Source organism: Rutidosis leptorrhynchoides, chromosome 3 (genome assembly GCF_046630445.1).
Source record: "Rutidosis leptorrhynchoides isolate AG116_Rl617_1_P2 chromosome 3, CSIRO_AGI_Rlap_v1, whole genome shotgun sequence".
NCBI lineage: Eukaryota > Viridiplantae > Streptophyta > Magnoliopsida > Asterales > Asteraceae > Rutidosis > Rutidosis leptorrhynchoides.
Genome location: NC_092335.1, coordinates 397,288,767 through 397,577,124, shown reverse-complemented (window position 1 = coordinate 397,577,124; position 288,358 = coordinate 397,288,767). Strand labels below are relative to the sequence as shown.

The 288,358-nt window shown below is 33.4% G+C and overlaps 1 non-coding gene across 1 annotated transcript; it reads right to left on the bottom strand.

Annotated features, from left to right (window-relative positions):
- Positions 1-16,513: 16,513 nt before the first annotated feature.
- LOC139903632 (small nucleolar RNA R71) lies at positions 16,514-16,620 on the bottom strand. Its single transcript, XR_011778442.1, has one exon. It is a non-coding gene; the product is annotated as a small nucleolar RNA R71 (small nucleolar RNA).
- Positions 16,621-288,358: the final 271,738 nt, after the last annotated feature.

Here is a 288,358-nt window from a genome sequence, read left to right as displayed (position 1 = left end):
AACAACCCAAAATGCTTGAATTCATTTAAAATGGAATAGAGGAGAATAAAAAGGCAAAGAAATAAAAATAAAAGCCAAGTGTGGGAAAAATTTTACCAAGTTATTTAGAACATATATCACATATTTTTGTACAAATAATTGAAAATACTTTTGTTTTGCACGATATTAATCAGTTTTACCCAGTTTATTGTAATATAAATGGAATTTAAAAGGAAGTAAAGTCTTCCGAGAAAAAGACACGCGCTTCTTGATTTAGGTCAGGAAGTTGTCGTCCAGACCAGTTGTAGAGTCTACGAAAAACCTTGAAAAGTTTTCTCAAAAATTAGCTGGAAATCCACGAACCTCAGCATCAAACAGGGTCGCCAAGTGGTCAGACTTATCCTAACCATGAGAGGATCTGTCTCGTACAATGGGGGAGCACCGTGCAAATTAGCTTATAAGACTAATGAATCAGATCTCCAGAAAGGATAATCTCCTTAAAGATCAAAAATCAGCTTTTAAGACTGATATTACTCAATTCTTGAGATTGACCTTAAATATTGAGAATTCAAACTCATGGAATTCAATGATATCTAAACTCGAGCTTGAACGAGAAAATATTTTGATCAAATTACAAACCGATTTGTTTTCTAAAAACCCTATTTTCAATGCATTCATTACCATTGAACGTAAAATCCTAGGAATTCACCTGGAATTCATTAGGTCACCTGAACCAAATCGGGTGTCAACCGTAAGAACGGTGGTTGCATAGCATGGTCGAAGACAGGACCTTGTGCCAGACCGAAAAAACTATAGGGTGATCTTTACTATTGCTCCTACAAAGGATAGTAATTGCATCCGACACGATATAGACCATAATCAAAAGCATGTCACGGGACATTGCCTTAACAGTTGCTTGTTCAACGCTTTCCTTTACAACCGGATGGTAGTTTACCGAAAGGAAATATACAGAGCAAGTAAACTGGACGTGTTGCTTTCCTAATACAAGGTTAGCAAGTGGGTAACACAAAACCATAAGTTTTGAGCTAAAATTTTCAAATCTGAAACCCACAAAACCCACAAAAACATTTTACAAACACCGGTGAAGGGTTATTCCGGAAAACTAATCTAGAGTAAAAGCTAGATTGAAATTTCAAAAGATCAAATATTTTCATAAAGATCCAATTTCCCTAAAGGATCTAAATTTTTATAGTCATGTGGGTTTGTAAACCACATCGTTACTACCATTGTTCATACCGCCGTATTAAAATCACTGATGTATAAAGTGTGAAGAATAAAGAAGTGATTCTAGTAAAGCTATATTCAAGTTCTATATTGCTTGAAGACAAGCAACGCTCAAGTGTGGGAATATTTGATAATGCTAAAAACGAACATATATTTCATAGCATTATCCTTCAAGAAAGACAACCTTTTGGTTGCAATTGTTCTATTTACAAGTGATATTCGTTTAAATAATAAAAGGTGAAGACAAAAGACAGATTCGACGATTTGAAGACGCAAACGACCAAAAAGCTAAAAAGTACAAAGTACAATCAAAGTGGTTCAAATTATTGATGAAAAACGTCTAGAAATTACAAGAGTATGAGCCGCGAAACGCAAAATACAAGATATTAAATTGTACGCAAGGACGTTCGAAAATCCGGAACCGGGACATGAACCAACTGTCAACGCGCGACGCAACAAAGCTAAAATTACAAATCAACTATGCACACTAATATAATATAATATATAAATAATTCCACACGAATATAATATAATATATAAATAATTCTATAGATTATATATATATTATATTTATATATTAAAATAAAAACCTTCGGAAAACAAGAAAATAAAAGATTGTGAGCTGTCCCAGGGGCCATGCGATCGCATGGCTTGGAAGCACAATTTCCATGCGATCGCATGGCAGCTAAATGCTGGTCAGGTCCTATAAATAGCCAACGAATTCGACGAGTAATACACACCAAAATTTTCTTTCTTCCTCTGTAAAGAATATATATATATATATTTATAATTTTAATTTTAATTTTAATTTTAATTTAAGTTTAATAATAATTGGGTTATTGTAAGGAATGTTTTAAAGGTTTTGTAAGTCGAAACTCTATCCGTGTAACGCTACGCTATTAATACTCATTGTAAGTTATGTTCAACCTTTTTAAATTAATGTCTCGTAGGTAAGTTATTATTATGCTTATTTAAGCCGAAGTAATCGTGATGTTGGATTAAATATTAAGACGGGGTAATTGGGCTTTGTACCATAATTGGGGTTTGGACAAAAGACCGACACTTGTAGAAATTGGACTATGGACTATTAATGGACTTTATATTTGTTTAACTGAATGATAGTTCGTTAATTTAATATAGAGATTTACAATTTGACGTATCTATAAATAACCATATACACTCGATCGGACACGATGGGCGGGATATTTATAAATACTAATAATCGTTCATTTAACCGGACACGGGAATGGATTAATAGTCAATGGACTCATTAAAACAGCGGTAGATTACATACAAGGACACTTGGTGTAATTGTTAATAAAGTATTAGAACCTTGGATTGCACACAGTCGATAACCTGGTGTAATCATTAACAATGTATTAAAACTTATTACAGTTTAAGTCCCCAATTAGTTGGAATATTTGACTTCGGATATAAGGATAATTTGACGAGGACACTCGCACTTTATATTTATGACTGATGGACTGTTATGGACAAAAACCGTATAGATATATTGAATAATCCAGGACAAAGGACAATTAACCCATGGTAATAAATTAAAATCAACACGTCAAACATCATGATTACGGAAGTTTAAATAAGCATAATTCCTTTATTTTATATCTTATCGCACTTTTAATTATCGTACTTTTTAATTATCGCAATTTTATTTATCGTCATTTTATTTTTCGCACTTTTATTTATCCCACTTTTAATTATCGTCATTTACTTTACGCTTTAATTTAAGTTGTATTTATATTTAATATTTTACATTAGGTTTTAATTGTGACTAAAGTTTTAAAATCGACAAACCGGTCATTAAACGGTAAAACCCCCCTTTTATAATAATAATAATACTACTTATATATATATATATATATATATATATATATATATATATATATATATATATATATATATATATACACACACAAATATAGTTTAAAATAAAAAATATAGCGTTAAACTTGGCTAGCTCCCTGCGAAACGAACCAGACTTACTAAAAACTACACTACTTTACGATTAGGTACACTGCCTATAGTGTTGTAGCAAGGTTTATGTATATCCACTCTATAAATAAATAAATAACTTGTGTAAAATTGTATCGTATTTAATAGTATTTCGTAGTAAAAATATAACTATTTCGTATACACCTCGCATAACATCAGATAACCTCTCTAAGCTTGGAAGGAATTCATAAACATCTCGAAGAAATAATGAGACTAGATATAGAAGACCACAATTTAATAATTTGTTTCAAAAAGAAGGCTGATAAACCCGCCGAATTCAAAGATATAGAGATTGATCCCGTCATTGTGGAAGTAAAACACCAGAATAGTGACGAAGCCCGTTCATTAGACGAATCTATGGAAGAAAGTTATGCTGATGATGACGAGGAAGAAGAACCAAATGAAGTCATTTTGGGTGATTCTTATTCTCTACCGACAGAATCAGATCAAGAGGAGCCAGACTCTTCTTCTTCAAATATCTCAAGAATACCGGTCATATCAAATCACACCGATATGATAACCTTAATAAATAATAATGATGAGTTTGAAGATATTCTCGAAGCCATCCGTAAATCAACAATTTTTTTCACACCTAGTTTAAAGGAACGGATCAAGGCTATTGAAGATGAATACAACCTTTATCTACTAAGAGAAGATGATAACGTTGAACTCTTAGAAGAGCGCATTCAAGACTTTATCACTGCCCTTCATGATCATATCTATCATGAAGAAAGGCTACGAGATCACAATTTAGTGGTTCGCACTATTCACAAGACAAGATTTTGTCGAGATCAGAAGATCATTTACTCTAAGGTTTACAATGCCTTAATCGGATCTACAATTCCGTTCTCATCAAAACAACAAGCACTATTGACTCTCATCCGAAAGCATATGGATCTTTCCACCAGACACCCGACTTATTATTCTGATTCACAAATGATCGATGATATTCACGGTCTCTTCGTTCTCTTGGAAAAAGATAATTTCCAGAGCATACCAGACAGACTAGCGATCTACATAACTATTGATCACCATGCTGATTTGATTATCAAAGAATTACAAAACGTAGTAGTAGAAGAAGAAGGACGTAACAATCCATTCTCACATCTAGAGCCAGACCGATTCAACATTGCTACCTTTGTTACAAAGCAACTGGAACGTATCTTCCATGAGTCCAGAGATCCTAACTTAACATTTAAAGCCGGATGCCGGGAGATATATTCCAAAATAGTGGAATTGATGCTTGGGTCAGGATTGCTTTTCACTTCTTTCTAGCTTCGCCTCTTAACAAATCTGTGCCGATCTACAAATTCCTTCTGTGGAGACCACAATTCAGAAGATTTTGATATTTTGAAGATACAATTTTGACACTATTCGAGGATCTCCGCAGTGAACACCCAATTCGAGAAACGATCACCACAAGCACGGCCTCGATGATTGACATTCATGGATCAATCAGCAGAGCCGTGGATTATATTCTCATCGGACTCCAAGATTTTTCACGAGCTGAAATGGCCCATTATCTCGCCTTCAGAAAATCTTCAAGAGAAATACTGGATCTTCTACTACTTTTGGTCCGACATTTTCTCAGAATCTATCCATCGAGACTCGTGTTCCCAAAATAAAACTATGATTATAACAGCCATAGGGGGTTGTCTTCTTCTCAACAATAGATATCATCATGGTCGAGCCAACGACCTTAAACAAAAGAGTTTCTCCGGAGACAACCCATGCAATAAAGTAGAGTAGAAGACAATAAAGGATGGCAAATGAGCCAATCATAATAAAAGTATCACGGAAAAACCCAATGTTATAAACTTGTTAAGTATCACGGCAAAGGTCTTGAAAAGAGTTTACCGGAAGAAAGTTTTTCGAGATAAAATCTCCAAAAAAATTGTGTTATTCAAGATTCTGAGGAAAGGAGCAGAACTTATAAACAAAAAATAGAGAAACGTCGAAGAAAAACTCGACCAAAAGAATGCCTGTAAAGAATCACTCTAAATGAGAAAAAAAAGAACTCTGAAGTGCTTCTCTAAAAAATATCAGCACTCCTATCTATCTTCCATTACCAAATTTATAATAAAAGTCTTTAAAAAGATGGTTTCACCCTTCACACCCTAAAACAACTTCACCACCACTCCAAAATTCCTTTTTCACCCTTCCATTTTGGACAAATGACCAAGAAGCTATGGTTATTACTGCCTTCACATTAGTTACAATGATTTGAGTCTTTATCAAGCCTATGACGATGGGTGCAACATGACTGGCTATGAGTGAATTCATTTCTTAGACCTATAGGGAACCCTAAACACTTGTATGGTTCAAGTGACCCGTGAAAGCTAGCCTAAGTCATGTAACCTTCTCGCATGCTTGCAGAGATACTTTCAACCCTAATATAGAGGACTCAACTTATCTTTTGCTCTTATAATAAAAAAGCAAACCGCTTAGGTCAATATAATGGAAATTTCAAAAAAAATTCTTTAAGTTAAAAACGAGAAGTTTGCTAAAGAACAAGCAAAGTCTAAGTGTGGGATATTTGATATCGGCTAAAAAGTCACGTTTTTACCTCGATATTAAGTACCAAAAATAATTAATTTCCAAACTTTATCGCCAAAATAATTGCTTTGTTGGGTAATTTTGTAGATTAAGTAATTACAAAGGCAATGCAAAAAGAATCAAATAAAACGGAGCTAATATGATGATTCTAGAGCGAAAACGATGAAGTACAAGTTGCGACCCCGAAACCAAGTTACGATCCCGGGAACAAGCAAGACAATCAAAGAAAAACATCGAACCAGCACCAAAAAAAGGCCTTCCGAGCCGTCTTGCCAGGCCGTCTTGCCACTATGGTGCTGGCTTTCCAGATCAGCCAGGCACCGGGCACCCACACCGGGCACCAACACCGGCTTTCCAGGAAACGACCACCCACGCCGGACTCACACGCCGGCTTGCCAGGATGGCTTGCCTGCCATTTCCAGCCAAAATATTTCTATTTCATGTCCATTTGTCATCCCATTTTCCACACGCTTCAATTCACTTATATCTCTCTCTTAATACAATAATTAGGGTCATACTTTCAAGGTCTTCGACTCCAAGCGGGAAATTTAGTACCCGGAGAAGAACTTCGAAGATTATATTAGGAGCGGTATGGAGTTTGAAGTTGTCACTTTTGTATTTTCAGAACTTGTTTAATCTACTGCTACTTCTATCCTTTATCTTTATATAATTCCTTCTGTTATTATGGTTTATGATATTGTTACCATAATTAGCGAGTAGTTATCTTTAAGGTATGCTATGATGTAGTTAGTTGTGATGCCAAAATAATATTATGGACTATCTATGTTGTCAAGATGCTTTCCGATTTTGCTTTAAACTTTATCGCTTTTCCAACTAATAGGACGTAGTTATTGGGAAGTCGTGAACCCTGATTCAGAGTACACTATCTGTGTCACCCCTTGGTAAGAGAACTCTGTCAGATACAACGCAAGATTGACTGAGGCACACCGGTGATATGACCGAAATGGACGGGTTTATTTGTGCTGTGTGGTTAGGCCGCAAGGTGTCAGAATCAGCTATCGGGAGAGGAGGTATAGTTTTAAATTTAAATTTAGCGGGGCCTTAATCGTACTACTCCTTATTTTGGTGAGTAAGGGAAGTATGACCTAGGGTCGTATTTTTAAGATATCAGTAGAATCGAACCTATTATTAAAGTTTAAGATAATCCTAAAGTAAAGGAGTAGTGGTTTGTTATTTAATTTTGGGTTTTCTAGTTTATAAAGTAAAATAAAGTAAACGCGATAAAATTCGTAATTCATATAAGGTTAAAACAAGTGCATGCTATAGTTTCGTCAGTTACTTTGTCGAGATTATGGAATGCGGGCTCATGAATAGGTAGTGACCTTGTATTCATTACACTAGTCCTAAACGCCCCTGTCATGAGACATGTCACTGGGTAATGCGTTAGACTTGAAAATTCTGAATAGATAGCAACATCCCTTACCCCGATGCCCGTGCAGTCTGACTACAGGCATACATGTTCAAACGGCTCAACCAATTGAGCGACTCAGTTGGGGACGTATTAAAATTTCACAAAGGTCTAAACTTTCTTAAGCATAATAGAATACAGGGTATGCCGTATCCGAGAGACGTGATGTGTTTTGATGCTTTCGTTAATGATTTGGTTTAAAAAGGTAGTTAGGCCCTTAAAAAGAGTTCAACCATAGAGAACAACATGGCCAAGTCAGGTTTCACTTCCATGAACACGTTCGGTTATCCTAACGGTCCAATCCTTTATGTGTTTAAAAACAGTTCCTTAATTAACTAAAAATCCCTCAAGCGGGGTGCAATGCTTGAGACCGCATTATGGTGAAGTGTACTAATCAGCATTGACTAGGTTCTATGGCCTTACTTAGCAGAGGTACAGCCTATAATAACCATTGTGCTTCAGCGTGCACGTACAAAGTTTATATGCTTGGTAACTACACTAGCATGGTCTAGGACCGACAATGTACTATGGGTCTAGTTAGATGTTTCACTACGAAATTGTCCTCAGTCAAAATCTAAGGCTCGGTGGACTTACTAAAACCGGTGTGCCTCGGTCAAACTTACGTTGTATCTAATATAATTCTCTTACCAAGGGGTGACACAGATAGTGTACTCTGAATTGGGGTTCGCGACTTCCCAATAGCAGAGCCGATAACTACGTTCTATTAGTTGGAAAAGTGATTGAGTTTAAAACATAATCGGAAAGCATCTCGACAACATACACAAACCATAATATTATTTTAGCAGTATAACTGACTACATCATAGCATAAACTTAAGATAACTACTCGCTAATCATGGAAACAATATCACAAAGCATAATAATGAAGGACATCATATAAAGACAAAGGATAGAAGTACTAGTAGATTAAACGAGTTCCGAATACAAAAGTGACAAATTCAAACTCCAGACCGCTCATAATACAATCTTCAGCATTCTTCTCCGGGTACTAGGTTTCCCGCACGGAGTCGAAGACCTTGAAAGTATGACTAATATTGTAGAAAGAGAGAGAGAGAGAGAGAGAGAGAGAGAGAGAGAGAGAGAAGTGAATTGAAATGTCTGTAAAAATGGATGACAAAAGCCCTTTAAATAGACTTGAAAATTGCCTGCATACGGCTGGCAGGCCATAGGGTAGGCCGTATGGCCATGCCGTTTTGGTTGGAAAGCCGTTTTGCATAGCCGGTTGCCCAGGCCGTATGGCAGGCCGTTTTTCACACTAGCAGGCCGTATGGAAAGCCGTATGGCCTGCCCTGGTTTGCTATTTTCACTAGATCGTAACTTGATTTCCTTTATCATAACTTAGTTTCTCGTCTTTTATGGTTTTCGCTCTAGAATCTTCATTTTAGCTCCGATTCCCTTGATTCTTTTTGCATCGTCTTCGTAATCACTTAATCTTAAATTTATTCCGACAAAGCAGGTATTTTGGCGATAAAGCTTTGATCTTTATTGTTTTTAGGTCTCAATACCGGGGTGAAAACGTGACTTTTTAGCCGATATCACCGGTTGTAGTAAGTCCACCTAATTTTGGATTCCGATTGAGGACTCTTTCGTAGTGAAACATCTAACTAGGCCCATAGTACATTGTCGGTCCTAGACCATGCTATTGTAGTCACCAAGCATATAAACATCGTACGTGCACACTGAAGTACAAAGGTTATTGTAAGCTGTATCTCTGCTAAGTAATGCCATGGAACTCGGTCAGTGCTGATTAGTACACTTCACCATAACGTGGTCTTAAGCATTGCACCCCACTTGAGGGATTCATATTTAATTAAGGAACTGTTTGTTTAAACTCATAAAGGATTGGACTGTTAGGATAACCGAACTTATTCATGGAAGTCACACCGACTTGGCCATGGTGTTCTTTTTGGTTAAACTCTTTTAAGGGCCTAACTATCCTTTAAAACCAATCATTAACGAAAGCATCAACACACATCACATCTCTCATATATATGATACCCTGTATTTTATTATGCTTAAGAAAGTTTAGACCTTTTGGAACGTTGATATGTCACCTAACCAAGTCGCTCAATTGGATGAGCTGTCTGAACGTGTATGCTTGTAGTCAGGCTGCACGGGCGTTGAGGGTATGGGACATTGCTGTCTATTCAAAATCTTGAAGCCTAACGCATTACCCAGTGACATGTCTTCTGACTAGGGCGGTAGGACCAGTGTAATAAATACAAAGTCACTATCTATTCATGAGCCATCATTTCATAATCTCGACATATTAACTAACAAAATCATGACATGCACTTGTTTTAACCTTATCTGAAATACAAATTTTATCGCATTTACTTTATTTTATTTTATAAACTAGAAAACCCAAAAATTAGGTAATTTACAACTACTCCTCTACTTTAGAAATATCCTAAGCTAATAGGTTCGATTCTGCTGACTTCTTAAAAATATGACCCTAGATCATACTTTCCTTACTCACCATAGGAAGGAGTAGTAATATTTTGGACCCGCTAAATATAAATTTAAAACTATTATCCCCTTCTGATAGCTAATTCCGACATTTTGCATCTTAATGACTCCGCATAAATAAGATCTTCAGTTTTGGTCATACCATAAGGGTAGGTACGTTTTTCAAATCCTCAAGCAATATAGTGAACAAAGTAACCGAATATAGTTTTGAAATAAGCGTACCATTATAATGAGGTAAAGAATCTCTAACCTTGTCATATAACGTCTTAAAAATGGACGGGATTCAAGTGGGAGCCCAATACCAAGATGAACAAAACATGCAACACTTTATTTTTTTCAAAGGTGAGTGTGTCAGAATATCCAAATATATCCTTGTGGTTCTCCTAGTGTTTTAGGATCGTGGCACTCATCTCATGCCCTAACAACTACTCTGGTGACTCTAGAGCAGGGTGGACACTTGAAGGAGAGTTGTGGAATTTAAGTCCCACGTGACTTATAATGAGAAGGCGAGTTACCAAAAAATTTGGCCCTAGGGAACACATGACCTCTTGAAAAACATTTTATCATTTGAAAAAGATATGCAAGCTAGTTTTTACACCAAGGAGTTTTCCGAAATTTAGCTTTGAAGTTGATGTGCATTCAAATCCGTTATTGTATTGAACAACTGCACAGACAACATGCTACCACCATAGCGAACCTCCTTGGTAGTAGCGTTTACGATGAGGTAGCACTCATCAATTTTTGAAAGTTAAAGACTTTCTCTTCCCACAGTACTTTTACACCTAAAATAGGTGTTAGTATGAAATGTTATAGTTTAGGAAGATGCTATACCAAGTAGAATGAAACTTGAAAGACTTTACTTTCAAGTTTTAAACGAAACAACCTAGGAAGACTTTACTTCCTTACAACTTTCCAGGGTAATTAAGTGGTCGAACGCGACATTGTCCTAGTTATGAAAAATGAAGATTGCCCAAGTGTTTTAATCTGGCACGACGTTCGATTTCTGACCAAGCTATGCAATCACCTCTCTCTTACGATTTACACCCGACTTGGTGCAGGTGACTTATTATTGAGTTCCTAGAACTCGTAGGATTTCATGTCCAAAATAATGAACATGTGAAACGAATTTTTTGCTTTTTATAGAAATCACGAAATAGCCCATAAAAATTTTTAATTTCCCAAAATGGCCTAAATCGTGATGTTTCACTCTTTTTAAAAGTTCAAAATACGAAGCCATATGTAAACCATGACTCAAGTTTCAAATTCCTGTTTTACCAACCCGATAAAATTTACATCCCCACCCCACACTTGATCTCTAGTAATGTCCCCATTACTTGAAATCAAAAATAGATTAAATTCGAAAGGTAAGGTGAAAAAGAAATTAAAACTTGTCGGGTTTTAACTACATATTGCGGAATGCCAGTGACAGATGGCGCTGAACTGACTGCCAGCATAAGAACATTGTTCATTCCCGATCATCATCAAATATCAACATCACATGTATTTTGCTGTACTTAATGCAATTCTTGGAAAAACATTACCACGAACAACCCTAACCAAAAATAAAAAGAAAAAAATAAAACTACTTAAAACTACATAAAACGGAACTTAATGCAATTCTTGTCTCTCGATTAGTAATCAGTAGATAATAGAAATATGAAATTATCTGAGTACATAACCAAATGAAATAAAAATAGTCTGAAAATAAATGATACAAGTGATCATCGGGCACATAGGCCTTCATCCGAAAAAGTTACCATATGGCCACCGGCCCCATGAAACTCCTGCTCAAACCTCTTTCTAGCTTCCTCCATAGCAACCTGCTCATTATAAATGGGTAATGGTACACGCGGATGAATCGGGTCCCGATAGTACATGGGAGTCTGACTAGCTGTGCCATAATAATTATCGGGATTAGAATAGAAAAGGCGAGAATTGTGACTCTGCCAATCATTACCGTAGGCGATCCACTCTTGATTGTGTTGGGACCCTTGAGCGATCTCTTCTTCTCTCAACCTACTCTGCTCCATGTTCTGTTGGTTTGCCAACATCTTATCGCTATGATCAGTCTACTCTGATATTGCATGTTTATTTCTTTCCTCAACATTTTAATTATACGTTTTCTATTTTAATTATGATAAATATGAATTTAAACAATTTTATTACTTAGTTACTTTATGTATTTGTTGTGATCAAACTCGTGAAAACGGTAGGCTGATAAATTATACATATATATATATATATATATATATATATATATATATATATACACTTTCTTATAGATATATATTTATATATATACTCAACTATATACTAATGTTCCTATATATATTTCTAGATATATATACATATAGTTATATATATGCTTATATATATACTTATATAAATATAATCATATATATATTATACGTTTTGACTACTTTTATATACAAATGATTTTAAACCAAACTATCATTAAACGCTCTTCCACCAATAAACATAGTTTAACCTAGGTGAAATTAGTGGAAAACCTTATATATGTCAAGAGTATCAGTTCAAGGAAACATGACTTATATACAAAGGACTAGGTTTATTGGCTAGTTTTAAGTAAGAGCTTGGTTTTACTCTAAAAATAAAATTCAACGCGCTAAAATACAAACTCAGTTTCTAACTCTAAAAAAGCTAAAGAATCAATGGTTATATAATATGTCAGTAAAAACAATTTTGTTCCTAATCAATTGGTTGATTGAGGATTTGAGGTGTTAAGAAAGTCCGGACAATATAGGGCTATACCATCTTATTCGACTAGCCTAATTGAAGGCCTAGTATTCTCTATAGCGAGTTCACGATGCCAGGAATTGGTATAGTACATTCAGAATCACCCTGGCCTTTGAAACAACCCAAATCTGGTTCACCAAAAATGACAACACTTTTTTTTAGTAAACGTAGTTGTTAGACGTTCATTACACTTTAACACTGTTGGTCCAAACCAAATAACCCCATTGGATCCCAACAAATTCAAACTCGCATTAACACATTAACACAACCATCGTCATACGAGTCACACTCCCGCGAGTTTAGCGACTCGGAGACTCCTCTATTCGCCAATTCCAAAGCGAATCATAACTAGAATCATGGCATGATTCGCTAAACACACCCTACGGAACCATAACACTTAATACTATCACGAGACTTGTTATATCCGATCACAGGATCGAGTCTCCATCCCACACGCACGTCGTTCATCCTAGTTACGATAGGTAACTACAATAAATGACAATCTTAATAATGCACCCACTACTTAGGGTGACTAAGCACACACCAAACTTGCAACTCCACCTACTCACCATAGCTAACCAAACCCACTGTAACACTTCCCGACTCACAACGAACCCGATGTAACCGCAAGCACATTAAAGGAGACCACCAAAACCTCAGAGCCATTACCTATCTCCTAAATCACCCCGAATCTATCCCAACCATGCTACGTTTCCTCCGTTCGGTACTCGACATGTCATTCTTGGTGTCAAGATACACGTTTTTAATAATGGTGATCATACATTATTACAATTGCGTACCTTACCCTTTCCACATGGCCACTTAAAGTACTTTACAGTGAATAGCACAACATTCACGCAGTCGATCATACACAATACCACTAGTACATCCGCACAATTAAAATCCCATCGTTAGACCGGACTATCCAAACTCCCGAGTATCTGAGCCGCACTACTGGACCTATCACTAATACATTGTACACACAATATATAGTATAATAATATATACATATACGTACACCACAGCAACAAGTCAACGTACTACCTAGGTGACTGATAACTTCTAAATTATACATGATTTAAATAGTATTTTAAGGAGCTATCTTGGTATTTTAAAGAGATTTTAATACTTAAACACACCAAAATGGGTAAAAATAGGAAAAAGGTATTTTTAATATTTTGTTTGAGTTATGTATTAAACAAGATCAAAAACAGATAAAACGTTGCAGAAAAATGTATGAAGCCACCGAAATGGAAGCATGGAAGCTGCCGGCTTGGTAAAGAATTCCTGAATATTCTAGAATAGTCTAAAAAAACACAGAAAAATGAATGATTTGAAGAAACGTCAATGAACCCGCCGGCTTGACACTTAAGCCGCTGGCTTAGTTGAGTTTCGTATACTTAAAGCCCAAGAAATAGCTAAAAAGGCAGCAAAATCAGAAAGTTATCGGATCACTGAAGCCGCTCACTAGTCATCTATGCTACCGGCTTTGCCAAAGATAGATACACATTTTCAGACTTGCGGTTTGCCAAAGAGAGATACATGTTTTCGGACTTGCGGATTAAGTTAAAGTTGGGGAAGGAGTAACCGATAAAGGGAAGCTGCCTGCTTCACCTTGAAGCTGCTAGCTTGGGGTACCAAACCTGTACACTATATATATAGGCCATTTGTAACAGTTTTCAATGTACAATCTCGTTTACTATTTAGGGTTTTTACCTAAAAAAAACCCTTAGTTTTTAGGATTTTTATTCAAGTTCTATCATTGTAATCAAGTTATATTCAGGTTTATTCTTCAATTTTCTTTTACGGTACATGCCTATCTTATTTTACTTGTGTTCTTCCGTTTTATTTACTGTTCGTCTACCATTATGAACTAAACGTTCATAGTCGTTACGTGGACGAAAACTAAACTTTGTCTGGAAATTAGATGAAGTCGCCGGCTTCAGCAGTCCAAGCCATCGGCTTGACTGAGACAAAGCAGCCGGCTTCGTGCTTAATTCTGTGCAGTTTCTGATTTTTCCAAATCTGTATAAATTGAGTTTTTGTGATAATTAGTTAACTGTTTTGAATCTGCTATGTTTTAATATATTTGTTTGCCATGCTTAATGATTAAATAACAAGATTTTAGGGTTAACTAACACTTAATCCAACGATGTATTATTCTATTCACTCTACTTGTTTAGTTCTAATCAATCAAACTTAGTAATTGGACTGCATGCAATAAAGTTAAACAACATTGGTAGTGATAAATCTGTTGAACTTGAATCACACTTATATAATAAAATTTAATATTGTTAGGCTTAGTCAAAGATCCTTTAATGATTTGTTTGGTTAATGATTGTATGAAAACTGGGTAAAGATTAGCTTTCAACTAGTAACTTGAGTTGATCTACTTAAGTTTAATAGTATATTTATTTATTAATCTATTTACATGTTAGTTAATCCTCATCGTAAGATTAACTTAATATGTGTCATGTGATTGAATTGAACACTGAGAATTAAGATGTTAGCCTTGAATATCACATAACTAGCATATGCTTTAAGTCCTATCTATTGAATGATATGCAACACTTAGCTTAACCTACTTAGGGATAATAGTTGGTCTATGATTATTATCTTGCTTTGTGTTAATATAAATCATGAAACTTGCCTAATATGATTCCCTTAGAAGTTATTCGTTCATGTAACTGCTTTTATTCATAATTGTTTATCTTAAATCTTTATTTATTTCTTAATATTTTATTATTCAATTCAATAAGAACGTACCTTCAATTATCTCTTGCCTATGTAATAATATTCAAAATCTGATTAACAGTCGAAAACATGAAAAAAATCTATTTCTAGTTCTTTAATAAGATCTAGACTACATTATAAACCAACATAAAACTGTATCTACGCTCTCTTAGGACAATAACCTAAAATACTACATCTGGTCGGGTCTTGTTGCTTGTTAGGGTGTTAAAAGTGTATTAAATAAAGGTTATATAAATTTAAAAGTTTGAAAAGGCAAATTACGCACTGTACACTTTTGCACATCAACGTTTTTGCACCGCTGCCGGGGAGCTCGGTAAATATGAAAATAGGATGTATTTTGGTTATTCATATTTTTGAAAACAAGTGATGACGGTCCTCCTTTATGATATGGTTGCTGGGATTCCGTTTTAAAAACTCCTGCTTGAACCTAGACATTGACGATCACTTAAGTATTGAAAGATTCAATAGGCCATTTATATTTGATTATTTGTTGTTATGTGATAAAAGTTGGTACATAATATTTATCATTATGTTATTAATATTTATTACTATATCTATCATTTTAAATTCTATTCAAATATTGAAATATATTCTCATAAATATAAAATCAATAACAAATAAAGGGATTATATTTAAATTAAGATTAAATTGTCTCCATACCGTAAAGTCTCAAGAGGTTTCTTCTAAAATATTTCTTTTTATGATTTTAGATCAAATGAATACTCGATCCAAGAATCCCGTCTTAGAGGATATGTTACCTGATCCCGATATATTATTTAAACATTCTAAAGAATCGAACATTGTTAGGAAATTAAACTTCGATGAAGGAAATACCTCTTAAACTAAAGATAGTCCAAAATCTAGTCCATCTTCTAGCCCCAATTCTAATTATTTGGGATCTCTTTTTAATTCAGACATTGAAATGGCTAATGAAAATTCTATGGAAGCGTTAATGGAAGCGGGTCGTCAAGGGTTAGGTCATGTTATCACTCAACTGTCGATGACGGAAAATTTTGATATTAAGGGTCCTATTTTTCACTTGCTTAAGGATAACCAATTTAGAGGTACTGAAAATAGGATGCTAATGCGCACATTCGAAACTTCAAGGATATTTGCAATCTGTTTAACATCTCTAATGTTGAAGATAATATCATCAATTTTTGTTTGTTTCCATGGTCGTTAAAAGATGAAGCTGAAGAGTGGTTAAATTCGTTACCCGAAGGAGATATCACTAGTTGGGATACTATGGTTGAAATTTTTTTTAACTCGTTTCTTTCCCGCCTCTAAAACTGTCACCCTTCAAAATGAATTTGCTAACTTTCATCAAAAATCTAATGAGACACTTTATTCTGCGTGGGTTAGATTTGGTCAATTGCTTAGGGGATGTCCACAACATGGGTTAAATACATTTCAAAAAGTAACTACATTTTATAAAGGTTGTGACATAGCTACTAGGAGAGAGATTGACACTTCAGCTGGAGGTAATATCATGAGTAAGACTGTCGAAAAAGCCGAATCTTTGATTAACAAGTTAGCTGCCCATTCTCATGAATGGCATCAAGACTTAGATATTCCCGTTCTATCAAATTTGGGAGTTATGATTCCGAGGATGTGATTAAAGCCATGAATGCTCAGTTGGGTAATTTGGGTAGACAAATAGAAAAGCTTACTAAAGAGATGCATGTAATTAAGTTTGGATTTGAAAAATGTCATGGTCCTCATGCGACTAAAGATTGTATTGTTACCCTTACTATGGAGCAAGTGGAGAATGTCTCTTATGTAAACCAATACCAAGGAGGAAATCTCAATTATCGTAACAATTATCAAGCACCCTTTCCTAAAAATAAAAACGCACCTGGTTTTTATCCTGTTAGAGCGACCGTCATTCTAAATCAATCTAACAATCAAACCGAAAAGAAATCCAATTTTGAAGAAAGTATTCTCATTTTCATCAAGAATCAAAATGAAGCTAATGATACCAGAAAATCTCAACTTTCCCAAGTCCAAAATAATCATCAAGCGTCTATTCAAAACTTAGAACACAATGTTACTAAGTTGTTTCAACTTTTTGAAGGAAAAGTTCCAGATGAATCTAAAAAATCAAAGGAAGTTCATTTTGAAAAGGTTAATGTGGTGAGAGAGGTGAATATGGTGGACATTTATGAACCTGGATTGAAATATTTATGGGAGTTTGATATGGTGGAAGAAGAGTTTTCTCAAGAAATTAAGTTAACTTCTAATGAGGAGGACAAGTCCAAAGATGCTAAGGTTCAAGGTCTTGATCGTGATGAGGTCATTTTTATGCATGAGTTGTTTGATGAAGAAGAAGTAGGAGAAAAGGTTCGTGAAAAGAGGATGATGTTTCTAGTGAAAAATCCAAGTATCTTACCGATGAAGAAAAATAGGAGTTGCTACATCAAATCATGGAAAAGTTGAAGGAAAAGGAAAAAGAGGATAACTATTTCTGACCTCTTTATTCTTTTGAGATTGATGAAAGTCCAAATGATAATCCCGAGTTTCTCGTCGTTCGTTCCGATCCAGGGGAATTTCATATTCCTTGCTTAATTTGTGGTCCCATTCCTATCGTGGAATTAGCCGACACTAGTTCTAGCATTAATGTTATGCCATTCTCCGTTTACAATCGCCTAGGATTACCGTCTTTAGAACCTATCCAAGGAATTGTTTGTTTTGCTGATAACCATTTGCAAAAACCTTTGGAGATCGTTAAAATGTTAAAATCCAAGTTGGTTATGCTTTTTATAAATTCATTTTGTGGTCATGGAGATGGAAGAAGATCCTATCACTCCCTTACTTATGGGATCTCCATTTCTGGCTACCGCTCGAGCAACTATTAACTATGAAAATAATACTCTAGTGATTCGTTAAGGTACGCTTGTTGAGTTCATTCCATTAGTGCCTAGAGCTAGAGTTTCGAGATCAAATGTGAAGATTAGCGAAGAAGTGAGGAGGCAAATCCATGATCTAAATGTTAAATTTGAAATGTATTTTTGTAGGGGGTCTTGATACCACATTGAGTTTCTTAGAGCAAATAAAAATGTTAAACGAGATAGAAAGAAATAAGTATGTGGAAGATAAGCCTACGGAGTAATCCCGATGGAAGAATGAGTAACGCAACCGACTCTATAATCAAAACTACCTATCCATATATGTTTTATTAGGATTTTGTTTTGTTTTCTATATGTTTCTTTTAAGTTTAAATTTTAATTATGAATGTAAGAGCAATATAGCTCATATATGTTAAAATGTTAAAGTGATTAATAAAAGATTATGTTTGTGTTATATATTGTGTTATTTAACAATCTTCTATTAATTTGTCTCATTCGAATACAAAGATATCAATTCTGCAATTATTCTACGATTCTACAATCAAGTAACATCACTGTTTTCTTTATTTACAATTATGTCTTTCATTTATTACTATTTTGAATTAATAAATGCAAATGAGGACATTGCATAATCTAAGTGTGGGAAGGGAAGTGATTACTCACTTAAATGCTAAGATATGTAAAAACAATTGTGAATAAATGTTTTAAAATTTGTGAAAATTTTTAAAATTCAAGAGATAAAATTCCCAATAGAGGTTAATTAACATATGTTAATGGTAAACTTGTGAAGATTAAATTAATCACCTTAAGATGTTAGGGTTCCTGGTTTAAATCATTACATAAGAGATGTATAAAAGACTTGTAATTTTTTAATTTGAATTTATAGTCAATGTAAGATCATTTTAAATGATTAAAATGATGTAAAGTAGTATAAGAGAATTTTTAATTTTACTTTATTTTGTTTAGACTAAGTAATGAAGTACCTTATTTTTACTTAAAAATAAATTAAGTTTAAATTATTAACCTAAGTATATTTAGCTTTTATAGATAGTGTTTGTGGCTTTTTACTTAGTTCCGACCCAAAGTGGTTCCTAGGTTCCATTGGACACCGCTATTTACTTATTAATATGAAAAGTGCATAAATTCATAAAATAAAATAAAAAATCATCATCCATTAATGCTTATGCATTTCCACCCATGACAAATCAATAAGTTATTATTAAACTGATAATACTTTTAAGAGTTCATACATGAAACTCAAGAAAAGAAAAGCTCGTGTACATTAATATATATCTTTATTATACAAAAATTTGTGAAACGATTATAAACTTATAGCCACTACTATATGACATAATAAACATGGACCACTGAAGGTATAAGAGCTTATTCTTATTGCACTTAAACTCCAAATTCATGGAGTTGATTGTCATAAAAACTTCATCCATCTACTATTCCACCATTTAATCGTAACTTAACATTTATGCACTTTAATATTAATATAGACAAGGTCGTGGGTTTGGCTATTTAAGAAGTTAAAGGGGATAAATACACAAGCATATGTATGAATCTAAATATAATTAGATTCTTAATTTAAATTATGTGAATATATTAATTAATTTATTTTTTAGTAAAAATAAGAAGGAAAATTAAGGATTATAAACCTCATAAAGTTTTATTAACATTTTTCTTTAAATATTTTATTGGGCACTAACACCAGAATTTAGATTCCTCTTTAAAAACATAACATGTCTTGAAAAGAAAAACTTTCTCTAAAGAAGAGTTGATAGTAATTTCACTCCCGTCATAGGATAGAAGTTCTTTTTGAACTTGACTTTCCCTTTGGAATTAAAGTTATATGCATAAACATCTAACCTATTGGCCATCTCTTGAATTATTTAAGATTTTTCATATAATTTACTTGTAGACAAGTAAAAGCTTAAGTGTGTAAAATTTGATAACTCCTAAATTATACAGGTAATAAATAACATTTTAAGGAGTTAACTGGGTATTTTAATGACATTTAAATACATAAACACACCAAAATGAGTAAAAATGGGAAAAATGTATTTTTAATGTTTTATTTGAGTTATGTATTAAACAGGATCAAAAACAGATAAAAAGTTGCAGAAAAATGTATGAAGCCGCCGGAATGGAAGCATGGAAGTCGCCGGCTTGGTAAAGAATTCCAGAATATTCTAGAATAGTCCAGAAAAACACAGAAAAACGAATGATTTGAAGAATAGTCAATGAAGCCGCCAGCTTGACACTTAAGTCGCCAGCTTAGTTCAATTTTATGTACTTAAAGCCCAAGAAATAGCTAAAAGGGCAACAAAATCAGAAAGATTCCGGATCACTGAAGCCGCCGGATAGTTATCTAAGACGCCGTCTTGGCGAAAGACAAATACGCTTTTTCGGACTTGCGGATTAAGTTAAACTTGGAGGAGGAGTAACCGACCAAGGGAAGCCACCGGCTTCACCTTGAAGCTGCCGTCTTGGGGCACCGAACCTGTACACTATAAATATAGGCCATTTGTAACAGTTTTCAATGTACAATTTCGTTTACTATTTAGGGTTTTCACCTAAAAACAAAAATTCTTAGTTTTTAGGGTTTTTATTCAAGTTCTATCATTGTAATCAAGTTATAATTCAAGTTTATTCTTCAATTTACTTTTAAGGTACATGTCTATCTTATTTTACTTTTGTTCTTCCATTTTATTTACTATTCGTCTACCATTATGATCCAAACGTTTATAGTGTGTTGGTTAGTGATCCAATAATAATATTCAAATGTTAACCACTTTATTTTGATGATGACACCAAGTCTTGTGTGCATAAAACAACGTATAAAACAACACAAATTCACAAGCCTACACCATATCTAGCAAAAGACCAGTACATAAATAATTAACTTGGTAAAACTGCTATGCGGTTGCACCACAGTCGACCGTGAGCCTGACCATGGATGCCCTGTACCAACGACTGCACCATTTTTCAAAACTGTTGATCTACGGTCAACCTCACGGCAGACCGTGCATCGACCGCAGTTTTCACTGTAACCAAATTCAACCACTTTGAGTTATACCACTTTGAGGCATCTATAATTTACAAAACCTTTCTAAAGATACTTATAATAGTTGCCTTATTTGATTTCAAAAGAGTTTTGAACCAAAAGACATTAATTTTTACTAATCACACCTAATGACATCTTAATGATATTGCACAAGTAAGATTAAACACAAAAATATTTTACTTTTATCTTATTACAAAAATGTCATTCAATACATACTAATGATGGTCATTAAAAGTTCCAACAAAAGAGGTGCTCTCCCATGACTCTTATGTATCATTTTTATGTATGTGTTATTAATTATGAACTAGTAAATTGTTGTAATAATTTTCAAGTAAGTTTCAACTAGATTCAAACTAGTTTATTTGAGATGTAACAATGTTCCAAAGAGTAAGATACTTCCATCAAAGAAAAGACAAGTTGGTGAAGACATGGGTATGAGGTTTGGAATGTAGTGATGTATCTTTGTGATTAGTGCAACTAGTCAAAGTGTTCTCAAACTAGTTCAATAGAGTTGTAACAAGGTTGGGCAAGATACTTCCATCAAAGATGAAGACAAGGGTTTAAAGATATGGGTAATGAAGTTTGGATGCTAGTGGTTTGTCAAGGGACAAAAATCTATATTTACCTTATTAGGATTATTGTTCACTTCTTTTCAGCTTCGTCTTTTAACAAATCTGTTCAAAGCTCAGAATCTTACTGTGGAGATCACCATTCCGAAGACTTTAAAATTCTAAAGATACAGTTTCTAACATTGTTTGAAGACCTCTGAAATGAGCATCCCATCAGGGAAACAATCACCACCAGCACTGCTTCTATGATTGACATTCATGGGTCACCAGCAGAGCCGGGGATCACATTCTCATCGGACTTCAAGACTTATCAAGAGCCAAAATTGCGCACTACTTATCTTTTAGAAGATCTTCAAGAGAAGTACCGGATCTTCTACCATTATTGGTCCGACACTTTCTCAGGATTTACCCGCCAAGACTCACATTCCCTTGAGAAGACCAAGATTACAACCATCATCGAGGAATGTTTGCTTTTTAAAACGTCACTACGGTCGAGCCAACAACCTTAAACAAAAGCGCTTCTCGGGAGGCAACCCGTGCAATAAAGTAGAGTAGAAGAATAAAGGATGACAAATGAGCCGATCAATAAAAGACGCAAGGATTGAAAGCCAGTCGCATCTGCTAGGGTATTTATTTCTTTTCGTTACTAGCTCAAGATTCAAACTATGCCACATCCTAGCTTATCACCAAGTGTGGGATTCCTACCCAATTAAAACAATAGACAAATACTCCTAAATCTTCAACTAAAACTCCTAAGTGTGGGATACATTAGGAACATTGAGGACAATGTTCGTCTAAGTGTGGGATGTTGGTATAATCTTTTTATGCTGTATTAAAATAACCCATTACGAAGATTCCAAGTCCTTAAGCCAAATTTCAAAATTTTTACAAAAGAAAGGCTTTTCGAAAAAGTATTTTTGAAAACCTAAAACATTTGTCAATGAAAGTAAGGCTTAAGTAGGGTGGAAATCTTGTTAGGATGAACCAAATCTCTAATAGAGCATTGCATGACTAAGGCATTATCGATCTAAATTGATTATGGTGAGGCACCCCAAATAAGACCAGCATTCATCTTTAATGCTTCACTTTTTTCCTTGAGAGTGCCGATGTTTGTACTCAGAATCAGAACTTGCTTTAGATCTACATTTCCGAGCAGTAAAACGAGATTCGGTTATAATCAGAAGAGCTAGCCATTTGTCAAAAATAAGCCTTTCGCACCTCCACTACTTCTACTCCACAACCACACCCACATCACATTTACTATTACTCGAAAAATCCAGAAAACGAGATTCCTTCTGAAAACCCGATGTTATAAACCTCTCAAGTATCATGGCAAAGGTCTTGAAAAAGTTTACCGGCAAAAAGTTTCTTGAGATGAAATATCCAAAAAAAAAATTATATTTCAAAGTTCTGAAAAAAGGAGCAGAACTTAATAAGAGAAATGCCGAAGAAAACTTGACCGAAAATATTTATCAAATGAAGAAAAGTTCAAAAGTGAGTCTCAAACACTTCAGCACTCCTATCTATCCAAATAAAAGTCTGTATAAAGACTACATTTCCCTTTTATCTCAACCCTCAAAAACAACTTCACTACCACTCCAAAATTCCTTTTCCATCATTGACAAATGACCTAGAAGCAAAGATTACTACCGTTCTCGCATTAGCAGCAAGGATTTGAGTCATTATCAAGCCTATGATGATGGGTGCAGCATGACTGGCTATGAGTGAATTCATTTCTTAGATCTATAGGGAACCCTAAACACTTGTGTGATTTGAGTGACCCGTGAAAGTTAGCCTATGTCATGTAACCTCCTCGCATGCTTGCAGAGATAGTTTCAATCATAACATAGATGACTCACTTTATATTTTTACTCTTATAATAAAAGAAAACCGCTTAGGCTATTAGAAAAGAAACTCCGAAAAGATTCTTAAGGAAATGAGAGTTTGCTTGAAGAAAAGCAAAGTCTAAGTGTAAGATATTTGATATCGGCTAAAAAGTCACGTTTTCACCCCGGTATTAAGGCCCAAAAACAAGAAAGATTCAAACTTTGTAGGCAAAATACCCACTTCGTTGGTTAGAATTGAAGAACAAGTAATTACGAAGATGGTGCCAAAAGAATCAAGAGAATCGGAGCTAAAACGAAGATTCTAGAGCGAAAACGGTGAAAGACAAGAAATCAAGTTACGATCCAGGGAATCAGCAAGCCAAACGGCTTGCCAAACGGGCTGCCAAATGACCTGCCAGTATGTAAAATGGCCTACCAAATGCCCATATCAAACGGCCTCATTAAACGGCTTGCCTTAGTAAACGGGCCCTGCAAACGGCTTGCCAAACGGCCTGCCAGTCGTTTGCAGGCAAATTTTGTGCTTATTTAAAGGGTCTTTGTCATTCATTCCAACACACATTTCAATTTACTTCTTTCTCTCTCTTATACAATATTAGTCATACTCTCAAGGCCTTCGACTCCGTGCGGGAAACCTAGTACCAGGAGAAGAACGCCGAAGATTGTATTAGGAGCGGTCTGGAGTCTTGAAGTTGTCACTTTTGTATTCGGAGCTTGTTTAATCTACTGGTACTTCTATCCCTTATCTTTATATAATCATTATGTTCTGTGATATTGTTTCCATGATTAGCGAGTAGTTATCTTTAGTGTATGCTATGATGTAAGTAGTTATAATGCCGAAATAATGTTATGGTTTGTGTATGCTGTTGAAATGTTTTCCGATTATGCTTTAAACTCAATAGTTTTTCCAACTAATAGAACGTAGTTATTGGCTCTGTTATTGGGAGGTCGCGAACCCCGATTCAGAGTACACTATCTGTATCACCCCTTGGTAAGAGAAGTCTATCGGATACAACGTAAGATCGACTGAGGCACACCGGTTGTAGTAAGTCTATCAAGCTTTGGATTTCGACTGAGGACTCTTTCGTAGTGAAACATCTGACTAGACCCTTAGTACATTGTCGGTCCCAGACCATGCTAGTGTAATCACCAAGCATATAAACTTCGTACGTGCATGCTGAAGCATAGCGGTTGTTGTAAGTTGTACCTCTGCTAAGTAAGGCGGTCTCAAGCATTGCACCTCGCTTGAGAGATTCTTAGTTAATTAAGGAACTGTTTGTTTAGACACATAAAGGATTGGACCGTTAGGATAACCGAACGTGTTCATGGAAGTCAGCTTGACTTGGCCATGGTATTCTTTATGGTTAAACTCTTTTTAAGGGCCTAACTATCTTTTAAAACCAATCATTAACGAAAGCATTGAAACACATCACGTCTCTTGGATATGGTAAACCTTGAATTCTATTATGCTTAAGAAAGTTTAGACCATTGTGGAATGTTAAAACGTCACCCAACCGAGTCACTCAATTGGATGAGTTGTCTGAACGTATATGCCTGTAGTCAGACTGCACGGGCGTCGGGGGTAAGGGACGTTGCTGTCTATTCAGAATCTTCAAGCCTAACGCAGTACCCAGAGACATGTCTTATGATAGGGTCTTTTAGGACCAGTATAATGAATACAGGGCCTCTGCCTATTCATGAGCTAGCATTCCATAATCTCGGCAGAATAACTGATGAAATCATAGTATGTACTCACTTTAACCTTATCTGAATTACGAATTTTATCGCATTTACTTTATCTGTCTTATAAATTAGAAAATCCCAAAATTAAGTAACCACTACTCCTTCATTACTATCTTAGGCTTAACTATAGGTTCGATTCTACTGATATCTCAAACATACGACTCTAAGTCATACTTCCCTTACTCATACTAAGGAGTACTATGATTTAGGCCCCGCTAAATATAAATTTAAAACAATACTACCCCCTTGGTGGTTGTGACGACCCGAAAATTTTTGACCAAATTTAAACTTAACCTTTATATGTTTCCGACACGATAAGCAGAATTTGTAATGTTGAATCTCAAAAAGTTTGGAACTACATTCATGTAATCAATTATCCTTTGACCGTGTTTGACGATTCACGAACAATTATGTGTATATAGATATGTATATATAATATATAATATTAACTTAAAACATTAACAAAGTATTAGATATATGATACTTTACATGAACGTATTTGTTTCGATATATTTATTGACAGAATTAAGAGATAATATCAAATGATTGAATTATCAGATACATTATGATATGATTACGGGCCTATGTATTGAGGTCCACTGTGATTTAAGAAATCTATTCTTTTTGACCACTCATTACTTAACTAGTATGATAAAATAACGATATTTATATTTTATTTTATCAAATATATATAACGATTTAAATTAATATTATATATATTTATACGCGTATTATATGTACATAGTTTTATACTTTTACTATACTTTAACTTTACCTTTACTTTACTTTTACTTTACTTTAACTTTAATAATTCATACTTTAATAATTCACTTTAATAATTCATACTTTAATAATTCACTTTAATAATTCATACTTTAATAATTCACTTTAATAATTCACTTTAATAATTCATACTTTAATAATTCATACTTTAATAATTCACTTTAATAATTCATACTTTAATAATTCACTTTAATAATTCATACTTTAATAATTCACTTTAATAATTCAAAAATCTATTATAAATAGAATTCAATAGGTTTTATTATTTCATAGAAACTTGAAAATATATTTCTCTAAACTCTCTCAATCGAATTACACATATATATTTTCTTTGTATTATTTCAAGATATTATTAGTATACATAAAATACTACGACGGAGTTATATTCAGACGATTTTAAAATAAGTTTTCAAATGGGATAGAGCTAAGGAAATTATGGGTTATAGCTATGGAGGTTATGGGTATTGATCGAGGGTATTGCTCGTGAGGCCAACCTTGCACTTGTTAAATGACGTTATATGTATTTTTACTACGAAATACAGTATGGTGAGTTTCATTACTCCCTTTTTATATATATTTTTGGGCTGAGAATACATGCGCTGTTTTATAAATGTTTTACGAAATAGGCACAAGTACTAAAACTAATTCTACGTGGGTTTAAACCAGAAATATACCCTTAGCTTGGTAACATTAAACTACTTGTCTATGTACGGTAGGCGCGAATCCTAAAGATAGATCAATTGGGCCTAACAAACCCCATCCTGACTATGGAATGCTTTAGTACTTTGAGGTTATTTTAAACACACCTGATCTGGTGTACTTCAGAGGGTAAAACATGAACGTTAAGGCTTGTTATCGGGTGCCTACAACTTATAGAATACTTTTATACACTTGCGAGTGTACGGATATTTATAGAAACTGAAATCTTGTGGTCTATTACTATTACGAAAATGATTGATTATGATAAACTAATGAACTCACCAACCTTTTGGTTGACACTTTAAAGCATGTTTATTCTCAGGTATTAAAGAAATCTTCCGCTGTGCATTAGCTCATTTTAAGGATATTACTTGGAGTCATTCATGACATACTTTGAAAGACGTTGCATTCGAGTCGTTGAGTTCATCAAGATTAATATTAAGTCAATTATAGTTGGATGTAATATGAAATGGTATGCATGCCGTCAATTTTTGATGTAAAGAAAGTTTGTCTTTTAAAAACGAATACAATGTTTGTAAAACGTATCATATAGAGGTCAAATACCTCGCGATGTAATCAACTATTGTGAATCGTTTATAATATATATGAACGGATCCTTTCAGTTGGTATCAGAGCGGTGGTCTTAGCGAACTAGGTCTTGCATTAGTGTGTCTTACTGATAGTTGTTAAGATGCATCAGTGAGTCTGGACTTCAACCGTGTCTGCATGTCAAAAGTTTTGCTTATCATTTTAGTCTGAAATTATCTACTTACCACCCTTAGGAAATTACCTGCTTATCATTCTTAAGTCTAGACGCGTTTTCCTACATTTATTGCATAATAGTGTATAGACGAATTCTTATCTTAGCATATCTGTTACTGTGAACTTTGACTGACATCTTTCAAAGATTCCTCCGTAATTTATGGGATTTTGGTATTATATATACATATGTAAATTATGTATTGAAGAATACCAAATCTAAATTCTACAATCTATTTCATACAAAAAAATTCTTTCCCTGATCATACAAGATGGATCCCTCAACCAGTTTGAGTTCCTCGGATTCCGACAGCTATGCCGATATGGATTTTCACATGAGCTCCGAAAGCAGCGTGACCGGAATGGATCAACCAATTAGCCATCATCTATTCTGGATGAATTGGGGATGGGTTCATAATCTACTTAATCATTGGAGACAAGAAGAAGGTGATCCTTTTCATCCACCACATTGCCCTCTTGGCAATGAACCTGAAGCACTTACTGGCGAACCTGTCCGAAACACCATTTTCTCTCTCATTTCCAGAGTATCTCGTCATGATTATATACTACACCAAATTCTAGATCTTATTTATCCGCTAGTCCGAACCGACAATCACCCCAGTGTAATAGAAGAAGTGAACGAGCTTCGCACTCGGGTAGTGGCTTTGGAGAATATGGTGCAAAGGTTACAAACACCAGCAGCAGCACCAGTACCACCATCAACAACATCAACAGTACCATTACCACCACCAACAACAACCGCATCGCAAACCTCAACTTCACAATCTGTCCCACGAGCATCGACGTCATACGCCATGTAGATACCAAGGAATACCACAACGATTAAGTATTGATTCATAACTTCATTGGGGAAACATTCTACGGCGATTATGTAATTTCTAAAGTTTAGAAATTATCTATCCTAGCCTTAACCATAAATCAAATGAGTTTAATTTAATATTAACTCATTAAATCTATATTACATCTGAAGAAATATACACATATATATTTCCATAAAGACTGTAATAAAATTCTTTTGTACAAAATATTAATTGTGAATTTTTTTTAACGGGTAGGTAATACCCGAGAGATATATAAATTCACAATTAATATGTTACATTCTTCGAATCTGATTCAGCAAGTCATCCATTATACTCCCTACTTTCACAACAATATACATTCTTTTATAGAAATCAAAACAACCATACTCATTCAAAATCTAATTACATATTCTGATTTTAAAATCTCGGAATTCGATTCAAGATATAATCGAAATCATCACTCTTAGATTCCTACATCTTTCAAAACTATACTTTGACTTCAAAACTGTCCTAGAACCTCATTTCTATTCATGGAACTCACAAAAATATTTGTATCATTCAAAATCTTAGAGCATCATATGTATATTAACAATTACAATACGTGTTCAAACACTTCGAAATTCCTAAAGACATGCGAGATGATTATCCAACCACACATTACCCACTGTCATGCACCTGAAAAGCTCTCGAAACCAAAGTTATAGTTTAACATGTATCCATGTCAGATCCTTGGATATTTATTACCAAATATAATTTTTCAATCTCTTTCCAAAATAGACAGTTTTGTCACAGCTCCAGCAAATCACCTTCATTTGTTTATACGAATAAACCCTTCATCTTGGTTACCGGGGAACCTTTCATATCTCGTCACATTAGCAGTAAACTTATCAACAACTTCATTAACCTTCGACTTAAGCCTCTCCGAAAATCCACTATACATATTCATTAAAACCCCATCATGTACTCACCTACATCCTGTAACAATAATTGTCACACCAACTACTGGGAATTAGCAATCAGTATTTTGAATTTCGCGACAATTTTACGTTAAAAGTTATATGTATACATATAACGTCTATCTCCTAGACTTACATACTTCGAATGTGAATTTTTTGAAAAACATCCCAAACTATGAACTAGTTCTTCGAAATTGGAAAAATGCTGATGAAGCAGCAAAAACTGTAAACGACTTTAACAGTCAAAAGTTTGATGATAAAGAATAATATGGTGGTAAAGCTGAGAAAAAGAGAAGGTTTGAAACTGGAAAATGGATTGAGCAGACCATGAAGGAGGCTGTGGACAAATCACAAAGACTAAACCTGCCTTCAAAGGATCCAAATGTTTCAGTGTCTACTGAAATCGTTAGCAAACACCTTACTTCTTATTCTAAACCTTCACAGAAAAATCTTCTTCATCATCCATCTATGTTAAGAATTCTAAGATATTATCGTATCTTTTATTATAAATATCTTCGATATTCCTGAAGATATTTTCACAACTATTCTTATCCGAAATCTTTTATCTCTTCGCAATATCTGCGTTACAACATAAAAAGAAACTGTGTTAGTTTCTAAATTCTGAAGGAAAAAAAAATTCGAATTTAAAATAGGAATGTTTTTAAAGCAGTGTTGGGAACTGAAACATGAGTTAGTATAATATAATGACACTTGATCAACGTGATTATATTACAGTAAGTCATGATGAGTTTCTAATGGAACGTGATGATTCATAGAACATACCGTCATCATGTACTATTTACACGACTCTTACATTCTACCCAATTTCCAAACATATTAAGAACGTATCATCTTGATAGCTCTATATTTTTAGATATTCTGGTAAGTTGCCAAATTAAGATCGTGCCATTACGATTTTCTTCTTGGAACATTAACTATGTTCATCCAAAAAATTCATATCTACGAATTCTGGACCATTATCCGCTTGACTTAAGGCTGGGAAGAGAAAATGAAAGCATGAAGCTCCGAAATATAATGGAGAATATAAAGCCCGATAACAACCTCGAAATTACAAACCGTGTATATCAATGCGTATAGCAATATAAAGACACGGGAGAATGAAAAACACAATAACCCCAAGGTAATGGTAGAAGAAAATAACTTCCTCCAGTGGTAGATGAAAAAGAAGAATGACAGATATGAAAGTTAAGAGTATATCAAGAATCAATACTGGATGAAGTATATTAACGAATGCTTTAAAGTATGAATTGGGGAGAAAGACTAGAAGGTGTGAGCTGTGGAAAGAAAGAAACGAAGGGGGTGGATTTATAGTAAAATATCAGACAGAGAAATCGAGACAGATTATCGCATTTAATCAAAGAAGGTCATGATTTTCTTAATCGCCGAAGAACCAAATCTTATTGCAAAGATTTTCTTTAAATCCAATGAATTCTGGAAATCAATCATAACTACGTCATCGGTTAAAATAAATATACGTTTACTCATTTCACTCTCTTGCGATAGCTTCACTTATACTCTTCGCGAAATCAAATTGTTTTATCTATATTACTCAATGATGATAAAACTCTATTTATCAACTCATATTCGTCATGAAAACATTTTTATAGTTAGCCATGACGACCTCGATCAAATTTCGGGACGAAATTTCTTTAACGGGTAGGTACTGTGACGACCCGAAAATTTCTGACCAAATTTAAACTTAACCTTTATATGTTTCCGACACGATAAGCAGAATTTGTAATGTTGAATCTCAAAAAGTTTGGAACTACATTCATGTAATCAATTATCCTTTGACCGTGTTCGACGATTCACGAACAATTATGTGTATATAGATATGTATATATAATATATAATATTAACTTAAAACATTATCAAAGTATTAGATATATGATACTTTACATGAACGTATTTGTTTCGATATATTTATTGACAGAATTAAGAGATAATATCAAAAGTTTGAATTATCAGATACATTATGATATGATTACGGGCCTATGTTATGAGGTCCACTGTGATTTAAGAAATCTATTCTTTTTGACCACTCATTACTTAACTAGTATGATAAAATAACGATATTTATATTTTATTTTATCAAATATATATAACGATTTAAATTAATATTATATATATTTATACGCGTATTATACGTACATAGTTTTATACTTTTACTATACTTTAACTTTACCTTTACTTTACTTTTACTTTACTTTAACTTTAATAATTCATACTTTAATAATTCACTTTAATAATTCATACTTTAATAATTCACTTTAATAATTCATACTTTAATAATTCACTTTAATAATTCACTTTAATAATTCATACTTTAATAATTCACTTTAATAATTCATACTTTAATAATTCACTTTAATAATTCACTTTAATAATTCATACTTTAATAATTCACTTTAATAATTCAAAAATATATTATAAATAGAATTCAATAGGTTTTATTATTTTATAGAAACTTGAAAATATATTTCTCTAAACTCTCTCAATCGAATTACACATATATATTTTCTTTGTATTATTTCAAGATATTATTAGTATACATAAAATACTACGACGGAGTTATATTCAGACGATTTTAAAATAAGTTTTCAAACGGGATAGAGTTAAGGAAATTATGGGTTATAGCTATGGAGGTTATGGGTATTGATCGAGGGTATTGCTCGTGAGGCCAACCTTGCACTTGTTAAATGACGTTATATGTATTTTTACTACGAAATACAGTATGGTGAGTTTCATTACTCCCTTTTTATATATATTTTTGGGCTGAGAATACATGCGCTGTTTTATAAATGTTTTACGAAATAGGCACAAGTACTAAAACTAATTCTACGTGGGTTTAAACCAGAAATATACCCTTAGCTTGGTAACATTAAACTACTTGTCTATGTACGGTAGGCGCGAATCCTAAAGATAGATCTATTGGGCCTAACAAACCCCATCCTGACTATGGGATGCTTTAGTACTTCGAGGTTATTTTAAACACACCTGATCTGGTGTACTTCAGAGGGTAAAACATGAACGTTAAGGCTTGTTACCGGGTGCCTACAACTTATAGAATACTTTTATACACTTGCGAGTGTACGAATATTTATAGAAACTGAAATCTTGTGGTCTATTACTATTACGGAAATGATTGATTATGATAAACTAATGAACTCACCAATCTTTTGGTTGACACTTTAAAGCATGTTTATTCTCAGGTATTAAAGAAATCTTCCGCTGTGCATTAGCTCAATTTAAGGATATTACTTGGAGTCATTCATGACATACTTTGAAAGACGTTGCATTCGAGTCGTTGAGTTCATCAAGATTAATATTAAGTCAATTATAGTTGGATGTAATATGAAATGGTATGCATGCCGTCAATTTTTGATGTAAAGAAAGTTTGTCTTTTAAAAACGAATGCAATGTTTGTAAAACGTATCATATAGAGGTCAAATACCTCGCGATGTAATCAACTATTGTGAAACGTTTATAATATATATGAACGGATCCTTTCAGTGGTTGATTCTGGCGTGCTGCGGCCCAACGACACCGCACAAATAAAACTGTCCGTTTCGGCCGTATCAGTAGTGTTGACTAACGAATTAGAAATCATCCATGTGTGTTGAATACAACCAAACTCTTAAGACAAATCTGAGATTGCCTCAAATGACAATCAAAACACTTCTCCAAGAATATTTGGTTTACCACTTTGAGAGTGTTAAGTCACTTTCAAGTGAATGGAACCAAAATTACTTCCATTTATTGCATGTTAGACGTGTATAGGATGCTAGGTATCTTTTGCAGGTTATCAAGGAAGTAATAAGTCCAAAGAAGCAAGTTTTGAACTAAGTCAAACGGCTATACAACGGATAGAATTTTTGGACTGGAGCACGCACGATCGATAGACGGTCGACCGTGACATTGACCGCTGGACTAACGGCTATATTTTGAATTTCCCTATAAATAGCAAGTCTTGGAGTTCATTTGAACTTGACCCTCTTGCACACTTCAAAGCCCTTATTCTAGTGATCACAAAGATCTTAAACTACAATCATATTGTGATCAAGCAAGAGATGATTCCATAATCTTAGAGATATAGAATTCAATTTGTAAACTTACTAAACACTTTCATATCTTGTAAGTTTACTTAGTATTTTAATGTCCTTAGAATTGTCTTAGGATCATTAACATTACTAGTGTAGGTTTTGTACTTATAACGAGAAGCATACACTAGCTTAGCTATCATCTTCCTTAACGGGAACTAGGAAGTTGATTAATCTCATTGGAGATTAATGCTTGTCCAAGGTGAAGACGAGTTAATGCTAGTGTATGCTTCTCGTTATAAGTACAAAACCTACACGTCCAAGGTGAAGACGAGTTAATGCTTGTAACGGATTCTTCATCGAATTTGAAGAACGAAGCTTTTGTGAAGAGAAATCCCGATTAGTGAATCGGGAAGTGGATTAAGGTGGATTAGTTAACATCCATCTGAACCACTATAAATCTTTGTGTTATGTTCTTTACTTTACAACTTACATACTCTTGAACATAAACACAACACACATCAAAGTTTGAGTTAAAGTGATTAGTCAAAACGATCAAAATACTTGATTAATCGAGAAAGTTTTATAAAACATTTCAAGTAACTATTCAACCCCCCCTCTAGTTACTTACAATTGGTATCAGAGCGGTTGCTCGAATCATTTCTCTAAAAACATTTTTGATTGTGTCGAAAATCATTTCGTGCAAAAACTCGAGTCAAAGATTCTTGGGTCAACTCAAACTATGGGGTACTTAGAAGAATATTGGGGTGTGGAAATTGAGATTTGAGACATTTCTCAAATCCAAAGATTACTACTTGTGGAGAATTATCAAAGTTGGAGACTTTGTTCCACAAGGGAGCTTAAACACAATGAGCTCAACATTCCAACACAATGAAGTATTGAAGAAAGTTGATGCTATTTCATTACTTCATGGAGTTCTTCCAAGTGAAGAAAGATTCAAATTACTTTCATGTGAAAGTGCAAAGGAATGTTGGGATACATTGTGTTCACAAGATAAAAGAAGATCTTCAAGGGTTAAGAACACTAGAAGAATGGGAGAAGATCTTAATGATGATTGGGAAGAAGCTCAAGAAGAAGGGTTAGATGGAAATGAAGACATTTGTCTTATGGGTTCTTGGGATCAAGGTGACCATAGTGAAGATGAAGTGGAATCTAGCTATCAAGGAGAAGAACTCACATTCATGGAATGTAATAAGGTACATGTATTCTATCCATCTAAATATGAAGATTTGCTAGATGATTACAAAGCCATAAAATATGTATATGATAGAAGTTCTGACAAAATAAAGCTTTTTGAAAAAGAGTTACAAAGGGTTAATAAACTTAACCAAACTTTGATTGAAGAAAACAATTTTCTAAAAGGAATTCTTGAATACTTTTCAAAAGGAACAATGAAGATGAATTCAAGTCACAACTCTAACAATTACAACTTATGTAATCAAAGTCCATTGTATTTAATTAGAAACATTGAAAACTTGAGAAGAATGGACCAAACTAGCAAATCAATGGAGGAAATTAGTCAAGGGTTGGGTAATTTAAGAATTAACCAAAATCAATGATCAAAATGAAAATAAGAATAACCTTGTTCAAAATTGACAAAGTTAATAAGAGGTTATCTTACAAACGAAAGATTGATTTTCAAATACTCTAAAGGAAGTCCTTGACATGATCAAAACTTGTAAATAGGATTGTATGCTTACTTGAATAGATATTGCATGCTAAATACAAGTTGAAACTTTTTATGTGTATAACTATATGTATGTATATATATAAATACAATATTACGTGTCATTGGTGATGAAATGTCAGATGGACATGATCACTTAATGTTAGGAAAGGATACTTGTCCTCTAGTATTCTATAGAACGAGAGAATCGTCAAAACATGCCATGAAAGAAGACAAGTGCAAAACAAAATCCCCTGAAACCATGCGGTTGAAGGATGGCCGACCGTGGGATCGACCACAGATGCTGAATTGAAGACATAAAAAACCCAAGGCTAGGGCACGGCAGACTGTGGAGTCAACCGTAGGAACAATTCAAAAATTTCAATTGCACGGCTGATGTTGCGGTCGACCGTCGTTCGACCGAGCGCTGTATGATGTTTTAATTTAACCCAAAATTGAACCTTCATTCCTCACTTTTACCCAAATCAAAGCACACACATACTCTCCACGGCTGAGAAGGATGAACTGCAAGTGAGAAACTCTGAATCTCTCAAACTCAATTCCTTCAGTCAGTATAATTATCCTTCGATTTCCTTTCATTCAATTATTGTTGTATGATGATTTCTTCACCCACAAATGAAGAAAACCCTAGATAGAATAGTTCTAAACCTAGGATTGATGCTAGCAGTCAAATTAGTTTTTAAGAACACTTAGAAACGATTTTGATAGCAATTAACAATGCATTGATTCGAAAGTTATGAACTCTGGGGGTCATTATACATCTAGATTAAGTTTTCACCAAAATTATTGTTCATATGTTAAAACTTGCATTATTGCTAGTTAAATGAGATAATGTTGAATATCTAAACATGTTTATGTTAATGATAGTCTTGTTAATCTATAATATATGAATCTTGAGAAAACCTTAATCTAATTGCAAACTCATTATCACTAATGAAGATGTGAAAATGTGAAGAATGTTAACATCAAGACATACAAGTAATGATGATAACTTAGTTTGAAAAAATGTGATTAGTCATTGTTCTTGTAGAAAATGGCAAGCAAAGCAAAGGGTGTGTACAACCTTCCCGCAAGACAAAAGAGGTCCACTTACAATCGAGAAGCTCAAGACAAATTGCGGAAGGAAGAAGAGTCAACATTGATGACTTTCCAGATATGGCTCTTGCATTCTCAAATCTTGACTGGGATATCTTTCTAAAGCTACAAGGTCCTATCTTTCCCGAACTTATCTGAGACATCTATGCAAGTTTCACATACGTGGAGGAAAAGTAACATTCAGAACCAATACTACCAGACATACCTTAACACTCGAACAGTTCGGTGAACTTTTAGGAGTTCCTTCATTAGGACAAAGGTTCTTCAACATTGGACACAATCTCACACATCTTCCAACCTTCACCGATCAAGAATCGGCAATTCAAGTGCTATGTCACGATAATGCTTCAAGAGACGAAATATTCAACCATGGCGTGCTTGGTAAACATCTTCGTAAACAATACAATATCTGGAATAAAGTAATTGATTTTAACATCTACTTCAAAATGGGAAATCATGCAAATGTTCATGCAACTCAAATCGCTCTTATGTGGTGCTTGATAAATCACGAACCCGTAGACATAGCATATCTTATGGCCACAAGAATGACGAAAGTTCCGGAAATATCAACAAGAGGTCTTCCTTATGGAATACATCTTAGCATGATGTTTACCAATCTAAAAGTCACTCATGATATTCAACGACCACCAACTCACCAACCCCTCAGCAAATATTCAGTAGCAAAAATATAATACGAGTCCAATGAAGACACGAGTGATTTGGATGTGATCGAAGAAGTCTACAAGGAAATAACAAGTTCACGAGTCAATTTGGAAGAAATTTTTGATAGTGACGAAGAAGAAGTCCTAGACAGGTCAATTGATCCCTTCTACGCTCTCGATGCAGACAGAAAGATTGAACGAATTTATTCGAATCAAAAGAAAATTTTGAAATATCAGTTTAAGATTCGTGGACTACTGAAGAAAGCTATGAAAGCTTTTTCATGTCAAAGAGATACAGACGCAGGAACATGATGTGAAACAAGTGAAAGACGCAGCTCTTATCTAAAATTTATGCTTATTGAACAATTTGATGTTTTGATGCGGCTCATACACGATCGACCGTTGCATCGATCGTGTGACTACCAGCTTACATTGTTTGTCTTTTTCTAAGAAATTAATGCACTTTGGTTTTCCAACCTTGAATTAATTTGCTGAAACACAAATTGAAACACAAACTATAATCTATCACTCTTAAATGTGAATCCATTTCTCAAAGGATTCAATTACTCTAAAAAGGAAGGAAAGATACAATGAAGGGCTATCTTGATTTCTTTATAAGAATAAGATCTTGATGCTAGTTCATCACAACCATCTCAAATGAGTACTTCAAACAAGTCTCCAAATAATCCTTTTGTGATTGACTTATCCTCCTCCATCTCAAACTCAATTGAGAATCATCTCTTACATTCTCCCAAAAATGAAAATGAGATAATAAACCACAACCAATTTATGGTCGGCTCTCGACCAATAGTGGAAGGATGTGAAGTTTCAACCGAGCAATTTCTCGAGACCCTTCTCGAGAATTTTGCAAAACTCAAGTGGGGAGCCTTTTTTACAATAAATGGCCCCGTTCATCCAACCCTAGTTCGAGAATTCTATTTAAACTATGAATTCTCAAGTCTAACGGACGAAGTTAAATTTCATTTATTCCACAAAGAATTCTCCTTGACACTTGAAAAATTTGGAGAAATTATGGAAGTTCCAGTTGAAGGAGAAAAAATTTTCTCCCGAAGAACTAATCTCAAACATAGGGATCAACTTACGGAATGGGATATTATCCGTACCTTTTGCCAAGAGACAGTAGATTACATTGCAATCCAAAGCAATGGTCTTAAAGTAATTGATCTTGCCCCCAAATTTGACTTATGGTATAAGATCATTAGCAAAAATATCTACTGCAAGGCAGAAGATCTCTCAAACAAGATCCATGCAAGTGAAGCTTCACTTCTATGGTGCCTTCACCATCGACTCCCAGTCAACATAGCTTAATTAATGGCAATGAGGATGAGTGGGCTTACTCTCGATGAGTCTCTTCCTCTTCCGTTTGGAGCACATCTCACTAAACGCTTCAAGGAAATCGGTGTTCAAGATCACCGTCCACATGAACTAACTACATTACCCATAAACATTGGGTCGGTTAGACCATTCAATTAAGAGACCCATAAACATTGGGTCGGTTAGACCATTCAATGAAGAGAATGAAGGTGAAAACACCCTAGCTTCAAGTGCAACCGAATCAGATGAAAGTGTGCAAGACGATCAATTCATTGCACTCTTATCACCAACTCAAAGGGCTATTCTACACCGACAAAATCGGTGAACCCACAAGCTACTCAAGAAATTCTTGAACAAGTTTGTATGTGTAAAATGCTCTAGCCAACCAAGCACCTCCCATCTTCTTTAGATCAAGTCTTGAAAAACTTGTTTTAAACTTCATGCACATCCAAAAATTGTGCATGCATCTATCTTATTGCACTCGCTTTTTCTTAATCGTGAAATAAAATGTGTGCTTTGTGTGTTAAATCTTTCAATTTTCACTATGTACAATTTAAGGGGGAGCAATTATCTAAGGGTGAGCTTAGTTGTAGGGGGAGCTAACCTTTTTACTTCGACAAAAGGGGGAGAAAGATGGATAAGTGATGTTAACACTTGCGTATTTATAGCAAAATATCCCTCATCACTTATATGTTTGTCATCATCAAAAAGGGGGAGAACGTTGGTTGAATGTCGGGTTAAGAACTAAACAACAACATTACGCTTAACTGATAACGATATTTTGATGATGACACATAGACTTAAGTGATGTTAGATATCTTAACATAAAACACGCAAGTTCACTACTCCATGCTTGATCTTGCAAATGACCAAAACAAACTGATAATAAAATTGGATTAGAAAACACGCGGTCGAAGCACGGCTGACAGCAGGATCGACCGTAGGACCTTCAACAAGATTGCAATGCTGTTTTATACAAACCAGTTGCACGGTCAACCTCACGATCAACCGTGGTGGGAACCGCAAATCTAGCTGTTAAGGATTTCATCCCAATAAAGATCTCCCACTTCCGGGCATCCATAATTCATGAAACATAGATCAACATACTTAGAATTGGTGCCGTTTTCATATGCAAAAGAGGTTTGGTCATAAAAGTGCTAAAATCGGTTAATCACACCAAATGACACATTAATGACATTTTAACCGTAATTAGCAATAACACATAAGTGTTATACATTAACTTGTGATCCTGAAATCTATATTAACAGACTTAGGAAGATCAACAAGTTGTAACACATGTAGGGTTATGTCACTAGAACACTAATTACACTATATGACTAGTTAAGTGACATTTTGACAAAATCAATCAATGAAGACTTGTTCACCTAAATCACATTTAGACATACTTAAGATGGTCACCAAGTCCCAATATAGAATTTCTCAGCCCTTGTACATGTGTTGGACATTAATGTATGCCTATACATTAATCAAAGCAATGTGACACACTAGAATCAAGTTTATGAAAGCCTTGTTCTAGTTGGTGTGCACACTTGCATTTATTTGATCTTTGAACTTAGATAAACTCTTGCCATGATCAAATGTGAGTATTACTTGTCTACATGCTAATTCCCTAATTGCCTAATACTCATCAATATAATAAATGTGACTTGTGCTAACATGATAAACATATTTAACATGCTTTGTGTTCTTGTTATATGTTTACTTATTCCAACATGATAAAGGTCACTAGTAAAACTTGTTCTTAAATAATAAACAAACTTAACATGCTTTGTGTTCTTGTTATATGTTTATTTGTTCCAACATGTTTAATGTGCTTTGTGAAACTTGTTTAATGTGATAAACATACTTAACATGCTTTGTGTTCTTGTTATATGTTTTGATATGTTAAACATGATTTAAAGTTCAAATAGTCCAAGTAGTTCACACTCCTCAACTGTCATTTGGTCATAAGTGTATTTGGTTACTTGAAATGTAAAACCCACTAACACACATAATTGAGCTATAAAATGCAAAATGGCTAAAGTCAAGCAACATGGTTTAATACTTACTTGAGCTATAAAATGCAAAATGGCTAAAGTCAAGCAACATGGTTTAATACTTACTTGTATGATGTCTTAATGTGCCTAACATGATTAATATGCTTAACTAGATAAAACATCACATTTACATTCAATTAATTGATACTTAAATTTGAATTGAAGGATTAAACATTGATTAAGTGGTCAAACGAATGAGAGAAGTTAATGTAGTGTTGACTAGCCAATTAGAAATCATCCATGTGTGTTGAATACAAACAAACTCTTATGACAAATCTGAGATTGCCTTAAATGATAATCAAGACACTTCTCCAAGAATGTTTGGTTTACCACTTTGAGAGTGTCAAGTCACTTTCAAGTGAATGGAACCAAAATTACTTCCATTTATTGCATGCTAGACTTATATAGGATGCTAGGTATCTTTTGCAGGTTATCAAGGAAGTAATAAGTCCAAATAAGCAAGTTTTGAACTGAGTTAAACGGCTATACAACGGATAGAATTTTTGGACTGGAGCACGCACGGTCGATAGATGGTCGACCGTGACATTGACCATAGGACTAACGGCTATATTTTGAATTTCCCTATAAATAGCAAGTCTTGGAGTTCATTTGAACTTGGCCCTCTTGCACACTTCAAAGCCCTTATTCTAGTGATCACAAAGCTCTTAAACTACAATCATATTGTGATCAAGCAAGAGATGATTCTATAATCTTAGAGATATAGAATTCAATTTGTAAACTTACTAAACACTTTCATATCTTGTAAGTTTACTTAGTGTTGTAATGTCCTTAGAATTGTCTTAGGATCATTAACATTACTAGTGTAGGTTTTGTACTTGTAACGAGAAGCATACACTAGCTTAGCTATCATCTTCTTTAACAGAAACTAGGAAGTTAATTAATCTCATTGGAGATTAATGCTTGTCCAAGGTGAAGACGAGTTGATCTAAGTTAGGATTAATCTTTCGAAGGGATTGAAAGATTAGATTTGTTGTCAAGGTATAAGTACAAGGCTTGTAACGGATTCTTCACCAGATTTGAAGAACGAAGCTTTAGTGAAGAGAAATCCCGATTAGTGAATCGCGGAGTGGATTAAGGTGGATTAGTTAACATCCACCCGAACCTCTATAAATCTTTGTGTTATGTTCTTTTCTTTACAACTTACATACTCTTGAACATAAACACAACACACATCAAAGTTTGAGTAAAAGTGATAGTCAAAACGATCAAAATACTTGATTAATCGAAAAAGTTTTATTAAACATATCAAGTAACTATTTAACCCCCCCCCCTCTAGTTGCTTACACAGGTTGTAGCCTAGACTCACTTATGTGTTCTAGAGACTCATACGGACACTCTAATGCAAATCCTAGTTCCCTACAACCATCAGCTCTGATACCAAATGTAACACATAGTCAAAACACACTAATACAATATTAACTTCTGGTCCCACAATTAACGGTCACACCCTCTGATATGGCCAAAACGCACGGTTATATTTTAGTGTGCAGTGTCATCGGGCGGCACGCCATCAGACGAGGTCTCCTAGTAGGGATGTTCCCTTTTTTAAATTTATAAGGTCGGGGCCTAAATCTACTACTCCTTAGGGTGAGTAAGGGAAGTATGACCTAGGGTCGTTTTGTAAGGAAGTGTATGTAGTGACCCGAACTTTTCCATGTTTATATATATTAATTGAGATTGATATTTACATGATTAAATGTTTCCAACATGTTAAGAAATCAAACTTGTTAAGACTTGATTAATTGAAATATGTTTCATATAGACAATTGACCACCCAAGTTGACCGGCGATTCACGAACGTTAAAACTTGTAAAAACGACATGACGATATATATATGGATATACATATGGTTAACATGAGATTATGATAAGTAAGTATCTCCATAAGTATATTAATAATGAGTTATATAAATATAAACAAGACTACTAACTTAAGGATTTCGAAACGAGACAGATATGTAACGATTATCGTTGTAACGACATTTAAATGTATATATATCATATTAAGATATATTAATATATCATAATATCATGATAATATAATAATTTAACATCTCATTATATATAATAAACAATGGGTTAACAACATTAATTGAGATCGTTAACTTAAAGGTTTCAAAACAACACTTACATGTAACGACTAACGATGACTTAACGACTCAGTTAAAATGTATATACATGTAGTGTATTTAGATGTATTAAAATACTTTTGGAAGACTTCAAGACATATATCAAAACACTCATACTTAATGAAAATGGTTACAGTTACTTTTCCATTCTTTTCTTTCATCAAGATTTCTAGTCGTATTCTTACCCGTATTATACACAGCTTCAAAACGTACTTACTATGAGTATATACCAATAGGAACTAGCATGGGATTCCACTCTTGATTATGTCATGTATTACTAATCAATTTTAACTTCTACCATGAGCTAGTCAACTAACTAGAACTCCTTTTAACCCCACTCACCACTCACCAATTACCACGCATCATTCACTCCATTTCACTTCCAATTCTCTTTCTAATTCTCTCTCAACACACACACACACTATTATGAATGTATTTTTCCAGTAGTTAATCATCATCTTCATCAAAAATCACTTCAAGAATCAAGCTATAATCATCATAGGAAGAACACTTCAAGAACACTTCAAAAATCCCTTCAAGTTTACTAATTTACTTCCAAGCTTTCTAATCCATTCCAAGTAATCATCTAAGATCAAGAAACCTTTGTTATATACAGTAGGTTATCTTTCTTATTCAAGGTAATATTCATATTCAAACTTTGATTCAATTTCTATAACTATAAACTATCTTAATTCGAGTAAAAATCTTACTTGAACTTGTTTTTGTGTCATGATCCTACTTCAAGAACTTTCAAGCCATCCAAGATCCTTTGAAGCTAGATCATTTCTTGTCACTTCCAGTAGGTTTACCTACTAAACTTGAGATAGTAATGATGTTCATAACATCATTCGATTCATATATATAAAACTATCTTATTTGAAGGTTTAAACTCGTAATCACTAGAACATAGTTTAGTTAATTCTAAACTTGTTCGCAAACAAAAGTTAATCCTTCTAACTTGACTTGTAAAATTAACTACACACATGTTCTATATCTAATGATATGCTAACTTAATGATTTAAAACCTAGAAACACGAAAAACACCGTAAAACCGGATTTACGCCGTCGTAGTAACACCGCGGGATGTTTTGGGTTAGTTAATTAAAAACTATGATAAACTTTGATTTAAAAGTTGTTATTCTGAGAAAATGATTTTTATTATGAACATGAAACTATATCCAAAAATTATGGTTAAACTCAAAGTGGAAGTATGTTTTCTAAAATGGTCATCTAGACGTCGTTCTTTCGACTGAAATGACTACCTTTACAAAAACAACTTGTAACTTATTTTTCCGACTATAAACCTATACTTTTTTATTTAGATTCATAAAATAGAGTTCAATATGAAACCATAGCAATTTGATTCACTCAAAACGGATTTAAAACGAAGAAGTTATGGGTAAAACAAGATTGGATAATTTTTCTCATTTTAGCTACGTGAAAATTGGTAACAAATCTATTCCAACCATAACTTAATCAAATTGTATTGTATATTATGTAATCTTGAGATACCATAGACACGTATACAACGTTTTGACCTATCATGTCGACACATCTATATATATTTCGGAACAACCATAGACACTCTATATGTGAATGTTGGAGTTAGCTATACAGGGTTGAGGTTGATTCCAAAATATATATAGTTTGAGTTGTGATCAATACTGAGATACGTATACACTGGGTCGTGGATTGATTCAAGATAATATTTATCGATTTATTTCTGTACATCTAACTGTGGACAACTAGTTGTAGGTTACTAACGAGGACAGCTGACTTAATAAACTTAAAACATCAAAATATATTAAAAGTGTTGTAAATATATTTTAAACATACTTTGATATATATGTATATATTGTTATAGGTTCGTGAATCAACCAGTGGCCAAGTCTTACTTCCCGACGAAGTAAAAATCTGTGAAAGTGAGTTATAGTCCCACTTTTAAAATCTAATATTTTTGGGATGAGAATACATGCAGGTTTTATAAATGATTTATAAAATAGACACAAGTACGTGAAACTACATTCTATGGTTGAATTATCGAAATCGAATATGCCCCTTTTTATTAAGTCTGGTAATCTAAGAATTAGGGAACAGACACCCTAATTGACGCGAATCCTAAAGATAGATCTATTGGGCCTAACAAACCCCATCCAAAGTACCGGATGCTTTAGTACTTCGAAATTTATATCATATCCGAAGGGTGTCCCGGAATGATGGGGATATTCTTATATATATGCATCTTGTTAATGTCGGTTACCCGGTATTCACCATATGAATGATTTTTATCTCTATGTATGGGATGTGTATTGAAATATGAAATCTTGTGGTCTATTGTTACGATTTGATATATATAGGTTAAACCTATAACTCACCAACATTTTTGTTGACGTTTAAAACATGTTTATTCTCAGGTGAATATTAAGAGCTTCCGCTGTTGCATACTAAAATAAGGACAAGATTTGGAGTCCATGTTTGTATGATATTGTGTAAAAACTGCATTCAAGAAACTGATTTCGATGTAACATATTTGTATTGTAAACCATTATGTAATGGTCGTGTGTAAACATGATATTTTAGATTATCATTATTTGATAATCTACGTAAAGCTTTTTAAACCTTTATTTATGAAATAAAGGTTATGGTTTGTTTTAAAAATGAATGCAGTCTTTGAAAAACGTCTCATATAGAGGTCAAAACCTCGCAACGAAATCAATTAATATGGAACGTTTTTAATCAATAAGAACGGGACATTTCAGTTGGTACCAGAGCTTTGGTCTTAGAGAACCAGAAAATTTGCATTAGTGTGTCTTATCGAGTTTGTTAGGATGCATTAGTGAGTCTGGACTTCGACCGTGTTTTCTTTAAAAAATGATTGCTTAACATTTTTGTTGGAAACTATATATTTTTAACATATGAATATTATGTGATATATTAATCGCTTAACGTGTTTGATATTATGTGATAGATGTCTACCTCTAGAACAAGTCTCATTGACTCACCTAATAGTAATGAAGAGTCAAATGTAAATTGGAATGATTCGTGGACTGATTCACAAGTTCCCGAAGAGGAACCGGAAGAAGAGTCGGAACCGGAAGAAGAATCGGAACCGGAAGAAGAATCGGAACCGGAAGAAGAAATAGAACCGGTGGGGAAAATAATAAAACGGTTAAGTAAAAGAGAATCCTCAACCAACCGACCAAGGTTAATTATGGTCAATGGTGTTTCCGCCAAGGAAGCAAAATATTGGGAGGATTACCAATTCTCCGATGAATCGGATTCCGATGATGTTATAGAAATTACCCCAACTGAATTTAAAAAGGTAAAAGAAAATAATAAAGGAAAGGGCATAAAAATAGAGAAATCTAATTCCAACCCCGATGAACTTTATATGTATCGTCAACCCCCGAAGTCCTTAAGTTGTAACAATGACCCGGGAACCTCTAAACCACCAGGTTTTTCTAAACCAATGTGGAAAACGACGGCTCGTATTAGGTGAAAGGACCCGTTCATATACATTATAAACGATTCACAATAGTTGATTACATTGCGAGGTATTTGACCTCTATATGATACATTTTACAAACATTGCATTCGTTTTTAAAAGACAATCTTTCTTTACATCAAAAATTGACAGGCATGCATACCATTTCATAATATCCACTATCCAACTGTAAATTGATTTAATAATAATCTTTGATGAACTCAATGACTCGAATGCAACGTTCTTCGAAATATGCTATGATAGACTCCAAGTAATATCTTTAAAATGAGCAAATGCACAGCGGAAGATTTCTTTAACACCTGAGAATAAACATGCTTTAAAGTGTCAACCAAAAGGTTGGTGAGTTCATTAGTTTATCATAATCATTTATTTCCATCATTTTAATAGACCACAAGAATTTCATTTCCAGTTCTCATAAATATACGTCCCATGCATAGAGACAAAAATAATCATTCATATGGTGAATACCTAGTAACCGACATTAACTAGATACATATAAGAATATCCCCTATCATTCCGGGATCCTCCTTCGGACATGATATAAATTTTGAAGTACTAAAGCATCCGGTACTTTGGATGGGGTTTGTTAGGCCCAATATATCTATCTTTAGGATTCGCGTCAATTAGGGTGTCTGTTCCCTAATTCTTAGATTACCAGACTTTAATAAAAAGGGGCATATTCGATTTCGATAATTCAACCATAGAATGTAGTTTCAATTACTTGTGTCTATTTTGTCAAACATTTATAAAAGCGCATGTATTCTCAGTCCCAAAAATATAAAGGGTAAAAAGGCAAATGAAACTCACCATACTGTATTTCGTAGTAAAAATACATATAACGTCATTGAACAAGTGCACGGTTGGCCTCGGATTCACGAACCTAAATTAATTATATATATTTATGTGTTGGTCAATATTTGTCTAACAAATTAGGTCAAGTCATAGTGTACCACAATCCTAATGCTCGAGACTAATATGCAAAAGTCAACAAAAGTAAATTTGACTCAAAATAATTTCCAAAAATCTATACATGATTAATATATAGTTTAAATATCGTTGTTTTATATTTTTAAATATTTTTAAAATATTTATTAGAGTAAATAATATAATTTATTTATTAATAAATAAAATTTAATATTAAATATATACAATAAAATATACTTTTATATATATTAAGAAATAAATTTTATAGGGTTCATTTAATATCATAAAGATAATATGATAGGTATTATTAAAGTAAGTTATTACACATAGTAAAATATGTTTGTATCACATATTTATTTTATAAAATAATATCTATAATGATAGTAAGTAAAAGTTGTATTATTTTGTAATAATAATTATTATTATAAAAATATCAATATTTATAATTACTAAGATGACGTTATGATAAAACGATAATTCTAATTATGATAACCTTAATATTTACGATAATTTTTAATATTATCTTTAAAATAATAATTCTATTTAAAATAATAATAATAATGATATTTTATAGTAACAATGACATTTCTATTAAAATGATAATTTTTGTTAAAATGATAGTTTTAATACTAACGATACTTTTAATAATAATAGTAATGATAAAAATAATAAGAACGATAATTTTATCTAAATTAATATCTTATAATATTTTAATTTCATCATGATACTATTACCCATTATTTCCTAATTTTTTCGTTTAATAGCTTTTAATCGTCTTTTATATCGTGTTCATAATAATGATAATAATAGTAATCAAAATAATTAGGTGTTACAAATATTTGTTTTAATTACACTAATATTAATAATGATAGTTACTATAACATTATTAACGATAATACTAATAATTATCTTAATGATAATATAGTAATAATAATAATAACAATAACCATTTTTAAATAATGATATATATATTAATAATGATAATAATAATAATAATAATAATACCAATAATAATAATAATAATAATAATAATAATAATAATTGGATAATAATAATAATACTAATTATAACTTTAACAATAATAACGATAGTAATAATAAAAAAAATAACAATTTTTAATGATAAATCCCTTTTATTGATAAAGATAATAATAATGATAATAATAAGATAAAACAAGAACGACGATAAAAACGACGATAATAATAATCATTTTTAATAAAAATATCGAAAATTCAATTAATTATAACTTCTAATCCGTTCATCGAAACCATTCGATATCTAAAAGAAAAGTTCTTAATTTTTTGTTAGCTTTCCAAGGACATGAATATCTTATACCTTATCTCAACCGCAAGTGTAACTAATTCAACATTATATCAAAAGTACAAGCATGCATAATCCTAAATACTCGAGCACTAGTCAGGGATACACTATTAGTATGTAAAAGTTAAATTATGAGTACTCACGTATCAATATTGAGATTCAATATTGCAGGAAAGGTACGTAGACGCAACGAAAATGATAAACACTATATTGACCTCACGAGCATACCCATGAACCATACTCAATCACCTCCATAGCTATAACCCATAATTTCCTTAATCCTATCCCACTCGAAAAACAATTTCGAAATCACTCGGACAGCACTCCGTCGTAATATTTTATGTATACTAATAATATCTTGAAATAATACGGAGTAAATATATATATGTAAATCGATTGAGAGAGTTTAGAGAAAAATATTTTCAAGTTTCTATGAAATAATGAAACCTATTGAATTCTATTTATAATAGATTTTTGAATTATTAAAGTGAATTATTAAAGTATGAATTATTAAAGTGAATTATTAAAGTATGAATTATTAAAGTGAATTATTAAAGTATGAATTATTAAAGTGAATTATTAAAGTTAAAGTAAAGTAAAAATAAAGTAAAGGTAAAGTTTAAGTATAGTAAAAGTATAAAACTATGTATGTATAATACGCGTATAAATATATAATATTAATTTAAATCGTTATATATATTTAATAAAATAAAATATAAATATCGTTATCTTTATCATACTAGTTAAGTAATGAGTTGTCAAAAGTGGTTCTAGATATTTATAAAAGTTATATACGTTTTAATAATAAAGTTCTTTTTAAACTGAAAACGTTTTTGTACGTTTGAAACTAAATAGATCAATCGAGTCTTTATGAGATTCAATCTTCCACTATCCTTTGTCTAGTTCTCAATGATTGACAATTTGTTCTTATTTATAATCACTTTACCATTTTCCGAATATTGTTAAAATGGAAAGATTTCTCAAATCAACGTGGGCCTTTCAACAGAGACTTGTAATCATAATTCAATATATCTGATAATTCAATCATTTGATCTTATCTTCTAATTCCATTGATAAACATTTTGAAACAGATACAATCATATAAAGTATTTAATCTAATATTTTGTTTACGTTTCAAGTTATAATATATATACACATATACATATATAATCATATTCGTTTAATGGTTCGTGAATCGTTGGAACTTGGTCGAGGTTGAATGAATGTATGAACATAGTTTAAAATTCTTGAAATTTAACTTAACAAATATTGCTTATCGTGTCGGAAACATATAAAGATTAAAGTTTAAATTTGGTTGGAAATTTCCGGGTTGTCACAGTACCTACCCGTTAAAGAAATTTCGTCTCGAAATTTGAGTGGAAAGGTCGTGAATGATAATAAGTATGTTTTCATGATGCATACGGGCTGAAAATTAGAGTTTTATCATCAGCGAATAATTTGGATAAACAATCCATTTATATGAAGAGTACGAATGAAGCTAACATAGAAGAGTGAAATGAGTAAGTGTAGATTCATCTTATCATTTGATATAGATATGATTGATTCCCAGATTTCAAGGGATTTAAAAAAAATCTTCTTAATAAGATTTGACTCTCCGGTAATCAAGGGAATTAGGATCCGCTTTAAATGCGATCGTCCATTTTAATTGTTCTGTCGGAGATTTTCTTATAAATTCACCTCCTTCGTTTTCTTAAAACTCACACCTTCTGTTGATGCATTTTATGCAAGTCCCTAGACATCTACCCACGTCCATTGCAGGTACAACAGTTTATAGGCCACCATGATTGCTCGTTATTATCCTATCCGTGTTTGTATGTGGTTACAGGAACTGCAGGAACGATATTTAGATGTTTGACTATGTTAGACTTAGTCAGACGTACGAGTGAAGCCTCACTAGTACGGCTGACAGGCTCATATGCATGGTTGATGCTGAGCTAAGTCACAATTACAACCTAAATGAGAAGACACGAGTGAGTGATCACCCGTACGGCTGATGAAGCCAACTCGTACGTGTGATGAATGAATCGTATGGGTGAGTCAACATCAGGAGTATATAAAGTCTTATGTTCTTCATTTTAGGTTAAGCCTCTCATTTGTTACACACACTCAGATCTAGTGAGCTCCTCCGATTTTCTCTCAGTTCAAATCACCCAGGTGGTGAATAATAGCTCTAGGTGTTGATCTAATCACACTTGATGTAGTTGTGGTTTGACTAAATTAATCAAAAAAAACTTAACCTATTTACTAGAGGGTTTGATTCACTTATTCCGCCATTGTGTGAGTTAAATCTGTTAATTTCTAAGTTCCTAGTCATGTTTCATCACCTTCTATTCTTTCCCCCTCAAATCATATTTTAAAGTATTCATCAATATGCTCCATCCAGTTCTGATTCTCGATATACTTCTAACTTTTATATCGGTCATTCTTCTTTTTCATCTACCGCCGGAAGAATCTATTTACTTCTACTATACTCTTGGGTTTATAGTGTTTCTAGTTCTCTCGTGTCTTTATATTACTATATGCATCGATATATATGGTTTATAATTTCTGGTTTATCGTTGGGCTTTATATGTTCCCTTATATTTCAAAGTCTCTGCTTCTATCTTCTATAATCATTATCATTCACAGTTAATGCTCTCTTTTATTTGCTGCAATTTATACCCCAATTTCTATTTCGGAGTTTTGTCCTTTTGTTTCTTCTTCTTGCGATTACGCACCGCTTGTAATGGTCCAGAATTTACAGATATGAATTTCGGAATGAACATTGTTAATGTTCTAGGAAGGAAATTATGATGGCACGATCTTGACTTGTCAAATTACTAGAATACCTTGGAAAAGGCCGAATCATCAAGAAATATTTTCTTGATATTTTAGAGGTTAAATAGAATACAAGAGTCGTATAACATGGCACATGATGATATTATGATCTGTGAATCATCACGTTCCATTTAGAAACTCAGCATGACTTACTGTAATATAATCACGTTGATCAAGTGTCATTATATTATACTAATTCATGCTTCAGTTCCCAACACTACTTCAAAATATTCCTATTTTAAACTTGAATGTTTCAGAATTTAGAAACTAAAATAGTTTCTTTTATGATGTAATACAGATAGTGCGAAGAGGTAAATGATTTCAAATAAGAAAAATTTAGAAAATATCTTCAGAAATATGGAGGATATTTATAATGAAAAATATGATGATATTTTAGAATTTCTAATATCAGAGGATGATGAAGAATATTGTCCGCAGGGGTTTAGAGTCAGGAGCAAGGTATTCGTTAATGACTTTAGCAGGTACTGAATCATTTGGATCCTTTGAAGTCAGGTTCAGTCTTTGTAATTTGTCCAAAGCCTCCTTCCTACTTTGCTCAATCCGTTTTCCAGTTCCAAAACTTCTCTTTTTCTGCGCTTTGCCAGCACACTTCATCATTATCATCCAGCTTTTACCGTTTAAAGTCGTTTTTAGTTTTTGCTGCTTCATCAGCATTTTTTCCATTTTCGGAGAACCAATTCTTAGTTCGGAGTGTTTTTCAGAAACTTCACATTCAAATTAAGTCCAGAAGATAGACGTTATATATACACATATAACTGTTGGCGTAGACATGCTGCGAGATTTCAAAATACTGATTGCTAATTCCCAATGATTCGTATGGCAATTCTCATTACAAGATGCGAATGAGTAAATGATGGGGTTTCAATAAATAATTATAATGACTTTTTGGAGAGGCTAAAGTCAAAGGGTAATGAAGTTGTTGGTACATCTGCTAATAATGTGGTGGAATGTAAAAGGTTCCCTGGTAACGATGGTGTATATCTCAAGGTTATAATAAGGTTAGTCTGACTGAAAAGTTGAAGTTGACTTGCTGGAGCTGTGACAAAACTGGCTACTTTGAATAGGAGTCGCAAAGTTATTTTTGCTAATAAATGCCAAAGAATCTGACACGGATACGTTGTTTAAACGTTTACTTTGGTTTCAAGAGTTTTTCGGGTACATAACTGTGGGTAACATGTGGTTGGATCATCATCTCGATTGCTCATCATTCGAAGTGTCTTCAGAAATTTTCGAAGGGTTTGAACACAGATTGTAATCGTTAACATACAATTGATGTTCTAACATAGTTTTGAAGTCAAAATATAGCTTGTGAAAGATGTAAGGATCTAAGAGTGATGATTTTGGTCATATCTCGAGTTGAATTTTGAGATTTCAAAATTAGAATATGTAATTAAATTTTGAATGAGTATGGTTGTTTTGATTTCTATAAAAGAATGTATATTGTTGTGAAAGTAGGGAGTATAATGGATGATTTGCTGAATCAGATTTGAAGAATGTAATATATTATTTGTGAATTTATATATCTCTCGGGTATTACCTACCCGTTAAAAAAAATTTCACAATTAATATTTTGTACAAAAGAATTTTATTAAAGTCTTTAAGAAAATATATATATGTATATTTTCTTCAGATGTAACATAGATTTAATGAGTTAATGTTAAATTAAACTCATTTGATTTACGGTTAAAACTAGAATTTAATAATCCCTAAAGGCTTTAAAAAGTACATAACTTTTACGCAGTATTTCTTTAATGACATTGAAATTATGAATCAATACTTCGTTATTTATTGATGTATGATGTTCGGTTCGTGGAATTCTTGTGAATTTCGCAAAGTACGAATAATGTTATCTGAAAAGTTTCGGGTACATCGATGATGAAAGTGTAAAATCAAATATATACTTGATTTATTATGAATTGGAATTTGTTGAATTGCGACAGAGATTGTAGTTAACGCTGGTTAAGTTGCGACCGAAGGACGTACATTATTGCATATTTGTAATATGAATTAACCGAGTAGTTAAGATTCACACACAATAGTTTAGCACGGAAAGATTTATTTCAAATATATATATATATATATATATATATATATATATATATATATATATATATATATATATATATATATATATATATATATAATATACATATAATTTCTTCAGAGGGAATGAGTTAATTCTTCATAACTCGTTGATACAATATACACGTTATTGATTCGTAATGATGTCCACAGTGATTCTTGAACTGACGGAGTTTGTGATGTTATCGGTGTTGTTGATTAGAATGTTGACTGTACTGACGATGTTGGTAACTCTGACGGTACTGCTGATGCTGTTGGTAAAGCAAGTTTAGCTTGTTAATCACACACCATTTTTGTCAGGGTTTCTACTCTTCCTTCTATCATTTTTGGTTCGCTTAACTGATTTATGGTTAGGGCTAGATTAGATAATCTCTAAGACTTTAGAGATTACATAATCGCCGCGGAATGTTTCTCCAATGAAGTTATGAATTAATACTTCGTCAGTTATTGTTGTTGGTACTCCTTGGTATCTATGGTGCGTTTGACGTTGATGCTCGTGGGACAGATTGTGAAGTTGAGGTTTACGACGCGGTTGTGGTTGGAGGTGGTAATGGTACTGTTGGCGTTGATGATGGTGGTACTGGTTATGCTGCTGATCCTGTTGCTGGTGTTTGTAATCTCTGCACCATATTCTCCAAAGCCACTACCCGAGCGCGAAGCTCGTTGACTTCTTCTATTACACCGGGGTGATTGTCGGTTCGGACGAGCGGATAAATAAAATCTAAAATTTGATGTAATATATAATCGTGACGAGATACTCTGGAAATGAGCGAGAACATGGTGTTTCGGACAGGTTCGCCGGTAAGTGCTTCAGGTTCTTCGTCAAGAGGGCAATGTGGTGGATGGAAGGGATCACCTTCTTCTTGTCTCCAATGATTGAGGAGGCTACGAACCCATCCCCAATTCATCCAGAATAGGTGATGACTGATTGGTTGATCTATTCCGGTCACACTGCTTTCGGAGCTTGAATGGGATTCCATTTCGGAATCTGAGTGACTTGAACTGATGACGAATTCCATTTCGTACGATTGAATAAAGGATTTTTTTCGATATGAAATAATTTTGGCTAACGGATGGTATTCTAATTACATAGAATATATATATATAGATCAAAAGATTCCGTAGATTACGGAGGACTTTGCGGGATATGTCAGGCAAAGGTTAAAGTAACAGATACGATAAGATATGATTTAGCAGATATGCTAAGATATGAATTTTTGTCTATACACTATTCATGCAATCAATGCAGCAAGACGTGTCTTAGACTAAAAATGATAAGCAGGTAATTTCCTGAGGATGATAAGTAGTTAATTTTCGACACAAAATGATAAGCAAAACTTTTGACATGCAGACACGGTCGAAGTCCAGACTCAGTAATGCATCCTATCGACTTATCAGTTAGACACACTAATGCAGACCTGGTTCGCTAAGACCACCGCTCTGATACCAACTGAAAGGACCCGTTCATATACATTATAAACGATTCACAATAGTTGATTACATTGCGAGGTATTTGACCTCTATATGATACATTTTACAAACATTGCATTCGTTTTTAAAAGACAATCTTTCTTTACATAAAAAATTGACAGGCATGCATACCATTTCATAATATCCACTATCCAACTATAAATTGATTTAATAATAATCTTTGATGAACTCAATGACTCGAATGCAACGTTCTTCAAAATATGCTATGATAGACTCCAAGTAATATCTTTAAAATGTGCAAATGCACAGCGGAAGATTTCTTTAACACCTGAGAATAAACATGCTTTAAAGTGTCAACCAAAAGGTTGGTGAGTTCATTAGTTTATCATAATCATTTATTTTCATCATTTTAATAGACCACAAGAATTTCATTTCCAGTTCTCATAAATATACGTCCCATGCATAGAGACAAAAATAATCATTCATATGGTGAATACCTGGTAACCGACATTAACTAGATACATATAAGAATATCCCCTATCATTCCGGGATCCTCCTTCGGACATGATATAAATTTCGAAGTACTAAAGCATCCGGTACTTTGGATGGGGTTTGTTAGGCCCAATAGATCTATCTTTAGGATTCGCGTCAATTAGGGTGTCTGTTCCCTAATTCTTAGATTACCAGACTTTAATAAAAAGGGGCATATTCGATTTCGATAATTCAACCATAGAATGTAGTTTCAATTACTTGTGTATATTTTGTCAAACATTTATAAAAGCGCATGTATTCTCAGTCCCAAAAATATAAAGGGTAAAAAGGCAAATGAAACTCACCATACTGTATTTCGTAGTAAAAATACATATAACGTCATTGAACAAGTGCAAGGTTGGTCTCGGATTCACGAACCTAAATTAATTATATATATTTATGTGTTGGTCAATATTTGTCTAACAAATTAGGTCAAGTCATAGTGTACCACAATCCTAATGCTCGAGACTAATATGCAAAAGTCAACAAAAGTAAATTTGACTCAAAATAATTTCCAAAAATCTATACATGATTAATATATAGTTTAAATATCGTTGTTTTATATTTTTAAATATTTTTAAAATATTTATTAGAGTAAATAATATAATTTATTTATTAATAAATAAAATTTTATATTAAATTTATATAATAAAATATACTTTTATATATATTAAGAAATAAAATTTATAGGGTTCATTTAATATCATAAAGATAATATGATAGGTATTATTAAAGTAAGTTATTACACGTAGTAAAATATGTTTGTATCACATATTTATTTTATAAAATAATATCTATAATGATAGTAAGTAAAAGTTGTATTATTTTGTAATAATAATTATTATTATAAAAATATCAATATTTATAATTACTAAGATGACGTTATGATAAAACGATAATTCTAATTATGATAACCTTAATATTTACGATAATTTTTAATATTATCTTTAAAATAATAATTCTATTTAAAATAATAATAATAATGATATTTTATAGTAACAATGACATTTCTATTAAAATGATAATTTTTGTTAAAATGATAGTTTTAATACTAACGATACTTTTAATAATAATAGTAATGATAAAAATAATAAGAACGATAATTTTATCTAAATCAATATCTTATAATATTTTAATTTCATCATGATACTATTACCCATTATTTCCTAATTTTTTCGTTTAATAGCTTTTAATCGTCTTTTATATCGTGTTCATAATAATGATAATAATAGTAATCAAAATAATTAGGTGTTATAAATATTTGTTTTAATTACACTAATATTAATAATGATAGTTACTATAACATTATTAACGATAATACTAATAATTATCTTAATGATAATATAGTAATAATAATAATAACAATAACCATTTTTAAATAATGATATATATATTAATAATGATAATAATAATAATAATAATACCAATAATAATAATAATAATAATAATAATAATAATAATAATAATAATAATAATAATAATTGGATAATAATAATAATACTAATTATAACTTTAACAATAATAACGATAGTAATAATAAAAAAAATAACAATTTTTAATGATAAATCCCTTTTATTGATAAAGATAATAATAATGATAATAATAAGATAAAACTAGAACGACGATAAAAACGACGATAATAATAATCATTTTTAATAAAAATATCGAAAATTCAATTGATTATAACTTCTAATCCGTTCATCGAAACCATTCGATATCTAAAAGAAAAGTTCTTAATTTTTCGCTAGCTTTCCAAGGACATGCATATCTTATACCTTATCTCAACCGCAAGTGTAACTAATTCAACATTATATCAAAAGTACAAGCATGCATAATCCTAAATACTCGAGCACTAGTCAGGGATACACTATTAGTATGTAAAAGTTAAATTATGAGTACTCACGTATCAATATTGAGATTCAATATTGCAGGAAAGGTACGTAGACGCAACGAAAATGATAACCACTATATTGACCTCACGAGCATACCCATGAACCATACTCAATCACCTCCATAGCTATAACCCATAATTTCCTTAATCCTATCCCACTCGAAAAACAATTTCGAAATCACTCGGACAGCACTCCGTCGTAATATTTTATGTATACTAATAATATCTTGAAATAATACGGAGTAAATATATATATGTAAATCGATTGAGAGAGTTTAGAGAAAAATATTTTCAAGTTTCTATGAAATAATGAAACCTATTGAATTCTATTTATAATAGATTTTTGAATTATTAAAGTGTATTATTAAAGTATGAATTATTAAAGTGAATTATTAAAGTATGAATTATTAAAGTGAATTATTAAAGTATGAATTATTAAAGTGAATTATTAAAGTTAAAGTAAAGTAAAAATAAAGTAAAGGTAAAGTTTAAGTATAGTAAAAGTATAAAACTATGTATGTATAATACGCGTATAAATATATAATATTAATTTAAATCGTTATATATATTTAATAAAATAAAATATAAATATCGTTATCTTTATCATACTAGTTAAGTAATGAGTTGTCAAAAGTGGTTCTAGATATTTATAAAAGTTATATACGTTTTAATAATAAAGTTCTTTTTAAACTGAAAACGTTTTTGTACGTTTGAAACTAAATAGATCAATCGAGTCTTTATGAGATTCAATCTTCCACTATCCTTTGTCTAGTTCTCAATGATTGACAATTTGTTCTTATTTATAATCACTTTACCATTTTCCGAATATTGTTAAAATGGAAAGATTTCTCAAATCAACGTGGGCCTTTCAACAGAGACTTGTAATCATAATTCAATATATCTGATAATTCAATCATTTGATCTTATCTTCTAAGTCCATTGATAAACATTTTGAAACAGATACAATCATATAAAGTATTTAATCTAATATTTTGTTTACGTTTCAAGTTATAATATATATACACATATACATATATAATCATATTCGTTTAATGGTTCGTGAATCGTTGGAACTTGGTCGAGGTTGAATGAATGTATGAACATAGTTTAAAATTCTTGAAATTTAACTTAACAAATATTGCTTATCGTGTCGGAAACATATAAAGATTAAAGTTTAAATTTGGTTGGAAATTTCTGGGTTGTCACATTAGGGGAACATCATATATCCCTAGAAACTTGGCAAAACGAACCAAAACTGAAGAAGAAGAAACAAGCGAGTCGGAATAAGATAGTTGTATTCGTGTGGTGTAATATATGTAATAAAGTGTGCTTATGCTTTATGATATATGTAAAAATTGCTTGTATTAATAAGTATTTTTTTTTTATGAATCTAACTCTTTTCTATTTTACAGTATAAAAACACAAAATGGATAGACAACCCAATATTTTAAGAGACCTACCCGGAGACATGATTGATGAAATCTTGTCTAGAGTCGGTCAGAATTCTTCCGCACAACTATTTAAGGCGAGATCAGTTTGTAAGACATTCGAAGAACGTTCCAAGAATGCCTTGGTTTATAAAAGGCTTTCGTTCGAAAGATGGGGGATATCACATTGGGAAATCCATAAGTTACGATGTTATTACTTTGACGCATATATTGCGGGGAACCCAAATGCTATTTTACGCAATGGGTTAAGAAATTATTTTGACTCAATATATCCGAATATTGGACTTCGTGATTTAGAAAAAGCGGCTAACATGCAACATAAAGAAGCATGTTATGCTTACGGATTAGTAATGTTCGCTTCTCACCAAAGTGAGAACAAGAACATCGGGCTACAACTATTAAACAAAACGTTCCCATAAGTGACGGAGTCGGTAATTGGGGTAAGAAATGAGGTTTTTAGATTGTCACGGGACTGTTGGACATTACGTAACCCTCGTCCCTTTGACGACGTTACAACACGCTGTCCTATCAACGGCCATAACGGTTATGTTCCACAAGACCAAGGATGGGAAGTAATCCTAGTAAAACCAGAATGCATGACTTGTTTCTGGACGTATGAATTACGTGTCTTTATTGCCTTTACTGAACGACTTGTGTACTAGCTAGAATTATCTTCACAACCATCTTGTATCAAATTTATTGTGTGCTATATTTCATGCTTTATGTAAAATAAGCGGTATTGTAAGTTTGTAAAATATTGTATAAAAGTTTGAACGCGAAATATTATTACAATCAGTTTTTCATATAGAATTGTAGTAGTTGAATTGTATATTAGCTACTAAGTATGAACTTAACGGGTAGGTACTACCCGAATTTAAACTTATAAAACGCTAATATGAAGAAAAAGCTTTTATAAATGAGTTCATATTATGCTACGAAATACTATTAACTACTCTTAATATTCTGTATGATTAACTTGTTCCATTTGACTATTTTGAAGGAAATGGTACCGACTACTCGACACACCGTGAATATGAATGAAGAGGAATTCCGTACTTTTCTAGCTTCAAACATAGCCGCAGTACAGGCTGCGCTACATACCAACAATAACCTTGGATCTAGCAGTACAGAAAATCATGTAGGATGCACCTAGAAAGAATTCACTGCCTGCAAACCTTTGGAATTTGATGGAACCGAAGGACCGATCGGATTGAAACGGTGGACCGAGAAGGTCGAATCGGTGTTTGCCATAAGTAAGTGTACTGAAGAGGACAAAGTGAAGTACGCTACGCATACCTTCACAGGTTCTGCGTTAACATGGTGGAATACCTATCTAGAGCAAGTGGGATAAGACGATGCGTACGCACTACCGTGGTCAGCATTCAAGCACTTGATGAACGAGAAGTACCGTCCCAGAACCGAGGTCAATAAGCTCAAGACAGAACTTAGAGGGTTACGAACCCAAGGATTTGATATTACCACGTACGAAAGACGATTCACAGAATTGTGCCTATTGTGTCCGGGAGCATTCGAAGATGAGGAAGAGAAGATCGACGCGTTTGTGAAAGGATTACCGGAAAGAATCCAAGAAGATATAAGTTCACACGAGCCCGCCTCCATACAACAGGCATGTAGAATGGCTCACAAACTATTGAACCAGATTGAAGAAAGAATTAAAGAACAGACTGCTGAAGAGGCCAATGTGAAGCAAGTCAAAAGAAAGTGGGAGGAAAACGGTGATAAGAATCACCAATACAACAACAACAGCAATTACAACAATAATCGCAACAATTATCCCAACAATCGCAACATCAATCGCAACTACAACAAACGGCCCAACAACAACAACAACAACAACAACAACAACAACAACAACAACAACAACAACAACAACAGCAACTACAACAATCATCCTAACAACAATAATAACCGCAACAACAATAACAATCAGAAGCAGCTATGCCAAAGGTGTGAAAAGTATCACTCGGGGTTCTGCACCAAATTTTGCAACAAGTGTAAAAGAAATGGTCATAGCGCGGCGAAGTGTGAGGTCTACGGACCAGGGGTTAATAGAACGAAAGGAACAAATGGTGTCGGAACGAGTAATGGCGGAGCAAGTAGTGTCGGAGCAAGTTATGCCAATGTGGTTTGTTATAAATGTGGAAAACCGGGCCACATTATTAGAAATTGCCCAAACCAGGAGAACACGAATGGACAAGGCCGCGGAAGAGTTTTCAATATTAATGCGGCAGAGGCACAGGAAGACCCGGAGCTTGTTACGGGTACGTTTCTTATTGACAATAAATCTGCTTACGTTTTATTTGATTCGGGTGCGGATAGAAGCTATATGAGTAGAGATTTTTGTGCTAAATTAAGTTGTCCATTGACGCCTTTGGATAGTAAATTTTTACTCGAATTAGCAAATGGTAAATTAATTTTAGCAGATAATATATGTCGGAATCGAGAAATTAAACTGGTTAGCGAAACATTTAAGATTGATTTGATACCAGTAGAGTTAGGGAGTTTGGATGTGATAATCGGTATGGACTGGTTGAAAGAAGTGAAAGCAGAGATCGTTTGTTACAAAAATGCAATTCGCATTATACGAGAAAAAGGAAAACCCTTAATGGTGTACGGAGAAAAGGGCAACACGAAGCTACATATTATTAGTAATTTGAAGGCACAAAAACTAATAAGAAAAGGTTGCTATGCTGTTCTAGCACACGTCGAGAGAGTACAAATTAAAGAAAAGAGCATCAATGATGTTCCCATTGCAAAAGAATTTCCCGATGTATTTCTGAAAGAATTACCGGGATTACCCCCACAGCGATCCGTTGAATTTCAAATAGATCTTGTACCAGGAGCTGCACCAATAGCTCGTGCTCCTTACAGACTCGCACCCAGCGAGATGAAAGAACTGCAAAGCCAATTACAAGAACTTTTAGAGCGTGGTTTCATTTGACCAAGCACATCACCGTGGGGGGCTCCTGTTTTGTTTGTCAAGAAGAAAGATGGTACATTCAGGTTGTGTATCGACTACCGAGAGTTGAACAAACTTACCATCAAGAACCGCTACCCACTACCGAGAATCGATGACTTATTTGATCAACTACAAGGCTCGTCTGTTTATTCAAAGATTGACTTACGTTCCGGGTATCATCAAATGCGGGTGAAAGAAGATGATATTCCAAAGACTGCTTTCAGAACACGTTACGGTCATTACGAGTTTATGGTCATGCCGTTTGGTTTAACTAATGCACCAGCTGTGTTCATGGACCTTATGAACCGAGTGTGTGGACCATACCTTGACAAGTTTGTCATTGTTTTCATTGATGACATACTTATTTACTCAAAGAATGACCAAGAACACGGTGAACATTTGAGAAAGGTGTTAGAAGTATTGAGGAAGGAAGAATTGTACGCTAAATTTTCAAAGTGTGCATTTTGGTTGGAAGAAGTTCAATTCCTCGGTCACATAGTGAACAAAAAAGGTATTAAGGTGGATCCGGCAAAGATAGAAACTGTTGAAAAGTGGGAAACCCCAAAAACTCCGAAACACATACGCCAGTTTTTAGGACTAGCTGGTTACTACAGAAGGTTCATCCAAGACTTTTCCAGAATAGCAAAACCCTTGACTGCATTAACGCATAAAGGGAAGAAATTTGAATGGAAGGATGAACAAGAGAAAGCGTTTCAGTTATTGAAGAAAAAGCTAACTACGGCACCTATATTGTCATTGCCTGAAGGGAATGATGATTTTGTGATTTATTGTGACGCATCAAAGCAAGGTCTCGGTTGTGTATTAATGCAACGAAAGAAGGTGATTGCTTATGCGTCTAGACAATTGAAGATTCACGAGCAAAATTATATGACGCATGATTTGGAATTAGGCGCGGTTGTTTTTGCATTAAAGACTTGGAGGCACTACTTATATGGGGTCAAAAGTATTATATATACCGACCACAAAAGTCTTCAGCACATATTTAATCAGAAACAACTGAATATGAGGCAGCGTAGGTGGATTGAATTGTTGAATGATTACGACTTTGAGATTCGTTACCACCCGGGGAAGGCAAATGTGGTAGCCGACGCCTTGAGCAGAAAGGACAGAGAACCCATTCGAGTAAAATCTATGAATATAATGATTCACAATAACCTTACTACTCAAATAAAGGAGGTGCAACAAGGAGTTTTAAAAGAGAGAAATTTAAAGGATGAAATACCCAAAGGATCGGAGAAGCATCTTAATATTCGGGAAGAAGGAACCCGGTATAGGGCTGAAAGGATTTGGGTACCAAAATTTGGAGATATGAGAGAAATGGTACTTAGAGAAGCTCATAAAACCAGATACTCAATACATCCTGGAACGGGGAAGATGTACAAGGATCTCAAGAAACATTTTTGGTGGCCGAGTATGAAAGCCGATGTTGCTAAATACATAGGAGAATGTTTGACGTGTTCTAAGGTCAAAGCTGAGCATCAGAAACCATCAGGTCTACTTCAACAACCCGAAATCCCGGAATGGAAATGGGAAAACATTACCATGGATTTCATCACTAAATTGCCAAGGACTGCAAGTGGTTTTGATACTATTTGGGTAATAGTTGATCGTTTCACCAAATCAGCACACTTCCTGCCAATAAGAGAAGATGACAAGATGGAGAAGTTAGCACGACTGTATTTGAAAGAAGTCGTCTCCAGACATGGAATACCTATCTCTATTATCTCTGATAGGGATGGCAGATTTATTTCAAGATTCTGGCAGACATTACAGCAAGCATTAGGAACTCGTCTAGACATGAGTACTGCCTATCATCCACAAACTGATGGGCAGAGCGAAAGGACGATACAAACGCTTGAAGACATGCTACAAGCATGTGTTATTGATTTCGGAAACAGTTGGGATCGACATCTACCATTAGCAGAATTTTCCTACAACAACAGCTACCATTCAAGCATTGAGATGGCGCCGTTTGAAGCACTTTATGGTAGAAAGTGCAGGTCTCCGATTTGTTGGAGTGAAGTGGGGGATAGACAGATTACGGGTCCGGAGATAATACAAGAAACTACCGAGAAAATCATCCAAATTCAACAAAGATTGAAAACCGCCCAGAGTCGACAAAAGAGCTACGCGGACAGTAAAAGAAAAGATATAGAGTTTGAAATTTGAGAAATGGTCATGCTTAAGGTTTCACCTTGGAAAGACGTTGTTCGATTTGGTAAACGGGGGAAACTAAATCCAAGGTACATTGGACCATTCAAGATTATAGATCGTGTCGGACCAGTAGCTTACCAACTGGAGCTACCTCAACAACTCGTCGCTGTACATAACACTTTCCACGTCTCAAATTTGAAGAAATGTTTTGCTAAAGAAGTTCTCACTATTTCATTGGACGAAATCCAAATCAATGAAAAACTTCAATTCATTGAAGAACCCGTCGAAATAATGGATCGTGAGGTTAAGAGACTTAAACAAAACAAGATACCGATTGTTAAGGTTCGATGGAATGCTCGTAGAGGACTCGAGTTCACTTGGGAGCGTGAAGATCAAATGAAGAAGAAATACCCGCATTTATTTCCAGAAGATACGTCAACACCTCCAACTACTTAAAATTTCGGGACGAAATTTATTTAACGGGTAGGTACTGTAGTGACCCGAACTTTTCCATGTTTATATATATTAATTGAGATTGATATTTACATGATTAAATGTTTCCAACATGTTAAGCAATCAAACTTGTTAAGACTTGATTAATTGAAATATGTTTCATATAGACAATTGACCACCCAAGTTGACCGGCGATTCACGAACTTTAAAACTTGTAAAAACGACATGACGATATATATATGGATATACATATGGTTAACATGAGATTATGATAAGTAAGTATCTCCATAAGTATATTAACAATGAGTTATATACATATAAACAAGACTACTAACTTAAGGATTTCGAAACGAGACATATATGTAACGATTATCGTTGTAACGACATTTAAATGTATATATATCATATTAAGATATATAAATATATCATAATATCATGATAATATAATAATTTAACATCTCATTAGATATAATAAACAATGGGTTAACAACATTAATTGAGATCGTTAACTTAAAGGTTTTAAAACAACACTTACATGTAACGACTAACGATGACTTAACGACTCAGTTAAAATGTATATACATGTAGTGTATTTAGATGTATTAAAATACTTTTGGAAGACTTCAAGACATATATCAAAACACTCATACTTAATGAAAATGGTTACAGTTACTTTTCCATTCTTTTCTTTCATCAAGATTTCTAGTCGTATTCTTACCCGTATTATACACACCTTCAAAACGTACTTACTATGAGTATATACCAATAGGAACTAGCATGGGATTCCACTCTTGATTATGTCATGTATGACTAATCAATTTTAACTTCTACCATGAGCTAGTCAACTAACTAGAACTCCTTTTAACCCCACTCACCACTCACCAATTACCACTCATCATTCACTCCATTTCACTTCCAATTCTCTTTCTAATTCTCTCTCAACACACACACACTATTATGAACGTATTTTTCCAGTAGTTAATCATCATCTTCATCAAAAATCACTTCAAGAATCAAGCTATAATCATCATAGGAAGAACACTTCAAGAACACTTCAAAAATCCCTTCAAGTTTACTAATTTACTTCCAAGCTTTCTAATCCATTCCAAGTAATCATCTAAGATCAAGAAACCTTTGTTATATACAGTAGGTTATCTTTCTTATTCAAGGTAATATTCATATTCAAACTTTGATTCAATTTCTATAACTATAAACTATCTTAATTCGAGTAAAAATCTTACTTGAACTTGTTTTTGTGTCATGATCCTACTTCAAGAACTTTCAAGCCATCCAAGATCCTTTGAAGCTATATCATTTCTTGTCACTTCCAGTAGGTTTACCTACTAAACTTGAGATAGTAATGATGTTCATAACATCATTCGATTCATATATATAAAACTATCTTATTCGAAGGTTTAAACTCGTAAGCACTAGAACATAGTTTAGTTAATTCTAAACTTGTTCGCAAACAAAAGTTAATCCTTCTAACTTGACTTGTAAAATTAACTACACACATGTTCTATATCTAATGATATGCTAACTTAATGATTTAAAACCTGGAAACACGAAAAACACCGTAAAACCGGATTTACGCCGTCGTAGTAACACAGCGGGATGTTTTGGGTTAGTTAATTAAAAACTATGATAAACTTTGATTTAAAAGTTGTTATTCTGAGAAAATGATTTTTATTATGAACATGAAACTATATCCAAAAATTATGGTTAAACTCAAAGTGGAAGTATGTTTTCTAAAATGGTCATCTAGACGTCGTTCTTTCGACTGAAATGACTACCTTTACAAAAACAACTTGTAACTTATTTTTCCGACTATAAACCTATACTTTTCTGTTTAGATTCATAAAATAGAGTTCAATATGAAACCATAGCAATTTTATTCACTCAAAACGGATTTAAAACGAAGAAGTTATGGGTAAAACAAGATTGGATAATTTTTCTCATTTTAGCTACGTGAAAATTGGTAACAAATCTATTCCAACCATAACTTAATCAACTTGTATTGTATATTATGTAATCTTGAGATACCATAGACACGTATACAATGTTTCGACCTATCATGTCGACACATCTATATATATTTCGGAACAACCATAGACACTCTATATGTGAATGTTGGAGTTAGCTATACAGAGTTGAGGTTGATTCCAAAATATATATAGTTTGAGTTGTGATCAATACTGAGATACGTATACACTGGGTCGTGGATTGATTCAAGATAATATTTATCGATTTATTTCTGTACATCTAACTGTGGACAACTAGTTGTAGGTTACTAACGAGGACAGCTGACTTAATAAACTTAAAACATCAAAATATATTAAAAGTGTTGTAAATATATTTTAAACATACTTTGATATATATGTATATATTGTTATAGGTTCGTGAATCAACCAGTGGCCAAGTCTTACTTCCCGATGAAGTAAAAATCTGTGAAAGTGAGTTATAGTCCCACTTTTAAAATCTAATATTTTTGGGATGAGAATACTTGCAGGTTTTATAAATGATTTATAAAATAGACACAAGTACGTGAAACTACATTCTATGGTTGAATTATCGAAATCGAATATACCCCTTTTTATTAAGTCTGGTAATCTAAGAATTAGGGAACAGACACCCTAATTGACGCGAATCCTAAAGATAGATCTATTGGGCCTAACAAACCCCATCCAAAGTACCGGATGCTTTAGTACTTCGAAATTTATATCATATCCGAAGGGTGTCCCGGAATAATGGAGATATTCTTATATATATGCATCTTGTTAATATCGGTTACCAGGTGTTCACTATATGAATGATTTTTATCTCTATGTATGGGATGTGTATTGAAATATGAAATCTTGTGGTCTATTGTTACGATTTGATATATATAGGTTAAACCTATAACTCACCAACATTTTTGTTGACGTTTAAAGCATGTTTATTCTCAGGTGAATATTAAGAGCTTCCGCTATTGCATACTAAAATAAGGACAAGATTTGGAGTCCATGTTTGTATGATATTGTGTAAAAACTGCATTCAAGAAACTGATTTCGATGTAATATATTTGTATTGTAAACCATTATGTAATGGTCGTGTGTAAACAGGATATTTTAGATTATCATTATTTGATAATCTACGTAAAGCTTTTTAAACCTTTATTTATGAAATAAAGGTTATGGTTTGTTTTAAAAATGAATGCAGTCTTTGAAAAACGTCTCATATAGAGGTCAAAACCTCGCAACGAAATCAATTAATATGGAACGTTTTTAATCAATAAGAACGGGACATTTCAGTGTACATAATCGAACCTAAAACATAACAAAAATAACTAACCAGGAGTAGTTGTGTTTCTATTTTGGGTTTTATAATTTTCTAAAGGATAAAATAAATACAGATAGGTAAAATTTGTATTTCAGATAAGGTTAAAGATGCACATGCTATGATTTCGTTAGTTATATTGCTGAGTTGTGTAATGATGGATCATGGATATTTGATAACCCTTTACCCGTTATATTGGTCCTACCGCCCCTGTCAGAGGACTGACATAACTGGGTATAATATATGCGGTAGACTTGAAGATTCTGAATGAGCAGCAACGCCTCTTCCCTCGACGCCAGAGTAACATGGCTACTTGTTAACACTAGACAGCTCTTTTATTATGAGCGACCCGATAAAGCGGCGTATTAATCTATCCACTTGTCCCAAACTTTCTTAAACATAAGCTAAAGTAGCGGGTATCCCTTATCCGAGAGACATGATATGTTTTCGATGCTTTCGTTAACTATTGGTTTATAAAGAACAGTTAATTTTTATTTAAAAGAAATCAACCATAAAGGAACGTCATGGCCAGACAATAGTCTCCATGTCAACGTTCAGTTATCCTAACAGTTCCAATCCTTTATGGGTTTAAACAAACAGTTCCTATTACTAAAGAATCCCTCAGACAGAGTGTAATGTCTGAGAACGCGTTATGATGCAATGTACTCTTCAATAGTGACGTCGTTTCCATGGCCATACATAGCAGAGGTATAGAGTACTACAACCGTTGTGCCTCCTCGATATACGTACTATGTTTACATGCGTAGTAACTACTCTAGCATAGCCTAAGGCCGGCCTTGTACTCCTAGTATCAATTAGGGTTTCCGTTATGAAAGAACCTATGTCGGAATCCGTAGGGTAGGTTTCCTTACTAAAACCATTGTGCCTCTGACATACGCCCTATGTATCCTGCAGAAGTGTCTTACCAAGGGGTGACACATATAGTTTACTCTGAATCGGGGTTCGCAACTTCCCAATCACAGAGCCGATAACCACGTTCTTTTAGTCAGAAAAGCGATTGGGTTTAATCATATTCGGAAAGCATCTCAACAACATCTCATTACACAATTTGTATATTTAGATAGCGTAACAACTACACCACATCATTCACAAAATACAACTGCTCGCTATCAAATCAAAGTAATAATAAAAGACATTATAACAAGATAAAGTCACGATAAAAGTACCAGTATATTAATCGAGTTCTGAAAGTACAAAAGTGACAACTCCGACTCTAGATAGCTTCTTAGTACAATCTTCGACGTTCGCCTCCGGGTACTTAATTTCCCGCTCGGAGGTGAGAAGGCCTCGAAAGACTATTCTCGAACTAGACTAGAAAACTAACTAAATTTGAGAGTAAATTGAAGAGTGGAGAGTGTGTTGGAAATGGATACAAATGAGCCTATTTATACTAAAATCTGGTCTGGCAGGCCGTCTAAAATCATTGCATGCCGTTTAATTAGCCCGTCCAATTGACTGTTGGGTCGTTTGATTTGGTGGTGGCCCGTTCAATTAGCCTGTTTATATGGCAGGCCATTTATTTATTGGCAGGCTGTCTACATAGTGTGGCAGGCCGTTTATTTTAGGGTTTTTCCAGGTTTTTGCCGTTTTCGCTCTAGATTCTTCGTTTTAAGTCCGTTTTCACTGATCCTTTTTGCATTGCCTTCGTAATTACCAAATGTACCAATCTAAGAAAATAGATAAGTATTTTGGCAATAAAGTTGATTACTTTGTTAAATATGGGCCTGATATCGGGGGTAAAAAACATAACTTTTAGCCCGATATCAAAATATCCCACACTTAGGCTTTGCTTGTCCTCAAGCAAATTTCTTGTTTTTAACTTCAAGAAATCTTCCAAAGTTTCCTTTTTAATTAACTAAGCGGTTTACTTTTTATTATAAGAGTGTATCATAAAATAATCGCTTTGTTAGGGTTTGAAGCTATCTCTGCAAGCATGAGGGAAGGTTACATGACTTTTGGCTATCTCTCATGGGTCACTCATTCACTCAAATGTATGGGGTATAGATCTAGAACTTTGCTCGCTCATAGCCAGTAGTATTTGTACCTTTCATCATAGGCTTGATAGAGACTCAAATCCTTCGCGTGCTAGGTGTGATGGCGGCAATACCCATATCTTCTGGATCATTTGTCAAAAAGGGTTAATGAAGGTGTTTCCGTCGAACAGAGAGAGGAAGGACTTTCTCTACTCTTGGGAGTGTTTCATTCAGGGTAGAGAAAATATTTCTCTTTATTCTAGGATAGAGGAATGATTGTCTACGTCTGTAATGACCCGCACTTTTTCGATCATTCTATACTTGTAAGATTAATATTTACATAAATTAAACCTTACCAACATGATAAGCAATCTAAATTGTTGAGATTTATGTTTTTGAAAAGAGTTTTACACAACGTTTGACCGTCCAATTTGACCGATGATATCACGAACTATATAACATACGATAATTATACGTTTATGTATATATATGTATTTATATATATTTAACATGATCTAAGGATGTTTAACATCTCATTGGGTACTAATAACAATGAGTTATAAGTATATTTTGAAACTACTAACTTAAGTTTTCAAAACGATAACTATACGTAACGTTCTTCGACATAAATACTTATAACCTATAATACTTATACATGCATCGTATAGATATGTATTTTATCACTTTTAAAGGGCTTACATACATAAAACAATATAAGTATATTTACAAAAGATAGCTATATTTGAATCCTCGTTCCGTTTTCTCAAAGATTTCTACACGTATATCTAGGGTATATGTACCCGTATCATACGCAGCTTCTAGATGTATTTACTATTGGTATATACCAATAAAAATCTGCTCCTTAGCAGCCTTAAATGATTAAGAAACATGTGGAACCAACCATTTGTCAAGTAGCATGAATTATTTAGCAAGAAAACAAAGTTAGGTATCTTTTTTTTCCTTTATAACCTAAAAACGTTTTTATGCATGCACACCATTTCTTCACCCCATTTTCTCATACTTACACTTCCATTTCTCTCTCAAAATACTCTTAACTTCATACTTGATCATCTCCAAGCATTTTCTCCATCATTTAGCTTCAAAAACAACACTTAAATCTCATAAGAAAACCTTACAAAAACACTTCAAGAAATCCTTCCAAGAACACAAACTTACTTCCAATCTTTCATCCAATTCCATCACCCTTTTGGTTCTAGGTTCTTACTCCTATTTTACAGAAACCTTGTCCAAGGAACTTGAGGTAGTATCTATGTTCATAACCTTATTCGATTCATATATATATATAGCTATCATATTTTGTGGTATACAATTTTAACAACAAGAACATAGTTTGAATGTTTTCAAACTTGTTTGCAAACTAAATAGATCCTTCTAACTTAACTTTTAAAATACTTCAAGACCTGTAATATAACTTAAATATATGCTAATTTAACAAGGTATAACTTGGTTTTTCAAAGAACACCTTAAAAACTGTTTTTACGACGTCGGAGTGTAACCGGGGGCTGTTTTGGGTTGGATAATTAAAAACTATTTTGAACTTTGAATTGGAGGCTTATTTTCTGGAAAATTGATATTTACTATGAATATGTTAACACATAAAAATTTCATGATTTAACTCAAAGTATAAGTATTTTTAGAAAAATAATCATTTAAGGTTGTTTACATGATGGAAAATGATCAACTCCATAAGTTTCACTAAAGTTTGACCTATGACCTGTGATTTCGAATACAAACTAAGGTATTTACATTTCATAGTCTTAAAGAGGGACTCGATCCAAGGAAGTGGCAAGTTGAATCAACGAAAACGGAGTTGTAACGAAGAAACTATGACCAAAACGAGATCGGATATCTAAGACTAGTTTAGCTACGAAAATAATTGGAGAAAATTAAATAAATCACATCTTTTTAAAATAACATGATATTTTATATATATGTACTCATAATTTAATTTTATATGGTTCAGGATCACCCGTAAACAATACGAGAAGATTAATCATAAGATCCCATGATTGTACGCAACACGTCATTTGACAACACCGATACTTTATGTACGCAACACGTCATTTGACAACACCGGTACCGTGGGTCAAGATTAATCTCGACCAATACATATACGTTGGGGGTTTTATTTATTTCGTTGGGGGTTTATTAAACATCTAAATATGAACCATTAAAATTGAATTACTAACAACGAACTGCTAACTACGGACTAAGGAATTATAAAAAGTATTAAAAGTATAACAAGTATATATATGTGACGTTGTTTAAAAAGAAAAGGTATTGATATATTATATATGGATAGGTTCGTGATATCAACCGGGAGACCAAGTCAAAATATATATATCTTCAAGACGAAAGTGAGTATATAGTCCCACTTTTAAACTCTAAGTATTTCGGGATGAGAATACATGTATTTTATGTTTTACGTTATGGACACAAGTAACTGAAAAATATATTCTACGTTGAGTTGTACCACTGGCATACTTCCCTGTAGCTTGGTAACTAATATTTACAGCGGTATTGTAAACGCGAATCCTGTTGATAGATCTATCGGGCCTGACAACCCCAACCGGACTGGACGACCAGTATTCAACGGTTGCACAGTACTTCGTTTCTGGTACAGTGTAGTAAGATTTCATATTAAAGGGAATATGCGACGTGATTAATTGTTAAGTATGGTTACCAAGTGCTCAACCACTTAGAATATTTTTATTAAACTGTTTATATACGAAATCTTGTGGTCTATATATATATTGCTGCCGGCACTAAACCTATATCTCACCAACTTTATGTTGACGTTTTAAACATGTTTATTCTCAGGTGATAATTAGAAGTTTCCGCTGCATTATGTTGAATTTGAGCAGGATCTTGCGTACGCATATTTGTGTCAAAAATAAGACTGCATATCCAAGAACTTGTGTTGTAAAATATGCTAGAAATCGTGTTGTTATCATCATTTGTAAAGTTTGTAAGTCGAAGATTATCGCTAAACGATAATCATCTTTATTTCGTCCAAAGCTTGTATCAAAAATAAGAATCATGGTTTGTAATGTATAATATATGCAGTTTTTCTTTTAAAAATGTCGCATATAGAGGTCAATACCTCGCAATGAAATCATACGTTATCTAACACGTTCTTACGGTTAAGGACGGGTTATGACATGTGGTATCAGAGCGGTGGTCTTAGCGAACCAGGTTTGCATTAGTGTGTCTAACCGATAAGTCGTTAGGATACATTAGTAAGTCTGGACTTTGAAAGGGTCTGATTTAAAAACCATTGCTTATCATTGTTGGTTAAAATTTATATGTAAATATTATGTAGTACTAATGGGTTAGTTGTTGTGTGATAGATGCCGGGCTCAAAACTTGTCATCACATTCAGCGACTCCGAACCAGAATCTTCAGATGGTGTTCCAGTCATTAACCTATCCGATGACGAAAATAATATCTTTGGGGAAGACTCACAAATTCCGGATGAACCGACTATAGAGAACCCGGAAAGTGAACCCGAGGAGGAAAGTGAACCCGAGGAGGAAAGTGAACCCGAGGAAGAAATACAGGAAATTACAAAAGACGAGTTCGAACTAGGAAAGAAACGAAAGGCTAATGAATTAGAAAATTCAAATCCCGAGTTTAGTAAGGATGATGTGGCACCAACTCCACTAGACACTACCACCCCTATTCCCACTATTCCTATTCATTCTATCCCGGCATCCAGTTCTTCAGCCCCACAGCCAAAATATAGGCAGACAGCCAGGATAAGCGTTAAGCGATTCTTTGAACCTAAACGTCCTAGAAAATAGACCAAACGATGCGCTGCCGTATTAAACCATGGGATCATATAATGTTTTGTATAATATTATTAGTGTGGTTTGCTTAATGTTCGATGTAAGATAAGCATATGTAAAATAGTGAAGTGTGAAATGCAATAATTTTCCATGGTTAAGTATTATTTAGATGGTAGTAATTGATTCTGTACTAAGCTATTAAGTATGGACATTAACGGGTAGGTACTACCCTAGATATAATTATAAAACGCTAATAAGAAGAAAAGGCTTTTATAATAATACCTGGTTCATATTATTAATAAGCTATAATGTACTGTAAATATACACTACATCTATAATATTCCATGTGAATAATTATTTTCTTTTCATTCTTATAGAAGAATATGGCGCGATTGAACCGAATGACGGAACAAGAAATCCAGGAACTCATCAATCAGCGAGTGAACGACAGAATGTTATGGGTCGAGGCTGCAAGAGGTGCTGCAGTTAACCCAAATCCTCGTGTGGGGTGCACTTACAAAACTTTTCAAGCTTGCAAGCCCTCATCATTCAGTGGAACAGAAGGACCGATCGGTTTAACCCGGTGGATAGAAAAGATGGAAACTGTGTTCAAAATCAGTGGTTGTGTTGAAAAGGACATGACCAAATACGCATCGTGCACTTTACAAGATAGTGCACTCACGTGGTGGAAAAATTATGTGAAGGCTGTAGGAGGAGATGTAGCTTATGATACTCCGTGGGAAGAATTCAAAACAATGTTAATCAATGAATATTGTCCAAGGAACGAGGTTAGGAAGTTGGAAGATGAGTTACGAAGTCTGAAGGTTATTGGTACTGAAATCACCAACTACAATCAGCGATTCATGGAATTAGTTTTGCTATGTCCTGAATTGGTTCCAACCGAAGAACGGAAGATTGAAATGTACAAAGATGGTTTGCCCAAAAAGGTCAAGGCAAACGTTACAACATCGAAACCTAAGACAATTCATGAAGCTATAACCATGGCAAACGAGCTAATGGATCAGGTCATCATGGATAAGAAAGCATCCAATACTGATGTGAAGGTATCAGGTAACAAAAGAAAGTGGAATGGAAATTATGATCGAGGTAACCAACAACAATCTTTTAAGAAACAAGAAAACACGCAAGGTACGGGTAGTGGTTTAAGCTTTGGTTATAAAGGACAAAATCCTTTATGCAACCGATGCCACAAACATCACTCTGGTTACTGTAATGTGGTATGCAACAAATGTAATCGAAAGGGTCATCTTGCTGAAGATTGTAGGGCTCTCGTTACAAATACAAATGGTACCAAGACTCCTGCCACCAATGCAAATAGAACTGCTTTGGCTACCATTACTTGTTATGGGTGTGGAAAACAAAGTCACTATAAGAGCCAGTGTCCGAATCTAGAGAAGAATATCGGACCTGCACGTGGAAGAGCATTTGTTATTAATGCTAGAGAGGCATGTGAAGACCCAGAGCTTGTTACGGGTACGTTTACCATTAATAACTTATCTGCATCTATTATATTTGATACTGGTGCTGATAGAAGTTACGTGTGTAGAGACTTTCACGCTAAATTGAATTGTTCATCATTACCTCTCGATGCTAAGTACATGATTGAGTTAGCTAATGGTAAACTAATTAAAGCCGATAAAATTTGCCGTGATTGTAAAATAAATTTAGCCGGAGAAACGTTTAAAATTGACTTGATACCCGTAGAATTAGGAAGTTTTGATGTAATAGTCGGCATGGACTGGATGTCCAAAATAGGAGCTGAAGTTGTGTGCGCCAAGAAGGCAATTCGCATTCCTCGTAAGGATAAAACGCCAGTAATGATTTATGGAGAGAAGGGTAACTCAAAGCTAAAACTCATTAGTTATTTGAAAGCTCAAAAGTGCTTGAAGAAAGGGTGCTATGCTATCTTAGCACATGTTAATAAAGTCGAAACAAAGGAAAAAGTGAAGAGCATCAATGACGTGCCTGTGGCAAGAGATTTTCCTGAAGTCTTTCCGGAAAAGTTGCCGGGATTACCTCCATTTAGATCTGTAGAATTTCAAATAGATTTAGTACCAGGAGCCGCACCAGTGGCTCGTGCTCCATATAGACTTGCACCGTCCGAGTTAAAAGAACTTCAGAGTCAGTTAAAAGAATTACTGGATCATGGATTCATACGACCAAGTACTTCACCATGGGGAGCTCCGATTCTATTTGTTAAAAAGAAAGATGGATCTTTTAGGATGTGTATAGATTATCGTGAATTAAATAAGTTAACTATCAAAAATCGGTATCCACTACCGAGAATTGACGACTTATTTGATCAACTCCAGGGATCATGTGTTTATTCGAAAATCGACCTAAGATCGGGCTATCATCAATTACGTGTCAAAGAAGAGGACATTCCGAAAACTGCTTTTCGGACACGTTATGGTCATTACGAATTTTTGGTCATGCCGTTTGGGTTGACAAATGCGCCAGCTGTATTCATGAACCTCATGAATCGAGTTTGTAGTCCATATTTAGATAAGTTTGTTATCGTTTTCATTGATGATATTCTTATCTATTCCAAGAGTGAGCAAGAGCATGAGCAGCATTTAAGGTTGATATTAGAGTTGTTGAGAAAAGAACAGCTATATGCTAAATTTTCTAAATGTGCTTTCTGGTTGAAAGAAGTGCAATTTCTTGGCCACGTTGTTAGTAGCAAAGGAATTCAGGTTGATCCAGCAAAAATTGAAGCCATTGAAAAATGGGAGACTCCTAAGACACCAACGCAGATACGCCAATTTTTGGGTTTAGCCGGTTATTATAGAAGGTTTATTCAAGATTTTTCCCGAATAGCTAAGCCGTTGACAGCATTAACGCAAAAAGGGAAGAAATACGAATGGACCTCGGAGCAGGAGAACGCATTTAAATTACTGAAGAAGAAGTTAACTACGGCGCCTATTTTATCGTTACCTGAAGGGAACGATGATTTTGAAATATATTGTGACGCTTCGCGACAAGGTTTTGGTTGCGTTCTTATGCAACGAAAGAAAGTTATTGCATACGCATCCCGACAATTGAAGATTCACGAGCGGAATTATACGACGCATGATCTAGAACTGGGAGCAGTCGTGTTTGCATTGAAGATATGGAGACACTACTTGTATGGGGTTAAATGCACTGTGTTTACTGATCATAAAAGCCTTCAACATATTTTCGATCAAAAACAGCTGAACATGAGGCAACGTAGGTGGGTTGAGTTAATAAATGACTATGATTGTGAAATTCGTTATCATCCCGGGAAAGCGAACGTGGTGGCCGACGCTCTAAGCAGAAAGGAACGAGAACCAATTCGAGTACGAGCGATGAACATAAAAATTCGCATGAATCTCAACTCACAAATCAAAGAAGTTCAACGAGAAGCACTTACTAAAGAAAATATAGGAAATGAAATAATGAAGAAGTATGAGAAGCAACTCGTTATGCGGGAAGATGGAATTCGATATTTTGCAAATCGTATTTGGGTACCGAAGTTGGGTGGATTAAGGAAGTTAATATTAAATGAGGCACATAAGACAAGATACTCGATACATCCTGGAGTTGGAAAGATGTACCAAGATCTTAAGACGCATTTGGTGGCCTAATTTGAAGACAGACGTTGCAACATATGTTGGGGAATGTTTAACTTGTTCTAAAGTCAAAGCAGAACACCAGAAGCCGTCAGGGTTACTTCAACAACCAGAAATTCCAGAATGGAAATGGGACGGTATTACCATGGATTTCATCACGAAGTTACCAAAGACTGCCTGGGGATACGACACCATTTGGGTGATTGTTGATCGTCTCACCAAGTCTGCACACTTCTTGCCTATAAAGGAAACGGATAGAATGGAGAAACTATTACGATTGTATATAAAGGAAGTTGTTTCAAGGCATGGAATACCTATTTCCATTATATCCGATCGTGATAGTAGATTTACATCAAAGTTCTGGCAATCACTACAGGAGGCCCTAGGAACTCGTTTGGATATGAGCACCGCATATCATCCATAAACCGACGGGCAGAGTGAAAGAACAATTCAGACTCTTGAAGACATGCTCAGGGCATGTGTGATCGATTTTGGAAACGGATGGGATAAATATTTACCATTAGCAGAATTCTCGTATAATAATAGTTATCATGTGAGCATTAAAGCTGCGCCATTCGAAGCATTGTACGGAAGGAAGTGTAGATCTCCTATCTGTTGGAATGAAGTAGGAGATCGACAATTAACTGGTCCCGAGATCATACATGAAACTACTGAAAAGATAGTACAAATCAAGGAGAGATTGAAAACAGCCCGTAGTCGCCAAAAGAGCTACGCCGATGTTCGAAGGAAACCATTAGAGTTTCAGATCGGTGACATGGTTATGTTAAAGGTGTCACCTTGGAAAGGTGTAATACGTTTCGGTAAAAGAGGTAAACTGAACCCAAGATATGTAGGCCCGTTCAAGATCATCGAACGCATTGGACCGGTAGCTTATCGACTCGAGTTACCGCAACAACTCGCCGGAGTACATAATACCTTTCACGTCTCAAACCTTAAGAAGTGTCTTGCAAAGAAAGACCTCACCATTCCTCTTGAAGAAATCCATGTCGACGAGAAACTACAATTCATCGAAGAACCAATCGAAATCATGGATCGTGAAGTTAAACGGCTCAAGCAGAGCAACATACCGATCGTTAAGGTTCGTTGGAATGCTCGAAGGGGTCCCGAGTTTACTTGGGAACGAGAGGATCAAATGAAACAAAAGTATCCACACTTGTTTCCCGATGACGCAAAATAGGTACAATTTTAAAATTTCGGGACGAAATTTATTTAACGGGTAGGTACTGTAATGACCCGCACTTTTTCGATCATTCTATACTTGTAAGATTAATATTTACATAAATTAAACCTTACCAACATGATAAGCAATCTAAATTGTTGAGATTTATGTTTTTGAAAAGAGTTTTACACGACGTTTGACCGTCCAATTTGACCGATGATATCACGAACTATATAACATACGATAATTATATGTTTATGTATATATATGTATTTATATATATTTAACATGATCTAAGGATGTTTAACATCTCATTGGGTACTAATAACAATGAGTTATAAGTATATTTTGAAACTACTAACTTAAGTTTTCAAAACGATAACTATACGTAACGTTCTTCGACATAAATACTTATAACCTATAATACTTATACATGCATCGTATAGATATGTATTTTATCACTTTTAAAGGGCTTACATACATAAAACAATATAAGTATATTTACAAAAGATAGCTATATTTGAATCCTCGTTCCGTTTTCTCAAAGATTTCTACACGTATATCTAGGGTATATGTACCCGTATCATACGCAGCTTCTAGATGTATTTACTATTGGTATATACCAATAAAAATCTGCTCCTTAGTAGCCTTAAATGATTAAGAAACATGTGGAACCAACCATTTGTCAAGTAGCATGAATTATTTAGCAAGAAAACAAAGTTAGGTATCTTTTTTTTCCTTTATAACCTAAAAACGTTTTTATGCATGCACACCATTTCTTCACCCCATTTTCTCATACTTACACTTCAATTTCTCTCTCAAAATACTCTTAACTTCATACTTGATCATCTCCAAGCATTTTCTCCATCATTTAGCTTCAAAAACAACACTTAAATCTCATAAGAAAACCTTACAAAAACACTTCAAGAAATCCTTCCAAGAACACAAACTTACTTCCAATCTTTCATCCAATTCCATCACCGTTTTGGTTCTAGGTTCTTACTCCTATTTTACAGAAACCTTGTCCAAGGAACTTGAGGTAGTATCTATGTTCATAACCTTATTCGATTCATATATATATAGCTATCATATTTTGTGGTGTACAATTTTAACAACAAGAACATAGTTTGAATGTTTTCAAACTTGTTTGCAAACTAAATAGATCCTTCTAACTTAACTTTTAAAATACTTCAAGACCTGTAATATAACTTAAATATATGCTAATTTAACAAGGTATAACTTGGTTTTTCAAAGAACACCTTAAAAACTGTTTTTACGACGTCGGAGTGTAACCGGGGGCTGTTTTGGGTTGGATAATTAAAAACTATTTTGAACTTTGAATTGGAGGCTTATTTTCTGGAAAATTGATATTTACTATGAATATGTTAACACATAAAAATTTCATGATTTAACTCAAAGTATAAGTATTTTTAGAAAAATAATCATTTAAGGTTGTTTACATGATGGAAAATGATCAACTCCATAAGTTTCACTAAAGTTTGACCTATGACCTGTGATTTCGAATACAAACTAAGGTATTTACAGTTCATAGTCTTAAAGAGGGACTCGATCCAAGGAAGTGGCAAGTTGAATCAACGAAAACGGAGTTGTAACGAAGAAACTATGACCAAAACGAGATCGGATATCTAAGACTAGTTTAGCTACGAAAATAATTGGAGAAAATTAAATAAATCACATCTTTTTAAAATAACATGATATTTTATATATATGTACTCATAATTTAATTTTATATGGTTCAGGATCACCCGTAAACAATACGAGAAGATTAATCATAAGATCCCATGATTGTACGCAACACGTCATTTGACAACACCGGTACTTTATGTACGCAACACGTCATTTGACAACACCGGTACCGTGGGTCAAGATTAATCTCGACCAATACATATACGTTGGGGGTTTTATTTATTTCGTTGGGGGTTTATTAAACATCTAAATATGAACCATTAAAATTGAATTACTAACAACGAACTGCTAACTACGGACTAAGGAATTATAAAAAGTATTAAAAGTATAACAAGTATATATATGTGATGTTGTTTAAAAAGAAAAGGTATTGATATATTATATATGGATAGGTTCGTGATATCAACCGGGAGACCAAGTCAAAATATATATATCTTCAAGACGAAAGTGAGTATATAGTCCCACTTTTAAACTCTAAGTATTTCGGGATGAGAATACATGTATTTTATGTTTTACGTTATGGACACAAGTAACTGAAAAATATATTCTACGTTGAGTTGTACCACTGGCATACTTCCCTGTAGCTTGGTAACTAATATTTACAGCGGTATTGTAAACGCGAATCCTGTTGATAGATCTATCGGGCCTGACAACCCCAACCGGACTGGACGACCAGTATTCAACGGTTGCACAGTACTTCATTTCGTGACTACACTTGGTACAGTGTAGTAAGATTTCATATTAAAGGGAATATGCGACGTGATTAATTGTTAAGTATGGTTACCAAGTGCTCAACCACTTAGAATATTTTTATTAAACTGTTTATATACGAAATCTTGTGGTCTATATATATATATTGCTGCCGGCACTAAACCTATATCTCACCAACTTTATGTTGACGTTTTAAACATGTTTATTCTCAGGTGATAATTAGAAGTTTCCGCTGCATTATGTTGAATTTGAGCAGGATCTTGCGTACGCATATTTGTGTCAAAAATAAGACTGCATATCCAAGAACTTGTGTTGTAAAATATGCTAGAAATCGTGTTGTTATCATCATTTGTAAAGTTTGTAAGTCGAAGATTATCGCTAAACGATAATCATCTTTATTTCGTCCAAAGCTTGTATCAAAAATAAGAATCATGGTTTGTAATGTATAATATATGCAGTTTTTCTTTTAAAAATGTCGCATATAGAGGTCAATACCTCGCAATGAAATCATACGTTATCTAACACGTTCTTACGGTTAAGGACGGGTTATGACAACGTCTCACCTCCCCCATACCCCACACTTGTGGGATTGGGTTTTGTTGTTGTTGTTGTTGTTGTTGTTGGTGGTGGTGGTTAATGAAGGTGTTTGGAGCGGAGTTTTGACTTTTGGTGGTGGAAAGGGTAAAAAGGTTAGAATAGTCTTTTTAAAGACTTTATTGATATGTTTGAAAAAGGGATAGATAGGAGTCCGACTAATTTTGGGAAACACTTGAGTTCTTTTGAACTTCTTTCTAGGAATTTCTCCTTTAAATTGGGTTTTTGAAACTCTAGCGGTTTTGAGTTTCATAAATTCTGCTCCTTTCCTTAGAATTTTGAATCGAGATGGATCATAACCATTTTTTATTTTTATGTTTTTTGAATACCATCTCGAGGAGCTTCCACTGGTAGTTTTTCAAGATTTTTGCCATAATCTTTTAGTGACTATTTTTGGAATTTCGTACGAGGTGATTTTCATTTTCTGGGTAGAGTAGATGGTGAAGGTGGATGATGGGTGATAAAGGGAAATGAATGAAGGGGTGTGAGTGGTTTCTTGACAAATGGCTAGCTCTTCTGGTATATACCTATATCATACTTCGTTGCTCGGAAATGTAGATCAGGAGTAAGTTCTGATTCCCAGCACAAACATCGGCACACTCAATGGAAAATAGTGAAGCATTAAGGATGAATGCTTTTCATGGTCTTATTTGGGTGCCTCACCATAATCAATTTAGGTCGAATACACCAAGTCATGCAATGCTATTTTAGAGAATCGGTTCTCCCTAACAAGATTCTTATTCTTAGATAACTCTTACTTTTATTTACAAACATTTTAGTTTTTCAAAAGTGCTTTTTCGTAAAGGCTTTCTTTTTGGTTAAAATTTTTGAAATTTGGGTTAAAACATAGAATCTTGATAACAAACTTAATACGATAAACATTACATCGCTATCCCACACTTAGACAAACATTGTCCCTAATGTTCCTACTGTGGAATCCCACACTCAGGGTTTTTAATAAAGATTTTTGGGAAACATTTGTCTTTGTGGTTATTTAGGATGGAATCCCACACTTAGTGATAAGCAAGGATGTGATTTATTAGTCTAGAAAGTAGACCTAATGCGGTAAAAACAAGAAAAGAGTACCCTTTTTCGGCTGCTGAGAAAGCGGATTAAGAAGCTGGCTGACTTTGAAGAGGCAGAAGGCTTCGGCAATCTCTCAACTATTGGTCTCTGATAGGCTCTTTGTCATCATCATTTCTGTATTGCCTTCTACTTTACTTTATTCATGGGTTGCATCCCAAGAAGCGCTTTTGTTTAACATCATTGGCTCGACCAATACTATGTTTACCACGATAAAGTAGAAAAATCCCTCCTGATGATGTCTTCGTTAAGCTGAGGGTGAACATATCTCAGCGGGTAGATCCTGAGAAAATGGCAGACCAAAAAGTGGAGAAGGTCCGGAATATCTCGTGTCGATCTTCTGAAGGAGAGGTAGTGGGCGGTCCTAGCTCTAGATAAGTCCTGAAGTCCGACGAGGATATATTCCACAGCCCAAATAACGATCCTATATACGTCAGTCATAGATGCGGTACGAGTGGTGATAGTCTCTCGTCTTGGATGCCCATGTCTGAGGTCTTCAAGTAATGCCAGGAACTGTATCTTCATGACCTCAAAATCTTCAGAATGGGGATCTCCGCAAAAACTGTTGACAGTTTGGCACAGATTAGTTATCAGTTGGAGCTGGAAGGAGGTGAATAACAATCCTGAGTCTAGAAATAAAGCGGCTGCTTTTTGGTAGATCTCACGGCATCCAGCTTTGAATGTGAAGCTCGGATTCGTTGACTCATTGAAGATACGTCATAGTTCGGATGTCACAAATGTGGCAAGGTTAACTCTGTCGGGATCCAAATGGGAGAAAGGATTATTGCGATGCTCTTCTTCCATAACTGCGACTTCTAACTCTTTGATTATCATTTTGGCATGATGATCGATAGTAACATAGATCACGAGTCATTCTGGTGCGCTCTCGAAATCGTCTTGAGCTAAGAGAATGAAGAAGCTTCTAATGTCTTCAACAATTTGTGAATCGGAGCGGGAAGTTGGGCGTCCAGTCGAAAGCTCCATGTTTCAATGGATAAGGGATAATAGTTATCTCTGAGTAGTGGAATAAGGAAGTGCTGATCCTGCCAAAGCATTGTACACTTTGGTGTAGATGATCTTCTATTCTCGGCAAAACCTTGTCTCTTGCATAGTACGAACTACTGAATTATGCTCCCTTTCCCGTTCCTCTCAGCGAATATGATCGTGGAGTGCAACGATAAGATTCTGAAGTCTCTCTTCCAATAATGTTGTATCATCATTATTCCTCTGCTCATATCAGGTATACTCATCTTTGAAAGCTTCAATCCGTTCAGTCAACCGAGTCGTCAATTCGATCATCGAGTGTCGGATGGCTTTGAGAATGTCTTCAAAGAATTCTTTGTTATCATTGATGAATGAAATCATATCGGCATAGGTTGATATGATTGGAATTTCGGAATACTCCAAAGAAGAGTCTGGCTCCTCTTGAGCTGAAACTGTCGGGAGAGAGCGAATGTCGAACAGAATATCTAGGCATGGCTGATTATCCTCATCATCTGAAACTGAGTCGTATGATGGGAACTCAACTGAAGTGGCAAGTTAATGAGGTGTGTCTGTATTTTGGTGTCTTGCTTCTCAGCTGATAGGATCGATTTTTATATTTTTGACATCGGTTGGCTCTTCATTTGTTTTACAGAAATGAATCACCAATACTTTGCTAAGATCTTCCGTCTCAAGCTACATAATCTCTTCATGGTGCTCTTGAATAGCTACTGAGCTGAGCGGGGCTATATCAGTTTCTTCCTTCGTTTCTTCCATCTCTTCCTCAACTTCTTCAACTTCCATTTCCTCCTCAGATTCTTCCTCTTCCTCTATTTCTTCTTCAGAATCCTCTTCTTCCATTTCGGGATCTTCATCAGACTACGGCTCAGGTGGCATAATGCTCATCTCTGTGTCAGTGGCTGATGGTGGAGATTCGTCATCGAAAGTGATCCGGCTGCTGGAAATAGTAAACATCTCTTCCTGTTCAAATAAATAGGTAGGTTGGTCAATTTTGAACGTAATGCACTCCCCATGTGATCGTAAGCCCAAGGTTTGATTGTAAACATCGATGACGATCCTAGCTGTATTCATGAATGGTCTTCCTAAAACGATAGGGGTATTTAGGTCTTCCTTAATGTCCATCACTAGGAAATCCGTAGGATACAAGAATCGGTCAACTTTTACCAAGACGTTCTCAACTATACCTTTGGGATAACGAATTATATGATCAGCAAGTTGGATAGTCATTTTGGTTGGTGACATGTCTCCTAGCTCTAATCTCTTAAAAAGAGAGTAAGGCATAAGATTAATGCTTGCTCCTAAATCAGCCAAAGCGTGAATTAGTTCCAGATTGGTAGATAGAACACGGTAATGTGAATCTCCCTGTATCTCCTAGTTTTGTGGGTAGAGAGTCTCTGAGCAAAGTCGTGCATTCTTCACTCAGTGGAATTTTGATGGAATCCGGCATCCGTTCCTTCGTAGAGAGAAGTCTTCGAATGTATCTATTCTGGTTAGGAACTATGGACATAGAGTCCAAGAATTTTCCATCAAGCTTGAAGGTGCCAAGCTTTTCAGGCTTCTCCTTTAGTGTTCCAGGATATGGTACACGAACTGGGTTCGTCTTGGGCAGCTACTGAATGTTGACATTCTTATTCTTTAGCCTTGCTGACCGCCTTCGAGGTAGAGGTACTTTCTTCAGTAGGATAGAATCCATTTGTTTAGCTTCCTCTATGTGGGGGTTTTGGATGGTATTACTAGGCAATTTTCCTTGTGGCCGAGTTTCAAGTTGTTGTGATAACTGTCCGAGCTGCAAATCTAGACTTTTCAGTAGCGCGAATTGATTTTTCATGAGTGCTTCCGTCTGATCTTGAATAGATGTATTTCTCTGATTCAGCTGGTGTTGTCTTTGAATGAACTGGTTCAACTGATCTTCACTACTCAAGTTAGTTGCTTTCGTAATCTGGTTGGCAGGAAGGTTTTCTTTGGGTGCTGGTCCAGTGAGAGGTAATGGTTGATCGTATGTTAACTGCTGTTGAGGGTAAGGTGGTTGTCAAAAACGAGGTTGGAATGGTTGGGTGTTTCTTTAAAAATGGTTATTCCTGGTTTGGTTATATCCAGAATTATGCAGACGGGCAGGGTATTTGACGTAATAGACTGATCCGTCAGGGTTATTGTACTCAACGTGGTAATCTTCAATAGGTTGTGGGTTGGTACAGTTTGTACAGGCCTGAGCCTGATTAACCTGTTGCGGTTGCGTCTTCAATTCTCCGAGTTGTTTGGCTAGAGATCCTATCTTATCCGTGAGGGATTTAATGGCCTTTGTTTGATTGTTAAGTGCGGAGAGAGGTGCAGATGATGAAAGGCTTTCACCACTGTTCCAGTCATGATGATACATTGTCATATTTTTGAGCAATTCCCATGCTTCGTCTGCTGTTTGATTCATCATATTCCCTTGAGCTACTGCATCGATTGTCGTCCTATGATTTACCATGAGACCATTGTAGAAAGTACACATTTGGACTGACTTCTCCAATTGGTGGTTTGGCCATTTCTTCAGTAAGGTTTTGAATCGCTCCCATGCGGTGTACAGAGATTCATCATAATTTTGACAAAAATTAATGATGTCATTTTTAAGCTTGGTTTGCTTGGATGGCGGGAAATATTTTATTAGAAATTTAGTAGCCATCTCTGTCCATGTGGTAATGAAATCGTTCATTAGTCTTTCAAACCACGTATGCGCATGATGAGTGAAAGAATAGGAGAACACGTATAGTCAGACTATATCTTGACCCACTCCTTGCTGTTTACAGGAGTTCGAAAGAGAGATGAATTTGTCAAGGTGAGAGTTAGGATCATCGTTCGGTATCCATGAAATTGACAGCTATTTTGGATAAGCTGCACAATGTGATATTTTAACTTGAACGAGTGACCATGGATCTCTAGATATCTGATTGGTCCTCCTCAACCTTCAATCGAGGGTTTGGTATTTTCTACAAGGGTGACTCGTAGCGCCATTTGATTAAGCTCACTAAGTCTTCTTTCCTTACGTGTAGTAGATATAATAGATTCCAGATCAGGTGTATATAGCAACGTTCCTAGTCTGGATCGAGTGTGGGTCATACACTAGGTATGCCGTAAATTTCAGATAGGGAATCCAAAAAAAGAAGGGTTCTAAAAAGGTCCAATTTATCTAAGCTAAGCTAGCCCTAAATTAATTCTAACGCAAGTCCTAAAGTTAATCTAAGGCAATCTAATCTAAGCTACAGTTAGTCCTAAAGTTAATCTAAGGCAATCTAATCTAAACTAAGGTTAATTATTTTTGGTGGGTTTAATTTTTGGTTCTTGCTGCAGATTCCCCTGTTACTTCGAAAACAGAGCTCCGCACAAATTATTCAACAAACCCAGTGGCCAGGCCGACTATGGAGAGGCAGGAACATTTTGGTTCCAATACAATTGGAGACTGTTCGGAAAATTCAACAACTAAGTCTGTGTATAATTGTCTTTCTTAGACAGCACTAAATGCTTGCGAATAGGTTTGATAGAAGCAGTATTGCCTGATACCAGTGATCCCCGGCAGTGGCGCCAAAAACTAGGTTCCCTACTGATATGGTTAAAATAGACGGTTATATTTTAATGTGCGGTGTTGTCGGGCCGCACGCCGTCAGTCTAGGTCTCGCAGCAGGGATGTACCCGTGTTTTAAAGTTATAAGATTGGGGCCTAAATCTACTACTCCTTAGGGTGAGTAAGGGAAGTATGACCTAGGGTCGTTATTTAAGGAAGTCTACAGAATCGAACCTAAAACCTAACAAAAATAACTAACAAGGAGTAGTTGTGTTTCTATTTTGGGTTTTCTAATTTTTTAAAGGATAAAATAAATACATATAGGTAAAATTTGTATTTCATATAAGGTTAAAGATGCACATGCTATGATTTCGTTAGTTACATTGCTGAGTTGTGTAATGATGGCCCATGGATAGTTTATAACCCTTTACCCGTTATATTGGTCCTACCGCCCCTGTCAGAGTACTGACATGTCACTGGGCATAATGTATGAAGTAGGCTTGAAGATTCTGAATGAGCAGCAACGCCTCTTCCCTCGACGCCAGAGTAACACAGCTACTTGTTAACACTAGAAGGCTCTTTTATTATGAGCGACATGATAAGGAAGCGTATTAATGTATCCACTTAGCCCAAACTTTCTTAAACATAAGCTAAAGTAGCGGGTATCCCTTATCCGAGAGACATGATATGTTTCCGATGCTTTCGTTAACGATTGGTTTATAAAGATCAGTTAGGTTCTTATTTAAAAGAAATCAACCATAAAGGAACGTCATTGCTAGAGAATAGTCTCCATGTCAACGTTATGTTATCCTAACGGTTCTAATCCTTTATGGGTTTAAACAAACAGTTCCTATTACTAAAGAATGCCTCAGAAGGAGTGTAATGTCTGAGACTGCGTTATGGTGCAATGTTGATAATGCTAAAAATGAACATATATTTCATAGCATTATCCCTCAAGAAAGACAAGCTTTTAGTTGCAATTGTTCTATTTACAAGTGATATTCGTTTAAATAATAAAAGGTGAAGACAAAAGATAGATTCGACGAATTGAAGACGCAAACGACCAAAAAGCTCAAAAGTACAAAATACAATCAAAGAGGTTCCAATTATTGATAAGAAACGTCTCAGAATTACGAGAGTACAAGATCCAAAACGCAAAGTACAAGATATTAAATTGTACACAAGGACGTTCGAAAATCCGGAACCAGGACCAGAGTCAACTCTCAACGCTCGACGCAACGGACTAAAAATTACAAGTCAACTATGCACATGAATATAATATAATATATAATTAATTCTTAAAATTAATATATATAATATAATATATTATATTATATTTAAAATCCGTCGACAAGAAAGGATCCAAAATGGAGTGAGCTGTAAAATCAAACTCCGTGACTCGCGGAGTTTGAAGGGGAAAAATGCCGCGAGTCGCGGAGCCCCAAATTGTGAAACTGCCTATAAAGCTCGCGCATTCTGATCGTAAAAAAATATCCATATATCCATCCTCTCTATCTATATACGTAAATATATATATATAATTTATATTTTAATTTTAATTTTAATTTTAATTTCTAATAATAAGGGTATGTTAGCGAATGTTGTAAGGGTGTAAGTCGAAATTCTGTCCGTGTAACGCTACGCTATTTTTAATCATTGTAAGTTATGTTCAACCTTTTTAATTTAATGTCTCGTAGCTAAGTTATTATTATGCTTATTTAATACCGAAGTAATCATGATGTTGGGCTAAAAATATTAAAATTGGGTAATTGGGCTTTGTACCATAATTGGGGTTTGGATAAAAGAACGACACTTGTGGAAATTAGACTATGGGCTATTAATGGGTTTTATATTAACTAAACAATACCTTGTTAATTTAATATATAAACTTATAATTTGACGTATTTATATATAACCACATACGCTTGACTGGGTACGGTGGGCGGGATATCTATAAATACCAATAATTATTCATTTTACCGGATACGGAACTGGATTAATAGTTAATAGACTTGTTGAAACAGGGGTGAATTACATTCAAGGGTAATTGGTGTAATTGTTAACAAAGTAGTAAAACCTTGGTTTACACGCAGTCGATAACCTGGTGTATTCATTAAACAAAGTATTAAAACCTTGTTACAATTCGAATCCCCAATTAGTTGGAATATTTGACTTCGGGAATAAGAATAATTTGACGAAGGCTTTCGCTCTTTATATTTATGACTGATGGACTATTATGGACAAATCCGTATGGACATATTAAATAATCCAGGACAAAGAACAATTAACCCATGGGAATAAACTAAAATCAACACGTCAAACATCATGATTACGGAAGTTTAAATAAGCATAATTCCTTTATTTTCATATTTAATTGCACTTCTAATTATTGCACTTTTATTTATTGTTATTGTATTTAATTACACTTTTATTTATTGTTATTGTATTTAATTGCACTTTTAATTATCGTACTTTTTAATTATCGCAATTTTATTTTATCGCACTTTTATTTATCGCAATTTCATTATCGTTATTTACTTTACGCTTTAAATTAAGTTATATTTATTTAATATTTGACTAAAGTTTTAAAAATCGACAAACCGGTCATTAAAAGGTAAAAACCCCCCTTTATAATAATAATATTACTTATATATATTTGTATTTTTATAAATTAAAACTAATATAACGTTAAGCTTTGTTTAAAAGATTCCATGTGGAACGAACCGGACTTACTAAAAACTACACTACTGTACGATTAGGTACACTGCCTATAAGTGTTGTAGCAAGGTATAAGTATATCCATTCTATAAATAAATAAATATCTTGTGTAAAATTGTATCGTATTTAATAGTTTTTCCTAGTAAAATATAAGCTATTTCATATACACCTCGCATAACATCAAGTATTCTTGGCGCCGCTGCCGGGGAATCCAATTTCTTGCTTAAATACCGGAAGCGCAACGCTATATAAAAAAAAATTAGTTTACTTTTATAAAAAATACGTTTTTGTAAAAATACGTTTTAAATATTCGAAAATATAAAAAGAAAAACAAAAAAAATTTTATATATTTTTAAGAGTTTGTTAAATATTTAAGTTTTATAAAGTTTCTTTATTTTTATTTTATAAAAATATAAGTTTTATTTAAATATTTTGTTTTTATTTAAAACATAAAAAAAACCGGAAAAAAAATATATATAAATCTATTTTTAAGATTTTTATAAAATTATAAAGTATTTTATTTCTATTTTAGTTTTTTAAATATTAGTTTTATTAAATTTATATAAATATATTAATTAAAAACAGAAATATATAAAATAAAATAATAACGGTCGAACGAAAGCAGCCTGTCATCTGAAATTTCAAACCCCGCGACTCGCGGAGTTTGTTGCCAGGTGTACCGCGACTCGCGGAGCCACCCTGACACGCCTGCAGAAACCCTAAATTTGCATTTATTACGGAGTTTTAATTATTATTATTAATTAATTAGTATTTAGGGTTAATTAATTTATTATTTAGTTTAAGTTTTAATTAATTTGTAATAATTAATTTTAATTAGTTTTATTTAAATTGTAAAATTAATAGTTTTAATAAATAAATAATATAAAAATAATATTTTTATAAAAATTGTACTTTTTACAACTTTTAGTATATTTTTATATTTTGTCCATTTTTATTTGTTTTAGCGTAATATTTGTATTTTTCGCTCATATTTAGTTTTAATTCATAGTTTTTGCCATAGTTATTTTTATTTCTAGATTTTTAGGCCTTGCCGTAAAATCCCTTAAGTGCTTTTTCTTTAGACTAAGATTTAGGTGCTTTAGAATTTTGCGACGCCTTTTTAAGTTTTAGTACCTTTTTAAGTTATTGCCATTTGGGATATAGTTTTTCTTGTAAGCTTTAATATTTTTAGACGCAACTTTTATTTTTTTAAATTTTTAGTTCCTTTTTAAGTTTTGACGCGCTATTTTCTTATTTTTATTTTTCGACGCCTTTTACCTATGTATCAATTATCACTCCAATTAGTAATCTCAATTTGCAATTTTAATTTTAAGTTAGTGATAGTAATAAGGTTGGGTTAGTCGAGTGTTTTTAAGTTCTATAAGTCATTTTTTTTTCTTTCTTATTTTTCGACGCCTTTTATTTTTCAACCCTTTTCTTTTTCGACCTTTTTCGACGCGCTCTTTTTCTTTCTTATTTCTCGCCATTCTAGTTTTTAGGACATAGATTTTTATTCTACTTCTTATCTAAATTTCTTAAAATTACGAAAATTTATTTTAAGTGGTTAAATTGATAGACATCAAAATTTTCTGGTTCGTAGTAATAGTTGGATTTGTACGTGGACCGGGTTATTGGAGCCAAACAGTACTCAATTATATTGAGACCAAACGAATCCTGCCCCTCTGCTGCATCTTTTGGCTATTCGAAACGTGGGCAAAATCAGAAAAGTCTATTAATTGGATAACTTATATAATTTTTCTTTCCTTTTAAAAACTAATAGGATATTCAGTGAATGCACCGAGCAAGACGTTCACCACCTTTTGTACGTTCACCACCTGTAACTCGATCAAGACATCTAGCTAATATTACCGCCGTTGATTTTTCTTTAGAATCATCATCCAGTCAACCAAGTACTCCAATTCAAATTTCTGATAATCCATTTTTTGAACCCGACCTTTCAATTGAGAATCCGGATAATATTCAGGGACGATTCATTGATCCTGAACCATTAATTTTTCCTCCGAAACCACCAATCATTCAAACAGAGATTGTTGAGGAACGAACCATTAAATCAGAATCCTCTAGTGATTCAGATTCAATAAATTCAATTATGGAGAATCTGGAACCTTTAAGTATGGAAGACCGAATGCGAGCTAAACGCACTGGCCAAGGTCACGCAATTACTCATCCAGACATTAATGCGCCAGATTATGAAATCAAAGGACAAATTCTACATATGGTGACTGATCAATGCCAATTTAGTGGTGTGCCGAAAGAAGATCCAAATGAACATCTTTGTACCTTTAATAGAATCTGCACACTATTTAAAATCCGAGAAGTTGAGGATGAACAGATATATCTCATGTTATTTCCCTGAACTTTAAAGGAAGAAGCCAAAGATTGGTTGGAATCGTTACCTGAAGGGGCGATTGATACATGGGATGTTTTAGTTGAAAAATTTCTTAAACAATTCTTTCCGGCATCTAAAGCCGTAAGACTTCAAGGAGAAATTGTTACGTTCACACAGAAACCAAATGAAACTCTATATGAGGCATGGACCAGATTTGGAAAGTTATTGAGAGGATGTCCGCAACATGGTTTAGACACCTGTCAAATAGTACAAATATTCTACCAAGGATGCGACATCACTACAAGGAGAGACATCGATATAGCAGCTGGTGGTTCTATTATGAAGAAAACAGAAACTGATGCTTACAAAATTATTGATAACACTGCTTCCCACTCACATGAGTGGCACCAAGAAAAAGATATCGTTAGATCATCTAAAGCAGCTAGAGCCAATTCTAGCCATGACTTAGATTCCATTTCAGCAAAGATAGATGCTGTCGAGAGACGAATGGAAAAGATGACTAAGGATATACACTCAATACGAATTAGTTGTGAGCAGTGTGGAGGACCACATTTGACAAAAGATTGTCTCAGTATTGAACTAACAATGGAACAAAGAGAGAATATTTCATATATAAACCAAAGGCCTGGAAATAATTATCAGAATAATTATCAACCGCCAAGACCAATTTACAATCAAAACCAGAATTATAACCGAAATATTCCATACAACAACCAACAAGGTCCTAGCAATCAACAAGTATCCAATAATACTTACAACCATCAAAGACCTAATTTTCAAAACAAACCACCACAAACCGATGATAAAAAGCCAAATTTAGAAGATATGATGACGAAGCTAGTTGAAAATCAAACGCAGTTTTTCACATCTCAGAAACAAACTAATGAACAAAATGCTCAAGCATTTAGAAATCAACAAGCTTCTATTCAAAATTTGGAACAAAAAGTGAGTAACCTAGCAAGGTTAATAGGTGAAAGAAAACCGGGAAGTCTACCTAGTGATACAAATGCTAACCCCGGAATAAAACAGCTAAAGCCATTACCACAAGAAGTGGTATTACACTTAAACCACCTGAAATACCTGTAATTTCTGATGAAGCTATTCCTACTCCACAAGAACCACAACCTGAGCAAGATAAGGAAACAGAACCGGTAGTTGAAAAGGTTAATGAAGATAACACAGTTAAGGCTAAACCTTATGTTAAACTATACCAACCACCACTTCCTTACCCGAGTAAATTGAAAAAAGAGAGACTTGAAGCCGAGCAATCCAAATTCTTAGATATGTTTAAACAGATAAATGTAAATCTTCCTTTCATTGATGTGATTTCAGGAATGCCTAGATATGCTAAATTTCTGAAAGATCTGATCACAAATAGAAAGAAAATGGAAGAACTCTCGGCTGTTACTATGAATGCTAATTGTTCAGCAGTGCTGTTGAATAAGATACCAGAAAAATTATCTGATCCAGGAAGTTTCATAATTCCATGTTTTCTGGGTAGTCTTAGTTCAATAGAAGCATTGGCAGACATAGGTGCTAGTATAAATTTAATGCCATATTCACTATACACTAAACTAGACCTTGGAGAATAAAAACCAACACGAATAAGCATACAACTAGCCGATAGATCAATAAAATATCCTAGAGGGATAATGGAAAACATGCTAGTTAAAGTTGGTACTTTAGTATTTCCAGTAGATTTTGTTGTTCTGGACATGGAAGAAGATTCTCAAGTTCCTCTCATATTAGGAAGACCATTCTTAAACACGGCTAAAGCAATGATAGACGTGTTTGGTAAGAAACTGACCCTAAGTATAGAGGACGAGAGTGTTACCTTTTCAGTTGATAGAGCTATGCAACAACCACAATCTGCAGATGATACATGCTATTATATTCAAACTATAGATTCACATGCAGAATTGTTAGAAGAATTTCCAGAATTACAAGGAACAGGAGAATGTTCTTCAGGAGAAGGAATTGAACTAATTGATGAAACTGAAATGTTAGCTACACTAATGGCTAATGGATATGAACCACCAACAGAATAAATTCAAATGCTAAAAGAAGAAGACAGATATCGATACAAATCATCGATAGAAGAACCTCGTACATTAGAGTTAAAGCCACTTCCAAACCATTTGGAATACACTTATTTACATGGTGAATCTGAATTACCTGTAATAATATCGTCTTCTCTTACTGAAAATGAGAAATCACAACTCATTTCTGTGTTGAAAGCTCATAAACCAGCTATTGCATGGAAAATTCATGATATTAAAGGAATAAGTCCTTCGTATTGCACACATAAAATCGTTATGGAAGAAGGTCATAAAACGTATGTGCAACGCCAACGAAGACTAAATCCTAATATGCAAGATGTTGTTAAAAAAGAAATTATTAAACTGCTAGATGCAGGTTTAATTTATCCAATCTCTGATAGTCCATGGGTAAGCCCAGTTCAATGCGTACCTAAAAAGGGTGGCATGACTGTCATCACAAATGAGAAAAATGAGCTTATTCCTACTAGGACTGTAACATGATGGCGTGTGTGTATTGATTATATAAAATTAAATGACGCCTCCAGAAAAGATCACTTTCCCTTACCTTTCATTGATCAAATGTTAGAAAGATTAGCAGGAAATAGTTACTATTGTTTTCTTGATGGTTTTTCCGGATATTTTCAAATTCCAATAGCACCCGAGGATCAAGAGAAAACCACGTTCACGTGCCCTTATGGTACTTTTGCTTACAAACGCATGCCATTTGGACTTTGCAACGCCCCTGCAACCTTTCAAAGGTGCATGATGGCAATTTTTCACGACATGATAGAAGAATGCATGGAAGTTTTCATGGATGACTTTTCAGTCTTCGGTGATACATTTGAATCATGTCTAGTTAATCTGGAACGAATGCTTATTAGATGCGAACAATCAAATCTAGTACTTAATTGAGAGAAATGCCATTTCATGGTTAAAGAAGGCATCGTTCTTGGACATAAAATTTCAAATGAAGGAATTGAAGTGGATAGAGCTAAAGTAGATGTAATTGCTAAACTTCCACATTCCACCAATGTTAGAGGAGTTAGGAGTTTTCTAGGGCATGCCGGTTTTTACCGACATTTCATAAAATATTTTTCTAAAATTGCCACTCCTATGAATAAACTCCTAGAAAAGGATGCTCCATTCGTCTTTTCAGATGAATGTATCAAATCTTTTAATATTCTTAAAGAGAAACTCACTAATGCGCCGATCATGATAACATCAAATTGGAATCTACCGTTTGAACTAATGTGCGATGCAAGTGATTTTGCAATGGGAGCCGTTTTAGGACAAAGGATTGATAAACGATTTCAACCTATATATTATGCTAGTAAGACATTACAAGGAGCACAAACGAACTATACAGCTACTGAAAAATAACTCCTTGCTATTGTCTTTGCTTTTGACAAATTTCGTTCATATCTCGTTCTAGCAAAAATGGTGGTCTATACCGACCATTCTGCTCTTAGATACTTATTTTCGAAACAAGATGCTAAACCAAGATTAATCCATTGGATCTTACTCTCACAAGAATTTGACATTGAAATCCGAGATAAAAGAGGAGCAGAAAATCTCGCCGCTGATCATCTTTCTCGTCTTGAAAATCCTGAATTAGAAGTTCTAAATGAATCGGCCATACAAGATAACTTTCCTGATGAATATCTATTGAAGATAGATTATAATGAAATTCCAAGGTTTGCAGACTATGCAAACTACTTAGTATGTGGATTCCTTGAAAAAGGATTGTCGTACCAAAAACGAAAGAAATTCTTTAGTGATATAAAACACTATTTCTGGGAAGATCCACATTTGTTTAAAAGTTGTCCCGATGGAATAATACGCCGATGTGTATTCGGAGATGAAGCTAGTAAAATCTTAAACCATTGTCACACAGGACCAACAGGAGGGCATTATGGGCCACAACTAACAGCAAGAAAAGTTTATGATGCTGGATTCTATTGGCCTACAATTTACAAAGACGCACACCTTCTTTGCAAATCCTGTGATTCTTGTCAAAGGGCCGAAAAAATAAGTCAACGTGATAAAATGCCACAAAATGTCATTCAAGTATGTCAAGTATTTGACATTTGGGGTATTGACTTTATGGGTCCATTTCCAAAATCTCATAATAATCTCTACATTCTCGTAGCCATTGATTATGTATCTAAATGGGCGAAAGTACAAGCTCTCCCAACTAACGATGCACGAGTTGTAGTCAATTTTTTAAAATGTCTTTTTGCAAGGTTTGGAACACCGAAAGCTTTAATAAGTGATCGGGGTATTCATTTCTGTAATAATCAACTTGAGAAAGTTCTCAAAAGATATGGAGTAACTCATAAAATCTCCACTATATATCATCCGCAAACAAGTGGACAAGTTGAAAATACCAACCGAGCTTTAAAACGTATTCTAGAAAAAACCGTAGGATCAAATCCGAAGGAATGGTCCATTAAATTGGAGGATGCACTCTGGGCTTTTAGAACAGCCTACAAAACTCCAATTGGAACCACACCTTTTAAACTCGTTTACGGAAAAGCATGTCATCTTCCAGTAGAAATTGAACACAAAGCATTTTGGGCTTTGAAGACTTGTAATCTTGATTTACATGAAGCCGGACGTCTACGGTTAAGTCAATTAAACGAATTAGAAGAATTAAGACATGAAGCATATGAAAATTCCTTAATCTATAAGGAAAGAACGAAGAAATGGCATGATAAAAGAAATTAGAAGTTCAAAAGAATTTAAAGAAGGAGACAGAGTTCTTCTTTTCAATTCACGATTCAAGCTATTTCCTGGAAAATTGAAATCAAGATGGTCTGGACCATTCATAGTCAAAAGAGTTTTCCCATACGGAACAGTAGAATTAATAAATTCAAATGGGATTGAATTTAAAGGTAATGGTCACAGAGTTAAACATTACATACATGGTCCGATGGAAGTTGACAATGAAGTTAATCATAATTTCACCACCCAAGAAAACCTTCAAAATGAAAACATAAATATGTTATCAACAACATATGAAAAATCAAAATTGGAATATAGGGAGGAGTCAAATTTGAGTGATGAAGAAGAATTTTTATACAAACCTCCCATTCCAAAAAATGAAGAAAAATGTGAACAAGAAGTTCAAATAGAAGTGAAAGAACCAAGAAAAGAACACCCGAAAAAGGTTTACAAACCAACTCGACTTACTAAAGCAGGAGACCCGGGTGAATTTATCATTTCTTGCTTGCTTAATGATGGTGCTGTATATAATGGACTCGCAGATTTAGGAGCAAGTGCAAATATTATGCCTCTTTCCTTATACAAAAGATTAGGCATGGGTAAATTAAAACCAACCAAAATTGGTGTTCAATCATTTGACCAAACCATTAAACACCCGGTTGGAATAGCAAATAATTTACTTGTTAACGAGGGAAGTTTGACCTTTGTTGCAAACTTCATAGTGATTAATATGGAGGAAAACCTTGATATTCCTCTAATTCTAGGTCGCCAATTTTTAGCAACCACCGAGGCATTCATTGATGTAAGAGACGGTAGAATGACACTTAGGGATGGTGATACATCGATCACCTTTGTGAACCGAAAGTTTAGATCTTCACCAACCAAAACTGTTAGACCAATAAAAATGCATAAGTGTAGGGAAGATGAAGAAACACTTAACGATGATCCAATCACAAAGAATGCCGTTGATGATACAAAATTAGATGAACCCATTTTTAACAGTTCAACGAAGAAACTTTATAAACGGATTCACGATGCTAAGATTAAAGGAAACTTTAAGTTATGTAACCAATTAGTATCCAATTTATCGCCAAAAAAAAGGCGATGTTAGTTGAATTTGTGAAAGTTACGGAGGAAATCAACAAATGGATTGAAGTAAAAGTCAAAGATATACAAGTTGTTGATGATTCAATTAAAAATAATGTTAATCACAATTTTAACTAAGTGTAGGGAGGTTTATGTATTTCTGTTAGAGTTAGATTTTCTGTTTTCGTGTAGTTCTCGAAAATGGAACCCGAATGGTCTTTCCCTAGCAGACCCTAAAGAACTAGTCTTCTCCCCCCCATTCTGAATTTTTATTTTTTTTAGGTTTTTACGAAATGAAGACTTCCTGTGAACTAAACCATGGTCTAATGCTACACGCTTTGATCACTAAACGTAATAATGACACACTTCTGAGTGAAATAGTATCATTAATCAGAGGTAAATTGGATGGAGTGAGAAAAGAATCCAGATGCGAAGATAATAAGTTACAATTTGGTAAAGGAAAATCAAAATCCGCAGCGAAAAGAAGAGCACGACACCTTGAAAAATGTCACAAATGAGGAAAATGGTCACACGAAGGTAAATGTTCAAATAATCAAACCTATTCAAAAATCGAATTTGTTACTTTATGCAGAGATGGACCGTTCATATGTTTAGAAGAAAAAACATTAAATGCTCGAGGTTACGCCTATGTAGCCATGGAAAATCAATTAGTCCGACTATCTTATGAGTGGGCTAGAGCATATCACTAAGAAATCTATTTCACAGGTAAGTCTTTACAGTTTTATTTTTATTTTTATTTTTATTTTTAACCTTTTGATAATAAACGCTAATTTGTTCGCTATAAAGTATTAAATTGGTATTCGATAAAATTAGGTCTTGCGACCGAAATTGTTGATATCATACAAAAATTTATTACATCACTGCGAAATTTAACGTTTATTCTTAAGGTATAAATATCTTTAATCAATCAACCCAAAATATTTCAAAAATTCGTCATGAGTTAAATTAGGTCATGGAACCAAAATTACTTTACCGAAAAGAGGGGCGTATATTTTTGATAATATTTGATTGATTAAAGTGGGATAAAAGCCAAAAAGATTTTTAATTTTATTTTTACCATGTTTTTAAAATTAATATATAAATCTTAAAATAATATTGTAAACTTTTTAAATTAATATATTTAAAATTTTAAATATTTGAAAAAATTTATATTTTTAATATAATTTTGTATGTATAAAAACAAAAATATAATATAAGTTTGGTGTGAATTTTTAATTTTTAAAATATGAATTTTTAATTTTATGCATTTTAAATTTAAGTTTGGTGTGAATTTAAAAACAAAAATTTACTTTATTTCGCTAAGTTAAAAATATGATTTTTAAAATTCGTCGTGAGTTGAAGACTAGGTCTTTGAACCGAAATTGCTTTACCCGAGGGAGGGACGAGAACTTTTATTATCATTATTTTTAATCTTATTGAATTAAAGTATGCCAAAAACTTTAAAAAAACCCAAAAATCTTTGCTTTTAAAACCGCGCTTTAAATTGACAAATTTTAAAATTTTGTCGAGGGACGGACTAGGACATCGTTCCGAAACGACCTCGTCCTAAATAACAAGGGAAATAAAATTTTAAAATTAATTAATTAATTGTTTTATAGGTTAAGGTTTTTATTATAAAAAAAAAAGGGTCACCGCGACTCGCGGAGTTTGAAAGCCAAATCCACCGCGACTCGCGGAGGATGAAAAATCCAGAAAAAAAAATAAAATGCAGATCAGACAGTCCCCAACACACAAACACCCACAAAACTGCGAAAAAACCCGAAAAAACACACACAAATTCGTAATTTTTTTACCATTTTTCATCAAATCTTTTACAAAATCATGTTGAGAAGGATGCTATCAAGGAATTACTCAAGTAAAACGGTAAATTTCTACACCTAAACACCATTTAATCCGAAAATTAGTGTTCTTAAGCAATTTTATACCCAATTCAATTTTGATGCTTTTTAGTGTAATTATACTTAAATTGCTTATGTATTGTGCTTGTATAACCTAGATTGATGCTATTTAACATGATTAGAAGCCTTAAACTTCAAATTTTGAGTAATCTAGGGTTTGTGTTCTTGAGCAATTTGGGGCTTTTTGATATAAACAGGTTATGGCCGATTTTTGTCATGAATTATTGCTAAATTAAGTAGTGTAACATGTTTAGGTAGTTAAATAATCAAAACTTTGAGCCTAAACATGAGTTTTGAAAATTAAAGTGGACTTTTTCAAGTCTAAAATTCATGAACTTGATTTTTGAGAGATAATGCCATTTGAAACTTGTTTAATTGCTAATAATGATTATTTTGACATGTTATTTGAGTTGAATGCTTATGAACTTGGCGAACATTTTCGTATATGATTATTTGAAAAAGTGTAGATTTGATAAAAATATGAAAATGAGCATAAGTTTGATATAAATTGAACATGTCATTGTAATTATTTTGATTGATGATTTTGCTGACACTAATGCATATTTGGATGCACAAAAATTGTGTTTGATGTGTTTTGCAGACTGAAAGGGGTGAATCTTCATCCCAAGCTTGCATTGCTCCTCCTGAGATTGCGGAACAACAGGATGTTGATAACTATTACAAACAAGATATACCTCATCCAGTTATGACATTTTCAGATATGCACGTGGAAAATTTGCACCCGAACTTGAGATTAGACAGACGTTGGATAGATTATCCAAAATACCAAAGGGGCTTGCACACTCTTCATTCTAAAGCTGTTGAAGTACCTAGGGTAATAGAATGGGAACCGTTAGAAGCCGTAGAATTGGCCGAGCTAATTAGGGAATTACTTACACAGAGGTATGGTAATTCTACTTTTAACGATTGGGTACGATTATTCAACATGCGTAGACCTGTATATAAAGTATGGTGTGAAGAATTATTGTGTAGTATAGAAATAAATGATCGGGTAGTTAGTTTAACCGATCAAAGTTTTATTAGATTTTTGTTAGGAGGTTCGACGCGCCACATGTCTCTACTAGACATGGCTCAGGCCTTACGTATATATACGTCTGAGGAGCTAGCATCTGCCGATTGTTGAGGGTTGATATTGAATGGTAGGAAGATTGATGAAAATTTTGATACGCATGGTGTATGGACTCAAATGACTAGCCATCACCGATTTAAAGGGGGAAATTACTCTTATCTTGATATTGATAGAGCTGAATTAAGAGTAATTCACAGGTTTCTAGCGAACTTGATTACACAGCGATGTAAAAATAAGGAAAAGGTAAATGCACAGGATTTTTTTTACCACATGTGTATTCGAGACCCGCAAAGCGCTGTAAGTATACCTTATTGTGTGGGTTATTATTTATCAGCTATGGTTAGGGGCATGAGACCGCACAGTATAATAGGAGGTGGTATATTTATTACATTAATTGCTGAGTATCTCAATGTGGATATAAGTCAGGGGGATTATTAATCGAAGAACCAGAACCCCACGATACAATTGGTTTAAATGTATATCATGGTGCTAAGGTTTTGAAGAGGCGAAATAACGCCGCAGTAAGATATAATGGAAGACATCCACAGGTTGAGAGAAATCAACAGCCAGGTAATGTGGGAGGGGGAAATGAAATGACAGAAATGCAAAGGTTTATAGCTTCACAAGAGTATGAAAATGCTAGACATCGAGCATTTGAAGATTGGCAAGTTCATCAAAACCAAATCATAGCTCATTGCCAACATATAGGTAGAAACTATATTCCTACTCCAACGCCCGTATTTCCTCTCTGGTCTATAGAGATGCAACCACCGTATCCTACTTATAACCCAGCTGAAGCATTTTATAACACATACGGTTACGCATGGAACCCCTACTGGTATCAATAACAACCCTAGTTTATTTAGTTTTATTTATTTTATTTTTGTAATGTTACTACATTTAGCACTTATGTTGATATTGTAATAGTTTTTATAATTTTCAAACTTTTATTAGATTTTAATAATTTTTGAATGTGGGGTAATATACCAAACTTCAAAAATATGTATATATGTTTGCAGTTTATCTTATGTACACAACAGGGTAAAACAACGCATTTTCAAAGACTGGCATTAAGTTCAGCAAAAGCTACTAATTTTGACGACAAGATAAAAAATATATGTGAAATAACAACAAGACGGAATGAACAAATGATGTGCACCATTTATCATTCAACACAAACAACAATATGTTTGGATACTTTGGTAAAATTTAATCATTTTTCTGCGCTAATCACCCTCAATAATTTAAATTGTTACTGATTTCTTGCAAATGAGGGCATTGCAAGATCTTAAGTGTGGGAAGGGGTTAAATTCTTTCGGATTTTAAAATTTTTACTTTATACACTTGGTTACCATTAGAAATACTAGTAAAGCAGTAGTTGTATTAGAATCTTGTGCTCTCTGATAATAAAGAACAGCCCTAGTCTTATATTGAAAGGATCCGAAACTAATCATCCGGACGTTGTCCATATTGATTACAAACGAATTACAATAGTTGATAACATTGCGAGGTACTTGCCCTCTATATGATACATCTTACAAACGTTGCATTTATTCTTAAAAGGCAATCTATAGTTACATCCAGAATTGACATAATCGCCTGACATTTCATAATATTCAAATGACATAAACCGCCATTTACTTAATAATAGTCTCTATGAACTTCAATGACTCGAATGCAACGCCTTATGATATAAGTCCTTAATAGCCTCAAGTAGTATCCTTAGTACGAGCTAATGCACAGCGGAAGACTTAATTCATACCTGAGAATAACATGCTTTAAAATGTCAACATAAAGTTGGTGAGATATAGGTTTAATGCCGGCAGCGATATATATATATATATATATATATATATATATATATATATATATATATATATATATATATATATATAGACCACAAGATTTCATATATAAACATTTTCATAAAAATATTCTAAGTGGTTGAGCACTTGGTAACCATACTTAACATTCAATCACGTCGCATATTCCCTTTAATATGAAATCTTACTACACCGTACCAAGTGTAGTCACAAAACGAAGTACTGTGCAACCGTTGAATACTGGTCGTCCAGTCCGGTTGGGGTTGTCAGGCCCGATAGATCTATCAACAGGATTCGCGTTTACAATACCGCTGTAAATATTAGTTACCAAGCTACAGGGAAGTATGCCAGTGGTACAACTCAACGTAGAATATATTTTTCAGTTACTTGTGTCCATAACGTAAATTATTTATAAAAACAGCGCATGTATTCTCAGCCCAAAAATATTTAGAGTTTAAAAGGGACTATATACTCACTTTCGTCTTGAAGATATATATATTTTGACTTGGTCTCCGGTTGATATCACGAACCTATCCATATATAATATATCAATACCTTTTCTTTTTAAACAAACGTCACATATATATACTTGTTATACTTTTAATACTTTTAATAATTCCTTAGTCCGTAGTTAGCAGTTCGATGTTAGTAATTCAATTTTAATGGTTCACTTTTAGATGTTTAATAAACCCCCAACGAAATAATAAAACCCCCATCGTATATGTATTGGTTGAGATTAATCATGACCCACGGTACCGGTGTTGTCAAATGACGTGTTGCGTACATAAAGTACCGGTGTTGTCAAATGACGTGTTGCGTACAATCATGGGATCTTATGATTAATCTTCTCGTGTTGTTTACGGGTAATCCTGAACCATATAAAATTGAATTATAAGTACATATATATAAAATATCATGTTATCTTAAAAAGATGTGATTTATTTAATTTTTCCCAATTATTTTCGTGGCTAAACTAGTCTTGGATATCCGATTTTGTTTCGGTCATAGTTTCTTCGTTACAACTCCGTTTTCGTTGATTCAACTTGCCATCTCCTTGGATCGAGTCCCTCTTTAAGACTATGAACTATAAATACCTTAGTTTGTATTCAAAATCACACGGCATAGGTGAAACTTTAGTGAAACTTATGAAGTTAAACATTTTTGTTACAAAAAATATCATTTAATGACCATTTTTCTAAAAATACTTATACTTTGAATTAAATCATGAAATTTTTATGTGTTAACATATTTATAGTAAAAATCATTTTTCCAGAGAATAAACTTCCAATTCAAAGTTTAAGATGGTTTTTAATTATCCAACCCAAAACAGCCCCCGGTTGCACTCCGACGTCGTAAAAACAGTTTTTAAGGTGTTCTTTAAAAAACCAAGTTATACCTTGTTAAATTAGCATATACTTAAGTTATATTACAGGTCTTGAAGTATTTTAAAAGTTAAGTTAGAAGGATCTATTTAGTTTGCAAACAAGTTTGAAAACTTTCAAACTATGTTCTTGTTGTTAAAATTGTATACCACAAAATATGATAGCTATATATATATGAATCGAATAAAGTTATGAACATAGTTACTACCTCAAGTTCCTTGGACAAGGTTGCTGTAAAAGAGGAGTAAAAAGCTAGAACCAAAAGGGTAATGGAATTGGATGAAAGATTGGAAGTAAGTTTGTGTTCTTGGAAGGATTTCTTGAAGTGTTTTTGTAAGGTTTTCTTATGAGGTTTAAGTGTTGTTTTTGAAGCTAAATGATGGGGAAAATGCTTAGAGATGATCAAGTATGAAGTTAAGAGTATTTTGAGAGAGAAATGGAAGTGTAAGTATGAGAAAATGGGGTGAAGAAATGGTGTGCATGCATAAAAACGTTTTTAGGTTATAAAGGAAAAAAAGATACCTAACTTTGTTTTCTTGCTAAATAATTCATGCTACTTGACAAATGGTTGGTTCCACATGTTTCTTAATCATTTAAGGCTGCTAAGGAGCAGATTTTTATTGGTATATACCAATAGTAAATACATCTATAAGCTGCGTATGATACGGGTACATATACCCTAGGTATACGTATAGAAATCTTTGAGAAAACGGAACGAGGATTCAAATATAGCTATCTTTTGTAAATATACTTATATTGTTTTATGTATTTAAGTCTTTAAAAGTGATTAAATACATTACTTATACGATATATGTATAAACATTATAGGTCATAAGTATTTAAGTCAAATAACGTTACGTATGGTTATCGTTTTGAAAACTTAAGTTAGTAGTTTCAAAATATACTTATAACTTATTGTTATTAATACAAAATGAGATATTAAAACATTCTTAGATCATGTTAAATATGTATATATACATATATATACACAAACGTATAATTATCATATATTGTATAGTTCGTGATATCATCGGTCAAACTAGACGGTCAAACGTTGTGTAAAACTCTTTTCGAAAACATAAGTCTCAACAATTTGGATTACTTATCATGTTGGTAAGGTTTAATTTATGTAAATATTAATCTTATAAGTATAGAACGATCGAAAAAGTGCGGGTCAACTTTAGGGTTTTTGCTTATCGTGTCGGAACCATATAGAGATTAGAGTTTAAATTTGGTCGGAAATTTCCGGGTCGTTACAGTACCCACCCGTTAAAGAAATTTCGTCCTCGAAATTTGGTAGAGGTTGTCATAAATAACAATAGGAATGTTTTCATGACGAATATGAGGTAATAATGAAATTTTATCATTATTGAAAGATTTAGATAAAACGATTCGGTTATGTGAGACGCACGAGCGAAGCTATCACAAAAGAGTGAAATGAGTAAATATAGAATTGTTGTAACCGATGACGTGATTAGGATTGATTTCCGGAATTTATGGAAAATCTTACGTAATAAGATTTGGTTCTTTGGCGATCAAGATCTTCTTTGATTTAGTGCGACGATCTGTTTCGATTTCTTTGTCGAATATTTTGCTATAAATCCATTTCCTTCTCTTCCTTATTTCCACAACTCACATCTTCTATCCTTTCTCCTTCAACTCATACCTTAAAGTATTCTTTTAAATGCTCCATCCCGTTCTAATTCTTGTTATACTTCTAACTTTCATATCTTTCATTCTTCTCTTTCATTTATCGCCAAAAGAATCTATTTACTTCAATCCTTTCCTCGGAATTATAATATTTTTAATTCTCCCGTGTCTTTACGTTGCAATACGTATTGATATACACGGTTTGTAAATCCTGGGTGATTTTCGGCCTTTGTATTCTTCATTATTTTTCAAAGCTTCATACTTTCGTTTTCTCTTCCTGACTTCGAGTCAAGCGAGTAATGGTACGGAATTTGTAGATATGAGATTCGAAATGAGTATAGCTAATGCTCTAAGAAAGAAATGGTAATAGGACAAATTTTGATTTGTCAAATTACCAGAATACCCCGGAAAAGATAGAACTGTCAGGATGACATGTTCCTATTATGTTTGAGAATTGGATAGAATGTAAGAGCCGTGTAACATGGCACATGATGATGGTACTGTGAATCATCACATTTCATTAGAAACTTAACATGACTTACTGTAATATAATGAAGTTGATCAAGTTTCATTATATTATACTAATTCATGCATCAGTTCCCAACACTGCTTCAGAACATTCCTATTTTAAACTTGAAGGTTTTAGAACTTAGAAACTAACACAGTTTCTTTTATGTTGTAATGCAGATATTACGGAGAGATAAATATTCTCAGATAAGAATAGTTGTGAAAATATTTCCAGAAATATGGAGAATATGTATAACGGAAGATATGAAGATATCTTATAATATCTAGGATAAGATGATGATGAAGAATATCATCGGGAAAGGTTTAGGATAAGGGGTAGGGTTTTTACTAATGGTTTCAGCAGGCACTGAATCGTTTGAATCCTTTGAAAGCAGATTCAGTTCTTGTGATTTATCTACATCCTCCTTCATACTTTGCTCAATCCGTTTTCCAGTTCCAACTCTCCTCTTTTTCTAAGCTTTACCAACACAATGTACTTCATCATTAAACTTTTGACTGTTAAAGTCGTTTACAGTTTTTGCTGCTTCTTCAGCATTTCAAGAACTACTTCATAGTCCAGGATTTTTTTTCAGAACTTCACATTCGAAATATGTAATTCTTAGGGATAGTCGTTCTCGGTATAACTGGGAGAATTTCTACGAGATTTTCAAAATACTGATTGCGGATCTCGCCAAAGAGATAACAAGTTGCTGGTACGTCTGCTGATGATGTTGTGAAAAAGGTTCTCCGGTAACAACGGCGAAAGGACAAAGTATAAATATCGAGATTATAATAGGAGTAGTCTCACTGAGAAGTCGAAGTGGAGCTGTGACAAAATTAGCTTCTTGAAAAGGAATCGTATGATTGTTTTTGATAATGAATGATAAGGAATTCGACGCGGATACGTTTTAACTATAACTTCGGTTTCGAAAATTTTTCAGGTGCATCACTGTATGCATAAATCTTTCTTCCGTAAACGAGGTGCGGCTGGTTCAACTTCTCGATCGAGGTGTTTTCAAGAATCATGAAAAGATTTGAATGAGGATTATAATTGTCGAAGTACAAATGAAGTTTAGGATGAAATCAAGTGGCAAACTTGAAGAATTATTTAGTTTCATATGTTATAATCAATATTTTAATTTAATTCATTTTAATTGTCCAAAGTTAGCAGTCCAATAGTCCGATGGTTCAATGATTCATATATAATTTAATATATAATATTCGAATTAAATAATACGTATCGTGACCCGTATACCGGTCTCGGTGTCGATCACAACTCAAAGTATATATATATTTTGAAATCAACTCCGACCCTGTATAGCCAACTCCCGCCTTCACATATAGAGTGTCTACGGTTGTTCCGAAATATATATATAGATGGGTCGATATGATAAGTCGAAACCTTGCATACGTGTCCCGTTATTTAAAGTGCGTAAAAGTAAATAACAGAAATTAAATGATGATAAATAAAATTGCGAGAATGTAAATTGCGATAAATTAAATGTTAATCAGTTAACTGGGAACAGTTAGCCGGAACAGTTAGCGTGAAATCCTATCACAATTTCAATTAATTAATTCGTTTGTTTCTAACACTTTTTATTTTTGTCCAATGTTTTCTTCATTATGCCACTTGTTGGATTCTGATAGATCAAAATCCAAATATGAAATTTGAATAGAAATGGTTATTTTGTGGTGAACGGATACGTATATCGGTAGTTGTAAGTAGGATAGTAAATGACCGTTGAATCAGATTTAGAGAATGTACAACGTAACTTATTAATGTGAATTCTAAATATTCCTCGGGTACTACCCACCCGTTAAAATATTTTCATCATTAACAGTTTGTACGAAAGAATTTTTAATTACAATCTTTATAAAAATATACTTGCATATATATTTTCTTCAGATGTAATCATAGATTCAATGAGTCAATGAAGTATTAAACTCATTTGATTTATCGTTAATACTAGATTACATAACTTCTAAAGCATTAGAGATTACATAATCGCCAGGTCGAACGAAGATAAATGAGGTAAAACGATACGTAAAGCGAAGATAATCGATGTAGAACGATATATAGAACGAAGATCATACTCGAAGTTCCGATGAGGTTTTTGAGGTATGTGATGTTGATATCCGAGATACAGTTTGTGATGTTGAGATTTTGGGGGTGACAAAAGTACTGTCGGCGTTGTTGATAGTGATACAGATTATGCTGCTGGTGCTGCTGCTGGTGTTTGTAACCTTCGCACCGTATTTTCTAAAGCCACTACCCGAGCGCGAAGCTCGTTGACTTCTTCTATTATACCGGGATGATTGACAGTTGGAACGAGCGAATGAACAAGATTCGAAATATGGGATAGTATGTAATCATGACGAGATACTCTAGAAATGAGCGAGAAAATGGTGTTTCGAATAGGTTCGCCGGTAAGTGCTTCAGGTTCATCGTTAAGAGGACAATTTGGTGGATGGAATGGATCACCTTCTTCTTGTCTCCAGAGATTTAGTATATTACGAACCCATCTCCAATTCATCCAAAATAGATGATGGGAAATTGGTTGATCCATTCCGGTGACGCTGTTCTCGGAGCTCGAATGGAAATCCATATCGGCGTAGCTATCGAAGTCGGAGGAATTCGAACTGGATGAAGAATCCATCTTGTATAGTCGGAGAAATGAATTTTTGGTTTGGAATAGATTATAGGAGTTGGGTTTGGTACTCTTCAATACATAATTTACATATGTATATATAATATCAAAATCCCATGAATTACGGAGAATCTTTGAAATACGTCAGGCAATGTCTATAGTAACAGATACGCTAAAATATGAATTTTGTCTATACACTATCGATGCACTAAATGCAGTAAGACGTGTCTAGACTTAAGAATGATAAGCAGGCAGTTCCCTAAGGATGATAAGCAGATGATTTCCGACTAGGATTGATAAGCAAAACTTTTGACAGGCAGACACGGTCAAAGTCCAGACTCACTTAATGTATCCTAACAACTACTAGTTAGACACACTAATGCAAAGCCTGGTTCGCTAAGACCAACGCTCTGATACCAACTGAAAGGATCCGAAACTAATCATCCGGACGTTGTCCATATTGATTACAAACGAATTACAATAGTTGATAACATTGCGAGGTACTTGCCCTCTATATGATACATCTTACAAACGTTGCATTTATTCTTAAAAGGCAATCTATAGTTACATCCAGAATTGACATAATCGCCTGACATTTCATAATATACAAATGACATAAACCGCCATTTACTTAATAATAGTCTCTATGAACTTCAATGACTCGAATGCAACGCCTTATGATATAAGTCCTTAATAGCCTCAAGTAGTATCCTTAGTACGAGCTAATGCACAGCGGAAGACTTAATTCATACCTGAGAATAACATGCTTTAAAATGTCAACATAAAGTTGGTGAGATATAGGTTTAATGCCGGCAGCGATATATATATATATATATATATATATATATATATATATATATATATATATATATATATATATATATATATATAGACCACAAGATTTCATATATAAACATTTTCATAAAAATATTCTAAGTGGTTGAGCACTTGGTAACCATACTTAACATTCAATCACGTCGCATATTCCCTTTAATATGAAATCTTACTACACCGTACCAAGTGTAGTCACAAAACGAAGTACTGTGCAACCGTTGAATACTGGTCGTCCAGTCCGGTTGGGGTTGTCAGGCCCGATAGATCTATCAACAGGATTCGCGTTTACAATACCGCTGTAAATATTAGTTACCAAGCTACAGGGAAGTATGCCAGTGGTACAACTCAACGTAGAATATATTTTTCAGTTACTTGTGTCCATAACGTAAATCATTTATAAAAACAGCGCATGTATTCTCAGCCCAAAAATATTTAGAGTTTAAAAGGGACTATATACTCACTTTCGTCTTGAAGATATATATATTTTGACTTGGTCTCCGGTTGATATCACGAACCTATCCATATATAATATATCAATACCTTTTCTTTTTAAACAAACGTCACATATATATACTTGTTATACTTTTAATACTTTTAATAATTCCTTAGTCCGTAGTTAGCAGTTCGATGTTAGTAATTCAATTTTAATGGTTCACTTTTAGATGTTTAATAAACCCCCAACGAAATAATAAAACCCCCATCGTATATGTATTGGTTGAGATTAATCTTGACCCACGGTACCGGTGTTGTCAAATGACGTGTTGCGTACATAAAGTACCGGTGTTGTCAAATGACGTGTTGCATACAATCATGGGATCTTATGATTAATCTTCTCGTGTTGTTTACGGGTAATCCTGAACCATATAAAATTGAATTATAAGTACATATATATAAAATATCATGTTATCTTAAAAAGATGTGATTTATTTAATTTTTCCCAATTATTTTCGTGGCTAAACTAGTCTTGGATATCCGATTTTGTTTCAGTCATAGTTTCTTCGTTACAACTCCGTTTTCGTTGATTCAACTTGCCATCTCCTTGGATCGAGTCCCTCTTTAAGACTATGAACTGTAAATACCTTAGTTTGTATTCAAAATCACACGGCATAGGTGAAACTTTAGTGAAACTTATGAAGTTAAACATTTTTGTTACAAAAAATATCATTTAATGACCATTTTTCTAAAAATACTTATACTTTGAATTAAATCATGAAATTTTTATGTGTTAACATATTTATAGTAAAAATCATTTTTCCAGAGAATAAACTTCCAATTCAAAGTTTAAGATGGTTTTTAATTATCCAACCCAAAACAGCCCCCGGTTGCACTCCGACGTCGTAAAAACAGTTTTTAAGGTGTTCTTTAAAAAACCAAGTTATACCTTGTTAAATTAGCATATACTTAAGTTATATTACAGGTCTTGAAGTATTTTAAAAGTTAAGTTAGAAGGATCTATTTAGTTTGCAAACAAGTTTGAAAACTTTCAAACTATGTTCTTGTTGTTAAAATTGTATACCACAAAATATGATAGCTATATATATATGAATCGAATAAAGTTATGAACATAGTTACTACCTCAAGTTCCTTGGACAAGGTTGCTGTAAAAGAGGAGTAAAAAGCTAGAACCAAAAGGGTAATGGAATTGGATGAAAGATTGGAAGTAAGTTTGTGTTCTTGGAAGGATTTCTTGAAGTGTTTTTGTAAGGTTTTCTTATGAGGTTTAAGTGTTGTTTTTGAAGCTAAATGATGGGGAAAATGCTTAGAGATGATCAAGTATGAAGTTAAGAGTATTTTGAGAGAGAAATGGAAGTGTAAGTATGAGAAAATGGGGTGAAGAAATGGTGTGCATGCATAAAAACGTTTTTAGGTTATAAAGGAAAAAAAGATACCTAACTTTGTTTTCTTGCTAAATAATTCATGCTACTTGACAAATGGTTGGTTCCACATGTTTCTTAATCATTTAAGGCTGCTAAGGAGCAGATTTTTATTGGTATATACCAATAGTAAATACATCTAGAAGCTGCGTATGATACGGGTACATATACCCTAGGTATACGTATAGAAATCTTTGAGAAAACGGAACGAGGATTCAAATATAGCTATCTTTTGTAAATATACTTATATTGTTTTATGTATTTAAGTCTTTAAAAGTGATTAAATACATTACTTATACGATATATGTATAAACATTATAGGTCATAAGTATTTAAGTCAAATAACGTTACGTATGGTTATCGTTTTGAAAACTTAAGTTAGTAGTTTCAAAATATACTTATAACTTATTGTTATTAATACAAAATGAGATATTAAAACATTCTTAGATCATGTTAAATATGTATATATACATATATATACACAAACGTATAATTATCATATATTGTATAGTTCGTGATATCATCGGTCAAACTAGACGGTCAAACGTTGTGTAAAACTCTTTTCAAAAACATAAGTCTCAACAATTTGGATTACTTATCATGTTGGTAAGGTTTAATTTATGTAAATATTAATCTTATAAGTATAGAACGATCGAAAAAGTGCGGGTCAACTTTAGGGTTTTTGCTTATCGTGTCGGAACCATATAGAGATTAGAGTTTAAATTTGGTCGGAAATTTCCGGGTCGTTACATATATACTGACTACCCAATTCTAGTAAAATTTTTTAAAATTTTCAATTAAATGAACTCAAAATCATGTTTATACATATTTATGAATGATAAAACTAGGTGTTAACACCGAAATTATTGTTACCTCGGAAAGGACATAAATTGAGAAACAAACTAAAATGTTAGAATTCATTTAAAATGGAATAAAGGACAATAAAAAGGAAAATAAAAGCCAAGTGTGGGAAAATTTACCAAGTTATTTTAAACATATGTCACATATTTCTATAACAAATAATTTAAGATACTTTTGCTTTGGACTAATCTAAATAGTTTTACCCGGTTTATTATAATATATTTGAAAGAAAGATGGATCTACACGATGAATCAATTCCATCATTTAAAGGAAGTAAAGTCTTCCGAAAAAGAAACGTGCTTCTTGATTTAGGTCATGAAGTTGTCATCCAGACCACCTGTAGGTTGACAAAAAATCTAGAAAAGTCATCTCTAAAATCAGCAGGAAATCCACGGACCTCAGCATCAAACAGGGTCGCCAAGTGGTCAGATTTATCCTAACCATGAGAAGGATTTATCTCGTAGAATGGGGGGGCACCGTGCAAATTAGCTGGATAAGACTAATGAATCAGATTCACAGAAAGGATAATCTCCTTAAAGATCAAAAAATCAGCTTTTAAGACTGATATTACTCAATCCTAGAGATTGACCTTAAAGATTGAGAATTACAAACTCATGAAATTCAATGATATCTAAACTCGAGCTTGAACGAGAAAATATTTTGATCAAAATTAAAACCGATTTATTTTCTGAAAACCCATTTTCAATGCGTTCATTACCATTGAACGTAAAATCCTAGGAATTCACCTGGAATTCATTAGGTCACCTGAACCAAATCGGGTATCAACCGTAAGAACGGTGGTTGCATAGCATGGTCAAAGACAGGACCTTGTGCCAGACCGAAAAATTATAAGGGTGAGCTTTACTATTGCTCCTTCAAAGGATAGTAATTGCGTCCGACACATTATAGACCATAATTAAAAGCATGTCAGGGGACATTGCCTTAACAGTTGCTTGTTCAACACTTTCCTTTACAACCGGACGGTAGTTTACCGAAAGGTAATATACGGAGCAAGTATACTGGACGTGTTGCTTTCCCAATACAAGGTTAGCAAGTGGGTGACACAAAACCGCAATTTTTGAGCTAAAATTTTCAAATCTGAAACCCACTAAACCCACAAAAACAATTTGAAAACACCGGTGAAGGGTTATTCCGGATAACTTATCTAGGGTAAAAACTAGATTTAATTTTCAAAAGATCAAATGTTTTCATAAAGATCCAATTTCCTTAATGGATCTAAATTTTTAAAGTCATGTGAGACTGTAAACCATATCGTTACTACCATTGTTTCTACCGCCGTATATAAATCACTGATGTACAAAGTGTGAAGAATAAAGAAGTGATTCTAGTATTTCAAGACTATATTGCTTGAGGACAAGCAACGCTCAAGTGTGGGAATATTTGATAATGCTAAAAACGAACATATATTTCATAGCATTATCCCTCAAGAAAGACAAGCTTTTAGTTGCAATTGTTCTATTTACAAGTGATATTCGTTTAAATAATAAAAGGTGAAGACAAAAGATAGATTCGACGAATTGAAGACGCAAACGACCAAAAAGCTCAAAAGTACAAAATACAATCAAAGAGGTTCCAATTATTGATAAGAAACGTCTCAGAATTACAAGAGTACAAGATCCAAAACGCAAAGTACAAGATATTAAATTGTACGCAAGGACGTTCAAAAATCCGGAACCAGGACTAGAGTCAACTCTCAATGCTCGACGCAACGGACTAAAAATTACAAGTCAACTATGCACATGAATATAATATAATATATAATTAATTCTTAAAATTAATATATATATTATATTATATTTAAAATCCGTCGGTAAGAAATGATCCAAAATGGAGTGAGCTGTAAAATCAAACTCCGCGACTCGCGGAGTTTGAAGGGGAAAAATGCCGCGAGTCGCGGAGCCCCAAATTGTGAAACTGCCTATAAAGCTCGCGCATTCTGATCGTAAAAAAATATACATATATCCATCCTCTCTATCTATATACGTAAATATATATATATATATATATATATATATATATATATATATATATATATATATATATATATATATATATATATATATATATAATTTATATTTTAATTTTAATTTTAATTTTAATTTCTAATAATAAGGGTATGTTAGCGAATGTTGTAAGGGTGTAAGTCGAAATTCTGTCCGTGTAACGCTACGCTATTTTTAATCATTGTAAGTTATGTTCAACCTTTTTAATTTAATGTCTCGTAGCTAAGTTATTATTATGCTTATTTAATACCGAAGTAATCATGATGTTGGGCTAAAAATATTAAAATTGGGTAATTGGGCTTTGTACCATAATTGGGGTTTGGATAAAAGAACGACACTTGTGAAAATTAGACTATGGGCTATTAATGGGTTTTATATTAACTAAACAATACCTTGTTAATTTCATATATAAACTTATAATTTGACGTATTTATATATAACCACATACGCTTGACTGGGTACGGTGGGCGGGATATCTATAAATACCAATAATTATTCATTTTACTGGATACGGAACTGGATTAATAGTTAATAGACTTGTTGAAACAGGGGTGAATTACATTCAAGGGTAATTGGTGTAATTGTTAACAAAGTAGTAAAACCTTGGTTTACACGCAGTCGATAACCTGGTGTATTCATTAAACAAAGTATTAAAACCTTGTTACAATTCGAATCCCCAATTAGTTGGAATATTTGACTTCGGGAATAAGAATAATTTGACGAAGGCTTTCACTCTTTATATTTATGACTGATGGACTATTATGGACAAATCCGTATAGACATATTAAATAATCCAGGACAAAGAACAATTAACTCATGGGAATAAACTAAAATCAACACGTCAAACATCATGATTACGGAAGTTTAAATAAGTATAATTCCTTTATTTTCATATTTAATTGCACTTCTAATTATTGCACTTTTATTTATTGTTATTGTATTTAATTGCACTTTTATTTATTGTTATTGTATTTAATTGCACTTTTAATTATCGTACTTTTTAATTATCGCAATTTTATTTTATCGCACTTTTATTTATCGCAATTTCATTATCGTTATTTACTTTACGCTTTAAATTAAGTTATATTTATTTAATATTTTACATTAGGTTTTAACTGCGACTAAAGTTTTAAAAATCGACAAACCGGTCATTAAACGGTAAAAACCCCCCTTTATAATAATAATATTACTTATATATATATTTGTATTTTTATAAATTAAAACTAATATAGCGTTAAGCTTTGTTTAAAAGATTCCCTGTGGAACGAACCGGACTTACTAAAAACTACACTACTGTACGATTAGGTACACTGCCTATAAGTGTTGTAGCAAGGTTTAAGTATATCCATTCTATAAATAAATAAATATCTTGTGTAAAATTGTATCGTATTTAATAGTTTTTCCTAGTAAAATATAAGCTATTTCATATACACCTCGCATAACATCAATTGTACTCTTCAACAGTGAGTTCGTTTCCATGGCCATACATAGCAGAGGTATAGAGTACTACAACCGTTATGCCTCCTTGATATACGTACTATGTTTACATGCATAGTAACTACTCTAGCATAGCCTGAGGCCGACCTTGTACTCCTAGTATCAATTAGGGTTTCCATTACGAAAGAACCATTGTCGGAATTTGTAATGACCCGAAAAATTTTGACTAATTTTAAACCAAACTCTCGATACGATTTAGTATTTTTGACACGATAAGAAAATTCTGTTAGATTGAGTCTCAAAAATTTTGAACTGTTTCATATATTCAATTGGCCTTCGACCATTCCCGACGATTCACGAACCACTATATTTAAATATATATATATATATATATATATATATATATATATATATATATATATATATATATATATATATATATATATATGAAAAGTATATTGAATATATATGATTTAGAATTTATTTAATAAACGCTCGTAGCACTCGTTTGTCATCTTGATAGTTATTAATCAAGTTAAAAAATGAACTTATATGATTTTAAAATAAACGGTGATTCGAAAATGAGTTCTATAAATTTTAGGCTTACTAAAAAATGTATTTAGGATCTAGTTATTAAATTTTAACACTTTTTATATTTTACCCAGAATCGAGCGGGACAGTTGATGTAATTTTTATTTAATAAATTAATGATCAAATTTTATACCATAATGACCGAAATAAATAAAGATAATTACTGTGAAAGTTTGGGATTTTTATGAAGACTTTTATCCGCCACTGAGTAACAACGAAGTACGAATTTCAGTCCGTGAATGAAATAGTAGATGATGGCTAACCTAATCACACGTTTTATATTTAAATTACAATTATATTATATTATCACTGTGACTAATTGATTAATTCGTTAGATCACTATGTTAGATTGATTGAAAGATTTTTATTATTATATTATATTATTATTACTTTTATCGATTACTGTATTTGTATGATTATATATGTGCATATGCTTGATCAATGTCAATCATCACCATCTTATTCTTTTTCTCCTTTTCTCTGCAAAACATCTTCACCACCATCATCGTCTACAAAATGCTACATTCGAACGCCACTGCCAACCAAGAACACACAACTCTTTGGTTATTGTTTTTATCGATCCACATAGAAACCCATCACTATTTCTGTATCTTTTAGCCAAGCAACATTAAACCCACTTGTTTCTACTATTAATCGATGACCACTTCTGTCTTCTATCTGCTATTGTTCGAATCAAACAAAGCCAAACACCATGTAAGATTTCTGCTATAAATGTTACTTACATTTTTCCGGTCAAACACAAGAACCAAACACCACCCAAGCTTTAACCCATCGATCACCCAAAAAAACACCTTCAACCATCATATGATTCTCAATTTACCGTCACTTTCCTTCTCTAAGTTATTCGACCACCTTTCTCTATATATGTTTTGATGAACCATTGGATATTTCTGTTTCTACAACCCACAAACCACCTTGTAACCAAGAACCACCACCCTAACTACCATCGATTACCTTACACCGATCACTCTCACCTCCAAACCACCATGATCATCGAGCACCATGGCACCTTCATCATAAACCCATAACCTGCAACTACTTTCGAGGACCGCAGCCCCAATTTTTCTGCTACCAGTCTATTCCTGTTACGGTTCCATGACCATCTAGAACCACCCTTAAATTGATGCAAAAATGAATCTAAAAATCATGGTTGTGCTACTGTTACGACCAATACTATCTTGTTTCTGTTCAAGCTCAAACCATCACAACCTCGCATCATGAAATCACCATCTCCAAATAACTTCATAAACCCAAGATCAAACCGCTGCAAATCTCTGTTTTAATCGAATAAAACAAACCAAATACCATCCACACCCATTTGCTTAGTTTTTGAGAATATAACATGTTGCTACTTCCATCAGTTTGCAACCTAAAAACAGAGACCCATTTGTTAATATATCGTTTCTGTTTTTCTATTTTTGAAACCGAACCCAAACACACCCTGCAACTCCTTCTATTTTATATTTCTTTTTATTCGAAACCCACCTTTCTTGCCGTCTTTTTATTTCATCATTCCTACTACTGCTACAGCCCCTTTTGATAATTAACGATGGTTGAGATAATTATGACTACAGGAAGAATAAGATGATGATTGTGATTAACGATTGTTGTTTCATGTTGAACTAACAATCGAAAACCATTCGAGTCAAATTTAAACAAACCCAGGAAACCCCTTAGTTGTCTACTGCTATGATACACATTTAATATCATCGGGTTTGTCGACTGAGTTTAAAATAAGAAGAAGAATAAGAACCGAAACCCTTTTGATTTTTTTTATTTCTGTCGACTTTGCTTCGTGACTTCCAGGATCTCTGATTGGGCCAAAATTAAATTGGTTGTTGGGCTGTTATCTTCTACTTGGGCCTGTAAAAACAATTTGTTGTTGGGCCGTGATCTTTCCTGCTGTTGGGTCGAAGAAGGTTGGACTAAACGGGTTTAAATAAAATTTGTCTTCCAGTCTTATCAGAAAACAGAAGTGGAAGGATGGTTTGATGTGGTGTTGGGGTATTGGGAGGTCGCCGGTTCAAACCCGGACTTGGGCATTTTTTTTCTTAAGAGCTATTTCATTGAGGTAGAAATTTTATTTCTATTTATTATTATTATTATTATTATTATTATTATTATTATTATTATTATTATTATTATTATTATTATTATTATTATTATTATTATTATTATTATTATTATTATTATCATTCTAATTTTTAGTAATGTTATTACTACTATTATTATTATTATTATTATTATTATTAATATCTAATAATATCATTATCATTAAAAAGTATTATTATTATTAAAAGTAACATTATTATTAAAATTATCATTATAATTAAAATTATCATTTTAAATTAAAAGTATCAACGAAAGTAACATATTATTTGTGACGACCTGGGAATTTCTGACCAAATTTAAACTTTATTCTTATATGATTTCGACACGATAAGCAAAGTCTGTAATGTTGAGTCTCAAAAAGTTTGAACTGTTTCATATATTCAATTGACCTTCGACTGCTCTCGACGATTCACGAACAATTAATTGTAAATAGATATGTGTGTATGTTTATATAAATAATAATTGGAAATATAATTTAAAATATTATATGTTGATGTTAATAAAAGTAATTATGTGAAATAAAAATATGATACTATGATAATTATTATTTAAAACATATCTATATATATAAATAAAGTATATTAATTATATATTTTATGATTTCGAACCTAATTAGTAATCGTCAGTAACACTCGGTTGGCATCTCGTTAGTGTTCATATTGATCTAATACATTTTTCTGAAGGATTAAAATAAAAGTTGGACTGTAAATCGATTACGAAGATTATAGGCTTGATAGAAATATTTTTATCTTTTGAGTTTAAATGTTAGTACTCCGTACATATTATATGGAGCAGAAAATAAATAATTAATGAACCTTTTTGATCAGGTTTCAATCAGTTAATGACCAGAATAAATAATTGGACTTGATTTAAAAATTTGAGATTTTTAGGAACACTTTTATATTTTAACTGTTTAGCAATGAACCACGTTATAACACAGTCCGTGAAAACTGTCGGTAGAAGAATACAAATGAGATGGCTGCTGAACTGTTATTCCTACACATTTCTATAATTTATGATTTAAGAATTATTATTATTATTATTATATTATTGTTATTAATTTATATTATATCATCCACTGACTCTCCTCTTTATATATGTACGAGACATATTCACAATGATATCATTTTGTAAGACCACCATCACAAACATGATGCTTCCATTCAATCTCACTAAACCCAGAACTATTTGACTCAGTTTATGTTTCTATAATACTCAACAAAAACCCAATTCAATGTTAACATCTTCAACCTGTATCTTATATTCATATCCCTTCGATTGCTTTGCTATTCGAATAAAAAGTCACACATACGTTTTCTAACTCTCGGTTGACCGTAGTAAACCATCACCTTTGGCTCACCCCCGCCACCCAAAACCACAACGAATTGTTATATATTTTTATGTGTTATGAAGATCAACACCATTGAAAATCAATCATCACCTTTATGTATCTTTTGTTACTTGTTTTCCTGTCCTAAACCCAACATCACCAACCTCACCATCAACTACTCCTATAATTGTTAGCCGATCAAAAACAAACCAAAACACTCACTTGATCTCTTATTACTGTTATCGACAAACTAGAATACACATATAGGATACTTTTGTTTTTCGAATAACCTTAAAACCCTTACTAGTCTGTTACTTCTATTATCAAGCCGAGCTTCACATCCATCACCCATTTACATGTTTTTTTTATACTATTAATTTCGATCACCATAACTACTAGATACTGCTAATCGCTTCAGTTTACTCATGTTTGTATTCGGATGTATGGATACCGGGTCGGGTTCGAACTAACATGAAAGTATTCCTGCTGCTACTGTTCATCTAAGTTGTTTAAGGAGTTCTACAGTTGAGGGTTAAGAAACCATGAAGACAACCGATATTTTTTTTCTTGCAGTCGTGTAACCAAACCACCTTCACCTTTTTCTTCACCCGTTCACCACCATCAACACCACTCCATCGTCACCATTAATTGCTGTAATGTTTCTGGGTTACTGCTACAGCAGTCCCTTTTGTTCTACTTTGTTTTTCAACTGAAAAATCATCACTGTAAACCACCACATTCTCACTCTCCTACTACTGCAATTTCGTTTGTTCTGTTTCATAAAGGGGAGTGAAAAAGATGACGATGCCATGGAGGAAGATAAAGGTGCTGTACAGCGAAGGAAGGATGATGATTCACGTGACCTGATTAAACACTTATAAATTAAATCGGGTTCATTAAAATTCTGATAACGGGCTTATTTATTTAAGATGTCGGGCCGTAATTTTTGTTACTTGTTGGGCCAAATTAAACTTGGATCGGGCATTTAAATGGGTTTGTGCATTGGGCTTCATGTACCAACAGATTAAAAGGATTAAGTATGGGGTTTAATTCAAAAATATAAAGGCAGATCATTGGTTGCTATGGGTGTTTGTTAATCAAGGGATCGCGGGTTCGAGCCCCAGTGGTGGCATTTTTTTTTAGAAAAAGAAGAAGAAAGGGAAACAGGAAGAAAATGGGTTATATAAATATAAGTATCATATTAATTAGGAAAAGCGAGATCAGAGGAGTGGTTAAGGATGTTATCGGGTTAGCGGGACGTCACGGGTTCAAACCTGGACTTGGACATTTTTTTAGGATTAATTCCTTGAGGTAGTTTACTTATTATTATTATTATTATTATTATTATTATTATTATTATTATTATTATTATTATTATTATTATTATTATTATTATTATTATTATTATTAATATTATTAATGTTATTAAAATGTTAATGTTAGGTTTAAAAATAAAATTTAGGATTAAATTTATGATTTAAAATAGGTTAATGATATAATTATGATTATTAAGAAAAAGTGTGATTAAGTTTATGACAAATACCTATTATTATTTTTGAAAATTATTAATATTATTATTATTATTAAAACTATTATTATTATTATTATTATTATTATTATTATTATTATTATTATTATTATTATTATTATTATTATTATTAAGTGTCATTAATATTATTATTAGAATTATCATTATTTTTATCATTATTATTTTATTATCCCTATTATTATTATTTTAACATTTATATTCTTTTTACATTAATATTATTATTATCATTTTTATTATTATTACTAGCATCATTATTATTTTTATAAAAATCATATCATTATTATTATCAATATTACTACTAATATTATTATTATTACTACAATAAAAATTAATCATAAAGAAATATATTTAACTAAACTATATTAACATTTTTATTTATTTAAAGTATATAAAATAAATACATTTAATTAAGTTATTAATGAAACACATAATTTATTAAAATAACAAGTATATCACTAATAATATATAAATTCGTTCGATTACAATTATATGTGTTAATATATATATAAATGATAAAGGTTCGTGAATCCGAGGCCAACCCTGCATTGTTCAAATGTCGTTATATGTATTTTTACTACAAAATACAGTATCGTGAGTTTCATTACTCCTTTTTTAAATGCTTTTGCAATATATATTTTTGGGACTGAGAATACATGCGCTTTTATAAATGTTTGACGAAATAGACACAAGTAATTGAACTACATTCTATGGTTGAATGATCGAAGCCGAATATGCCCCTTTTTGCTTGATAGCCTAAGAATTAGTAAACCGATCTACTAATTGACGTGAATCCTAAAGATATATCTGTTGGGCCTAACAAACCTCATTCAAAGTACCGGATGCTTTAGTACTTCGATGTTTTTTTTATCATGTCTGATGGATGTCCCGAAATGATAGGGGATATTCTTATATGCATCTTGTTAATGTCAGTTACCAGGTGTTCCATCCATATGAATGATTTTTGTCTCTATGCATGGGACGTATATTTATGAGAAATGGAAATGAAAATCTTGTGGTCTATTAAAATGATAAAAATGAATGATTATGATAAACTAATGACCTCACCAACCTTTTGGTTGACACTTGAAAGCATGTTTATTCTCATGTATGAAAGAAATCTTCCGATGTGCATGTGCTCATATTAGAGATATTACCTGGAGTCATTCATGACATATTTCAAAAGACGTTGCATTCGAGTCGTCGAGTTCATCAAGATTATTACTTTGTCAATTATAGTTGGATAAGTTATGAAATGGTATGCATGCCGTCAACTTTCGATGTAATGAAAGTTTGTCTTTTAAAAACGAATGCAATGTTTGTAAAATGTATCATATAGAGGTCAAGTACCTCGCGATGTAACCAAATGTAATGTATTCGTCCAGATGGATTAGGACGGGTCACGACATTATTAAAAGTATTATTATTATTATTATTAATTTTATCATTTTATCATTATTATCATTTAACATGATTTTATTATTATTATTATCAATATCATTATTACTAGAATTATCATGATTATAAGTATCATCATTTTTAATATATTATTATTATCACTATTATCATTTGACAATAATATTATTATTTATTATTATTATTATTATTATTATTATTTTTAATGCTAGTATCAATATTATTATCATAATAACTATTATTATTATTATTATTGTAAAATAAAACAACTTTTTATTTATTATTATTATCAATATTATTTTATCAAATAACTATTAGTTATATAAAACCATATTTACTACATATAACATAACTATATTAATACTTTTATAATAAATATTAATAAATGTAATTAATTAGGTTATTAATGAAACACATAATTAAAATAACAATTAAATCACTAATAATATATAAATTTGTTCTATTTCAATTATATGTGTTAATATATATAAATGGTATAGGTTCGTGAATTCGAGGCCAACCCTGCATTGTTCAGTTCAGTCGTATGCATATCTTTACTACAAAATATCGTATCGTGAGTTCATTTGATTCCCTTTTACTCTTTATATTTTTGGGACTGAGAATACATGTGCTGTTTTTACAACTGCTTTATTAAATGCCTTTGAAATCTATATTTTTGGACTGAGAATACATGAGATGCTTTTATAAATGTTTGACGAGATAGACACAAGCAAAACATTCCTCGAATGAATTATTATACAGACAGAAGTTCTATTGATTATTATTGAATTGGTTGGACGTTATAATTGCCACTAATTGATGTGAATATTTCCCCCTGATTATTATAGCTTGGTAACCTAAGAATTAGGAAACAGGTATGGCCCCTAATTCACGCGAATCCTAAAGGTCGCTATTGGGTTTAACACCCCCACCCAGAATGTTCACTAGACGGAAGAGCTAGTGAGCGTGGTGTTTAGTACTTCGAGGTTAATATATTCATTACAGACTGAAAGTTCTGTTTATTTTAGGGATATTTATGATGCGCATTAAATGTTAAGGTCGGTTACCAAGCAAAGAAAGCAAAGTGAATGTTATATATCGAGAGAATGATTTTATACACAGGTTATGTGTATGTTATTTTGTACACGTGATATGTGTACAGTTATTAAAATTTATGAAAAATGATTTCGTACACGAGATAGGTGTATTGTATTTAAACCTTGTGGTCTATCAAAATCACTGAATTTTTATTGTTTACGATAAACCTATGAACTCACCAACCTTTTGGTTGACACTTTTAAAACATGTTTATTCTCATGTCTGAAAGAAATCTTCCGCTGTGCATTTGCTCATTTTAAAGATATTGCTTGGAGTCGTTCATGGCATATTTAGGTCAGAACCTCGCAATGGAAACAGCTGTTGAAGACTTCATCCAGATGGATTAGGACGGGTCACTACAGGTGGTATCAGAGCGATGGTCTTAGCGAACCAGGTCTTGCATTAGTGAGTCTGGACTTTGACCTAGTAGTTGTTAGGATACATTAATGAGTTTAGACTTAGACCTTGTCTGCATGTCAAAAGTTGTGCTTATCATTCCTTGTCAAAAAATATCTACTCATCATTTTCAGTCTTGACACGTCTTATTGCAATTATTGTATAGATGGTGTACAGACGAATTCATATTCCAACACATTAGACCTTGTCTGACACGTTTCCTTAATTCCCTCCGTAATCTATGGGATCTTCTGTACTATATATAGGTATTCTATGTAATTAGAATATCATCCGATATCCGAAAATCATTTCATATCGAAAAATCCTTTATCTGACCTTACAAGATGGACTATCAACTAGTTAAAATTCCTCGGATTCTGACAGCTATTCCGATATGGATTTCCACTCGAGCTCCGAAAGCAGTGTAACCGGAATGGATCAACCAATTAGCCATGATCTATTCTGGATGAATTGGGGATGGGTTCGTAGTCTACTTAATTATTAGAGACAAGAAGAAGGTGATCCTTTTCATCCACCAAATTGCCCTCTTGGCGAAAAACCTGAAGCATATACCAGCGAACCAATCCGAAACACCATTTTCACTCTCATTTCTTGAATAGCTCGCAACGATTACATACTATCTCAAATTCTAAACCTTATTCATCCGCTTGTTTCAACCGCCAATCATCCCGGAGTAATAGAAGAAGTCAACGAGCTTCGCGCTCGAATAATAGCTTTGGAGAATATGGTGCACAACTTACAAGCACCAGCAACATCACCGGCATCAACAGTACCACCAATATCAGCACCGACAGCACCAGTACCAGCAACAACACAAGCCTCAACATCACACGCCTTAACATCACAAAATATACCTCGAGCATAATCTTAGTTCTACATCTCGTTCTACATCGATAATCTTCGTTCTACGTATCGTTCTACATCATTTATCTTCGTTCTGCAAGGCGATTATGTGATCTCTAATGTTTTAGAGCTTATGTATTCTAGTTCTAACGGTAAACCAGATGAGATTAATATTATATTAACTCATTAAATCCCTGATTACATCGGAAGAAAATATATATGTACATATATATTCATAAAAATGGTAATTTAAAAGTTCTCTTGTACAAACTATTAATGATGAGAATATTTTAACGGGTAGGTAATACCCTAGAAATATTTAGATCTCACATTAACATGTTACACTGTACATTCTTCAAATAAGATTCAACAGTTATTTACTATCCTACTTACAACCACAGATATACGTATCCGTTCACCAAAGAATAATCATTTTCATTCCAATTCAATTTCATATACGAATTTCTGCCGATCAAAATCCAAGTCAAGATTTGACAAGTGGCATAATGAAGAAAATAATGGATAAAATAAAATTGATTAGTAAGCAATTAATTAACTACGTAAAATTTCTTCATCATCTGATCTTAAATATTTTAAATTCTAAGATTATATATTGGACTATTGGACTATTGGACTACTAACATTCGACTACTAACCTTGGACTACTAACCTTGGACAATTAAAAAGTATTAAAAGATTAGGAAATATTAATTACAATATTTTGATTTAAAATATCGTTAATAAGTTATATCTTCTACAGTTAAACATTTCTTCAAGTTTGCCACTTGATTTCATTTTAAATATCATTTGTATCTTGATGATTACCATCTGCGTTCAAATCCTTCAGAATTCTTGACACACCTCGGATTGATAACCAATGATTCAGATATGAGAATACAAATGAAGCAGTATAAACGGTTGAAAAGTCTTAGTAGACAGAAGTGTAATAAAAGAATAGTACGTTGGAAAAGCTCGGAAAAAGATCAAAATCTTCTTTCCTCATTATAAATATCTTCAATATTCCTTAATATTATTATATTTTCCTTCATTATAAATATCCTCAACATCCTGAAGGAATCCTTATATCATTCATATTCGTAAATTATCTTTGCCTTCATTCAATCCTTAGTACATCATATCGAAAACTGTTTTGATTTCTAAATCTCAGTGAAACCCTGAAGTTTTAAATCCTTTGATATTTTAGAGTAATATTTGAATGAAAGCATGAGTTAATGTAATATAACGACACTTGATCAACGTGATTATATTACAGTAAGTCATGCGAAAGTTCTAATGGAACGTGATGATGGTAATGCTTGATCAACCTTATCATCACCACGAACCGTGTTACTTGACTTGTGTTCGTCCTAACCCATGTTACTTGATTCGAATTCATTATGAACCCGAACTCAACCCGAGAAGGGCATTCATAAATCTATCTGCGTATCAACCTCGGAGAAATCTTAAATCCTATCATTTTCTTCTTCGATGAAATATTCTTAGACGACTAAAATCTTTCTACTAAGAATCTGATTTCAAAGCTGGTACAGAAACATTCCTGATTTCAATTCCAACTGTCACCACTCAAATTTCGGGATGAAATTTCTTTAACGGGTAGGTACTATAATGATCCGGAAAATTTCGACTAATTTTAAACCAAACTCTCGATACGATTTAGTATTTTTGACACGATAAGAAAAGTCTGTTACATTGAGTCTCAAAAATTTTGAACTATTTCATATATTCAATTGGCCTTCGACCATTCCCGACGATTCACGAACCACTATATGTAAATAAATACATACCTATATATATATATATATATATATATATATATATATATATATATATTAATTTGAAATAGAAACTTATATGATTTAATTCATTTGTGTAAATAAAATAATATATGATATTACTATAAATCTATATATATATATATATATATATATATATATATATATATATATATATATATATATATGAAAAGTATATTGAATATATATGATTTAGAATTTATTTAATAAACGTTCGTAGCACTCGTTTGTCATCTTGATAGTTATTAATCAAGTTAAAAATGAACTTATATGATTTTAAAATAAACGGTGATTTGAAAATGAGTTCTATAAATTTTAGGCTTACTAAAAATGTATTTAGGATCTAGTTATTAAATTTTAACACTTTTTATATTTTTCCCAGAATCGAGCGGGATAGTTGATGTAATTTTTATTAAATAAATTAATGATCAAATTTTATACCATAATGACCGAAATAAATAAAGATAATTACTGTGAAAGTTTGGGATTTTTCTGAAGACTTTTATCCGCCACTGAGTAACAACGGAGTACGAATTTAGTCTGTGAATGAAATAGTAGACGACGGATAACCTAATCACACGTTTTATATTTAAATTATTATTATATTATATTATCACTGTGACTAATTGATAAATTCGTTAGATCACTATGTTAGATTGATTGAAAGATTTTTATTATTATATTATATTATTATTACTTTTATCGATTACTGTATTTGTATGATTATATATGTGCATATGCTTGATCAATGTCAATCATTACCATCTTATTCTTTTTCTCCTTTTCTCTGCAAAACATCTTCACCACCATCATCGTCTACAAAATGCTACATTCGAACGCCACTGTCAACCAAGAACACACAACTCTTTGGTTATTATTTTTATCGATCCACATAGAAACCCATCACTATTTCTGTATCTTTTTGCCAAACACCATTAAACCCACTTGTTTCTACTATTAACCGATGACCACTTCTGTCTTCTATCTGCTATTGTTCGAATCAAACAAAGCCAAACACCTTGTAAGATTTCTGCTACAAATGTTACTTACATTTTTCCTGTCAAACACAAGAACAAAACACCACCCAAGCTTCACCCCATCGATCACCCAACAAAACACCTTCAACCATCATATGATTCTCGATTTACCGTCACTTGCCTTCTGTAAGTTATTCGACCACCTTTCTCTATATATGTTTTGATGAACCATCGGCTATTTCTGTTTCTACAACCCACGAACCACCTTGTAACCAAGAACCACCACCCTAACTACCATCGATTATCTTACACTGATCACCCTCACCTCCAAACCACCATGATCATCGAGCACCATGGCACCTTCATCATAAACCCATAACCTGCAACTACTTTCGAGGACTGCAGCCCTCATTTTTTTGCTACCAGTCTATTCCTGTTACGGTTCCATGACCATCACGAACCACCCTCTAATTATTGCAAAACTGAAGCCAAAATTCATGGTTGTGCTACTGTTACGAACAATACAATCTTGTTTCTGTTCAAGCTCAAACCATCACAAACTCACATCATGAAATCACCATCTCCAAATAACTTCATAAACCCAAGATCAAACCGCTGCAAATCTCTGTGTTAATTGAATAAAACAAACCAAATACCATCCACACCCATATGGTTAGTTTTCGAGAATATAACATGCTGCTACTTCCATTAGTTTGCAACCTAAAAACCGAGACCCATTTGTTAATATATCATTTCTGTTTTTCTGTTTTTGAAATTGAACCGAAACACACCCTGCAACTCCTTCTATTTTCTATTTCTTTTTATTCGAAACCCACATTTCTTGCCGTCTTTTTATTTCGTCATTCCTACTACTGCTACAGCCCCTTTTGATGATTAACGATGATTGAGATAATTATGACTACAGGAAGAATAAGTAGATGATTGTGATTAACGGTTGTTGTTTCCCGTTGAATTAACAATCAAAAACCATTCGAGTCAAATTTAAACAAACCCAGGAACCCCCTTAGTTGTCTACTGCTATGATACACATTCAATACCATCGGGTTTGTCGGCTGAGTTTAAAAGAAGAAGAAGAATAAGAACCGAAACCCTTTTGATTTTTTTTATTTCTGTCGACTTTGCTTCGTGACTTTCAAGATCTCTGATTGGGCCAAAATTAAATTGGTTGTTGGGCTGTTATCTTCTACTTGGGCCAGTAAAAACAATTTGTTGTTGGGCCGTGATCTTTCCTGCTGTTGGGTCGAAGAAGGTTGGGCCAAACAGGTTTAAATAAAAATTTGTCTTCCAGTCTTATCAAAAAACAGAAGTGGAAGGATGGTTTGATGTGGTGTTGGGGTATTGGGAGGTCGCGGGTTCAAACCCGGACTTGGGCATTTTTTTTTCTTAAGTGCTATTTCATTGAGGTAGTAATTTTATTTCTATTTATTATTATTATTATTATTATTATTATTATTATTATTATTATTATTATTATTATTATTATTATTATTATTATTATTATTATTATTATTATTATTATTATAATATTATTATTATTATTATTATTATTATTTAATGTTATTATTATTACTGTCATTCTAATTATTACTAATGTTACTACTACTACTACTACTACTACTACTACTACTACTACTACTACTACTACTACTACTACTACTACTACTACTACTACTACTACTACTACTACTATTATTATTATTATTATTATTATTATTAATATCAATATTATTATTATCATTATCATTCAAAAAAAATATTATTATTATTAAAAGTAACATTATTATTAAAATTATCATTATAATTAAAATTATCATTTTAAATTAAAAGTATCAATAAAAGTAACATATTAATAAAAGTATTATTATTATTATTATTATTATTATTATTATTATTATTATTATTATTATTATTATTATTATTATTATTTTTATCATTTTATTATTATTATCATTTAACATGATTTTATTATTATTATTATTATTATTATTATTATTATTATCATTTTACTAGAATTATCATGATTATAAGTATCATCATTTTTAATATATTATTATTATCACTACTATCATTTAACAATAATATTATTATTTTTATATTCTTATTATTATTATTATTATTATTATTATTATTATTATTATTATTATTATTATTATTATTATTATTATTATTATTATTATTATTATTATTATTATTATTATTATTATTATTATTATTATTATTTTTAATGCTAGTATCAATATTATTATCATAATAACTATTATTATTATTATTGTAAAATAAAACAATTTTTATTTATTATTATTATCAATATTATTTTATCAAATAACTATTAGTTATATAAAACCATATTTACTACGTATAACATAACTATATTAATACTTTTATAATAAATATTAATAAATGTAATTAATTGGTAAAATTATTTGAAAATGCATCGAACTTTCACCAAAATTCTATTGTATGCATCCAACTTTCAAATCTCCTATTGTATGTATTCAACTATTTCATTTGTTCTATTGTATGCATTATGTAACTTGTACACCAGGTATCCGGTTAATGTGTAAAAAAAAGTTCGTGGTTGGTCCTTCAGCTTAACGTCCGTTAAATTGTGAGGTAATTTAATCATTTTTCCATCTTCTTCTTTTTCTTTTTCTGTAACTTAACCTTCATAGGCTACACGCCTACACCTACCTGTATTAATTTGAAATTAGTAAATCAAATGGGTATTCTGTATAATTATCAAAAGCAATATCAAATCCAAACAAAACCAAATCCTTCAAAACACATACCCACATACCTAAACAGGAGTCTAAATTATTACTCCGTAAATAGCAAACAAAAACAAATACCTACATATCTAATGTTCGTTTGCTAGGAGTCTAAATAGGATCACTGTGAGATCTAACTGTCGGAGTTAGGAAGATAGCCACCTATGGGGCCGGATCTGAAAACGATCAATTTCAATACGTTTCACCGTTGTAATTCGTCGGATTTATTGAAAATCTCTGTTTCTTAGGAGTTAGGAAGATAGCCACCTACGGGGCCGGATCTGAAAAATGATCAATTTCAATACGTTTCATCGTCGTAATTCGTCGGATTTATTGAAAATCTCTGTTCTGGTAAGAAATGTCAACGCCTTTGATTGTTTTTCGGCCACTTTATTTGAAGATCTCTGTTCCAGTAAGAAACGTCAACGCCTTTGACCTGTTTCAATCACCGTCGTAATTCTTCGATTTTCAGTTTGAATGATTGGTCCCGATTTATTCATATTGATTGATGATTGATATCACGATTTAGGTTTCATTTTCTCCCTACAAATTTGAAAATTATATTGTTGCTATATTGCTACGTCTTTCTGTTTTTGAATTAGTGTTCTACAAAATAAGTATAGAAGTTGTTAAAATTTGCAGGGTATCAAATTAGTTGATAAACATGAGACTAATGGTGCAAAAAATAAACATAAATGATTAGAATGTAATACATGACAAACATAAGGGACTAATAATGTAATTTCGTCTAGCAGGTGACCTGAAGTTGACCTGTTATTATAGGTTAAATGCATACAATAGAACAAATTAAATAGTTGAATACATACAATAGAAGATTTGAAAGTTGTATGCATACAATAGGAATTTGGTGAAAGTTCAATGCATTTTGAAATAATTTTCCCTAATTAATTAGGTTACAAATGAAACACATAATTAAAATAACAATTAAATCACTAATAATATATAAATTTGTTCTATTTCAATTATATGTGTTAATATATATAAATGATATAGGTTCGTGAATCCGAGGCCAACCCTGCATTGTTCAGTTCAGTCGTATGCATATTTTTACTACAAAATATCGTATCGTGAGTTCATTTGATTCCCTTTTACTCTTTATATTTTTGGGACTGAGAATACATGCGCTGTTTTTACAACTGCTTTATTAAATGCCTTTGAAATCTATATTTTTAGACTGAGAATACATGAGATGCTTTTATAAATGTTTGACGAGATAGACACAAGCAAAACATTCCTCGAATGAATTATTATACAGACAGAAGTTCTGTTGATTATTATTGAATTAGTTGGACGTTATAATTGCCATTAATTGATGTGAATATTTTCTCCTGATTATTATAGCTTGGTAACCTAAGAATTAGGAACGGGTATGGCCCCTAATTTACGCGAATCCTAAAGGTAGCTACCGGGTTTAACACCCCCACCCATAATGTTCACTAGACGGAAGAGCTAGTGGGCGTGGTGTTTAGTACTTCGAGGTTTATATATTCATTACAGACTGAAAGTTCTATTTATTTTGGGGATATTTATGATGCGCATTTAATGTTAAGGTCGGTTACCAAGAAAAGAAAGCAAAGTGAATGTTATATATCTAGAGAATGATTTTATACACAAGTTATGTGTATGTTATTTTGTACACGAGATATGTGTACAGTTATTAATATTTATGAAAAATGATTTTGTACACGAGATAGGTGTACTGTATTTAAACCTTTTGGTCTATCAAAATTACTGAATTTTTATTGTTTACGATAAACCTATGAACTCACCAACCTTTTGGTTGACACTTTTAAAACATGTTTATTCTCAGGTCTGAAAGAAATCTTTCGCTGTGCATTTGCTCATTTTAAAGATATTACTTGGAGTCGTTCATGGCATATTTAGGTCAGAACCTCGCAATGGGACCAGCTGTTGAAGACTTCGTCTAGATGGATTAGGACGGGTCACTACAGAATCCATAGGGTAGATTGCCTTACTACAACAGTTGTGCCTCTGACAAATGCCCTATGTATCCGGTAGAAGTGTCTTACTAAGGGGTGACACAGATAGTGTACTCTGAATCAGGGTTCGTAACTTCCCAATCATAGAGCCGATAACCACGTTCTTTTAGTCGAAAAAGCAATTGAGTTTAATCATAATCGGAAAGCATCTTAACAATCTCATTACATAATTTGTATATTCAGATAGTGTAACAACTACATCACATCATGCACAAAATATAACTACTCGCTAATTATGGCAATAATTTCATCTATCAAAGTAATAATAAACGACATTATAACAAGATAAAGTCAAGATAAAAGTACCAGTATATTAATCGAGTTCCGAAAGTACAAAAGTGACAACTCCGAATCTAGACAGCTTCTTAGGACAATCTTTGGCGTTCACCTCCGGGTACTTAATTTCCCTCTCGGAGGTGAGAAGGCCTCGAAAGACTATTCTCGAACTAGACTAGAAAACTAACTGATTTTGAGAATAAATTGAAGAGTGGAGAATGGAGAGTGTGTTGGAAAAATGGATACAAATGAGCCTATTTATACTAAAATCAGGTCTGGCAGGCCGTCCAAGCAGGCCGACCAAAATCATGGCAGGTCGTTTAATTAGCCCGTCCAATTGACTGTTAGGCCATTTGATTTGGTGGTGGCCCATTTAATTAGCCCGTTTATATGGCAGGCCGTTTATTTGTTGGCAAGCCATCCACATAGTGTGGCAGGCCATTTATTTAGGCTTCTGGCAGGCCATTTATTTTAGGGTTTTTCCAGGTTTTTGCCATTTTCGCTCTAGATTCTTCGTTTTAAGTCCGTTTTCGCTGATTCTTTTTGCATTGCCTTTGTAATTACCAAATGTACCAATCTAAGCAAATAGATGCGTATTTTTGCAATAAAGTAGATTAATTTGTTAAATATGTGCCTGATATTGGGGGTAAAAACATGACTTTTTAGCCGATATCACCCTCTTTATGAGACGTTTCCCAAAAAGTAATCGCATTTATTTCAAAAGCATTGTCATTTAGTAAAATAATTCAAAAACATTTAATGTAATGACAATAGTAAATAATTCATAAACATTATTTAATAAGAAAGAGTTTTAAATGCGATCAAAATGTTCTTGACAAAAAGACCCATGTTGGACTCCAATCCAGTGTATGCACCACGTAAGCACATAGTCATCAAAGCAATGCGAAAGCTAAGTACCTTTAAGAACCTGAGATAAAACATGAAAACGATCAACAAAGAGTGAATCTACAGGTTTAAGTAAATCAGTTTATCTTTATTAGACCACGAGATTTAGTTTAAAGCAGTAAAAATTATACAACACTTATGAGCACTTGAATATAAAGTTTTAACCCGCTGATAGCTTATTAGCACTACACGTCTTCCTTTACCCCATATTGCAAACAGTGATCAAGCATTCCGTAACAAAGTTATAAGCACCCGAGTCTGTAGAGTGAGGTTTGTCAAACCTACGGTACCGGGCTTATAGTTCGAACCTTACAAAGTAATTAATATATTCAAGCTAGAGGCTTTTGAATCAAAATCAATGCGTATATTCAGTTTTGTACTCGTGTCTAATGCGTAAAACAGTTTAAATTAGCATGTCATCTAATCCCAAAAAAGTAAAAATGTATGGGACTGTAGACTCACCTTGAGTGCACTTGACAATGCACAAGCAAAAGTAGTCGAATTACAACGAAAGATTAATTCAACCTAAATATACCATTTTATAGTTACATAAGTTTTTTTTTTTTTGAAAAGACAGACTCACAGAACAGTTGTCCTATTGCTCAGACCGACGTAATCGTATAGTAAAAGTCAACACATAAGTCAACTAGTCAAGCAAGTCAAAAAAAGTCATACTTGGTCAAGTTGGTTAACCTAAGTCAACTACATCAGTAGGTCATGTTAATGATGTCACAAAGTCAGACCAAGGTCAACTCATAAGTAACGTTTACTAGTTTAGCTATCGTACGTTTTTTACAATGGTCATGCAATCGGACACGCATAGTTCACAAATGACACATCAAACAATTATGAGCAACTCCAAATCATAAGTTCATGTCATTATCTTTCTAAAAAGACCAACCACACTATCATATGATTCCTAGAACTCACGTAGCATGCAAAACATTCAAGTTAGGTTTCTGTTTGCGCATCAGTTTCATTTTAGCTCTCATTTAATTTAGAAAATAGCAATTAACAAACGACCAATTGGAGATATTTCTAAACACCTCAAATTATCAGTGGTAAAAATTTCAAAGAAAACCATGTAGCCAATTTGTACAGTTTTAACCAACTTGTCAGACTTTCTGATTTAGACAGAATCCAGACCTTTGGTTTCGGCACGCTTGCAACACATAGCAAATAAGACTTTCAGAGCTAGACATGTAAATAAGATATTCTAAGAAATACACATAAAACAACATACCAGAAGCACAAGGTCTAATTCAACTTCTACTTCATGCTAGAGAATTATTTGTGCAAAATAGACATATTCAATCCCATTCAGGTAGCCATTTCGGGTTCGAATATACAAGCATCTAGAAACAATTAGCATGTGAAGTCTACATGAAATGTCAAGTATTAATCATGTACTTTATAGAATACAAAATCTTGGTTATCAAAAAGCATGTTAAATGGTCGTTTAGTCCATGAACCAATTACTAGTCAACACGTTGTAACACAAACATTCAAGTAATCATAAAATGACTTTCACAAATCCAATTACTATGACATCTGAAATATCCTGTTCTTATTGATTAAAAACGTTCCATATTAATTGATTTCGTTGCGAGGTTTTGACCTCTATATGAGACATTTTTCAAAGACTGCATTCATTTTAAAACAAACCATAACCTTTATTTCATCAATAAAGGTTTAAAAAGCTTTACGTAGATTATCAAATAATGATAATCTAAAATATCCTGTTTACACACGACCATTACATAATGGTTTACAATACAAATATGTTACAACAAAATAAGTTTCTTGAATGCAGTTTTTACATAATATCATACAAGCATGGACTCCAAATCTCATCCTTATTTAAGTATGCGACAGCGGAAGCTCTTAATAATCACCTGAGAATAAACATGCTTAAAACGTCAACAAAAATGTTGGTGAGTTATAGGTTTAACCTATATATATCAAATCATAATAATAGACCACAAGATTTCATATTTCAATACACATCCCATACATAGAGATAAAAATCATTCATATGGTGAACACCTGGTAACCGACATTAACAAGATGCATATATAAGAATATCCCCATCATTCCGGGACACCCTTCGCATATGATATAAATTTTGAAGTACTAAAGCATCCGGTACTTTGGATGGGGTTTGTTAGGCCCAATAGATATATCTTTAGGATTCACGTCAATTAGGGTGTCTGTTCCCTAATTCTTAGATTACCAGACTTAATAAAAAGGGGCATATTCGATTTCGATAATTCAACCATAGAATGTAGTTTCACGTACTTGTGTCTATTTTGTAAATCATTTATAAAACCTGCATGTATTCTCATCCCAAAAATATTAGATTTTAAAAGTGGGACTATAACTCACTTTCACAGATTTTTACTTCGTCAGGAAGTAAAACTTGGCCACTGGTTGATTCACGAACCTATAACAATATATACATATATATCAAAGTATGTTCAAAATATATTTACAACACTTTTAATATATTTTGATGTTTTAAGTTTATTAAGTCAGCTGTCCTCGTTAGTAACCTACAACTAGTTGTCCACAGTTAGATGTACAGAAATAAATCGATAAATATTATCTTGAATCAATCCACGACCCAGTGTATACGTATCTCAGTATTGATCACAACTCAAACTATATATATTTTGGAATCAACCTCAACCCTGTATAGCTAACTCCAACATTCACATATAGAGTGTCTATGGTTGTTCCGAAATATATATAGATGTGTCGACATGATAGGTCGAAACATTGTATACGTGTCTATGGTATCTCAAGATTACATAATATACAATACAAGTTGATTAAGTTATGAATGGAATAGATTTGTTACCAATTTTCACGTAGCTAAAATGAGAAATATTATCCAATCTTGTTTTACCCATAACTTCTTCATTTTAAATCCGTTTTGAGTGAATCAAATTGCTATGGTTTCATATTAAACTCTATTTTATGAATCTAAACAGAAAAAGTATAGGTTTATAGTCGGAAAAATAAGTTACAAGTCGTTTTTGTAAAGGTAGTCATTTCAGTCGAAAGAACGACGTCTAGATGACCATTTTAGAAAACATACTTTCACTTTGAGTTTAACCATAATTTTTGGATATAGTTTCATGTTTATAATAAAAATCATTTTCTTAGAATAACAACTTTTAAATCAAAGTTTATCATAGTTTTTAATTAACTAACCCAAAACAGCCCGCGGTGTTACTACGACGGCGTAAATCCGTTTTTACGGTGTTTTTCGTGTTTCCAGGTTTTAAATCATTAAGTTAGCATATCATATAGATATAGAACATGTGTTTAGTTAATTTTAAAAGTCAAGTTAGAAGGATTAACTTTTGTTTGCGAACAAGTTTAGAATTAACTAAACTATGTTCTAGTGATTACGAGTTTAAACCTTCGAATAAGATAGTTTTATATATATGAATCGAATGATGTTATGAACATCATTACTACCTCAAGTTTAGTAGGTAAACCTACTGGAAGTAACAAGAAATGATCTAGCTTCAAAGGATCTTGGATGGCTTGAAAGTTCTTGAAGTAGGATCATGACACAAAAACAAGTTCAAGTAAGATTTTTACTCGAATTAAGATAGTTTATAGTTATAGAAATTGAATCAAAGTTTGAATATGAATATTACCTTGAATAAAAAAGATAACCTACTGTATATAACAAAGTTTTCTTGATCTTAGATGATTACTTGGAATGGATTAGAAAGCTTGGAAGTAAATTAGTAAACTTGAAGGGATTTTTGAAATGTTATTGAAGTGTTCTTCCTATGATGATTATAGCTTGATGCTTGAAGTGATTTTTGATGAAGATGATGATTAACTACTGGAAAAATACGTTCATAATAGTGTGTGTGTGTTGAGAGAGAATTAGAAAGAGAATTGGAAGTGAAATGGAGTGAAGGATGAGTGGTAATTGGTGAGTGGTGAGTGGGGTTAAAAGGAGTTCTAGTTAGTTGACTAGCTCATGGTAGAAGTTAAAATTGATTAGTCATACATGACATAATCAAGAGTGGAATCACATGCTAGTTCCTATTGGTATATACCCATAGTAAGTACGTTTTGAAGCTGTGTATAATACGGGTAAGAATACGACTAGAATTCTCGATGCAAGAAAAGAATGGGAAAGTAACTGTAACCATTTTCGTTAAGTATGAGTGTTTTGATATATGTCTTGAAGTCTTCCAAAAGTATTTTAATACATCTAAATACACTACATGTATATACATTTTAACTGAGTCGTTAAGTCATCGTTAGTCGTTACATGTAAGTGTTGTTTTGAAACCTTTAAGTTAACGATCTCAATTAATGTTGTTAACCCATTGTTTATTATATCTAATGAGATGCTAAATTATTATATTATCATGATATTATGATATATTAATATATCTTAATATGATATATATACATTTAAATGTCGTTACAACGATAATCGTTACATATATGTCTCGTTTCGAAATCCTTAAGTTAGTAGTCTTGTTTATATGTATATAACTCATTGTTAATATACTTATGGAGATACTTACTTATCATAATCTCATGTTAACCATATGTATATCCATATATATATCGTCATGTCGTTTTTACAAGTTTTAACGTTCGTGAATCGCCGGTCAACTTGGGTGGTCAATTGTCTATATGAAACATATTTCAATTAATCAAGTCTTAACAACTTTGATTTCTTAACATGTTGGAAACATTTAATCATGTAAATATCAATCTCAATTAATATATATAAACATGGAAAAGTTCGGGTCACTACAGTACCTACCCGTTAAATAAATTTCGTCCCGAAATTTTAAGCTGTTGAAGGTGTTGACGAATCTTCTGGAAATAGATGCGGGTATTTCTTCTTCATCTGATCTTCACGCTCCCAGGTGAACTCGGATCCTCTACGAGCATTCCATCGAACCTTAACAATTGGTATCTTGTTTTGCTTAAGTCTTTTAACCTCACGATCCATTATTTCGACGGGTTCTTCGATGAATTGGAGTTTTTCGTTGATTTGGATTTCATCTAACGGAAGAGTGAGATCTTCTTTAGCAAAACATTTCTTCAAATTTGAGACGTGGAAAGTGTTATGTACATCCGCGAGTTGTTGAGGTAACTCAAGTCGGTAAGCTACTGGTCCGACACGATCAATAATCTTGAATGGTCCAATATACCTTGGATTTAATTTCCCTCGTTTACCAAATCGAACAACGCCTTTCCAAGGTGCAACTTTAAGCATGACCATCTCTCCAATTTCAAATTCTATATCTTTTCTTTTAATGTCAGCGTAGCTCTTTTGTCGACTTTGGGCGGTTTTCAATCTTTGTTGAATTTGGATAATTTTCTCGGTAGTTTCTTGTATTATCTCCGGACCCGTAATCTGTCTATCCCCCACTTCACTCCAACAAATCGGAGACCTACACTTTCTACCATAAAGTGCTTCAAACGGCGCCATCTCAATGTTTGAATGGTAGCTGTTGTTGTAGGAAAATTCTGCTAACGGTAGATGTCGATCCCAACTATTTCCGAAATCAATAACACATACTCGTAGCATGTCTTCAAGCGTTTGTATCGTCCTTTCGCTCTGCCCATCAGTTTGTGGATGATAGGCAGTACTCATGTCTAGACGAGTTCCTAATGCTTGCTGTAATGTCTGCCAGAATCTTGAAATAAATCTGCCATCCCTATCAGAGATAATAGAGATTGGTATTCCATGTCTGGAGACGACTTCCTTCAAATACAGTCGTGCTAACTTCTCCATCTTGTCATCTTCTCTTATTGGCAGGAAGTGTGCTGATTTGGTGAGACGATCAACTATTACCCAAATAGTATCAAAACCACTTGCAGTCCTTGGCAATTTAGTGATGAAATCCATGGTAATGTTTTCCCATTTCCATTCCGGGATTTCGGGTTGTTGAAGTAGACCTGATGGTTTCTGATGCTCAGCTTTGACCTTAGAACACGTCAAACATTCTCCTACGTATTTAGCAACACCGGCTTTCATACCCGGCCACCAAAAATGTTTCTTGAGATCCTTGTACATCTTCCCCGTTCCAGGATGTATTGAGTATCTGGTTTTATGAGCTTCTCTAAGTACCATTTCTCTCATATCTCCAAATTTTGGTACCCAAATCCTTTCAGCCCTATACCGGGTTCTGTCTTCCTGAATATTAAGATGCTTCTCCGATCCTTTAGGTATTTCATCCTTTAAATTTCCCTCTTTTAAAACTTCTTGTTGCGCCTCATTTATTTGAGTAGTAAGGTTATTATGAATCATTATATTCATAGATTTTACTCGAATAGGTTCTCTGTCCTTCCTGCTCAAGGCATCGGCTACCACATTTGCCTTCCCCGGATGGTAACGAATCTCAAAGTCGTAATCATTCAACAATTCAATCCACCTACGCTGCCTCATATTCAGTTGTTTCTGATTAAATATGTGTTGAAGACTTTTGTAGTCGGTATATATAATACTTTTGACCCCATATAAGTAGTGCCTCCAAGTCTTTAATGCAAAAACAACCGCGCCTAATTCCAAATCATGCGTCGTATAATTTTGTTCGTGAATCTTCAATTGTCTAGACGCATAAGCAATCACCTTCGTTCGTTGCATTAATACACAACTGAGACCTTGCTTTGATGCGTCACAATAAATCACAAAATCATCATTCCCTTCAGGCAATGACAATATAGGTGCCGTAGTTAGCTTTTTCTTCAATAACTGAAACGCTTTCTCTTGTTCATCATTCCATTCAAATTTCTTCCCTTTATGCGTTAATGCAGTCAAGGGTTTTGCTATTCTGGAAAAGTCTTGGATGAACCTTCTGTAGTAACCAGCTAATCCTAAAAACTAGCGTATGTGTTTCGGAGTTTTCGGGGTTTCCCACTTTTCAACAGTTTCTATCTTTGCCGGATCCACCTTAATACCTTCTTTGTTCACTATGTGACCGATGAATTGAACTTCTTCCAACCAAAATGCACACTTTGAAAACTTAGCGTACAATTCTTCCTTCCTCAATACTTCTAACACCTTTCTCAAATGTTCACCGTGTTCTTGGTCATTCTTTGAGTAAATAAGTATGTCATCAATGAAAACAATGACAAACTTGTCAAGGTATGGTCCACACACTCGGTTCATAAGGTTCATGAACACAGCTGGTGCATTAGTTAAACCAAACGGCATGACCATAAACTCGTAATGACCGTAACGTGTTCTGAAAGCAGTCTTTGGAATATATCTTCTTTCACCCGCATTTGATGATACCCGGAACGTAAGTCAATCTTTGAATAAACAGACGAGCCTTGTAGTTGATCAAATAAGTCGTCGATTCTCGGTAGTGGGTAGCGGTTCTTGATGGTAAGTCTGTTTAACTCTCGGTAGTCAATACACAACCTGAATGTACCATCTTTCTTCTTGACAAACAAAACAGGAGCTCCCCACGGTGATGTGCTTGGTCGAATGAAAGCACGCTCTAAAAGTTCTTGTAATTGGCTTTGCAGTTCTTTCATCTCGCTGGGTGCGAGTCTGTAAGGAGCACGAGCTATTGGTGCAGCTCCTGGTACAAGATCTATTTGAAATTCAACGGATCGATGTGGGGGTAATCCCGGTAATTCTTTCAGAAATACATCGGGAAATTCTTTTGCAATGGGAACATCATTGATGCTCTTTTCTTCAGTTTGTACTTTCTCGACGTGTGCTAGAACAGCATAGCAACCTTTTCTTATTAGTTTTTGTGCCTTCAAATTACTAATAAGATGTAGCTTCGTGTTGCCCTTTTCTCCGTACACCATTAAGGGTTTTCCTTTTTCTCGTATAATGCGAATTGCATTTTTGTAACAAACGATCTCTGCTTTCACTTCTTTCAACCAGTCCATACCGATTATCACATCAAAACTCCCTAACTCTACTGGTATCAAATCAATCTTAAATGTTTCGCTAACCAGTTTAATTTCTCGATTCCGATATATATTATCTGCTGAAATTAATTTACCATTTGCTAATTCGAGTAAAAATTTACTATCCAAAGGCGTCAATGGACAATTTAATTTAGCACAAAAATTTCTACTCATATAGCTTCTATCCGCACCCGAATCAAATAAAACGTAAGCAGATTTATTGTCAATAAGAAACGTACCCGTAACAAGCTCCGGGTCTTCATGTGCCTCTGCCGCATTAATATTGAAAACTCTTCCCCGGCCTTGTCCATTCGTGTTCTCCTGGTTCGGGCAATTTCTAATAATGTGGCCCGGTTTTCCACATTTATAACAAACTACATTGGCATAACTTGCTCCGACACTACTTGCTCTGCCATTACTCGTTCCGACACCATTTGTTCCTTTCGTTCTATTAACCCCTGGTCCGTAGACCTCACACTTCGCCGCGCTATGACCATTTCTTTTACACTTGTTGCAAAATTTGGTGCAGAACCCCGAGTGATACTTTTCACACCTTTGGCATAGCTGCTTCTGATTGTTGTTGTTGTTGCGGTTATTATTGTTGTTGGGATGATTGTTGTAGTTGCTGTTGTTGTTGTTGGGCCGTTTGTTGTAGTTGCGATTGATGTTGCGATTGTTGGGATAATTGTTGCGATTATTGTTGTAATTGCTGTTGTTGTTGTTGTATTGGTGATTCTTATCACCGTTTTCCTCCTACTTTCTTTTGACTTGCTTCACATTGGCCTCTTCAGCAGTCTGTTCTTTAATTCTTTCTTCAATCTGGTTCACTAGTTTGTGAGCCATTCTACATGCCTGTTGTATGGAATCGGGCTCGTGTGAACTTATATCTTCTTGGATTCTTTCCGGTAATCCTTTCACAAACGCGTCGATCTTCTCTTCCTCATCTTCGAACGATCCCGGACACAATAGGCACAATTCTGTGAATCGTCTTTCGTACGTGGTAATATCAAATCCTTGGGTTCGTAACCCTCTAAGTTCTGTCTTGAGCTTATTGACCTCGGTTCTGGGACGGTACTTCTCGTTCATCAAGTGCTTGAATGCTGACTGCGGTAGTGCGTACGCATCGTCTTGTCCCACTTGATCTAGATAGGTATTCCACCATGTTAACGCAGAACCTGTGAAGGTATGCGTAGCGTACTTCACTTTGTCCTCTTCAGTACACTTACTTTTGGCAAACACCGATTCGACCTTCTCGGTCCACCGTTTCAATCCGATCGGTCCTTCGGTTCCATCAAATTCCAAAGGTTTGCAGGCAGTGAATTCTTTGTAGGTGTATCCTACACGATTTCCTGTACTGATAGATCCAAGGTTATTGTTGGTATGTAGCGCAGCCTGTACTGCTGCTATGTTTGAAGCTAGAAAAGTACGGAATTCCTCTTCATTCATATTCACGGTGTGTCGAGTATTCGGTGCCATTTCCTTCAAAATAGTTAAATGGAACAAGTTAATCATACAGAATATTAAGAGTAGTTAATAGTATTTCGTAGCATAATATGAACTCATTTATAAAAGCTTTTTCTTCATATTAGCGTTTTATAAGTTTAAATTCGGGTAGTACCTACCCGTTAAGTTCATACTTAGTAGCTAATATACAATTCAACTACTACAATTCTATATGAAAAACTGATTATAATAATATTTCGCGTTCAAACTTTTACACAATATTTTACAAACTTACAATACCGCTTATTTTACATATAGCATGAAATATAGCACACAATAAATTTGATACAAGATGGTTGTGAAGATAATTCTAGCTAGTACACAAGTCGTTCAGCAAAGGCAATAAAGACACGTAATTCATACGTCCAGAAACAAGTCATGCATTCTGGTTTTACTAGGATTACTTCCCATCCTTGGTCTTGTGGAACATAACCGTTATGGCCGTTGATAAGACAGCGTGTTGTAACGTCGTCAAAGGGACGAGGGTTACGTAATGTCCAACAGTCCCGTAACAATCTAAAAACCTCATTTCTTACCCCAATTACCGACACCGTCACTTGTGGGAACGTTTTGTTTAATAGTTGTAGGCCGATGTTCTTGTTCTCACTTTGGTGAGAAGCGAACATTACTAATCCGTAAGCATAATATGCTTCTTTATGTTGCATGTTAGCCGCTTTTTCTAAATCATGAAGTCCAATATTCGGATATATTGAGTCAAAATAATGTCTTAACCCATTGCGTAAAATAGCATTTGGGTTCCCCGCAATATATGCGTCAAAGTAAACACATCGTAACTTATGGATTTCCCAATGTGATATCCCCCATCTTTCGAACGAAAGCCTTTTATAAACCAAGGCATTCTTGGAACGTTCTTCGAATGTCTTACAAACTGATCTCGCCTTAAATAGTTGTGTTGAAGAATTCTGACCGACACTAGACAAGATTTCATCAATCATGTCTCCGGGTAGGTCTCTTAAAATATTGGGTTGTCTATCCATTTTGTGTTTTTATACTGTAAAATAGACAAGAGTTAGATTCATAAAAAAAATACTTATTAATACAAGCAATTTTTACATATATCATAAAGTATAAGCACACTATATTACATATATTACACCATACGAATATAACTATCTTATTCCGACTCGCTTGTTTCTTCTTCTTCGGTTTTGGTTCGTTTTGCCAAGTTTCTAGGGATATATGATGTTCCCCTAATACGAGCCGTCGTTATCCACATTGGTTTAGAAAAACCTGGTGGTTTAGAGGTTCCCGGGTCATTATTACAACTTAAGGACTTCGGGGGTTGATGATACATATAAAGTTCATCGGGGTTGGAATTAGATTTCTCTATTTTTATGCCCTTTCCCTTATTATTTTCTTTTGCCTTTTTAAATTCAGTTGGGGTAATTTCTATAACATCATCGGAATTCTCGTCGGAATCCGATTCATCGGAGAATTGGTAATCCTCCCAATATTTTGCTTCCTTGGCGGAAACACCATTGACCATAATTAACCTTGGTCAGTTGGTTGAGGATTTTCTTTTACTTAACCGTTTTATTATTTCCCCCACCGGTTCTATTTCTTCATCCGGTTCCGATTCTTCTTCCGGTTCCGATTCTTCTTCCGATTCCGACTCTTCTTCCGGTTCCTCTTCGGGAACTTGTGAATCAGTCCACGAATCATTCCAATTTACATTTGACTCTTCATTATTATTAGGTGAGTCAATGGGACTTGTTCTAGAGGTAGACATCTATCACATAATATCAAATGCGTTAAGAGATTAATATATCACATAATATTCACATGTTAAAAATATATAGTTTCCAACAAAATTTGTTAAGCAATCATTTTTCAAGTAAACACGGTCGAAGTCCAGACTCACTAATGCATCCTAACAAACTCGATAAGACACACTAATGCAAAATTCTGGTTCTCTAAGACCAACGCTCTGATACCAACTGAAATGTCCCGTTCTTATTGATTAAAAACGTTCCATATTAATTGATTTCGTTGCGAGGTTTTGACCTCTATATGAGACGTTTTTCAAAGACTGCATTCATTTTAAAACAAACCATAACCTTTATTTCATCAATAAAGGTTTAAAAAGCTTTACGTAGATTATCAAATAATGATAATCTAAAATATCCTGTTTACACACGACCATTACATAATGGTTTACAATACAAATATGTTACAACAAAATAAGTTTCTTGAATGCAGTTTTTACATAATATCATACAAGCATGGACTCCAAATCTCGTCCTTATTTAAGTATGCGACAGCGGAAGCTCTTAATAATCACCTGAGAATAAACATGCTTAAAACGTCAACAAAAATGTTGGTGAGTTATAGGTTTAACCTATATATATCAAATCATAATAATAGACCACAAGATTTCATATTTCAATACACATCCCATACATAGAGATAAAAATCATTCATATGGTGAACACCTGGTAACCGACATTAACAAGATGCATATATAAGAATATCCCCATCATTCCGGGACACCCTTCGGATATGATATAAATTTCGAAGTACTAAAGCATCCGGTACTTTGGATGGGGTTTGTTAGGCCCAATAGATATATCTTTAGGATTCGTGTCAATTAGGGTGTCTGTTCCCTAATTCTTAGATTACCAGACTTAATAAAAAGGGGCATATTCGATTTCGATAATTCAACCATAGAATGTAGTTTCACGTACTTGTGTCTATTTTGTAAATCATTTATAAAACCTACATGTATTCTCATCCCAAAAATATTAGATTTTAAAAGTGGGACTATAACTCACTTTCACAGATTTTTACTTCGTCGGGAAGTAAGACTTGGCCACTGGTTGATTCACGAACCTATAACAATATATACATATATATCAAAGTATGTTCAAAATATATTTACAACACTTTTAATATATTTTGATGTTTTAAGTTTATTAAGTCAGCTGTCCTCGTTAGTAACCTACAACTAGTTGTCCACAGTTAGATGTACAGAAATAAATCGATAAATATTATCTTGAATCAATCCACGACCCAGTGTATACGTATCTCAGTATTGATCACAACTCAAACTATATATATTTTGGAATCAACCTCAACCCTGTATAGCTAACTCCAACATTCACATATAGAGTGTCTATGGTTGTTCCGAAATATATATAGATGTGTCGACATGATAGGTCGAAACATTGTATACGTGTCTATGGTATCTGAAGATTACATAATTTACAATACAAGTTTATTAAGTTATGGTTGAAATAGATTTGTTACCAATTTTCACGTAGCTAAAATGAGAAATATTATCCAATCTTGTTTTACCCATAACTTCTTCATTTTAAATCCGTTTTGAGTGAATCAAATTGCTATGGTTTCAAATTAAACTCTATTTTATGAATCTAAACAGAAAAAGTATAGGTTTATAGTCGGAAAAATAAGTTACAAGTCATTTTTGTAAAGGTAGTCATTTCAGTCGAAAGAACGACGTCTAGATGACCATTTTAGAAAACATACTTCCACTTTGAGTTTAACCATAATTTTTGGATATAGTTTCATGTTCATAATAAAAATCATTTTCTCAGAATAACAACTTTTAAATCAAAGTTTATCATAGTTTTTAATTAACTAACCCAAAACAGCCCTCGGTGTTACTACGACGGCGTAAATCCGGTTTTACGGTGTTTTTCGTGTTTCCAGGTTTTAAATCATTAAGTTAGCATATCATATAGATATAGAACATGTGTTTAGTTAATTTTAAAAGTCAATTTAGAAGGATTAACTTTTGTTTGCGAACAAGTTTAGAATTAACTAAACTATGTTCTAGTGATTACGAGTTTAAACCTTCGAATAAGATAGTTTTATATATATGAATCGAATGATGTTATGAACATTATTACTACCTCAAGTTTAGTAGGTAAACCTACTGGAAGTGACAAGAAATGATCTAGCTTCAAAGGATCTTGGATGGCTTGAAAGTTCTTGAAGTAGGATCATGACACAAAAACAAGTTCAAGTAAGATTTTTACTCGAATTAAGATAGTTTATAGTTATAGAAATTGAATCAAAGTTTGAATATGAATATTACCTTGAATAAGAAAGATAACCTAATGTATATAACAAAGGTTTCTTGATCTTAGATGATTACTTGGAATGGATTAGAAAGCTTGGAAGTAAATTAGTAAACTTGAAGGGATTTTTGAAGTGTTCTTGAAGTGTTCTTCCTATGATGATTATAGCTTGATGCTTGAAGTGATTTTTGATGAAGATGATGATTAACTACTGGAAAAATACGTTCATACTAGTGTGTGTGTGTTGAGAGAGAATTAGAAAGAGAATTGGAAGTGAAATGGAGTGAATGATGAGTGGTAATTGGTGAGTGGTGAGTGGGGTTAAAAGGATTTCTAGTTAGTTGACTAGCTCATGGTAGAAGTTAAAATTGATTAGTCATACATGACATAATCAAGAGTGGAATCCCATGCTAGTTCCTATTGGTATATACCCATAGTAAGTACGTTTTGAAGCTGTGTATAATACGGGTAAGAATACGACTAGAATTCTCGATGCAAGAAAAGAATGGGAAAGTAACTGTAACCATTTTCGTTAAGTATGAGTGTTTTGATATATGTCTTGAAGTCTTCCAAAAGTATTTTAATACATCTAAATACACTACATGTATATACATTTTAACTGAGTCGTTAAGTCATCGTTAGTCGTTACATGTAAGTGTTGTTTTGAAACCTTTAAGTTAACGATCTCAATTAATGTTGTTAACCCATTATTTATTATATCTAATGAGATGTTAAATTATTATATTATCATGATATTATGATATATTAATATATCTTAATATGATATATATACATTTAAATGTCGTTACAACGATAATCGTTACATATATGTCTCGTTTCGAAATCCTTAAGTTAGTAGTCTTGTTTATATGTATATAACTCATTGTTAATATACTTATGGAGATACTTACTTATCATAATCTCATGTTAACCATATGTATATCCATATATATTGTCATGTCGTTTTTACAAGTTTTAACGTTCGTGAATCGCCGGTCAACTTGGGTGGTCAATTGTCTATATGAAACATATTTCAATTAATCAAGTCTTAACAACTTTGATTGCTTAACATGTTGGAAACATTTAATCATGTAAATATCAATCTCAATTAATATATATAAACATGGAAAAGTTCGGGTCACTACAACATCCTAGTCCATTTAATGTGTTTTTTAGTTCTATATCCATCTAGCATTAGTTCATAAGCTAATTCAATTCACACAAATTGCAGTTTTTGAATTATAGCACAATTACTTACTGAAACTTCAAATGATCATAACTTAAGTTATACAAAACGAAATCATGCAATTAAAGCGAGCAAACTCAATAGTTTTTCGAAAGGAATCCATATAAATACTTTTCAATTACAGAAAACAGATTCACAAAACCAGTAGCATGGCAATACAATTCATTTTAAAACCCTAACTCGCAACTCGGACAAAATAACGACTAGTTACATACACAATCGCGACCAATTGAGCAATAGAATATATAATTCATCATAAAGAAATAAAAATAAGATTTATAAACTTAGGGTTAGCAATTATACCTTTCTAGCAAAATCAATGCACACTACTAGACGTAGAACGAAGCAAGGAGCAACTTTGATGCACAAGACTTGATCTAATTTTGAGCTTATGATGGCGTTGGTGATGGTGGTAGTCGATGAGAAAGAAGGGGGGAGAAGAGAAGCCAATCAATTGAATTAGGGTTATGGGAGTGTCCAGTTATCTAATGCTACTAATTATAGTATGGGTTAGGGCCTAATTCAAGTAAACTAATGACCACACAATCCCAAACAACAAAATAAGGGCGAGACGGGGAGGGGTCGGCCCAATGGCCCATGTGAGTGGTCATTGGGCTCGTCTTGCTTACTAGTGTACGTGCAGTGGTCCGTTTCGAGTGCCGTTAACCGTACCGTGTTATCGAAACGTTAACCGATCGTTAGAACGCAACCCACCGTGATTAATTCATTAAATAAATAATAAATTAAATAAGTTTTTATTAAAAGTAATAATTATTAAAAATAATCATTTTATCAAAAATCAAATGTTTCGCAGTCTCGTGAGACCTCCGTTGTAGTTTTCAAAACCGTATCGTTTTATCAGTATTTTAAAACATGAAATAAGTTTTCCAGCTAATATAATCATATATTAAACATTTTAGATCATCGTGAACTTAAGTATGCATTTAAATCAATTAAATACACGAATTAAAAGTAAACACCGTTAAATACTTAACGGACAGTTAACAAAGCTTAATGGAAATAGCTAGGGTATTACAGCAGAGAATCCTGGAAAGCTGGGGCCCAATAGGGAAGGCCCTTATGAAGTTATTGGCATAAGTGCAACGGGGTCCTATATCCTGGCAGATTAAATAGAGAACGACTACCTCGTACTTGGCATGCAACCAATTTGAAAAGATGTTACATATAGTTGTCAGGCTGTTGCACTAGGGATTGATCACTCCACCTTTTAAGCACTTGCATTTTTTAGTTTATTTAAAATATTGCTTTATTCACTTGACAATTCGTATTTCTTTCGCGGTTGCAATAAGTTGTCATTTGGATATGGCCTGAGAATTTGATTTATTTTGTACTAAATAAATTTATTGTTTTGAATGGAAGTGTTTGGTTACATTTCAACGCACAATATGACAGCTATTACGTGCATCCTGCCTCTTTAGGGGATGATCTCTAGCTCCCGCGTGGCAGAAGCCTGTTTAGTTACAAGGCTAGATTTTAGGGTGGGTAACAGGCATTGGTTTGCCTAGACCAACACACTCTCATGAACTAGAAGACTGCAAGTCATGACTATAAATGACAAGCATTGGGGTTTCTTGTCCACTAACCTAAGTGTTGGTTCACTTGGAGGACTCTAAATATTTTACTTAGTAATGCAATGAAAAGCGTTGGCGATGTGCACAACAGTTCGGAGTCGGTTAGCATTATAAAAATTTGGAGTATAAACGAGTATACATTGGTTTGTATGCAAATAAAATTTTAAATGCTAAGAACTTAATACGCTTAGTGACGCGAACAATACAATAAGGAAATTATATTGAATTTCTTTACTTATTAACGCAAAGAAACAATGCATAGCATTAATTACATTATACGATTACAAAAAGTGCTTAAAGCACAAAAGTTAAACTAGCACGCAGGCCATTACGATTACAATAAAATTGAAATCTAAACTACGTGGCTTATCTAAAACGGTGCCCTACACTAATGGTAACAATCTTTCAAACCCTCGTGCGCAGCGTTCAGGCGGATTGCCCCATGAAAACAGAAAATAAAAACTAAACTAAGGATGGGGGCACACCCATGATGTTAGAAGTGCCTCATGAAGTGTGCTAATAACATGTGCACTCCCAAGGGCAGTGAGCGGAAGGGTCCAAAAGCAATGTAAGCTTATGGGGCACCCAAGACCCCCACGCTCCATACAAAAAACGTTACAGGGCGCCATACAAAGCACACCATGTAACCCCCACAACGAGCACTAGCTCGCAAGGTTAAAACTTCATCGATAAAAGATCCTTAACTGAGATAGAAGGATCAGCAGCTGTATCCACAAGGGTTTGAATTGAAATGTTTTCCAGCGCTTTGCTAGACTCAAGAACTCTTTCGTAAGCATCTTCTTCAAGCTAATCAACAATAATTTTAGGAATAACAGAGGGAACTTCAATATTTTTTGAGATCAAATCCCAGAACCGCACCCGTTCGAGCGCCTTGGTAGCCTTAAGAGCTTGTGAATAAATCTCTGTTACAATAGAGGTGCCCAGCGCATGGGTGGCAATGGTCGAAAGCACTGTGCGTAGATCTGAATAAGTCTGTCGCATAACGTCACGGCTCGCAGCAGCTTTGCTAACCTGGGTAGTGAGATCATTTCTCTCAAAAGTTAACAAGTCAATATTAGAGGTAGCAACAACAAGCTCCTCCCTTAGTACCCTGTTTTCCTCCTCGTAATCGACATGCGAAGATAAAAACTCAACTTTCTTTTTTTTCAAAGAGTCAATGATGGCATCATCTATTTTCAGCGTGTCATTCGCCACATTCACCTGCGTTTCAAGAAGATTCACTCTTTTTTGTAGCTGCATAGACAAATGAAAATTAGCGCGATGAGTGCGCTCAATGCTCAACCTATCACAGTCCCTTGCCCATGTCAGGAATGACAACTGCGTGTCAAAGTTCAGCTTCTGGTCTGGTGTCTTCTCTAACTCTTACCTTATGACAGCAGGTGCACACCCCTGCATGTACATATTCTGCTCAAGCACGGCGTGCTTGGAAACATTTAACATGGTAGCCAAGTTGTCCACTTGAATAGGCACATATTGGTTATCATTCAAAATTGGCGCCCGGATAGAAGGGGTGGCACTGGCTCGGCTGGCAGTAGGAGATGAGGAGGAAGGAGCAATCATGGCAAGAGGAACCAGCGTGATTGACCGAACATTAGCAGTTGAGGGCGCAGGGGCAGCACGGGAAACAGATGGAGCAGCAGCAGAAACAGTAGGCTCTACATCTTCATGAACAACTGGCAGGAAAATACAACAATCAGGCATGAATAATATAAGATATCAACTTTAGAAAAATAGAATAAGCTGTATTTTACCTTCAGATGAACTCGCAGCTTACTCTTCTTAGTGGGAGGATTGAGGCGCACAGAGGAGCGGCGCTTCGACGTAGCCTTATCTGCTACCTCATCACTATCATCGCATTAACATCCTGGTTTCCTTCTTGATGGTGTAGCCTTTAAAGTCTTCATCCAAAAAAATGTCACGAGCATTCATCACTGCAAAGGTAGCGCACAAAGGTTAGCATGCACTAAAGTAAATCATTAATTAATTGATTTAGGCGAATACAGAATATACCATTTCCCCTAATCATGATGACCGACTTAGTACCAACAAACGGCCAATATGATGAAACTTTGGTAAGAAACGAGACTTTGCTTGGGTAGATGTGAAGTTTCAGCTTTTTGCTGTAGCACAGGTCAAATAAATTCCTGCTCATCCTGGTCCGTGGGAGGGGATTTATTCAAAGAAGTGTTTGAATCGGTGTGTCATTGAAGAATGTTGGCATATTCAGGAGGAACAAACTTATTTTCAACGAAATAAAAGGAATCTTTCCAAGAGCTTAGTAGACTCTTCTTTTGACCAGCAGTGAATGAAAGTCGATCGGAGAAACTATACCAATCATGCTCACTTAATTGGTAACGAAAGATGTGTTGGAGTGTGAATCGAGTTAAACAAAGAAACAACTTGTTGGACAAGTCAAGAATGTTGTAGATTTAGTAACTTGCTGCCTAAGTTATTTCCTTGTTTGTTTTTGACTATAAATAGGACCCTATGTAACTCATAACCTAGTGCACGAAAATTATAATGAAAAATCTCTGGTTTGCGCCCATGGAGTAAACCCTTCTCCGTGTTTTGGATTTGGGATATAACCACGTTAAATCTCGTGTTGTTTACATTTATCGTTACATGCTTTATTTTATCGTTAATCGTTCGTGGGTTTGGTGATTGGTTTAAATCACCGGTTTTGTTGGGTCCATAAATCCTAACAAGTGGTATCAGAGCTCAATGTTTCGAGTGGGAGCGATGAAGATTTGAAAGCATGGTGAACGAACGACGGGTTTGTGCAACATGTATCGAGATCAAAGGATTTAGTTACATGATCGCGAAGAACTCACGGGTATGGTCTATGTACTCGTTATATAATCTATTAAAATTGTCTATGATTATAATAGATTATTGTGTTGGTTCACGGAGGTAACAGAGTCAGTGGTCGGATCGCTGTGAAAGAGAGATTTTTCGAAATTCGGAATTCTAGCGTAGCTGTGGTAGGAAATTTGTAACAGTTTCATTAACCTTTGGATCGCTGTGATATTTTAACTGTAGGTTTTCAACTCAATGTTCTAGTGGTGTATCAAATTTGAAAGTGATCAGACAGTTGGATTGGGAGATACAATTTTCCGAATTTGTAGTAACTCGGTTTAAGGTTTAATTGCGGAGCTGTGGTCGAAAATTCATAGAGGGTTCGTTAACCATCGAATCATTTTGAAACTTTTTCTGTAGGTGGTAGACATGTAGGTCTAAAGCATATCCAAAATTCGTAGCGATCGTACCGTTCAATTTGGAGTTATATTTTTCGAATTTTGCAGCCGCCAGGAAAAACCCTTTTGGGATTTGTTTGCGCAACTGTGCGAGAAAATTTATTGTGGGTTCGTCTACCGTTGAATCAACTTAATTTTTAGGTTGGTGATTCTGCACACATAAATCTAGTGGTGGTAAAAATTAGAGGCTGATCGGACATTACATTTTCAATTATGATTTTTTGAATTTGGGTAGTTTCGGGATTGAACTTTTTTCGGGTTTGATGACGCTAGTGCGAGACGATTTTTTGTCTCGTGAAACTTCAAGCAATACGACCTATGTTTTCAAAGATGTTGGTTTGTTACGAAAGCTCAGTAGGGTGGTTTACTCATATGTGGGCGGCGTTGTAATGAACGGGGTGAATCGAGTTGAAAGTCGATAATGGGAGCTATCGGGAAAATTTGTTGCTTGCGTGGGTATGAAACTGGGTAACCAAGAGTATGGTCGAATATTCCAAGCCAATGTAATATGCGGGTAGGTTATAGTTCCTTGTCACTAAGAAAATTGATTGTCGAAAGGAGTCAGATAGAACGTGTTCGACTGTTGCTCGGGTTTTTTGGTTGACGTTTCAACAAAGGGTGTGTTTTCTTCGAAGGTGTTCAATTAGGAGTCTTTAGGTGATGGATAGGAGTAGATAATCTTGTAAGTTCCGGAACTTATGCTTTCTAGGATCGTTGAGGGTGTCGGGAACTCGGTATGAGTTTGGGAACCGAAGAAGTTATCGAGCAAGTGAGAGTTAGACAACTGGTGGAGTTTGTGGAGATGGTTGAGTGACTTGTTTCTCTAATGTTCTCAAGATAAATGTGTTAATTCCGTGTAACACTAGGGCTTCGAGTACTTGTTTTACTCTCTGATGACAAAGTAATTTGTAACTAACCGGTGATACGAACTGAGTTTCTTCTCGAGTAGCCGCGGTTTAATTCTTGCTCGTACAGTGGGAGCGTGCTTGGGATGAGAAGATGGGGTTTGTGAAATTCATTGCTATGAGGAGGTTAGTGTACCAACTAGGAAGCAGAAAGTTGGAAAAGGTGGTAGACTTCAAGGTGGTGATTGCGTTCTTACTAGGGTATCTTGAAGAATAGTCTACAAAGGTGTCTATTGGGGTTCCTTTTTTATTGGTGAAGGAAATCATAGATAGACTATTATAATCTGTACGAGTGGTCGTTGACATGTGTGTTCAGGATTGGACGTGTCTAGATCGATGTGTGAGGCGGTGTTGTCTCATGAAGAATCCTATGATTGAAGTCTCGCTCACTTCAATTGGTCTTCTTTTGTAAGAAGATGATCTTCAAGTTTAAGAAGATGGTGGCGAAAGAAACCGAGATGGCCCAAGCTAGTAACTAAGAGTTTGGATTATCGCTCAGCTGTGTTTTTTGGTGTCGAAAGACTTCACTTGCTCATGGCTTAACAAGTGAAGTGCGACGTGATTCGGGTGTCTCATTCGGCGGTATCAAAAGGAGTTGGTAATCGGTTAATCTGGAGTTATTGTGGGTTTATTTAACATAGTTATTGGGTTGATGAAGATTGGGTGTTGTTTAATGTCTCTTCGAGTGGGAGATTGTTAGAGTGCGAATCGAGTAAACAAAGAAACAACTTGTTGGACAAGTCAAGAATGTTCTACATTTAGTAACTTGCTCCCTAAGTTATTTCATTGTTTGTTTTTGCCTATAAATAGGACCCTATGTAACTCATAACCGAGTGCACGAAAATTATAGTGAAAAATCTCTGGTTTGCGCCCGTGGAGTAAACCTTTCTCCGTGTTTTGGAGTTGGGATATAACCACGTTAAATCTCGTGTCGTTTACATTTATCGTTACATGCTTTATTTTATCATTTATCGTTCGTGGGTTTGGTGATTGGGTTTAAAAAACTACCAAAGAAGGCTCGCGATTGTTAGCCCTACACCACATCTCAAACAGGGATAAACGAGTGGCACTGTAAGGGCGAAATAGGCCTAACCCTATATTGTAAGCAGACAAGACCCTCATGAAAAAAGTGGTTGGGGTATACGAACGTTTCCTACCTCGAGAGTTTGATCATAAACAGCAACCATATTTGGGGGTGGTTTTTGGGCTCGCTCGTTTGCCTTTGGAAGGGTAGGATTAAAATCAGCGATGGGTGGATTCCATTCGGTGATGCATTTGATTGTCTCTTGGTCAAGGGTCGATGAAATTGAGTGAACATGAAAAACAGTCGTGCTTGCGAAAGAAGTAGACATGATAATGAGATTAAAGCAAAGAGTAAACTGACCTGAGTGATCATACAGTTTCCAGAACTTGATCGGAAGTTTGGTAGTGAAGATGAAAAAGAAATTGATTTAAATCGTTTACCCTAAATGGAAAAAGATGGGTCCTATTTATATTGGGAATGGTTAGGGCTCCAAAACAAGTAATTTGATGAGCACCGTACACGTATCATGATCTGAACAAGTGACAAAATGAATGAGCGGTTCACGATAAGAATATAATGTGGTTTATTTATGGTATGGTGCAGGTTAGAAAAATATGGTGGTTACACAAGCTGTGATTTGACAGCCTGTCATGATTATATGCACTGTAGCCATTTCTAAGATTGTCATTAGCAGACGTTTGATTGACAACGGCTGCCTAGTAATTAATGCTGCATAATGGTAAAATCTTGGCTAAAAGATTTGGTTACTTGAAATTTCTATTTCTTTAATCAAGATATCTTATAAAGGCTAAACACATTATTTTATTCCTAAGTAGTAGTTTAACATGATGCGCCATGGTGCTCGCACATCATATTAAACTGGGGAGACTTAATGATACACGTACTTACGCATATGGAGCTCGTACATATCACGTGCAGCGCGCACGTCTTGAACATTACCAAAACATCTGATCAGGAGGCGCGCATACGAGTATTACTTAGCGCGCACGAAAGCAATCGGATTTAATCTTATCCATAATTAAACGTGATCTTTTTCCAACTATAAACCCGTTATTTATGGTTGATATCTGGAAGGATCTAGAAGCGGATTAAGAGGTAATCTAGGGTTAGGGTTTCATTATAAATACAACCCTTACCTCCTTCACTCGACACAACTTTCTGTATTACTTGAATATACGATTGAATCCTAAAAATATTCTTACGGTAACAGGTATGTTCTTTGAACATAAACCTTATGCAACCACCCTTAGTGTCCATTGTTACGGCAGTCGCCATCAATGGTAGACGTAGCTTTGATCACCCTTTTGTAGATCATCATCTCTATGAGGTTTATTCTCGGTAAACCGGACCAAAGATCAAAGCAATAAATGTTCTTAAACACTCCATCATGCACTCAACATTAACTTTGCTATTTTAGCAGATTTATGTTCGATCATGGGAAATATAAAACTTTCAGACTAAATTGAATTGTTAGATATGCTTGTTATATCTCGGTACTGTGTCAGTCTCCTATCTGTCAATAAACTTATTAAAGATAGTAATATTGTTGTTAGTTTTGATGTTAAAAAATATTAGATACAGGAGTTGATTCAAAAAAGATTTATGGGGACTGGTAGTGAAAGTGATGTTCTTTAATTTTTGATGATTATTTAAGTGGTAAGAAGATTAGCTCTAATGTATATGTGCATGATGTCTAAATGTGACGACCCGGAAATTTCCGACCAAATTTAAACTTTAATCTTTATATTATTCTGACACGATAAGCAAAGTTTATTAAGTTAAATCTCAAGAATTTTAAACTGCGTTCATACATTCATTATAACCTCGACCAAATTCCGACGATTCACGAATCGTTATATATAAATAGATATGTATATGTATATATATATTATAACTTGAGAATATTAATAAAGTATTAAACGTATAATACTTTACACGAACGTATTTGTTTCAATATGATTTTCGACGAAATAAAAAAAAATATATTAAATGATTGAATTATCAGAAACATTGAATTATGATTACAAGTCTCTGTTGAGAGGTCCACTATGATTTGAGAAAATCTATTCCTCTTAACGATATTCAGAATAATTTGTAAAACTATTTATAAATAAAAACAAAAAGTGTCATTTACGAAAGTTAGACAAAAGTTAGTGGAGAATTGGTTTCCATAATACTCTATTAATCTATTTTCAAACGTACAAGACGTTTTCAGTTTAAAAAGAACTTTATTATTAAAACGTATATAACTTTTACAAATATCTAGAATCACTTTTGACAACTCATTACTTAACCAATATAATAAATATAACGATATTTATATTTTATTTCATTAAATATATAACGATTTAAATTAATATTATATATATTTATACGCATATTATACATACATAGTTTTTATACTTTTACTATACTTTAACTTTACCTTTACTTTACTTTTACTTTACTTTAACTTTAATAATTTACTTTAATAATTCATACTTTAATAATTCACTTTAATAATTCATACTTTAATAATTCACTTTAATAATTCATACTTTAATAATTCACTTTAATAATTCATACTTTAATAATTCACTTTAATAATTCATACTTTGATAATTCACTTTAATAATTCATACTTTAATAATTCACTTTAATAATTAAAAAATCTATTATAAATAGAATTCAATAGGTTTCATTATTTCATAGAAACTTGAAAATATATTTCTCTAAACTCTCTCAATCGATTTATATATATATATATATATATATATATATATATATATATATATATATATTTGCTCTGTATTATTTCAAGATATTATTAGTATACATAAAATATTACGACGGAGTACTGTCCGAGTGATTTCAAAATAGTTTTTTTGAATGAGTCGAAGCTAAGGAAATTATGGGTTATAGCTATGGAGGTGATGGGTATGGTTCATGGGTATGCTCATGAGGTCAATCTAGTGTTTATCATCTCCGTTGCGTCTACGTACTTTCCTGCAATATTGAATCTCAATATTGATACGTTCGTGAATCCGACGCCAACCTTGCACTTGTTAAATGAAGTTATATGTATTTTTACTACGAAATACAGTATTGTGAGTTTCATTTGCTCCCTTTTACTCTTTACGTTTTTGGGCTGAGAATACATGCAAATGCTTTATTAACTGTTTTACAATATTTATATGCGTGAGTTTCATTTGATCCCTTTTATATATATTTTTGGGACTGAGAATACATGCGCTGTTTTTATAAATGTTTTACGAAATAGGCACAAGTACTAAAACTAATTCTACGTGGGTTTAAACCAGAAATATACCCTTAGCTTGGTAACATTAAACTACTTGTCTATGTACGGTAGGCACGAATCCTAAAGATAGATCTATTGGGCCTGACAAACCCCATCCTGACTATGGGATGCTTTAGTACTTCGAGGTTATTTTAAACACACCTGATCTGGTGTACTTCAGAGGGTAAAACATGAACGTTAAGGCTTGTTATCGGGTGCCTACAACTTATAGAATACTTTTAAACACTTGCGAGTGTACGGATATTTATGGAAACTGAAATCTTGTGGTCTATTACTATTACGGAAATGATTGATTATGATAAACTAATGAACTCACCAACCTTTTGGTTGACACTTTAAAGCATGTTTATTCTCAGGTATTAAAGAAATCTTCCGCTGTGCATTAGCTCATTTTAAGGATATTACCTGGAGTCATTCATGACATACTTTGAAAGACGTTGCATTCGAGTCGTTGAGTTCATCAAGATTAATATTAAGTCAATTATAGTTGGATGTAATATGAAATGGTATGCATGCCGTCATTTTTTTGATGTAAAGAAAGTTTGTCTTTTAAAAACGAATGCAATGTTTGTAAAACGTATCATATTGAGGTCAAATAAGTCACGATGTAATTAACTATTGTGAATCGTTTATAATATATATGAACGGGTCCTTTCAGTTGGTATCAGAACGGTGGTCTTAGCGAACCAGTTCTGCACTAGTGTGTCTAACTGATAGTCGTTAGGATGCATTAGTGAGTCTGGACTTCGGCCGTGTCTGCATGTCAAAAGTTTTGCTCATCATTTTTGTCGGAAATTACCTGCTTATCATTCTTAGTCTAGACACATCTTACTGCATTGATTGCATGAATAGTGTATAGACAAAATTCATATCTTAGCGTATCTGTTACTGTAAACTTTGCCTGACATATTCCGTAAATTCCTCCGTAATCTACGAAACCTTTTGCTCTATATAATTAGAATACCACCCGATAGCCGGAAAATCATTTCATATCAAAAAATTCTTTATTCGATCGTACGAAATGGAATTCGTCATTTGTTCAAGTCCCTCGGATTCCGAAATGGAATCCCACTCAAGTTCCGAAAGCAGTGTGACCGGAATGGATCAACCAATTAGTCATCATCTATTCTGGATGAAGCCTCCTTAATCATTGGAGACAAGAAGAAGGTGATCTCTTCCATCCACCACATTGCCCTCTTGGCGAAGAACCTGAAGCACTTACCGGCGAACCTATCCGAAACATCATTTTCTCATTTATTTCTAGAGTATCTCGTCACGATTACATACTACACCAAATTCTAGATTTTATTTATCCGCTCGTCCGAACCGACAATCACCCTGGTGTAATAGAAGAAGTCAACGAGCTTCACGCTCGGGTAGTGGCTTTGGAGAATATGGTGCAAAGGTTACAAACACCAGCAGCAGCACCAGCAGCATAAACAGTACCACCATCAGCAACACCAACAGTACCATCACCACCACCAACAACCACATCCACATCCCACACCGCAACATCACAATCTGTATCTCAAACATCAACGTCATACGCCCTGTAAATATCCAGGAATATCAACAACAACAAACGATGAAGTATTAATTCATAAACTTCATTGAAGAGATATCTCTGCGGCAGTTATGTAATCTCCAAAATCTTAGAGATTATTTAATTCTGACCGTAAATCGGATGAGTGAACGGAGATGGTAGAGTAGAAACTTTGATCGAAAATGGTGTACGATTTACAAGCTAGAATTGTTTTACCAACAGCATCAACAGGACCGTAGCATCATCAACACAGTCAGTGCCGTTAATATCGTCAGAATCAATAGCACCTGTAACATCACAAACTCTATCAGTTCAAGAATCATTGTGGACATCATTACGAATCAACAACAAATATATTGTATCAATGAGTTATGAAGTATTAACTCATTTCCAATCGAAAGATTTATATGTATATTTTATATGTATAAATTTTTAAACCATAATAAATCTTCCCGTACTAAGCTATTATGTGTGAATCTTAACTACTCAGTTAATTCATAATACAAATATGCAATGATGTACGTCATTCGTCCGCAACTTAACCATCGTTAATTACAATCTCTGTCTCAATTCAATAAAAATCCAATTCATAATAAATCAAGTGAATTATTCGAATATATGTTTGATTTTACACTTTCATCATCGATGTACTCGAAACTTTTCAAATAACATCATTCGTACCTTGCGAAGTTCACAAGAATTTCACGAAAACCAACAAATAACAAAGTAATGATTCATAATTTCAATATTATTGAAGAAATACTTATGCAATTTATAAAGTTTTAGGGATTACTCAATTCTAGTTCCAACCATAAAACAAATGAGTTTAATTTAATATTAACTCATTAAATCTATATTACATATAAAGAAAATATACACATATATTTTCATAAAGACTGTAATAAACTTCTTTTGTACAAAATATTAATTGTGAAATTTTTTTTAACTGGTAGGTAATACCCGAGAGATATATAAATTCACAATTAATATATTACATTTTTCGAAACTGATTCAACAATCATCAACTATACTCCCTACTTTCACAACAATATCCATTCTTTCATATAAATCAAAACAATCATACTCATTCAAATTCAATTACATATTCTGATTTTGAATTCGCATAATTCAATTCGAAATATAACCAGTATCATCACTCTTAGATTCCTATATCTTTCAAAGCTATACTTTGACTTCAAAACTATGTTAGAACATCATATGTATTAACGATTACAATATGTGCTCAAACCTTTCGAAATTCCTGAAGACACTTCAACTAAGGAACAATCGAGATGATGATCCAACCACATGTTACCCACAGTTATACACCTGAAAAACTCTCAAAACCCATGTCATAGTTCGACACGTATCCGTGTTAGACCCTTTGGCATTTACTAGCTAAAATAACTTTTCAATTCCGTTTCAAAATAGACAGTTTTGTCACAGCTCCAGCAAGTCAACTTCGACTTCTCAATCAAAACAGTCTTATTATAACCTCGATAGATACGTTGCCCTTTCACCAACGTTACCGGGGAATCATTTATATTTACCACATTAGCAATAAACTTACCAACAACTTCACTGATCTTTGACTTTCAAAAAAAAAAATCATTATAATTATCGAAACCCTATCATATACTCATTCGTACCTTATAACAAGAATTGCCATACCAATTATTGAGAATCAGCAATCAGTATTTTGAAACCTCGCAGCATGTCTACATCAACAATTACATATACACACAACGTCTACCTCCAAGACTTACATTCTTTGAATGAGAAATTTATGAAAAACACCCTAAACTGCGAACCAGTTCTCGAAATTTTGAAAAATGCTGATGAAGCAGCAAAAACTGTAAACGAACTTAACAGTAAAAAGTTGGATGATAAAGGATAGTATATTGGCAAAGCTCAGAAAAAGAGAAGCTTTGGAACTGGAAAACGGATTGAGCAAAGTATGAAGGAGGATGTGGACAAATCACAAAGGCTGAACCTGCCTTCAAAGAATCCAAATGATTCAGTACTTGCTGAAGTCATTAACGAATACCTTGCTCCTGACTCTAAACCCCTGTGGACAATATCCTTCATCATCCTCTGATATTAGACATTCTAAGATATCATCGTATCTTTCATTATAAATATCATCCATACTTCTGAAGATATTTTTATAATTATTCTTATCTGAAATCATTTACCTCTTCGCGCTATCTGTATTATATCATAAAAGAAACTATTTTAGTTTCTAAATTTTGAAACATTCGAGTTTAAAATAGAAATATTCTTGAAGAAGTGTTGGGAGCTGAAGCATGAGTTAGTATAATATAATGACACTTGATCAACGTGATTATATTACAGTAATTCATGCTGAGTTTCTAAATGGAACATGATGATTCACAGATCATAACGTCATCATGTGCTATGTTACACGACTCTTGTATTCTCTTTGATCTCTAAATATCAAGAAAAAATTTCTTGATGATTCGGCCTTTTCCGAGGTATTCTGGTAATTTGACAAGTCAAGATCGTGCCATTACAATTTCCTTCCTAGAACATTAACAATGTTCATTCCAAAATTTATATCTGCGAATTCTGGACCATTACAAGCGGTGCTTAATCGCAAGAAGAAGAAATGAAAGGACAAAGCTCCGAACTAGAAATTGGAGCATAAATCATAGCAAATAGAAGAGAGCATTAACTGTGGATGACAATGATTATAGAAGAAGCAAGGACTTTGAAATATAAGGGAAGATATAAAACTCAACAACAACCCAGAAATCACAAACCGTATATATCAATGCATATAGCAATATAAAGACACGGGAGAACTAAAAACACTATAAAACCAAGAGTATAGTAGAAGTAAATAGATTTTTCCGGAGGCAGATGAAAAAGAAGAGCGACAGATATGAAAGTGAGGAGTATATCAAGAATCAGCACTGGATGAAGCATATTGACAAATACTTTAAAATATGAGTTGAGAAGGTGTGAGTTGTAAGAAAACAAATGAGGTGGATTTATAGTGAAATATCCGACAGAGAAATCAAAATGGATTATCGCATTAATTCGAAGAGGATCATAATTTCCTTAATCGTCGAATAATCAAATCCAATATAGATTACAAAGATTTTCTTTTCGGAGATCATTCGTGATGACGTCAAAAGATACGACGAATCACTATTATCTTATTTCATTCATTTACAATAACTTCACTCACACGCTTCGAGTAATCGAATTATTTTATCCATTCTTCTTGAACATGATAAAACTCTATAATCGTTATAATAACATTCTCATTGTTAGTCATGACGACCTCTATCAAATTTCGGGGACGAAATTTCTTTAACGGGTAGGTACTGTGACGACCCGGAAATTTCCGACCAAATTTAAACTTTAATCTTTATATTATTCTGACACGATAAGCAAAGTTTGTTAAGTTAAATCTCAAGAATTTTAAACTGTGTTCATACATTCATTATAACCTCGACCAAATTCTGACGATTCATGAACCGTTATATATAAATAGATATGTATATGTATATATATTATAACTTGAGAATATTAATAAAGTATTAAATGTATAATACTTTACACGAACGTATTTGTTTCAATATGATTTTTGACGAAATAAAAAAAATATATTAAATGATTGAATTATCAGAAACATTGAATTATGATTACAAGTCTCTGTTGAGAGGTCCACTATGATTTGAGAAAATCTATTCCTCTTAACGATATTCAGAATAATTTATAAAACTATTTATAAATAAAAACAAAAAGTGTTATTTACGAAAGTTAGACAAAAGTTAGTGAAGAATTGGTTTCTATAATATTCTATTAATCTATTTTCAAACGTACAAAGACGTTTTCAGTTTAAAAAGAACTTTTTTATTAAAACGTATATAACTTTTATAAATATCTAGAATCACTTTTGACAACTCATTACTTAACCAATATAATAAATATAACGATATTTATATTTTATTTCATTAAATATATAATGATTTAAATTAATATTATATATATTTATACGCGTATTATACATACATAGTTTTTATACTTTTACTATACTTTAACTTTACCTTTACTTTACTTTAACTTTAATAATTCACTTTAATAATTCATACTTTAATAATTCACTTTAATAATTCATACTTTAATAATTCACTTTAATAATTCATACTTTAATAATTCACTTTAATAATTCATACTTTAATAATTCACTTTAATAATTCATACTTTAATAATTCACTTTAATAATTCATACTTTAATAATTTACTTTAATAATTCATACTTTAATAATTCACTTTAATAATTCATACTTTAATAATTCACTTTAATAATTCAAAAATCTATTATAAATAGAATTCAATAGGTTTCATTATTTCATAGAAACTTGAAAATATATTTCTCTAAACTCTCTCAATCGATATATATATATATATATATATATATATATATATATATATATATATATATATATATATATATATATATATATATTTGTTCTGTATTATTTCAAGATATTATTAGTATACATAAAATATTACGACGTAGTACTGTCCGAGTGATTTCAAAATAGTTTTTTTTTTAATGAGTCGAAGCTAAGGAAATTATGGGTTATAGCTATGGAGGTGATGGGTATGGTTCATGGGTATGCTCGTGAGGTCAATCTAGTGTTTATCATCTCCGTTGCGTCTACGTACTTTCCTGCAATATTGAATCTCAATATTGATACGTTCGTGAATCCGAGGCCAACCTTGCAATTGTTAAATGACGTTATATGTATTTTTACTACGAAATACAGTATTGTGAGCTTCATTTGCTCCCTTTTACTCTTTACGTTTTTGGGCTGAGAATACATGCAAATGCTTTATTAACTGTTTTAAAATATTTATATGTGTGACTTTCATTTGCTCCCTTTTATATATATTTTTGGGACTGAGAATACATGCGCTGTTTTTATAAATGTTTTACGAAATAGGCACAAGTACTAAAACTAATTCTACGTGGGTTTAAACCAGAAATATACCCTTAGCTTGGTAACATTAAACTACTTGTCTATGTACGGTAGGCGCGAATCCTAAAGATATATCTATTGGGCCTGACAAACCCCATCCTGACTATGGGATGCTTTAGTACTTCGAGGTTATTTTAAACAAACCTGATCTGGTGTACTTCAGAGGGTAAAACATGAACGTTAAGGCTTGTTACCGGGTGCCTACAACTTATAGAATACTTTTAAACACTTGCAAGTGTACGGATATTTATGGAAACTGAAATCTTGTGGTCTATTACTATTACGGAAATGATTGATTATGATAAACTAATGAACTCACCAACATTTTGGTTGACACTTTAAAGCATGTTTATTCTCAGGTATTAAAGAAATCTTCCGCTGTGCATTAGCTCATTTTAAGGATATTACCTGGAGTCATTCATGACATACTTTGAAAGACGTTGCATTCGAGTCGTTGAGTTCATCAAGATTAATATTAAGTCAATTATAGTTGGATGTAATATGAAATGGTATGCATGCCGTCATTTTTTTTATGTAAAGAAAGTTTGTCTTTTAAAAACGAATGCAATGTTTGTAAAACGTATCATATTGAAGTCAAATACCTCGCAATGTAATCAACTATTGTGAATCGTTTATAATATATATGAACGGGTCCTTTCACTAAACATAAAATTTGGCATAACAGACTTGGTCATCCTGCAGACCAATACTTGTCTATTTAAGGGAATAGTCTTGATTTATATAAAGTTAATAAATGTAATCCATGTGACATATGCCATCAAGCTAAGTAAACCAGAGAACCTTTTCCATTAAGTGAACATAAGACAAATAAAATTGGTGAAATAATAAACTTGGACTGTGACGACCCGGAAATTTCCGACCAAATTTAAACTTAATCTTTATATATTTCCGACACGATAAGCAAAGTCTATAATGTTGAAATCTCAAAAACTTTTAACTGTGTTCATATAATCAATTACCCTTTGACTGTGCTCGACGATTCACGAACCATTATTTGTAAATAAATGTGTATACATATAAAAATAAATATAAATATATGTATAGAGTATATTAAATATAATTATTTAATAATTGTAATACTCGTTGGACGTTTCGATTATTATTTAGAGAAGTTTAATTCGAACTTATATGATTTTAAAATAAATGGTGATCCGAAAATGAGTTCTATAAATTTTAGGCTTACTAAAAATGTATTTAGGAACTATTTGTTAAGTTTTAACACTTTTTATATTTTACCCAGAATCGAGCGGGACAGTTGATGTAATTTTTATTTAATAAATTAATGATCGAATTTTATACCATAATGACTGAAATAAATAAAGGAATTTAATTTAAAAATTTGGGATTTTTCTGAAAGACTTTTATCCGCCATGAATTATCAACGGGATACGATATTGTAGTTCATGAAAACTGCCGGTAAGATATTTAAATTAGATGCACGTTTATTATTATTAATATTATTATATTATATATTTATATTCACAATTCATTGAATCCGTTAATTAATTGAAATATACTATTTGATTTACTGTGTGTTATTCCTTGTGTGTCTACGTTTACAATTATTAACATATTATAATTAATATTCATATTCATTTATATATGTGTGTAGAGATAGATGAATTCACAAAAAAATCAACTTCAACAATCATCTCCTCCTTCTAATTTTGCTCACCATAACCATTCCCATAAAACTCTCATCCCTCTTTCTCTTGTAACCGGGAAACCACATCACTACCATGAAACATTCTAATAATCGTATACCATTACTACGTGCTCCTTCTATCTTCTATTTTTTTAAGACCCATATCATCTCCATAAAATCACTTTCGACCACCCAACAAACACCCATTTGTTGCTCATTTGAAACGTACGGTTTGTTTCCTTGTTCGTTGTTACTATTAACCGAGACCATCATGAAACCACTATCATTTACATTAAACAGCTACTGATATGCTTCCTGGATGTTTTTGAACTAAACCAAACCAAACCCACTTTATGTGCATCCTATATTTTTTCGTTTCTGTTTTAAGAACACCATCGAAGAACCACTCCTGCTACTGTTCGAAGTCATCCAAACCATCACCAAAACTCACTTATGAACAATGATTATTACTGCAACTGGGTTACTTTTCTGTCGAGAACCAACACCCATAACTATCACCTTCATCAATCCATTTAACCATCTTCAACTACAAACAACCACCATGAAACCGTAATAATCTGCTGTTGTAAACCAACAACACCCATGATCATCATCTCAAATACTGTCGACTGTTTCTCTGTTCGTTCAGACCGAACCCAATGCAAACACCATCACCATTGTAATATCATTGCTTATGTTTATGTTTTAGGATCGGTTCAACCCACCTTCCTCCATCGATAAACACTACTATCAACTTCCTCAAACAATCACTACCACTTCAAACCCACTACAACCGCCACCTAGCTACACCACCTTTGCGTGTTATGTTGTTTCATTTGAAGACCACCACCGCACTCAACCGTTGAAACACCATCAAAATAGTCAATAATCATCACCATGATTAGCGGCTGTTTCAATGTTTCTGTTTACGGTTTTCATGAACACCTCTCTCTCTATCTCTCTCTCATATTCTTGTTCAAAACTGTTATTGCTACCTTTATGATCGATAAACGACCATGACACCAACCCAATTACTTGCTGTATCTGTTTCGATGAGGTTGATGCAAATGTAGAAAACTAATGATAGTGATTGAATAGATAATAACTGCTATTATGTATTTTGTTTCCTGCTGGCCGAAAATTCCTAAACAAACAACCCCACTTGAAATATTAAAGGAGATAGTGGGATACACCCAAGCTGGTGACGTACATAAAGTTCATTAAACCAAACACACTCATGAGTTGTTGCTGTCGAGTTTAAAATAAAGAAACCAAGAACTTTTGAACCACTTTTCCTAGAAGGGCTTAAATAATTTATGTTACTAGGCTGTGATCCAAATTTGTTTTCTGTTGGGCTGTAAAATTCAGCTCACGTTTACTGATTGTTTGGGCTGAACGAATAACCAACGATTAATAAAGGCGTTGATGGATCATGATAAATTAAGATGACGATATTAGGTTAGGATTAGGATTCGAATGATTATGATTATGATAGTAATGATGAAACTATAAACGATTCTAGTGATGTTACAAGTAACCAGAACGGGTGATAATGATGACTACGATGATGTTACCGTATGCACAATGGTGATGTTACGTGATGATGATGATGATGAAGGGATGTTAATGTTAGGATTATGTGGTCTGATTAATTTTAGATAAAGGAGAAGAAGATAACAGACACATAAAATAGTTATATAATTTTAATCAGGGATTGAAACAGAAATGAAATAACATATCGATGGTTTAGAGTGTTGGGGTTAAGCGAGAGGTCTCGAGTTCGAGTCCTGACTGTGGCATTTTTTTTTTTAAAAGAAGAGGATGATGGAATCAGCTAAATATTTGGGTTAAATATAATTAATCAAGGGTTTTAATCAGGAAAGCGGAATTTGAAGAATGGTTAAGGGTATTATTGGGTTAGCGGGAGGTCGCGGGTTCAAATCCGGGCATGGGCATTTTTTTAGGACAACTTCTTTGAGGTAGTTTACTTATTACTCATTATTATTATTATTATTATTATTATTATTATTATTATTATTATTATTATTATTATTATTATTATTATTATTATTATTATTATTATTATTATTATTATTATTTTTACATTATTATTATCATTTTTATTATTACTAATATCATTATTATTTTTATAAAAACCATATTATTATTATTATTATCAATATTACTACTAATATCATTATAATTACTACAATAAAAATTAGTCATATAGAAATATACTTAACTAAACTATAGTAACATTTTTATTTATTTAAAGTATATAAAATAAATACATTTAATTAAGTTATTAATGAAACACATAATTTATTAAAATAACAAGTATATCACTAATAATATATAAATTTGTTCGATTACCATTATATGTGTTAATATATATAAATGATATAGGTTCGTGAATCCGAGGCCAACCCTGCATTGTTCAGTTCCGTCGTATGCATATTTTTACTACAAAATATCGTTTTGTGAGTTCATTTGCTCCCTTTTTCACTTTACATTTTTGGGATTGAGCATGCGCTATTTTTATAACTACTTTATTAAATGCTTTTGAAATATATTTTGAACTGAGAATACATGAAATGCTTTTATAAATGTTTGATGCGATATGACACAAGCAAAACATTCCTCGAATGAATTATTATGCAGACAGAAGTTCTGTGGATTATTATTGAATTAGTTGGACGTTATAATTGCCACTAATTGTTGTGAATATTTTCCCCTGATTATTATTGCTTGGTAACCTAAGAATTAAAAACGGGTATGGCCCTAATTCACGCGAATCCTAAAGGTAGCTACCGGGTTTAACACCCCCACCCAGAATGTTCACTAGATGGAAGAGCTAGTGGGCGTGGTGTTTAATACTTCGAAGTTTATATATTATACAGACGAGATGTTTTGTTTTTGGGGATATTATAGATGCGTGATGTCAAAGCTAAGGGGTATAAAATACTATTAAATTTTAGCAGGAAATACTATTAAATACGATAAAAGTTTACACAAGATATTTATTTATTTATTGAATGGATATACTTAAACCTTGCTACAACACTTATAGGCAGTGTACCTAATCGTACAGTAGTGTAGTTTTTAGTAAGTCCGGTTCGTTCCACAGGAAAAAACTTTTAATCAAAGCTTAACGCTATATTAGTTTAATTTATAAAAATACAAATATATATATAAGTAATATTATTATTATAAAGGGGGATTTTTACCGTTTAATGACCGGTTTGTCGATTTTAAAACTTTAGTCGCAGTTAAAACCAAATGTAAAATATTAAATAAATAAAAGACTTAATTTAAAGCGTAAAGTAAATAACGATAATGAAATTGCGATAAATAAAAGTGCGATAAAATAAACTTGAGATAATTAAAAAGTACGATAATTAAAATTGCAATTAAATACAATAACAAGAAATAAAAATGCGATAATTAGAAGTGCAATTAAATATAAAATATAGGAAATTAAATATGAAATAAAAGAATTATGCTTATTTAAACTTTCGTAATCATGATGTTTGACGTGTTGATTTTAGTTTTATGCCCATGGGTTAATTGTCCTTTGTCCTGAATTATTTAATATGTCCGTCTGGTTTTTGTCCATAACAGTCCATCAGTCATAAATATAAAGTGCGAGTGTCCTCGTCAAATTATCCTTATACCCGAAGTCAAATATTCCAACTAATTGGGGACTTAAACTGTAACAAGATTTTAATAATTTGTTTAATAATTACACCAGGATGTCGACTGAGTGTAACCCAAGGTTTTAATACTTTGTTAACAATTATGCCAAGTGTCCTTGTACATAATTTCACCCCTGTTTTAATAATTCTAGTGGCTATTAATCCATTCCCGTGTCCGGTTAAATGAATGATTATTCGTACATATAAATACCCCGCCCATCGTGTCCGATTGAGTGTATATGGTTATTTATAGGGACGTCCAATTGTAAATCTTTATATTAACATTAACAAACTATCATTTAGTTAAACAAATATAAAGCCCATTAATAGCCCATAGTCTAATTTCCACAAGTGTCGTTCTTTTGTCCAAACCCCAATTATGGTACAAAGCCCAATTACCCAATTTTAATATTTTTAGCCCAACATCATGATTACTTCCGATTAAATAAGCATAATAATAACTTCGCTACGAGACATTAAATTAAAAAGGATGAACATAACTTACAATGATTAAAAATAGCGTAGCGTTACATGGACAGAATTTCGACTTACACCCTTACAACATTTGCTAACATACCCTTATTATTAGAATTAAAATTAAAATTAAAATTAAAATATAAATTATAAATATAAATATTACGTATAGATATAGAGAGAGATTGATTTTATGGATATTTTTACTCGTCGAACTGCGTTGCTTTTATAGGCTGTTTCAAAATTGGGGGCTCCGCGAGTCGCGGCCCATTTAGTCTTCGAACTCCGCAAGTCGCGGAGTTCCATTTTACAGCTCACTCAACTTTGGCTCTTTGTTTGCCGATGATTATATAAATAAATATAATATATAAATAATTTTAGTAATTATTTAAATATTATATTATATTTATGTGCATAGTTGACTTGTAATTTTTAGTCCGTTGCGTCGAGCGTTGAGAGTTGACTCTGGTCCCGGTTCCGGATTTTCGAACGTCCTTGCGAATAATTTAATATCTTGTACTTTGCGTTTTGAATCTTGTACTCTTGTAATTTTGAGACGTTTCTTATCAATAATTGGAACCTCATTGATTGTATTTTGTACTTTTGAGCTTTTTGGTCGTTTGCGTCTTCAATTCGTCAAATCTATCTTTTGTCTTCACCTTTTATTATTTAAACGAATATCACTTGTAAATAGAACAATTGCAACTAAAAGCTTGTCTTTCTTGAGGAATAATGCTATGAAATATATGTTCGTTTTTAGCATTATCAAATATTCCCACACTTGAGCGTTGCTTGTCCTCAAGCAATATAGTCTTGAAATACTAGAATCACTTCTTTATTCTTCACACTTTGTACATTAGTTATTTCTTTACGGCGGTATAAACAATGGTAGTAACGATGTGGTTTACAGTCCCACATGACTATAAAAATTTAGATCCTTTAAGAAATTAGATCTTTATGAAAACATTTGATCTTTTGAAAATTAAATCTAGTTTTTACCCTAGATAAGTTTTTCGGAATAACCCTTCACCGGTGTTTGCAAATTATTTTTGTGGGTTAGGTGGGTTTCAGATTTGAAAACTTTAGCTCAAAACTTGTGGTTTTGTGTCACCCACTTGCTAACCTTGTATTGGGAAAGCAACACGTCCAGTATACTTGCTCCGAATATTACCTTTCGATAAACTACCGTCCGGTTGTAAAGGAAAGCGTTGAACAAGCAACTGTTAATGCAATGTCCCCTGACATGCTTTTAATTATGGTCTATAACTTGTCAGACGCAATTACTATCCTTTGTAGGAGCAATAGTAAAGCTCACTCTTATGATTTTTCGGTCTGGCACAAGGTCCTGTCTTCGACCATGCTATGCAACCACCGTTCTTACGGTTGACACCCGATTTGGTTCAGATGACCTAATGAATTCCAGGTGAATTCCTAGAATTTTACGTTCAATGGTAATGAACGCATTGAAAATGGGTTTTCAGAAAACAAATCGGTTTATAATTTGATCAAAATATTTTCTCGTTCAAGCTCGAGTTTAGATATCATTGAATTCCATGAGTTAGAATTCTCAATCTTTAGGGTCAATCTCTAGGATTGAGTAATATCAGGCTTAAAAGCTGATTTTTGATCTTTTAAGGAGATTATCCTTTCTGGGGATCTGATTTATTAGTCTTATCATGCTAATTTGCACGGTGCCCCCCATTTTACGAGATAAATCCTTCTCATGGTTAGGATAAATCTGACCACTTGGCGACCCTGTTTTATGCTGAGGTCCGTGGATTTCCTGCTGATTTTAGTGATGACTTTTCTAGATTTTTTGTCAACCTACAGCTGGTCTGGACGACAACTTCCTGACCTAAATCAAGAAGCGCGTTTCTTTTTTGGAAGACTTTACTTCCTTTTAATGATGGAATTGATTCATCGTGTAGATCCATCTCTTCTTTTCTTTCATCGGGTAAAACAGTTTAGTTTAGTCCAAAGCAAAAGTATTTTCAGTTATTTGTTATAGAAATATGTGACATATGTTTAAAATATCTTGGTAAATTTTCCCACACTTGGCTTTTATTTTCCTTTTTATTGTCCTCTATTCCATTTTAAATGAATTTTAACATTTTGGTTTGTTTCTCAATTTATGTCCTTTCCGAGGTAACAATAATTTCGGTGTTAAAACCTAGTTTTATCGTTCATAAATATGTATAAACATGATTTTGAGTTCATTTAATTGAAAATTTTGAAAAATTTTACTAGAATTGGGTAGTCAGTATATAAGACTAGGGCTGTTCTTTATTATCAGAGAGCACTAGATTCTAATACAACTACTACTTTACTAGTATTTCTAATGGTAACCAAGTGTATAAAGTAAAAATTTTAAAATCCGAAAGAATTTAACCCCTTCCCACACTTAAGATCTTGCAATGCCCTCATTTGCAAGAAATCAGTAACAATTTAAATTATTGAGGGTGATTTGTGTGAAAATGATTAAATTTTACCAAAGTTTCCAAACATATTGGCGTTTGTTTGCTGAATGATAAATGGTGCATATCATTTGTTCATTCCGTCTTGTTGTTATATCACATTTATTTTGCATCTTGTCATCAAAATTAGTTGCTTTTGCTAAACTTAATGCCAGCCTTTGAAAATGCGTTGTTTTAACCTGTTGTATACATAAGATAAACTGCAAACATATATACATATTTTTGAAGTTTGGTATATTACCCCACATTCAAACATTATTAAAATCTAAAAATAAAAATTTGTAAATTATAAAAACTAATACAATTCCAACATAAGTATTAAATGTATCAACATTACAAATTATAAAATAAATAAAACTAAGTAGACTAGGGATGATACTGATACCAGTAGGGGTTCAATGCATAACCATATGTGTTATAAAATGCTTCGGCTGGGTTATACGTAGGATACGGTGGTTGGATCTCTATAGACCAGGGAGGAAATGCGGGCGATGGAGTAGGAATATAGTTTCTACCTATTTGTTGGCAATAAGATATGATTTGGTTTTGATGAACTTTCCAATCTTCAAATGCTCGATGTCTAGCATTTTCGTACTCTTGTGAAGCTATAAACCTTTGCATTTCTGTCATTTCATTTCCCCCTCCCACATTACCTTGCTGTTGGTTTCTCTCAACCTGTGGATGTCTACCATGGTATTGTACTGCGGCGTTATTTTGCCTCTTCAAAACCTTCGCACCATGATATACATTTAAACCTATTGTATCACGGGGTTCTGGTTCTTCGATTAATAATCCCCCCCGACTTATATCCACACCGAGATATTCAGCAATCAAAGTAATAAATATACCACCTCCTATTATGCTATGCGGTCTCATCCCCCTAACCATAGCTGATAAATAATAACCCACACAATAAGGTATACTTACAGCGCTTTGTGGGTCTCGAATACACATGTGGTAAAACAAATCCTGTTCATTTACCTTTTCCTTATTCTTACCTCGTTGTGTAATCGAATTGGCTAAAAACCTATGAATTACTCTTAACTATGCTCTATCTATATCCAAATAAGAGTAATTTCCCCCTTTAAATCGGTGATGGCTAGTTATTTGACTCCATACACCATGCGTATCAAAATTTTCATCAATTTTCCTACCGTTCAATATCAACCCTCTACAATCGGCAGATGCTAACTCCTCAGGCGTATATATACGTAAGGCATGAGCCATGTCTAGTAGAGACATGTGGCGCATCGAACCTCCTAACAAAAATCTAATAAAAGATCGATCGGTTAAACTAGCTACCCGATCATTTATTTCTATACTACACAACAATTCTTCACACCATACTTTATATACAGGTCTACGCATGTTGAATAAACGTACCCAATCGTTAAAAGTAGAATTACCATACCTCTGTGTAAGTAATTCCCTAATTGGCCCGGCCAATTCTACAGCTTCTAATGGTTCCCATTCTATTACCCTAGGTACTTCAACAGCTTTAGAATGAAGAGTATGCAAGCCCCTTTGGTATTTTGGATAATCTATCCAACGTCTGTCAAATCTCAAGTTCGGGTGCAACTCTTCCAAGTGCATATCAGAAAATGTCATAACTGGATGAGGTATATCTTGTTTGTAGTAGTTATCCACCTCCTGTTGTTCTGCATTCTCAGCAGGAGCATTGCGAGCTTAGGATGAAGATTCACCCCTTTCAGTCTGCAAAACACATCAAACACAATTTTTGGGCATCCAAATATGCATTAGTGTCAGCAAAATCATCAATCAAAATAATTACAATGACATGATCAATTTATATCAAACTTATGCTCATTTTCATATTTTTATCAAATCTACACTTTTTCAAATAAGCATATACGAAAATGTTCGCCAAGTTCATAAGCATTCAACTCAAATAACATGTCAAAATAATCATTACTAGCAATTAAACAAGTTTCAAATGGCATTATCTCTCAAAAATCAAGTTCATGAATTTTAGACTTGAAAAAGTCCACTTTAATTCTCAAAATCATGTTTAGGCTCAAGGTTTGGATCATTTAACTACCTAAACATGTTACACTACTTAATTTAGCAATAATTCATGACAAAAATTGGCCATAACCTGTTTATATCAAAAAGCCCCAAATTTGCTCAAGAACACAAACCCTAGATTACTCAAAATTTGAAGTTCAAGGCTTCTAATCATGTTAAATAGCATCAATGTAAGACCCTAATCAGTTTGTACAGCAGTGTAAATATGTTACATAGAGTGTGGGTGATGTTGTGCTGTTAAACAGAAGTCACTGAGTGAGCTGAGCCTAGTGCGCGCCGCGCACACTAAAGGGAGCGCGCCGCGCACCCCTTACTGTAGCCGGGTTCCAGCTTTTTAAATCAGATAATTTGATGGGCATTTTGGTAAATTCACTTATGGACGGGTTAGAGACAGATAGGTCAGTTTGTGGAGCACCATTACTCCATAATCAACAACCTTATCACTTTAACTTTGATTCTAGAGAGAGATTGTGATTTTTGAGAGAGAAAGCTTAAATCCAAGAGGAAGGAGCTTGTTTTGGGTTAAAGTTCAAGCATTAAAGTCGTTCATCTTATCTCTAGCTTCGTTGTGGTAGTTGTGGTATGTTCTAATTTTATTTTCCTTACTTTGATTTAGTGTAAGGGTTAGGGTTTGAGTAAATGATGAACACAAAACCCATTATTGGTGATTTTGGGTGTTCTTGGGTAAAATTGATTCTTGAATACTAATTGGTGACTAGTCTAGGGTTTCAAAGTATTAAATGATGTTTATGAACCCTAATTGGTGAGTTAATTGCTAACACACCTAGTTATTAAGTAAATGGGTGTTGGTTAGTTAGTGGATGACCCGAAATGGGTGTGTTGTCTTAAAATGGTTATTTGGGTAATAAATTGACCTAGTTTGGAAAGATGGGTATGAATTACCTTAATTATGTATTAGTTGGTGTTGTTGGACCTTAATCACTAGCTTTAAAGTGATTAGTGGTGGTCTTGACTTTAATTGGGCAGTTTTGGTATAAATGGGCGATTTAATACATTAAGTCATTAAATGCTCATGTGTAAGTGTTAGTATTGAGTCCACTTAGCTTGTGTGTTGATCAAGTACTTATTATATTAGGTACTTTGCTTTGAAGCTTGTGGAGGTTGAAATCGTCATCTAATTGTTAAGGTGAGTGGAATAATTATATGCGTATGTATATAATGTATCTATTTATTGTAGTGTGAAACGTGTAGTGTCGAGGTGCTAAGACACCATGTTTCACGTTAAGAGTGTAGCATCGAGGTGTTAAGATGCCACTCGGGTGTAGCATCGAGGTGTTAAGATGCCACCTAGGAGTGTAGTGTCGAGGTGTTAAGATACCACTCCGTAAAATAATGAGTGTTGCATCGAGGTGTTAAGATGCCACTCGGGGTGATGTGCCGAGGTGTTAAGGTGCCACCCTAGGGGTTAGTGGTGCGAGGTGTTAAGTGCCCTAACGGATGTTATGAACACCGATGGCGTTTTCGCGAGCGCCGTTCCCTTGTACTATTGGTTAACCATGGTTACTTGTGTTGTAAGCATATTATATCATTTCGAGTTATATTATTATGCGGTTGTTACTAGCTTGTGGTATTGGAGATTATAGCTTGTTAATGTGACGATAAGCTAATTGTGTTGCTAGCATGTTTGCGGTTTGTGTAAGTGTATGCAAGTAGGTATAATTATATATGTATTCGTATAATTATTGCATTCACTAAGCTTTGCTTACCCTCTCGTTGTTTACCATTTTTATAGGTTCGGTTTTGGACAAGGGTAAGGGCATCGTATTGGACTAGAGATCCCGCTTGATGCTAGGGGACGCTTTTGGCTTTAGTAGCTCTTGGAGTTTGACCGAGAGTTGGGTAGTTTAATCTCAAACGCCATGCTCATTGTGTAGTTTGGAACTTAAACTTTTTGGTGGTCGAAACTCGTAAATTGTATTAAACTCGTAAAACGGCCGATGTGGGCCCCGTTTGTAAAACATCGTTTTTATGTTTGATTTGTGTTAGTTTTACATATATGAGTTTGTTGTGAAAAGCGTTCGGTCTAAAAGTTTCGGGAAGTCGAAGATCTTTTCGCGAAAAATGGACATTTTGATCAGAACTGTCTCAGGCCTTGTGCGCGCTGCGCATAGGCAGTGGTGCGCGCCGCGCACCCTCCAGATCAGTTTTAAATTTTTTTTATTCCGCGTTTTTGGTTGGTTAACGGGTTGGGTCGTTACAAGTGGTATCAGATCATGGTCTAAGGGATTTAGGTGACTTGAGATAGGCGCCTAGACTTAGACTTTTGTGTGCGCGTGTATGCGGGACTAGTAGGACTTTGGGTCGGATCGGGATGGTTAGTGCATAGGTTTATGTGAACTAATCATGCGCTATTTGTTTGTGTTGTGTTTAGCAATCATCAAGCGAGATGGACGTTGTACTAGCGAGTTAGCGCGACGTGCTCGCGTAGTAATGACTAGCTACCATTACTACGAGTGCAAATGGGGTTAAACAAGCAATGTACGACGATTGTTGAGCGAGATGGAGTAGTGTGGCATATATGTATATACACATGTAATTGTCCCTTCGTTTTGTGGTTTAACCTATTTCGTTTTATAGAATGAAGACGAGAAACGGTCCCGATCATGATAACGGAAGTACAAGCGAGGACGCCGAGTTTTCAGCCAAGGTTGAGGCCGTCTTTAAAAAGTTAAAAGCGGATTTTCTTACGAACGTCCGAAAGGTCTTTCAAGATTCGGTCGATGGGCAGGTGACCGATCTGATAAATGAACGAATGAAGGCCACTATCGAAGAGGCCCTTGACGCTAGGAATATCTCTCCTCGCGGTGAAGGAGGCGAAGGAAGGCGGGACTTCCACTACAAGAACTTAAAGGATGCTCAACCCCTGATGTTTAATGGGGTGCGGGATCCTTTAAAAAGTACATGTTGGATCTCCGATATTGAGGGAGCTTTCCGTACCGCGGAATGTCCTCCCGAAAAGAAGACGAGGTATGGTTCTAGCATGTTACGCGAAGAAGCTAAGTTGTGGTGGGACGATAAAATCAACTTGTATGGTGAAGAACAATGTATGGGCTTGACTTAGGAAGAGTTCAAGAAAGAATTTTTCAAAGAATACCGAACTTCTTCCGACCTCGATAGAATCCGGGACGAGTTGCACCATTTGCAACAAGGTTCCATGGATTTGGTTACCCTCAAGTCTACATTCTTGGCAAAGACTCATTTTTGCCCGGAATATGTTGGTGATGATCATAAGCTCATGAAGGATTTCTACCGTACTTTGAATGATGAGAACAAGGGGAAGATTAGTCGGGGTATGGCTAAGACTTTTGATGAATTATTTGAGTTGGCTCGGGGTTTTGAGCCGGAGGTTCCAAGAAAGAGTGATTTCATGTTTTCCAAAAGAAAGTTTGAAGGTTTTAGTTACTCTAACGCCTCAAGCAAGAAGAGCAAGAGCAAGAGCAAGAGGGGGGCCGAAAGTGTCAATAGTGCAAAGAAGGGCACTACCGGTGGGTTTTCTTATACGTGCTACAATTGTGGGCAACCGGGTCATATGGCTCGTGAGTGTCCGAAACCATCTTCCGGAAACAAAGTCACTTGTTTTAATTGCGGCAAAGAAGGGCATAAGAAGCCGGAGTGTCCCGACTTGCGAAACGACAATGTGAAGTGGTTAGAGAAGGCGGCGGGTACGGCTAGGGGTCGCAACTATTTGATGACCAATGATGAAGCCAAACAATCGCACGAAGTTGTCTCAGGTACTTACATGGTTAATTCTAATCCGGCAAGGATTCTTTTCGATAGCGGTGCAAATTTGTCGTTTGTGTCTCCTAAATTTGTGCCTAAACTTAATAGACCGTTAGCTAAGTTAAGTCATCCGATAGAAGTCGAAATAGCGGATGGCAAGACGGTGCTAGTGGTTGATGTGTGTGAAAATTGTGATGTTGTTTTTGGTGCCGAAACCTTTAAAATCGATCTTATTCCAATGACCTTGGGCGACTTTGATATTGTCATTGGTATGGATTGGCTCGATCGTTATAGAGCCGATATTGCATGCCATGATAAGTTTATTCGTGTGAAGACCCTAAGTGGGGGAGAGTTAATTATTCATGGTGATAAGTGAAGGAGACCGGTGCCGATATGCACTTTTGCACGGGCACGTCGTTTGGTTGTTACCGGTGGCATGGCTTTCCTTGCTCATGTTGTTGATACTCGCAATGAGCCACCACCTATTCATGAAATTCCGGTTGTTAGTGAATTCGAAGACGTTTTTCCGGACGAATTACCGGGTGTTCCGGCGGAAAGACAAGTTGAGTTTCGTATTGAGTTGGTTCCGGGAGCTACTCCCATTGCTAAAACTCCTTATCGTTTAGCACCAACGGAAATGCAAGAGTTGTTAAATCAAACCCAAGAGTTGCTCGAGAAGGGTTTTATTCGACCGAGTGCTTCGCCATGGGGCGCTCCGGTGTTATTTGTGAAGAAGAAAGATGGTAGCATGCGTATGTGCATTGATTACCGTGAGTTGAATAAAGTGACGATCAAGAATCGTTATCCGTTACCTAGGATTGACGATTTGTTTGATCAACTTCAAGGTGCAACGTATTTCTCTAAAATCGACCTACAGTCCGGCTATCACCAAATGCGGGTCCGTGAGGAAGACATCGAGAAAACAGCTTTTCGAACGCGTTATGGGCATTTTGAATTTGTGGTAATGCCTTTTGGTCTTACGAATGCACCGGCGGCATTCATGGATCTTATGAACCGAGTGTGCCAACCTATGTTGGACAAGTCGGTAATAGTGTTCATTGACGACATACTAGTCTACTCGAAAAGTATGAACGAACATGAACATCATTTGCGTGAAGTATTGAAGACGCTACGAAAGGAGAAGTTGTATGCAAAGTTCTCCAAATGTGAATTTTGGCTAAGGGAAGTTCAATTCCTTGGTCATATTGTGAACGAAAACGGTATTCAAGTAGATTCGGGGAAGATCAAAACGGTGAAGAGTTAGGGGACGACCGACTACGTCTACGGAAATTCGAAGTTTTCTCGGATTGGCCGGTTATTATCGTCGGTTTATCCAAGATTTTTCTAAGATCGCTTCTTCGTTGACGAAATTGACAAGGAAGAATGCGAGGTTTGTTTGGGAGAACGAGCAAGAAATTGCTTTTCAATTGTTAAAAGAGAAGTTGTGTCAAGCTCCGGTGTTAGTGTTACCGAACGGTGTTGAAGACATGGTGGTTTATTGTGATGCTTCCTTAAATGGTCTCGGGTGTGTTCTAATGCAAAGAGGTAAAGTCATCGCTTATGCCTCTCGACAATTAAAGGAACATGAAACGAGGTATCCGACTCATGATCTTGAGTTGGCGGCGGTTGTGCATGCGTTGAAAATTTGGCGCCATTACTTGTATGGTGTCAAGTGTACGATTTATTCGGATCATAAGAGCTTGAAACATCTCTTTAATCAACGAGATTTGAATTATCGCCAACGTAGGTGGATGGATGTGGTGAAAGACTACGATTGTGAAATACTTTATCATCCGGGTAAGGCGAATGTGGTCGCGGATGCGTTGAGTCGAAAGAGTCAACATCCGGCGATACGAGTTGGATCGTTACGTTTGATTATTACCAACGATTTTCTTGAAAAGCTTGGTGAGATTCAAATAGAGGCTTATGTTCACAACAAGCATACGGAGCGAATCGTGGGCCAATCGGAGTTTATTACTATGGGTCCGCGTGGTTTGTTGTCTTTTCAAGGAAGGGTGTGGGTGCCTAAGATGGGTTATTACCGACGAGTGCTACTTGATGAAGCACATAAGTCAAAATATTCCATTCATCCGGGCGCGACGAAAATGTATCTTGACTTGAAGAAAGATTATTGGTGGCCGGGCATGAAGCGTGATGTTGTGAAGTATGTTGAGCAATGCGTCACGTGTTTGCAAGTAAAAGCCGAACACCAAAAGCCATATGGTAAATTGCAACCGTTAGAAATCCCGAAATGGAAATGGGAGCACATTACCATGGATTTCATTACAAAGTTACCTAAAACGGCGAGAACCCAATTCGATTCAATTTGAGTTATAGTTGACCGATTGACAAAGAGCGCTTTGTTTCTTCCCATTAAAGAAGCGATATCGTCGGAGACCTTGGCTAAGTTGTTTATCATGGAAGTGGTCTCGCGACATGGGGTTCCTATATCTATTATTTCGAATCGAGATACCCGTTTTACATCTCGGTTTTGGGAAAAGTTTCATGAAGATATGGGTACGCAATTGAAGTTGAGCACGGCGTATCATCCTCAAACGGATGGTCAAACCGAACGTACGAATCAAACTTTGGAAGATATGTTACGGGCGTGCATCATTGACTTTGGTGGTAGTTGGGATGAGCATTTGCCTTTGGTGGAATTCTCGTACAATAATAGTTATCATACTAGTATCGGGATGCCACCTTACGAAATGCTTTATGGGCGTAGGTGTCGAACTCCCGTTTGTTGGGGAGAAGTGGGTCAAAGAGAGATCGGGAGTACCGATTTGGTTTTAGAGACCAATAGCAAGATCGATTTGATTCGGGAACATTTGAAGAAGGCTCAAGATAGGCAAAAGTTGTATGCCGATAGACGTAGGCGATTGATTGAGTTCCAAGAAGGCGATATGGTGATGCTTAAGGTTTCGCCATGGAAGGGTATTATTCGATTTTGAAAACGGGGAAAGTTAGCTCCTCGGTTTATTGGTCCCTTTAATGTTTTAGCTCGTGTTGGTGAAGTCGCGTATCGTTTGGAATTACCCGAAGAGCTTGCGGGGATTCATAATACATTTCATGTTTCCCATCTCCGTAAGTGTCTTGCGGATGATTCATCATGGGTGCCGTTAGACGAAATTGAGCTAAACAATAAGTTAGAGTATATTGAGGAGCCGATTGCCATACTCGATGAGAAGGTCAAAAGGTTGAGGCATAAAGAGGTTAGGACTTTTAAAGTTCAATGGCGTCGTAGTAAGGGTTCCGAGTTTACTTGGGAGCCCGAAGAATTCGTGTTGGTTTATCTTCCCTCTTGTCATGCGGCTTGGATTGCGAGGACGCAATCCGAATAAGTGGGGGAGAGTTGTAAGACCCTAATCAGTTTGTACAGCAGTGTAAATATGTTACATAGAGTGTGGGTGATGTTGTGCTGTTAAACAGAAGTCACTGAGTGAGCTGAGCCTAGTGCGTGCCGCGCACACTAAAGGGAGCTCGCCGCGCACCCCTTACTGTAGCCGGGTTCCAGCTTTTTAAATCAGATATTTTGATGGGCATTTTGGTAAATTCACTTATGGACGGGTTAGAGACAGATAGGTCAGTTTGTGGAGCACCATTACTCCATAATCAACAACCTTATCACTTTAACTTTGATTCTAGAGAGAGATTGTGATTTTTGAGAAAGAAAGCTTAAATCCAAGAGGAAGGAGCTTGTTTTGGGTTAAAGTTCAAGCATTAAAGTCGTTCATCTTATCTCTAGCTTCGTTGTGGTGGTTGTGGTATGTTCTAATTTTATTTTCCTTACTTTGATTTAGTGTAAGGGTTAGGGTTTGAGTAAATGATGAACACAAAACCCATTATTGGTGATTTTGGGTGTTCTTGGGTAAAATTGAGTCTTGAATACTAATTGGTGACTAGTCTAGGGTTTCAAAGTATTAAATGATGTTTATGAACCCTAATTGGTGAGTTAATTGCTAACACACCTAGTTATTTAGTAAATGGGTGTTGGTTAGTTAGTGGATGACTCGAAATGGGTGTGTTGTCTTAAAATGGTTATTTGGGTAATAAATTGACCTAGTTTGGAAAGATGGGTATGAATTACCTTAATTATGTATTAGTTGGTGTTGTTGGACCTTAATCACTAGCTTTAAAGTGATTAGTGGTGGTCTTGACTTTAATTGGGCGGTTTTGGTATAAATGGGCGATTTAATACATTAAGTCATTAAATGCTCATGTGTAAGTGTTAGTATTGAGTCCACTTAGCTTGTGTGTTGATCAAGTACTTATTATATTAGGTACTTTGCTTTGAATCTTGTGGAGGTTGAAATCGTCATCTAATTGTTAAGGTGAGTGGAATAATTATATGCGTATGTATATAATGTATCTATTTGTTGTAGCGTGAAACGTGTAGTGTCGAGGTGCTAAGACACCATGTTTCACGTGAAGAGTGTAGCATCGAGGTGTTAAGATGCCACTCGGGTGTAGCATCGAGGTGTTAAGATGCCACCTAGGAGTGTAGTGTCGAGGTGTTAAGACACCTCTCCGTAAAATAATGAGTGTTGCATCGAGGTGTTAAGATGCCACTCGGAGTGATGTGCCGAGGTGTTAAGGTGCCACCCTAGGGGTTAGTGGTGCGAGGTGTTAAGTGCCCTAACGGATGTTATGAACACCGATGGCGTTTTCGCGAGCGCCGTTCCCTTGTACTATTGGTTAACCATGGTTACTTGTGTTGTAAGCATATTATATCATTTCGAGTTATATTATTATGCGGTTGTTGCTAGCTTGTGGTATTGGAGATTATAGCTTGTTAATGTGACGATAAGCTAATTGTGTTGCTAGCATGTTTGCGGTTTGTGTAAGTGTATGCAAGTAGGTATAATTATATATGTATTCGTATAATTATTGAATTCACTAAGCTTTGCTTACCCTCTCGTTGTTTACCATTTTTATAGGTTCGGTTTTGAACAAGGGTAAGGGCATCGTATTGGACTAGAGATCCCGCTTGATGCTAGGGGACGCTTTTGGCTTTAGTAGCTCTTGGAGTTTGACCGATAGTTGGGTAGTTTAATCCCAAACGCCATGCTCATTGTATAGTTTGGAACTTAAACTTTTTGGTGGTCGAAACTCGTAAATTGTATTAAACTCGTAAAACGGCCGATGTGGGCCCCGTTTGTAAAACATCGTTTTTATGCTTGATTCGTGTTAGTTTTACATATATGAGTTTGTTGTGAAAAGCGTTCGGTCTAAAAGTGTCGGGAAGTCGAAGATCTTTTCGCGGAAAATGGACATTTTGATCAGAACTGTCACAGGACTTGTGCGCGCCGCGCGCACCCTCCAGATCAGTTTTAAATTTTTTTTTTATTCCGCGTTTTTGGTTGTTTAACGGGTTGGGTCGTTACAATCAATCTAGGTTATACAGGCATAATACACAAGCAATTTAAGCATAATTACACTAAAAAGCATTAAAATCGAATTGGGGAAAAAATTGCTCAAGAACACTAATTTTCGGATTAAATGGTGTTTAGGTGTAGAAATTTACCATTTTCCTTGAGTAATTCCTTGATAGCATCCTTCTCAACATGATTTTAGTAAAAGATTTGATGAAAAATGGCCAAAAATTGCGAATTTCGTGTGTGTTTTTCGGGTGTTTTTCACAGTTTGGAGTGTGGTTGTGGGTGGACTGATCAGTTCTTTACGTTTTTATTTTTTTTCTGTAATTTGGTCTCTCCGCGAGTCGCGGCATTTGGCCATTGCAAACTCCGCGAGTCGCGGTGCTTTTTTTTTTTTTTTTTTTTAATCCTTAACTTATAACAAATATAAAATAAATTTAAAATTTTGTTTTCCTTTGTTTTAGGATGAGGTCGTTTCGGATCGATGTCCTAGTCCGTCCTTCGACAAAATTTTAAAATTTGTCTTTTTGTAGCGATTGTTTTAAAAGCTAAGATTTTTGGTTTTTTTTTTTTTTTTTATGTTTTTGCCATACTTTAATTCAATAAGTTTAAAAATAATGATAATAAAAGTTCTCGTCCCTCCCTCGGGTAAAGCAATTTCGGTTCAAAGACCTAGTCTTCAACTCACGACGAATTTTAAAAATCATATTTGTAACTTAGCGAAATAAAGTAAATTTTTGTTTTTAAATTCACGCCAAACTTAAATTAAAAATGCATAAAATTAAAAATTCATATTTTAAAAATTAAAAATTCACACCAAACTTAATTTAAAAATTCATATTATAAATTCACACCAAACTTATATTATATTTTTGTTGTTATACATACAAACTTAAAAATATTAATTTTTTTTCAAATATTTACAATTTTAAATATATTAATTTTAAAAATTGCACAATATTAATTTAATATTTTATATTAATTTTAAAACATAGTAAAAATAAAATTAAAAATCTTTTTGGCTTTTATCCCACTTTAATCAATCAAATATTATCAAAAACATGCGCTCCTCTTTTCGGTAAAGTAATTTCGGTTCCATGACCTAATTTAACTCATGACGAATTTTTGAAATATTTTGGGTTGATTGATGAAAGATATTTATACCTTAAGAATAAACGTTAAATTTCGCCGTGATGTAATAAATTTTTGAATGATATCAATAATTTCGGTCGCCAAACCTAATTTTATTCAATACCAATTTAATACTTTATAGCGAACAAATTAGCGTTTATTATCAAAAGGTTAAAAATAAAAATTGTACAGACTTACCTGTGAGATAGTATTCTTAGTTATATGATCTATCCCATTCATAAGATAGTCGGTTTAATTGGTTTTCCATGGCTACATAGGCGTAACCTCGAGCATTCAGTGTTTTTCTTCTAAACATATGAACGGTCCGTCTCTGTATAATGTGAAGACCCGTCCTTATCCACCTGGACGAAGTCATCAACATTTGGTCCCATTGCGATGATCGACTCCAAGTAATGTCCTTAAAATGAGCAAATGCACAGCGGAAGACTTAATTCGTACCTGAGAATAAACATGCTTAAAAGTGTCAACCAAAAGGTTGGTGAGTTCATAGGTTTATCATAACAATCATTTCAATATTTTAATAGATCACAAGATTTCATAATCATAAACATAATACACTCGCAAGTGTATGTAAAGCATTCTAAGTGGTTGAGCACTTGGTAACCATACTTAACATTTAATCACGTCGCATATTCCCTTTATTATGAAATCTCACTACACCGTACCAAGTGTAGTCACTGAAACGAAGTACTGTGCAACCGTTGAATACTGGTCGTCCAGTCCGGTTGGGGTTGTCAGGCCCGATAGATCTATCAACAGGATTCGCGTTTACAATACCCATGTAAATAGTAGTTACCAAGCTACAGGGAAGTATGCCAGTGGTACAACTCAATGTAGAATATATTTTTAAGTACTTGTGTCTATTTCGTAAACATTTATAAAAGCAGCGCATGTATTCTCAGCTCAAAAATATATATTGCAGAATCAATTAAAAAAGGAGCAAATAAAACTCACCATACTGTATTTTGTAGTAAAAATACATAGAACAACACTGAACAAGTATAGGGTTGGTCTCGGATTCAGGAACCTATATCATTTATGTATATTAACACATATAATGGTAATCGAACAATTTACATATTATTAGTGATATAATTATTACTTTAATAAATTATATGTTTCATTGATAACTTAATCAGATATATTTATTTTTATATAAAAAATCTTTATTTGATATTTTAGTGATTAGTAATACTAATAATAATAAAAATAATACTAATTATGTTAAAAATCATGATGATTCTAATAATAATAATAATGGTAATGTTAATAATGATAATTTTGATAAGAATGTTAGTTTCAATGATAATACCAATTTTAATAAAAATGATAAATTTAAAGATAATGATATTTTTAGTAATAATAATAATAATAATAATAATAATAATAATAATAATAATAATAATAATAATAATAATAATAATAATATTAATATTAATATTAATGATAAGTGATAAGTAAACTACCTCCAAGAAAGTCCTTAAAAAAATGCTCAAGTCCGGGTTTGAACCCGCGACGTCCCGATAACATCCTTCTTTTTCTTTTCTAAAAAAAATAATGCCCGAGCCCCGGGCTCGAACTCGTGACCTCTCAATAACCCAAATCACCTCTTAACCAACCATTCAATTCTATTTTAATTAATAAGTTTATTCTATTTAATCCATCGTCTTCTTCATGTTTTCATCATCATATATCTCAGATTGCAATCAATATGCATCATTCTTTTCATATTATACCTCGATCATCTTTATCATTTTAATTGTTTCAACATGGATAATTATTATCATCATATTCATCTAATCATCATCTTATTAATTATCTTTATCATTTTACCTCATCACATCATAACATCATAACCTCCTCATTCACAATTATCATCTTGTCATCATTATTTACATTCACTACTTCGTCGTATAACATTACTATCTTACATCTCGGCTTAATAGAAAAATCAAATCGTGGCCCAATTAAGAAGATGAACCACGATCCAAGATGAAACTCCTAGTAGTCCTTTAATGTTTATGGAATCCCAATTATCAACCATTCGACCCAAGTCCCATCATAGTTCCTTATCTTATTCAGACAAATAAATCAGTCGGTATATTTGTTTTTATTTGCAACATGGAAAACTTTAATACTCTTATTAAACTAATAAAAGATATAACATGTGACCTCCTTTGCTTTTCTTTTTTTTTTGTATTTGGTCGACAATATGGGAAAAAAAACCCACTACTACTTGTCCATTACAAAAGCAAACCTCACATCTTAATTTACCTTTATATGAAACAAAGAAAAATTGAGCAATCAGTAGTACACGTAGCAGAAACATAAGCATGATCAGCGATTACCTCAGTTTAATGGTGATTAATGGTGGTTCATGTGGTGGCTGTTTGAGTTGTTCTTACTCTTGGTAGAAACAAACCCACTCGAAATACTAATAGAAAATGAGGCAAGTTATGGTGGTGATTATCGAAGATGGCAGGTGGTGGTTTATAAGAATAACAACAAGAGTGTTGGTCTTAGGCACAAGGTGACAGGTAGCAAGTTGTGGTGTTAAGAGAATGGTGAGGGTTAATTCAAGTTGGTGATGGTGTTGTGGTTGTAGGTGTCCGGTGGTTTAGAGTGTCGCCTGATGTGGTGGTGTTCGGCGGTGAGGTTCAAGAGTGACCGATGGTGAGTTGTAACAATCACGTACAGTAGCAAATGGGGGACGGTTATGGTGGTGCTTGAAACAAAAAAACGACCATAGCAGCCGCATAATTTAACATGGATTCGATAGTGGTGTCTACTTGGTGGTTATTCAGTGTAGCATGTGAGGTGGTGACCGAAGCAAGAAGTAACATAGTAGTTTGTTGGTGGTTCGTGGAGGGTTCATGGTGTGGCAGTTTATTGGGTCTTTGATCCAAAAGTATAGAAAACGCCATGGTGGCATCGAACACGCAAGTGGTTTATGATAATGGGTTTCAAGAGGAAGACAAAGGTGGTGAGGTTTGATAATTGATGATTGTAGGTTATTAGATGCGATTTATACATGATGTTGGTGTGTGAATTATAGTTTGAAGGTTAGGGTAGCGTTTTTAGAGAGGGAGAAGAAGAAGATGTGAAAGATAATTATAGATAGATGAATGTCTGTAACATGGGTTATGTATATGTTTATATATGGATAGAATAATATAGATAGATGGCAACTTAAAACAGAAAGAGGAGAAATGGAAGACAAGATATTATGAATGATTATCATGTAAAATGGTTTCTTATAGAGATGCATACACGTATATGTTTAATATAAGTCAAGGTGTATGGATCAATCAAAAAGGAAAACAGTATTACACAAATTTCCATTTTAGCACAGTAATTCTCATGTAATCATCCAATTATGCACAGGGTGTTTTGTTCATATTTGAGATGTATGTGAATATGTATATTAAATATATTCACTTGTTGAACTCAATTCAACAAAAGAGACAGGATTCGAATAATAATAATAATATAATAAAAATTATAATATAATATAAATTATAAACGTGTGATTAAGTTAGCCATCGTTTACTATTTCATTTACGAACTGATATATAGCATATTATTTCATATAATATTTCAAATTTTTATATATATACATATATTTAAATATATATGTATCTATTTACAATTAGTTGTTCGTGAATCATCGAGAACAGTCGAAGGTCAAATGAATATATGAAACACTTCAAAATTTTTGAAACTCAACCTAACAGAATTCTCTTGCGTGTCAAGAATATTAAATCGTATCGAGAGTTTCGTTTAAAATTAGTGGGAATTTTTCGGATCGTGACAGTACCCACCCGTTAAAGAAATTTCGTCTCGAAATTTGAGTGAGGTCGTCATGGCTAACAATAAAAATATTTTCATGACGAATATGAGTTGATAAATAGTGTTTTATCATTATAGATAAAACGATTCGATTACTCGAAGCGTACGAACGAAGTTATCACAAAATAGTGAAATGAAGTGATTAGAGGTTCGTCTTAACTTCTGACGTAGTCACGGTTGATTTTCAGAATTCAAGGAATTCAGAGAAAATCTTGGAAATCTATAAGATCTGATTCTTCGGGATTTATGGAAATTAAGATCTCTTTAATTTAATGCGATTATCTGTCTCGATTGCTTTGTATGGTATCTTCTCTATAAATGAACTTCTTTCGTTCTATTATTTTCACCACTCCAATTCTTTCTTCTCGATCCATACTTTCAAACCATTGTGAAAATGCTTAATCCAATTCTGATCGTTGTCCTCATCCTTACTATCGCAACATTCTTTCTCCTTTTCCAACTTCCATCAAAGGAATCTACTTTCTTCTACTTCGCCTTTGGGGTTATAGTGTTTTTAATTCTCCCGTGTCTTTATGTTGCGATAAACATTAACATACACGGTTTGTAATTTATGCGTTGTTATCGGGCTTTATATTCTCCCTTATATTTTGAAGCTCTATGTTTTTGTTTTCTCTTTCCGACTTCAAGTCAAGTGAATAATGGTCCAGAATTCGTAGATATAGAATTTCGAATGATTATAATGTTCTAAGCAGGAAGGAACGTGATAGTACGATTTGATTTTCAAATTTATCAAAATTACTGAAGATAGAACTATCAAGAATATATTCTTCTTGATATGTTCGGAGGTTATGTAGATTGAAAGAATTATGTAACACGACACATGATGATGTTATAATCTACTTTGAACCATCATCACATTTCATTAGAAACTCAGCATGACTTACTGTAATATAATCACGTTGGCCAAGCGTCATTATATTATACTAACCCATGCTACAATTCCCAACACTTCTCCACAATACATTCATAATTTATATTTAGATTTTACAGAAGTTTCCAATATAATGGAATACTGAAAACACGAAGAGGTAGATAATTTCGGACAAGAGTATTTATGAAAATATCCTCAGAAATATCGAAGATATTTATGATGATATTTTGGAATTTCTAAGTTCGAAGGTTGATGAAGAAAAAATTTTCCGCAAGATTTTAATATAACTTTGTAGCAAGATATTCTCTAAAGATTTCATCGGATCCAGATTTATCTAGGTTCTATGAATTTAGGGTATGTTACTTGTATTTCTCCTTGGTTTCCTTTATGGTTAGCTCAATCTGTTTTTCAGTACCAAATATTTTCTATCGAGCGTTCCCAACACTCCATTCTTTTATCATAACCTTTGGCCATTAAGACCATTTACTACATGCTGCTTCGTCAGTATTTTCAAAGTTAATGGATATGGATCATTGGTTATCAAATCGAGGTGTTTTCAGGAGAATTATGTTTTTAGACGATTAAACACTGATGGTAATATGGTGGAATATAAAAGGTTCCCCGGTAACAATAAAAGAACAAGCACATATTGCACGGTTATAATAAGGTTGTTTTGAATGAAAAGTCGAAGTTGTCTTGCTGGAGCTGTGACAAAATTTGCTACTTTGAAGAAGAACTGCAAAGTTATTTTGGGTAATAATAACACTAAAGGAATTAGCACAACTACGTGTTAAACGTTTACTCAGTTTCCGAGAGTTTTTCAGGTGCATAACTATATGTATAACTCTTTCCGTCCGTAGATGAAGTGCGGTTGATTCATCCTATCGATCGAGGTGTTTTCAAGAATTATGAAAGGTCTGAATGCGGATTGTAACCGTTAAGGTACAAATGAGGTTCAAGATAAAATCAAGTGGCAATCTTGAAGAATTATTTAGTTTCATATGTTATAATCAATATTTTTATCCGTTTTAATTGTCCAAAGTTAGTAGTCCAATAATCCAATAGTCCAATAATTCATATATATAGTTTAATGTATAATATTTGAATTAATTAATACGTATCGTGACCAGTGTACCGGTCTCAGTATTGATCACAACTCAAACTATATATATATTTTGGAATCAACCTCAACCCTGTATAGCTAACTCCGCCATTTGCATATAGAGTGTCTATGGTTGTTCCAAGATATATCTATAGATGGGTCAATATGATATGTCAAAACCTTGTATACGTGTCCCGACGGTATGTAAAGTGCATAAAATAAATAACAGAAATTAAATGACGATAAATAAAATTGAGAGAATGTAAATTGCGATAATTAAATTGCGATAAATTAAATGTAACCAGTTAGCTAGGAACAGTTAGCTAGGAACAGTTAGCGTGGATTCTTAACAGAATTTCTCATAGTTAATTTGTTTGTTTCTAACAAATTTTATTTTGTCCGATGTTTTCTTCATTATGCCACTTGTTGGATTCTGATAGGTCAAAACCCAAATATGAAATTGAATGAAAATGGTTATTCTGTGGTGAACGGATACGTATATCGGTGGTTGTAAGTAGGATAGTAAATGACCGTTGAATCAGATTCGAAGAATGTACAGTGTAACTTATTAATGTGAAATCTAAATATTCTTCGAGTAGTACCTACCCGTTAAAATATTTTCACCATTAACAGTTTGTACAAAAGAATTTTCAATTACAATCTTTATGAAAATATACATACATATATATTTTCTTCAGATGTAATCATGGATTTAATGAGTCAATAAGATATTAAACTCATTTGATTTATCGTTAATACTAGATTACATAATCTCTAAAACTTTAGAAATTACATAATTGCCATATCGAGTGAAGATAATCAATGTAGAACGATATGTAGAATGAAGATAAAGTAGATAGAACGATACGTAGAATGATGATTATGCTCGAGTTACAGAATGAGATGTTGAGGCATGTGATGTTGAAACTTAGATTGTTGGTGGTACTGGTGCTGATGTTGGTGGTACTGTTGGTGCCGATGATGCTGCTGGTGCTGGTAAGTTTTGCACCATATTCTCCAACGCCACGACTCGAACGCGAAGCTCGTTGACTTCTTCTATTACTCCGGGATGATTGACGGTTGGAACAAGGGGATGAATAAAGTTTAGAATTGTAGATATTGTGTAATCGTTGCGAGTTATTCTGGAAATGAGGGTGAAAAATGGTGTTTCGGATAGGTTCGTAGGTAAGTTCTTCAGGTTCATCGCCAGGAGGGAAATTTTGGTTGATGGAAAGGATCTTCTTCTTCTCGTCTCCATTGATTTAGTCGACTACGAACTCATCAGATGAATTGGGAATGGATGGCTGGGTGATTCATTCTGGTGACGCTGCTTTCGGAGCTTAGGTGAAACTCCATATCGGAATCCGAGGGACTTGAACTAGTTGTGAGTTCCATTGCGTACGATTGAATAAAGGATTTTTCGATATGAAATGATTTTCGGATATCGGATGATATTCTAATTATATAGAATACCTATACATAGTACAGAAGATCCCGTAGATTACGAAGGGATTTAAGGAAACGTGTCAGATAAAGTCTACAGTAACAGATATGCTATAATATGAATTAGCAGATACGCTAAGATATGAATTTATCTGTATACTATCTATCAAATAAGTTCAGGAAGTCGTGTCTAGACTTAGGAATGAAAAGCAGGTAATTTTGCACTAGGAATGATAAACAATACTTATAATATGCAGCTAAGGTCGAAGTCCAGACTTGCTAATGCATCCCAACAACTATCAGTTAGACTCACTAATGCAACACCTGGTTCGCTAAGACCACCGCTCTGATACCACCTGTGAAGACCCGTCCTTATCCACCTGGACGAAGTCATCAACATTTGGTCCCATTGCGATGATCGACTCCAAGTAATGTCCTTAAAATGAGCAAATTCACAGCGGAAGACTTAATTCGTACCTGAGAATAATCATGCTTAAAAGTGTCAACCAAAAGGTTGGTGAGTTTATAGGTTTATCATAACAATCATTTCAATATTTTAATAGACCACAAGATTTCATAATCATAAACATAATACACTCGCAAGTGTATGTAAAGCATTCTAAGTGGTTGAGCACTTGGTAACCATACTTAACATTTAATCACGTCGCATATTCCCTTTATTATGAAATCTCACTACACCGTACCAAGTGTAGTCACTGAAATGAAGTACTGTGCAACCGTTGAATACTGGTCGTCCAGTCCGGTTGGGGTTGTCAGGCCCGATAGATCTATCAACAGGATTCGCGTTTACAATACCCATGTAAATAGTAGTTACCAAGCTACAGGGAAGTATGCCAGTGGTACAACTCAGCGTAGAATATATTTTTAAGTACTTGTGTCTATTTCGTAAACATTTATAAAAGCAGCGCATTTATTCTCAGCCCAAAAATATATATTGCAGAAGCAATTAAAAAAGGAGCAAATGAAACTCACCATACTGTATTTTGTAGTAAAAATACATAGAACAACACTGAACAAGTATAGGGTTGGTCTCGGATTCAGGAACCTATATCATTTATGTATATTAACACATATAATGGTAATCGAACAATTTACATATTATTAGTGATATAATTATTACTTTAATAAATTATATGTTTCATTGATAACTTAATCAGATATATTTATTTTTATATAAAAAATCTTTATTTGATATTTTAGTGATTAGTAATACTAATAATAATAAAAATAATACTAATTATGATAAAAATCATGATGATTCTAATAATAATAATAATAATGGTAATGTTAATAATGATAATTTTGATAAGAATGTTAGTTTCAATGATAATACCAATTTTAATAAAAATGATAAATTTAAAGATAATGATATTTTTAGTAATAATAATAATAATAATATTAATAATAATAATAATAATAATAATAATAATAATAATAATAATAATAATAATAATAATAATAATAATAATAATAATAATAATAATAATAATAATAATATTAATGATAAGTGATAAGTAAACTACCTCCAAGAAAGTCCTTAAAAAAATGCTCAAGTCCGGGTTTGAACCCGCGACGTCCCGCTAACCCGATAACATCCTTCTTTTTCTTTTCTAAAAAAAATAATGCCCGAGCCCCAGGCTCGAACTCGTGACCTCTCAATAACCCAAATCACCTCTTAACCAACCATTCAATTCTATTTTAATTTATAAGCTTATTCTATTTAATCCATCGTCTTCTTCATGTTTTCATCATCATATATCTCAGATTGCAATCAATATGCATCATTCTTTTCATATTATACCTCGATCATCTTTATCATTTTAATTGTTTCAACATGGATAATTATTATCATCATATTCATCTAATCATCATCTTATTAATTATCTTTATCGTTTTACCTCATCACATCATAACATCATAACCTCCTCATTCACAATTATCATCTTGTCATCATTATTTACATTCACTACTTCGTCATATAACATTACTATCTTACATCTCGGCTTAATAGAAAAATCAAATTGTGGCCCAATTAAGAAGATGAACCACGATCCAAGATGAAACTCCTAGTAGTCCTTTAATGTTTATGGAATCCCAATTATCAACCGTTCGACCCAAGTCCCATCATAGTTCCTTATCTTATTCAGATAAATAAATCAGTCGTTATATTTGTTTTTATTTGCAACATGGAAAACTTTAATACTCTTATTAAACTAATAAAAGATATAACATGTGACCTCCTTTGCTTTTTTTTTTTTGTATTTGGTCGACAATATGGGAAAAAAAAAACCCACTACTACTTGTCCATTACAAAAGCAAACCTCACATCTTAATTAACCTTTATATGAAACAAAGAAAAATCGAGCAACCAGTAGTACACGTAGCAGAAACAGAAGCATGATCAGCGATTACCTCAGTTTAATGGTGGTTCATGTGGTGGATGTTCGAGTTGTTCTTACTCTTGGTAGAAACAAACCCACTCGAAATACTAATAGAAAACGAGGCAAGTTATGGTGGTGATTAGCGAAGATGGCAGGTGGTGGTTTATAAGAATAACAACAAGAGTGTTGGTCTTACGTACAAGGTGACAGGTAGCAAGTTGTGGTGTTAAGAGAATGGTGAGAGTTAATTCAAGTTGGTGATGGTGTTGTGGTTGTAGGTGTCCGGTGGTTTAGAGTGTTGCCTGATGTGGTGGTGTTCGGTGGTGGGGTTCAAGAGTGACTGATGGTGAGTTGTAACAATCACGTACAGTAGCAAATGGGGGACGGTTATGGTGGTGCTTGAAACAGAAAAACGACCATAGCAGCCGCATAATTTAACATGGATTCGATAGTGGTGTCTACTTGGTGGTTATTCAGTGTAGCATGTGAGGTAGTGACCGAAGCAAGAAGTAACATAGTAGTTTGTTGGTGGTTCGTGGTGGATTCATGGTGTGGCAGTTTATTGGGTCTTTGATCTAAAAGTATAGAAAATGCCATGGTGGCATCGAACACGCAAGTGGTTTATGATAATGGGTTTCAAGAGGAAGACAAAGGTGGTGAGGTTTGATAATTGATGATTGTAGGTTATTAGATGCGATTTATACATGATGTTGGTGTGTGAATTATAGTTTGAAGGTTAGGGTAGCGTTTTTAGAGAGGGAGAAGAAGAAGATGTGAAAGATAAATATAGATAGATGAATGTCTGTAACATGGGTTATGTATATGTTTATATATGGATAGAATAATATAGATAGATGGCAACTTAAAACAGAAAGAGGAGAAATGGAAGACAAGATATTATGAATGATTATCATGTAAAATGGTTTCTTATAGAGATGCATACACGTATATGTTTAATATAAGTCAAGGTGTATGGATCAATCAAAAAGGAAAACAGTATTACACAAATTTCCATTTTAGCACAGTAATTCTCATGTAATCATCCAATTATGCACAGGGTGTTTTGTTCATATTTGAGATGTATGTGAATATGTATATTAAATATATTCACTTGTTGAACTCAATTCAACAAAAGAGACAGTATTCGAATAATAATAATAATAATATAATAAAAATTATAATATAATTTAAATTATAAACGTGTGATTAAGTTAGCCATCGTTTACTATTTCATTTTCGAACTGATATATCGCATATTATTTCATATAATATTTCAAATTTTTATATATATACATATATTTAAATATATATGTATCTATTTACAATTAGTTGTTCGTGAATCATCGAGAACAGTCGAAGGTCAAATGAATATATGAAACACTTCAAAATTTTTGAAACTCAACCTAACAGAATTCTCTTGCGTGTCAAGAATATTAAATCGTATCGAGAGTTTCGTTTAAAATTAGTCGGAATTTTTCGGGTCGTGACACATAAAGTAACAAATTCGGTGTTTGAATAGGTTTGATTATTTGAACATTTACCTCCATGTGACCATTTTCCGCATTTGTGACATCTTTCAAGGTGTCGTGCTCTTCTTTTCGCTGCGGATTTTGATTTTCCTTTACCAAATTGTAACTTATTATCTTCGCATCTGGATTCTTTTCTTACTCCGTCCAATCTTTCTCTGATTACTGATACTATTTCACTCGGAAGTGTGTCATTATTACGTTTAGTGATCAAAGCGTGTAGCATTAGACCATGGTTTAGTTCACAGGCAGTCTTCATTTCGTAAAAACCTAAAAAAATAAAAATTCAGAATGGGGGGAGAAGACTAGTTCTTTAAGGTCTGCTAGGGAAAGACCATTCGGGTTCCATTTTCGAGAACTACACGAAAACAAAAAATCTAACTCTAACAGAAATACATATTATCCTTTAAAAGACTTGAATCTCCCCACACTTAGTTAGCTGTGGTATCGAAATTGTGATTAACTTCATTGTCGACTTCCATCGAATTATCTATGTAATGTTTAACTCTGTGACCATTAACTTTAAATTCAATTCCATTTGAATTTATTAATTCTATTGTTCCGTATGGGAAAACTCTTTTGATTATGAATGGTCCAGACCATCTTGATTTCAATTTTCCAGGAAATAGCTTGAATCGTGAATTGAAAAGAAGAACTCTGTCTCCTTCTTTAAATTCTTTTAAACTTCTGATTCTTTTATCATGCCATTTCTTCGTTCTTTCCTTATAGATTAACGAATTTTTGTATGCTTCATGTCTTAATTCTTCTAATTCGTTTAGTTGACTTAACCGTAGACGTCCAGCTTCATGTAAATCAAGATTACATGTCTTCAAAGCCCAAAATGCTTTGTGTTCAATTTCTACTGGAAGATGACATGCTTTTCCATAAACGAGTCTAAAAGGTGTGGTTCCAATTGGAGTTTTGTAGGCTGTTCTAAAAGCCCAGAGTGCATCCTCCAATTTTATGGACCATTCCTTCGGATTTGATCCTACGGTTTTCTCTAGAATACGTTTTAAAGCTCGGTTGGTATTTTCAACTTGTCCACTTGTTTGTGGATGATATGCGGTGGAGATTTTATGAGTTACTCCATATCTTTTAAGAACTTTCTCAAGTTGATTATTACAGAAATGAGTTCCCCGATCACTTATTAAAGCTTTCGGTGTTCCAAACCTTGCAAAAAGATGTTTTAAAAAGTTGACTACAACTCGTGCATCGTTAGTTGGGAGAGCTTGTGCTTCCGCCCATTTAGATACATAATCAATGGCTACGAGAATATAGAGATTATTATGAGATTTTGGAAATGGATCCATAAAGTCAATACCCCAAATGTCAAATACTTCGCATACTTGAATGACATTTTGTGGCATTTCATCACGTTGACTTATTTTTCCGGCCCTTTGACAAGCATCACAGGATTTTCAAAGAAGGTGTGCGTCTTTGTAAATTGTAGGCCAATAGAATCCAGCATCATAAACTTTTCTTGCTGTTAGTTGAGGCCCATAGTGCCCTCCTGTTGGTCCTGTGTGACAATGGTTTAAAATTTTACTAGCTTCATCTCCAAATACACATCGGCGTATTATTCCATCTGGACAACTTTTAAACAGATGTGGATCTTCCCAGAAATAGTGTTTTATATCACTAAAGAATTTCTTTCATTTTTGGTACGACAATCCTTTTTCAAGGAATCCACAAACTAAGTAGTTTGCATAGTCTGCAAACCATGGAATTTCATTATAATCTATCTTCAATAGATATTCATCAGGAAAGTTGTCTTGTATGGCCGATTCATTTAGAACTTCTAATTCGGGATTTTCCAGACGAGAAAGATGATCAGCGGCGAGATTTTCTGCTCCACTTTTATCTCGGATTTCAATAACGAACTCTTGTAAGAGTAAGATCCAACGGATTAATCTTGGTTTAGCATCTTGTTTCAAAAATAATTATCTAAGAGCAGAATGGTCGGTATAGACCACCGTTTTTGCTAGAATGAGATATGATCGAAATTTGTCAAAAGCAAAGACAATAGCAAGGAGTTCTTTTTTAGTAGTTGTGTAATTTGTTTGTGCTCCTTGTAACGTCTTATTAGCGTAATAAATAGGTTGAAATCGTTTTTCAATCCTTTGTCCTAAAACGGCTCCCATTGCAAAATCACTTGCATCGCACATTAGTTCAAACGGTAGATTCCAATTTGGTGTTATCATGATCGGCGCATTAGTGAGTTTCTCTTTAAGAATATTAAAAGATTTGATACATTCATCTGAAAAGATGAATGGAGCATCTTTTTCTAGGAGTTTATTCATAGGAGTGGCATTTTAGAAAAATCTTTTATGAAACGTCGGTAAAAACCGGCATGCCCTAGAAAACTCCTAACTCCTCTAATATTAGTGGGATGTGGAAGTTTAGCAATTACATCTACTTTAGCTCTATCCACTTCAATTCCTTCTTTTGAAATTTTATGACCAAGAACGATGCCTTCTTTAACCATGAAATGGCATTTCTCCCAATTAAGTACTAGATTTGATTGTTCGCATCTAATAAGCATTCGTTCAAGATTAGCTAGACATGATTCAAATGTATCACCGAAGACTGAAAAGTCATCCATGAAAACTTCCATGCATTCTTCTATCATGTGGTGAAAAATTGCCATCATGCACCTTTGAAAGGTTGCAGGGGCGTTGCAAAGTCTAAATGGCATGCGTTTGTAAGCAAAAGTACCATAAGGGCACGTGAACGTGGTTTTCTCTTGATCTTCGGGTGCTATTGGAATTTGAAAATATCCGGAAAATCCATCAAGAAAACAATAATAACTATTTCCGGCTAATCTTTCCAACATTTGATCAATGAAAGGTAAGGGAAAGTGATCTTTTCTGGTGGCGTCATTTAATTTTCTATAATCAATACATACATGCCATCCTGTTACAGTCCTTGTAGGAATAAGCTCTTTTTTTTCATTTGTAATGACAGTCATGCCACCCTTCTTAGGCACGCATTGAACTGGGCCTACCCATGGACTATCAGAAATTGGATAAATTAGACCTGCGTCTAGCAGTTTAATAATTTCTTTTTTAACTACATCTTGCATATTTGGATTTAGTCTTCGTTGGCGTTGCACATACGTTTTATGACCTTCTTCCATAAGGATTTTATGTGTGCAATACGAAGGACTTATTCCTTTAATATCATGAATCTTCCATGCAATGGCTGGTTTATGAGTTTTCAACACAGAAATGAGTTGTGATTTCTCATTTTTAGTAAGAGAAGACGATATTATTACAGGTAATTCAGATTCACCATGTAAATAAGCGTATTCCAAATGGTTTGGAAGTGGCTTTAACTCTAATGTCGGAGGTTCTTCTATCGATGATTTATATCGATATCTGTCTTCTTCTTTTAGCATTTGAATTTCTTCTATTATTGGTTCATATCCATTAGCTATTAGTGTAGCTAACATTTCAGCTTCATCAATTGGTTCATTACCTTCTCCTAAAGAACATTCTCCTGTTCCTTGTAATTCTGGAAATTCTTCTAACAATTCTGCGTGTGAGTCTATAGTTTGAATATAATAGCATGTATCATCTGCAGATTGCGGTTGTTGCATTGCTCTATCAACTGAAAAGGTAACACTCTCGTCCTCTATACTTAGGGTCAGTTTCTTACCGAACACGTCTATCATTGCTTTAGCCGTGTTTAAGAATGGTCTTCCTAATATGAGAGGAACTTGAAAATCTTCTTCCATGTCCAGAACAACAAAATCTACTGGAAATACTAAAGTACCAACTTTAACTAACATGTTCTCCATTATCCCTCTAGGATATTTTATTGATCGATCGGCTAGTTGTATGCTTATTCTTGTTGGTTTCAATTCTCCAAGGTCTAGTTTAGCGTATAGTGAATACGGCATTAAATTTATACTAGCACCTAAGTCTGCCAATGCTTCTATTGAACTAAGACTACCCAAAAAACATGGAATTGTGAAACTTCCTGGATCAGATAGTTTTTCTGGTATCTTATTCAACAGCACTGCTGAACAATTAGCATTCATAGTAACAGCCGAGAGTTCTTCCATTTTCTTTCTATTCGAGATTAGATCTTTCAGAAATTTAGCATATCTAGGCATTCTTGAAATCACATCAATGAAAGGAAGATTTACATTTATCTGTTTAAACATATCCAAGAATTTGGATTGCTCGGCTTCAAGTTTCTCTTTCTTCATTTTACTCGGTTAAGGAAGTGGTGGTTGGTATGGTTTAACATAAGGTTTAGCCTTAACTGTGTTATCTTCATTAACCTTTTCAACTACCGGTTCTTTTTCCTTATCTTGATCAGGTTGTGGTTCTTGTGGAGTAGGAATATCTTCATCAGAAGTTACAGGTATTTCAGGTGGTTTAAGTGTTGTACCACTTCTTGTGGTAATGGCTTTAGTTGTTTCATTCAGGGGGTTAGCATTTGTATCACTAGGTAAACTTCCCGGTTTTCTTTCACCTATTAACCTTGCTAGGTTACTTACTTCTTGTTCCAAGTTTTGAATAGAAGCTTGTTGATTTCTAAATGCTTGAGCATTTTGTTCATTAGTTTGTTTTTGAGATGTGAAAAACTGCGTTTGAGTTTCAACTAGCTTCGTCATCATATCTTCTAAATTCGGTTTTTTATCATCGGGTTGTGGTGGTTTGTTTTGAAAATTAGGTCTTTGCTGGTTGTAAGTATTGTTAGATACTTGTTGATTGCTAGGACCTTGTTGGTTGTTGTATGGAATATTTCGATTATAATTCTAGTTTTGATTGTAGATCGGTCTTGGCGGTTGATAATTATTATGATAATTATTTCCAGGCCTTTGGTTTATGTATGAAACATTCTCTCTTTGTTCCATTGTTAATTCAATAATGAGACAATCTTTTGTCAAATGTGATCCTCCACACTTCTCACAACTAATTCATATTGAGTGAATATCCTTAGTCATCTTTTCCATTCGTCTCTCGACAGCATCTATCTTTGCGGAAATGGAATCTAAGTCATGGCTAGAATCGGCTCTAGCTGCTTTAGATGATCTAACGATATCTTTTTCTTGGTGCCACTCATGTGAGTGGGAAGCAGTGTTATCAATAATTTTGTAAGCATCAGTTTCGGTTTTCTTCATAATAGAACCACCAGCTGCTATATCTATGTCTTTCCTTGTAGTGATGTCGCATCCTTGGTAGAATATTTGCACTATTTGACAGGTGTCTAAACCATGTTGTGGACATCCTCTCAATAATTTTCCAAATCTTGTCCACACCTCATATAGAGTTTCATTCGGTTTCTGTGTGAACGTAACAATTTCTCCTTGAAGTCTTACGGCTTTAGATGCCGGAAAGAATTGTTTAAGAAATTTTTCAACTAAAACGTCCCATGTATCAATCGCCCCTTCAGGTAACGATTCCAACCAATCTTTGGCTTCTCCCTTTAAAGTCCAGGGAAATAACATGAGATATATCTGTTCATCTTCCACTTCTCTTATTTTAAATAGTGTGCAGATCCTATTAAAGGTACGTAGATGTTCATTTGGATCTTCCTTCGGCGCACCACTAAATTGGCATTGATTAGTCACCATGTGTAGAATTTGTCCTTTGATTTCATAATCTGGCGCATTAATGTCTGGATGAGTAATTGCGTAACCTTGGCCAGTGCGTTTAGCTCTCATTCGGTCTTCCATACTTAAAGGTTCTAGATTCTCCATAATTGAATTTGTTGAATCGGAATCACTAGAGGATTCTGATTTAATGGTTCGTTCCTCAACAATCTCTGTTTGAATGATTGGTGGTTCCGGAGGAAAAATTAATTGTTCAGGATCTATGAATCGTCCCTGATTATTCTCCGGATTCTCAATTGTGAGGTCGGTTTCAAAAAATGGATTATCAACGGCGACAATATTAGCTAGATGTCTTGATCGAGTTACAGGTGGTGAACGTACAAAAGGTGGCGAACGTCTTGCTCGGTGCATTCACTGAATATCCTATTAGTTTTTAAAAGGAAAGAAAAATTATATAAGTTATCCAATTAATAGACTTTTCTGATTTTGCCCACATTTCGAATAGCCAAAAGATGCAGCAGAGAGGCAGGATTCGTTTGGTCTCAATATAATTGAGGACTGTTTGGCTCCAATAACCCGGTCCACGTACAAATCCAACTATTACTACGAACCAGAAAATTTTGATGTCTATCAATTTAACCACTTAAAATAAATTTTCGTAATTTTAAGAAGTATAGATAAGAAGTAGAAAAAAAAATCTATGTCCTAAAACTAGAATAGCGAGAAATAAGAAAGAAAAAGAGTGCGTCGAAAAAGAAAAAAAAAAAGGGTTGAAAAATAAAAGACGTCGAAAAATAAGAAATAATAAAAAAAAAATGACTTGTAGAACTTAAAAACACTCGACTAACCCAACCTTATTACTATCACTAACTTAAAATTATAATCGCAAATTGAGATTACTAATTGGAGTGATAATTGATACATAGGTAAAAGGCGTCGAAAAATAAAAATAAGAAAGTAGCGCGTTGAAACTTAAAAAGGCACTAAAAACTAAAAATTAAAAGTTGCTTCTAAAAATATTAAAGCTTACAAGTAAAACTATATCCCAAATGGCAATAACTTAAAAAGAAACTAAAATTTAAAAAGGCGTCGCAAAATTCTAAAGCACCTAAATCTTAGTCTAAAGAAAAAGCACTTAAGGAATTTTACGGCAAGGCCTAAAAATCTATAAATAAAAATAACTATGGCAAAAACTAAGTTTAAAACTAAATACAAGCGAAAAATACAAATATTACGCTAAAACAATTAAAAAAAAGAACAAAATATAAAAATATACTAAAAGTTGTAAAAAGTACAATTTTTATAAAAATATTATTTTTATATTATTTATTTTATAAAACTATTAATTTTGTAATTTAAATAATCTAAATAAACTAAAATAGAAATTAAATAAAAAGTAAAACTAAATAATATTAAAATCTAAACCTAATTAGGGTTTAAAATTAATTATAATTAATAATTATCCGTAATTAATGCGAATTAGGGCTTCTGTGTGGCCCGTGTCAGACGGCTCTGCGAGTCGCGATGCCTCGTGGCTACAAACGCCGCAAGTCGCGGGGTTTGGAATTTCAGTTGACAGGCTGATTTAATTCGACGTTTTACTTTTTTTATATTTTCTGTTAAAATATTTAAATAAAATATTTATAAAAACTAAATAAAAACTTATGTTTTAAAAACTAAAATAAAAATAGAAATACTTTATAATAAAAATCTTAAAACTAGATTTATATATTTATTTATTTATTTATTTTTTAGTTTTTAATTTTATGTTCTAGATAAACACAAAATATTTAAATAAAACTTATATTTTTATAAAATAAAAATAAAGAAACTTTATAAAACTTAAATATTTAACAAACTCTTAAAAATATTTATATTTTTTTTTCTTTTTATATTTTTGAATATTTAAAACGTATTTTTACAAAAGCGTATTTTTTTATATTAGTAAAAAAATAAATTTTTTTTTTTTATATTAGCGTTGCGCTTCCGGCTTTTAAACTAGATGTTCCCCGGCAGCGGCGCCAAAAATACTTGATGTCAAAGCTAAGGGGTATAAAATACTATTAAATTTTAGCAGGAAATGCTATTAAATACGATACAAGTTTACACAAGATATTTATGTATTTATTGAATGGATATACTTAAACCTTGCTACAACAGGCAGTGTACCTAATCGTACAGTAGTGTAGTTTTTAGTAAGTCCGGTTCGTTCCACAGGGAAAATCTTTTAATCAAAGCTTAACGCTATATTAGTTTAATTTACAAAAAAACAAATATATATATATAAGTAATATTATTATTATAAAGGGGGATTTTTCCCGTTTAATGACCGGTTTGTCGATTTTAAAACTTTAGTCGCAGTTAAAACCAAATGTAAAATATTAAATAAATAAAAGACTTAATTTAAAGCGTAAAGTAAATAACGATAATGGAATTGCGATAAATAAAAGTGTGATAAAATAAACTTGCGATAATTAAAAAGTACGATAATTAAAATTGCAATTAAATACAATAACAATAAATAAAAATGCGATAATTAGAAGTATAATTAAATATAAAATAAAGGAAATTAAATATGAAATAAAAGAATTATGCTTATTTAAACTTTCGTAATCATGATGTTTGACGTGTTGATTTTAGTTTTATGCCCATGGGTTAATTGTCCTTTGTCCTGAATTATTTAATATGTCCACCTGGTTTTGTCCATAACAGTCCATCAGTCATAAATATAAAGTGCGAGTGTCCTCGTCAAATTATCCTTATACCCGAAGTCAAATATTCCAACTAATTGGGGACTTAAACTGTAACAAGATTTTAATACTTTGTTTAATAATTACACCAGGATGTCGACTGAGTGTAACCCAAGGTTTTAATACTTTGTTAACAATTATGCCAATTGTCCTTGTACATAATTTCACCCCTGTTTTAATAATTCTAGTGGCTATTAATCCATTCCCGTGTCCGGTTAAATGAACGATTATTCGTACATATAAATACCCCGCTCATCGTGTCCGATTGAGTGTATATGGTTATTTATAGGGACGTCCAATTGTAAATCTTTATATTAACATTAACAAACTATCATTTAGTTAAACAAATATAAAGCCCATTAATAGCCCATAGTCTAATTTCCACAAGTGTCGTTCTTTTGTCCAAACCCCAATTATGGTACAAAGCCCAATTACCCAATTTTAATATTTTTAGCCCAACATCATGATTACTTCGATTTAAATAAGTATAATAATAACTTAGCTACGAGACATTAAATTAAAAAGGTTGAACATAACTTACAATGATTAAAAATAGCGTAGCGTTACACGGACAGAATTTCGACTTACACCCTTACAACATTTGCTAACATACCCTTATTATTAGAATTAAAATTAAAATTAAAATTAAAATATAAATTATAAATATAAATATTACGTATAGATATAGAGAGAGATTGATTTTATGGATATTTTTACTCGTCGAACTGCGTTGCTTTTATAGGCTGTTTCAAAATTGGGGGCTCCGCGAGTCACGGCCCATTTGGTCTTCGAACTCCGCAAGTCGCGGAGTTCCATTTTACAGCTCACTCAACTTTGGCTCTTTGTTTGCCGACGATTATATAAATAAATATAATACATAAATAATTTTAGTAATTATTTAAATATTATATTATATTTATGTGCATAGTTGACTTGTAATTTTTAATCCGTTGCGTCGAGCGTTGAGAGTTGACTCTGGTCCCGGTTCCGGATTTTCGAACGTCCTTGCGAATAATTTAATATCTTGTACTTTGCGTTTTGAATCTTGTACTCTTGTAATTTTGAGACGTTTCTTATCAATAATTGGAACCTCATTGATTGTATTTTGTACTTTTGAGCTTTTTGGTCGTTTGCGTCTTCAATTCGTCGAATCTATCTTTTGTCTTCACCTTTTATTATTTAAACGAATATCACTTGTAAATAGAACAATTGCAACTAAAAGCTTGTCTTTCTTGAGGAATAATGCTATGAAATATATGTTCGTTTTTAGCATTATCAATGCGCATTATATGTTAAGGTCGGTTACCATGTTGAGCAATGAAATCAAAGTGAATGTTATGTATCGAGAGAATGATTTTTATACACAAGTTATGTGTATTATTTTTGTGTACGAGATATGTGTACGGTTATTAAAATCGCGAGGCAACCTACGGGGGAGAAAAGGATACGAACCTACTCTGCCAAGCATTATGAAAAATGGTTTAGTACACGAGATATGTGTACTGTATTTAAATCTTGTGGTCTATCAAAATGATGAATTTTACTGTTTATGATAAACCTATGAACTCACCAACCTTTTGGTTGACACTTTTAAAACATGTTTATTCTCATGTCTGAAAGGAATCTTTCGCTGTGCATTTGCTCATTTTAAAGATATTACTTGGAGTCGTTCATAGCATATAGAGGTCAGTACCTCGCAATGGGACCAGCTGTTGAAGACTTCGTCCAGGTGGATTAGGACGGGTCACTACTGGTGGTATCAGAGCAGTGGTCTTAGCGAACCAGGTCTTGAATTAGTGTGTCTAACTGATAGTTGTTTAGATGCATTAGTGGGTCTGGACTTCGACCGTGTCTGCATGCCAAAAGTTTTGCTTATCATTTCGTGTCGAAAATTACTTGCTTATCATCCTTAAGTCTAGACATGTCTTACTGCCTCTATTGCATGAATAGTGTATAGAAAAAATTCATATCTTAGCGTATCAGTTACTGTAAACTTTGCCTGACATATTCCGTAAATTCCTCCGTAATCCACGAAATCTTTTGTTCTATATATATATAGATATTCTATGTAATTAGAATACCATCCGATAGCCAGAAAATCATTTCATATCGAAAAATCCTTCATTCAATCGAACTAAATGGAACTCACCACTAGTTCAAGTCCCTCGGATTCCGATATGGAGTTTCACTCGAGCTCCGAAACCAATGTGACCGGAATGAACCAACCAATTAGCCATCATCTATTCTAAATGAATTGGGAATGGGTTCGTAGCCTACTTAATTATTGGAGACAAGAAGAAGGTGATCCCTTCCATCCACCATATTGCCCTCTTGGCGATGAACCTGAAGCACTTACCGGCGAACCAGTTCGAAACACCATTTTCACCCTCATTTCCATAATAGCTCGCAACGATTACGTAATATCTACAATTCTAGATCTTATTCATCCGCACAACCACCCAGGTATAATAGAAGAAGTCAACGAGCTTCGCGCTCGGGTAGTGGCTTTGGAGAATATGGTGCAAAGGTTACAAGCACCAGCAGCATCAACAACATCAACAGTACCACCATCATCAACACCAACAGTACCATTACCACCAACAACAACATCCACATCCCACACCTCGACATCACAATCTGTACCTCGAGCATCAACGTCGTACGCACCATAGATACCAAGGAGTACTAATAAAAATCAACGATGAAGTATTGATTCATAACTTCATTGGAAAACTATTAGGTGGCGATTATGTAATCTCTAAAGTCTTAAAGATTATTTATTCTAGCTCAAACCAAAAAGCAAATGAGATTAATATCACATTAACTCATTAAATCCATGATTACATCTGAAGAAAATATATATGTATATATGTTTTCATAAAGATGGTAATTAAAAATTCTTTTGTACAAACTGTTAATGGTGAAAATATTTTTAACGGGTACGTAATACCCGAGGAATATTTAGATTTCACATTAATAAGTTACACTGTACATTCTTTTAATCTGATTCAACAGTCATTTACTATCCTACTTACATCCACAGATATACGTATCCGTTCATCGCATAATAACCATTTTCATTCAATTTCATATTTGAATTTTGACCTATCAGAATTCAACAAGTGGCATAATGAAGAAAACATTTGACAAAATAAAATTTGTTAGAAACAAACAAATTAACTATGAGAAATTTTGTTAAGAATCCACGCTAACAAAATCCTAGCTAACTGTTCCTAACTAACTGCTAATTCCCTATTACAGTTTAATTATCGCAAATTTAATTATCGCAATTTATTTATTGCAAATTTCATTCTCTCAATTTTATTTATCGTCATTTAATTTTTGTTATTTATTTTACGCACTTTAAATATCGTCGGATAAATCGGGACACATATATAATGTTTTGACATATCATATCGACGTCATCAATATATATTATTTGGAATAACCATAGACACTCTATATGCGGTAATGCTCGAGTTAGCTATACAGGGTTAAGGTTGATTCTAAATAATATATATACTTTGAGTTGTGATCGAGTCTGAGACATGTATACAATGGGTCACGACACGTATTAATTAATTCGAATATAACATATTAAACTAAATATGAATTATTGAACTGTTAACTGTGGACTACTAACATTGGACAATTAAAATGAATTAAAATATTTATTATAGCATATGAAACTAAATATTTCTTCAAGTTTGCCACTTGATTTCATCCTAAACCTCATTTGTATATTGAGGATTACAATCTGCGTTGAAACCTTTCATAATTCTTGAAAACACCTCAATCGAGAGAATGATCCAACCATACGTTATCTAAGAAAAGAAAGATTTATGCATATAATTATACACCTGAAAAACTCTCGAAAACTGAGTAAATGTTTAACACCTAGCTGTGCTAATTCCTTTAGCGATATTATTAGCAAAAATAACTTTGCAACTCCTGTTCGAGATAGCCAGTTTTGTCACAGCTCCAGCAAGTCAACTTCGACTTTTCAGTCGAAACAGTCTTATCATAACCTCGATATATACGCTGCCCTTTTCGTCGTCGTTACCGGGGAACCGTTTATATCCCACCAGATTAGCAGTAAACTTATCAACAACTTCATTGATCTTTGACTTTCCGAAAAATCAATACATTCATTGAAACCCTATCATGTACTCATTTGTATCTTGTAATGGTAGTTGCCATACCAAAAAGCTTGAATCATTATTCTCAAATTTCGCAGCAATCCTATGCCAACTGTTATATATGTACATATAACGTCTATCTCTAAGGCTTACATACTTCGAATGTGAAGTTTCTGAAAAACACGCTAAACTGCGAACTAGTTCTCGAAATTTTAAAAAAAAATGCTGATGAAGCAGCAAAAACTGTAAACGACCTTAACTGCCAAAAGTTGATGATAAAGAATAGTGTGTTGGCAAAGCTCAGAAAAAGAGAAGGTTTGGAACTGGAAAACGGATTGAACAAACCATGAAGGAGGCTATGGAAAAATCACAAAGACTAAACCTGCCTTCAAAGAATCCAAATGATTCAGTGTCTGCTGAAGTCATTAACGAATACCTTGCTCCTGACTCTAAACCTTTACGGACAAATCTTCATCATCATCCATCGACGTTAGAAATTCTAAGATATCATCATATATTTCATTATAAATATCCTCGATATTTCTGAAGATATTTTCATAACTATTCTTATCTGAAATAATTTATCTCTTCGCGCTATCTGCTTTACATCATAAAAGAAACTATTTTAATTTCTAAATTCTGAAAAAAAATTCAAATTTAAAATATGAATGTTTTTGAAGTAGTGTTGAGAACTGAAGCATGGTTTAGTATAATATAATGACACTTGATCAACATGATTATATTACAGTAAGTCATGCTGAGTTTTTAGATATCACAGACAATAAACCGTCATCATGTGTCATTTTACATGACTCTTACATTCTACATAATCTCTAAACATATCGAGAACATATCTTTCTAATAGTTCTATCTTTTCTCTTGAATTTTGGTAATTTAACCAATCAAGATCGTGCTATTACAATTTCTCTCTTAGAACGTTAGCTATGTTCATTTCGAATTTCATATCTTTGAATTCTGGACCATTATTTCGCTTGACTTAAAGTCGGGAAGAGAAAATAAAAGGATGGAACTCCAAAATATAAAGGAAACGAAGGGGGTGGATTTATAGGGAAATATCCGACAAAGCAATTGAAATAGATCATTGCATTTAACCAAAGAATATCCTAATTTTTCTTAATTACCGAAGAACCAAGTCTTATTACGAAGATTTCCTCTAAATTCCTTGATTTCCGGAAATCAACCGTGACTACGTCACCGGTTAAGACGAACCTACATTTACTCATTTCACTCTTTTGTGATAGCTTCACTTGTACTCTTCACAAAAATCAAATTGTTTTGTCTATATTACTCGATGATGATAAACTTTAATTTTCAGCTCGTATGCGTCATGAAAACATACTTATTGTCAGCCATGACCATCCCAATCAAATTTCGAGACAAAATTTCTTTAACGGGTAGGTACTGTGACGACCCGGAAATTTCTGACAAAATTTAAACTTAATCTTTATATGTTTCTGACACGATAAGCAAAGTCTATAATGTTGAAATCTCAAAAACTTTGAACTGTGTTCATGTAATCAATTACCCTTTGACTGTGCTCGACGATTCACGAACCATTATTTGTAAATAAATGTGTATACATATAAAATAAATATAAATATATGTATTGAGTATATTAAATATAATTATTTAATGATTGTAATACTCGTTGGATGTTTCGATTATTATTTAGAGAAGTTTAATTCTAACTTATATGATTTTAAAATAAATGGTGATCCAAAAATGAGTTCTATAAATTTTAGGCTTACTAAAAATGTATTTAGGAACTATTTGTTAAGTTCTAACACTTTTTATATTTTACCCAGAATCGAGCGGGACAGTAGATGTAATTTTTATTTAATAAATTAATGATCGAATTTTATACCATAATGACTGAAATAAATAAAGGAATTTAATTTAAAACTTTGAGATTTTTCTGAAAGACTTTTATCCACCACTAATTATCAACGGGATACGATATTGTAGTCCATGAAAACTGTCGGTAAGATATTTAAATTAGATGCACGTTTATTATTATTAATATTATTATATTATATATTTATATTCACAATTCATTGAATCCGTTAATTAAGTGAAATATACTATTTGATTTACTGTGCGTGATTCCTTGTGTCTCTACGTTTACAATTATTAACATATTATAATTAATATTCATATTCATTTATATATGTGTGTAGAGATAGATGAATTCACAAAAAAATCAACTTCAACAATCATCTCCTCCTTCTAATTTTGCTCACCATAACCATTCTCATAAAACTCTCATCCCTCTTTCTCTTGTAACCGGGAAACCACATCACTACCATGAAACATTCTAATAATCGTATACCATTACTACGTGCTCTTTCTGTCTTCTATTTTTCGAGACCCATATCATCTCCATAAAATCACTTTCGACCACCCAACGAACACCCATTTGTTGCTCATTTGAAACGTACGGTTTATTTCCTTGTTCGTTGTTGCTATTAACCGAGACCATCATGAAACCACTATTATTTACATTAAACAGATACTGATATGCTTCCTGGATGTTTTCGAACCAAACCAAACCAAACCCACTTGATGTGCATCCTATATTTTTTCATTTCTGTTTTAAGAACACCATCGAAGAACCACTCCTGCTACTGTTTGAAGTCATCCAAACCATCACCAAAACTCACTTATGAACAATGATTATTACTGAAACTGGGTTACTTTTCTGTTGAGAAACAACACCCATAACTATCACCTTCATCAATCCATTTAACCATCTTCAACTACAAACAACTACCATAAAACCGTAATAATCTGCTGTTGTAAACCACCAACACCCATGATCATCATCTCAAATACTGTCGACTGTTTCTATATTCGTTCAGACCGAACCCAATGCAAACACCATCACCATCGTAATATTATTGCTTATGTTTCTGTTTTAGGATCGGTTCAACCCACCTTCCTCCATCGATAAACACTACTATCATCTTCCTCAAACAATCACTACCACTTCAAACCCACTACAACCGCCACCTAGCTACACCACCTTTGCATGTTATGTTGTTTCATTTGAAGACCACCACCACACTCAACCGTTGAAACACCATCAAAACAGTCAATAATCATCACCATTATTAGCGACTGTTTCAATGTTTCTGTTTACGATTTTCATGAACACCTCTCTCTCTCTATCTCTCTCTCTCTCTCTCATATTCTTGTTCAAAACTGTTATTGCTACCTTTATGATCGATAAACGACCAAGACACCAACCCAATTACTTGCTGTATCTGTTTCGATGAGGTTGATGCAACGGTAGAAAAATAATGATAGTGATTGAATAGATAATAACTGGTATTATGTATTTTGTTTCCTGCTGGCCGAAAATTCCTAAACAAACAACCCCACTTCAAATATTAAAGGAGATAGTGGGATACACGCAAGCTGGTGACGTACATAAAGTTCATTAAACCAAACACACTCATGAGTTGTTGCTGTCGAGTTTAAAATAAAGAAACCAAAGAACTTTTGAACCACTTTTCCAAGATGGGCTTAGATAATTTATGTTACTAGGTTGTGATCCAAATTTGTTTTCTGTTGGGCTGTAAAATTCATCTCACGTTTACTGTTTGTTTGGGCTGAACGAATAACCAATGATTAATAAAGGCGTTGATGGATCACGATAAATTAAGATGACGATATTGTGACAACCCATAAATTTCTGACCAAATTTAAACTTAATCTTTATATGTTTCCGACACGATAAGCAAAGTCTGTAATGTTGAGTCTCAAAAACATTGGAATTATATTCATGTAATCAATTACCCTTTGGCTATGCTCGACGATTCATGAACATTTTTGTGTATAGATATGTATATATATAAGATATAGTTATATTAATTGAAAACGATAACAAAGTATTAGATGTATAATACTTTACATGAACGTGTTTGTTTCAATATATATAATTATCGACGGAATTAAAAGATAATATCAAATGATTGAATTATCAGATACATTGTGATCATGATTATGGATCTCTGTTATGAGGTCTACTATGATTTAAGAAATATGTTCTTTTTAACAATATTCTGAATAAATGGTAAAGTGAACTACAAGTGAGAACAAAGTGTCAATTAATGAGAACTAGAAAAATGTTAGTGGAAAATTCCTGTTTGATTTCCAATACATGTTTTACAATAGTTTTCTCGTAACTCTTGATAAATTAATTATTTAGCTTTCAAAATATTTAATATAAAAGTGAAATCATAGAGAGTAAATAATTTGGATAACGGTTGTCGACAAGATAAACCCAGATGACGTGTTACATTAAAATAATTTCATATGCTTAATTAACTACTGGACTTAACCCTACGATTCACGAACAATTATATATATATATATATATATATATATATATATATATATATATATATATATATATATATATATATATATATATATATATATATATATATATATATATATATATATATATATATATATATAAGTGTATGCATTAATTTGAATTAATATAATACAAAATAATCATTTGAATTGGAAATATAAAGTAAAATACAAAATAATTAAACTATTATTAAAATGAAACTATACATATATGACTTCTATAAATAATTAATATTATATGTATGTTATATTAGATATATAAAATATAAAAATATTCAAATAGATTATTATATAAATTATGTAATACATAATTAATAAAATATAAGGTTAATATACTAAATCTTATTACAAGTTAAAATATAATTGTTATATTACTTTCATTAATATATGTATTACTAATATAAAATATATTATATAAATAAAGAAAATAGAACATATAACTTGTTATTACTAGTATTATTATTAGATATTATCATTATTATTATAGGTTATGATTATTTAGTCTTTAATAATAATATCATTATTAATATCATTAATATTATTATAGCCACTATTAATAGGAAATAGTATAATCTATTTTTTTATCATTTATAATATTAGTATTCCTATTATTATTATTATTATTATTATTATTATTATTATTATTATTATTATTATTATTATTATTATTATTATTATTATAATATCTATTATTATTAATATTACCTTTAACATTAACAATCATCATTTTTATATTCATCATAAAAATAAATACAAAATATTATTATTATCATTAATAATAGTATTATTATCATTTTATTATTATTAATTACTAGTAATAATATAGTTATTATTAGTATTATTATTATTTATATTTATATTAATATATTTATTATTAATATCTATTAAGTACAATTTAAAAGCAGAAAATTACAAAATTTGTTACAACTCGTTATTTGATCGATTCAACTTGTCTGATGGAATAATTCATTGATTCCTTTACAGTACAAATCAATTCTATTTAAAATCACAATCAAACTTTAATTAATTTGTCTTCTGTCTGAATATTGTTACCAGTCAGTGTCATAAATCAAATAGGATCAATCTTAACTGCTACAACAAGTATTCCATCATGATATATATATATATATATATATATATATATATATATATATATATATATATATATATATATATATATATATATATATATATATATATATATTCATACTGTAATTCATAAAAATAAAACCAAAGAAACACAGAATAGAAACGCATACCACTGTTCTTGTTTTCATTTTTCAAACAATTTATATTCGGATGAAATTCCAAAAACTAATAATGCAGAACTGTTAGAAAATTTTTACTCAACCTTTCTGCAAAATCTCAGGTCTCAATTTGTTATATCGAGTTCAAATTATTGAGTCAAACTTTAATTTTTAAAAGTCAATCGAAGTGTTCTTGGCAAAATTCGAATTCGTTTTTGAGTTTCTGAAGCAATTGAGGATTGAGAAAGTTTATGGAGGTGGTTTAAAATCTATTTCATGAAGAAATTTGAGTCTAAAAGCGTCAAAATCTTTGAATCTAAGTTTGAGTTACATATTTTTTTCTCGAACAGATATTGCTGTTCTATATATTTTTATTATTTTTTTTATTTTTTTATTTCTCTCGTGGATGTTTAAAATTACAATTTCAAGGTGTTTTCCTTTTCAATAATATCCTAATTCAAACCTTTAAATGGCTGCTATAATCATGGTGATTTTTTTCGAACGGTTTAAGAAGAAGAAGTCAGAAAACAGAAATTAGGTTAAATAGATATGGGTCTGGGATTAATCAGGAATAACCGAATTGGAGGAGTGGTTTGGATATGGTTTGAGTTAGCGGGAGGTCTCGGGTTCGAGCCCGGTCCGAGGCACATTTTTTTTAGAAAAGCTTTATGAGGTAGTTTTCTAATTATTATTATTATTATTATTATTATTATTATTATTATTATTATTATTATTATTATTATTATTATTATTATTATTATTATTATTATTATAAATTATTATTGTTATTGTTATTATTGTTATTATTATTAAGTATTAGTGTTATTATTATTAGTATTGTAATTATTATTATTATTATCATAATTATAAGTAGTATAACCATTATTATCATTATTAATCTTATAAGTAATATTAATGTATTTATTATTGTTAAGGTTATCATTTAAGTATTATTATTATAGTCATGTTTAGCAATATTAATAAAAGTAGTATTATTAAAATTTTAGATTTATCATTATTATTAAAATCAACATCTTTAGAAGTATCGTTATCCTTAAACAAACTAAGAGTATTATCATTATCGTTATTTCTAATATAAGTATTATAATCACAATTAAGATTATTATTATGATTATTATTATTATTATCACTAATATTATTATTTATACTAATAATTTCATTAAATAGTATTATTAATATTATCATTTGTAATAAGACTGTTATTATCATTATTATAAATAGTATAAGTATTATTACTACTAATATTGTTATTATTATTATTATTAAAATCATTATCATTATTAGAAGTGTCATTATAACTAAAAATCTTCAAAGTTATCATTTTATTAAAATTATCACTTTTATCATTATTAATGTATAGTATCATTATTTTTTTTACTAATACTGGTATTATCATAATTATTAATTTCACAAACAAAAGATCTTCATATAAAAATTTATTTAACATAACTATATTTATAATTATTCAAAATAAATATAAAATGAATATATTAAATTAAATAAAGAAACACATAAGTAATAAGATAAGAATTATATCACTAATAATAATATATATATTTATTCGATTATAAGTATATGTTTTAATATATATACAAATGATATAGGTTCGTGAATCCGAGGCCAACCCTGCATTGTTCAGTATCGTCGTATGAATATTTTTACTACAAAATATTGTAGAGTGAGTTTCATTTGCTCCATTTTTAAATGCTTTTGCAATATATATTTTTGGGACTGAGAATACATGCGCTGTTTTTATAACTGTTTTACGAAATAGACACAAGTAATCGAAACTACATTCTATGGTTGGATTATCGAATCGAATATCACCCTTTTAGCTTGGTAGCCTAAGAATTAGGGAACAGACACCCTAATTGACGCGAATGCTAAAGGAAGATCTACGAGCACTAACTCCCCCCATACTGGAAAATGGTATGCTTTAGTACTTCGAGTTTATATTATACAGATGGATTTCTGTTTTGGGGATATTCTATATGCATTATGTTAATGTCGGTTACCAGGTGTTTAATCCATATGAATTATTTTTAAACACTTGCGAGTGTATGATTATTGAATAAAGGAAATCTTGTGGTCTATTAAATTATGGAAATGAATGATTACGATAAACTAAAGAACTCACCAACCTTTTGGTTGACACTTTAAAGCATGTTTATTCTAAGTATTAAAGAAATCTTCCGCTGTGCATTTTCTCATTTTAAAGATATTACTTGGAGTCATTCATGGCATATTTCAAAAGACGTTGCATTCAAGTCGTTGAGTTCAATAAAGATTATGATTAAGTAAATGACAGATTAGGTCATTTATTGTAACGACCCTAGATTTTCCAACTTTTATTTATTAATAATTATTATTAATACTTGTGCTTTAATAAATGTATTTTTATACATTTACTTGTTATCGAAATTGACTTTACATGTCCCGACACGTCTTTGTGACACACGTACTTTTCACGAATAATATTTTCGAATATTATTTACATTCATGATTAATTAATATTAGTCATTTTTTAGTAGTTAATTACTTGGGCCTTTTATTTATTTGTTGATTACTTGGGCTTATTTACTTAATTTGTTACATACTTGGTCTTTTATTACATGGACTAGCAAGCCCACCCTACACACTTGATGGACTAGTTGTGAGCCCATTTTATTACTAGTAACTACTTAAGACTAAACTAGCTTAATTAACTTAAATTGGAGACAAAACCTTACAAGCATGCAAGGGTTCTTTAACCTTATTACCCAATCTAGCTCACACCTTATTCCAACACTTGAAAGTTTCCATTTGACTTCCCATTTTAGCTTGCAAAAACCGTCCACCATTGTGAGCAAGGAGGGATTCATTTTCAATTTAATTTGTTACTTACTTGCTTGTATCCTTTCATTTTTACACACACTTCCTTACTTGCATTTCTTTTCTCTCACATTTTCTCTCAAATTTGTAAGTTACAACATTGTTTTCTTCTTTCTTTTTCTTCTAAAAACCGAATTATATCACTTACATATCATCATCATTGATCAATTTATTACTTGTTGTTTGTTGTTGATGTTAAAGATCAAGTACTTTAACTTGTATCTTCATGTAATCTTGGTTACTTCCATCTTTTTTTATGAAGAACCAAGAACAAGAATCTAAACTTGTTAGTTTAAGGTTCTACTCTTAAATGTTTTCAAGATCTAAAGTTCATAAACTTGATGATCTTCTTTATGTTTATGTTTTGTAGACTTGAATTCTTAAGATCTAAACTTTAGTTTGAATCTTCTCAAGTATGAAGCAAATATGAACATAATACTTGTAGCTTTAATTTATTTCTTCATTTCATTTATTTAAAGTTGTAGTGTTGTTAATTTGGTCAAGTATTACTAGTTAATCTTGATCTCATATTTTTTGAAACTACTTTGTAAGTTCAAGAACATGGAATTTTAACTTTCTAGTTATAACTTCATATACTTTTGATAGATCTAAGTTTATATAACTTATGGTCTTCTAATTTTGTTGTAAACAAGAGCTTACAAGCTTACATACATTTTTCAAGTTGAAAATCTAAGTTTCATAACTTATGGTTTCAATAAAGTGTAGATCCAAGTTTTGTAACTTAGGATCTAACTTAAGAACACTAGATCTAGACTTTCTAGTCTAGGATCTTTAAGATCTAGCTAAGATCTAAGTTTTACAACTTATGATCTTGATTATTTAGTTTACTTTCAAGTTTATAGCTTAATATTACTTTTGTAACTCGTGTATGTGTAGGATCTAAGATCTTGATGCAACTTTGGTTCATCAAACTTCATACAACTCTTAAGTGAGTTGTGCTACATGTCTTAGACTTGCACTTGTATTATGATGGTCAAAACTTGGTAAAGATGATGCAAACACATCAACGAGTTGTACACTTGAAGCTATAAGCATCAAGGATGAAAACCGTGATGAGCATCGAGCACCAAGAACCCACCAGAACAATTAACCTACTGTTTTTCGGGTCAGAATACCTGGGCTACTGTAAAGTTTATTTTCCCTTAGTTCGGTTCGAGTAGATGATTTTCCGTTTAGACCTCGTCTTAATCCGAGTTACGGTTTAGGATCTATGGCCTCCCGAAAGTCACTACACCCTATTAACGTTGTGCTGAAATTTCTGACCTACTCGCACTTAAACCGTCACCAAGGTCAAACCAAGATGAGTTTGGTTCTGTAAATTGGTCAGTACCTAGGGGACTCATATACGGAGCCATGGCCACTGGTATCGCCTCATTTTAGTTTATATAGAGGCCGTGGCGACACAATGAAGTCAGCCTTTGTTTCAAACCCTAGTCTTTACTTGAAACTTACTTTACACTTTTTGTTAAATGATGAATGATGATGATACTTAAGACCTAATTTACAAACATTTAAACCTTTGGGAACGATTTACTGACTTAGTAACTTTTTACTTAGGTTGAGGACCTTTTCGGACAAACTACTTGCTTACTTTTCCTGTGTCAACTTTTACTACTTTATCATTGTGAGTTATAGCATCCCTTTTTACTTTAACTATTTTGGGAACTGAGAATACATGCGCATTTTACATTTTACATACTAGGCACGAGTACTTAAACTTATATATGTGTGGGTTATACAACGGCATAAACTTTCCCCTTAGCTCAGTAACGTTTAGTCATTGGTCTTTGAACCGGTGAAAGCGAATCTTAGATATGGATCCATAGGGTTTGACATCCCCACTCGGGCTAGTAGAGCTAGCATTTAATGGGTGTTTAATACTTCGTAAACATAGCACTCGCCAAGTGTACTTTTAGGGGGTGATAAACGTTAAGTTAGTTACCAAGTGCCCACGGTTAAACATATACTTTTCATACTGTTTTGAAACGCTGTTGAAGCACTGAAATCTCGTGGCCTACCTTACATTACTGTTTTACTTAAACTATAGCTCACCAACCTTTGTGTTGACATTTTTAAGCATGTTTTTCTCAGGTGCTTAAGGTTTGCTTGCTTCCGCTGTTGTACTAGTCATGCCTTATAGACTTCCGCTGCCTTTGATAGAGATGTCACCGCATGAAACATTTTATCTTGCATTCAAACTTTATTACTTTTGAAACGATGTATTTGTAACGACCTATGGGTCACGTACTATTACTTATGCTTGCTATTTGTAGAAGCATACTTTTGGTTGCTAAACATTAGACGATGGTTAAAACGTCACCTTTATTCATGAATACAAACTTGTTTTGAAATAGCATATAGTATTTGACCTTGTAATGTTCCTGTTGTTGATGATTCGTACACGATGGTTTTGTATGGGGCATCACATTTGGTATCAGAGCATTGGTTGTAGGGAATTAGGTTGCATTAGTGAGTCAAGACCCGACCGAGTAGGATTCACTAATAGGACTAATCTACAACTTACTAGTTTACTTGTTTCTGCGGAACTTACTACATGCTGCTGTCTACTTTCACTGCTATATGTCGTATACTGCTACTTGCTTTCGCTACTGCAAGATATTACCTGCTTTCAATTGCATGATACTTCTGTACGATTTGTTGTTATTGCCATGCTACTTACTGTTATACATGATCTATACTGTCGTAGTTATTTTGCCTTATACGTGCTTGCTTTATGACTTACTGACATGGAAAAAGTTATTTTTCCTTGTTCAGATGTCGGATATTCCACCTGTTATCATTTTGGAGAGCAGTTCAGACTCGTCCGCCACCTCGCCTGCCGTCGTTGCCGATCTTTAGATCACGTCGTCGACACCCTCCAGTGACTCCGACGCTTCATCATCCGGAGCTAGTAGCCATGCACCCGGCCCAGTGATTACCTCAGATGGAGCTGAGGACCTACAGGAGATTCCAGCTCCACTTGTCCCAGGACCCTCGGAGCTACAGCACCATTCCGGTGGTGCTGTGATTTCCACGGAACTTGGGGAAGGTCCAGTCCGTAATGAGCATAAGCATTGGTGCTGACGCCTTCCTGATGGACGTCTCGTGCCGATCGGGCCAGGTAGATACCGACAGATGATGGCCGCCCGAGGAGAGCCACCCGTGCAGCCACCCCCAGCCGATCTAGACGACCCATCATCCTCCGATTCTTCATCCGACGACTCATCCTCTGACGACTCTAGTGGCGAGGATTCAGATGAGGACCCTGATGATGCACCTGTACAGCCACCCTCCACCCCGTCGAAGAAGCAGTACCGTTCTGATGGCACCGTCATTCTAGGGATTAATGGAGGTCGACCATTCGTTGACGTTCATGGTCGACGTCGTAGGGTTACCGCCCGAAAGCGGCTTGTGCCGTATCCTGCTGATCCCTTCATCCGTAAGCCTTACCGCTATGCACCATCTACTTCTGGAGCCAGACCATCTGCACCACCGGCACCACCCGTACTGACTGCACCGCCTGCCCACCATCTCCCTCTGTCGAGGAAGTGACAAGGGAGGTGGAGATCCTCCGTGCTCGGGTAGCTGAGCTCGAGGACCAAATGTCCCACGTGATGGACATCCTTTAACCACCATCACCTTAGGGCTTTTGTAGTAGATTTCATTATGTAATCTCATTTGTAGTTTTATGTTTTTACTTATGTATTGTACGAACCTATGCGGATGTATGCAACTTATTATTAATGAATGGAACTTTGCGTTATTTAATTCTTGCACGGTGTTCTATTTTCGTTACTGTATGATGATTTCGTGGTATTTGTATCTAGTTGCATTACTTAATTAGCATGTGTTGTGTTGATTCCATGCTGGTTACCATACACTGTATTATTACTATTTGAATACTAGATTTTGACCTGAGTCAAAATTTTTATTTAGAACATCAATGGCAAACGGAAGATCAACGCCCACCGCAGCCCAAATCGAGAAAATGATCAATGAACGAGTCGTCGCAGCTTTAGCGGAAATGAACCTCCGAGCTCCACCACCACCGGTTATCCAGCCCATTCGTAATGGGTGTACATACAAAGAGTTTCAAAGCTGCAAGCCCCACAACTTTAGTGGAACTGAGGGGCCAGTTGGTCTCACTATATGGTTTGAGAAATTAGAATCTGTGTTTCGAGTTAGTAACTGCTCAGAGGCGAACAAAACCAAGTATGCCTCATGTACGTTGTCTGACGGTGCAATAACTTGGTGGAACACATTGGCTCAAGCAAAGGGTATTGATGAGGCGTTTACTACCCCATGGGAGGAATTCAAAGGGGCCCTGATTGAGGAATATTGCCCTAGGACAGAGATCCAGAAAATGGAGATGGAGTTTATGAAGTTGAAGGTTGTGGGAAACGATCTTGATGGTTACAACCGTAGGTATCTACAATTAGCCCTGATGTGTCCTACCATGGTTACCCCGGAGTTTAAGCGTATGGAAAGGTACTTGTGGGGACTTCCTAAGTCTATTAAGGGAAATGTCACCTCGTCTAAGCCACCCAATGTCCCGGAAGCAATGCGCATGGCGCATACCTTAATGAACCAAATCATCATCGATGAACCGAAAAAGGCAAAATCCGAAGCGGGTAGTAGTGATAAGCGTAAGTGGGATAACAACAAGGGGAGAGCCTATGATCAAACCCCCGCTAAGAGGCACAACAACGGTGGAAATCCCAATCCGAACACCAACTCGAACCCCAACTACAAGGGCAGTCTGCCGCAGTGCAAGAGGTGCTACAAGCACCATACCGGGTACTGTAACGTTGTTTATGAAAAATGCAAAAAGACCGGGCATATTGGCAGAGACTGCAAGATCACCACCATGACTGGGAAGCCGAACCCCAATGGACCGAGAAAGTGTTATGAATACGGACAGACGGGCCACTTCAGAAATGAGTGTCCCAACAAGCGAAAGGACGGCGGATCATCGCGTGGCAGAGCTTTCAATGTAAATGCAAAGGATGCTCGTGAGAACCCCGACTTGGTGACAGGTATATTCACTATCAACAACCTATTAGCTTCTGTCTTATTTGATACTGGTGCCGATAGGAGTTATGTATGTAGACACTTTTATGATAAGATAAATTGGTCGTTAGTTCCTTTAAAGGAGAGTATGCTGGTAGAGGTAGCAAATGGAAAACTTGAGAAAGTTGACCAAATTAGCCGAGGAGCTATTATCAACATAGGTTGTATGGATTTCGAGATTGACTTAATACCCATTAAGTTGGGAAGCTTTGATGTTATTGTCGGTATGGACTGGTTGACCAAGATAAAGGCTGACATTATCTGTGGAGATAAAGCTCTTCGTATACCACAAGGAGATGGTGAGCCACTGATTATTTACAGAGAGAGATGTAGCTCGAAACTGAATCTCATTAGTTGCATGAAAGCGCAAAAGATCATGAAGAAAGGACGTCTTACTGTTTTGGCACATGTGAAAACTTTAGAAACTAAGGTGAAGAGCGTGGATGATGTACGAATTGTGAACGAATTTTCCGATGTCTTTCCGGAAGAATTGCCTGGATTACCGCCACCGAGAGCAATGGAGTTTCAGATCGATTTAGTACCAGGAGCTGCACCTATAGCTCGCGCGCCTTATCGACTCGCACCTTCCGAGATGCAAGAGTTGCAGAGCCAATTACAAGAACTGCTAGACCGTGGATTTATTCAACCAAGTTTCTCGCCTTGGGGCGCACCCGTTTTATTTGTGAAGAAGAAGGACGGATCATTCCGCATGTGTATCGACTACCGTGAACTCAACAAATTGACGATCAAGAATCGATATCCTCTTCCCCGAATTGATAATCTTTTCGACCAGTTGCAAGGATCAAGCATTTACTCTAAGATCGATTTGCGATCCAGTTATCACCAGTTGAGGGTGAAGGAAAGTGATGTGATGAAGACTGCGTTCAGAACTCGTTATGGTCATTATGAGTTTCTCGTAATGCCATTCGGATTAACCAACGCACCTGCCGTGTTTATGGATCTCATGAATCGCGTATGCAAGCCATACCTGAATAAGTTCGTTATCGTCTTTATAGATGATATCCTCATCTACTCCAAAAGCGAAGAAAACATGAGCAACATCTTCGACTAGTGCTTGAACTCTTGAGACAAGAGCAACTCTATGCCAAATTTTCCAAGTGTGAATTTTGGTTGAAGGAAGTCCAATTTCTGGGTCACGTTGTGAGTGATCAAGGTATCAAAGTTGATCCCGCAAAGATTGAAGCTATCAGCAAGTGGGAGACCCCCACTACTCCGACTCATATCCGCCAATTTTTAGGTCTCACCGGTTACTACCGAAGATTTATTGAAGGTTTCTCTCTAATTGCGCGTCCTTTGACCGCGCTAACCCACAAAGGAAAGAAGTTCATTTGGGAACCCGAACAGGAATCAGCATTTCAAACTTTGAAAAAGAAGTTAACCACCGCACCTATCTTATCACTTCCTGAAGGCAGTGATGATTTCGTAGTTTATTGCGATGCTTCGAAGAGTGGTTTTGGATGTGTACTGATGCAACACACAAAGGTTATCGCTTACGCCTCTCGTCAACTGAAGATTCATGAGCGAAATTACACAATGCACGATCTCGAGCTTGTAGCCGTTGTCTTGGCATTAAAGCTGTGGAGACACTATCTTTATAGAACTAAGAGCACTATTTTCACCGATCATAAAAGCCTTCAACACATCTTCGATCAGAAGCAACTGAATATGAGACAGCGTCGATGGATCGAGACGCTGAACGACTATGATTGTGAACTTCGTTATCACCCTGGCAAGGCCAATGTTGTAGCTGATGCTTTGAGTCGAAAGGAGAGGATGGCACCTCTTCGTGTTCAGGCACTGAACATCACCATTCATTTGAACCTCAATAGCCAGATCCGAGCAGCCCAAGATGACGCTCTCAAGGAAGAGAATATATCTCACGAATACTTGAACATTCTCGTTTCTCGATTTGAGGTTAAGGAGACTGGACTTCGATATTTTGCTAGAAGGATTTGGGTACCTCGTTATGGAGATATACAGAGTCTTATTTTAGATGAAGCCCACAAGTCGAGATATTTGATTCATCCCGTAGCGGGCAAAATGTACCACAATCTTAAGGAAAAGTATTGGTGGCCGAATCTTAAGAAGGACGTTGCAACTTTTGTTGGGAAGTGTTTGACTTACTCGAAAGTTAAGGCCGAGCATCAGAGGCCTTCTGGCTTACTTCAATAACTAGAAATCCCGCAATGGAAGTGGGAAAGGATAACAATGGATTTCATTACCAAGCTACCAAAGACGGTGGGCGGATACGATACCATCTGGGTTATCGTTGACCGTCTTACTAAATCTGCACACTTCCTAGCCATGAAGGAAACGGATACGATGGAGAGACTTGCTCAACTATACATCAAAGAGGTTGTATCTCGTTATGGTGTACCTTTATCGATTATCTCAGATCACGATCCCCGTTTTGCTTCCAGATTTTGGCGTTCTTTACAAGAAGCCATGGGAACCCGCCTCGACATGAGTACTGCATATCACCCACAGACTGACGGGCAAAGTGAACGCATAATTCAGACTTTGAAGGACATGTTGCGTGCATGTGTCATTGATTTTGGGAAGGCTTGGGAAAGGCATTTGCAGCTAGCCGAATTCTCTTACAACAACAGTTATCACTCGAGCATTAATGCCGCACCTTTTGAAGCGTTGTATGGCCGCAAGTGCCGATCTCCTATTTGTTGGGCCGAAGTAGGCGAAAAGCAAATCACTGGACCCGAGGTAGTCCATGAAACAATGAAGAAGATTGCTCATATTTAAGCGAGACTTAAGACGGCCCGTGATCATCAAAAGAGTTATGCCGACCTCAAACGTAAAGACTTTGAATTCAACCTCGATGACCATGTAATGTTGAAGGTTGCACCTTGGAAAGGTGTGATTCGTTTTGGAAAACGTGGAAAGTTAAACCCACGATACATTGGTCCTTTCGAAATCTTGGAGCGTGTTGGACCCGTTGCTTACCGTTTGGATCTTCCAACTCAATTGAGCTCAGTTCATCCTACCTTCCACGTATCGAATTTGAAGAAATGTCTTACTGCACCGGAACTTGTCATACCACTGGAAGAACTTACGATTGATGAAAAACTTCACTTCGTGGAAGAACCTGTTGAGATTATGGACCGCGAGGTCAAAACTTTGAAACGCAAAAAGATTCCGATCGTCCGAGTATGATGGAATGCCAAACGAGGACCTGAGTTTACTTGGGAGCGAGAGGATCAAATGATGCAGAAGTATCCTCACCTTTTCCCGACTCCTCCATCTACCTCAGCTTAAAATTTCGAGACGAAATTTTCTTTAACAGGTGGGTGATGTAACGACCCTGGATTTTCCAACTTTTATTTATTTATAATTATTATTAATACTTGTGCTTTAATAAATGTATTTTTATACATTTACTTGTTATCGAAATTGACTTTACATGTCCCGACACGTCTTTGTGACACACGTACTTTTCACGAATAATATTTTCGAATATTATTTACATTCATGATTAATTAATATTAGTCATTTTTAATTAACTAAGGTTAGTAGTTAATTACTTGGGCCTTTTACTTATTTGTTGATTACTTGGGCTTATTTAATTAATTTGTTACATACTTGATCTTTTATTACATGGACTAGCAGGCCCACCCGACACACTTGATGGACTAGTTGTGAGCCCATTTTATTACTAGTAACTACTTAAGACTAAACTAGCTTAATTAACTTAAATTGGGGACAAAACCTTACAAGCATGCAAGGGTTCTTTAACCTTATTACCCAATCTAGCTCACACCTTATTCCAACACTTGAAAGTTTCCATTTGACTTCCCATTTTAGCTTGCAAAAACCGTCCACCATTGTGAGCAAGGAGGGATTCATTTTCAATTTATTTTGTTACTTACTTGCTTGTATCCTTTCATTTTTACACACACTTCCTTACTTGCATTTCTTTTCTCTCACATTTTCTCTCAAACTTTGTAAGTTACAACATTGTTTTCTTCTTTCTTTTTCTTCTAAAAACCGAATTATATCACTTACATATCATCATCATTGCTTGATTTATTACTTGTTGTTTGTTGTTGATGTTAAAGATCAAGTACTTTAACTTGTATCTTCATGTAATCTTGGTTACTTCCATCTTTTTTTTATGAAGAACCAAGAACAAGAATCTAAACTTGTTAGATTAAGGTTCTACTCTTAAATGTTTTCAAGATCTAAAGTTCATAAACTTGATGATCTTCTTTATGTTTATGTTTTGTAGACTTGAATTCTTAAGATCTAAACTTTAGTTTGAATCTTCTCAAGTATGAAGCAAATATGAACATAATACTTGTAGCTTTAATTTATTTCTTCATTTCATTTATTTAAAGTTGTAGTGTTTTTAATTTGGTCATGTATTACTAGTTAATCTTGATCTCATATTTCTTGAAACTACTTTGTAAGTTCAAGAACATGGAAGTTTAACTTTCTAGTTATAACTTCATATACTTTTGATAGATCTAAGTTTATATAACTTATGGTCTTCTAATTTTGTTGTAAACAAGAGCTTACAAGCTTACATACATTTTTCAAGTTAAAAATCTAAGTTTCATAACTTATGGTTTCAATAAAGTGTAGATCCAAGTTTTGTAACTTAGGATCTAACTTAAGAACACTAGATCTAGACTTTCTAGTCTAGGATCTTTAAGATCTAGCTAAGATCTAAGTTCTACAATTTATGATCTTGATTATTTAGTTTACTTTCAAGTTTATAGCTTAATATTACTTTTGTAACTCGTGTATGTGTCGGATCTAAGATCTTGATGCAACTTTGGTTCATCAAACTTCATATAACTCTTAAGTGAGTTGTGCTACATGTCTTAGACTTTCACTTGTGTTATGATGGTCAAAACTTGGTAAATATGATGCAAACACATCAACGAGTTGTACACTTGAAGCTATAAGCATCAAGGATGAGAACCGTGATGAGCATCGAGCACCAAGAACCCACCGGAACGCTTAACCTACTGTTTTTTGGGTCTGATCAGAATACCTGGTGAAAGGACCCGTTCATATACATTATAAACGATTCACAATAATTGATTACATTGCGAGGTATTTGACCTCTATATGATACATTTTACAAACATTGCATTCGTTTTTAAAAGACAATCTTTCTTTACATCGAAAATTGACAGGCATGCATACCATTTCATAATATCCACTATCCAACTATAAATTGATTTAATAATAATCTTTGATGAACTCAATGACTCGAATGCAACGTTCTTCAAAATATGCTATGAAAGACTCCAAGTAATATCTTTAAAATGAGCAAATGCACAGCGGAAGATTTCTTTAACACCTGAGAATAAACATGCTTTAAAGTGTCAACCAAAAGGTTGGTGAGTTCATTAGTTTATCATAATCATTTATTTCCATTATTTTAATAGACCACAAGAATTTCATTTCCAGTTCTCATAAATATACGTCCCATGCATAGAGACAAAAATAATCATTCATATGGTAAACACACCTGGTAACCGACATTAACTAGATACATATAAGAATATCCCCTATCATTCCGGGATCCTCCTTCGAACATGATATAAATTTCGAAGTACTAAAGCATCCGGTACTTTGGATGGGGTTTGTTAAGCCCAATAGATCTATCTTTAGGATTCGCGTCAATTAGGGTGTATGTTCCCTAATTCTTAGATTACCAGACTTTAATAAAAAGGGGCATATTCGATTTCGATAATTCAACCATAGAATGTAGTTTCAATTACTTGTGTCTATTTCGTCAAACATTTATAAAAGCGCATGTATTCTCAGTCCCAAAAATATAAAGGGTAAAAAGGCAAATGAAACTCACCATACTATATTTCGTAGTAAAAATACATATAACGTCATTGAACAAGTGCAAGGTTGGCCTTGGATTCACGAACCTAAATTAATTATATATATTTATGTGTTGGTCAATATTTGTCTAACAAATTAGGTCAAGTCATAGTGTACCACAATCCTAATGCTCGAGACTAATATGCAAAAGTCAACAAAAGTAAATTTGACTCAAAATAATTTCCAAAAATCTATACATGATTAATATATAGTTTAAATATCGTCGTTTTATATTTTTAAATACTTTTAAAAGATTTATTAGAGTAAATAATATAATTTATTTATTAATAAATAAAATTTTATATTAAATTTATATAATAAAATATACTTTTATATATATTAAGTAATAAAATTTATAGGGTTCATTTAATATCATAAAGATAATATGATAGGTATTATTAAAGTAAGTTATTACACGTAGTAAAATATGTTTGTATCACATATTTATTTGATAAAATAATATCTATAATGTTAGTAAGTAAAAGTTGTATTATTTTGTAATAATAATTATTATTATAAAAATATCAATATTTATAATTACTAAGATGACATTATGATAAAACGATAATTCTAATTATGATAACTTTAATATTTACAATAATTTTTAATATTATCTTTAAAATAATAATTCTATTTAAAATAATAATAATAATGATATTTTATAGTAACAATGACATTTCTATTAAAATGATAATTTTTGTTAAAATGATAGTTTTAATACTAACGATACTTTTAATAATAATAGTAATGATAAAAATAATAAGAACGATAATTTTATCTAAATCAATATCTTATAATATTTTAATTTCATCATGATACTCTTACCCATTATTTTCTAATCATTTCATTTAATAGCTTTTAATCGTCTTTTATGTCGTGTTCATAATAATGATAATAATAGTAATCAAAATAATTAGGTGTTACAAATATTTGTTTTAATTACACTAATATTAATAATGATAGTTACTATAACATTATTAACGATAATACTAATAATTATCTTAATGATAATATAGTAATAATAATAATAACAATAACAATAACCATTTTTAAATAATGATACATATATTAATAATGATAATAATAATAATAATAATAATACCAATAATAATAATAATAATAATAATAATAATAATAATAATAATAATAATAATAATAATAATAATAATTGGATAATAATAATAATAATACTAATTATAACTTTAACGATAATAACGATAGTAATAATAAAAAAAATAATATTTTTTAATGATAAATCCCTTTTATTGATAAAGATAATAATAAGATAAAACTAGAACGACGATAATAATAATCATTTTTAATAAAAATATCAAAAATTCAATTGATTATAACTTCTAATCCGTTCATCGAAACCATTTGATATCTAAAGGAAAAGTTCTTAATTTTTCGCTAGCTTTCCAAGGACATGCATATCTTATACCTTATCTCAACCGCAAGTGTAACTAATTCAAGATTCAACCTAACCTGTCTAAGGGCAATATCAAAAGTACAAGCATGCATAATCCTAAATACTCGAGCACTAGTCAGGGATACACAATTAGTATGTAAAAGTTAAATTATGAGTACTCACGTATCAATATTGAGATTCAATATTGCAGGAAAGGTACGTAGACGCAACGGAAATGATAAACACTATATTGACCTCACGAGCATACCCATGAACCATACTCAATCACCTCCATAGCTATAACCCATAATTTCCTTAATCCTATCCCACTCGAAAAACAATTTCAAAATCACTCGGACAGCACTCCGTCGTACTATTTTATGTATACTAATAATATCTTGAAATAATACAGAGTAAATATATATATGTAAATCGATTGAGAGAGTTTAGAGAAAAATATTTTCAAGTTTCTATGAAATAATGAAACCTTTTGAATTCTATTTATAATAGACTTTTGAATTATTAAAGTGAATTATTAAAGTATGAATTATTAAAGTGAATTATTAAAGTATGAATTATTAAAGTGAATTATTAAAGTTAAAGTAAAGTAAAAATAAAGTAAAGGTAAAGTTTAAGTATAGTAAAAGTATAAAACTATGTACGTATAATACACGTATAAATATATATAATATTAATTTAAATCGTTATATATATTTAATAAAATAAAATATAAATATCGATATCTTTATCATACTAGTTAAGTAATGAGTTGTCAAAAGTGGTTCTAGATATTTATAAAAGTTATATACGTTTTAATAATAAAGTTCTTTTTTAAACTGAAAACGTTTTTGTACGTTTGAAACTAAATAGATCAATCGAGTCTTTATGAGATTCAATCTTCCACTATCCTTTGTCTAGTTCTCAATGATTGACAATTTGTTCTTATTTATAAATCACTTTACCATTTTCCGAATATTGTTAAAATGGAAAGATTTCTCAAATCAACGTGGGCCTTTCAACAGAGACTTGTAATCATAATTCAATATATTTGATAATTCAATCATTTGATCTTATCTTCTAATTCCATTGATAAACATTTTGAAACATATACAATCATATAAAGTATTTAATCTAATATTTTGTTTACGTTTCAAGTTATAATATATATACACATATACATATATAATCATATTCGTTTAATGGTTCGTGAATCGTTGGAACTTGGTCGAGGTTGAATGAATGTATGAACATAGTTTAAAATTCTTGAAATTTAACTTAACAAATATTACTTATCGTGTCGGAAACATATAAAGATTAAAGTTTAAATTTGGTTGGAAATTTTCGGGTTGTCACACCTGGGCTACTGTAAATTTTATTTTCAGTTAGTTCGGTTCGAGTAGATGATTTACCGTTTAGACCTCGTCTGTAGTGACCCGAACTTTTCCATATTTATATATATTAATTGAGATTGATATTTACATGATTAAATGTTTCCAACATGTTAAGCAATCAAACTTGTTAAGACTTGATTAATTGAAATATGTTTCATATAGACAATTGACCACCCAAGTTGACCGGTGATTCACGAACGTTAAAACTTGTAAAACCTATATGATGACATATATATGGATATATATATAGTTAACATGATACTATGATAAGTAAACATATCATTAAGTATATTAACAATGAACTACATATGTAAAAACAAGACTACTAACTTAATGATTTTTAAACGAGACATATAGGTAACGATTATCGTTGTAAAGACATTTAATGTATATATATCATATTAAGAGATATTCATACATGATAATATCATGATAATATAATAATTTAAAATCTCATTTGATAGTATAAACATTGGGTTAACAACATTTAACAAGATCGTTAACCTAAAGGTTTCAAAACAACACTTACATGTAACGACTAACGATGACTTAACTACTCAGTTAAAATGTATATACATGTAGTTTTTTAATATGTATTTATACACTTTTGAAATACTTCAATACACTTATCAAAATACTTCTACTTAACAAAAATGCTTACAATTACATCCTCGTTCAGTTTCATCAACAATTCTACTCGTATGCACCTATATTCGTACTCGTACAATACACAGCTTTTAGATGTATGTACTATTGGTATATACACTCCAATGATCAGCTCTTAGCAGCCCATGTGAGTCACCTAACACATGTGGGAACCATCATTTGGCAACTAGCATGAAATATCTCATAAAATTACAAAAATATGAGTAATCATTCATGACTTATTTACATGAAAACAAAATTACATATCCTTTATATCTAATCCATACACCAACGACCAAAAACACCTACAAACACTTTCATTCTTCAATTTTATTCATCTAATTTATCTCTCTCAAGTTCTATCTTCAAGTTCTAAGTGTTCTTCATAAATTTTACAAGTTCTGGTTACATAAAATCAAGAATACTTTCAAGTTTGCTAGCTCACTTCCAATCTTGCAAGGTGATCATCCAACCTCAAGAAATCTTTGTTTCTTATAGTAGGTTATCATTCTAATACAAGGTAATAATCATATTCAAACTTTGGTTCAATTTCTATAACTATAACAATCTTATTTCAAGTGATGATCTTACTTGAACTTGTTTTCGAGCCATGATTCTGCTTCAAGAACTTCGAGCCATTCAAGGATCCGTTGAAGCTAGATCCATTTTTCTCTTTTCCAGTAGGTTTATCCAAGGAACTTAAGGTAGTAATGATGTTCATAACATCATTCGATTCATACATATAAAGCTATCTTATTCGAAGGTTTAAACTTGTAATCACTAGAACATAGTTTAGTTAATTCTAAACTTGTTCGCAAACAAAAGTTAATCCTTATAACTTGGCTTTTAAAATCAACTAAACACATGTTCTATATCTATATGATATGCTAACTTAATGATTTAAAACCTGGAGACATGAAAAACACCGTAAAACCGAATTTACGCCGTCGTAGTAACACCGCGGGCTGTTTTGGGTTAGTTAATTAAAAACTATGATAAACTTTGATTTAAAAGTTGTTATTCTGAGAAAAAGATTTTTATTATGAACATGAAACTATATCCAAAAATTATGGTTAAACTCAAAGTGGAAGTATGTTTTCTAAAATGGTCATCTAGACGTCGTTATTTCGACTGAAATGACTACCTTTACAAAAACGACTTGTAACTTATTTTTCCAACTATAAACCTATACTTTTTCTGTTTAGATTCATAAAATAGAGTTCAATATGAAACCATTGCAATTTGATTCACTCAAAACGGATTTAAAATGAAGAAGTTATGGGTAAAACAAGATTGGATAATTTTTCTCATTTTAGCTACGTGAAAATTGGTAACAAATCTATTCCAACCATAACTTAATCAACTTGTATTGTATATTATGTAATCTTGAGATACCATAGACACGTATACAATGTTTCGACCTATCATGTTGACACATCTATATATATTTCGGAACAACCATAGACACTCTATATGTGAATGTTGGAGTTAGCTATACAGGGTTGAGGTTGATTCCAAAATATATATAGTTTGAGTTGTGATCAATACTGAGATACGTATACACTGGGTCGTGGATTGATTCAAGATAATATTTATCGATTTATTTCTGTACATCTAACTGTGGACAACTAGTTGTAGGTTACTAACGAGGACAGCTGACTTAATAAACTTAAAACATCAAAATATATTAAAAGTGTTGTAAATATATTTTGAACATACTTTGATATATATGTATATATTGTTATAGGTTCGTGAATCAACCAGTGGCCAAGTCTTACTTCCCGACGAAGTAAAAATCTGTGAAAGTGAGTTATAGTCCCACTTTTAAAATCTAATATTTTTGGGATGAGAATACATGCAGGTTTTATAAATGATTTACAAAATAGACACAAGTACGTGAAACTACATTCTATGGTTGAATTATCGAAATCGAATATGCCCCTTTTTATTAAGTCTGGTAATCTAAGAATTAGGGAACAGACACCCTAATTGACGCGAATCCTAAAGATAGATCTATTAGGCCTAACAAACCCCATCCAAAGTACCGGATGCTTTAGTACTTCGAAATTTATATCATATCCGAAGGGTGTCCCGGAATGATGGGGATATTCTTATATATGCATCTTATTAATGTCGGTTACCAGGTGTTCACCATATGAATGATTTTTATCTCTATGTATGGGATGTGTATTGAAATATGAAATCTTGTGGTCTATTATTATGATTTGATATATATAGGTTAAACCTATAACTCACCAACATTTTTGTTGACGTTTTAAGCATGTTTATTCTCAGGTGATTATTAAGAGCTTCCGCTGTTGCATACTAAAATAAGGACAAGATTTGGAGTCCATGTTTGTATGATACTGTGTAAAAACTGCATTCAAGAAACTGATTTCGATGTAACATATTTGTATTGTAAACCATTATGTAATGGTCGTGTGTAAACAGGATATTTTAGATTATCATTATTTGATAATCTACGTAAAGCTTTTTAAACCTTTATTTATGAAATAAAGGTTATGGTTTGTTTTAAAAATGAATGCAGTCTTTGAAAAACATCTCATATAGAGGTCAAAACCTCGCAACGAAATCAATTAATATGGAACGTTTTTAATCAATAAGAACGGGACATTTCAGTTGGTATCCGAGCGTTGGTCTTAGAGAACCAGAATTTTGCATTAGTGTGTCTTATCGAGTTTGTTAGGATGCATTAGTGAGTCTGGACTTCGACCGTGTTTACTTGAAAAATGATTGCTTAACAAATTTTGTTGGAAACTATATATTTTTAACATGTGAATATTATGTGATATATTAATCTCTTAACGCGTTTGATATTATATGATAGATGTCTACCTCTAGAACAAGTCCCATTGACTCACCTAATAATAATGAAGAGTCAAATGTAAATTGGAATGATTCGTGGACTGATTCACAAGTTCCCGAAGAGGAACCGGAAGAAGAGTCGGAACCGGAAGAAGAGTCGGAACCGGAAGAAGAATCGGAACCGGAAGAAGAATCGGAACCGGGAGAAGAATCGGAACCGGTGGGGGAAATAATAAAACGGTTAAGTAAAAGAAAATCCTCAACCAACCGACCAAGGTTAATTATGGTCAATGGTGTTTCCGCCAAGGAAGCAAAATATTGGGAGGATTACCAATTCTCCGATGAATCGGATTCCGACGAGAATTCCGATGATGTTATAGAAATTACCCCAACTGAATTTAAAAACGCAAAAGGAAATAATAAGGGAAAGGGCATAAAAATAGAGAAATTTAATTCCAACCCCGATGAACTTTATATGTATCGTCAACCCCTGAAGTCCTTAAGTTGTAACAATGACCCGGGAACCTCTAAACCACCAGGTTTTTCTAGACCAATGTGGAAAACGACAGCTCGTATTAGGGGAACATCATATATCCCTAGAAACTTGGCAAAATGAACCAAAACCGAAGAAGAAGAAACGAGCGAGTTGGAATAAGATAGTTGTATTCGTGTGGTGTAATATATGTAATATAGTGTGCTTATGCCTTATAATATATGTAAAAATTTCTTGTATTAATAAGTATTTTTTTTATGAATCTAACTCTTGTCTATTTTACAGTATAAAAACACAAAATGGATAGACAACCCAATATTTTAAGAGACCTACCCGGAGACATGATTGATGAAATCTTGTCTAGAGTCGGTCAGAATTCCTCGGCACAACTATTTAAGGCGAGATCAGTTTGTAAGACATTTGAAGAACGTTCCAAGAATGTCTTGGTTTATAAGAGACTTTCGTTTGAAAGATGGGGGATATCACATTGGGAAACCCATAAGTTACGATGTGTTTACTTTGACGCATATATTGCGGGGAACCCAAATGCTATTTTACGCAATGGGTTAAGAAATTATTTTGACTCAATATATCCGAATATTGGACTTCGTGATTTAGAAAAAGCGGCTAACATGCAACATAAAGAAGCATGTTATGCTTACGGATTAGTAATGTTCGCTTCTCACCAAAGTGAGAACAAGAACATCGGGCTACAACTATTAAACAAAACGTTTTCACAAGTGACGGAGTCGGTAATTGGGGTAAGAAATGAGGTTTTTAGATTGTTACGGGACTGTTGGACATTACGTAACCCTCGTCCCTTTGACAACGTTACAATACGCTGTCTTATCAAAGGCCATAACGGTTATGTTCCACAAGACCAAGGATGGGAAGTAATCCTAGTAAAACCAGAATGCATGACTTGTTTCTGGACGTATGAATTACGTGTCTTTATTGCCTTTGCTGAACGACTTGTGTACTAGCTAGAATTATCTTCATAACCATCTTGTAACAAATTTATTGTGTTCTATATTTCATGCTATATGTAAAATAAGCGGTATTGTAAGTTTGTAAAATATTATGTAAAAGTTTGAATGCGAAATATTATTATAATCAGTTTTTCATATAGAATTGTAGTAGTTGAATTGTATATTAGCTACTAAGTATGAACTTAACGGGTATGTACTACCCGAATTTAAACTTATAAAACGCTAATATGAAGAAAAAGCTTTTATAAATGAGTTCATATTATGCTACGAAATACTATTAACTACTCTTAATATTCTGTATGATTAACTTGTTCCATTTGACTATTTTGAAGGAAATGGCACCGACTACTCGACACACCGTGAATATGAATGAAGAGGAATTCCGTACTTTTCTAGCTTCAAACATAGCCGCAGTACAGGCTGCGCTACATACCAACAATAACCTTGGATCTAGCAGTACAGGAAATCGTGTAGGATGCACCTACAAAGAATTCACTGCCTGCAAACCTTTGGAATTTGATGGAACCGAAGGACCGATCGGATTGAAACGGTGGACCGAGAAGGTCGAATCGGTGTATGCCATAAGTAAGTGTACTGAAGAGGATAAAGTGAAGTACGCTACGCATACCTTCACAGGTTTTGCGTTAACATGGTGGAATACCTATCTAGAGCAAGTGGGACAAGACGATGCGTACGCACTACCGTGGTCAGCATTCAAGCACTTGATGAACGAGAAGTATCGTCCCAGAACCGAGGTTAATAAGCTCAAGACAGAACTTAGAGGGTTACGAACCCAAGGATTTGATATTACCACGTACGAAAGACGATTCACAGAATTGTGCCTATTGTGTCCGGGAGCATTCGAAGATGAGGAAGAGAAGATAGACGCGTTTGTGAAAGGATTACCGGAAAGAATCCAAGAAGATATAAGTTCACACGAGCCCGCCTCCATACAACAGGCATGTAGAATGGCTCACAAACTAGTGAACCAGATTGAAGAAAGAATTAAAGAACAGACTGCTGAAGAGACCAATGTGAAGCAAGTCAAAAGAAAGTGGGAGGAAAACGGTGATAAGAATCACCAATACAACAACAACAGCAATTACAACAATAATCGCAACAATTATCCCAACAATCGCAACATCAATCGCAACTACAACAAACGGCCCAACAACAACAACAACAACAGCAACTACAACAATCATCCCAACAACAATAATAACCGCAACAACAACAACAATCAGAAGCAGCTTTGCCAAAGGTGTGAAAAGTATCACTCGGGGTTCTGCACCAAATTTTGCAACAAGTGTAAAAGAAATGGTCATAGCGCGGCGAAGTGTGAGGTCTACGGACCAGGGGTTAATAGAACGAAAGGAACAAATGGTGTCGGAACGAGTAATGGCGGAGCAAGTAGTGTCGGAGCAAGTTATGCCAATGTAGTTTGTTATAAATGTGGAAAACTGGGCCACATTATTAGAAATTGCCAGAACCAGGAGAACACGAATGGACAAGGCCGCGGAAGAGTTTTCAATATTAATGCGGCAGAGGCACAGGAAGACCCGGAGCTTGTTACGGGTACGTTTCTTATTGACAATAAATCTGCTTACGTTTTATTTGATTCGGGTGCGGATAGAAGCTATATGAGTAGAGATTTTTGTGCTAAATTAAGTTGTCCATTGACGCCTTTGGATAGTAAATTTTTACTCGAATTAGCAAATGGTAAATTAATTTCAGCAGATAATATATGTCGGAATCGAGAAATTAAACTGGTTAGCGAAACATTTAAGATTGATTTGATACCAGTAGAGTTAGGGAGTTTTGATGTGATAATCGGTATGGACTGGTTGAAAGAAGTGAAAGCAGAGATCGTTTGTTACAAAAATGCAATTCGCATTATACGAGAAAAAGGAAAACCCTTAATGGTGTACGGAAAAAAGGGCAACACGAAGCTACATCTTATTAGTAATTTGAAGGCACAAAAACTAATAAGAAAAGGTTGCTATGCTGTTCTAACACACGTCGAGAAAGTACAAACTGAAGAAAAGAGCATCAATGATGTTCCCATTGCAAAAGAATTTCCCGATGTATTTCCGAAAGAATTACCGGGATTACCCCCACATCGATCCGTTGAATTTCAAATAGATCTTGTACCAGGAGCTGCACCAATAGCTCGTGCTCCTTACAGACTCGCACCCAGCGAGATGAAAGAACTGCAAAGCCAATTACAAGAACTTTTAGAGCATGGTTTCATTCGACCAAGCACATCACCGTGGGGAGCTCCTGTTTTGTTTGTCAAGAAGAAAGATGGTACATTCAGGTTGTGTATCGACTACCGAGAGTTGAACAAACTTACCATCAAGAACCGCTACCCACTACCGAGAATCGACGACTTATTTGATCAACTACAAGGCTCGTCTGTTTATTCAAAGATTGACTTATGTTCCGGGTATCATCAAATGCGGGTGAAAGAAGATGATATTCCAAAGACTGCTTTCAGAACACGTTATGGTCATTACGAGTTTATGGTCATGCCGTTTGGTTTAACTAATGCACCAGCTGTGTTCATGGACCTTATGAACCGAGTGTGTGGACCATACCTTGACAAGTTTGTCATTGTTTTCATTGATGACATACTTATTTACTCAAAGAATGACCAAGAACACGGTGAACATTTGAGAAAGGTGTTAGAAGTATTGAGGAAGGAAGAATTGTACGCTAAGTTTTCAAAGTGTGCATTTTGGTTGGAAGAAGTTCAATTCCTCGGTCACATAGTGAACAAAGAAGGTATTAAGGTGGATCCGGCAAAGATAGAAACTGTTGAAAAGTGGGAAACCCCGAAAACTCCGAAACACATACGCCAGTTTTTAGGACTAGCTGGTTACTACAGAAGGTTCATCCAAGACTTTTCCAGAATAGCAAAACCCTTGACTGCATTAACGCATAAAGGGAAGAAATTTGAATGGAATGATGAACAAGAGAAAGCGTTTCAGTTATTGAAGAAAAAGCTAACTACGGCACCTATATTGTCATTGCCTGAAGGGAATGATGATTTTGTGATTTATTGTGACGCATCAAAGCAAGGTCTCGGTTGTGTATTAATGCAACGAACGAAGGTGATTGCTTATGCGTCTAGACAATTGAAGATTCACGAACAAAATTATACGACGCATGATTTGGAATTAGGCGCGGTTGTTTTTGCATTAAAGACTTGGAGGCACTACTTATATGGGGTCAAAAGTATTATATATACCGACCACAAAAGTCTTCAACACATATTTAATCAGAAACAACTGAATATGAGGCAGCGTAGGTGGATTGAATTATTGAATGATTACGACTTTGAGATTCGTTACCACCCGGGGAAGGCAAATGTGGTAGCCGATGCCTTGAGCAGGAAGGACAGAGACCCCATTCGAGTAAAATCTATGAATATAATGATTCATAATAACCTTACTACTCAAATAAAGGAGGCGCAACAAGGAGTTTTAAAAGAGGGAAATTTAAAGGATGAAATTCCCAAAGGATCGGAGAAGCATCTTAATATTCGGGAAGACGGAACCCGGTATAGGGCTGAAAGGATTTGGGTACCAAAATTTGGAGATATGAGAGAAATGGTACTTAGAGAAGCTCATAAAACCAGATACTCAATACATCCTGGAACGGGGAAGATGTACAAGGATCTCAAGAAACATTTTTGGTGGCCGGGTATGAAAGCCGATGTTGCTAAATACGTAGGAGAATGTTTGACGTGTTCTAAGGTCAAAGCTGAGCATCAGAAACCATCAGGTCTACTTCAACAACCCGAAATCCGGGAATGGAAATGGGAAAACATTACCATGGATTTCATCACTAAATTGCCAAGGACTGCAAGTGGTTTTGATACTATTTGGGTAATAGTTGATCATCTCACCAAATCAGCACACTTTCTGCCAATAAGAGAAGATGACAAGATAGAGAAGTTAGCACGACTGTATTTGAAGGAAGTCGTCTCTAGACATGGAATACCAATCTCTATTATCTCTGATAGGGATGGTAGATTTATTTCAAGATCCTGGCAGACATTACAACAAGCATTAGGAACTCGTCTAGACATGAGTACTGCCTATCATCCACAAACTGATGGACAGAGCGAAAGGACGATACAAACGCTTGAAGACATGCTACGAGCATGTGTTATTGATTTCGGAAACAGTTGGGATCGACATCTACCGTTAGCAGAATTTTCCTACAACAACAGCTACCATTCAAGCATTGAGATGGCGCCGTTTGAAGCACTTTATGGTAGAAAGTGCAGGTCTCCGATTTGTTGGAGTGAAGTGGGGGATAGACAGATTACGGGTCCGGAGATTATACAAGAAACTACCGAGAAGATCATCCAAATTCAACAACGGTTGAAAACCGCCCAAAGTCGACAAAAGAGCTACGCTGACATTAAAAGAAAAGATATAGAATTTGAAATTGGAGAGATGGTCATGCTTAAAGTTGCACCTTGGAAAGGCGTTGTTCGATTTGGTAAACGAGGGAAATTAAATCCAAGGTATATTGGACCATTCAAGATTATTGATCGTGTCGGACCAGTAGCTTACCGACTTGAGTTACCTCAACAACTCGCAGCTGTACATAACACTTTCCACGTCTCGAATTTGAAGAAATGTTTTGCTAAAGAAGATCTCACTTTTCCGTTAGATGAAATCCAAATCAACGAAAAACTCCAATTCATCGAAGAACCCGTCGAAATAATGGATCGTGAGGTTAAAAGACTTAAGCAAAACAAGATACCAATTGTTAAGGTTCGATGGAATGCTCGTAGAGGACCCGAGTTCACCTGGGAGCGTGAAGATCAGATGAAGAAGAAATACCCGCATCTATTTCCAGAAGATTCGTCAACACCTTCAACAGCTTAAAATTTTGGGACAAAATTTATTTAACGGGTAGGTACTGTAGTGACCCGAACTTTTCCATGTTTATATATATTAATTGAGATTGATATTTACATGATTAAATGTTTCCAACATGTTAAGCAATCAAACTTGTTAAGACTTGATTAATTGAAATATGTTTCATATAGACAATTGACCACCCAAGTTGACCGGTGATTCACGAACGTTAAAACTTGTAAAACCTATATGATGACATATATATGGATATATATATAGTTAACATGATACTATGATAAGTAAACATATCATTAAGTATATTAACAATGAACTACATATGTAAAAACAAGACTACTAACTTAATGATTTTTAAACGAGACATATATGTAACGATTATCGTTGTAAAGACATTTAATGTATATATATCATATTAAGAGATATTCATACATGATAATATCATGATAATATAATAATTTAAAATCTCATTTGATATTATAAACATTGGGTTAACAACATTTAACAAGATCGTTAACCTAAAAGTTTCAAAACAACACTTACATGTAACGACTAACGATGACTTAACGACTCAGTTAAAATGTATATACATGTAGTTTTTTAATATGTATTTATACACTTTTGAAAGACTTCAATACACTTATCAAAATACTTCTACTTAACAAAAATGCTTACAATTACATCCTCGTTCAGTTTCATCAACAATTCTACTCGTATGCACCCATATTCGTACTCGTACAATACACAGTTTTTAGATGTATGTACTATTGGTATATACACTCCAATGATCAGCTCTTAGCAGCCCATGTGAGTCACCTAACACATGTGGGAACCATCATTTGGCAACTAGCATGAAATATCTCATAAAATTACAAAAATATGAGTAATCATTCATGACTTATTTACATGAAAACAAAATTACATATCCTTTATATCTAATCCATACACCAAAAAACACCTACAAACACTTTCATTCTTCAATTTTCTTCATCTAATTTATCTCTCTCAAGTTCTATCTTCAAGTTCTAAGTGTTCTTCATAAATTCTACAAGTTCTAGTTACATAAAATCAAGAATACTTTCAAGTTTGCTAGCTCACTTCCAATCTTGCAAGGTGATCATCCAACCTCAAGAAATCTTTGTTTCTTATAGTAGGTTATCATTCTAATACAAGGTAATAATCATATTCAAACTTTGGTTCAATTTCTATAACTATAACAATCTTATTTCAAGTGATGATCTTACTTGAACTTGTTTTCGTGCCATGATTCTGCTTCAAGAACTTCGAGCCATCCAAGGATCCGTTGAAGCTAGATCCATTTTTCTCTTTTCCAGTAGGTTTATCCAAGGAACTTAAGGTAGTAATGATGTTCATAACATCATTCGATTCATACATATAAAGCTATCTTATTCGAAGTTTTAAACTTGTAATCACTATAACATAGTTTAGTTAATTCTAAACTTGTTCGCAAACAAAAGTTAATCCTTCTAACTTGACTTTTAAAATCAACTAAACATATGTTCTATATCTATATGATATGCTAACTTAATGATTTAAAACCTGGAGACACGAAAAACACCGTAAAACCGAATTTACGCCGTCGTAGTAACACCGCGGGCTGTTTTGGGTTAGTTAATTAAGAACTATGATAAACTTTGATTTAAAAGTTGTTATTCTAAGAAAATGATTTTTATTATGAACATGAAACTATATCCAAAAATTATGGTTAAACTCAAAGTGGAAGTATGTTTTCTAAAATGGTCATCTAGACGTCGTTCTTTCGACTGAAATGACTACCTTTACAAAAACGACTTGTAACTTATTTTTCCAACTATAAACCTATACTTTTTCTATTTAGATTCATAAAATAGAGTTCAATATGAAACCATAGCAATTTGATTCACTCAAAACGGATTTAAAATGAAGAAGTTATGGGTAAAACAAGATTGGATAATTTTTCTCATTTTAGCTACGTGAAAATTGGTAACAAATCTATTCCAACCATAACTTAATCAACTTGTATTGTATATTATGTAATCTTGAGATACCATAGACACGTATACAATGTTTCGACCTATCATGTCGACACATCTATATATATTTCGGAACAACCATAGACACTCTATATGTGAATGTTGGAGTTAGCTATACAGGGTTGAGGTTGATTCCAAAATATATATAGTTTGAGTTGTGATCAATACTGAGATACGTATACACTGGGTCGTAGATTGATTCAAGATAATATTTATCGATTTATTTCTGTACATCTAACTGTGGACAACTAGTTGTAGATTACTAACGAGGACAGCTGACTTAATAAACTTAAAACATCAAAATATATTAAAAGTGTTGTAAATATATTTTGAACATACTTTGATATATATGTATATATTGTTATAGGTTCGTGAATCAACCAGTGGCCAAGTCTTACTTCCCGACGAAGTAAAAATCTGTGAAAGTGAGTTATAGTCCCACTTTTAAAATCTAATATTTTTGGGATGAGAATACATGCAGGTTTTATAAATGATTTACAAAATAGACACAAGTACGTGAAACTACATTCTATGGTTGAATTATCGAAATCGAATATGCCCCTTTTTATTAAGTCTGGTAATCTAAGAATTAGGGAACAGACACCCTAATTGACGCGAATCCTAAAGATAGATCTATTGGGCCTAACAAACCCCATCCAAAGTACCGGATGCTTTAGTACTTCGAAATTTATATCATATCCGAAGGGTGTCCCGGAATGATGGGGATATTCTTATATATGCATCTTGTTAATGTCGGTTACCAGGTGTTCACCATATGAATGATTTTTATCTCTATGTATAGGATGTGTATTGAAATATGAAATCTTGTGGTCTATTATTATGATTTGATATATATAGGTTAAACCTATAACTCACCAACATTTTTGTTGACGTTTTAAGTATGTTTATTCTCAGGTGATTATTAAGAGCTTCCGCTGTTGCATACTAAAATAAGGACAAGATTTGGAGTCCATGTTTGTATGATACTGTGTAAAAACTGCATTCAAGAAACTGATTTCGATGTAACATATTTGTATTGTAAACCATTATGTAATGGTCGTGTGTAAACAGGATATTTTAGATTATCATTATTTGATAATCTACGTAAAGCTTTTTAAACCTTTATTTATGAAATAAAGGTTATGGTTTGTTTTAAAAATGAATGCAGTCTTTGAAAAACGTCCCATATAGAGGTCAAAACCTCACAACGAAATCAATTAATATGGAACATTTTTAATCAATAAGAACGGGACATTTCATCGTCTTAATCCGAGTTACGGTTTAGGATCTATGGTCTCCCGAAAGTCACTACACCCTATTAACGTTGTGCTGAAATTTCTGACCTACTCGCACTTAAACCGTCACTACGGTCAAACCAAGATGAGTTTGGTTCTGTAAATTGGTCAGTACCTATGGGACTCATATACGGAGCCATGGCCACTGGTATCGCCTCATTTTAGTTTATATAGAGGCCGTGGCGACACAATGAAGTCAGCCTTTGTTTCAAACCCTAGTCTTTACTTGAAACTTACTTTACACTTTTTGTTAAATGATGAATGATGATGATACTTAAGACCTAATTTACAAACATTTAAACCTTTGGGAACGATTTACTGACTTAGTAACTTTTTACTTAGGTTGAGGACCTTTTCGGACAAACTACTTGCTTACTTTTCCTGTGTCAACTTTTACTACTTTATCATTTTGAGTTATAGCATCCCTTTTTACTTTAACTATTTTTGGAACTGAGAATACATGCACATTTTACGTTTTACATACTAGGCACGAGTACTTAAACTTTATATATGTGTGGGTTATACAACGGCATAAACTTTCCCCTTAGCTCGGTAACGTTTAGTCATTGGTCTTTGAACCGGTGAACGCGAATCTTAGATATGGATCCATAGGGTTTGACATCCCCACTCGGGCTAGTAGCGCTAGCATTTAACGGGTGTTTAATACGTCGTAAACATACGCACTCACCAAGTGTACTTTTAGGGGGTGATAAACGTTAAGTTAGTTACCAAGTGCCCACGGTTAAACATATACTTTTCATACTGTTTTGAAACGCTGTTGAAGCACTGAAATCTCGTGGCCTACCTTACATTACTGTTATACTTAAACTATAGCTCACCAACCTTTGTGTTGACGTTTTTAAGCATGTTTTTCTCAGGTGCTTAAGGTTTGCTTGCTTCCGCTGTTGTACTAGTCATGCCTTGTAGACTTCCGCTGCCTTTGATAGAGATGTCACCGCATGAAACATTTTATCTTGCATTCAAACTTTATTACTTTTGAAACGATATATTTGTAACGACCTATGGGTTACGTACTATTACTTATGCTTGCTATTCGTAGAAGCATACTTTTGGTTGTTAAACATTTGACGATGGTTAAAACGTCACCTTTATTCTTGAATGCAAACTTGTTTTGAAGCAGCATATAGTATTTGACCTTGTAATGATCCTGTTGTTGATGATTCGTACACGATGGTTTTGTACGGGGCATCACATTTATATTTGGATATTATGAAATGGTATGCATGCCTGTCAACTTTTAATAAAATGAAAGTTTGTCTTTTAAAAACGAATGCAATGTTTGTAAAATGTATCATATAGAGGTCAAATACCTCGCGATGTAACCAAATGTGATGTATTCGTCCAGATGGATTAGGACGGGTCGTTATAGGTGGTATCAGAGTGGTAGTCTTAGCGAACCAGGTCTTGCATTAGTGTGTCTAACTTATAGTTGATAAGATGCATTAGTGAGTCTGGACTTCGACCATGTCTGCATATCAAAAGTTTTGCTTATCATTTTTGTCGGAAATAATATGCTTATCATTCTTAGTCCAGACACTTCTTATTGCATTGATTGCATGAATAGTATATAGACAAATTCATATCTTAGCGTATCTGCTAATTCATATCTTAGCGTATCTGTTACTGTAAACTTTGACTGACATATTCCGTAAATTCCTCTGTCATCTACGAAATCTTTTGATCTATAGATATAGATATTCTATGTAATTAGAATACCACCCGATAGCCGGAAAATCATTTCATATCGAAAAATCCTTTATTCAATCGTATGAAATGGAATTCGTCATTAGTTCAAGTCCCTCAGATTCAGAAATGGAATCCCACTCGAGCTCTGAAAGCAGTGTGATCGGAATGGATCAACCAATCAGCCATCATCTATTCTGGATGAATTGGGGATGGGTTCGTAGCCTCCTCAGTCATTGGAGACAAGAAGAAGGTGATCCCTTCCGTCCACCACATTGCCCTCTTGGCGAAGAACCTGAAGCACTTACCGGCGAACCTGTTCGAGACACCATTTTCTCTCTCATTTCCAGAGTATCTCGTCACGACTACATATTATCTCAAATTCTGGATCTCATTCATCCGCTCGTCCGAACCGCCAATCATCCTGGTGTAACAGAAGAAGTCAACGAGCTTCGCGCTCGAGTAGTGACTTTAGAGAATATGGTACAAAGGTTACAAGCACCAGCAGCACCATCGGTATCAACAGTACCACCATCATCAACGTCAATAGTACCATTACCACCACCAACCACAACCGCATCGTAAAACTCAACTTTACGATCTGTCCCACAAGCATCAACATCATACGCACCGTAAATACCAAGGAGTACCAACAATAATGAACGATGAATATTGATCCATAACTTCATTGAAGAAATGTTCTGCGAAGAATATGTGGTTTCTAAAAGTCTTAGAGGTTATTTATTCTAGCTCAAACCGAAAAGCAAATGAGTTTAATATCATATTAACTCATTAAATCCATGATTACATCTGAAGAAAATATATATGTATATATGTTTTCATAAAGATGGTAATTCAAAATTCTTTCGTACAAACTATTAATGATGAAAATACTTTAACGGGTAGGTAATACCCGAGGAATATTTATATTTCACATTAATAAGTTACAATGTACACTCTTCGATCTGATTCAACAGTCATTTACTATCCTACTTACATCCACAGATATACGAATCCGTTCACCACAGTATAACCATTTTCATTCAATTTCATATTGGGATTTTGACTTATCAGAATCCAACAAGTGGCATGATGAAGAAAACATTGGACAAAATAAAATTTGTTAAAACAAACAAATTAACTATGAGAAATTTTGTTAAGAAACCACGCTAACAAAATCCTAGCTAACTGTTCCTAGCTAACTGTTAATTCCTTATTGCATTTTATTTATCGCAATTTTAATTCTCGCAATTTTATTTATCGTCATTTAATTTCTGTTTTTTATTTTACGCACTTTATTTATCGTCATTTAAATACTGTTATTTACGCATTTTAAATATCGGGACACGTATACAAGATTTTGACATATCATATCGACGCATCTATATATATTATTTGGAATAACCATAGACACTCTATATGCGATAATGATCGAGTTAGCTATACAGGGTTGAGATTGATTCTACAATAATATATATACTTTGAGTTGTGATCGAGTCTAAGACATGTATACAATGGGTCACGATACGTATTAATTAATTCGAATATTATATATTAAACTATACATGAATTATTGAATTACCAACTGTGGACTACTAACATTGGACAATTAAAATGAATTAAAATATTGATTATAACATATGAAACTAAACATTTCTTCAAGCTTGCCACTTGATTTCATCCTAAACCTCATTTGTATCTTGATGATTACAATCTGCGTTCAAACCTTTCATGATTCTTGAAAACACCTCAATTGAGAGGATGAACCAACCACACTTCATCTACAGAAGGAAAGATTTATGCATATAGATTGCACCTGAAAAACTCTCGGAAACTGAGTAAACGTTTAACACGTAGATGTGCTAATTCCTTTAGCGTTATTATTACCGAAAATAACTTTGTAACTCCTGTTCGAGATAGCCAGTTTTGTCACAGCTCCAGCAGGACAACTTCGACTTTTCGTTCGAAACAACCTTATTATAGCCTTGATATATATATATATATGTGTGTGTGTGTGTGTGTGTGTGTGTGTGTGTGTGTGTGTGTGTGTGTGCGCGCTCTTTTATTGTTACCGGGAAACCTTTTATATTCCGCCACATTAGCAGTAAATTTACCAACAACTTCATTGATCTTTGACTTTCCGAAGGACCATTATATTTGCTCATTGAAACCCTATCATATACTCACCCACATCTTATAACGAGAATAGTCATACTAATCACTGGGAATTAGCAATCAGTATTTGAATCTCGCAGCGTTCCTACATGAACAGTTATAAGTATACATATAACATTCATCTCCTAGAATTGTGATCTTCTATTCCAAAATTCTGAAAAGCACCTAGTCTACGAATCAATACTCCAAAGTTTGAAAAAGCTGAATGAAGCAGCAGAAACTGTAGACAACCGTAAACGACCTTAACCGTCGAAAGTATGATAATAAAGAATGGAGTGTTGGAAACGCTCAATAGAAAATTTTGTACCAAAAAGCGGATTATGCGAAATTATGGAGAAGGCTGTGGACAAATCACAAGGACTAAACTTAAGAATCCTGATGATTCTGATTCTGATGAAATCTTTAGTGAATATCTTGCTCCTTAATCGCTCTAAATCATTGTGAATGAATTTCTTCATCACAATTTGATTCTAAAATTCTAAGATATTATCGTATCCTCTATTATAAATATCCTCGCTATTCCTGAAGATAATTTCATAACTATTCTTATCCGAAATCATTTATCTTCTCGCATTATCAGTGTTACATCAGAAAGGAAACTGTTCTCGTTTCTAAATTCTGAAAAATTCGAATCAAAATATGAAAGTTATTGAAGTAGTGTTGGGAACTGAAGCATGAGTTAGTATAATATAATGACACTTGATCAACGTGATTATATTACAGTAAGTCATGCTGAGTTTCTAATGGGATGTGATGATTCACAGATCATAACGTCATCATGTACCATGTTATATAACTCTTTCATTCTGCTTAACTTCTGAACATATCAAGAAAGTATATTCTTGATAGTTCTATTCTCAGTGATTCAGGTAATTTGACAAATCAAATCGTTACGTTCTTTCTTGTTTAGAACATGAAGTTCATTCGAAACTCCATACTTACGAATTCTGGACCATTACTCGCCATACTAGAGATCGAGAAGAGAATAAAAAGGCAAAAAGCTCCAAAATATAAGAGAAAATATAAAGCCTAATAACGACACGGAGGTTACAAACTGTGGATATTAATACGAATAGCAATATAAAGACACGGTAGAATTAAGAATAGTATCGCCCCAAGGAAATAGTAGAAGCAAACAGATTTTTTTGATGGAAGATTGAAAAGAAGGATGACAGAAATGATAATTAGGAAAATATTAAGGATTAGAACTGGATTAAGCATTTTCACAATCTTTTGGATGTATGAACTAAGAAAGAAAGTATCGGAATGGTGAAAATAATGGAACGGAAAAAGTTTAATTTATAATGGAAATATCAGACATAGTAATCAAGGCAGTTCACCGTATTTAATTATAGAGATCTTAATTTTCTTATTCGCCGAAGAATCAAATCTTTTAGATTTCAAAGTTTATCTTTAAATCCCTGGAATTCCGAAAATCGGCCCTGACTACGTCAAAAGTCAAGACGAATCTTATTTACCCCATTTCACTCTTTTGTGACAGCTTCGCTCGTACGTTTCACATCATCAAATCGTTTTATCTATATTAATCAATAACGATAAAACTCTATTTATCAGCACATATGCGTCATGAAAACATACTTATTGTCAGCCATGACCATCACAACCAAATTTCGGGACGAAATTTCTTTAACGGGTAGGTACTGTGACAACCCAAAAATTTCTGACCAAATTTAAACTTAATCTTTATATGTTTCTGACACGATAAGCAAAGTCTGTAATGTTGAGTCTCAAAAATATTGGAATTATATTCATGTAATCAATTACCCTTTGGCTATGCTCGACGATTCACGAACATTTTTGTGTATAGATATGTATATATAAGATATAGTTATATTAATTGAAAACGATAACAAAGTATTAGATGTATAATACTTTACATGAACGTGTTTGTTTCAATATATATAATTATCGACGGAATTAAAAGATAATATAAATTGATTGAATTATCAGATACATTGTGATCATGATTATGGATCTCTGTTATGAGGTCCACTATGATTTAAAAAATCTGTTCTTTTTAACAATATTCGGAATAAATGGTAAAGTGAACTACAAGTGAGAACAAAGTATCAATTAATGAGAACTAGACAAATGTTAGTGGAAAATTCCTGTTTGATTTCCAATACATGTTTTACAATAATTTTCTCGTAACTCTTGATAAGTTAATTATTTAGCTTTCAAAATATTTAACTTAAAAGTGAAATCATAGAGAGTAAATAATTTGGATAATGGTTATCGACAAGATAAATGATGTCAAAGCGAGGTGTATATAAAATAGTTATTATTTTACTAGAAAAACACTATTAAATACGATACAATTTTACACAAGATATTTATTTATTTATAGAATGGATATACTTAAACCTTGCTACAACACTTATAGGCAGTGTACCTAATCGTACAGTAGTGTAGTTTTTAGTAAGTCCGGTTCGTTCCACAGGGAAATCTTTAAACAAAGCTCAACGCTATATTAGTTTACTTTTATAAAAATACAAATATATATAAGTAATATTATTATTATAAAGGGGGGTTTTTACCGTTTAATGACCGGTTTGTCGATTTTAAGACTTTAGTCGCAGTTAAAACCTAATGTAAAATATAAAATAAATACAAGACTTAAATTAAAGCTTAAAGTAAATAACAATAATGAAATTGCGAATAATAAAAGTGCGATAAACTTGCGATAATTAAAAAGTACGATAATTAAAAATGCGATTAAACAACAATAAATAAAAGTGCGATAATTAGAAGTGCAATTAAATATAAAATAAAGGAAATTAAATATGAAATAAAAGAATTATGCTTATTTAAACTTCCGTAATCATGATGTTTGACGTGTTGATTTTAGTTTTATGCCCATGGGTTAATTGTCCTTTGTCCTGGATTATTCAATATGTCCGTCTGGTTTTTGTCCATAACAGTCCATCAGTCATAAATATAAAGTGCGAGTGTCCTCATCAAATTATTATTATACCCGAAGTTAAATATTCCAACTAATTGGGGATTCGAATTGTAACAAGGTTTTAATACTTTGTTTAATGAATACACCAGGTTATCGACTGCGTGTAAACCAAGGTTTTACTACTTTGTTAACAATTACACCAATTACCCTTGAATGTAATTTCACCCCTGTTTTAATTATTCTAGTGGCTATTAATCCATTCCCGTGTCCGGTTAAATGAACGATTATTCGTACATATAAATACCCCGCCCATCGTGTCCGATCGAGTGTATATGGTAATTTATAGGGACGCCCAATTGTAAATCTTTATATTAACATTAACAAACTTTCATTTAGTTAAACAAATATAAAGCCCATTAATAGCCCATAGTCTAATTTCCACAAGTGTCGTTCTTTTGTCCAAACCCCAATTATGGTACAAAGCCCAATTACCCAATTTTAGTAATTAGCCCAACATCATGATTACTTCGTTTTAAATAAGCATAATAATAACTTAGCTACGAGACATTAATATAAAAAGGTTAAACATAACTTACAATGATTAAAAATAGCGTAGCGTTACACGGACAGAATTTCGACTTACACCCTTACAACATTCGCTAACATACCCTTATTATTAGAATTAAAATTAAAATTAAAATTAAAATATAAATTATATATATATATATCGTATATATTGAGAGAGATTAAAATTATGTGTGTAAAACTCGGCAGAAAACTGGCTTTATATAGGACCTGACCAACATTTTCACTCCATGCGACTAGCATGGATTTTGTGCTTCTGGCCATGCGAGTCGCATGGCCACCCTGGATCCAGCCAAATTGCTTTGTTTTCTTCTTGCCGACGTAATATAATATATATAATAATAATATATAATATAATATATAATTATATATAATTATATATATATTATATTATATTCTTGTGCATAGTAGACTAGATATTTTTGGTCCGTTGCGTCGGGCGTTTCTTCTTGGCTCAGGTCCCGGTTCCGGATTTTCGGACGTCTTCGCGTATTATTTTATATCGTGTACTTTGCGTCTTGTAACTTGTACTCTTGTCATTTTGAGACGTTCCTCATCAATATTTTGAACCTTTTTAGTTGTATCTTGTACTTTTTAGCTCTTTGGACCTTTTTGTCTTCAATTTGTCGAATCTGCCTTTTGTCTTCACTTTTTAATATTTAAATGAATATTGCTTGTAAATCGAACAATACCAACTAAAATCTTGTCTTTCTTGGGGAATAATGCTATGAAATATATGTTCGTTTTTAGCATTATCAAATATTCCCACACTTGAGTGTTGCTTGTCCTCAAGCAATATTGTCTTGAAATACTAGAATCACTTCTTTATTCTTCATACTTTGTACATCAGTGATTTCTATACGGCGGTATAAACAATGGTAATAACGATATGGTTTACAGTCCCACATGACTATAAAAATTTAGATCCATTAAGGAAATTGGATCTTTATGAAAACATTTGATCTTTTGAAATCTAGTTTTTACCCTAGATAAGTTTTCCGGAATAACCCTTTACCGGTGTTTGCAAAATATTTTTGTGGGTTTGGTGGGTTTCAGATTTGAAAATTTTAGCTCAAAACTTGCGGTTTTGTGTCACCCACTTGCTAACCTTGTATTTGGAAAGCAACACGTCCAGTTTACTTGTCCCGTATATTACCTTTCGGTAAACTACCGTCCGGTTGTAAAGGAAAGCGTTGAACAAGCAACTGTTAAGGCAATGTCCCGTGACATGCTTTTGATTATGGTCTATAACGTGTCGGACGTAATTACTATCCTTGGTAGGAGCAATAGTAAAAGCTCACCCTTATAATTTTTCGGTCTGGCACAAGGTCCTGTCTTTGACCATGCTATGCAACCACCGTTCTTACGGTTGACACCCGATTTAGTTCAGGTGACCTAATGAATTCCAGGTGAATTCCTAGGATTTTACGTTCAATGGTAATGAACGCATTGAAAATAGGGTTTTCAGAAAACAAATCGGTTTGTATTTTTGATCAAAATATTTTCTCGTTCAAGCTCGAGTTTAGATATCATTGAATTCCATGAGTTTGTAATTCTCAATCTTTAAGGTCAATCTCTAGGATTGAGTAATATCAGTCTTAAAAGCTGATTTTTAATCTTTAAGGAGATTATCCTTTCTGGGAATCTGATTCATTAGTCTTATCCAGCTAATTTGCATGGTGCCTCCCCATTGTACGAGATAAATCCTTCTCATGGTTAGGATAAATCTGACCACTTGGCGACCCTGTTTAATGCTGAGGTCCGTGGATTTCCTGCTGATTTTAGTGATGACTTTTCTAGATTTTTCGTCAACCTACAGCTGGTCTGAACGACAACTTCATGACCTAAATCAAGAAGCGCGTGTCTTTTTCGGAAGACTTTACTTCCTTTTAATGATGGAATTGATTCATCGTGTAGATCCATCTCTTCTTTTCTTTCATCGGGTAAAACAGTTTAGTTTAGTTCAAAGCAAAAGTATTTTCAGTTATTTGTTACAGATATATGTGGCATATGTTTAAAATAACTTGGTAAATTTTCCCACACTTGGCTTTTATTTTCCTTTTTATCGTTCTCTATTCCATTTTAAATGAATTTTAACATTTTAGTTTGTTTCTCAATTTATGTCCTTTCCGAGGTAACAATAATTTCGGTGTTAAAACCTAGTTTTATCGTTCATAAATATGTATAAACATGATTTGAATTCATTTAATTGAAAAATTTTACTAGAATTGGGTAGTCAGTATATAAGACTAGGGCTGTTCTTTTTTATCAGAGAGCACTAGATTCTAATACAACTACTGCTTTACTAGTATTTTTAATGGTAACCAAGTGTTTAATATAAAAATTTTAAAATCCGAAAGAATTTAACCCCTTCCCACACTTAAGATCTTGCAATGCCCTCATTTGCAAGAAATCAGTAACAATTTAAATTATTGAGGGTGATTTGTGTGAAAATGATTAAATTTTTACCAAAGTTTCCAAATATATTGGCGTTTGTTTGCTGAATGATAAATGGTGCACATCATTTGTTCATTCCGTCTTGTTGCTATTTCACATATATTTTTCATCTTGTCGTCAAAATTTGTTGCTTTTGCTGAACTTAATGCCAGTCTTTAGAAATGCGTTGTTTTACCCTGTTTTGTGCATAAAAGAGAATACATACAATACAAATATAATCATACATGCAATTTGAAATGGAACTTTGGCATCCCACTTTCAAACTATAAGAAAAATATTAGTACACAATAATAATAAGAATATCAAACATTACATAAACGTAATAAAATGTTAAGTGTTTAAAATAAAAATAAAAATTACCAACTTATCTCTACTGATCAGGAGGTGGGTTAGGAGGATAATTAGGATAGGGATCCCAATTCATGTTCGCGTCCGGGTTCCATGGCTGATTATAGGTGAACTGGTATGCTGCGTCATAATCATATGAATCATAGGGTGGTCTCATTTCTGGCTGATGTGCGGGATAGTATGCGGGTCGGGTCGGATAATACATCTCGCCAGGCTGCAACTGGCTTATAATTTGGCGCTGATGATAATCCCATCGGCCATGCTCTCGTTGCCGGGAATGCTCGTAGTCATTCCGACGTTGCCATGCCTCGTACTGCATATGCCTATCATAGTTCGTCATGTATTCATCCTCCATACGAACGCCTAAATCAAGAGCAGTCTCCCGAACAACTCCTATAATGTTGTTCGCCTCTTCCATTTCATCATCCGAACCTCTTTCTACCTGTCGCTGAGGTCCCTCGTATCGATATACCCGACCACGTCTCATCAATAATACCCTTGCACCGTGATAAAGGTTTGAACTTATAGTTTCACCTCCGTCCTCTATTTCGTTCATTGGACCCCCTTGGTGCTTATCTACACCTAAATACTCTCCAATGAGAGTAATGAAAATACCACCACCTATAATACTCCCCGATTTCATCCCCGAAACTACATTAGCGAGATAATAACCAACACAATAGGGAATGTTAACGAAACTCCTCGGGTCTCTAATACACTTGAGGTAGAACAAATCGTTTACGGTCAATTTCTCCTTATTTCTTCCCCTTTGTGTAATTGTGTTTGCTAAGAATCTATGAATCACCCGGAGTTCAGCTCTGTCTATATCTAAGTATGTATGATTTCCACTGGCGTGAAATTCATTAAAGTGGGACATACGCCTCCAGATGGCGTTAATATCAAATTCCCTATCTACCCTTTCTCCTTGGGCAATCAGGCTATTACAGTCGGGGCTCAAAAGTTCAGCAGGGGTGTAAATCTGTAAGGCCCTAGCTAAATCTATCATGGACATTCTGTACATGCGTCCACCTAACAGAAATCTAATAAAGCTTCTATCATCTATCCTCCTAACATCACTGTTTAACTTAATAGTACTAAGTAATTCTATACACCATTCCCTATATATGGTTCTACGAATGGAAAATAGGCGCATCCAATCGTTAAACTGAGAATTACCATACCTTTGCACCAATAATTCCCGAATCGGTTCGGCAAGGTCAACTGTTTCCAAAGGTACCCAGTCAATTGCCCTTGGCATTTCAACAACCTTAAAGTAGAGAATGTGCATGTTCTTTTGATAATCTGGATACTCTATCCAACATCGATCAAATCTCAGATTTGGGTGTAACTGATCTTCATTAATGTCTAAGCTCAGAATCCTTTGATGTGGAGCGAATTGACGAAACTGATTCATGAATAATTGATCTTGATCGTGATATGGAATATGTTGCTCCTCCTGTTCTTCTTCTTCTTGTTGCATATGTTGTTCTTGTTCATGAAACATTTCCGGTTCGGGCTCTGGTTGCCTGGACGATGATGCTCCTGAACCTCCAGTATCGGCTCTCTTTCTCCTGAAGGGGTTGAGACTACTGAATCTAGGCATGATTATTGTGAAATTTTTGCAAGAAATTTGGTGAAAATTGGTGAAAAATTGAGAGAGTTTGGGAGGTTTTCGTATGTGTTTGTGTGTGTATTGTGAGAGACAGAAGCAATTCGCTGGATAAATTGATCCTGTCCAGTTTTTGGCTGCCATGCGACTCGCATGGTATAAGCCTTTCCCCCATGCGAGTCGCATGGGGTGTAATTCTGGTATTATTTTTTTTTTTTTTTTTTTTTTTATAAAAACCTTATACTTTTAAAACATAAAATTTAAAAAATTTTGTTTCTTTTTAAGACGAGGTCGTTTCGGGACGATGCCCTAGTCCGCCCCTCGACAAAATTTTAAAATTTTGTCATTTTCAAGCGATTGTTTTAAAAGCTTAGATTTTTGGATTTTTTTAATTTTTTTGGCATACTTTAAATCAATAAGATTAAAAATAATGATAATAAAAGTTCTCGTCCCTCCCTCGGGTAAAGCAATTTCGGTTCAAAGACCTAGTCTTCAACTTACGACGAATTTTTAAAAATCATATTCTTAACTTAATGAGATAAAGTAAATTTTTGTTTTTAAATTCACACAACTTAAATATAAAATTCAAAATTAATATTAAAAATTCACACCAAACTTAAAATTTGAAATGCATAAAATTAAAATTTTATATTTTAAAAATTAAAAATTCACACCAAACTTATATTAATTTTTTTTTCAAATATTTACAATTTTAAATATATTGTTTTTACAAAGTTTACAATATTAATTTAAGATTTAAATATTAATTTTAAAAATATGGTAAAAATAAAATTAAAAATCTTTTTGTCTTTTTATCCCACTTTAATCAATCAAATATTATCAAAAATATGCGCCCCTCTTTTCGGTAAAGTAATTTCGGTTCCAAGACCTAATTTAACTCATGACGAATTTTTGAAATATTTTGGGTTGATTGATTAAAGATATTTATACCTTAAGAATAAACGTTAAATTTCGCAGTGATGTAATAAATTTTTGAACGATATCAATAATTTCGGTCGCCAAACCTAATTTTATTTAATACCAATTTAATACTTTTTAGCGAACAAATTAGCGTTTATTATCAAAAGGTTAAAAAAAAATAAAAATAAAAATAAAAACTGTACAGACATACCTGTGAAATAGATTTCTTAGTTATATGATCTATTCCATTCATAAGATAGTCGGTTTAATTGGTTTTCCATGGCTGCATAAGCGTAACCTCGAGCATTCATTGTCTTTTCTTCTAAACATATGAACGGTCCGTCTCTGCATAAAGTAACAAATTCGGTATTTGAATAGGTTTGATTATTTGAACATTTACCTCCATGTGACCATTTTCCGCATTTGTGACATCGTTCTAGGTGTCGTGCTCTTCTTTTCGCTGCGGATTTTGATTTTCCTTTACCAAATTGTAACTTATTATCTTCGCATCTGGATCCTTTTCTAACTCCGTCCATTCTTTCTCTGATTACTGATACTAATTCACTCGGTAGTATGTCATTATTACGTTTAGTGATCAAAGCGTGTAGCATTAGACCATGGTTTAATTCACAGGCAGTCTTCATTTTGTAAAAACCTAAAAAAAATAAAAATTCAGAATGGGGGGAGAAGACTAGTTCTTTAGGGTCTGCTAGGGAAAGACCATACGTGTTCCATTTTCGAGAACTACACGAAAACAGACAATCTAACTCTAACAGAAATACATATTATCCTTTAAAGACTTGATTCTCCCCACACTTAGTTAGCTGTGGTGTCGAAATTGTGATTAACTTCGTTGTCGACTTCCATCGGACCATGTATGTAATGTTTAACTCTGTGACCATTAACTTTAAATTCAATCCCATTTGAATTTATTAATTCTATCGTTCCGTATGGGAAAACTCTTTTGACTATGAATGGTCCAGACCATCTTGATTTCAATTTTCCAGGAAATAGCTTGAATCGTGAATTGAAAAGAAGAACTCTGTCTCCTTCTTTGAATTCTTTTGAACTTCTGATTCTTTTATCATGCCATTTCTTCGTTCTTTCTTTATAGATTAACGAATTTTCGTATGCTTCATGTCTTAATTCTTCTAATTCGTTTAGTTGACTTAATCGTAGACGTCCGGCTTCATGTAAATCAAGATTACATGTTTTCAAAGCCCAAAATGCTTTGTGTTCAATTTCTACTGGAAGATGACATGCTTTTCCATAAACAAGTCTAAAAGGTGTGGTTCCAATTGGAGTTTTGTAGGCTGTTCTAAAAGCCCAGAGTGCATCCTCCAATTTAATGGACCATTCCTTTGGATTTGATCCTACGGTTTTCTCTAGAATACGTTTTAAAGCTCGGTTGGTATTTTTAACTTGTCCACTTGTTTGTGGATGATATGCGGTGGAGATTTTATGAGTTACTCCATATCTTTTAAGAACTTTCTCAAGTTGATTATTACAGAAATGAGTACCCCGGTCACTTATTAAAGCTTTCGGTGTTCCAAACCTTGCAAAAAGACGTTTTAAAAAGTTGACTACAACTCGTGCATCGTTAGTTGGGAGAGCTTGTGCTTCCGCCCATTTAGATACATAATCAATGGCTACGAGTATATATAGATTATTATGAGATTTTGGAAATGGACCCATAAAGTCAATACCCCAAATGTCAAATACTTCACATACTTGGATGACATTTTGTGGCATTTCATCACGTTGACTTATTTTTCCGGCCCTTTGACATGCATCACAGGATTTGCAAAGAAGGTGTGCGTCTTTGTAAATTGTAGGCCAATAGAATCCAGCTTCATAAACTTTTCTTGCTGTTAGTTGAGGCCCATAATGCCCTCCTGTTGGTCCTGTGTGACAATGGTTTAAAATTTTACTAGCTTCATCTCCAAATACACATCGGCGTATTATTCCATCGGGACAACTTTTAAACAGATGTGGATCTTCCCAGAAATAGTGTTTTATATCACTGAAGAATTTCTTTCATCTTTGGTACGATAATCCTTTTTCAAGGAATCCACAAACTAAGTAGTTTGCATAGTCTGCAAACCATGGAATTTCTTTATAATCTATCTTCAATAGATATTCATCAGGAAAGTTGTCTTGTATGGCTGATTCATTTAGAACTTCTAATTCGGGATTTTCAAGACGAGAAAGATGATCAGCGGCGAGATTTTCTGCTCCTTTTTTATCTCGGATTTCAATATCAAACTCTTGTAAGAGTAAGATCCAACGGATTAATCTTGGTTTAGCATCTTGTTTTGAAAATAGGTATCTAAGAGCAGAATGGTCGGTATAGACCATCGTTTTTGCTAGAACGAGATATGATCGAAATTTGTCAAAAGCAAAGACAATAGCAAGGAGTTCTTTTTCAGTAGTTGTATAGTTCGTTTGTGCTCCTTGTAATGTCTTACTAGCATAATATATAGGTTGAAATCGTTTTTCAATCCTTTGTCCTAAAACGGCTCCCATTGCAAAATCACTTGCATCGCACATTAGTTCAAATGGTAGATTCCAATTTGGTGTTATCATGATCGGTGCATTAGTGAGTTTTTCTTTAAGAATATTAAAAGATTTGATACATTCATCTGAAAAGATGAATGGCGCATCCTTTTCTAGGAGTTTATTCATAGGAGTGGCAATTTTAGAAAAATCTTTTATGAAACGTCGGTAAAAACCGGCATGCTCTAGAAAACTCCTAACTCCTCTTACATTTGTGGGATGTGGAAGTTTAGCAATTACATCTACTTTAGCTCTATCCACTTCAATTCCTTCTTTTGAAATTTTATGTCCAAGAACGATGCCTTCTTTCACCATGAAATGGCATTTCTCCCAATTAAGTACTAGATTTGATTTTTCGCATCTAATTAGCATTCGTTCCAGATTTACTAGACATGATTTAAATGTATCACCGAAGACTGAAAAGTCATCCATGAATACTTCCATGCATTCTTCTATCATGTCATGAAAAATCGCCATCATACACCTTTGAAAGGTTGCAGGGGCGTTACAAAGTCCAAATGGCATTCTTTTGTAAGCAAAAGTACCATAAGGGCACGTGAATATGGTTTTCTCTTGGTCCTCGGGTGCTATTGGAATTTGAAAATATCCGGAAAATCCATCTAGAAAACAATAGTAACTATTTCCGGCTAATCTTTCCAACATTTGATCTATGAAAGGTAAGGGAAAGTGATCTTTTCTGGTGGCGTCATTTAATTTTCTATAATCAATACATACACGCCATCCTGTTACAGTCCTAGTAGGAATAAGCTCATTTTTCTCATTTGTAATGACAGTCATGCCACCCTTCTTCGGCACGCATTGAACTGGGCTTACCCATGGACTATCAGAGATTGGATATATTAAACCTGCATCTAGCAGTTTAATAATCTCTTTCTTAACTACATCTTGCATATTAGGATTTAGTCTTCGTTGACGTTGCACATACGTTTTATGACCTTCTTCCATAAGGATTTTATGTGTGCAATACGAAGGACTTATTCCTTTAATATCATGAATCTTCCATGCAATGGCTGGTTTATGAGCTTTCAACATAGAAATGAGTTGTGATTTCTCATTTTCAGTAAGAGAAGACGATATTATTACAGGTAATTCAGATTCACCATGTAAATAAGCGTATTCCAAATGGTTTGGAAGTGGCTTTAACTCTAATTTCGGAGGTTCTTCTATCGATGATTTATATCGATATCTGTCTTCTTCTTTTAGCATTTGAATTTCTTCTGTTGTTGGTTCATATCCATTAGCTATAAGTGTAGCTAACATTTCAGCTTCATCAATTGGTTCATTACCTTCTCCTAAAGAACATTCTCCTGTTCCTTGTAATTCTGGAAATTCTTCTAATAATTCTGCATGTGCATCTATAGTTTGAATATAATAACATGTATCATCTGCAGATTGTGGTTGTTGCATTGCTCTATCAACTGAAAAGGTAACACTCTCATCCTCTATACTTAGGGTCAGTTTCTTACCGAACACGTCTATCATTGCTTTAGCCGTGTTTAAGAATGGTCTTCCTAATATGAGAGGAACTTGAGAATCTTCTTCCATGTCCAAAACAACAAAATCTACTGGAAATACTAAAGTACCAACTTTAACTAGCATGTTCTCCATTATCCCTCTAGGATATTTTATTGATCTATCGGCTAGTTGTATGCTTATTCTGGTTGGTTTTAATTCTCCAAGGTCTAGTTTAGCGTATAGTGAATACGGCATTAGATTTATACTAGCACCTAAGTCTGCCAATGCTTCTATTGAACTAAGACTACCCAGAAAACATGGAATTGTGAAACTTCCTGGATCAGATAGTTTTTCTGGTATCTTATTCAACAGCACTGCTGAACAATTAGCATTCATAGTAACAGCCGAGAGATCTTCCATTTTCTTTCTATTCGTGATTAGATCTTTCAAGAATTTAGCATATCTTGGCATTCCTGAAATCACATCAATGAAAGGAAGATTTACATTTATCTGTTTAAACATATCCAAGAATTTGGATTGCTCGGCTTCAAGTTTCTCTTTCTTCATTTTACTCGGGTAAGGAAGTGGTGGTTGGTATGGTTTAACATAAGGTTTATCCTTAACTGTGTTATCTTCATTAACCTTCTCAACTACCGGTTCTTTTTCCTTATCTTGATCAGGTTGTGGTTCTTGTGGAGTAGGAATAGTTTCATCAGAAGTTACAGGTATTTCAGGTGATTTAAGTGTTGTACCACTTCTTGTGGTAATAGCTTTAGCTGTTTCATTCCGGGGGTTAGCATTTGTATCACTAGGTAAACTTCCCGGTTTTCTTTCACCTATTAACCTTGCTAGGTTACTTACTTCTTGTTCCAGATTTTGAATAGAAGCTTGTTGATTTCTAAATGCTTGAGCATTTTGTTCATTAGTTTGTTTTTGAGATGTGAAAAACTGCGTTTGAGTTTCAACTAGCTTCGTCATCATATCTTCTAAATTCGGCTTTTTATCATCGGTTTGTTGTGGTGGTTTGTTTTGAAAATTTGGTCTTTGCTGATTGTAAGTATTATTGGATACTTGTTGATTGCTAGGACCTTGTTGGTTGTTGTATGGAATATTTCGGTTATAATTCTGGTTTTGATTGTAAATCGGTCTTGGCGGTTGATAATTATTCTGATAATTATTTCCAGGCCTTTGGTTTATGTATGAAATATTCTCTCTTTGTTCCATTGTTAATTCAATACTGAGACAATCTTTTGTCAAATGTGGTCCTCCACACTGCTCACAACTGATTCGTATTGAGTGAATATCCTTAGTCATCTTTTCCATTCGTCTCTCGAAAGCATCTATCTTTGCCGAAATGGAATCTAAGTCATGGCTAGAATCGGCTCTAGCTGCTTTAGATGATCTAATGATGTCTTTTTCTTGGTGCCACTCATGTGAGTGGGAAGCAGTGTTATCAATAATTTTGTAAGCATCAGTTTCGGTTTTCTTCATAATAGAACCACCAGCTGCTATATCTATGTCTTTTCTTGTAGTGATGTCGCATCCTTGGTAGAATATTTGTACTATTTGACAGGTGTCTAAACCATGTTGCGGACATCCTCTTAACAACTTTCCATATCTTGTCCACGCCTCATATAGAGTTTCATTTGGTTTCTGTGTGAACGTAACAATTTCTGCTTGAAGTCTTACGGCTTTAGATGCAGGAAAGAATTGTTTAAGAAATTTGTCAATTAAAACGTCCCATGTATCGATCGCCCCTTCAGGTAACGATTCCAACCAATCTTTGGCTTCTCCCTTTAAAGTCCAGGGAAATAACATGAGATATATCTGTTCATCCTCCACTTCTCGTATTTTAAATAGTGTGCAGATCCTATTAAAGGTACGTAGATGTTCATTTGGATCTTCCTTCGGCGCACCACTAAATTGGCATTGATTAGTCACCATGTGTAGAATTTGTCCTTTGATTTCATAATCTGGCGCATTAATGTCTGGATGAGTAATTGCGTGACCTTGGCCAGTGCGTTTAGCTCTCATTCGGTCTTCCATACTTAAAGGTTCCAGATTCTCCATAATTGAATTTGTTGAATCGGAATCACTAGATGATTCTGATTTAATGGTTCGTTCCTCAACAATCTCTGTTTGAATGATTGGTGGTTCCGGAGGAAAGTTTAATGGTTCAGGATCTACGAACCGTTCCTGAATATTTTCCGGATTCTCAATTGTGAGGTTGGGTTCAAAAAATGGATTATCGGAAATTTGAACTGAAGTACTTGGTCGACTGGATGACGATTCTAAAGAAAAATCAACGGCGGTTATATTTGTTAAACGATGTCTTGATCGAGTTACAGGTGGTGAACGTACAAAAGGTGATGAACGTCTTGCTCGGTGCATTCACTGAATATCCTATTAGTTTTTAAAAGGAAAGAAAAATTATAATAAGTTATCCAATCAATAGACTTTTCTGATTTTGCCCACGTTTCGAATAGCCAAAAGATGCAGCAGAGGGGCAGGATTCGTTTGGTCTCAATATAATTGAGGACTGTTTGGCTCCAATAACCCGGTCCACGTACAAATCCAACTATTACTACGAACCAGAAAATTTTGATGTCTATTAATTTAACCACTTAAAATAAATTTTCGTAATTTTAAGAAATTTAGATAAGAAGTAGAAAAAATTCTAAGTCCTAAAAACTAGAATGGCGAGAAATAAGAGAGAAAAAGAGTTCGTCGAAAAGGGTTGAAAAAAAAAATGGTTGAAAAATAAAAGATGACGGAAAAATAAAAGAAACTTATAAAAACTTAAAAATACTTTACTAACCTAACCTTATTACTACAACTAACTTAAAATTATAATCGCAAATTGAAATTACTAATTGGAATGATAATTGATACATAGTAAAAGGTCTAAAAATATTAAAGCTTACAGGAAAAACTAAATCCCAAATGGAAATAACTTAAAAAGAAACTAAAACTTAAAAAAAACGTCGCAAAATTCTAAAGCACCTAAATCTTAGTCTAAAGAAAAAGCACTTAAGGAATTCTATGGCAAAGCCTAAAAATCTAGGAGTAAAAATAACTATAGCAAAAACTAAGTTTAAAATTAAATATGAGCTAAAAATACAAAAGTTACGCTACAACGATTAAAAAGGGACAAAATATAAAAATATACAAAAAGTTGTAAAAGTATAATTTTTATAAAAATATTATTTTTATATTTTATAATAAAAGTATTAAGTTTATAATAAATAAAACTAGTTTAAAAGTAATATAAATAAAATAAAGTAAAAACTTAATTATAATAATAATAATAATAAGATTAGGGTTTAATAATAATAATAATATATTATACTCCGTAATAAATGCGTTTTTAGGGTTCGGTTGTGGTCTTGTCAGACCCCTCATGCGAGTCGCATGATTTAAGAGGGTGGGTCATGCGAGTCGCATGGATACCCTGAACTGGTTCAATTGGACTGGTTCAAATGACAGGTCACGTAATATTTAATATTTTATTTTCTTTTTTTTTTCTGTTTTAAATTTAAATAAAATATATATATATAATTAAAATAAAAACTTAAAAATAAACTTAAAATACTTTATAATTTTGTAAAAATAAAAGAAAAACTTAAAAATATACTTAAAATATTTTTTTTTTTTTTTTCGATTTTAAAAACTCTTTTTTTTTATATATTTTTTAATTTTTAAAAATATAAATTTTACCAAAACTAATTATAACTTAAAAATTAAAAATATGGCGTTTCGCTTCGGCGAATTTCCCCGGCAGCGGCGCCAAAAATACTTGATGTCAAAGCGAGGTGTATATAAAATAGTTATTATTTTACTAGGAAAACACTATTAAATACGATACAATTTTACACAAGATATTTATTTATTTATAGAATGGATATACTTAAACCTTGCTACAACACTTATAGGCAGTGTACCTAATCGTACAGTAGTGTAGTTTTTAGTAAGTCCGGTTCGTTCCACAGGGAAATCTTTAAACAAAGCTCAACGCTATATTAGTTTACTTTTATAAAAATACAAATATATATATAAGTAATATTATTATTATAAAGGGGGGTTTTTACCGTTTAATGACCGGTTTGTCGATTTTAAGACTTTAGTCGCAGTTAAAACCTAATGTAAAATATAAAATAAATACAAGACTTAAATTAAAGCTTAAAGTAAATAACAATAATGAAATTGCAAATAATAAAAGTGCGATAAACTTGCGATAATTAAAAAGTACGATAATTAAAAATGCGATTAAACAACAATAAATAAAAGTGCGATAATTAGAAGTGCAATTAAATATAAAATAAAGGAAATTAAATATGAAATAAAAGAATTATGCTTATTTAAACTTCCGTAATCATGATGTTTGACGTGTTGATTTTAGTTTTATGCCCATGGGTTAATTGTCCTTTGTCCTGGATTATTCAATATGTCCGTCTGGTTTTTGTCCATAACAGTCCATCAGTCATAAATATAAAGTGCGAGTGTCCTCATCAAATTATTATTATACCCGAAGTTAAATATTCCAACTAATTGGGGATTCGAATTGTAACAAGGTTTTAATACTTTGTTTAATGAATACACCAGGTTATCGACTGCGTGTAAACCAAGGTTTTACTACTTTGTTAACAATTACACCAATTACCCTTGAATGTAATTTCACCCCTGTTTTAATTATTCTAGTGGCTATTAATCCATTCCCGTGTCCGGTTAAATGAACGATTATTCGTACATATAAATACCCCGCCCATCGTGTCCGATCGAGTGTATATGGTAATTTATAGGGACGCCCAATTGTAAATCTTTATATTAACATTAACAAACTTTCATTTAGTTAAACAAATATAAAGCCCATTAATAGCCCATAGTCTAATTTCCACAAGTGTCGTTCTTTTGTCCAAACCCCAATTATGGTACAAAGCCCAATTACCCAATTTTAGTAATTAGCCCAACATCATGATTACTTCGTTTTAAATAAGCATAATAATAACTTAGCTACGAGACATTAATATAAAAAGGTTGAACATAACTTACAATGATTAAAAATAGCGTAGCGTTACACGGACAGAATTTCGACTTACACCCTTACAACATTCGCTAACATACCCTTATTATTAGAATTAAAATTAAAATTAAAATTAAAATATAAATTATATATATATATATATCGTATATATTGAGAGAGATTAAAATTATGTGTGTAAAACTCGGCAGAAAACTGGCTTTATATAGGACCTGACCAACATTTTCACTCCATGCGACTCGCATGGATTTTGTGCTTCTGGCCATGCGAGTCGCATGGCCACCCTGGATCCAGCCAAATTGCTTTGTTTTCTTCTTGCCGACGTAATATAATATATATAATAATAATATATAATATAATATATAATTATATATAATTATATATATATTATATTATATTCTTGTGCATAGTAGACTAGATATTTTTGGTCCGTTGCGTCGGGCGTTTCTTCTTGGCTCAGGTCCCGGTTCCGGATTTTCGGACGTCTTCGCGTATTATTTTATATCGTGTACTTTGCGTCTTGTAACTTGTACTCTTGTCATTTTGAGACGTTCCTCATCAATATTTTGAACCTTTTTAGTTGTATCTTGTACTTTTTAGCTCTTTGGACCTTTTTGTCTTCAATTTGTCGAATCTGCCTTTTGTCTTCACTTTTTAATATTTAAACGAATATTGCTTGTAAATCGAACAATACCAACTAAAATCTTGTCTTTCTTGGGGAATAATGCTATGAAATATATGTTCGTTTTTAGCATTATCAATAAACCCAGATGACGTGTTACATTAAAATAATTTCATACGTTTAATTAACTACTGGACTTAACCCTACGATTCACGAACAATTGTTTATATATATATATATATATATATATATATATATATATATATATATATATATATATATATATATATATATATATATATATATATATATACATTAATTTGAATTAATAGAATACAAAATAATCATTTGAATTGGAAATATAAAGTAAAATACAAAATAATTAAACTATTATTAAAATGAAACTATAGATATATGACTTCTATAAATAATTAATATTATATGTATGTTATATTAGATATATAAAATATAAAAATATTCAAATATATTATTATATAAATTATGTAATACATAATTAATAAAATATAAGGTTAATATACTAAATTTTATTACAAGTTAAAATATAATTGTTATATTACTTTCATCAATATCTGTATTACTAATATAAAATATATTATATAAATAAAGAAAATAGAACATATAACTTGTTAATACTAGTATTATTATTAGATATAATCATTATTATTATAGGTTATGATTATTTAGTCTTTAATAATAATATCATTAATATTATTATAGCCACTATTAATAGGAAATAGTATAATCTATTTTTTTTTATCATTTATAATATTAGTATTCCTATTATTATTATTATTATTAGTATATCTATTATTATTAATATTACCTTTAACATTAACAATCATCATTTTTATATTCATCATAAAAATAAATACAAAATATTATTATTATCATTAATAATAGTATTATTATCATTTTATTATTATTAATTACTAGTAATAATATAGTTATTATTATTATTATTATTATTATTATTATTATTATTATTATTATTATTATTATTTATATTAATATATTTATTATTAATATCTATTAAGTACAATTTAAAAGCAGAAATCAAAATTTGTTACAACTTGTTATCTGATCGATTCAACTTGTCTGATGGATTAATTCGTTAATTCCTTTACAGTACAAATCAATTCTATTTAAAATCACAATCAAACTTTAATTAATTTATCTTCTGTCTGAATATTGTTACCAGTCAGTGTCATAAATCAAATAGGATCAATCTTAACTGCCACAACAAGTATTCCATCATGATATATATATTCATACTGCAATTCGTAAAAATAAAACCAAAGAAACACAGAATAGAAACGCATACCTCTGTTCTTGTTTTCATTTTTCAAACAATTTAAATTCGAATGAAATTCCAAAAACTAATAAGGCAGAACTGTTAGAAAATTTTTACTCAACCATTCTATAAAATCCCAGGTCTCAATTTTTTATATCGAGTTCAAATTATCGAGTCAAACTTTAATTTTTAAAAGTCAACCGAAGTGTTCTTGGCAAAATTCGAATTCGTTTTTGAGTTTCTGAAGCAATGGAGGATTGAGAAAGTTTATAGAGGTGGTTTAAAATCTATTTCATGAAGAAATTTGAGTCTAAAAACGTCAAAATATTTGAATCCAAGTTTGAGTTACATATTTTTTTCTCGAACAGATATTGCTGTTCTATATAATTTTATTTTTTTTATTTTATTTTCTTTCTCTCGTGGTTGTTTAAAATTACAATTTCAAGTTGTTTTCCTTTTCAATAATATCCTAATTCAAACCTTTAAATGGCTGCTATAATCATGGTGTTTTTTTTTTTTTAACGGTTAAGAAGATGAAGTCAGAAAACAGAAATTAGGTTAAATAGATATGGGCTGGGATTAATCAGGAATAACAGAATCGAAGGAGTGGCTTAGATATGGTATGAGTTAGCGGGAGGTCTCGGGTTCGAGCCCGGTCCGAGGCACATTTTTTTTAGAAAATCTTTATGATGTAGTTTTCTTATTATTATTATTATTATTATTATTATTATTATTATTATTATTATTATTATTATTATTATTATTATTATTATTATTGTTATTGTTGTTATTGTTATTATTGTTATTATTATTAAGTATTAGTGTTATTATTATTAGTATTGTAATTATTATTATTATTATCATAATTATAAGTAGTATAACCATTATTATCATTATTAATCTTATAAGTAATATTAATGTATTTATTATCATTAAGGTTATCATTTAAGTATTATTATTATAGTCATCTTTAGCAATATTAATAAAAGTAGTATTATTAAAATTTTAGATTTATCATTATTATTAAAATCAACATCTTTAGAAGTATCGTTATCCTTAAACAAACTAAGAGTATTATCATTATCGTTATTTCTAATATAAGTATTATAATCACAATTAAGATTATTATTATTATTATTATTATTATTATTATTATTATTATCACTAATATTATTATTCATACTAATAATTTCATTAAATAGTATTATTAATATTATCATTTGTAATAAGACTGTTATTATCATTATTATAAATAGTATAAGTATTATTACTACTAATATTGTTATTATTATTATTATTAAAATCATTATCATTATTATTACTTTTATTAGAAGTGTCATTATAACTAAAAATCTTCAAAGTTATCATTTTATTAAAATTATCACTTTTATCATTATTAATGTATAGTATCAATATTTTTTTTACTAATACTAGTATTATCATAATTATTAATTTCACAAACAAAAGATCTTCATATAAAGATTTATTTAACATAACTATATTTATAATTATTCAAAATAAATATAAAATGAATATATTAAATTAAATAAAGAAACACATAAGTAATAAGATAAGAATTATATCACTAATAATAATATATATATTTATTCGCTTATAAGTATATGTTTTAATATATATACAAATACAAATGATATAGGTTCGTGAATCCGAGGCCAACCCTGCATTGTTCAGCATCGTCGTATGAATATTTTTACTACAAAATATTGTAGATTGAGTTTCATTTGCTCCCTTTTAAATGATTTTGCAATATATATTTTTGGGACTGGGAATACATGCGCTGTTTTTATAACTGTTTTACGAAATAGACACAAGTAATCGAAACTACATTCTATGGTTGGATTATCGAATCGAATATTACCCTTTTAGCTTGGTAGCCTAAGAATTAGGGAACGGACACCCTTATTAACGCGAATCCTAAAGGTAGATCTACGGGCACTAACTCCCCCCATACTGGAAAATGGTATGCTTTAGCACTTCGAGTTTATATTATACAGATGGATTTCTGTTTTGGGGATATTCTATATGCATTATGTTAATGTCGGTTACCAGGTGTTCAATCCATATGAATGATTTTTAAACACTTGCGAGTGTATGATTATTGAATAAAAGAAATCTTGTGGTCTATTAAATTATGGAAATGAATGATTACGATAAACTAATGAACTCACCAACCTTTTGGTTGACACTTTAAAGCAAGTTTATTCTCAGGTATTAAAGAAATCTTTCGATGTGCATTTGCTGATTTTAAAGATATTACTTGGAGTCATTCATGGCATATTTCAAAAGACGTTGCATTCAAGTCGTTGAGTTCAATAAAGATTATGATTAAGTAAATGAAAGATTAGGTCATTTATAGTTGGATATTATGAAATGGTATGCATGCATGTCAACTTTCAATGAAATGAAAGTTTGTCTTTTAAAAACGAATGCAATGTTTGTAAAATGTATCATATAGAGGTTAAATACCTCGCGATGTAACCAAATGTGATGTATTCGTCCAGATGGATTAGGACGGGTCGTTATAGATATTAGGTTAGGATTAGGATTCGAATGATTATGATTATTATAGTAATGATGAAACTATAAACGATTCTAGTGATGTTACAAGTAACCGTAACGGGTGATAATGATGACTACGATGATGTTACCGTATGTACAATGGTGATGTTACGTGATTATGATGATGATGAAGGGATGTTAATGTTAGGATTATGTGGTCTGATTAATTTTATATAAAGGAGAAGAAGATAACAGACACATAAACTAGTTATATAGTTTTAATCAGGGATTGAAACAGAAATGAAATAACAGATCGATGGTTTGGAGTGTTGGGGTTAAGCGAGAGATCTCGAGTTCGAGTCCTGACTGTGGCATCTTTTTTTGAAAAAGAAGAGGATGATGGAATCAGCTAAATATATGGGTTAAATATAATTAATCAAGGGTTTTAATCAGGAAAGCGGAATTTGAAGAATGGTTAAGGGTATTATTGGGTTAGCGGGAGGTCGCGGGTTCAAATCCGGGCTTGGACATTTTTTTAGGACTACTTCTTTGAGGTAGTTTACTTATTACTCATTATTATTATTATTATTATTATTATTATTATTATTATTATTATTATTATTATTATTATTATTATTATTATTATTATTATTATTATTATTTTTACATTATTATTATCATTTTTATTATTACTAGTATCATTATTATTTTTATAAAAACCATATTATTATTATTATCAATATTACTACTAATATCATTATCATTACTACAATAAAAATTAGTCATATAAAAATATACTTAACTAAACTATAGTAACATTTTTATTTATTTAAAGTATATAAAATAAATACATTTAATTAAGTTATTAATGAAACACAAAATTTATTAAAATAACAAGTATATCACTAATAATATATAAATTTGTTCGATTACCATTATATGTGTTAATATATATAAATAATATAGGTTCGTGAATCCGAGGCCAACCCTGCATTGTTCAGTTCCATCGTATGCATATTTTTACTACAAAATATCGTATTGTGAGTTCATTTGCTCCCTTTTTCTCTTTACATTTTTGGGACTGAGAATACATGCGCTGTTTTTATAACTGCTTTATTAAATGCTTTTGAAATATAATTTGAACTGAGAATACATGAAATGCTTTTATAAATGTTTGACGTGATATGACACAAGCAAAACATTCCTCGAATGAATTATTATGCAGACAGAAGTTCTGTGAATTATTATTGAATTAGTTGGACGTTATAATTGCCACTAATTGTTGTGAATATTTTCCCCTGATTATTATTGCTTGGTAACCTAAGAATTAGAAACGGGTATGGCCCTAATTCACGCGAATCCTAAAGGTAGCTACCGGGTTTAACACCCCCACCCAGAATGTTCACTAGACGGAAGAGCTAGTATGCGTGGTGTTTAGTACTTCGAAGTTTATATATTATACAGACGAGATATTCTGTTTTTAGGGATATTATTGATGCGCATTATACGTTAAGGTCGGTTACCATGTTGAGCAATGAAATCAAAGTGAATGTTATGTATCGAGAGAATGATTTTTATACACAGGTTATGTGTATTATTTTTGTGCACGAGATATGTGTACGGTTATTAAAATCGCGAGGCAACCTACCGGGAAAAAAAGGATACGAACCTACTCTGCCAAGCATTATGAAAAATGGTTTAGTACACGAGATATGTGTACTGTATTTAAATCTTGTGGTCTATCAAAATGATGAATTTTACTGTTTATGATAAACCTATGAACTCACCAAACTTTTGGTTGACACTTTTAAAACTTTTTTATTCTCAGGTCTAAAAGAAATCTTCCGCTGTGCATTTGCTCATTTTAAAGATATTACTTGGAGTCGTTCATAGCATATAGAGGTCAGTACCTCGCAATGGGACCAGCTGTTGAAGACTTCGTCCAGGTGGATTAGAACGGGTCAGTACATGGACACATGGGGACCTTATAAAATTAAGAGTAAAGATGGGCACAAATATTTTTTAACTGTTGTTTATGATTACTCAAGAGCTGTGTGGACATATTTTCTAAAAACCAAAGAAGAAGTTTCTGATAACTTTGAATTTTTTTACTATTTACTTTTAAATCAATTTGATATAAAAGTAAAAACCATTAGAAGTGACAATGGTAGTGAGTTCATAAACAATAAATTGAATCACTTTGTTAAAATAAAAGGAATTTGCTCACCAAACCTCTTGTGCATATATTCCTCAATAAAATGGTATTTCTGAAAGAAAATATAGACTTTTATTAAATGAAGCTAGATCTTTAATGTTTCAAGGAGGTATTCCTTTATATTTGTGCTCTGAATATGTTCTAACTGCTACTTATCTTATACACAGGCTTCCATCATCTATTCTATCTGGAAAGTGTCCATATGAATTGATTTACAATAAAAATCCAAATCTCTCCCACTTAAAAACTTTTGGTTGTCTCTGTTTTGCTACTATTTTAAACAATCAAGATAAATTTTCAAGCAGGTCTTTAAAATGTGTTTTCTTAGGTTATTTAAACTTTAAAAAAGGTTGCAACTGTTTTGTCTTGAGGATAAAAGTTTTATTTTTTCAAGAGATGTTAAATTTTATGAATATATTTTTCCTTTTAAACTTGAGTCTATTTATAAAACTATTTTTTATTGAAAAGTAAATAAAATAATATTAACTTTTTTTATTCATATGCCTATGATTTTCATGAGACTGAAACTACTTTTAATAAAGGTAATAATGTAAGTCCAATGATGAAGGGAGAGACAATACTGAGAATGAAGGCCATCATGCCTCACCAACTGATAACTCAAATGAGTTACATGGTGATGGTATACCTGCAACTTCCAATGCTGAAAGTATCGTGACAGAATCTGTCCTTGAGGGCACTTTTGAAACTGAAACTATAACAGAAAACAAAATAGTCCTAAGCAAAACATAAAAAGAACAAGTAGACAAATGGTTTTACCATCAAAGTGTAACATCCCGCTTTTTTTCGTTTACTTCCATTTAATTATTTAAAGTCCGTTAAATGATTATAACATCTTCCGTTAAAACGCGTTTTAAATTATCTCGTTTAGGTAATTCACGCACCCGCTTTGAAACTTGAGGGACTAAACTTGCCAAAGGACAAAAGATTTGACTAGGTCAACTAGTCAAACCCTTCTCCTCCACTCATCCATTCACCTCCCTTTCTAACTTTTGATACTTCCATTTTCTATCAACTCACTCAACAAGATTCATCATCTATTCAAGATCTAGCAAGCATCAATTTAGACAAATTACATATTTAGAATCCTTGCATCTTCCTCTTCGATTCCATACCGATTTCATCAAGTTTGGGTCAAGACTAGCAATTGTCCTTGCACACGTTTAATTGTGAAGTACTTTATTACTCGTGCACTCAAGGTGAGATCATAGTCCCACTTTTACTCTTTTAAACTTACATTTGGGATGAGAAAAACATAAACGTTTCGATTAACAAAGTGAACACAAGTACGAAAACAAACATTCTACATACAAGTTAGAACAAAATCCTCAATTCGATTATCATTAGTTACACTTGCCGGGTGTAAGCGAGAACTTATGTTGTATGGCCATATGAGTTTGACAAACCCTCATTCGGACGGTTCGCTACCGTTATGCGGATAAAATATATTTTTGAGAAACAGTGTATGTTCTAACACTATTTGTGATGGGGTAACATTAGTTAAGCATTGATAATTGGGTGCTCGTGATAACAACTTTTAGAATGTTCTTACCATTACTTCAACGTTATAAATCTTGTGGTTCAACTTACGTATGTACGCACTTACTAAACCTATGATTTCACCAACGTTTTCGTTGACAGATTTTCTATGTTTTTATAAGGTCCTTGAACGATATGTGTTACATGCTTTCGCTCACTATTTTGATACTTGCTTGGATGTCGAGTATACATGCATACATGAAGCATCTTTTGACTTTACATTTAAACTGTGTCGCATAGGTTTCATTTGTACGTAAAATGTTGTAACGTCACTAGTTGTTGAACTACTTTTGTAAACTTGAAACATCTTTACATTTGAAATGAATGCGACATATTTTGGTCAAACATCATATTAAAGACTTATGATCACGTAATGGGACCTAAGTAGATGGCGCCGTCAATGACGATTTTGTCTGGTCGCTACACAAAGTATAAAGATTATATCTTAACTGATAATGTGAAATATGATTTAAATAAATACTTGAATTATTCTAAGTTGGGCTCGGCAAACTATTGTTTTGTTACTAGTTTGAATAAAGGACATGAGCCTAAATCTTTCAAAGAAGCATTCCAAAATCCAAGATGGGTGGAAGCCATGAATGAAGAATTGGAAGCTTTAAATGGAAACAACACCTGGATTATTACTAACTTGCCTTTAGGTAGAAAACCTATTGGATGTAAATGGGTATATAGGATTAAGTATAAGTCTACAGGTGAAATTGATAGATATAAAGCTAGACTTGTTGCTAAAGGTTATAATCAAAGAAAGGGTATTAACTTTGATGAAACTTTTTCTCCTGTTGTGAAAATGGTTACTATGAGAGTCATTATAACTGTTGCTTTACAAAATAACTAGCCTATATGTCAAATTGATATAAATAATGCTTTTTTATATGGTTATTTGACTGGAGAAGTTTATATGTCTTTACCTTATGGTTATATTGATAAAGATGATAAAAGAGTATATAAACTTGTTAAGTCATTTTATGGGTTAAAACAAGCAACAAGGAAATGGAATGAAAAATTTTGTGATGCTTTGTTTGAATATGGATTTGTGCAGAGTGTAAATGATTATTCTGTATTCACTAAATGTTTTGGTACTAAGTATTTGTACTTACTTATTTATGCTGATGATATAATAATTACTTGAAGTACTAATGATTGTATTGAAAAGTGCAAAACGTTTTTACAACTAAGTTTAAGAAAAAAAGACTTAGGGTAACTGAAATATTTTCTTAGAATTGAATTGATATATCATGATGATGTTTTTGTTTCGTCACAAAGAAAATATTGTCTTGAAGTTATATCTGAGTTTGGTTTGTTGGCTAGCAAACCTGTTGTTACTCCAATGGAAACTAAGGTGATTTTTTCTAGTGTTGATAACCATAGTGTTACTGATTTACTACTGAAAAATATTGGATAATATCAAAAATTGATTGGTAAATTGATTTACATTACCTTAACTAGACCTGATATTACATACTATGTTCATTGTTTGAGTTAATATATGCATGCACCTTTAACTTCACATCTTAAGGTTGCTTTCAGAGTTTTGAGATACTTAAAAGGTTCACTTGGTAGTGGTATAACTATTTCAAAAAGTAATAACTTTGTATTATATGCATATGTTGACTCTGATTATGCAAAAGGTTATATGTTGATAAAATCTGTTACTGATTATTGTGTTTTTCTTGGAAATTCTTTAATTTCCTTGAAAAGTAAGAAACAATCAACTGTTTCTAGATCTTCTGCAGAAGCAGAATATAGAGCACTTGCTTCTGTTTCTTGTGAAATTATCTGGATTTTAAAACTTTTAACTGATTTGAACATTAAAATTGATTTACCTGCAAAGATTTATTGCGGCAATAAATCTGCTTTAAAAATTGCAAAATATCCTGTTTTCATAAATAAAAAAAAACCAAACACTTTGAAGTTGATTTACATTTTGTCAGAGAACAAATCTCATTAGAAATAATTCAAACTGAACAAATTCATTCTAATGAAAACATCTATGATATTTTTACTAATGGTTTGGGTGGATCACAATACAAATTGTTGTGTGATAAACTTAGTTTATCTATTGTTTTTCATGTTTAGTTTGAAAAGAAGGGGGGGTATTAAAATGGTATGAATTATCAAACTAAACATGTTAGTTTTTGTTTTAGTTTTCCTTACTTTTGGGCAAAGAATGTGCAGGGGTCTTGCAGCTATTTTCTTAAAGTTAAAGATGGGGCAAAAGCTGGAAATTTGGAACTTTTTTGCTTCAACTGAAAACAAGACTTAGAGGGCCTGGATGCAATTTTTATAAATTATATATTTAATTATTCTTTAATTTATTCATTCATTCAGTTTTTCTGTATTCGATCTATTCTCTCTCAAATTAGGGTTTTGATCAATTGTTTTATTCTTGAGTGATTAGTTCATGATCCTTTGATGAACTTGTGAGAATAGTCAGGATTGAGTGATTGTGTATCGTTTTTACTGTTTCTATTTTGTAAACGATTTGGTTTCTATTTTTGATCTCCTGTGATTGGAGAGTTTACCTTCAGTGATTGAAGGATTTATATTGTGTGTTCATTCAAAGGGTCGTATTCTCTCTAACGGATATGCATTCTTTTTACCCATTTACTCATGGCGACTTACATAATAGTTGGTGATCGCATTTTATTTTATGTTTTCACGAGATTTCCATGACCGCAGTTTGTTGCAACACCCCGTACAGAAATTTGCGCGCACATTTACACGACTTACTAAAGCCTTTGCGACGTTTTGCACATCCTTTTTGGGCGGCTTTTTACACAACTCTTTGTGCAGTTCTTTGTGCGCCCGTGCACAATATTTTGTATGGTCCTTTTCGTGTTCATTTGCACGGGGCTTCATGCGTTATTAGCTATGTGTCAATTCCAAAAATCTCGGTCATATTTCCAGATTAACTACCCGCGTGTACGCGGCAACTTTGCTACCATTTGTAGTTGTGACTTTTCCTTCAAACATCTTCCTACAAGGTAATATTCACTATACACTTAATTTATAATACATGCCTGATTTTGACCATGTGATAATTTGATCCATGTTTAAAGCAAATCATATTTTATTCAAATATCACCATTGATGGGTTGAGTATGTATCACCATGTATTTTAATTCGCGAGGCTTATTTTGCGAGGCTTATTTCGCAAAAATTAATTGGTGTTGCTTAGTCGTGCAAGCTCATAGACGTGCCTCATTTGTGCATCTAACAGTTTAGCTAACTTGCAGCAAATCTCACACCTAATTTGTGTAGTTCTTTGCGTAACTCTTTGCGCGCCTATTCACTCGGTTCTTGTTGATGTATATGGCGAGGTTCTTTATAGGGTGCTTCACATGGTTCTTTGCACGTGCTTTGTGTGGTTATTATCACGGCGATTCCCGCATTTCTTTGCCCAGTACTTTACGCGGTCCCATCAAATCGTTTCATTTGAATTCCGTTTAAAATTTTCATGGGTAGTGCTTCCATACGCGTTCATCGCCTCTAAAATTGGTATCAATTTAATGTTGGATTTCAAAACTACTAATATTTTTAGTAGTATTGAAATGGGGGCTAGCTTTCACAATATGTTTTCTTGTGCGACCGTACAACCTCTTTTTGGTGGCCCCGCTTGCACAATATGTTTTCTCGGGAATATCTCCGTTTTGGGGGAGCGTTATTATGCCTGCACAATAACCGGGTCACTACAGTTCATGTACAGTAGTGTCGTCATTGATTATATACTAGTTTGTTGGAACTGACGCACTTCATTTCCCTTTTTTATGACGAAGGCATAGATTTGTGATGCAAATATTCCGCAACAAGATTCAACAACACGTATCTTTCCATAATGCCTTTTTACGGTTCTATTACAGTGCGGTTTATTAATGCTTCACATACATTATGGTCGCAATTTACTTCATGCTTCACACACATTGCTCCATGGTAGCTCCACATAAGCCCATGGTCGCAGTTTTGTACATACTTCGCGCACATTACGCCATGGAAGCTACGCATAAGCCCATGGTTGCAGTTTAGGTTTTGCACACTTTGCGCGGTTCTTTGAACGGTTATATGGTAGGTCACTTCATGACTTTTTGCAACATCATAACTTGCTCAAGTGCAGGTTCTTTACTAGTCGATGTGAATTTTACGATGAGTTATCAACGATGGCATATTAGCAAGTTCGATATGATATAAATATTTCACACCAAACTTGGGGGACTTGATGATGTGTGTAGCCCATCGGACCAGGTAATTGGGCTTGGTCCATGGATGGCCCATAAGTCTACTCCCAAAATCCTAAATCCCTCATATATATAGAGTTCTCCTAGAAATTAAGGCACACATTTTTCTCTGGGTTTTTGCCTACTACCGGTAGGGTTTTTCCCCTTCGCCGCTAATCTGCGCCGTCCATTGGCCGGCGGTCAGCACTTAGCCACCCTCCCGAGATGATCACCTCGGCTAGGGTTATCACGGTAACTGAATCGGAGTTTAACGTCGCTGAATCCAAAAAAAACCCTCCTCTATTGCACTCAAGTATGTTTCTACCCATATGACGAAATGTACTTAATCAACAGTTAAGGTGAGTGTAAATGTATTATATACATGGATGTACAAAGGATGAGTGCGGTCGTGATTATGTGAATCAGTCGTTGGTTCGGGTTCACATAATGCGTGTGCGGGTGTGGTGATGTGAATTAGTCGTTCGTTCGGATTCATGTAACGCCGTTCGTCGGGACCAGGCAATATTATGGTGAATCAGTCATTCGTTCGTTTTCAGCATAATAGTCGTTCGTCGGCAAGGATCGGATGGTGGGTGTGACCGAATGTCGAATCACTTTGCATTCGTGCATTCGAAGACCACCTCGGGGTATTCGTTCGGGTTGACCCCAAACAAGTTGTCACCTATTGTATTAGTCAGGTCGTAAATCGAATCAGATTCTCAGGTATACTAAATAAAAATATTGTACAAACAAACTATGTATTCACATGAATGGCATAAAATAGTGTCATACACGTAAAAGTGCTATGAATATGAATTTACTATAATGGAATAACAATATAATGTCACTTAAGGTCGTTATCATTTAGTCATAAGTAAAAGTGCCAGTCTAAATGATGTACAATAGCACATGAATAAAGTGTTAATAGAACCGTATATCTAAGTGGCTAAGTGTCATATATTTTTTATTTTATTTTTTTGAATGGCGATTTTTTAGCATCCGTAGATCATTTATTTCAACGACCCTCATCATTTGCACGTATCACACACGTTCGGGCGGAAACCCGAACCAGATCGACGGTACCTGGAAACACATCTATTCGCGCAGTGTACCTGGCCTGTAGAGGTCCGTGAATGAATCCGGTAAAACCTCTCTATAGGGTCAATATATACTACCATTATTGGTGTTCAATTGTTTTAAAGAAAATCATGTCATCCCTAAGAATCGAACCCATGATCTCTCCCTATCACATGACACAAAGTACATGAGGGGAACCGGAACCGGTGAGCTATGCCCGCAAGTTCCCTAACTGTCATATTTTCTTTGCACGGATTCCTCTTAATTAAACACCTAAGCCCAAAAATCCTTTGGTCACATTCACATAATACAAGTTATACTGGTTTAATAATTACGTACAAAACCTATAATCGACTAGGGTAAAATTGAATTATTAATTAAGAAATCATATTGCCATAACAATAATGAATAATTAACTGTTATATATTTAGAAATAAACCCAGTAAAGACCAGAATGTTAATTCCAACGTTAACAATAAACATAAAAAGGGAGAGTACTTTACCTCAAAATATATATGGAGTCCTCAAACTTCAAACGTGGAGAACTAGTCGATCATCATGGTTCTAGCATGTGAGTACCGGATTGATCATGTAGCCAAGGGCAACTCGCCGATAAATACTCATTTTCTTTTCTTTTATATATTTTTATTTAAATTTAAATTTACCAATTAATTAATTTTATTATAAGACAAGGCCCTAAAGTGTAGCGAGTCGAGTTTTGACTTGGGTCTTCTTTAAGGATTTCCATGGATTCAACCACTAGGGCACCCTTTGAGTTTCAATCTATCAACTCATGAAGAAAGGTAACATGAGAAGCACGATTAGAATCGGTTAGAATAATTATCGACAAAATTTCCACATAAACATGGGATAGTTTCATAATTCATAATTCATAGTTTCATAATTCATAATTTGTCCATAAAGCATGCAACAAAAGTTTCGCCTTTTGTGTGCGATTTTTATGGTTTTGACTTTTGAGAAAAAATAAAGATTAATGTTTCCGGCAAGTCATCCTTGGCTGCACTATACATATCTTGTGTTCACATGCAAGAACTTGGATGAATTCAGTATGAGATTCTTTCCAATTATGGAAATGGTGAAATAGAAGATGAAGACTCAAATGTGGGACTTGATTTCTAAATGTGGAAGTGGTCATTTTCTATGTACATTGATTGATTTTGAGTAGAGATGATGGATTATAGGCAAATATATATGGTTGGTGCATATAAATGATGATGATGGTAATATTGAGTGCATGAAGGGTCCCATATTATTTTGCAAGTTGAAGGAGGTCACGTTATGTATGGTCTTCCTCATCTACTTTTATGGGATTGTCCAATCTTTTATCCACTTTTTTGTCGTTTCAAAGTTTTCGTTGGATAACATGATTTTGTCGGAATCTAATTGGTTTGTGGTATGTACGTATTTTCCCTTTAACAATAAATTTTATGGTAAGATGTAGTCGAGTGTCTATCTATAACGTGTGATATTTATATTTAACACCGTGTGAGAGCTCAGATCCCTGGATTTGTGCTATTTTGGTAAAGATTTCACAGTTGTTAGCAACTCAACTAGACACCACGGAAACTTTAACAATGAATAAAAATTGGTACTTGTGCGAACTAACTTGAAATTTTATATGATCAATAACTTACGAAATACCCATATTAAATGCTCCCTCTATAACACCCCATCTCACGTTAAGGAAATTTGAGTCCCTTATAAGCAAGTTGTGGCAACTAATATTTCTCATCATGATTTTTCGTCACAGCCTCGAGATCAGGTTAGTCCACTACTTTATCTTGTGAGGGGTGATTATCTTTCGGGGTGTGACAGGCACGCGACTCGTGTATCTCTTAAGGCCGATTTGAGGGTCGTGGGTATCCTCACTGGGTGTGACGCAATGCCCGTGCATCTCATAGGCTTGTGTATCTCTTAAGGCCGGTTTGAGGGTCGTTTCACTACCCATCCCGAATTAATTGTCCACCAACAAAAATTCTTCAATTTATGATAATTTAGTGAAATGTACACGTCATTTTAATTAATTAAATTCTAAAAAAAGTATAAAAAATATGAAATTGGTATTAAAGTTTTAATGACTTTCATATATAAAGGAGAAGAATTAGAATTTTAGTGACTTTTTCGTATTATATTAAGGGAATTTATTCTGAGTAAATATAAATAATAATGTGGACTGATTTTAGATGAATAGATTATATTAATTTCAGTGTGATCGACCATATAGTGGCTTTAGTTAGTGTATTGAGTCACTTTAGATTTTGAAGACTTTTTTGTGTCGTTGGTCCCTCAATTATACACCAAATAGTGAACAGCGTCCCTTTCATTTTTTTTCTGCTTACAGCATCCCTCTATTTTACAACTTTGAGATACAGAGTCCCTCCGTCAACTTTCTGTTAAAAAAGTCCGTTAACTCCTATCATGTGACTTGCATGTGATGGTAAAATCGTCTTTTTACACTTCTTCTTAATTTGAATCCTTAGCATTTTTGTCAACTTGTTCTTCCCAAAATTACAAACCCTAAATTCATGGCTGCTACCTTTCATTCACAATCCCATCCCAAATTCATCTTCTCCTTCTTCACCATTTCTAAAACACTTCCATTCTTCACAATCATCCCTTCTTCAACTCAAGAAAAACCACCATTTTCTGGAAGATCTGAAGCTTAAGCTTCTCCACCACCACCATGCCACCACCCTCCCCAATTTCAAAGTACACCAAAAAAACACAAATTGATCGTCGGATCATTAATCTTCATCATCATCGTTCTGTTTTTGGTTCTCCAACACCACAAAAAACGAATAAAGTGAAAATAAAAGGTAGACTAAAGCTTGTTTCTAAGGTTATAGAAGCAGAAATTGAAACATATGAGGTGTCTAAATTCCTATTTTTGTTGCTACGAAGATGAAAGGTGAAGCCAACATCAGCATCCTTCTAAAAGGTTATTAATAACTTAAGAATATCTACTGTATTATTTAGGGATTATTCAAGTAGTACTAGAAGTAATGCTCTGTTTCCATGTTTACGATCTACGGAGTATACCTGATGATTTATGTGGCTCAAGTGAATTTAAGGTTAATTTTAATTGTTTTGATAGTTTCTTATAATTTTATTTTGTCTTTGAAATTATATGATTTGCAGGTTTTGTCGGAACAAATAAGAGATTGGTGTCACTTTTAAAAGAAGATAATAGTTGATGAAAAATAATTAAAAATTGATGACGAGTTAGAATAGGTGTTTATTTAGGGACTTACGGTTTATATATGATATATTTTGCTCAATTAGCTTAAACATGTATATAGAAGCTCAGATCTGTAATTATTTGGGTGTTTAAGCTTCAAAACAAGAAACCCCTAATTTTTTTTATTTTTTTTTTGAAGATGATGATAAACTTGAAGGTCTGCAGTAGCATAAACGTGATTATTTTAGAAAAAAGTGAATTTGCACCAGTGGTCCCTCATTTTTAGTGAAGAAGTTGGAGAAGAAGCGTAAAAAGACGATTTTACCCTCACATGCAAGTCACATGATAGGAGTTAACGGACTTTTTTAACGGAAAGTTGACGGAGGGACTCTGTATCTCAAAGTTGTAAAATAGAGGGATGATGTAAGCAGAAAAAAAACGAAAGGGACGCTGTTCACTATTTGGTGTATAATTGAGGGACCGACGACACAAAAAAGTCGATTTTGAATGTTGTCTCTCTGATAAACGTGCATATTCATATTGATATGTTAAATCTATGAGGGTATTTGAACAATCAATTTAGGTATTTGACTCGGTTGAGAACTTGAGTGAGTTAGCTACACTTCGGTTGTAAAAAGAGAAAATATATGGTGTGTAACAATCCATTGATGTTAAAGCAATCAAATAGTAGGTATATGTAATAAAGAACTGTATAAAATATTATTTATAGACAAGTATTTAGATTTGTAGTTTGATAAATTAGGTTTGGGCCTTTAGGGTTGACTTATAGACCTTACATGGCACACTCATGACGTGTGTACACACTGCCATTTGTGTAAAGCTTACGTGTCATCAAGGCATAAAGGGCTTACATGTTGTTGCAACCTAATATCCTTTTTCATGTAGCGGGTATCGGATAGCTATGTGCGCATGCTCATTATAGGGTGCGTGAAAGTGTCTGCAAAGGTGTTTGTTGGTTATGGAAATGACCATTTTGTGTTTATTCAATACATTTGTATTGTATCAACATGGGATGGTTTATGAACATGAAGAATAAAATCGATGTGATCAATAATAAATTGATATGTATACAAGCTACATGATTGATCTACAACGCCTCTGTGCAAAGTTTCCTACCGTGAAATGAGTTACTACTCCTTGATCACTTATATTGCCAAAAATATCCGATTGCATTTTTCAATTAAAATGAAATTTGACTACTGAAATTGCATTGCACATCCAAAAAAGTCCTAAGAATACAATACGTGGCATCCCCCCCCCCCCCCCCAATCCCCAATGTGATGACCCAGAAATTTCCGACCAAATTTAAACTTTAATCTTTATATGTTTCCGACACGATAAGCAAAGTCTGTAATATTGAGTCTCGAAAATTTTGAAACTATATTCATGTAATCAATTACCCTTTGACTGTGCTCAACGATTCACGAACATTTATGTGTATATAGATATGTATATATAATATATACTTGTTAATTAAAAACGTTAACAAAATATTAGATATGTAATACTTTACATGAACGTATTTGGTTTCGATATAAGTTATTATATTTATCGACGAGATTAAAAGATAATATTAAATAATTGATTTATCAGATACATTGTATGGTTATGAGTCTCTGTTACGAGGCCCACGATGATTTGAGAAATCGTTTCTTTTTAACAGTATTCGGAATAATGGGTAAGGTAATTTATATGTAAGAACAAATATGTCAACTATCGAGAGTTAGACAAAAATTAGTGGAGATTCCTGCTTGACTTTCAATGCATGCTTTACATTGATTGTCTCGTATCTCTTGATAAGTTAATATTCAAACTAAAATAAACGGCGATCCGAAAATGAGTTCTATAAATTATAGACTTATAAAATATGTATTTAGAAACTATTTGTTAAGTTTCAAAAAAAATTTTTTATATATTTTACCTGGGATCGGGAGTGGACAGTGAGTTAATTTTTGTTTAATAATTTTAAATAGTTAATGATCGAATTTTATACCATAATGACCAAAATAAATAAATATAGTTAATTTAAAAATATGGAATTTTTCTGAACACTTTTATCCGTCACTGATTATCAACGGAGTACGGGATTATATTCATAATTAGAGTGTCGGCAGTTAACTATGTTGCTTCACACGTTTTTAAATCTAAATATAATTTTTTATGTTATTCTTTGAATCCCACTTGTTTAATTATTACTTCAGTATCATTTGCTTTACTTTATAGCTACATGAAAATGGATATTAATTATCAACTCATTCGATTTTCTATGCTATTCGATCATAGTTCTATTTGAGCAAGATTAGAAAACAACTAAACCCAAACTCACCTTCTTTCCTTCATGCTATTCGATCAACACAATTTGACGATTATTTTCTATTTCTATCTGTTTGGTATTTCTGTTTCTAATCGATTTCTTTTGAACTACAACCATCAACCACTAGAACACCATCGGCCACTATTTCACCCACCATCACAACCATAACCACCCTCGTGTAATCACCACCCAACACCCACTTCCACCATCGTTAACAACCTATCTCCATCACCATGAAACACCTCAACCGCCACCTAGCTTCACCATCATGGACTACAAACCACCACACATTCGTACATGATTGATCACTAAGAACGAACTAATACCACCGCCATCTACAGTCGTTATCACCATATCAATAATCAAAACCGTCACCCATGTTAATCGATTAAACCACTTATTTTCAACAACCCTATTATGAACATGAATCTGGGGAAACAATTGGTATGTGTAGTTTTGGTCGAGCTAAGTATTTTTCTGAAGTTGAAATAACCAAAAATTATAACACGAAGAAGCATGGCATTTTTTATTCAACCGGTATACTCCCTTATCTATCTGTTTTTCTCGCATTATGATTGTGTTCTTATCGACGCTGTTTTTGTCTCATAAACAAAAACATGAATGATGATGAATAGTATACGAAATGACGAAGAAGACGATAAATAGCATCCGTCGAATACCATACCAAAAACGACCTCTTCTGTAACACCCCGCCAAAATCGCCATTGACGCGGATGTTAACTCTGGTCCCAGTGCTCGGCTTGACTTCTAAGTAATAGCAGAGTTCTACAGCAGAAGCAATATATCTAAGTACCTGAGACAAAACATGCTTAAAAGTGTCAACTAAAATGGTTGAGTGAACAACATATGTTTAATAATCATAATAAGTTTTTAGACCACAAGATTTAGTTATCAAAAGTAAATGCTAAAGTTATGATATCAAAACGTAAACAAAGTTACCCCAGGACACCTTGAACTGTCAGTGTCATTTAATCATTATTATGTAACCAAAGACCAACGGTCAAATGGTTAGAGACGTCACTCTCAATAGGCCTATTCACAATAACTAAGTTTGCCTGTATACGTAGCAATTAACGATATCATGGTAGGGATTTAGCATGAATCAAAGCATGTTAGCACAGTTTGAACTAATCAGAATAAAGTTTGAGTACTCGTGTCTAAGCGTAAAACAGTTTAAAAGCAAGCATGTGTCTCACCCCAAAGTTATAAAACAGTTGAGAAATAGTAAAAAGAGGGGCTATGAAGTTCACCTTAATAGCAGATAGATAATCCACGCAAGTTATATGATCGGAGTGTTGAACACAGAGATCTCAACCTAGAGATATAATGTTCAATTAATTAATGTCTAATAGACATAAAGTTTGTTTATTAATATAGCAAACTATATTAACAGTGACCGTTTTCAAGAAAAGTTATATTTATATAAATGATAATATACTTAGTGTTATTAAGTGTTACTATATAATTAGGTGTATAGGTTATACTAATAATAGTATTATTATTTACTTTAATCAACTATTATGTATACATGTATAAATATACCTATATGATACATACATATATATTCTTTATTTATTATTATACATGTATATATATGTTTATAGCTATGTATAATATATGTAAGTGTTATATATACTTTAAGGTAAAGGTTGTACATATATATACATATAACTACTTTACTTTTCATATTGTATTAATCTTATATACTTACATACACACTCATACATACATACACACGTACATATACATACATATATGCACATACATATACACATATGTATATATTTACATATACACACACACATATATCTACAACATATACATGTACATACATACGTATGCATGCATGCATGCATATAGTTATCACTATTACTTCCTAATCAAGACTTATGCACATAAAATCAAAACTTTTATTTACTAACTACTTACTAGTTTAACCCATAACTTTTTATCAATCATATCCTAATAACTTATTAATCATTAACATAAAATCATAACCTTTTATTAAACAACTAATCCTAATCATGAACTGGTTTCATCATAATTCTTAATCTTATTAATCCTACCTTCTACCATTACATAATACTTGTTCTTATTATAATCATCATCTTTTAACCTTAATCATAATCTTTTTATTATAACCATGTTCATCATATCTACAAACCTTTATCTATTATAATTAACTTCATAACAACAATCATGATCATAACTATATTCATACTTTCAACTTATTAATCATCTAACTTATACTTAATCTTTTAAGTTTTACAACCTTTAACCCTATTGACCACATCATAATCTAGTTCACTTTTATTTATGAACATAATCATGATTCAATAACCTTAACTTATTGATCTCAAACATTATCTATAATCTTTTAACCTTATTAACTAGTTCATATCATAATAATTATTCTTACATCCTATTCTTAATAATTATATTTATTATTCATAATCTGTATTATCTTTATTAAACATCATAGTACCTTTAATCTTATTCATATATATAATCTTAATTCTTTAAACTTATTAATAAACTTGTAACCCTTATTCATAATCATCTTTATATACCATTCATAATTCTTATTCTTTATCAAATTATTACTTCATATTCATAA